Raw genomic sequence first — 288,358 nt, forward strand, 5'->3', positions numbered from 1 at the left:
TTCTTTCTCCGACTGACATTTCACTTAGCGTAAGACAGTGTAGTTCCATCCACATCATTGCAAATGGCAAGATTTCATTCTCTTTGATCACCAAGTAATATTCCATTGTATATATATACCACCTCTTTATTCATTCATCAGCTGACGGCATTTGGGCTCTTTTATAGTTTGGCTATTGTTGATAGTGCTGCTATAAACAATAGGGTACATGTGCCCCTTCGAATCAGTATTTTTGTATCCTTTATGTACACACTTAATAGTGCAATTGCTGGGTCAGAGGGTAGATCTGTTTTTCACTTTTTGAGGAATTTCCATACTGTTTTCCAGAGTGCCTGCACCAGTTTGCATTCCCACCAACCATGTAAGAATATTCTCCTTTCTCCACATCCTCACCAACACCTGTTGTTTCCTGTGTTATTAATTTTAGCCATTCTGACAGGTGTGAGGTGGTAATTCATTGTGGTTTTGATTTGTATTTCCCTGATGAGAAGTGATGTTGTGTTGCTGGAACATTTCATAGGTCATCATTTCCTGTCATTATCTGGATTTAGACTTTTTTTTTTTTTTTTTTTTTTTGGTTTCACACTTAACACATTAATGCCTCTTGTGAGCTACCGCCATTTATTGACATGGAATGAGAAGACACTCTGGAACTGTGGAAGGTTCCAAAGGCCTGTGACAGATACACCAAAGTTCAAATCCTGAAACTGCTGCTGACTGTCCACGTGATCTTTGGCATGTTCCTTAACCTCTCCAGGCCTCAGTTTTCACATCAGCAAAAGGAGTTTGGTAATTTCCATCCCCCAGGACTACTGTGAGAGTTAAAAAATATACATTTAAAGCCCCCCTTGCACAGTACCTGGCACACAGCAGGTACTTAGCATAATTCTTTACTATATAATAAAAAAAATTATTAGCACTATGATTTTTAGTACTAAATGATATTGAATATTTCTTTAAGAAAAGGAAAAGAGTTTGAGTTTTTAAAATGGAAAGTATTATGTGTCTAGATTTCATGAAATTTGATCTTTACTATCATAATAGTGATCATTTTGAATGAAATTGAGATACTGTTACCTAGGCAATACCCAAAAGCGAATTCCCCAAGACAGAGTGAAAAGAGATGCAAACGTTACTTCAATAATTACCAATTTGTTTCCAAATGCTAGTTTTCTTGTCACATCATATAAATTAACCACAGTGTGCCTGCCACCAGTATATCAAATCTTTCTATTTTCCAATATATCAACTAAAGTTAATTTGAAACAGTTATCTATGATTATCAAGACACCACCAGCTTCAGAAACTCTGATCTTTTCCATTTTAGCTCCTCCACTCACATGGTGTAGTCTCTCATTGGTAGTGGGGGAACCCGCCCTTCTTACCCTCATCCACAGGCAGTCATGCTCTGCTCAAGAGCAAGGCATGAAACTCCCATTGGAAAAGCAGGATTCTGCAATTCCACCCCACAAAGTACTAAAAACACACGGAGTTACAGAGTAGAATCTAACTGTTTTAACCAGTGAGAAAATTTTAAGTGACAATTTCTTATCAAACCAGATAAACTCTCATCAAGCCCATGTTCACATATTGCCAAAAGGCCCAGAAGAAAAATGACAAACACAATCATCTCAATATTTTACTATTTAGGAAATTAATCACTGTATGGCAAAAAAAAAAAATCACTCTGTTCCATGCTAACAGAGAATATCATATGGGTAATGAAAAAGCATGCTACCATTTGATTAAAACACAATGGTGAAATAAATACCAGCAGTTTCTCTTAGGATTTAGAGTTTGACATATGTGAAAGTTCCTGGCATAGTACCTACCCAACACAACTGCCTAACAGAGAATATTGAATACCAGCCCAAATTTATCTTGAACCTGCTATTCTGTGTCTGATGTGTCAATTTATTTGATTAATCTTATAGCTATCCAAATAGTTTCCTTAATATTCTGGTAAGAACCTCTCCATATTCTTGTGCTCTGAAAAGAAAAGAACTCTCAGAATAAGAATGCAATGAAGTTTTCACATTTTGGTATAAACCAGTAACAGATATGCAATTTCTTATGAATGTTCATGGAATCAGAAATGTACTGGATGCTTTGAACTCGATCTCAGCTCAGCAATGCATCTAAAATAAAAATCTAAGTATAAAAAGCACTAAAAAATAATGGTAGTTTTTACTGTGGGTCTGGAGTTAGTAGCAGGGGAGAACTGCATTGCATAATATTCAGCAAGACCTACTTCCTTAAAAATATTAACATTCCCCAAAGTTACATACAAAGGCAGCCCTCCTTTCTCTCTACCAGTGCCCCCACACTACTCCCCAATCTTACCCCTGTGCTAATTCTCTTCACGCATTTACCTCTCTCTCCCCTCTTTTATACTCTTCAGAAGAGAACAAAAAGGGAAAATTGCAAAACTGTCCTAAGCTTTCTTGTCTGAAATCCTTGGGGTTACATACATTCTGAACTCAGAACTTTCCAGATTCTAAGGTTCATATAATGCATATACTGCATATTATATTCAGGGAATGGAGAGTACCCTAAAATCAAACCCATTAATAATTTGGCAGTGGAATATGTGAATATTCATATTTGGTGAGATAAATATATATCATACGTAAGACTATTCAAGCTCAGGGCAGGTTTTGGACCAAATAGATTTGACAGAAAGAAAGAGAACTTTTTGTTTTCAGAAACAAATCTATACTTTTAAGTTAATATTTTTTTCTTTTATTCCTATCACATATAATTTTATTAACAGCCAACTAAAATGTTTAATAATGATTGAATTGTGTTGGCAAAGGATGGGTGATTCACTGAGCACCCACTAGGTGCTGAGGACTACTCTAGGCTCTGTATCCGCTGAACAAAGCAGATCAAAGTCCTGCTGTCATGGAGCTTGCTTATATTCTGGGGAAGGTGGGGGTAGGGACAGATAATAAACAAACAAGCAAATGAAAATACAATCTGAGATCCAGTGGTTAAAAATGCAATGAAAAAAGATAATAATAAACCAAAGAAAAGGCCTAACGAGTGACAGAGGGTGGAGGGATGGCCAAGGAAAGCCTTTCTGGGGAGGCAGAACTTGAATGGAGATGAAAGGCATAATTGAGCCAGCCTTGTGACTTTCTGCAAGAAGAGTATTGCAGGCTGAGGAGACAGCAAAGCGCAAAGTCAAGGGTAAGGCAGAGAGAGGGTAGGGTGCTGTTTGAGGATGCCAGTGTGGTAGAGTACCCCGATGGACTGAGACAAGGGAAGTGAAGTCAGAAGAAAAATGTAGGATGTAGGCATGGTTCTAAAAATTCAAAAAAGGCGGAATGGGACAGGTGACCAGAGCCACCATTGACCACAGATGACAGGAGGCAGATAGCCAGACAATGATGGTGAGTAAGAGTTATGAGTCAGGCAGGGAAGAGAATGAGGTCAGCAAGGGGCCGCCATGCTGCCAAAAGGCTGTGCCAAAACTCTAAACAAGCACAGTGGGGCAATGCAGGAAGGCAGGAGAGCAGGCAGCAGAGGGCAGAGCCCAGGTCTTGAGAAGAACAGTGGGACAGAGTGAACAGACACAACTCATGGAGCTGTCAATCAAGGTGAAGCCCTGGCTAAAGGACAAGGAAGAATCCATTGCTCAAAGGTGAGGTCTCAAGCAAAACAGGTCTGGCAGCCTGGGGGAAATTAATGCTGAATACTTACTGTCCTCCTAAACAGAGCTGGGATCAGTTCTCCCAGCTGGGGAAGGGCCCAGACAGGTGGGAAGTGGGATCATTACAAACAGGCCCTCCTACTTCTGAATTCATGGGTCAAGTTTCTTAAAAATTTACTCTTCCACACACCTAAACAGTCCTAAAACAGTCTTAGAGTGCTAAAACGATCAGAAAAATGCTCTGCATCCACTTATGAACAATGATATTCGGTAACAAGGGAAGGAAACAGCTGTGGTAGTAATATAGAAAGAAGGATCGATCTTTGGAAAGAGTATGCTGCTCCATAATAGACGAAAATGGGAAGAAAAACACTTGCCAGGTCAGAGGAATAATGATGTTCCATGACCATTGTTAGTAATGATAGTAAGAAAGTGACCATGGCAATGATCATTAACTTCCATTTATTGAATTATCACTATTTGCCAGGCACAGTACTAGGCACTTCACATATGCCTTCCAAACCTCACAGCCATGGAGGTATTAGACGGACAGATAGATGGTGTTATTCTTGTGTTTTTTGCTGGCTGCTGGCACTTTGAGTGTAGATACAATTAAGAAGTAAGACCCAAGGATCACACCAATGTTTACTAAAATGCCCGCTTTAATCTTGAAAAATGAAATTAGAAAACTTGACTTGGATTTGCTGTCAAATGAGTTTCTTAATTTATCTCCCCCAAAGGGAACCTTCCTCCACAAACATAAGATCTATTTCTGTCAACTTGGTCCAAAGTAGAAAAAGAAAAAATGGATACCTGCATTCTGCATGAAAGGAAGAGAAAGAGGTCAAAAAAACTATTCACTTAATAAATGATTCCTTGTCCCAATGGGAAAAGTGAGAAAGGGACAGGACAAAAGAGAAGGACAAATTACCTCCTTTGTATGGAAGAGTGAGGAATAATAAAAATTTTGGTCTTATTATCCATACTTTACAGACTAGCCAACTACAGTTCTAAAGTGTAGATAACTAACTAGTCCGGGCCATAAAGCTAGGAGGAAAAAAGAATTCAGCATTTGAATTCAGTTCAGTCTGACTCAGAAATCCTAACTTTTTGTACTATATCATTTAAGAAATTAACTTATAGGAAAAAAAAATCCTAAAATTTGTATGGAACCACAAAAGATCCTGAATAGGAAAAGTAATCCCAAGTAAGAAGAACAAATCTAGAGGCATCACATGTCCCAACTTCAAACTATATTACAAAGCTCTAGTGATCAAAACAGTATGGTACTGGCATTAAAAATAGACACAGATCAATGGAATCGAATCAAGGGTACAGAAATAAATTCAGACATATATGGTCAACTAATATTTGACAGGAGAGCCAAGAATAGTCAATAGAGAAAAGGGTTTCTTCCATAATGGTGCTGGGAAAATTGGATATTCACATGTAAAATAATGAAACTAGACCCCTATCTTATACCACTCACAAAGAATAACTAGATATGGACTAAAGACTTAAATGCAAGACTGAAACCATAAAACTCCTAAAAAAAAATAAGAAAAAGTCTTGACATTAATCTCAGCAATCATTTTTGGATATGACACCTACAGCACAACAAAATAAAAAATAAATACATTGGACTACATCAGAGTAAATAGCTTCTGCAAAGCAAAAGAAACAATCAACAAAATGAACAGGAAACCTACAGAATGGAAGAAAAAATTTGCAAACCCTACATCTTGGTAAGGGGTTAATATCTAAAATATATAAGGAACTCATATAACTGAATAGCAAAAACAAAACAAAAAATCCAATTTAAAAATGAGCAGCGGATATGAATAGACATTTTTCCAAAGAAGATACGCAGATGGCCAACAGGTACATGAAAAGGTGCTCAACATCAGTAACCATTAAGGAAATGCAACTCAAAACCACAATAAGATATAACCTCACACCTCTTAGAATGGCTATCACCATCACCAAAAAGATAAGAGATAATAAGTGTTAGCAAGGATGTGGAGAAAAGGGATCCCTTATACATTGTTGGTGGAATGTAAATTGGTACAGCCGCTGTGGCAAACAGCATGGAGAGTCCTGAAAAAATTAAAAATACAACTACCACATGATGCAGCAACTCCACTTCCGGGTACACATACAAAGGAAATGTAAGTATCCCAAAGAAATATCTGCACCCTCACATTCACTGTAGCTTTACTTACAGTAGCCAAGACATGGAAACAACCTAAGTGTCTATCAAGAGATGAATGGATAAAGAAAATGTCATGTATAGATGTAGTGAAATATCATTTGGCCATAAAAAAGAAGGAAATCCTGCCATTTTTCACAATGTGAATGGGCTTTGTGGGCTTTATTTCAAGTGAATTAATTCAAAGACAAATATTCTATGATCTCCCTTCTATAGGGAATCTAAAACAACGGGGTGCCTGGGTGGCTCAGTCAGTTAAGTGTCCAATTTGCGATTTCGGCTCAGGTCATTATCTCATGGCTCATGAGTTTGAACCAAACATAGGGCTCTGTGCTGATGGTACAAAGCCTGCTTAGGATTCTCTCTCTCTCTCTCCCTCTCTCTCTCTTCCCCTCCCCTGTTTGTTCTCTCTCTCTCTCTCTCTCTCTCTCTCTCTCTCTCTCTCAAAATAAATAAACTTTAAAAAATAAATAAAATACTAATTTTTTTAATTTAAAAAACTGAATTTATGGAAAAAGAGAACAGATTGGTGGTTGCCAGAGACAGGGGATGAAGGGTAGGGATTTAAATAGAGATGGTCAAAATGTACGACTTCCAGTCATAATAAAAATAAATTATGGGAATGTAATGTATGCATGGTGATACAGTTAAAAATACTGTATTATATGTTTGAAAGTTGCTAAAAGAATAAATCTTAAAAGTTCTCATCACAAGAAAAAAAATTTCTATAACTACATGAAGTGAAGGATGTTTAACTAAACTTGTGTACTCATTTCACAATTTACACATAGATCATGTTGTACACCTTAAACTGGTACAATGTTATATGGAAATTATATCTCAATAAAACTGGAAAAAATCAAAATTTAAAAGGACATTAACTTATATTTTTATTTCTTACAAAAGTAACATAGGATCACTGTACAGAATACATACAAATTGGGGCGCCTGGGTGGCTCAGCCAATTAAGCGGCTGACTTCGGTTCAGGGTATGATCTCACAGTTCGTGAGTTCGAGCCCCGCATCAGGCTCTGTGCTGACAGCTCAGGGCCTGCAGCCTGCTTCAGATTCTGTGTCTCCCTCTTCTCTCTTCCCCTCCCCCACTCACATTCTGTCTCTCACTCTCTCAAAAATAACATTAAAAGAAGTTTTTTTAAAAAAGAATACATACAAATTAAGAAAAAGAAAATTAAGAACATCCATAATCACCCATACCCTCTGTGAATACTTTGGTATAGAGCTTTCCAGCCTTTAAATTAGATGTCCTATCTGTGATCAGGCTTGAACTAGGTTATTACTAGGAAATTTCTGAGGGAGTTGGATGATAAGAATTGTCAGGGTGACAGGGCTCAGGACTCAAGAGAATAAAGCTAGTAAGTAGTTCCTACAGACTCCTGAGACACACGAGTCTTCAACATCTGTCTACCAGAAGTCAGCTCTCACCTCAGCAAAGCCAGAATCCAATGCCCTCTCGTGTTTGCTCCACCTGGATATCTGACTGAGGTCCCTCCCTTCCTCTGGCACCTGAAGTCGGAAAGCTGCCTCATCCATCATAGTCCTTTTTGTTTCCAAGGCCTCATACCTGTGCTCTTGCTCCTTGGCCATTCCTCCTCATCTCCCCAGATGACTGGTTGCTGGCAATTGCCTACTTTTGGACTACTTCCTGATTTGGACATCTGGAATTGGAGGCTCCCCTTGTCTTAAATGTTTACCTGGCTTCCAGCTCACTGCTTGCTTTAATTCTCATTCTTTTGTTGCTTCCATGGATAATTCTAATACCTGGCTTTCAGAACTAGGACATTCCCATTCCAGCCTGCTATTTCTCAAAACCAGGTTTTACCCAGACTCTACCCCTTCCTTGAAGGTACCTACCATCTATCCAGACTTTTATCCAGATCTGGATTTCACATTCCCAATGCCCATTCAACACCCATAATCAACAGCTGTTAATGTCCCCAGATAGATGCCACTCTTTCCCATTTTTTACCAACAGCCTGATTAGAAACAAAGGATTGAAGACCTTTCCAAACTCATATAGCTTATACAGTAACTTGTTCTTATTGGAAAGTGGCATCTGTTGCCTATCACCAAAAGGTGAAGTCAGACCACTGCTTCCCACTGCATCTTGGTATCTGAGATGCCAAGGAAAACACAATGCAGTCAGGCACCAGAGGGAACAACATTTTACTCACATAAAGAAGAGACAGAGTAAGCTCAGCTTCATTGGTCCTTCATGGCCATGGTTACTCCTGACAGCTGCAAGGCCATTGGCCTGCAAACACCCATCTTGTGCCATAGAATGAAGGACCCTGTCCCCTCCCCTCACGGAAAAGATATAGCCATATGACACACACACACTAAGCAGAACTAAGGAGTATATACTGAGTCTGAAACAGGAAAAGATGTGCCCACATAAGGCGACCATGTCAACACAGGCTGTGAGGACTCTTTATCTCTTGGTAAGTCAAGTTCCAGGCCCATAGCCCATTCCCCTGCAGATGAGGGCAATTCTAAAGACTACACACAAAAAACTGCCTTTCCCAACAGTCCCACTCTCAGAGCTACTCTACTTAGAAATAGTGTGATCTATAAACATGTTATCATTCCTCTTCAAATAGCAATATAAATGTATCTCATAAGTGCAATATTTTTATAAGATATGGATTTAAAGAATGCTTTCTTCTGAATTCATTTTCAGCACCAACTCTGTGTGATAATAGATTCTCTTAAAGTTACCTGAGGCCATATCTTCCCCTCTTCCTGAAAATAAACCACCAACTTGGCATGAGACCATAACTCAAGTGTTTTAGACTGTCATTTACAAGACAATAAACATTAAATGGAATAGATCTTAGTGGACAAATTAGAATGATCAGAATTAGAATGATTATATTAGAGTCAAATCAGCCAATTAAATTAGAATTACTGATTTGGAAAATTAGCTATAAAAAAAGGTTCGCATCAGTCCCTTCATTTCGAACTTGACTAAAATGTCCACAAGTTTTCTAGAAAGAATTTGAAGAACCAGTCCCTAAGCCCACACCATGACTACATTCATTATGATTGCCATGGCAATGAAGAACTCTTCTGTTGGGCATTTCTAGCTAAAAGCAAATAGGTAGCCAATGCACATAGACTGCCCTCCTTCTGAGACATGTTTTCATCCTGACAGCAAGGGAGATTAGACCACAGGATTTCAATCCAAGTGGAAGAGGGGATGAGTCTTGAATTCCCTCACTGTCTAAATGTTCAGATTCATGTGGCTTTGGGATGTGTACCAAAGATTTTAAGAAACTTGGAAAAGCTCATCAAACCACTAGAACGTACTTTATCTTAAATTCACTTTTGAAATCACTTCTGGTAACTTCACGAAACAGGAACATCTTAAAACCTGCTATATACAAGCGCATATAATTAGGTAAGTACCAGATTTGTTCAGACTGTAGCAGAATAAATGAATAACATGATTGCACTGAGTAAGCACCTTGCTTATTAAAGCCTTGGTCCCTGAAACATCCCCAGCAGTGTAACTATCTCCAGCATCTAAGTGTTAGCAAGGAGCTAAAAACACAAGTTTGTGAAACCAGTGAAGAATCAAAGATCTTTGAAATCTAGCAGGAGATTGATTTGTCCTAAGGCACCACTGAATCAAGCTGAAGAAGGACCTCAAGAAATACATTTATCACTACTGCAGTGTTCTTTTTAAGCCACACCCACCCTGACTGAAGAGACAGGCAAAGTGGATCTCTAGAAAATCATATGGTCTTCCAGGCCACGAAAGTGGCCCTTGTCCCATTATCTAACACCAAAACATCACATTCACCCACATAGTGGGGACTGATATAAAAAAGAGGCTCTTTGTGGCACACAAAAAAAGAGAGAGATTGGGGGCGGGGGGGAGGCAGAGACAGAGAGAGAGGGAGAGAGAGAGAGAGAGAGAGAGAGAGAGAGAGAGAGAGAGAGAGATTCGCTTTTCTTTTTCCTACTTCAAATGTGTGGGATTTTATAGCACAGTGCTAGACCAGCTCAATACCTGATTGAAATAACCCAAGAGGAGGATACAGAGGAAAGGCTGAATTCAGAATGCTCTGTGAGAGTACATCTGTTTTATATGAGACACACAATCTGTCTCATTCCAACCTGCATTTCTGGGTCACTTGAGACATTTAAACTGCACTTATAATTAACAGCTATTTTTAAACAGTGAAAAAATAGAGCACTGGTAAGGTACAAAAGCATTAAAATTGCCCCAGTTTCGCTTTTCAATAGGACACACCACTGCAATATGCTTCAAGATCAAAGAAAGCTCAGAAAAAGAGAGAGCGAGAAAGAGAGAAAGAGAGAGACAGCCCGATCAGTGGGGATAAATTGTTCCCATTATGATGGTGTAAGAATAGGGTTCTTTCAATTGAAACAATTTAATAACCACATTCATTACATTGGTGTCCACTTGGTTTTATCTGAGCAGTTTTTGCATAACTGGGGAGCAAGTTCAATTGAGCTTATTCTCTAGAAATTAAGATGTGCAGGGTTTGACATTCAGAAATTAAGCACTAATAGTCGACCAGGCAGTTGTCTTGAGATTCCCTCTGGATGTAGTGAGATCTGCCTACCACTAATTATGTCAAATGCAAATGCATTCTGTACAAGACCTGCCCCAAATTTTCATCAGCTCATTTTAAAGCAGTTAAGGTTATATTAGGGTGATGATGGGACAGCAGAGTCTCTTCCTTGGAATATGTTTAAAGAATCACTTTGCAGAGCATCGTTTGCATAGTGTAAGTATAGAATTGCCATCTGTAAACTTGTTTTTCCCTCAGCTATCAACAGAAGAAATCTTTCGGAGCACTTTTCTAATATTCTGTGAGATCAAGACAACCAAACAGAATCATGACAAACACTGGAAGTGCTGATTTGATGAACAAGGGGATCATTGATTTTGGAGGGGAAAAAATGACTAATTTTCCAGGGTTCACTTCAACCGTGGATAGCTACATACTAGAAAAAGTGTTGCATTTTGCCAACTAGTTTTCCTGAGCATGGTTACATTTGCCAGTTCTCAACTGCCCTATGGGGCATCGTGTGTCATTTGAAGTGCAGTTTATCCTAAAGAGCTATTTAAAAAGATATTAGGAATGGAACAGTAGAAATGCATAGAGGGGAAAGCCCAAGGTTTACATATCTTGTAGGAGGAATATACAATCCATTCCTGTCCGCTACCGTCACTAGGCGCTAAATCGTAGACAGGAACATTTAAAAGACATTTCCCAGTGTACATTCAATCCTTCTTTGTTTTCTTACTGCTGCCAAACACGGCAGAGAAGAGAACTGCTGAAACATTCATTGGGTGGCAACTTCATAACAGTGGCACTTCTTCTTTCCTTTTTTTCCAGAAGACAAAGCGTAAAAACTAAGAAGTCACCCTTACCTCCACAAAAGCTTTTAAATAATGGCTTTTCCAGGAGCAACTGCACTTCTCTCACCAGACCATTTCCCCAGATGGGATGTGCAATATAAAACCACCATAGATTGGCTTATTGAGGAAAGGAGATAGACTTGTACAAATCACTGGAAAGATAAATAAGCTATAGAGATCAATAAATAAAAGCCAGGAGGAAAAAAAAATCAAACTCCGGCATTCCAGACCAATTAAGATGTTATTTACTGCCCATGTGATTGTAACTTCGATGCTCTCCTTCCTTGTTTTCACACCATAGGCATTTGTTTTGCTGAGAGAAAGATATATAACTGATGTGTAAATAGAAAATGATATAGATAGATTTTATGTCCCATAAAACTGTTAATCTGTGCTCCACATTAAATATAAAGTACATTTTTTATTTAGACACTGCACTGGTATAATTAAAATAAAGTATGCTAGCTTTATTTTTTCAGTAAGTCATTTCCAACCATAGAGATCAAATAACAGTGCAACAGCAGCATGAAATGTGGTTATAATAGCCTGAGACCACATTTCCCGAAACTAAAACATGGGAGATAATAGTGTGAAGGTACAAATTAAATGCAAATAAAACAGATTCTCCATTGTTGCTAATCCCTGTATTGGGTTTCAATGGGGAAATTTCACTATAGTGTTTAACTTCTTTGTATGGTAATCATTGACATGCTATCGGTTACATTTTGAGATCATTGATGGAAACTATCAGTGAAAGATACTACCTACCCACCTTTCAGGAAGAGAATGGAAGTGGCCTGGACAAAATTAAATAAAAATATACTTCCCAGACTGCCTCCAGGACACTTACGGCAGTTGGCAAACATTTACTGACTTGTTTCCTAGTTGATGTACATTTTTGCGGCAACCTACTTTTTTCATTCGCCAGTAGACGGTCTTTTTGATTTCCGAGGTGTGTCAGCATGTCTTAGCAAGATTCCACTTTTGAGGGTGACTGCTCTAAAAACATCTCACTTTTTAACACGAGGGGACTTACAGAGTCTGCTTGTGTTACAGTTTCTGGTTTTCCTGCATTGTAATAAGCCTATATGGCACTGAGATCAAGAGTGGCTGGTATAGTGCAGATGATTTCAGAGTCAGAAACTATGATTTAAAATGAACTTAGATGGGGTGCCTGGGTGGCGCAGTCGGTTAAGCCTCCGACTTCAGCCAGGTCACGATCTCGCGGTCCGTGAGTTTGAGCCCCGCGTCAGGCTCTGGGCTGATGGCTCAGAGCCTGGAGCCTGTTTCCGATTCTGTGTCTCCCTCTCTCTCTGCCCCTCCCCCGTTCATGCTCTGTCTCTCTCTGTCCCAAAAAAATAAATAAATAAATGTTGAAAAAAAAATTTTTTTAAATAAATAAATAAAATGAACTTAGCAGAATCACGCTTTGTTTCTCTCAACCCAGTTTCACATGGACCTTGCCCCTAGAGTTTAAAATGGCCATTGAGCCCCTGGCTTCTTGGGATTTTCAACTGTGCTGACCTGAGTAGCTGTTTGATGAGATATGGCCTTATTCTAGTGCTTCTGGTGAATAATCTCTTTCCAGCCTTTTATAAAGTGGCACTTGTCTTGTAATTCTGTAATTGGCAGCTCTCAACTTTCAGGTAACTTTCCGGTATGTTACATTCTATACTGTTACACTCAGTAAGAACAAACAGCAGTAAGAGTGTAAGTGAAACAAATAAATTTCCTCCTCACGTCCAAAAACTACCAGAGACCGACAAAAAGTCTCTGCAGTCCCTTCCTCACTTTGAAGACTTACATTCTGAAAGAATAAAGAGCCACATTTACACGAGTTAACCCCAACTTCATCCTTTTTCCTTCTTCTCCAAAATAAGGGGCACACAAGATGCATTGGGGTGCAAAGAAACCATTAGGAGATCCATTTTACTTATTTATATACTAAAAAGAAATCCATCGTTTCTAATAGTATATATACTATTAATAGAAATAATAGTAGGATGGTTTAGAAGGAAATGTACATATTTTGGGTTACATAATCAAAAGTTTAAAACTATTTTCATGCAACATTTTAAAAGTTTGGGAACTGCAACTAACTCTCCAAATACTTGCATGAGAAAGAACTCTCAGGGATTCCCTGTGGTAGGCAGATTAACGCCATCAACTCCCTCTCCCCATCAAAGATGTTCAAGTCCCATTATCCAGAATCGGTAAATATAGATTACTTGACAAAAGAGATATTTAAGACGTGTTTTAAGATATGGACCCTGAGATGGGGCGATTATCCTGGATTCTCTGGGTGGGCCCAATCTAATCATGATTCCTCAAAGGTATAAAATTTTATACCTATATATATAAATATACCTATATATATATAATAAATATAAATATATAATATATATAATATATAAATATATATAATATATATATAAATATATATAATATATATAACATATATATAAATATATATAAATATACCTATATATATATAAATATACCTATATATATAAATATATATATACCTATATATATATATACCTATATATATATATATAAAATATTATACCTCAAAGGTATAATATTTTCCAGCTGCAGTCAGAGAAAGAGAAAAGTGATAGTGGAAAAGAGTCAGATGCCATGTGAGAAGGATTTGACTCACCACTATTTTGAAGAAACTGCTAGTTTTGAAAAAAAAAAACTGCTAGTTTTTGAGGAAGAGGCCACAAGTCAAGGAAAGCAGGTGGTGTCTAGAAGCTAGAAAAGGCAAGAGAAAGGACACGCCTCCAGAGCCTCCAGAAAGAATGTAGCTTTGTCAACAAGTGATTTTAGCCCCATGAGACCTTTGAACTACTGAAATGTGAGCTAATAAATTTGTATTATTTCAAGCCACTAAATTTGTGGTAATTTGCTATGGCGGCAACAGGAAACTTATATACTCCATCTGCCCTAACTAATTCTGACTGCTGGAGTATTAGGACAGATCAAAGTACTACACCAAATGGATTCAAGCTGCAATCATTTAAACATTTTTTGGTCAGCATCTCCTGAATTTGCATCACTAGGGGAACACATAACAGTGAAGTCTGACATGAGAAGTTGATGAAATATTATTTGCAAAAATGGAAATAGAAGAGGAAAAAGTTCTTTGGTCAAGAAGAGGTAAGTTTTCAGATATGATCTTCCTCCATTATCTGAACATTATCTGCAGTGCCATCAAATATCACAAAAGAGTAAAACAGCTGACCTTGGAAGAAGTTGCATTTTCCCCCAAATCTAAGGCACTTAGAGAATTTTAAAAGTCATTCTTCAATATTTGAACTTCAAAAGGTAAAATTTCCAGGAATGACAGTATCGTGCTGGAAACATTAATGTGCCAGCATGAAATAATATCATTCTGTAGGAGGTAATAAAGGTATGAATTATGTCAAATTGTATTTGGCTCATGGATGTTACTGTGCTTCTTATGGGCAGATACAGCTAACAGGCACAAGAACACCTGCCTGTCTCCCTCAGAAAATTAAAGTCATGTGCACAAACATCAGTCTACGAAATTAGGGGACCATTTGTGGCAAAATGAAAATGTGCCCTGTTACAGATACACTTCCCAAGGATATGGAGTATCTCTTGTTACAGCAGAACATAATTTTTCTCCTGGTCTTGCTCACTGTAGAAAGAACCATTAAGCCATTTACATTACAAGTGGTGGCTTCTACTCCCGATAGGTAATATAATATGCTAAATGAACTTGCTGCTATGCTATATAGTGCTCTATTATAGACTTTCGCCATTAATTGGTTTGGGGTCATTGGCCATCTCAGTTAATGTGAGGAATCCATTGTTCTTTAAGCAAAATGTTCAATAGCATCTCGCATTGAAATGGGCCAGATTCAAATGATATGCATCGTTATGCATGTGCCAAGGTACAAGTGTATGGGTTTTCCTGCATTTGTATTTAGGGTAAGAAAACAGAGTCCAATTTTTAAAGTTTAAATAAAGTGTTTACAGGTGTTATTTTGTCCCAAAGTTGTTCAAAGTCTGAGGAAATGTAGCCCGAGGAAAACACAAAAATCTGTAAGCCTCACGGTGATTTAACCCTTCTGGAGCTAAAGCACTAAGAAGGGAAAGCTGCCTTTCTCTTCTTTGCCCCCGTCTGCAGCTGCATGTAGATAACACTGCAAAGAGAACCATCACTTCTGCTACAACCTGGGTAATAATGTGCTCAGTTAATCTACACAACATAGAGTCATCCTCTCAAAAAGTAATTCACTTCTTTAAAAACTGGAAGGAAAATAAATATGGTGCAGTAAAATTGTTGAGTAGAGGAATCTATCTGGACATTTCACAAAACATTTCATTATGCTGACAATTCCCAGAAGTACTCTCAAGAGTGCTTTAAGCTGAGGATTACTGCACTGGAGCTGATGGACTTTTTTTGTAGCCCCTTTAAAAGGCAGTGAACCGTTTTTCTATTTTATTTAAATAATGCCCCTTAAAATGGATTTTTAGAGGTATAATAACTCCTTAAGAGTCAGTTATGCTAAACAGTTTCTCTTGATAGAAATGTTGTAAAACTCGTTAACTGCACAATTTCAGATGCCGGCTTGGTGAACACTAACTGACATGTGAATGACCAGAGTTTGTAAAATAAATTGCAATAGTTGTTGTATCACACAGCTAGCATTGCACAAGCTGGAGGCCACGAGGGGCTCCAACCTGACAGAAAATTACTTCAAGATGAATGAAAAGTGCTTGTTGCTCTTTATTAGTTTTTAGAGAACAATGAAAATGTTGAATTGTTTACAGAGGGCTGATTAAATGTGGTCAGTGGGGCCATGTCCCTACTGCTAACTGTTGGCCTCCTTCTCTCACTGACCCCCAACCTACCCACTCACACGCCACCTACTCCAAGCACCCAACCCCCACCCTTAGCTCCCTGCCACATGCATCTTCTTAAGAGGCTATTATGGCTGCACATCTGTGTGTGAAATGTGCTCATTCTGACATTCCACTGCTGCTCAGAGCTGCAGAGGCCTTTGTTGGGTAAAACACTATTGTCAACTCTAACAAGCAGGTCGTGCAATTTGCTGGACACTGCGGCAGAGAATAGCCCAGGATGAATTGCTTTGGCCTCAAACAATGCTCAGTTCCATACTGGAATACATATGTACTTCTTTCAATGTGCAGTACTACAAAAAGTCATGACATTTTGGGTTTTTTAAGGCTTTGATTTAAAAATATATACACATGATGCTAGGGTTAGACTACCACAAAATAGCCTATTTGTTATATTTACTTAGGATAACTACTGTCTTATGGCTAAAGGAAAAAGGCATGAAGTGCTTTAATTGGTCATTTGTGGTTTAAATCCCATTTATGTTTTACCAGAAAGCACAGTGAAAGGAAAGGCACTAGCTACCATTTTAGCTGACTCTTTGGTGTACTTAAAGGGGTGGTCAAAAACAGGGCATTTAGGAGGATGTTGTGGAGAATGATTCTCACTTTATATTTCCACAAAGTAAACAGCCTTTGATGGAAAGAAATATGAGAGCTCATTAATAAGCACATGCCAAACAGGAAGAAAAAACAGTCCTTTTACCAGACCAAGCTAAGTGAATCAGATCCAGAAGATGTTTGAGTAAACTAAAAAATTAAGGAAAAGCAAATCACTGCCACCCGGCTCAACAAACAGCCTTCCATGGCCCATCTCCTTCCTCACTCCTAACCTCACCCTTACACGCACACGCGTGCACACACACGTCAGGGAAATCAGCGGTAACGGAGCAGTTCAAGTGCTATTTGTGGCATTCTGACACAACACATGGTACACACCCCTAATGTGTAAGCAGGACTCTCTTTCCCTCTGTGCAGAATATGCATTCTGAGCCTATTATGTGTATAAACAATGGCATATGTAATTACCTTACTAGGGTGGCAATTATTCCTCAGAATCAACAACCAGAGTTAAAGCATGTTCCCCTAAAAGACATTTGGGGATCAATTCTGGGTCAATTACGTCAGGCTTTGATTTATCACATGGTGTCAGGCTGTGTTAAAAAAAGAAAGTTAAAAAAAAAAGGCATTATGAGATAAAGGCTAAAGGCTTGACTCAAATTGGTTTGTTTCCAACTTTGCTTTCTCCCAATTGCTCTGCCCTCCCCCATTCTCAAAACAACTGTGATTTGCTGGGTTTTATCTGTTAGACAGTTTGCTGTTTGGGAATACTAAATGAAATGATTCTGGACTACGTCCAGATTTGATCTGCCCCCACACCACCAGGCACTGGGAATTTCTCCTGGGATGCAGCAGAGGGGAGAGGTTAATAGTTCAGGCTTTAGAATCTAAGAGATCTGGATTTAGATCCCCATGACTTAAGCAAGATACATACATATCTCCGCAGTAGATAATACCTACTTCAGATGGTTGCTGTAAGGTTTAAATGAGATAATTAAGTGAGAGAATATGTGTAAAAACACTTAGCTCAGCGCCTGGCATGTCGTGAATACCCAGTGAATAGAGTGATTGCTCTTCTATTGGTGGACAAGCCAGAGGAGGAGAAGCGGAACAGCCCCTCCAAAGGCCCACCCCTATTGAGCTGGCCAAGGGCCAGAGGAAGCAGAGTGGATGTTAGTACAAATCACAGGGCTGAACTGATGAATCCAAGACACTCATTCAGAAGCCCAGGGGACTAGACCGTATATGAAGAATCCAGTTGATTTGGGACTCATTCTAACGAGACTGACTATAAACTACAAACCAGTGAAGGTGCTACTCTGTTAGCAAGACCCCTCTGTCTTTTTATAGAGTTTTAAGAACCACAGAAAAAAAGCTACTTTACACATTTTAATCACCAAATGTTACTCAACATATACTTACTATGCACCAGGTACTGTGCTAGGTTCTGGGAACACAGAGATGGTCCCTCCACAAATTTTTCCCAGAATAGGAAACAAATGCTACAGTTTCATACAATATAGTTTTGTAACTCAGGTTAACAAATATCCGCTATCACCATCAGGAGTTTGGGGGCAGGCATCCTATTAAGGATGACTCATACAACTAAAGTTATCAGTCAAATTAGAACTATTCCTTATTGAGGAGCAAATAAAAGTTTTTGGAAATTAAGTAAAGAAAGGAAGGTATGAGAATTCTTATCAAATTCTTTCGGAAGCAATATAATTTCCTATTCAAAGAACATTTTAAATCCACTTTCTATGGAGCAACATTGTTTATTCAGTAAGAGGGAAACAGCACTTACACGATTCATTTCTCAAAGGGCACATGGTGCTATTGGCAGTATGTATTGGCAGCTTAATTAAGAAGTCTGTTGATAATGATTTTAAGAAAAAAAAAGCTGGCACATTTTCAATTCAGATGGACACTACTGAAGACAAAGACATGTCTATTGTTGGTTCGTACATGCTAAAATGTGTTACATACACTACATAAAATGTCTGGTGTCTGCAGTCATATTAGTGCCTTAACATTGGAAAAATCATGACTTATTCCCAGATCAGAAATAAATTTTTGAAAAAACTGTACAGTAATTTTGGAACATAGAAGACAACACAATGAATACTAAAACAGCCAAGTTTTCCTACAGAGTCACTGCCTAGGTCTGTTTTGCTCCTTCCCTGCCCTATCTTGGGTCCATGAGCTTTCCCAAGTTTGATCCAAATCTTCCCTTCCCCACGCTAATAACTTACTCAGAATGTCAGGCCCCTAGGGCACAGAAGGTAGAGGCCTACAGAGACAACAGATGTAATTCATCTACCTACTCTGCAAGAAATGTACAAACACAATATACTTTTCCAACAGACAATCTACACCTAAAGGGGAAAAAAAAGAATTTAATTCAATTAACTCCAACTATAATGTGTTAATATCTCTAACATCTACTGAATATTTATAAAATCAATGAAATAAATCCTACCTATTGAAACTCCAAAAAAATGGAAGATGTCCTGAGTTGCCCACATTAGATTATTTTGTTTTGTTTTGTTTTGTTTTGTTTTGTGTTTTATTAAAGGGATTTAAAATACTTGCAGAATACACTTTTCCATTCATTTGTTTTCTATCTTAGGGACACACTTAATTAAGAGCAGAAGAAAAAAAGTGCCCTGAAACTAATTGTAAATCCATTGAAGGCAGGAAACACATCCTAATTGTCTCCCTCATTTTCCCTCCCCTATTTTGTGCAGTGATTCACACATAGTAAGTACTCAATTAAGCTGAAAAGACAATGCATGTTTCAATTCACATTAATTTGGAGGGGTTGCATTGATTTAAGGAACAGCTGAGACAAAAAAGGATAAGTTCAATCTTTCCTGATTTATGGCTAGTGAGGCACACTGTCTTGAAAACTTTGCCGAAGCTTGTGTAACACTGGCATCATTAACTGCTGGCCACTGTGGCATTCTTAATGTCTTGATTTGTTTGCATTTTTGCTGATGGTAACAAGATGATTCTCCAACGGCTGTCTTTCCAATAAGAAAATGTGAAAGGTGATGTGAAGCAGGTATTCAGTGAAGCAGGTATTCAGTCTACCCCTGTCCTACAGACAGTACATCTGTGAACAAAATGGAAACAAATGATTAATCCAAGCCTTTCTAAGAGCAACTTTTCAGAAGTACAGCAGTTGGTCTTTTGGTGATCACTACAATTATTTAGCTCAAACTTTCAAAAATACAACCAAGATCTTTGGTGGTGATAATGCTGTTGAAAGTTATCTTTCCTTACCTTAAATAATGACTTTGAAACCCATGCCACCCAGGTGCAGATCCGAGCCCTAATAAAATCAGAGACACCACATATCTATACATTTTGAAGACAAAATGTCCCTATCCAGGTAAGGAATCTGCATTTTCTTCCCTTGCCTCCATAAACAGGAATAAACCCCTCCTGAGGTGCTGAGCCCTATCCCTTAATGAATAGTAAATTTTTGTCCATGCCTGTGTCCCATCAGGTGGCACCAAAGTGGATGGCCAGGAAATCACAGCTGCAGACAGCCTCCTGCTGTGAAGCAATCAGGCTGGGGAGGAGCACTCTTTATTCAGCAAAGGCTCTGAACTAACCAGGTAAGTAAAAGAAGCATAAACACTTCAAAGGTCACCTCCGGCGGACAAGGCCCCTTGATAGCAACAGACAGATACAGGTAGGCCCCACCTTAGGCTTTTCAGTCATACTCAGGCACATGCACCTTACTAACACTATCTTAGAACAGGAAAGAAAACCATCTTTGCAAGAAACATTCACATGCTCAAGGGCTATTTCTCTCTAAAATGTCCCACTGCAGACCCACTGCAGTTGAGATGTAAAGCCAACAAACACACAAGTAAGCTTAGCCTTAACACATTTATTCACTAATTTACTTTATTTATTTGGGTTTTTTAAAAAGCAGGCACAAAGTAATGTGCTTAAAGCACCCTTCAGCTCATGAACAAAAATGTCATACTATATGAGCATTTAATATCAGCCTGGAATCATTTTAGGTTTTTCCTTCTCTACCCATTGTATCAAACTTGTCACTGAAACATCTTCTTAATTTGAAATGTCTTTTGCAGTGCCCTTTACTTCTGAATTTCTACTAAATCCTCCCTACCCCTTTGTCAAGACCTGATCTCCTCTGCCTGGCATATGACAGACTCCTAGCTATGCCTACATCTCCTCTGCTCTAGTCTCAATTCCTTCCAGGTGATGCTACCTCCACTGGGCCTCCACTGCAGCCATTCGCTCCAAGATCTGTCTGAGCTCGGTCCCCTGAAGTCTCTACTAAAGAGGCTCAGCCCAGCTGTGACCTTCAACCCATCCTCATCAGGCAGGCAAAAGAGAAGCAACCTCAGCCCACCAGATAGCAGGAACCGTATTCCTTCCTTGGCCACAAGTGCACTGAATTGCACTGAGTTTACACGGCTTCATCATTTCTCCGTTTCCCTGCTTCCTCTAGACATGTTGGCCCAATCTTTGGAGCTGCCTTTAACCTTGACTAGTTTCCCTCTTTCCTTCAATACCATGTGCCTTGCCCTGAACTTAAACCTACTTGACTAGGGCCATGACACTACACTTCCCCAGATTCTATTCCAGAACTCCAGCTGCTGGCTGGGATCCAGCTACGATTAGATTGCTCCCTGCCATGACACCACCATTCATGACTCAATCTCACCTGCTGTCTACATTCTAGTTAACCAAGTCTCCTGCTGAATTGGATCTCCTCAGTTTCTTTCGTGACCCAGCCCTAAGATCATCACTTCCTCTTGTTCACTGTGAACTAGACTGCGGGCTAACCCTAGTGCAGGCAGACTCCAGTCCCTGATACACCTAGCCTTGACTTCTCTTATTCCCTGGCAACCTATGTCACTGAGATACTGCATAGAAACCCTGTCTTCTCAGCCTACACAAATTCTACTTAAGAGGCTAGTTTTTATAATATCTACAATGTCTTTATATTTATTCATTCATTCAATTTCCTAACTTATCCTCCCTTCATTCCATAAAAACTTAAAAGAGGTTAACATTAACTTAATTAAAAAAAAAAAAAAACAACAACTTACATGACTACCTACAGGTTAACTCCTGCCTGAATTCTGAAGTACCCTACTTTCCTATTCTACTTCACTCTCTGGTCTCCAAAATGAAGTCTCTGCTTCAGGCACACAGATGCACTGACCTCTAAGCTCATTATGCATCACCCCCTCTTTTCTGCCTTCTTAATTAGTTCCTTTCATCCTTTGGCACCTCACTTGTGACATGATCTAAAAAGCTTTCCCCAAGAAACAAATCCACATTGACTTATCTCTTACCTGGGTTCTTCTGGAATAATCAATAACACACAGTTCAACTACTTAATCTTCACCAAATGTTTCATATCTATTAGCTCCCAGATGATTAATTCTTTGAAAAGTGGGATACGGGGGTGCCTGGGTGGCTCAATCAGTTGAGCAACCGACTTCGGCTCAGGTCATGATCTCACAGCTTGTGAGTTCGAGCCCCGCGTCGGGCTCAGTGCTGACAGCTCGGAGCCTGCTTTGGATTCTGCGTCTCCCTCTCTCTCTGCCCTAACCCACTCGCATTCTGTCTCTGTCTCTCTCAAAAATAAATAAACATTAAAAAAATTTTAATTAAAAAAAAAAAGAAAAGTGGGATAAAGGTATTTGTTATTGTGCCTGTATTTGTTATGGTGCCTTCAAAGTACTTGATGTTGATCTCTAGAAGGACAGCAAAGTTCCACTTCCACATGCTCTCTACCCTTACTCCACTCCCCAGCCTCACTCCCATGGAGGAAAAGAGGCAAGAGACTGAATCAAGTTACTGGATTCAAACAAGCCTCCTAGTAGGCATTGAAGCTTTTGGTCTATGCGGAAAAAAGGTTAAAAGTTCTGACTTCTGTAGGCTGTGGCGTCTTTGGGGTTCATCTCTTGTGATTCTCACTCTCTTTAGATTGCTTCTCTCCACTTCCACATGGCCAGTGAGGCAAAACAGGTATAGAACTGCCTTTCACTTGGGAGATGCTCCTCAATAACACTTCCTCTAGATAAGGCCTACGGCAGACTAATAAGACCAGCTCTAACTTAACTTCTATTTTTCTTTTTTTGTTTTTCTCTTCGTCACTAGTAAAGTAGGACCTAAAGAGCTGGACCCAGGAAAAAGGACCATGGAGGTCTATCTGTGAGCAAGACACAATATTTCCAAGCAGCTCCATATAGGCAACTGAGTTCATCAGAGACTGCATTAGGTTTGAGAGCTGGGCAGGGGGGCTCTTCTCTTGTGAAATTTTGAATTAGCAATTGCAGATGACCAGAGTCCACTGTAGAATCATGTAATATTTATGATATCTCACATATTATATTTAAATATATCATACATGCACTGTATACATTCATATATATACATACATACATACACACACATGCATACATAACTTTGATATACTACTTGGAAAGAAATGGATAATGGACGTAGGCATATCCCAGAGCCTTGAGCTCATCTGTCATTGTCTAAGCCTGTGGTCAAAATTTTATTTCAAAACAATGCTCATAATTGGCATATGACGCGGAGACTGCCAACTATCCTCTAATACCCATTCTTTCCTTTTTCCTTCATTACTAGAACCCCTAAATTTTGAGAAGTACATGGCTACAAAAATATATTTTCCTGGCCGATAGGTATAGCTAGTAGGATGTGAGTATGAGTTAGAAGTGCAACATCTAGGAAATGCCTTTAAAAAGAATGATTATGGGGTACCTGGGTGGCTCAGCTGGTTAAGCATCCGTTGGTTTCAGCTCAGGTCATGATCTCATGGTTCATGAGTCTGAGCCCCAGTTGGGGCTCTGTGGTGCTAGTGCAGAGCCTGTTTAGGGTCCTCTCACACCCCCACTCTCTCTGCCTCTCCCCACTCTGTGTGTCTCTCTCAAAATAAATAAATAAACCTAAAAAATTTTAAAGAATGATTATACATCTTCAGACATATGAATGAAGCCAACACCCAGGGATAGCTGAGTAGTAAGACAGAAGTTTATTTCTCCCTTCCTTGACAGTATAAGCATAAGCAGTCCAAAGCTGGTATGGCACCTCCACCGTGTCAGGGAGCTCTTTCTAGCTTGTTTGAGTCTCTTAACCAAAGCAAAAGTTAGTTTGCTATAGCAAATACAGCACTGTATTTCTAGCCCTGCCACTTATGACCTATCAAACCAGGGAGAAATTATTTAAATTCTGTGACCTTGTTTGTGTCTATACCTATTTCACAGGTTGTTACCAACATGAAATTGTATCTTTTTTTTTTTTTTTTTTGCTTCCCATTATAGCCCCAGCTTCTATCACAGTGTTGGCACACAGTAAGAATCCAATAAAAATTAATTATTATTGCTGTTCCTATTGATATGCCAAGTCTAGACACATAATGCCACACCTTAACAACAAACCATTAGGTACTTCCAATAAAGATATGAATAATGCAACTAATCAACATGGCATACATTAGAGTGATCGCTTTTTCTGACCCAAATCTTAATAAACCTGGTCTTACAGAAGGTTTTTTCTGACTTGTGAACTTAGCATTATGAAAGTTCATATATGTTAAACCACTAGTTGTCAACTTAATGAACTGACTTCACTTTCAAAAATTATCTGCCTAAATTGGGCATCTCTGGAAATTCAAAGGCACATAGTCCCAACATTATTGGTTCTAGTTTTTATTACAAGGTTCCACTGTGCATGTATACGATGTGGGGGTAAAAAAACTGTTTTTTTTTTTTCGAGACAGAGAGAGACAGAGGATGAGCAGGGGACAGGCAGAGAGAGGGAGACACAGAATCCGAAGCAGGCTCCAGGGTCTGAGCTGTCAGCACAGAGCCCGATGCAGGGCTCGAACTCACGGACTGTGAGATCATGACCTGAGCCGAAGTCAGACGCTTAACTGACTGAGCCACCCAGGTGCCCCAAAAACCTGATTTTTATAACACATTTATGGTTGTGAATTTGTATTTCAGTATTTCAGAATCTTAAGAAAAATCATTCTTCTGTTTTCCCAAAGGAAGATGGGCACTTCTTGCCTCTGCAAAAATAGCATGGATGAGAGAGATTTCAGTAAAACCCACTTTTTTCTATTGAAGAGCACTTAATAAACACACACCCCTGGCTGCTTTCACTTCACCATGAGTGCCACCCATTTGCCAGTCATTGAAGTAATTCAGTCTGATCTGTTGAGGTGATGGATTCCGACAAACTGTGTAAGCCTGTCATTAAGGGGAGGATAGATTACTGTCTCCATGCAGGACATTATAGTGCTTACATTTCTCATCCATACAGCCTATGAAACAAACAGGGAAAGCAAGATGAAAATAAAACTGAACATGGATTTCACTGCTTCTCTCTCCAGTGAATGGCAGGAGCTGGTGACCAGTCCACACTGTCTACCACACACACACACACACACACACACACACACACACACACACAATTTGATTTCCTTCTAATGTAAAGACCTCTCGTAAAGGACACAAATATTATGCACAAAATTGACTATTCAGTAACTTAAGTCTAACTTAAGGCCTTGTGCTCCCACTTTTAAAATATTATTCTTTCCTCTTTCACCCTACCTATTTATAGCCATTTTGCCTCTCTATAATTTTTTACTTATGTACTTAAAATCCACATTTAAAATGGAGATTATATCAAAAGTGAAATGAGTTAATTAGGTTAATTGAAGAAAACGAGTCTGAATTAATTAAAAAGTCTAAAGAATGGATGGTTGTCAAAAGATCACGATAATAGCAACAGGTGATGTTTTGAGAGGTTACTACATGAAAATCAGTAGGCTGAACGCTTTACATGCACTATCTCATTGAGTCCTCATAAAAGTCCTGGAGCAGGTATTCTCATCCCATTTTTACAAATTAGAAAATAAAACCTGAGAGATATTAAGTAACTTGCCTAAAGCCACGTAGCTAATGCGTTACAGAAATACTTTCAAACCTGAGTTTGTCTGACTCCAAAGCTCATGTTCTTTACCGCCACATCAAACTGCTGGGGGGTTCCTTCAATCAATAATAAAAGTAAAGCAGTATTTCAGATTAGTGTTCCAAAACCCTAACATGTGGAACACCGCTTCAGTGAAAAAATGAGAAGTGTTTAAAATTAGCTCACCAATTATTTTAGGTAGGTGGTAATTACCTGCAACTCATGAAGTATGTACTCACACCAGACGCTTTCTATATACATTCAATCTAACCCTCATAACAGCTCCATAAATTAGGTAAACTATCTCCATTTACAGGTGAGGGAAAAGATACTCAGAGAACCTAAGTAATTTGCCCAAGGTCACGCAGATAGAAAGTGGCTCCTTCTGCACTATGCCTTTTTGCCACACTACCTCATTCCATCCCGCGTTACTTCTCTAGACTTCCTGAAAAGCTTGCTTTATAAAACGATAACGCCATTCCCCTTTAATTGTATTATACTATTTATTAGCTCAGCAAAGATTTGGTTCAGAGACAATGCAAAAGTAAACTTTAACCCAGCCCTCTCTCATTATCATAAATTCCAAATTTAGTAACGTCCATGTTAATGGGTTTTACTGTATATAGAAAAGAGTTTAAGAGTCACTTAGCCCTGCTCTATCTCCATTAACAAATGTAAAAGGCCACACAAAGGCGGAGAAAGAACAGTGACCTTAAAACTAAAACAGTTAAGTGTCTGTAATTTGTATTTCAGCAAAAAATCATACCTCATATGCCAACATACAGTACACACATATGCCAACATGTAACAACACATTCAACTCTACAATTTTAAGTGCTCTATTCATCAATTAAAGAAAATTAATCCTAATCAGATGTTCATATTAAGGAATACAGCCATAGCAAATCGGTAATAATAATTAAAAGTCCATTTCAAATCTCTTTGGTTAGCAGGGAAATGATGTAACATAGCCAACCCGCCCTAGTCCTTTCTGTAGTGTTGTATAAATATGCACATTAAATGAAAATTCCTGGATGTTTAACATGGTCATCTTTGCTACCCACACTGCACGTGTTTCTAACAAAGACATGCAACCATGTACACCCTGAATGGGAAAAATGTACAAGTTGTGACAGTCAAGCATATGTCTGCTCTGACAGCCAAATCCTAATACACAGTATTTTCCCACTTAGAGTCATCACAGCATTGCAAAGATTCCAAACAAATCTACCTGCTTTGCAGGGGGCTACCTGAAGCAGGAAGGATGCCACAGCTCTCTCCAGTTGCATCCGGTTTTGTTTTGTTTGTTTTGTTTTCTTTAGGTCAGCTTGTAAATGAGCTATCAAATGCCTCTGTGCAACAGAAATAGCCTTGGGACAGAAGCAAAACAATCCGGGTGAAAGACAGCCCAACTATTCTTTCAGGCCTGATGCACTGCGAGGTAGGTAGTGGAACCAGATTTTTAAGATCACTTGTAGTCTGGCTGGACTCAAGAGATCCACGTATCCAAATATCAGACTGCCGTAGCTCTTAAAATCCTCTATCTGGCATTGCTTGGTTGCTTTGCAAAACAGGCCCACCAAAGGGCCTTAGGATTTAGTCTTCCACTTTCAACTCTCTTGGCCGGACCATTATTTCTTTGACAGTCTATTTCAATTTCAAGTCACTGGAAGGCATTACTGGAAAGAATATGGAGTCTCATTCTCTGTACTTTTCAAAGTCAGGGCGAGAAAAAACAACCTTCCTGGAAGTGTGGGATAAACTCTGAGCTCTCTCAGAATTCTTCCCAACCTGAGTGTCTGATCATTACTAATCAATTAAATCTTATGAGATACCCAGCAATACCAGCTCTAGAAATCTTTCCTACAGAAATACTAGCATGAATTCACAAAAATAAAAACAGTACCATGTTCACTGAAGCATTGTTTATAACCTCAAAAGTGTAAAAGGATCTAAATGGCCAGCAGTTGAAGAATGGTTTATTAAAGACCATTTAAACTGGAGAACACTGTGCAGCCACTAAAAATAATAATACAGGTCTCTATTTACTGATATAAAAATGTGTTAGTGAAAAGAGGAAGGTGCAGAACAAAATGTATAGATAGTGTGCTACTATTTTTGGAAAAAATACAAGTGTGTATGTATACAAATAAATGTATGTGTAAAGAGATTATATGAAATAGAAATACCCATTTTAGAGAGATACAATATATAGAGATAAATATATAGCTATGTATATTTCTTTTATGTGACATTCAGGTAAAATTTTTCTATTATAAACTTATACATACATTTGCATATGCATAGAAAAATCAGGAAGAATTACTCAGCTTGGGCTGCTATAACAAACTACCACAGACTGGGTGACTGAAACAACAGACATACATTTCCACAGCTGTGGAAGCTGGGAAGTCCAAGATCAAGGTGCCAACAGATTTAGCTCTTGGTAAGGGCCAGCTTCTTGGCTTACAGACGGCAACTTTCTTGCTATCTTCAAAAGTGCAGAGAGAGAAAGAGAGAGAAGCCAAGCCTCTGGAAAATGAGATTGGGAAGGAAAACTAACTTTCTACTTGTACATACTATTTCATTTATTTAGGTTTCTAAGCAATTCTCCCAAACTGAGACTTCCTTCTTCTCGTGGGTTGTGAACAAGAAAAAATATAAAAATAAAACAGATGAGAATATAACCATTGTTACAGACTGCAACCAGCATAGAGGAGATAAAAGCCAGACAAGCCTAGTTTTCTTAACTACAGAATTAGTCCATCTCCACAGTGCTGGTCTGGGGTGGGCTTCCTTCCTCTGGGAGAATGTAGGTTCCTGGTAGGCAGGCCCTTCTCAAGTAGAAGGAGAGTGGCAGGAAGCTAAGCTGGACTACTTATCCACCCCAAATTTACCAATTAGGTAAGTCATTGTGCCCTACAGGGACAGTAGTCCTTGAGAGAGTAGCGCCTATAGTGGCTAAACGTAGACTACAACAGGTGAAAGAGCGAATGGTGCAAAAGCAAAGGCAAGAAAGAAGTCAAGAATAAAGACAGAAAACAGAGCAGGGAATACAGGGAAGGAATTTTTTATTTTTAAGGAAGAGGCCAACAAAATGTCAAATGTGGAAAGCGGAAGAGTCTAAGCACAGTGACAGAATCATGGACACAAGTGAAGGTGAATGCCTCTTACTGAGACATGAATAAAAGGGAAAGAACAGGAAAAGCCACAGTGATTTTGAGGCAGAGATGAAGGAAGGGAAGTTGAATTCACAGCATGATACCAGTTCTGTACAAGGGTAGAAAGAATCTATGGCCAACGCCAGGCAACAAAAATTGAAATTGCAAACTGCCACAGGGCTGGTTGTGCTAAAGTCATAACAACACTTAGCAGAACCAAGATGTACTTGTAAATGTTTTATCATACTGTGAAACTTTTGAGAAATTGTGATGTATAATTTATAAGACATTGCTTAGATTAGTATTGATGTACATATACTCTTGATATCATTCAACATTGTGCATCATAATATTAGTTGATTCACATGCTCCTTTGTCCCTGGGAACCCTGAGGAATAAAGTTTCTCATAAATAACAATGGTTTAAGCTTGACTAGCCTTGTGCAATTTTTCATCACAATTCTGGCTACCATCACCACCTTATTTCCAAATCACAACACACTATAAAGTAAAATCAAACAGACCAAAGAAATTGGTGGAAAGATGCATAGTCTAAAAGTCTGGCTCCATACTTTTGACTGATAGAAACTAAAATTTCTGCACGGGACATGGTGCTATATTCCCACGGACCTATTTTTATGCCACAGTGTCAGTGGCCATATATGCCTTTCTGGCAAACTGAGTCTTCAGGTAAAGAGGCTTCTGGTAGACCGATTTCCATGAATTCATAAAAGAGGGAAAAGCTTCATATCTTTCAATAGTCCCCAAAGTTATACTCTTTACCAGGTTTTAAAGTTATATTCAGTCTCCATTCTGCTGTGAGATTTAGCTTTACAACCAGCTGCCCCTCTTAACAGTTTTTGACGTCATTCAGGTTTTGCAAACTGTGTGCTACAGCCCTTACTTGGGTTTGTCGACTGCTATTAAAGTTATACTGCATTAAGTGTGGAAGCTGGCACCAGAAAGGATCCATAAGGGTGATCATAGTGCAAATCAGCCGCCTCAAGTCCAGCTCCTCCACAGAGGGCTTCCACTTCTGCTTCCTCAGTGTCACTTCACAGTCCCTAAGATAAAGGGAACCATCTTTGCTGCCGACACTGAATGCAACTGAGATTGGTTCTCCTGACAGAGATTAGTGGGCAGCAATGAATCTTTCAGTTGGGTTAGAAATATGATTTTATTTAAGAAAATAACCATACATAATTGGGCTTCTGTCACTTTAAATTTTAATGGTGAAAGTAATATGGAGGCTTCTGGGACTTTAAATTATGGCTTTCAGAAGCTTCACACTGAATCTTTCAATTATTCTATATAAGTACTTTCTCAAAGCATGTGCCACCATGACATTGATATCACAATTCAAATCTAAATTCAAAACTGACTGCAGGGCTATGAGCTATGTGCTGGCGCGCCGGCTGCCTCATTTTATCTTTGAACATCTGACGAGGCGAATCAAGAGGCACTCTCCCAGAGCCCAGCCAGCTGTTTGCCAAATATTCAAATACCCTGGCACGCAGAAGATTTCCCCACATCAAAATTAGTGACGACCCCCTATTTTTCCCATTAGCTTCGGGCTTACCTACATCCTTTCACGCAGGCCCACTTGACTCACGCGCCTAAATGGTCACTCTTGCCAGCTCACGCACCTCTCAGGTTCCCCCACTTCAGCAACTGGATCCAGTGCGTGCTGCAGAATGGCAGCCAGTTCAGACAAAACCATGGAGGAGAGTTTTCAAGTCTGTGTTTCCTTGAAGTGGATCTGAAAGAGGAGCTGAGCTGATATTTGTGGTAGGAGGCAGATAGAAAGCACAGAGAGTGTGTGTATTTTTACTTAAAATGCATTCATTAGGCTGGAGAAAAAAAAAAAAAAACGAAACCGGGAAGACAGCAAGGGAAAAGTGAAAAGGCCTTCTTCCTTTACACAGATATCTTAACTTCCTTGTCATGTACCTATTTTAATCATTTTAATATTTTTATCTTCATATGAAAATAAGTGGAAGTGAACATTCACTTATTTGCAGATTTAGCTTTAGACTGCTTCAATTGTTTTTAAGAGTCCCCTACCCCACCAAATGCAATGCCAAATCTACAACTGTAAATAACTAAATCCAGCTGCACTAATGAATCTACAATGAAAGACAACCCTTATTTCACATTTTAAAGGTCCTGAAGCAATCTTCCTCAGCTGAATGACTTAGAACAGAGGGTATGGATAGCACATGGGAAATCAGAAGGAGAAAGGGACAAAGGTGCCACAAGACAAGAGCCTCTACCCAAATGGCTGGTCAAATTTCCTGAAGCTGGACACCAAACCCCAGGGTTCCAGCTGGGTAAGGGGATCCTGATTCCTTCCAGAAAAGTTGGGCCTTTATTTGTTCATTTCCTGTGATGTGTTTACACTTGGACAGAAGGGGCACAGCAGGGATGCTTTCAGGGCACATTTGTGGGGAAGCCAATCTCACAGGAGTCGTGACTGCCAGATGTCAAACCAGTGTGTGCTGCTGAGCAAGCTCTAAGCAAGATGCACAGGCACCAGATCATGGTCTGAGGAAACTGCCCTGATCTGGGGCCTTTCCTGAGATTCAGGGAAAGCCTGGCAGAAATTTATGTCATTCAAAAAATAATAACGATCATTTTAAAACCGGATATGACTCTGAGCACTACCTGAGAACCACACAGGCAGATGACATTCCAATTCTGCCCGTCACAGATCTTCACCCTGTCAACCCAAATCATCATAAGGCAAATTACTTACTTCTGGGAACCATGGGTGGCAAAGGTTAGGAGGCCCATGTGTGAAGTGACCATAACAAAAATGTTGACTCTCATTATCTCCTGAAAACAAGCTCAGATATTCCTTTGCACTAAGATCAGGACAATGGTGCCCAAGTGAGAACTCTTCGAAGACGATGACCATGGACAGAGAAACAAAATTTAAATCCACATTGATTTTAGAGCCCAAAACAGTATAATTACAAATCCCGTCTGACTTGATTATTTAAGGCTCATGGAATGTTTCAAACATAAAGCGGCTCTACATAAATCGTCCACCTAAACATTTACTATGCTCCTATTATATCCCAAGTACTATACTTTGATGAGCCAGATCTGATTAAAAAACAATCCACAAACTACTGGATTTCTCTGCTGAATTTAGTGTCATGGCTTAGCCCTTCATCTTAAAGTTTCTTGGCCTCTATAAAAGTCCTGTCCCTCTTGAAGAGGTATACTTCTCAGACCATTCTGTCCTCTTCCTCAGCAGTGTCCTCATTTCACTCTAAATCAACAAGGGGTGAAGGGTAATGTATCAAAATTACCTAAGGGTTGTTCTTCATTTTTTTCAAACTACACGATACCTTCTACCCCTATCTGAGAATCTTTACCTATATGAACCACTCACTACTTCTAGTGAATGGTTTCTAGTGAACTATTTCTGGGATAAATCATATGCCTTAAGAATTTGGGGATAAAAAAAAAGCCAAAGATTTCTATACTAAACTCTTTCTCTTTATCTCATTTACTTCTGTGACTTCAACTACCTATCACCTACATGCTGATGACTTCAAAAATAACATTTTAAGTTTAGACTCACATATATAAATGCCTCAGGGACCTCTGTTTTCAAATGATTTACTAACTCAAACTTGGTGCAACATCATATCTATTTTTTTTTCTCTTCCCTTTCTTAATAGTATCCATTCAGTGGATAGTTTACAGTCCCCATTGTCATCCCACATACATCAAATCTGTCACCAGGTCCTGTCACTTCCAGAACACATCTTAAGTCTGTCTACCATATGCCATATCCTACCTGGACCTCTGCAACAGCCTCCTCACTCCTCCCAACTGCAGCCCCTCCCTACTTCCATTTTTTCTCCATATGCTGCTGATTCATACTGATTAAAGCAGGAAATACTAGAATGCAGCACTCACAATATACAAGATGATTTTTGATAGCACACAGACAACATTTTAAATATTTATATTTTAAGTTTCAGAAATAACACATCAAACTGGGGTTTTAATATTAAGTTTGTTTTTAAAATAAATTTTGATATACAAATCAGACAATTTGGTGCACCTTGGTGGCTCAGTTGGTTAAGCATCTGATTCTTGATTTTGGCTCGGGTCATGATCTTACCGTATGTGAAGGAGGGACTACAGGGCTACGGGGACAGCAGTGGAGACTGCTTGGGATTCTCTGTCTCCCTTGCTCTCTGCCCCTCCCCTCTGCAAGAGTGTTCTCTCTCTCTCAAAATAAATAAACTTAAAAAAAATCAGAAAACTTAAATAAAAATCTAGTTCATGTAGTAGATAGACATTTTTTAAAGACATCAAAGTGGTACATTAATCAGTGAAGTTTGGGAAGTTTGGTCCTGTAAAATAGATCTAAACTTCTCAACATGATGTTGCAGATGTTACATTCCTCTTCATCATCAGTCACTGCCTCTTCCCACATTCTCCGCACTCTATTCAGACCCTCTGTGTATCAGCTTTGCTGCACAGCAAAACACTCCAAACCTAGTGGCTAACACAACATTTTATTTAGTTCTTAACTGGGCAAATAAGCTGGGTCATTCCGTCTGGGCTGACAACAGATTTTTCCTGGACTCTCCCATGTGGCTATGGGCAAATGGTGGATCAGCGAGCTAGTCCAAGATGATCTCACTCACATCTCCAGTGGTTAGCGGACTGTCAGCCAGAGACCCTGTTTCCTGCAGGTGGCCACTTTATCCTCCAGCAAGATAACCTGGGCTCAGTCACAGTATAGTCTTTGGAATTCCAAGCACAGAATCCCTAGTGCACAAGCACTTTTTAAGTCTCTGCTGGTTTCACGTTTGCTAACATCCATTGGCCAAGGCAAGTCACATGGTCAACCAAATTCAGTGATGAGGAAACAGATTCCACTTCTTAATGGCAGAATCTTCAATATCATCTTGCCAGGAGTCAGATGCAGGAAAAGGAAGAATTTTTGACCATCGTTCAACCTACCACTCTTGTCGTATCCTAAACACACCAGGCATATTCACACATGTGCACAGGCTGGTCCCATCACCTGAAATAAATTGTCACCTCTTTCTGTCCTTTTGGCAAATTTTTATTTCTTAACCTTCAAGGCTCTGATCAAATACAGCATTTAATGACATCTTTCCTCAAATTAATTATTCCCTCCTATGCTCCCATGATCCCTTGCATACGCCTCTATTATAGCATTCAATAAATTGTATTATAATGTTATAATGCCTCCCTAAATAGACGGTCTTTGTACCACCAGCATCTAGCACAGTGACTAGCAAAGAACAGGCATTCGTAAGTGTTCACTAAATTGAATTGAACTGAATAAATTCAAAACAAAGATTAAGATCTCCCTCAAATAAGCCTACATTTAAACAACTTAAGGTGCAACTATATAAAACTGGCCTTATAAGTTAGTAGGACTAATTAGATCCACCTCATCTAATTTGAAGGGCACCAGGGCAATGTTCCCAGCCAGAAGCAATTTTCCTTTGTGACCAGCACAAAACCTGAACTTGCAGCACAGATTATTCTAGGTTTTAAAATGTTTTGCTGTAGTACAAACAACACAGGCTTTGGAGTCTGAAACGGATTGAAAACCTGGCTACTTGTGTGATGCTATTCATTTCTTGCATTTCTCTGCAGCACGTTTTTTACATCCATAGTTATCTGTATTGCAATAAATTATGTGAAGCAACTAGCACAGTGCCTGTCATACACCTAACACTCATCAAACCCCAGGGTCTCCTGTAGGAAAAGCAGGTCACCTGGGAGGGGGTAACCTCCAGACTTCATGGACATCTGAGTAGAGTGGGAGAGGGGTAAGAAGAGTGTGAAAGTAAGTAAATAATTTCACAATGTTACTGAGAGTCAGAACTGCAGCTAGTAATTAGTTATGTCACGTTGCAGGGTACCCAATCAGAGAATAAAAGATCCCCCTCCCCAAGGAATGCAAAGCTATCTCTGATGATACTGGACTTAGGAATCTCTATTTTGCTGGGCATCAATATGGAATCAACATTTATACATTTACTTAGGTAATATTACTGAGTGAAAAGCTAAGGAAGAAAAGAGGTTGTTCAAAATGATGTTATCCTAATCTTTTAATGCATATTCCCTCACTCTTTTAGTTTTTACACTTAAAAGGAGTAGTTACAGTAAACAAGTTTTTTTCTCCCTATGGATACAATTTTTTAAGAGAGAAAAATATGAAAAGCAAATTACAAACACATGATTCTAAACTTCAAATTATATCACTTCTAAAGGAAATGGTACTAGTGAAACCAATATAAAGTGAGTTTTACAAACACTGAAGTCCTGTTTCAAAGTAAAGGCAAATTTAATACATTTTAATAAAATCTTTAAACTTCCAAAATCCAAGTAGAAACTTGACTCTTGTAAGATGTCTCTATAGTTAGCCCTCCTGAGGATGTTCTCACATCTCAATGGCAGCTCTGAAACACTTATATACTTATTGTTCACTAAATCAATCTATATTTGTTGATACTTAGCCCTGTAAAAGAATCTCCATCTTTCCTCTGCAGTCTTTCATATCAGCTATACCGTAAACTTCCTGGTACCCAGGATGGTACTTTCTGTATGTTCCTAATCCACTTCTCCCCACTCCCAGCACCCTGACTGTACTCAACAAATGTTCATTTATAACTGGCAAGAAAATGTATAAGTGTTTGCTTAGGGTAAATTCACTGGTACGTTCAAGTTCGGATCAAGACCTCTAGAGACCTTCAAGACTGAAAAAATATCGTGCCTTCATCCACATGTAAATCAAAATGAAAATAGTATCAAGCCACAAAGCACAAAACTTACATATATGTTCAAAGTTACATAAGTGTTCAAATTAAAATAGCTTCTTCAGGGAAAATTTTAGGTAAGCTCATCAAAAGCTGAACACCTCTCTCATTCTCCTCCCTCCCCACTGTGAGGTGAGTATATGTATGGGAGGGAAGAAGATATGGGGGGGGGGTGGAGATAAGCTGGAGGAAGCACGTGTCTCTAATTTCCTGGTGCTTAGTCTGCTATAAAATACTCCAATTCTTGGTCCAATTCACAAAACTATGAATCAAATGATTGCCTAAATTCTTATGTATATTTGCTGTTCCCTTATGGGTTTGTTTCAAGTTTTCATTTAAATTCTAGTTAACACATAGGGTAATAATTGGTTTTAGAAGTAGAACTTAGTGATTCATCACTTACATATTTCAATTCATCACTTACATATGTAACACCCAGCATTCACCACAAATGCCCTCCTTAATGCCCACCATCACCCATTTAGCCCATCCCACACCCACCTCCATCAACCCTCAGTTTGTTCTCTATAGTTGAGTGTCTTATGGTTTGCTTCCCTCTTTTTTTCCCCTTCCCCTATGTTCATCTGTTTTGTTTCTTAAATTCCATGTATAAGTGAAATCATATGGTATTTGTCTTTCTCTGACTGACTTATTTCAATTAGCATAATACACTCTAGCTCCATCCATGTCAATGCAAATGGCATAATTTCATTCTTTTTGATGGCTCAAATTCTATTGCAGGTATGAATAGAAACAACCTAACATTGCCTTGCCTGCTGTTACAACTGTATTGTGGTTGTGTTTAGAAAAGGAGATACAATAAATGATTATTAGCACAACTCTCAGAAGCACAAGTTTTTGCATTTTATTTCATTCAACATTTGATAAAAGCAATAAGCACCAAATTATATTTGGACAAACCTTCCATAAATAATGTTTTCAAAGTATCACAAAGTCTAGAATGCAGATGTTAATTACAGAGTCAAATCAAAACCACCGTAGTTGCAATTAAAACTAAAATATTTCACTTATGATTCTCATATTCATAGGAACAGATATTGGTTAATATTTCCAATAAATTTGAATACTTTATGCTTAGATATAATTATTTCAGCTGATCTGTTTCCACTTTTATATTTTAAAATCTTAGTGTATTCTGTATGAGTTGAACGTGGAATTTGCTTATTTTGAGGTACCCAGGTACACCTTGCCTTGTGATGAAAAATGCTTGGATACCTAGGAAAAAGGCCTAAATAAGAACGTGCTTGTAATTATAAAGGTCTTTTACTTCTGATTATACAGGCACTTTAAAACACAGTTTTTGGGGTGCCTGGGTGGCTCAGTGAGTTAAGCACCCAACTTTGGCTCAGGTCATGATCTTACGGTTCCTGAGTTCGAGCCCCGCATCAAGCTCTGTACTGACAGAGACAGCTCTGTGCTCTCTCTGCCCCTCCCCACTTCATGCACGTGCGCACGCTCTCTCTCTCAAAAATAAATAAACATTAAAAAAAAATTTTAAACATGAAGTTTTTAAGACCTATGCTGATAGTGAAGTACAAGAATGCACATTTACGAATGCAACTGAATAATTCAGTTCATTGTCATGTGATCAGATCTCATTGGTTCTAAGATGTATCCAATTAAAACAAGAAAAAGAAAAAAATGTCCCTTGGTGGCTTTGATCTAGAAGTAAAGGGTATATTACGTCCAGTAAATAGGAAGCCAAGGATTACTTGAAGAAATAATATTACAGCTTTGTAGAATGACTGATGGTCTTTGCAAAGGTCCAGACTGGTTTCATCTTTCTTGAGATTTTACCACTGATTTGTTCTTAGTCATGTGCAGTCACTAAGGCCAGCAGAGGTAACAAGTGTTTGATGTATGATACTTGAGCCACTTTTGTCAGACTGCATTTATTTTAAGCTATACTCATACTTGGTACTCTTCTACGTGTATGTTCTTGGGCTTTAGTTTTTTCTTGTTTCCAGCAATGCATCAAACAAATATTATAATAACACTACCTTCTAAAAACTCTACAAAAGTAACGTACCTGCTTTCTTGCAAAGGATGCCTTTACATTGCAGATAAAATAAATGACTGTAGGGCAAGCACCTAATGTAAGGACTTACTCTTTGTTTGTTGCCTTATTTGCACAGCTTACAACATATCCCTTACCTTTTAGCATATATTATCCGTTTCAATTCAATCCATTCTTTACAATCTGCAGCAAGCCACAGAAGTTCCCCAGTTAGTTGAAAGGAAATTTCAAGGGAGGAGGGGTGTGGAAAAACACATTTAATTTATGCTATTGAAAAGGGACTGTTCTAAATGGTTTCTGCGCACTTTTGCATCTTCTTACACACTACAAATCAGCTCAGATATCTTAATCAGTGGCTAGAAACATATCCTTATCAGTAACTTATTCATGAAAGATGGTATGTGTATGAGCTGCAAAATGTTTGGCAGAGGCCCAGGAATAAAAAAGAAAGAAAGAATATGGTAAAGAGTTGATGGAATAGCTTTGTATTTCAACCCTATTCATTTTGGAAATTTTCTATCATCTGTTTGTTCTATTTCAAAGGATAATAGACAAACCAAAAGAACGTCAGATTTCTATGGATTTGATTTCACCTATATATAGATACACTTCCTGTACAATGATCCAGAATGGAAGCATATCTGTACACAGTGGTGTATATGAGAACATATATACCTTGTCATGTCCCTTTCTAAATTTTCCTACTCATGGTATCACCTTATGCAAAGTTCAGCACTTTCCTGTTTTGACAGTCTAAGCGCTGTCTAAACATGATTTCACAAAATCAAGAGTAGTTCTTGACAATTGATTTCTACAGTCAATGGTCTTCACAAACTGGGCAACTCCCCTTGGAACTCAGGAGCCACAACAGCAGACTGTGTGCGTGAAGGAGCAAGACAATTCATTAGCCGACTCTGCAGCAGCTCAAAGTGGCGGGGGATGTCAGCCCCTGCTCTGGCGCTTCAATACTAATGAGAGTCATTGCATATTCATAACCCCAAATACAGTCAGCTTCTTGTAAAAACTTTTGTCACCCAGGCTTCATGGCAAGAGCAAAGCACTGCACAATCCGTGTCGTGGCACTTCCGCCAAGTGAGTGTAAGAGCAAGATTGATTGTTTTCCAACGTAGCCTGACACAGAACCAAAGGATGCTGCCCCAAGGGTCCTAAAATTCTACTCAGTTTGATTGCAAAGCCCCAGATAATCAAAGAAACAAAAAGGAGGCAGTGGTAGTGAATGTATATGTCTATATATACATATAGCCACATATACACCATATACAAAAAAAATTATAGAAGAATACTTGAAGCAAGGAATTTGGCTTATTGAGTGCTCCGAGTAATTATCTGGTAGGGATGTAAAACCACTCACATCAATGTTGAAAGAATAGTGTGCCCCAGTAAACTTGTTCTTGAGTTGCAGAAACACCATGACATGTCTTAATAGAAACAGATTTCTAAAACTGTCTGAAGTTTCCCGTCATTATCAATACCAAAGCTTAGTGAACTGAACCTGTCAGCTCTGCCAAGTGTAGAGCAACCTGGAATCCAATTCCTCAGGCAGCTTTTTATGTTGTTGTCAGTGCCTCCCTTGCTTTATCATCATCATCATTATGATCAGTTTCCCAGAAGTGAGCCATTCAGTGTGCTTGCCAGGAAATCCTAAGGGGCCAGCACACCACCATTTGACCCCAAGATACCTGTCTGTTTGGGGCAGCTACCAGCATCCCCTGGAGTCAGAAAAAGGAAATGTATGTTTCAGCACCCACTTTGAAAAAGCCTTGAGCACTTTTTTCACTCGTAATGATGTCTTCAACTGGAATGCCAGCACACTTCCACATTTTTCTGACAGGCATACAGTCTATAAACTACCCATAAAAATTAAATAAAACAGGACAGTGAAAGAAAAGTTTCTAAATTTGATCACACTTGAGTTGTTAAAAGTTATTTCCAGATGCATAACATGTATAAATATCTGCATAGCTAAAGACAAATCAGGAATATTGGGAAGGTGGGGGGGGGGGATAGATGATGAGGTGTTGTGGGGGAAGGGGCTCACCAAACTGTTTTACATCTCAGTCACAGACAAAGCTTCGAAAATAGAAGGATTTGTGTTTATGATTGATTGAGGTAACTGATTATCCACAGATATTTTAAGTGTTGAGACATTAAATTGTCAGCTCTATCAGTTTGATTGCAGTAAAACATGAAAACATTGACTTTTGTCTAGTTAGAGAAATTTATTTTTCCCAGAATGACAATCCTTTAAGTAGAAGCCAGGCAGCTTGCCAGCTTTCCATGTCATACACTGAAGTTTGCAAATGCAACCCATATTTTCAAGTGTTTTTCAAGGTTCAATGAATGGTGCATAGGTCTTTTGCAAATAGTCTTGTAATAAACATATTCCTGCAGTATGTTTCCTTCTTTAAGCCTGAGAAAAGTATTAACTCACTTTGAAGAAAAAACAACAACAACACTGTAGCTTTGTATTCATGTTACCAGTGCTCTCCAGCTATTCAAAGTATCTCTCAAAAAGAAAATAACCCTCTTTAGACCACCATGCTGTGAACAAGTTTGATTAATATGTTTTATAAGCTTGAAATAAATGCTCATCATAACTGTCAGTTAGCTGACAGCTTTCAAAAGTCTTTGTTCTCAGAATGAGTAATTTGTCTGATCTTTAACATACCATATTCCAGCTGAAAAGGAAGATATAACAATCAAGTAAATTCTACTAAAATTTGATTGCTGTTAAATCAGCCTTATATTCCAGATCCTTGCAGGTACTATATGTATGCACACTACTTTACAAAATAAAAATACTATACCTTATTTGTTATTACTTGTCAGAACACCTGTGCTTTTCACTGGGCAGAATTGTGGTTCCAGTGTTAAAAATCCAGTCCATTAAGAGAATCAAAAATGTCAGATACAGTCAATCCTTTTAATAAAATATGTGACTGGGAAATCATCACTAGGCCTCAGGATTTAAATGAAAACACCAATCAAAAGACAGACGTGACCATTACTCTACTGAAATACCAACATGTCTGTATTTGCTGCATATTTTCCAAGCATTTATAATGGCAAGTAAAATACAGAATGTTCTAAAGGCCAGCACACCACTGGCCCTTCCATGTCTGAATTCTGCAGACAGCAATAGATAATACCTGGAACACAGAGGGTCCCTGCACAGCTAAGCAAGGCTACACCAACTACATTAACACTTCTTCCTGACTCAGCCAACCACCTCGTGTTGTGGAGCACCAGATCTGGCTGCTCTTCTCATCCCATCTCAGAGAGTAACGACTATTGTAAGTGGTCATTCAATTATATTCTTCTCTTGCTTTATTCCCACCACCACTGATGTTTCACTCTTTTTCTGGGACAGAGCCTGTTTATATGCCGCCTAAATTGTTCCTTTTGTCAACAAGCTTTCCTCCTCAAGTTAGCTGCACCTATTCTCATACCAGGTCCACAGAGATTAAAATTATAGATTGTTTTCCATTTAACATCTTTTTTTTTTACTTACGTTTTTCCTAATTTCTAAAAAAGGGCCATTTTTGTAACGATTGTGTTTTTTACCCCTGCATCACCTTTGTTCATAAGAAGTCATTTTTCATTTCATTATTTTCCAAATTGCCCAAAAGCCACAGCTCCTGTACATACAATCATCTGTACATTGTAAGCATTACTGTTGTTCTTATTCATTTTGATGTACCCATTATTAAACTTTTAATGAGGTTCATTTTCATTCTTTATCTGCTCTCTATGCTATAACTACCCCTTATAATTTCTAATGGACTGTGGAAGTTTTGAAACAATGTTCTTTCATGTCTTGTATACAAACTTCCCCACTTGTGTTATTTCTCATTATTATTGGTTGCCAGCCACATTTATTCTGATGAAGACAATGTTCAGGCTGCAAGCAAACATTGCCTTATTGTGACTAGGCTTGGGATGGGTGATTGGTCTCACATCTATCTTTTCTTTTTGATTCATGGCACTCAATAAACAGGTCTCTTTTCTTTTTAAGTGCTGGATATTAAACACACTTAGTTCAGGTAAATTATGCTGATTGGGCTGAAAATTCAGATGAGCTTCATCCTGGCTTTTTGTCTGGTTTAAAACTCCTCTTCTTCATGACTTAGATTATTGTCTCTTCCAGGAAGCCTTCTCTACCCCCAAAGTAGGGTTAGATGTTTTTCCTGTGTGCTTACTCATGTTTCAGCATTTAATACACAGTATTAAAATCATCTGTATATTTATCTCTCAACTAGATGGCAATCTCCTTGAAGATGGTGTGTCAAACTCATCATTGTACCCTCAATGGTGGCATCATGGCTGGAACATACTAAGTACCACATAATTTGTTTGGCATACGTGAATAATCAGATCAAGCTTTTAAAAATCAGAAAGAGAACTATAGTCTTTTTTTAAAAAAGGAGAGTAATTTAGATTGTAGAACTTTTCTTATCTCCTATCACATACTCATACACACTGACATGCCATGTCACTGATGTTTTCTATCATTTCAACAGTCCTCCCACTCCTAGGTTTTCATTTTAAGGGTGATCAGAAGTTTTGTTTTTGTGCTTTTTATTTTTTTAATGTTTATTTATTTTTGAGAGAGAGAGAGAGAGAGACAGTGTGAGTGGGAGAGGCAGAGAGAGAGAGGGAGACACAGAATCAGAAGCAGGCTCCAGGTTCTGAGCTGTCAGCACAGAGCCCGACACACGGCTTGAACTCACCAACTGTGAGATCGTGACCTGAGCCAAAGTCAGATGCTTAACCGACTGAGCCACCCAGGCACTCCTCAAATTTTTATTTACATTCTAGTTAGTTAACATAATGTGCAATACTGGCTTCAGGTATAATTTAGTGATTCATCACTTACATACAGCACCCAGTGCTCATCACAAGTGTCCACCTTAATACTTATCACCCATCTAACCCATCTTCCACACACCTCCGTCCATCAACCCTCAGTTTGTTCCCTATCATTACGAGTCTCTGACCTGGACAATTTCTTCACCAACTTTTTAGGATCAAATAGCATCATCTTTGCCCACTATCCTCTCCAAAGAGTTGAAGTATTTCTTGCCTCTGGTTCTGAATTCTAAGAAGAGAAACTCAGAATGCTGCTAAAATTTCTTCCAAGACCTAACCCAGAACAGCCAGTGTAGCCCTCCAACAAAGTAAAAAGAAGAGGCCTTTAAGGCAACTGGCACACCACTGCAGATTTCAAGAATACCTCTGATCCCAGCAGTATGAATAGCTAAGGGAGAAACTGGTGACCTGGAAATTGGTCATCCCAATTTAAATTTTCAGAGTTTCCTTGGCCAATATCTGAACCATCATATAAAATGATTTCCAATAAGATCACTGTCACTGAGCTTCATAATTTACAACCTGGTTCTTTTAGAGTATAGAAAACAAAATTCTTAAACCAGAGAATATTTTCCTTTGTATAAAGAAAAGCATCACATATAGAGATAAATCTGGGCTCAAGTAATGACTATGCAACTTGCTACATGAATCTGGAGTAATAATTTAAAACCGTCTGAGCCTCAGCTTACCCTTTGTTGTGAGGATTAAATAAATAACAACACAATGTGCCTTTAATATTACCCACTATGCTGTTAGTGCTCAATAAATAGCAGTGATAATATTTATTTTTTTTAATTTTGAGAGAGAGAGAGAGAGAGAGAAAGAGCGCGCGCACACACACAAGTGGGGGAAAGGGGCAGAGGGAGAAAGAGAATCCCAAGCAGGTTCCACACTAAGCACACAGCCCAAAGCTGGGCTTGATCCCATGACCCTGGGATCATGACCTGAGCTGAAACCAAGAGTTGGACACTCAAACGACTGAGGTACCCAGGCATTCCAGTAGTCATAATTTTTTTAAGGTTCTTTATAACAGGGGTTAGCAAGCTAGAGCCTGCAGGCCAAATGTGCTCACCACCTATTTTTATAAATAAAGCTTTACTGGAACGCAGCCACAGTCCTGTTTACATATTGTCTATGACTACTTCTGTGCTATAACAACAGAGTTAAGTACCAGAGAGAAAAATGACAAAGTTACAACAGATATATTGCACAAAACCTAAAATATTTACTATCTGGGCCTTTACAGAAAACCTATAACACAGATTTCACTACAACTTCTAAAGTAAAACATTCTCTCTTTTTAGAACATGAATAAACCAGATAAGCTTCCTTGGCTTTCTGTTCATGGGGTCCAAAATCAGCCAACAAGATAGACCAAAACTGTTTTCATAGGGTGAAAAAAAGTTAATATCATTTGGATGATTTTCAATATACTTAAAACTGTTACTAAATGCAGTATATTAAGTTTCATAAGCAAAATGGCTAATCTCATGGCCCTTTCTCTTCATCTATCCTCCATAGTGACTAGACATAGCTAAAAATAATGATAGGGATGGCTAAGCAAAATAATATGCAAAATACAACTCTTCATAACAACCTGAGAGCTTAAGTGTGCTACTTGTATAGCTCTATTTTAGGCTTAACCAAGACAGGAAGGCAGATGCATTAGTCTAGGTTTTCAAAAAAAAAAACAGAACAAATAAATGAAAGAGAAAAGATTTAATATAATGAATTGACCTGAAAGGTCCCAAGATCTGTAGTCAGCAAGCGTCGACTCAGGAGAGCCAACAGTGTTCCAGTCCAAGTCCGAAGGCCTAAGAACCAGGAGAACCAATGGTATAAGTTCTAGTCTGAAAGCCAGCAGGTTTGAGACCCAAGAAGAGAGAGCCAATTTCTCATATTCAGTCTCAAAAGGAAAAGATCTATGTGCCAACTTAAGCAGTCAGGCAGAATGAGCCCCTTCTTACTCATCTTTTTCGTTCCATTCATATCTTCAACTGATTAGGTGAGGACCACCCAAACTAGGGAGCACAGTCTTTCTTATCCAAGTATAAATAACATACAGTATTATACTAGGCTCAGGTGTATATTATAGCGATTCAACAATTCTATACATTTCTCAGGGCTCTTCAAGATAAGTGTATTCTTAATCCCCTTCCTCCATTTCATCCATATTCCCACCCATTTCCCCTCTGACAACCATGTTTGTCCTCTATATTTAGGAGTCTGGGATGTTTTTGCTGTGTTTTTTTTTTTCTTTGTTTTCTTTTGTGTCTCTTTTTGCTTGTTTATTCCTTTGTTTTGTTTCTTACGTTCCACATGAGTGAAGTCATATGGTATTTGTCTTTCTCTGAATTACTTTACTTAGCATTATCTAGATCCATCCATGTTGCCGCAAATGACAAGATTTCACTTTTTTATAGCTAAAATTCCATTTTATATACACATATCACCTTCTTTATACATTCATCTATCAATGAATACTTGGGTTGCTTCTCCATATCAGTTATTGTGAACAATGCTGAAATACAAATACAGGTGTATATGTCTTTTCAAGTTAGTGTTTTTATATTCCTTGGGTAAATATCAGTAGTGGAATTACTGGATCATATGGTGATTCTATTTTTCATTTTTTGGAGGAATCTCTATACTGTTTTCCACAGTAGCTATACCAGTTTACATTCCTACCAACAGTGCACAAGGATTCCTTTTTCTCTGCATCCTCATCAACACTTGTTGTCTTTTGCGTTTCTGATTTTAGCCTTTCCGACACGTGTAAGATTTCTCATTCTGGTGTGACTTAAATTTCCCTGATGATTAGTGATGTTGAGCATCTTTTCACACATCTGTTGGCCACCTACATGTCTTCTTTGGAGAAATGTTCATATTTTCTGCCTATTTTTAATTGGATTATTTGGGTTTTTTTGGGTTTCTGAGTTGTATAAGCTCTTTAAATATTTTGGATACTAATCTTTTACTAGATATGTCATTTACAAATACCTTTTCCCATTCAGTAGTTGTCTTTTAGTTTTGTTGACTGTTTCCTCTGCTGTGCAGAAGCTTTTGACATAGTCTCAATAGTTTATTTTTACTTATGTTTCTCTTACCTCAGGAAACAGATCTAGAAAAATGTTGTTAAGACCAATGTCAGAGAAATTACTGCCTGTGCTCTCTTCTAAGATTTTATGGTTTCAGGGCTTATATTTAGGTTTTTAATCTCTTTAGAGTTTATTTTTGTGTATGGTGTAAGAAAGTGGCCCAGTTTCTTTTGCATGTAGCGGTCTAGTTTTCTCAACACCATTTGTTGAAGAGACTATCTTTTTTCCACTGCATATTCCTGCCTCCTTTATCATAGATTAATTGATCATACAATCATGAGTTTGTTTCTGGACTCAATTCTGTTCCACTGATCCACAAGTCTATTTTTGTGTCAGTACCATACTGTTTCAATTACTAAAACTTTGTAATATATCTTGAAATCTGGAATTGTGGTCCCTCCAGCTTTGTTCTTCTTTCTCAAGACTGCTTTAGCTATTTGGGGTCTTTTGTAGTTCTACACAAATTTTAGGATTATTTGATCTAGTTCTGTGAAAAAATGCTGTTGGCATTTTTATAAGGATTGAATTAACTCTATAGGTTGCTTTGGGTAATATGGACATTTAAAAAATATTGGTTCTTCCAACCCATGAGAATGGAATATCTTTCCATTTGTTTGTGTCACTTCAATTCCTTTCATCAATATTTTATAGTTTTCAGAGTACATATCTTTCATTTCCTTGGTTAAGTTTATTCCTAGATATTTTATTATTTTTGATGTAATTATAACTGAGATTCTTTTATTTTTTTTTAATATTTATTTTATTTTTGAGAGACAGAGCATGAGCAGGGGAGGGGCAAAGAGAGAGGAAGACACGGAATTTGAAGCAGGTTCCAGCTTCTGAGCTGTCAGCACAGAGCCCAACAAAGGGCCCAAACCCACGAACCACAAGGTCATGACCTGAGCTGAAGTTGGACCCTTAACCAATTGAGCCACCCAGGCGTCCCAAGTGGGATTATTTTCTTAATTTCTCTTTCTGCTAATTCATTATTAGTGTATAGAAATGCAAAAGATTTATATATGTTAATTTGTATTCTACTACTTGGCTCAATTCATTTATCTTTTAGTAGTTTTTTGGTGGAGTCTTTAGGGTTTTCTTATATATATCATGTCATCTGCAAATATTGGTACTTCTTACCAATCTATATGCTTTTGATTTCTTTTTCTTGTCTGATTGCTGTGGTTAGGACTTCCAGTACTTTGTTGAATAAAAGCAATGAGAGTACACATGCTTATCTTGTTCCTGACCCTAGAGGAAAAGCTCTTGGTTTTTCACCATTGAGTTGGACATTAACTATGGGTTTTACATATATAGCCTTTATTATGTTGATGTATTTTCCCTCTAAACCTACTTTAAGAATAATTATCATGAATTAATGTTGTACTTTGTCAAGTGCTTTTTCTGCATCTGTTGATACGATCATAGGATTTTTATTCTTTCTCTTATTAATGTAATTGATCACATTGTTTGATTTGTGAATATTGAATCATGCCTGTACCTCTGGAATAAATTCCCCTTGATTGTAGTGAATGATGTTTTAATGCATTGTTACATTTGGTTTGCTAATATTTTGCTGAGGAGTTTTGCATCTATGTTCATCAAAAATATTAGCCTGTAGTTTTGTTTTGGTTTTTGTAGTCTCTTTATCTGGTTTTGGTATCAGGGTAATGCTGGCCTTGTAGAAGAAATTTGGAAGCTTTCCTTCTTCTTTTACTTTTGGCAGTAGCTTGAGAAGAACAGGTATTAACTCTCCTTTAAATGTTTGAATGACGTGCTCGCTTCGGCAGCACATATACTAAATGTTTGAATGAATCCACCCATGTAGCCATCTGATAGTGGACTTTTGTTTGCTGGCAGTTTTTGGATTACTGATAAAATTTCACTGCTAGCAATCCGTGTGTTCAAATATTCTATTTCTTCCTGATTCAGTTTTGGAAGGTAATGTTTCTAGGAATTCATTCACTTCTAGATTGTCCAATTTGTCAGCAAATAATTTTTCACAATATTCTCTTATAATCCTTTGTATTTTTCTGTGGTGTCAGTTGTTACGTTTCTTCCTTTATTTCTGACTTCATTTAGTTGAGTCCTCTCTTCTTTTTTTGATGAGTCTGGCTAAAGGTTTATCAATTTTGTTGATCTTTTAAGAAAAACCAGACAGCTATCTTTTTTACCCAGTCTATCAATTCAAATGTTAATCTCAATCATAAAGAGCCCTCACATACACCCAGAACGTTCAACCAAATATCTGGGAATCTCGTGACCAGTCAAATTGACACATAAAATTAACCATTACAGAAGGCAAGCAGCTGAGAACTAATACTTCTATCAAGTAGAAAATATAGAATTTTCATATACATAATATATTCTGTAAAAACATTTTTGTTGCTGCTACATAAATGGATACACAATTAGGATTTTAAAAATTACTTATATGAAATATCTAAGGGAGCAATTTTACACACTGGAAAACTAGGATTCAATGTGAGAATTAGTTCCTGAAACTACATTATGTAAATAAGCATATTTATGACAGAAGGTAAAATTTATCCAGGACTTCTTGAAAATAATGGGTTATTGTAAAGCTAGACAACCCTCATTTCTTGTAAGCATCACAAAGTAGACCATACCAAACACTCTCATCAGACACAAAAAGAGTCTATCTTTAACCAAAATATTCTTTCTTTCAACTAACACTCCAAATACCTTGATAGCTGTAAAGACCTAGATACAGTTACAATGCAGATCACTTTAGCTTTCTCCTTCTTTGCTATAATAACTCAGTAGGAAAATGTGTTTTAACCTTGTAAAATACTAACACACAAAACCATTCATTAACCATATTTTCCTAAAGTTCACCTCCTAATGTGTTTATTAAACCTAAAATTTCTTCACCTTTACTTAAGAAATAATGATAAGGTATTATGATTAGTGAAACTAATCAATTACAGACAATTTATTGTAAATATCATCTCTTTATAAAATAATTTTATTGTAAATCTTACACATTATAAAAATCAAGAGTAAGTGCTTCTACAGAATTACAGTGTTTTCTGCTCTACTGCTTTGAAAACAGTAGAGTAAACACAAGCTAAGAAATTCTATTTCCAGAGGCCTGTTGGCATCACTGATTATTGTTTTGCATAAACAAGGAGATACCTATTAGAGCTGTGTACTAAAACCAAATATCAAATTGCTGGAGTGGGAGGCATCTAAAGGAAACAACTTTTTAAAGACCCTTTGCCTTACCTCTGTTCATCACCAAAAATAAATAAAAGACAAAATATCGTGTCTATATTTCTGGGTGATTAGTGGTCCAACCTGAAATATCAACAGATAGTTCTGATAGATCATTGAAAGTGTTGTGAGTAGAGTAGTAACCTCAAAAAAACTTGCTTTGCAGTCTGTCAAGATCTGCAAAGCACATTCTAAATACAAATGTTCATTTTATAACTCTTTTTTGGAATTTAAGTTAGGAATGGATGACTCTGCATGAGGATCATGCATATCCTAAAGTTTTTAATGTATGAATTTAGAAAAACCCAAAACACATTTGGCTAAAGTTTATTTAAAGCCATTTCTCAAAATATGTATGCTCTAGGTATACTTCAAAATCAATTTATTTCATGTGTTTCTAACTCATGTACCCTTTGCTCATCCAAAGTTTATTTTTTATAAGAGTTCTTCTCTACAATGCTTTATGAGGTTTGGTTTTATAACACTTTGAAACATTCTTATTTTGAAGGGAGAAAATTGCTCGGAAAACTTGTATTTCAAAATTACTAATTACTAATTTGAAAACTTATATTCAAAATTACTGATTACTAATTACTAATCAAAATAAACAAAGTCCACAGTTGGCAAAATAGTTCTAAACTCTCAACCAACTTTTTTTAAACATTTTTTTATAACTCTACAGGTCCAGATACAAATACAACATAACTAAATGAGATGTATCATCATCATGTAGGCAGCATTTCCAAAACTGTGCTCTCTGGAACACTAATGTCTCAAGAGATATAAAGAGGAGTTCATGGATAGAAAGTGATTAGGAATGGCAGTCAAATAACTGGAAATGTTTAAACAAAATCAAAAAGGTTTCTTTACTATAACATTTTCCAAAACATTTATGTATATAATGAATATTTAAGAGATAAATATAGGAAGCAATGTTTTCCAAACTTATTTAACAATGGAACTCTTTTTTAACAAACTTCTTTACATGTTTTAGGACATTAGTGTTTTGTAAAACAATTTGTAAATCTGATCTTTGTGTTCTCCGATACTAATGAAGTGACTGCATTTTTTATTTTCTACCTGTATCAGTCACAAGTCAATGCAATAACCTAGCAAATATTTTAAGTAAGAGGATAGTCAAGTAGTTTAAAAAATACTCCTAGATGTCCAAAAGACATATGAAAAGATGCTCATCACCACTAGGAAAATGTAAGTCAAAAACACAGTAAGTTATCACCTCCCAACTGTCAGAATGGCTAAACTCATCAACACAAGAAACAACATGTGTTGGGCGAGGCTGTGGAGAAAAAGGAACAACTGTGCACTGTTGGTAAGCCTGAAAACTGGGGCAGCCACTGTGGAAAACAGTATGGAAGTTCCTCAAAAAAATAAAAATAGAACTACCTTATGATCCAGCAATTGCTTTACTGTGTATTTACCCAAACAGTACAAGAACACTAATTTAAAGGGGTATATATGCATCCCTATGTTTATTGCAGCATTATACACAACAGCCAAATTAGGGAAGCAGCCCAAGCTTCCAGTGATAGATAAATAGATAAAGAAGATGTGGTATATATATGTGTATGCACACAGACACACACACACACACACACACAGACAGTGGAATATTATTCAGCCATAAAAAAGAATGTAATCTTGACATTTGCAATGACATGGATGGAGCTAGAGAGTATAACGCTAAGTGAAATAAGTAAGTCAGAGAACGGCAAATACCATATGATTTCACTCATGTGTGGACTTTAAGAAACAAAACAAGCACAGAGAAAAAATAGGAGAGGAAAGGGAGAGAGGGAGGAAGGAAGGGAGAGAGGGAGAGAGGGAGGGGGAGCAGGGAGGGAGAGAGAGAGAGGGAAGGAGGGAGGGAGAGATCAAGAAAAAGACTTAATTATGGAGCACTGATGTTACCAGAGGAAAAGTGGGTGGGAGAATGGGTTAAATAGATGACGCACTTGTCAAGATGAGCACAGGGAGATGTATGGAAGTAATGAATCACTATATTGTACTCCTGAAGCTAATATAACACTTTGTTAACTAACTGGACTTAAAAACTTAAAATATTTTTTAAAAAGATACAAGTACAAATAAGAAAAAAACATTCCTAGTTAAGGCAGAATCACCAATAACTCCTTTTTTAAAAAATAGAAACAGGGGTGTCTGGGTGGCTCAGTTAGTTAAGCATCTGACTCTTGGTTTTGGCTCAGGTTGTGATCTCACAATTTGTGAGTTCAATACCTGCATCAGGCTCTGTGATGACAGTGTGGAGTCTGCTTGAGATTCTCTGTCTGCTTCTCTCTCTACCCCTTCTCTCTCTCAAAAATAAATAAACATTAGAAAATAGGAACAAATTGAAAATCTGAACTGATTAACAACATGATGACAACCTGGCAACCATATTAAAAAAACTATCTAAATTTAATTTACAAAAGGTTTTAAGAAGGGTTTTTTTTTTGTTTTGTTTTTTGTTTTTAAGTAGGCTTCACACCCAGTGTGGAGACCAGCATGGGACTTGAACACACAAACCTGAGATCAAGACTTGAGTTGAGATCAAGAGTCAGACATTTAACTGACTGAGCCACCCAGGCACCCCTCGAAGGTTTTTGAAGAAAACTGACAGCTATAGAATTCTTGGTGAATTAAATGTATAATATATAGTCATTTCTTGATTATGACTACAACAAATTTTAATTCTAAATTGGCTTCTCCCTACCACTGAACACATTTCAGAATAATACTTTCCTTTTCCCTACAAGCACATGGTGTATACTCAGCCAATACAAAGTAATTTAAATATTAACTTAACCAACACATAATTTTGACATAATTAAGTACACTTGAGGGCAATGAGCTCTCTACTTTGCTTATGGCTGAAGTTTCTGAAGGAAAAGACTTTATTGACACTTATTTACACAATTGTAAGGTAATTTTACTGTGACTCAAAAGTCACATAATGCATTCCGAAGATCCCTGTAAATTAATTTTAAATTACCTAGTGTTTCATGTAATGCATACCATTTGTCTTCAATTTTAAAGATAAGTAAAAACTGTTTCTATTTTTAAAATATACTGGTTTAAAGCAATTAACTATACTATAGCATGGAAGGCATTATAACTGCTAAAATTCAAAGATTTTTTAAAAATTTTTTTAATGTTTATTTATTTTTGACAGAGAGAGACAGAGTGTGAGCAGAGGAGGGGCACAGAGAGAGGGAGACACAGAATCTAAAACAGGTTCCAGGCTCTGAGTTGTCAGCACAAACTCATGAACCCTGAGATCATGACCTGAGCCAAAGTTGGATGCTTAACCAACTGAGCCACCTAGGCACCCCTAAAATTCAATTATAGTTTTATCAAAAGTACAAAAATGATAATAACACAGTTACTCTTGAAGAATATTAACAAAACTCTTAAAACAATTTGACAACACTTTAACTCCCATCCATGAAAGATTAACTTCTATGAAAATTGCCCTAAAATTGTAAATATTAGAAAACTTGATAAAATACATAAAACAAAAGCTTTCTGACTCTGGGTAACAGACAGCATAGAACTGTAAACCCTGAAAGAAGGCAAACAAACTAGATGAACCCTCCAATTGCCCTTACTACCTGGAAGCATTCTCCAGGCTTAAGAGCAGAGACAGTAAATCCAAATAAGACTTAAAGCAGTTAGCTTAAGAGATAAATAGAGGCATCTGGGTAATCTTGACACATCTAGAATTTTGGGGGCAGGGGGTAACTAAACAGAAAGATAGCTCTGAAAATATGCAGAGGGTCTCCTCAAATCTTTGGCTGAATATTTATCTACATATGGATGAAGTAAAACTCCTCAAAGCTAAGGGAAAAAAAAAAACAGCACATCAAACAATTCTCATAGTCTCACTGAGCTAAGAATAGTTCATACAGGTCAGAGTAGAGAGATAATTTAAAACATAAAGTATCAGTAGTCTGCAATGAGACTAACTTAGTGAGTCTAAGTTAGAGAGACTAACAGCTAGAATAAGGCTTCTCTGGAAGCCCTAACAAAACTCAAAACCAAACCACAAAAGTGTAAAACTGATCCTAAGTAATTCAATTACATCCAGAAAAAAGTCCAATATTCTTTAAAGGAATATAACAAAACCCAGCACCCAGAAATATAAAATGCATTATGTCTGGCATCTGATCAATCAGATAGTAAAGAAGTAGGAAAACATGGCCCATAACCAGATAAAAAGCAATCCATCAAAACCTAGAGAAAAAAATCAACAGAGTGACAGAGATGGTAGAATCAGCAGATGAGATTAAAACAACTATCATATGCTCCGTATGTTAAAGAATGTAGTGGAAAACATGAACATGTTGAAGAAAAGAGATATAACATACTTTTTAAAAAGTTAAAAGTCTAGAACTGGTAGTTATAAAATCTGAAATGAAAATGGCACTAGGTGGGATAAATCACAAAACAGAGATCACCAAAAAACAAAAAACAAACAAAACAAAACAAAACACCCCAGTGAACTTGACGACAGCAAAACTATCCCAAATGAAGCACAAATAGAAAAAGACCCTAAAACATGAATGCAGCTTCAGATACCTGTAGGAAAATATCATGCTGACTAATATACATGTAATTGGAGTCTCAGAAGAAAATGAGAGAAGAGAAAAATATTTTTTTAAATAATCACCATAAATTTTCTAAATTCAGTGAAAAATATCGATCCACAGATACAGAGAGCTCAAGAAATCCTGAACAGAATAAACGTAAATAAAACCACACAGCAAACTAGAAATAAAAGAGTTTCCTCAAACTGATAATGGAAATCTAGGGGAAAAAGTCATACCAATGAGAAAAAGACTGAATTTTTTATTCCCAAGATTGGGAACAAAGCAAGAATGCATGTTTTAAACACTTCTAGTCAACATTGTGCTAGAGTTCCCAGGGAAAAATAATAATAGGAGGCAGATAAATTAGGAAGTAAAAGTAGGGGCGCCTGGGTGGCGCAGTCGGTTAAGCGTCCGACTTCAGCCAGGTCATGATCTCGCGGTCCGTGAGTTCGAGCCCCGCGTCAGGCTCTGGGCTGATGGCTCAGAGCCTGGAGCCTGTTTCCGATTCTGTGTCTCCCTCTCTCTCTGCCCTTCCCCCGTTCATGCTCTGTCTCTCTCTGTCCCCAAAAAAATAAATAAACGTTGAAAAAAAAAATTAAAAAAAAAAGAAAGTAAAAGTAATACTGCCTTTGCAATAAATGGCATGTGATAAATGGCATGTGTATTATTATTTATGTAAGGGACCTACAAAAAACAAATAATAACAGCAAAAACTACTAGAGCTAATAAGTGAATTTAATAAGGTCATGGAATTAAAAGTCAACATGCAAAAATCTACTGTATTTCTACATACCACAAACAATTGGAAACTGAAATTCACAAAGCAACACTGTTTAATAGCAACAAAAATTGGAAATAATTGGGAATAAATTTAACAAAATGTGTGAAAGATCTGTACACTGAAAACTACAAAACTGCTGATAAAAATTAAAAATCTACATACATTAAGAGATATACCACATTTATGGAGAAGATCCAATTTCCCCCAAACTAATCTATAGATTTGATACAATTCCCTAATGAAAATCCCAGTAGGAGAAGTCAACATGATGGGGGGGGGGGGGGGGGGGCAAAGTTCCCTCACTCCTCAAACACAGCAGTATGGAGGCCAAAACACTTGAAATTCCAGGAATTTGTACTACAGAGTGACAGAAACTTATCCAGGGGCCCACGAAGACAACTTGGAGGAACAGAGAGTTACTTCAATGAACAAATCAAAGCGCACTTGGTGGAAGGTCCAAACCACCACTAGGGAGATAAAGCAACCAGAGATACAACAGTGAGCATGTAACACACTCTAAAAACACCTTCTGAAGGGCCAGTATTAAAAAGTAGTACTTTTTAATATAGTACTACTCACAGGTGCAGGACACATAACACGCTATTAAAACATGTAAAAGACAGGAAACTAGCTAAAATGGCAAAACAAAAGAATTTTCTGCAAAAGAAATTCCAGGACGAAATGGCAGCCACAGAATTGCTCAAAACAGATATAAACAGCATATCTGAACAAGAATTTAGAATAATGGACACAAGACTAATAGCTGGGCTTGAAAAAAGCATAGAAGACAGCAGAGAATCTATTGCTGCAGAGATCAAGGACCTACGAAATAATCACGATGAATTAAGAAATGTTGTAAAAGAGGTGCAAAGTAAACTACAAGTAACAACAGCAAGGACGGAGCAAGCAGAGGGGAAGATAAGTGAAAGAGAAGATAAAATTATGGAAAATGATGAAGCTGAGAAAAAGAGAGATAGGAAAATACTAGACCACAAGAGGAGAATTAGAGACCTAAGTGATTTAATGAAACATAATAATATCCATATCACAGGAGTTCCAGAAGAAGAAGAGGCGGGGGGCAGAAGGTTTATTTGAACAAATTATATCTGAGAACTTCCCTAATCTGGGAAGGAAGCACACATTCAAGTCCAGGAGGCACAGAGAACTCCCTTTAGATTCAAAAAGAATAGGTCTTCACCACAACATATCATAGTGAAACTGGCAAGATACAAAGATGAAGAGAAAATTCTGAAAGCACTAGAGACAAACAGTCCTTAACCTACAGGGGTAGACACATAAGGGTAATAGCAGAACTGTCCACTGAAACTTGGGAGGACAGAAGAGAGTGACAAGAAATATTCACTGTGCTGAATAGGAAAAATATGCAGCCAAGAATCCTTTATAATAGGAGAGATAAAGGTTTTTGCAGACAAGCAAAAACTGAAGGAGTCCATGACCACTAAACCAGTCCTGCCAGATATCCTAAGGGGAATCCGTGAGCGGAAAGCAGCAAAGACTGCAAAGGACCAGAGACATCACCATAAGCACAAAATCTACAGATAACACGATACTAAATCCATACCTTTCAATAATCACTCTGACTGTAATGGACTAAATGCCCCAATCAAAACACACAGGGCATTAGGATGGGTAAAAAAAACATGATCCATCCATATGCTGTCTACAAGAGACTCATTTTAGACCTGACGACACTTACAGATTGAAAGTGAGGGGATGCAGAACCATCTATCATGCTACTGGAAGTCAAAAGAAAACTGGAATAGCCATACTTATATCAGACAAACTATATTTTAAACTAAAGACTGTTGGCACAAAAACAGACACATAGACCAATGGAATAGAATAGAAACCCCAGAACTAGACCCACAAACGTAAGGCCAACTAATCTTTGACAAAGCAGGAAAGAACATCTAATGGAAAAAAGACAGTCTCTTTAACAAATGGTGCTGGGAGAACTGGACAGCAACATGCAGAAGGTTGAAACTAGACCACTTTCTCACACCATTCACAAAAATAAACTCAAAATGGATAAAGGACCTGAATGTGAGACAGGAAACCATCAAAACCCTAGAGGAGAAAGCAGGAAAAGACCTCTCTGATCTCAGCCGTAGCAATCTCTTACTCGACACATCCCCAAAGGCAAGGGAATTAAAAGCAAAAATGAACTACTGGGACCTTATGAAGATAAAAAGCTTCTGCACAGCAAAGGAAACAACCAACAAAACTAAAAGGCAACCAATGGAATGGGAAAAGATATTTGCAAATGACATATCGGACAAAGGGCTAGTATCCAAAATCTATAAAGAGCTCACCAAACTCCACACCCAAAAAACAAATAACCCAGTGAAGAAATGGGCAGAAAGCATGAATAGACACTTCTCTAAAGAAGACCTCCGGATGGCCAACAGGCACATGAAAAGATGCTCAATGTCGCTCCTTATCAGGGAAATACAAATCAAAACTACACTCAGATACCACCTCACGCCAGTCAGAGTGGCCAGAATGAACAAATCAGTAGACTATAGATGATGGAGAGGATGTGGAGAAACGGGAACCCTCTTGCACTGTTGGTGGGAATGCAAATTGGTGCAGCCACTCTGGAAAACAGTGTGGAGGTTCCTCAGAAAATTAAAAATAGACCTACCCTATGACCCAGCAATAGCACTGCTCCAGGAATTTACCCAAGGGATACAGGAGTACTGATGCACAGGGGCACTTGTACCCCAATGTTTATAGCAGCACTCTCAACAATAGCCAAATTATGGAAAGAGTCTAAATGTCCATCAATTGATGAATGGATAAATAAATTGCGGTTTATATACACAATGGAGTACTACAAGGCAATGAGAAAGAATGAAATATGGCCCTTTGTAGCAACGTGGATGGAACTGGAGAGTGTGATGCTAAGTGAAATAAGCCATACAGAGAAAGACAGATACCATATGTTTTCACTCTTATGTGGATCCTGAGAAACTTAACAGAAACCCATGGGGGAGGGGAAGGGAAAAAAAAAAGAGGTTAGAGTGGGAGAGAGCCAAAGCATAAGAGACTGTTAAAAACTGAGAACAAACTGAGGGTTGATGGGGGGTGGGAGGGAGGGGGGGTGGGTGATGGGTATTGAGGAGGGCACCTTTTGGGATGAGCACTGGGTGTTGTATGGAAACCAATTTGACAATAAATTTCATATATTGAAAAAAAATAAAATCTAAAAAAAATAAATAAATAAATAAATAATAAAAAAAATAAAAAGTATGTTATATTTGCATTCATAAAAAAATAAAAATATATCCTCAAAAAAAAAATAAACTAAAGAGTGTAACAAGAGATGAAGGGCATTATATCATAATTAAGGGGTATGTCCATCAAGAAGAGCTAACAATTATAAATGTTTATGCCTCTAACTTGAAAGAATATATGTGTGTGTGCATACACACACACATATATATTTTTATGTATCTTAATTACAAACATAAGCAATATTATTGATAATAACACTGTAATTGTAGGTGACTTTAATATTCCACTTACAACAACGGACATATCATCTAGACAGAAAATCAATAAAGAAACAATGGCCTTGAATGATACACTGGACCAGATGGACTAGACAGATATATTCAGGACTTTTCATTCCAAAGCAGCAGAATACACATTTTTCTTGAGTTCACATGGAACATTCCCCCAAAAAGATCACATACTTTTTGGGTCACAAAAAAGTTCTCAATAAATATAAAGGGATTGAGATTATACCATGCATATTTCAGATCACAATGCTATGACACTTGAAATCACCACAAAAAAAAAAAATTGGAAAGCCTCCAAATACATGAATGTTAAAGAACATCCTACTAAAGAATGAATGGGTCAACCACGTAATTAAAGAAGAAATTTAAAAATATACGGAAGCAAATGAAAATGAAAACAGGAAAGTCCAAACCTTTAGGATGCAGCAAAGGCAGCCCTAAAAGGAAAATACATTGCAATCCAGGCCTATCTCAAGAAGTAAGAAAAATCCCAAATACAAAACCTAACCTCACACCTAAAGGAACTAGAAGCAGAGCAGCAAAGAAACCCCAATGCTAGCATAAGTAGAGAAATAAGAAACATTAGAGCAGAAAAAAACAATATAGAATCCAAAATAAAAAATAAACAGTATAACAGATCAATGAATCTAACAGCTGGTTTTTTGAAAGAATAAATGAAACTGATAAAACCTTAGCCAAATTTCTCAAAAAGAGAGAAAAATCACAAATTAAAGGGGACAGATCACAACAAACACCACAGAAATACAAATAATTATTAGAGAATACTATGAAAAATTGCATGCCAACAAACTGGACACTCTGGAAGAAATGGACAATTCCTAGACACCCAAATACTACCAAAACTCAAACAGGAAGAAAAAGAAAATTTGAACAGACCCATAACCAGCAAAGAAATTGAATCAGTTATCAAAAATCTCCCAACAAATAAGTGTCCTGGGCCAGATGGCTTCCAGGGAATTCTACCAGACACTTAAAGAAGAATTAATACCTACTCTTCCCAAATTGTTCCAAAAAATAGAAATGGAAGGAAAACTTCTGGACTTACTCTCCATTACTCAGCATTACCTTGATCCCAAACCAGACAGAGACCCCACTAAAAAGGGGAATTACAGGCCAATATCCCTGATAAACATGGATGCAAAAGTTCTCAACAAGATACTAGCAAATCGAATTCAACAGTATATTAAAAGAATTATTCACCATGATCAAATGGGATTCATTCCTGGGCTGAAGGTCTGGTTCAGTATTCCTAAATCACTCAATGTGATACATCACATTAATAGAAGAATGAGAACATATGATCTTGTCAATAGATGCAGAAAAAGCATTTGACAAAATATAGCATCCTTCTTAATAAAAACCCTCCAGAAAGTTGGGATAGGAGGAACATACTTTAACATCATAAAAGCCATATATGAAAGGCCCACAGCTAATATCATCCTCAATGGGAAAAAAACTGAGAGCTTTCCCCATGAGATTAGAAACACAACAGGGATGTCCACTCTCACCACTATTGTTTAACATACTGTTGGAATTCCTAGCATCAGCAATCAGACAACAAAATGAAATAAAAGGCATCCAAATTGGCAAAGAAGTAAAACTTTCACTTTTCACAGATGGCATGATACTTTACATGGAGACCACAAAAGACTCCACCAAAAAAGTGCTAGAACTCATACATGAATTCAGCAAAGTCGCAGGATAAAAAATCAATGTACAGAAATTAGTTGCATTTGTATACATCAATAATTAAGCAACAGAAAGAGAAATCAAGGAATTGGTCCCACTTACAACTGCCCCAAAGAGGTAAAAGATATGTATGCTGAAAACCATAGATAACTTATGAAAGAAACTGAAGAAGACACAAAGAAATGGAAAAACATTCCATGCTCATGGATTGGAAGAACAAATATTGTTAAAATGTCGGTATTACCCAAAGAAATCTACACATTCAATGCAATCCAAATCAAAATTGCACTGGCATTCTTCTCAGAGCTAGAACAAACAATCCCAAAATTTGTATGGAACTACAAAAGACCCCAAATAGCCAAGTAATGTTGAAAAAGAAAACCAGGGACGCCTGGCTGGCTCAGTTGGTTGAGCGTCCGACTTCAGCCCGGGTCACGATCTCGCTGTCTGTGAGTTCGAGCCCCGCGTCAGGCTCTGGGCTGATGGCTCAGAGCCTGGAGGCTGCTTCCGATTCTGTGTCTCCCTCTCTCTCTGCCCCTCCCCCGTTCATGCTCTGTCTCTCTCTGTCTCAAAATAAATAAACGTTAAAAAAAAAATTTAAAAAAAAAAAGAAAACCAAAGCTGTAGGCATCACAATCCCAGACATTAAAAAGCTGTAATCACACAATAGTATTGTAGTAGCACGAAAACAGACACATAGACCAATGGAATAGAGAATCCAGAATTGGATCCACAAATGTATGGCCAACTAATGTTTGACAAAGCAAGAAAGAATATTCAATTGAAAAAAGACAGTCTTTTTAGCAAATGGTGCTGGGAGAACTGGACAGCAACATGCAGAAGAAAAACTGGACCACTTTCTTAGACCCTAGGCAAAAAATAAACTCAAAATGGATGAAAGACCTAAATGTGAGACAGGAAACCATTAAAACCCTAGAAAACAGGCAACAACCTCTTTGACCTCAGCCACAGCAACTTCTTACTCAACACATCTCTGAAGGCAAGGGAAATAGAAGCAAAAATGAACTCATCAAGATAAAAATCTTCTGCACTGCAAAGGAAAAAATCAACAAAATTAAAAGGCAACTAACAGAGGGCACGTGGGTGGCTCAGTTGGCGAAGCATCCAAGTTTGGCTCAGATCATGATCTCCCAGTTCATGAGTTCCAGCTCCCACACCAAGCTCTGTGCTGACAGCTCAGAGCCTGGGGCCTGCTTCGGATTCTGTGTCTCCTTCTCTCTCTGCTCCTCCCCTGCTTTCTCTCTCTCTCTCTCTCTCTCTCTCTCTCTCTCTCTCTCTCTCTCCCCCTTTCTCTTTCTCAAAAATAAATAAACATTAAAAAAAATTTTAAGGCAACTCATGGAATGGGAGAAGATATCTGCAAGTGACATATCAGATAAAGGATTAGTATTCAAAATCTATAATGAACTTACCAAACTCAACACCTGAAAAACAAATAATCCAGTGAAGTAACGGGCAGGAGACTTGAATATACACTTTTCCAAAGAAGACATCCACATGGCTAACAGACACATGAAATGATGCTCAACATCACTCAGCATCAGGGAAATACAAATCAAAACCACACTGAGATACCACCTCACACCAGAGTGGCTACAATGAACAACTTAGGAAACTACAGATGTTGGCGAGGATGTGGAGAAACGGCAACCCTCTTGCACTGTTGGTGGAAATGCTAACTGGTACAGCCACTCTGGAAAACAGTATGGAGGTTCCTCAAAAATTAAAAATAGAATTACCCTATGACCCAGCAATAGGACTACTAGAATTTATCCAAAGGATACAGGAGTGCTGATGCATTGGGTACCCCAATGTTTATAGCAGTGCTGTCAACAAGAGCAAATTGTGGAAAGAGCCCAAATGTCCATCAACTAATGGATAAAGAAGATGTGGTGTATATATATACAACGGAATACTACTCGGCAATAAGAAAGAATGAAATCATGCCATTTGCAACAATATGGATGGAACTGGAGGGTATTATGCTAAGTGAAATAAGTCAGCCAGAGAAAGACAAATATCATGTGTTTTCATTCATGTGTGGAATCTGAGAAACTTAACAGAAGACAATGGGGGAAGGGGAAAAATATAGTTACAAACAGAGAGGGAGGCAAACCATAAGAGACTCTTAAATACAGAGAACAAACTGAGGGTTGATGGCGAGGGCAGAGGGTAAAATGGGTGATGGGCATTGAGGAAGGCACTTGTTGGGATGAACACTGGGTGTTGTATGTAAAAAATGAATCATGGGAATCTATTACTGAAGCCAAGAATACACTGTATACACCATATGTTAGCTAACTTGACAATAAATTACATTTTAAAAAAATCCTAGTAAACCTTTTTATAATAATTGGCATGCTTATTCTAAAATTCATACAACATTTATATTTCATATATATGGCTGACTCAGTAGCGCATGCCACTCTTGATCTTGGGGTTGGGCATTCAAGCCTCAGGTTGAGGACAGACATTACTAAATAATATTTTAATTAAATTTATATGAAAATTTATATAGTATAACTAAAGGAATTTTGACAAAGGAAAAACAAACCTACAAAGTTAGAGGTCTTACACTATTTTATTTCAACACTTACATTAAAGGTATGAGAGCCAAGATGGTCTAACTAATACCAACTAAAAGAAAGACATAAATGTCAATGATACAGAATATAAATCAGAATATATCTATGATAGGGGTGCCTGAGTGGCTCAGTCAGTTGAGCATCTGACTTCAGCTCAGGTCCTGATCTCGCAGTTCATGAGTTCAAGCCCCACATTGGGCTCTGTGGTGACAGTGTGAAGCCTGGAGCCTGCTTTGGATTCTGTGTCTCCCTCTCTCTCTGCCCCTCCCCTGCTCATGCTCTGTCTCTCCCTCAAAAATAAATAAACATTAAAAATTTTTTAATAAAAAAAGCATATATCTATGATAAACTAATTATCAATGCATCAAATTAATGCAATAAGTAAAGAGTGGTCTCTAACAAAAAGAGCCACATAGTCACATGTAAAAAAAAAATGCAACTCTACCCTTACCTCACACTATCTACAAAATTAACCCCAAATGGACTGTAGACATAAAAGTTAGAGCAAAAACTATAAAATTTCTTGAAGAAAACATACCTTGTGACCCTCAGTTAAGGGCCCCTCAGTCCTTTATGATAGGACATAAAAGACATGAACCGTAAAAAAAGAAAATCAGCAAATTGGCTTTTATCAGAAGTAAAACTTTTGCTTTTCAAAAGACCATTAAGAAAATGAAAGAAAATACTTAACAAAAGATTAATGTGATAAAGGATTTTAATCCATAATACTTAAGAGTTCTTATTACTCAAGAATCACAACTCAATATTTTTTTAAATAGAAGATTTAAACAGACACCTATCAAAAATATGTATACAAATAGAAAATAAGCATATGAAAAGATGCTCAACATCATTAATTACCAGGAAAATGCAAATAAATCCATGATGAGATGTATGTAACTAGATACAACATATCTACTGGAGTTACTAAAATTAAAACATTGATAACACCAAATGAGAACAAGACTATGGAGAAGGTGAACCTTCATACATCACTAGTGGGAATGTAAAATGATACAATCACTTTGGAAACCAGTTTGAATTATATCTCTACAAGTGGTGAACTTTATATAACTTATACCTGAATAAAGCTGAATTTTAAAAATCAACTTGAAAAAACATTTTTTTAAGTTTATTTATTTATTTCCAGAGAACAGGGGCAGGGGCAGAGAGAAAGGGAGAGAGAGAGAATTCCAAGCAGGCTCTGCGCTGTCAGGGCTCAATCTCATGAACTGCAAGATCCTGATAAAAGATGAAATCAATAGTCCCACCCTTAACCAACTGAGCCACTCAGGTGCCCCAAAACATTTTTAAATAAGTAAAGTAAGGGGAACCTGAGTGGCTCAGTCAGTTAAGCGTCTTTTTTTTTAATGTTAATTTATTTTTGAGAGAGAGAGAGTGAGAGAACCCAGACAGGAGAGGGGCAGAAAGAGGGAGACAGAGATCTGAAGCAGGCTCCACCATTGACAGCAGAGAGCCCGCTGTGGGGCTTGAACTCACGAACTGAGAGATCATGACCTGAGCTGAACTCTTATGGTTAACTGACTCAGTCACCCAGGCACCCCTAAGCACTGACTCTTGATTTTGGGTCAGGTCACCATCTCATGGCTCGTGAGTTTGAGCCCGGCATTGTCTATGCTGACAGTGTGGAGTGTACTTGGGGTTTTCTCTCTCCCTCTCTCTGTCCCTCCCCTGCTCACATGTGCGCACCCTCTCTCTCTCTCTCTCTCTCAAAATAAATATTTTTTTAAAATAAGTAAAATAAAATTCTTATAATATCCTTTATTTAGTAGTTTACCCTTTATGTTAGTAGTTTAACATTTTTTATATACTAGCCAATTTTTTCCCTTATTCTTAGATTCTTCTCCATTCAAGTAGTAGATAGGCTCACCTTGCCTAAGGGAAAGCAATGACAACAGAAAGCAGAAATAAGGAGTCTTTTTCCAAACATGTGAATTCCAAAATCCTGGGCCTTGAGAATAATGGGAAGGATTCAGAACATATGCTAACCAAGTCAGGCAGGTGAGTAACACAAAACAAACAAGGAAGTGGGACTGGAATGAGCAAACGCTGTAAAGAGCCACTATTCACCTCCAACCGATTTTTATCATATAGAAATGTGGGTCCAATGTTGCCAAATCATTCTCCCCCCCCCCACCCCGCCCCATCAAAAAAAAATCTGGAAATTCAGATTTTTATGTGAATTTTCCCCATTTTTAAAATATTACCCAAGTAAAATGAACTTCTGTGGGTCAAATTCAGCCCACGTATGTGCAACATCTAGGACAGAAAACAGATTTAGAACACCTTAAAAACAAAATGAGCAAAGACAAAAGATTTTCTCACCCTCTAGACTTGATGAAAATCCTTGAATGGGGAAAAGAAGAGTAAAATGAATAATAGATTTAGACATTGTTCTTACAAGAGAACAGAGGCAATCTGCGTCCCACTTCCGAGGTACAGACTCAGGGAGGCAGGAAGATCCCACAGAACTGGTTGGATAATTGTAAGGGGCAAATGAGATATTATCCTCAGAATTTCCCAGGCCCCACTCAGGCCCAGCAAAGCTGAGACAAGGAGCAGTCTCACAGAATTCTCCATATCTTATTAAAGTCTGGAGACGACAGAAAGATTACAGTGTTGTCATTAGCATGGAAATTGTAAGAAGTTATTTTACTAGCTAATACCTTGTGGGTGTGAATGAGGAATGAGCAGCAACCTATGATGGCCAAGTAACTTCAAAAACAAAATGAAGGACTAACATTTCTACAAATGCCACTATTGTGGAAAGATGAAGATGTGTAGTAGGACCCACCACCCCAATCCAAGAATTAGCAGAGGTAAGAGAAAAGGAAAAAGACACTCCTCATCAAGATTAAAACTTCAGTCACCTGGACAAAATGGAAGCTCAAAATGGAAACTGAGTTTCAAACAAAGAACAAAAAGTGTATCCCTTGAACATGTGACATTGTAGACTGAGATATACTTCCACAGTCGGCTGTAAGCAGGGAGGTTATGACGGGAAGGGGGGACACATTTTATGTTCTTTCTTTACATGAATTATACCAAATAAATATTAGATTTAGTAACATGCCCTATAGGTAGGCTACCAGAGTATAAGACTTCAAATCACTACTAAAGAGACTACAGAACCAAGCTCTTCGGATGGCTTCTGTAACAATTTCACTAGATACGCTGAATTATCAAACACATTTATTAAGTTTCTCAAACTCATTTGAAAGTAATAAACTATCTTAGGGCAAGCCCCAACAATTGATAACACTAAACACAATGAGTAAAATTACTCATTCTGCAACTATTTAAATAAATACAATAACAGTACCACCAGAATCCACTTTCTACATTGGGAAAAGTGTTAATCTGAGGTATTTACAAGGTGGAAGCAGAGAGGCGGTCACAGCATGTGTATATGGGTATGTGCATTTTAAAAATTGTATTTCTTTTTTTTTTTTAGATTCAATTTAGTCACCATATAGTGTAGTATTGGTTTCAAGTATAGAAGTTAGTGATTCATCACTTACATATAACACACATTGCTCATCCCAACAAGCCCATCCCCCCACCCACCTCCCTTCCATCAACCCTCAGTTTGTTGTCGATAGTTAAGAGTCTCATAGTTTGCCTCTCTGTTTTTATCTTATTTTAGTTTTCCTTCCCTTCCCCTACGTTCATCTGATTTTTTTCTTAAATTTCACATGAGTGAAATCATATATTTGTCTTTCCCTGATTGACTTATTTTGCTTAGCATAATACACTCTAGTTGCAAAAGGCAAGATTTCATTCTTTTTGATTGCTGAGTAATCTTCCATTACACATTTTCTTTATCCATTCATCAGTTGATGGACATTTGGGCTCTTTCCATAATTTTGCTATTATTCATAGTAAAAAACAAATATTTCTAATTTTTCCAAAATGACCACATACATAGTCCTTTAATTTCCAGAAAATTATAAAGTATGTGTTTTAAAGTAAAAGACTTTTAATTACCTCTTTAATATAGTCTTAGAAATTTAACAGCACATTGTCTGATTAAAACTATAATACCCAGATCTACATTGTTGCAATTAATCCCAGCAATTCAGGCAAGGACCTTACTTTAGTATGAATATTCAGATACTCAACCGAATAACTACAGCAATTGTGGCACAATAGGACCTCTGAGCTTTCGTATTCTGATCCGTAAAATGGGGACAAATTGCTGCACAGCCTAACATGTGCAAAAGCAACCAGCACAGTGTCTGATATTTAATAAGCCCGCAAAAATATTTGCTGGATTGGCTACCACTGACTTCACTTCTACTGGCCTCTAGAAGAATTTATCACTGAAACCTTCCCAGGAGAACAGTCACCTATCTCATTACGGTACTGTAGTCCTCTTCTGAAGGTAAAACAGACTCAGCGTAAGCTGTCCTGAACAACCATTTCCCATTTCTACTACAGTATTTATATTAACAAATGCAACTGGGTAAGTGCGTAAGAATTCTGATACCTTGCAGCTCTGCTCTCATCTGAGAAGATACCCCTAGCATGGAGTGAATCCACCTCATCACTCTTAAAATAAAATCCAAGAACTTTACTGTGGTCTATCAGGCTTTTCATGATCAGCCTCTGCCTGATTCTTAACCTCATTTCCTACCATTCTCCCCATCCATCCACTGCACTTCTTGCTGACCCTTGAAGACATCAAACATAAGCCTATGCACTTGTCTCACCAAGCACATACTGCCCTGAAACTCCTATGGCTTGTTCCCTCACATCATTCAGATTTCTGCTTAAATATCACCTCCACAGACAAAACTTCCTTAACTACCCTTTCTAAAGTAGCATACTCTGTGATTCTCTACCCCCTTAATTTGCATTTTTTTCTCCCCAAAGCAATTCAAATATATACTTATTCATGTGTTGTAACATAAGCTCAATGGGAATTGAGACTTCAACTCATTAAGTTCTTTATATCCAGAGCCTAGAACACTACCTGGCATACATAAAGTGACACTGCATTATTATTCACAGTGAATCTGTTCATTAACTAAGTGGAAATACTTGAATATTCAAGAAAGCTTCCTAGCAGTACCTGAGTGGCTCAATTGGTTAATCCTCCAACTTCAGCTCAGGTCATGACCTGACAGTTCATGGGTTCACGCCCCACATCAGGCTCTGTGCTGACAACTCAAAGCCTAGAGCCTGATTCGGATTCTGTGTCTCCCTCTGTCTCTGCCCCTCCTCTGCTTGTACTCTTTCTCTCCCTCAAAAATAAATTAACACAAAAAAATTTAAAAAGAAAGAAAGAAAGAAGGCTTCCTAATAAATGACAACGGAATGAGGAAAACAAAGCCCAGTGATAGTTATGGTGGCCATGTGAACTTAGGATACCTGTGGATGCAAAGGTAAAAAGTCAGGAGGAACTGGATTAGCACCAGAATTAGAGTGATTTTAATAGCTGGAGGGTGATCATCAGGGTAGATGCAAGAGGAAGAAAGCCCGGACACAGTTGGTTGAGGCCTAAGCCAAAAGGAGAAAAATCACTCTCTTTTGTTTTAAGCCCACCCATTCTCCCTCATCTTCCTTCCTCTAATATTTCCTCTCTCAGTGTCTACCCACTTTTGCCATCTCTTCACCATCTGTTTACCTCCTCCACGTTTGCTTCCTGTCATCAACTGTTTTTCATTTGTAGATTATACTCAAGAGGTTTTTTTTCCTGTGAACCAGTAGCCTCAGCAGAAGAAAAGCTTTCTAATGTAAAGAATATATTTGCTATTCCTTTAAATGCCAAGGAATACACCAATATCATTATTAGCAGTATCAAGTACTCATCATGAAGGCAACAGAATGAAACAAAGAATCATGAAGCCATTCCTTTTCACAAACTCCTACATCAAGAACTGAATGCTTTATGACGTCATCTGTTTAGTATTTTTCTCTTCCTTCTCCAGAGTATATCTTTAAAATACAATCAACATGCATTTTAATCTTTATTGAATTATAAGTGACATATAAAAATGGCACATATTTAATGTATACATTGTGATAAGTTTGGACTTATGCATACACCTCTGATACCATCACCACTATCAACATACTATAAACATATCTATTATCTCTAAAACTTCCCTAGTTTTCTCTTGTGTCTTTTTTTTGTTGTTGTTGTTATGTCCTAAGATCACTTAACAAGAGATCTATCCTCTTAACATATTTTAAAGTAGAAATGTCATATTGTTAACTATAGCCACCAGGTTATACAAAAACAATCAACATCTTTGATTTTTATCCTCACATTCCATTAAAAAACTCATGGAATATCCACCAAAATGTATTTGCTAAAATCTTAAGCCTGACATTACCTTTTTTTATTAAGTTGATCCTGATGCCTATTAAAGTTTAAAAAAGAAAAAGAAAACTGACAAATAGTACCATCAGGCTTATAAATGATTCTGTATTCCCACCCCTCACCAAAAGACACTGGTATTCAACTGGACTCTTTGAAGAATAATCTCTAACACATTAGCAGGAGCCAACATAAAAGCATCCATTATTTAAGCCAAATGTTTCCCAAAGTATCATATCCCGGAAAGTCAACTTACTCTTTTGGAAATCCTCCCAAAAGAGGCTACAGGTAGAAGATGATCTCTGTAATTCAAAATGAGTCTTGAAAAAGTAAACTTTAAATTAAAATTTCAGGAGAAATTCAGAGTGAAGTTCCTGTTTTTCCCATTAATCCTAGAGAGCAAAGAAAATCCAAATAAGGAGAAATGGACTTTTTTTTTAATATCAGGTATATTTACAAATGACAAGGCATTAAAATTTATAAACGACATAATGCCCTACTTACAGCTAATGAATATATTCGGCGACCAAAAAGATACCAAGTCGGAAACGATTTATTCCATTATTTTGGTAACTATGCTTAAATTAACTCCAATTACAACCATAAGTTCAAGACTTAAGAGAAAAGAAGTTAATTCTACAAATTAAAAATCAAAAGGCAAGACCATTATTCTCTACACCTTTCTCTGTTTCTTTTCAATTCCCCACACCCACACTCCCTGTCTCTGTCATTGTACATTCAGGTGTAGAATACTATCAAATCTGAGAGGGTTTGTATAAACTATGTGTAGCTACCAGTGTGACTTTATTATCTGCTTTCCTTAGTTTCAAGACCAAGGATGCTAATACCAGTGCAAGAGGGTGGATCATTTGTGTATATGTGTCTCCCCACCCCTTACCAAAGCTGTGCCTTCACTGACATATATTCAGTAAAAAAAAAAAAAAAAAAAAAATGACAAGTACGGAATATAAGAAATGTTTGTATTTGTCTGTATTAATACCACAACATATTTACCAAGCATGAAGGGAGAGGTCCAAATTTAGCTTATTTAGCAGCCTAATCTAGCTTAAAATACATGTCCTTAAAGCATACTTATTCTCAAATAACTCATAACTTATAAAAAAGTTAAGTATTTATAGCAAAAAAAGTCTAGAATAATAGTAGCAGCAAAATATTCTTTTTCTCATTTTCACTAAGTTGGAGTTAACTTAATGAAATGTGACAGTGCTATCAATGTAGTATAATAAACATGAAAAGCTGCCCATGTACAAAGAAAATGTAAAAATTCCTACTGACAACAGCAAAAACAAGAATAATGTCTCTTTTCCTTTCACATGCCCTTTTTGTTAGCTTGAGCTTGTGACTTTGTTATCTATATGTAATAGTAAGAATAATATTGCTTGCAGTGTGCCTAGATAGAGGCTTCAAATATAACTAAATAAAATTATATTTCTCTGTGTCCCATAAAAGATCCATCATACAGGACCCAGTTCTCAATCCCTTATGTTAGAAGCTGCAGTAAACACAGCTAAGCAAGAAAAAAAATATCTAAATAACTCTCAGAAGTAGCATACACAGACATTACATCTTTGTTGAAATCTCAAATCTTACATTATCTAAAGATTTAAATCACCTTTAAAAGAGAATTTATTAAAATTCTAAACTCATATTGTGTATCTTTTTTGTAAGTGGCAATATATTCCTAGTAACATGTTTGTATCTGATGTTACCCATATAAATAAAAGCATACAGTCATTTTAGGGATTAATAGAAAAAAGACATCTGCATGGAACATTTCCCTCATTAGATATAATCATGTTAGCATATTTTTCCTATTTCTGATTTTTCTACAAAATAAAATGAGCTGGTTTTTACCCTTAAGTTTCTCCCTATATATTGCCAATAATGCAAATACTTTAATTGCACATTAGAAGAATCTCATTTTCCTCTAAAAATTGCTATAGAAATTAGCCCCAAAGAGACCTCATAACACATATAAAAATCAAGATGTGACTAAGTCAAATTGGCATACCAGCTACCACTTACAACAAATGTTACTTTAAACATTACTTTTAAATTAAAAGCTATCTTTAGAAAGTCCCAGGAAAGATCACATGGGTCATTATAATGTTATTCGAACTCTTCCTAAATTAGTGCCAAACTGAATCAATTAGGAAAGAATCAATTAGCCAAAAACTATATATTAATCAACTGACTTAACAACTAGCCAAACTGTATATTCAAAAAGCAATTCATTCTTTTGTCAGGAGGTCATATTTGGGGCTAGTGGGAGTATTAATTGACACTTTTCTGGAAAGCAACTTGGGTTAATATATATCAAATGTTAATGTTAATTCTCTTTGATCAGTAATTCTATTCCTAAGAATTATCCTAAGGAAATACTAAGAAGTGCATATAAAGTTTATATATATAAAGATGTTCATTCTAACTTAGTGGAGCAGGAAAAAAATGCAAACTTCAAAAAGAACTTAGTTTAAAAAATGAATACTGTGTAGCCATTTAAATCACAATTATGAATAAAATGTAATGGCCTAATAAATTTTTCAGCATATACATATAAAACACACCAAAATATTTACAATGATTTCCTTTAGTTGGTACAATTACAGGTTATTTTTATACATCTTATTCACATATTTAGGAGCTAATATTGCTATTAAAGAATATTTGGGAGTGCCTGACTGGCTCATTTGGTAGAGATGCGACTCTTAACTTGGGGTCATGAGCTAAAGTCCCACACTGGGCAGACAGCTTACAAAAAAAATTGAATATTCTACATTGAACTATTATAAACGAATGGTTTTTGTTAGAAGCCATTTCACTTAGTGATAGTCATAAAATATATTTCACACAAACAGTGAAGAAAGGACTGTTGGTCACAAGTAGGTGATTGTCATCAGCTGGATTCTCCTGAAGCAACAAAGATAGTAGTAACTTCCCCTGTTAATATCTATTAACTATCAAATTAGTAGAGCATTCATGTTAACAATCTGTATTTCCATATAGGAGTAAATCTATTTAACAATAAATTTCTCAGTAGAGGCAATTAGTACAACAAAACTGAAAAGGGGTTGGGAACAAGTATTTACTGAGTATGTAAAAGACAAGATGCTAAACCCTTTACATATTCCATTTAATCCATACAACACTACCAAGTGGTGTTATTATACCCATTTTTCAGGGGAGGGAAATGAACCTCAGAAGTTAGCAATTTATCTAAGTTTATAAAGCTAGTAAATAGTGATACTGTAATTTGAACCCAGCTTTTCCATATGCCAGAACACCTAATGATACCAGTGAATGAAATTAAACTATTAACTGTAACGATGGAATTATTCATCTTGCACTAGATAATAGTATTGAAAATATTTCAACTATAGGGGTGCCTGAATGGCTCAGTCGGTTAAGTGTCTGACTCCAGATTTCAGCTCAGGTCATGATTCCAGGGTCGTGGGATTGAGCCCCGTGGTGACAGTGCAGAGCCTGCTTGGTATTCTCTCTCTCTCCCTCTCCCTCTATCCCTCCCCGACTCTCACTCACTCGCTTTCTCTCAAAATAAATATATAAAATTAAAAAACTATTTCAACTATAAAGTATTAAATAATTTTGAAAAGGCAACTAATAATTTACTGAACATTATTAGTTTTTAACAAGATTCTACATAGTCAAGGATAAGGCAAATAAACATTTTAACTAATGTTCAACAAGATAGTAGCTAACATTAACTGTTTCTGAATAAGAGGTGGTTAATACATACTTGGTTTTTTGATTTTTTTTTAATTTTTTAAAAGTTTGTTTACTTATTTTGAGAGAGAGATAGCATGAGCAAGGTAGGGGCAGAGAGAGAGGGAGAGAGTGTCCCAAGCAGGCTCTGTGCTTCCAGTGCAGGCTCGAACTCAAACCATGAGATCAAGATCTGAGCCAAAATCAAGAGTCGGACGCTTAACCGACTGAGCTACCCAGGCGTCCCTAATAAATACTTGTGGTACTGAACCAAACTAACCTGAGACTGGCTGCCTACATATATATACATACACACACACACACACACACACACACACACACACACACACACACACAATAACTCCCTGTCACTTTCCAAAAGATAACATGAACACACTCTCAAGATATAAAAAAATTAAATTTACTAAATTATGTAGTTAATATGTTAGACAACTGTTTATCAATAGATAGAAAAAAGTGTATGTCAGAGGTTGCAGAGGTGGGGCTAGTTACACACATATGGAGTATAGAAATCCCACATTCAGGGTGGTGCATTTAGTCCCTATTAAAATCAATATGATGTTGATTAAGGATCAAAAAGTAGATGAAATAATTAAGAAAATTTCCAATTAACTCTTAAAATCCAACAATTCAGATTTTTCATCTGAAAGTTACAACCCTTTACATAAAACATTCCAGTGATTTCAATAATTTTCCTATTTGGATAAGGCTATTTGAAATCACAGCTCCTAATAATTTAAATAATCTGTTAAAATGCAGCTAACCAAGTCAGAGTTAAATGGGTATGGTTTTGGGCACCTGAGCGGCTCAGTCATTAAGCATTTAACTTCAGTTCAGGTCATGATCTCACAGTTGGTGAGTTCAAGTCCCATATCAGGGAAGCACAAATTCCAGTTGGGGTGAGCTTGAACCCCTATAAGGTGAGCATTAGCCCCATTTCAGCTGAGCTCGAGCTCCACTTCAGGTGAGCACAAACCCTGTTTCAAGTAAAAACACGAGCCCCAAGTGAGCCTCACTTCTCTCTCTCTCTCTCTGCCCCTCATGGGGTTCTCTCTCTCTCTATCTCTATCTCTATCTCTCCCCCCACCCCACTCACGTGCATCCTCTCTCTCTCCCTCTCTCTAAAAATAAGTAAATAAAATAAATAAAAAGGCTATGGTTTGGATTCAAAAACATATGCTCTGAGTAATTTTTGCCTATTCTTATCAATATATATATATATAACCTATACTATCTATACCATTAAGATGATTAAACCAAGTTAAGGCTCATGTATCCTGTAAATTTCCAAGGGCCAAAATTTTTGTTGCTGACAAATACACCAATGGTCAACTTTGCAAAAGGTAAAACAGACAAGGCAATTTTTAATTAATTACTTTATTTATTTTTGAGAAAGAGAGAGACAAAGAGAGACAAAGAGAGGGCAGGGGAGAGGAGGGGCAGACAGACAGGGAGACACAATCTGAAGCAGGCTTCAGGTGCTGAGTTGTCAGCACAGAGCCTCAAGCGGGGCTCGAACTCATGAACCATTAGATCATGACATGAGCCAAAGTCAGCTGCTTAACCAACTAAGCCACCCAGGTGCCCCTGAAACAGACAAGGCAATTTAAACTGCTAGAGACAACCAAGGATAAAAGTGGGACTAAAAGCACATTAAGTATGCAAGTATGTTTTATACATACATAACAGTGCTACAGTATACCCAAAGATTAAACATGTGCACGTACATGCACACACACAGACACCCAAATGACCCCTCTGAAGTTACAAAGGAATTAATACTATCTAGTGGAATAACAGATTCTGCACGTGTTGATATTACTCAAAAGTTTGTTTGAATTTAAATCCTGGCATAGCACAGATAAGTGACTCAAAGATAATCAAGAAATTAATTAGCACCCCACCCAAGATCCTTTACACAGTTTAGAGTTTAAGACTAATTCGTAAAACTGTATTAGTATGCCTTATGCTTTCTTCATAAATTATTATAAATTATATAATTTAAGTGAATAAACAGAACAAAAAAATGGATCAAAGTTATAGCATTAATTAATATCACCTAAGATTATTAACCAAAATGGAATTATAATTAGGATGGAAATGATTAATAAAATCTGTTGAATTAAACTTATAAAATTAGTCTCATCTACTGTTTCAATACTTGTATTTTTCAGGCAATTTTTATGTAAAATTGTCAATCTTGTCACATATAAAATTTGTCCAAGATTTGTAAATATAGGTCAATTTTTAACCAGTTCAGAAACTAAAAAAAAATTTTTTTAAGTAATAATCACAGAGTAATTTCTGAAAATGTGTTAATAATTTGTCACAGTTACTTAGATGTTAAGGTTGCTCATCTTGCTCATTGCTATTTTCCCAGACCAAGCACAGGGTCTGCAACACTACAAGTAGTCAATTATATCAAACTGAGGTTCCATCTTTCAGCAGCCTGTACCAAATTATTTTTCATAACGTTTTCCCACCCTGAACATTTAGTGCATGTCTGCTTATGTATATTTTCTGGGAAGAGGATTAATATCTTTTATCCCAGACTCAAGTGACTATATGGCACCAAAAATAATTAAAAGCTACAGATTGAAACAAATATGGGCATGCTAACTGTAAGTTGTGGCTCTCAAACACACAGTAGAGAGCTGAGGTCCCTCTAAGAACAGTTCAGAAGAATGAGGTCAACTCTAGAAGGAAAAGGGTTTTTCTGGTTGTTTTTTCATCTTTGTGTATACTCTGTTTCGCCTGTTAATCAAAATTAGAAGATTACAACAATTATTCATTTAATTCGACTGTCACAAATGCAGCTACTGAGACATCTACACTACATCATACTTTAGTAAGGAACAGTACAGTTATCATTAAATGTACCTACCACAAATGAACAAATATGAGGATACATACTAGATAATTCTCTTTGGAATCCAGACTGGCTTATTAAATATTCTTTTTTATTGACTTCTGTAATCCTTGCTTACTCTAACTCAGTAAAATAGCGGCTAAATCTTACATGATAAAGTAAGCTAGACTTCCAATTAATTTTCTTTTACATGCCACTTTAAATCTTCTTTTAATACTGAGTATACCTATTTCATAGGTGAACACCATAGAGTCCTGCCCCAGCAAACTCACTCTACGTGCCCATCCTCATGCCAACTGTAACTAACATGCTGCAATTCCACAACATTACATCAAGAAAAAGCCAAGTTTCAGATTTTACAGTTTGATTACTAAGATTACATTAGCTCATACCAGTGGTTTAGTCACCGTATCAACTATTCGTATTAAATCTTTGGATGCAATGAAAGTTAACAATGCTATTTTTATGTTGTGCAAAAAAAAAAATCATTCAGTCTGTTTTCCCTTTTTGATTACAGTTCATTTAAGGAAAAAATGTTGCTGTATGGCTTGACAATGTTTTATGTGTCTTCGGCTGATAGAACACACAAAACGTTTGAATAGGCCCATTTATTTGAGCAGACGTATTAAATAATACTTTAAATGTGAACATGCATGTCATAAATTTTGTAGTCTCTTTAAAGTAGGATAAATCTGGTATTTAAAATAGTCTTTGTTCAAAGCCATTTTTTTTTCTAACAGTCATAAAGGGACTCTGATTTGTGCTGCATGAACAATGCCAGCATCATCATTTTAATGTTATCCATATGGGCTTCTAATAATAGATAAGAGTCTACATTTGTATTATATGTCTTAGAGACATTTAAAATCTAGATAAGGAAAGGCTGATTTCATTGGCCCCATAGTTAAAGGAAAGCAGACCCTAATTAAAAGAATTCTGTTCTGAATTAACTAGTTTGACATGTGCTAATTGACAGTTCCTGTGAAATGGTTCTAATTAAAGTCAATATGTCTTTTTCAATTAAAAGGAAATTAAGAATATACTAATATACATTAACAACTTAATCTGCCTTCAATATCCCATACATCAGCTGCTTTTTCCCCCCTAATGTTATTGAAGAACCATCTGACATGAATCATCTACTGTTTGCTTATGGTATCTCATTATTACTTCACACGAGCACAGCAGTAGTATATGTCCCCTTGAGGAAGAGAGTAACCTGCATATGCTTTAATTTTCAGAGCTCCCAACTTTTAATTCATTAAAAATAAACACACCTTTTTGAATTCAGAAAATGGACATTCTTAGTAAGTTTTGCTAACTGAAAACAAAGACAAGTGTTCTCAATTAGTTGGTCATTTTACTATAGGCCTTAGAGGTAATTGCAATTTGCTGGAAAGAAGGCTAGACTATGTTTTCACCATTTGGCTTGATGCAAAGCAAAGCATGATTTGAGCAACATACAGAAAACATCCTTCAAATTTGTTCTGTTTCCCAAGTGAAATTTTGGGGAAATCTCAGGTGGGAATACTTTGCATTGTATACACAACAGAAAAATAGAAAGCAAAATTGCTCAAATGCCAGCACTAACAGAAGGCCCATAATATTCACTGAAAATATAGCATTAGTGAAGCTGTTTACAGCAACATAATATTCAAACGTGCATTACCAAAGCTACGGTGTTAACAATTTTAATGCTACAGAAGGTAATATTAAACTCAAGCACCAATAATAATGTACACAACATTAAAATCACACAGAGACCTATGGAAAAAATTAAAACTATTTTCTTTGGTATATTATAATTTAGACATTTTAATTAAAATTAAAAGTATGTTAAAGAAGTTTCTATACTATCAAGACACTATATGCAGTCCTTTCATATGAGACAGCAGATATTCTGATGGGTGTTCCATCACAACCCCCTTTCTACAGTTTAAATTCAACCATAAAATGTGGCTACTTATAGCAATAGGAAATTATTTTACTTAATTTTACCAAAATTAATTTAATGAACATTTAATACAGAACAAAAAAAGTAAACATTTTCACTTTTCTACTTTTATTCATTTATATTTTGAAAACATTAAATTTCTATCACTTGTAGCATTCTGAGCATGTATGAGAGTGATGGAGAGACAGTTAGCCAGCCAGTCAATACAAGATCACTCATTGAAAGCATTTTCCCCAAATGTACTCTATTAGTCTTTTCCGAGTAGTTACCAAAAACTTTAATCGGGAACTGTAAAAGTCTAGTGATTTTCCAAAATGGGCAAATGCATATTAACCCATGTTCAAAAAAGCACCTCCCTATGATTATAAATATAATCAGACTCAATAGTCAAAATGCAATGGTCCTTATCACCCTGTGGAGCCCCTAGTCTGACTTCCAATCTCAGGTTCTTGTTCCTCGAGCTGGCATAGACAAACTGCTGCAGTAACAGCATGTACTCAGCTTTCTGAAATGGGAGGGAAGCCAATGCAGCAACTTTTCTGCCCAATTAAAGAGTAGTGTCTATAGCAGGCCTACACAACATAAGGCCTGCAGACTGCATACAGCCATGAAGCAATTGTTCATGACCCACCTACAGATTTGAGAAAGTAGAACAAGTAGAAAGACAGACAACATGGCACCCATGTCAGCAACAAGAGATATAGCTGTCCCACAGATTCATTCCATCTCTTAGTTTACATGTTATAATACCCCTTATCTAAACTCAGGATACAAATCAAAGTGCTTTGTCAACCCTGCCAACAAAGGCATTCACTGCACCCATGCTAACCTAGTATAAAAACCTCCCAACAGACACAAACTAAATGGAACTAAAACTAGGAAAATTCTATAGCATTCATCTAACAGTTTATCTTCCTTAAGCAGTCAGTAAATATTTATTGATGATCCTCATGGTTTATGTTTTCTTTTCATCTCTCTCTCGCTCTTGTCATTTACTTACCAATGGGTGACCAAAAAAATTATTTTCCAAACTGGAACACTTTTAAGAGTGGACATGGCAGGGAGCAGTGTCATGGAAGATGGCAGAGTAGGAAGCTCTAGAATCAGTCCCTCCACCAAAACAACTATCATTCTGGCAAACAAACAAACAAACCAAAAAAAAAAAAAAAACTGTTAGAATCAACTATTTCAAAACTCTGGAGTCTAGCTGAACACTGGTAGCATCCAAGGGAACACTTGATAAAGAAAAAGACTGGTAAGTTTTGGTGAATTTCAGCATTACATATGACAGCTATAATCCACAACCTTGCTGAAAGTAACCATGGGGACAATGGCCTAAATTCCTGATGCAGCTTTTTGGCATCAGGGTGGGCAGTAGAGACTTTCTCCTCCAAAAACCAAAGTTCTGTGTCTTGATCTATACAGCAGTTCACTGAGGGGCCAGGACAGAGACAGCCACTGGTTCAACCCATCAGGTTGCTTCATTACCATCAATGGAGGAAGTCACAGAGACATAATACCCTTAAAATTTTTTTTGTTCTCGGGGCACCTGGGTGGCTCAGTCGGTTGAGCCTCCTACTTCGGCTCAGGTGATGATCTCATGGTTCATGAGTTCGAGCCCCACATCAGGCTCTGTGCTGGTAGCTCAGAGCCTGGAGCCTGCTTCCGATTCTGTGTCTCCCTCTCTCTCTCTGACCCTCCCCTGTTAATGCTCTGTCTCTGTCTCAAAGATAAATAAACATTAAAAAAAAAATTAAAAAAAAAAATTTTTTTTGTTCTCTCATTGGATCCAGGTATTTAAGGAAATCTCTGTCAGGTCACTGGCTGACCAAAGATATAACAGAATATAGACTTCAGTGACCATACATGACAAGAAATACAGTCTTTGCAAAATCCACTGTGGAAAGGTCACTAAATAAATGAGCTACTGCAACCTTCATCAAGTAACAACAGCACTACTTGGTGTAGTGGGAAGAATTTGATTTCCTAAATTACATTACAATATTCAAAATGTCCAGATCTCAACAAGAAAATTATAAAACACACAAATAGGAAAATATTACTTTCATAGGAAAAAAGGAAATTGACAGAAACCATCCTTTAAAAGCCTAGACACTGAACTTAGTAGGCAAAAACTTTAATTTACTACCTTAGATATGTTTGATGAACTAAAGAAAACCATGGACGAAGAACCAAGGGAAATTAGGAAAACGACATACGAACAAATAATGAATATCAACAAAGAGAAATTATTAAACAGATAAAAGTAGAAATTATGGAGCTAGACAATACAAAAGATAAAAAATTCATGAAAGGGATTCAACAGCAAATATGAGCAAGCAAAAGCAATAACCATCACATCTGAAAACAGGGCAATTATAACTGCACATTCTGAGGAAAAGAATAAACACAAATAAAGCAAAATAAACAGGGGCCTAAGAGACCTATGGGACACCATCAAACATCTCAATGTGCGCATCATGGGAGCCCCAGGAGAAGAAAAAGAAGCAGAAAAAATTTTTTGAAGAAATACTGCTTCCCAATTTTGATGAAAGACATGAATATACACACCCAAGAATCTCAACAAACTCTATGGAGGACAAAGAAATCCACACCACATTATTAACAAACTGTTGAAAGACAAAAAAATCTTGAAAGCAGAAAGAAAGAAGCAATTCAAGGATGGCTAGGTGGCTCAGTCATTTAAGCATCCAATGTCAGCTCAGGTCATGACGGTTTCGTGGGTTTGAGCCCTGCAATGGGCTCCATGCACTCACTGCACAGATCCTGCTTGGGATTCTCTCTCTCTGCCCCTCCCCTACTTGTACTCTCTCTCTCAAAATAAATAAATAATTTAAAAATTTTTAAAAAGAGAGAGAGAAGCAACTCATAATACACAAAGCATTCTCAAAAAAGATTAACAGCCAGGACAGGGGATGAGCTAAATGGGTAAGAGGCATTAAGGAATCTACTCCTGAAATCATTGTTTCACTACATGCTAACCAATTTCGATTAAATTTTAAAAAAGAAAATTAAAAAAAGAAAAAAAGATTAACAGCCTATTTCTTATCAGAGACTCAGAAGGCCAAATGACAGGAGGACAACATATTTTTAGAAATTGAAAGGAAAAAAATGTCAATCAGGAATTCTGTACTCAGCAAAACAATGCTTCAAAAATGAAAAAGAAATTACAACATTACCAGAAAAGCAAAGCTAAGGGAATTCACTACTAAGTAGATCTTCTCTATAAGTAATGCTAAAGGAAGTCCTTCAGGTTGAAATGAAAGGATACTACAGAGTAACTCAAAGTCATACAAAGAAATAAAGATCACTGGTAAAGGTAACTACATAGGTAAATATAAAAGCTAGTATTATTGAATTTTTGGTATCTTTTTTTTATTTTCCATATCATTTAAAAGACATGCACAAAAAATAATTATAGGTCTATGTTAATAGGTACACAATGCATAAAGATGCAATGTGTGACACTAACAATATAAAGGAGAGGATAAAGCTAGAAAGGAGTAGACTTAATTTTTCAACTGAAGCTAAACTGGTATCAATTCAAATAAGTTTTTTTAAATGTTTATTTATTTATTTTGAGAGAGAGAGAGTGTGCACTTGAGTGGAGGAGGGGCAGAGAGAGAGAGGGAGAGAGAGAATCCCAAGCAGGCTCCACTCTGTCAGTGCAGAGCCCAACATGGGACTTGCACCCATGAGCTGTAAGATCATAACGTGAGCCAAAGTCGAGACTCAGATGCTTAACTAACTGAACCACCCAAGCAGCCTTAAACAAAATTTTTATCAATTTAGGATGTTAACTGTAATCCCCATTGTAACCTCTAGGAAAATAACTAAAAAATAAACATAAAAAGAAATGAATACACCTGAAACCAATGTAACATTGTTTGTCCACTATATTCAAATAAAACAAAAAAATTTAATGAAGACAGAATCAAAAGGTATACTAGAAAAAAATCAAACACAAAAGAAGGCAGCACATAAGGAAGTGAGGAACAACAACAACAAAAAACATGACACAGAGAAAACAAATAGAACAATGGCAGAAATAATCACTTTTATAATCACATAATTATAATCAATAATCATTATAAAAGCAAACAGGTTAAACTCACCAATTAAAAAACTGCTACTGGCAGAAGGAATTTAAAAAATGATACAACAATAAACTGCTTATAAGAGACTCATTTTACACCCAAACACGTAAGTTGAAAGTGAAAGGGTAGAAAAAGGTATTACATACCAACAGTAATCAAAAGGGAGCCCAGCTGGCAGTATTAACATGAGACAAAATGGATTTTACATCAAAAACTGTTGCAAGAGGGCACCTGGGTGGCTCAGTCAGTTAAGAGTCCGACTTTGGATCAGGTCATGATCTCACAGTTCGTGAGTTCAAGCCCTGCGTCAGGCTCTACACTGACAGCTCAGAGGGTGGAGCCTGCTTCGAATTCTGTCTCTCCCTCTCCCTTGGCCTCTTCCCCTCTCCCAATGTCTCTTTCTCTCTCTCAAAAATATGTAAACGTTAAAAAAAACTGTTGCAAGAGACAGAGAAAAACATTTTATAGTGATTAAAGGATCAATTCATCACAAAGATATAAGAATTATAGGCATAAATGGCAAGGGTGTGGAGAAAAAGGAACTCTCATTCACTGTTCTTGAGAATGCAATCTGATGCAGCTACTATGGAAAACAGTATGGAGGTTCCTGAAAAAATTAAAAGTAAAATTAACATATGATCTAGTAATTCCCACTACTGGGTATTTACCCAAAGGATACAAAAACACTAATACAAAAAGATATATGCACCCCTATGTTTATTGCAGCATTATTTACAATAGCCAAGATATGGAAGCAACCCAAGTGTCCAAAGATAAGTGAATGAATAAAGATGATGTGGTGTGTATGTGTATGTATGTATGTATGTATGTATGTATGTATACACATACATATTCAGCCATGTAAAAGAAGGAGAGCTTGCCATTTCCAACAACATGGATGGATCTAAGGGTATAATGCTAAGTGAAATAAGTCAGATAGATAAACACAAATATCATATAATTTCACTCACAGTGCAATTTAAATAACAAAACAAAGAAAAAAAGAGACAAAAAATATTCTTAAATAAGGAAAACAAACTGGTGGTTGCCAGAAGGTAGATGGGGGATTGGTAAAAGAGGTAAAGAGTATTAAGAGTATGTTTATCATGATAAACACTGAGTAATGTACAGAATTGTTGAATCATTATACTGTACATTTGAACTAATATAACCCTATGTTAATTATACTTCAATAAAAATAAATTTTTCAAAAAAATTATTAAACATATACACATCAAACAACAAAGCCTCAAAATATATGAGGCAAACAGTGACAGAACTGAAGAAATAGTCTACAGTAATAGTTGGAAACTTAAACAGCTCCTTTCAATAATGGATAGAATATGTACAAAGAAAATCAATAAGAAAATAAAAGACTTGAACAATACTATAAACCAACTAGACCAAGAGACATATATAGAATACTCCACCCAAGAATGGCAGAATATCTATTATTCTCAACTGCACTGGAACATTCTCTAGAATAAACCATATGTTAAGCCATAAAACAATTTTCAAATTAAAAAAAATATCTAAATCATTCTAAGTATCTTCCCTGAGCATAATAGTATGAAGCTAGAAATCAATACTGGAAGAAAAACTGGAAAACTCAAACACATGGAAATTAAACAACATACTCTTAAGCAAGCAACCAGTAGAACAAGTAAAGACTCACTAGGCACAAAAAAAAACACTTTGAAATAAATACAAATAAAACACAGCATACCAAAACATACAAGGGGCAGCATAAGAAGTGATCTGAGGGAGGGGCGCCTGGGTGGCGCAGTCGGTTCGGTTAAGCGTCCGACTTCAGCCAGGCCACGATCTCGCGGTCCGTGAGTTCGAGCCCCGCGTCGGGCTCTGGGCTGATGGCTCAGAGCCTGGAGCCTGTTTCCGATTCTGTGTCTCCCTCTCTCGCTGCCCCTCCCCCGTTCATGCTCTGTCTCTCTCTGTCCCAAAAATAAATAAACGTTGAAAAAAAAAATTAAAAAAAAAAAAAGAAGTGTTCTGAGGGAAATTCATGGCTGCAAACACTTACATTTAAAAAAGAAGATCTCAAGTCAACAAACCAACTTCACACCTTAAGGAACCAGAAAAAGAACAACCTAAACCCAAAGCCAGGAGAAGGAAAGAAATAATAAAGATTATAGCCAAGAGAAACAAAATAGACAAAAGCAATAAAGAAAATCAATAAAACCAAAGATTGGTTCTTTGAAAAAAAATCAACAAAAATGAGAACCCTTCAGCTAGACTGACTAAGAAAAAAAAATGAAAATGCAAATAACTGAAATAATAGATGAAAGCAGGGACATTACTACATTCACTTTTTCAATACTATTTTGACTACTTGGAGTCTCTTGAAGTTGCACATAAATTTGAGGAACAGTGGTTCAGTTTTACAAAACTAAAAGGGCTATAAGAAAATACCATGAACAACTTTATACCAACAAATTAGGCAATCTAGATGAAATGGATGAATTCCCAGGAAAACACAAATTACCAAGCCCAACTCAAGAAGTAAAAAGTCTTAACAGACCAGTAACAAATAGATTGAATCAGTTAATAAAAATATGCTAACAAAAGGAAAGTCAGGATCATAAGGCTTCATTAGTGAAATCTATCCATCACTAAAAGAAGAATTAACAACATTCCTTCTCAAACTCTTCCAAAAAGATAGAGAACTCTAACACATTTCATGAGGTCTGCATTAAACTGATACCAAAGCCAGATAAAAATAACATAAGAAAACTACAGACCAGTATCTCTTATGAATATACACAAAATTCCTCAACAAAATACCAGCAAACCAAGTCCAAGAGCACATTTAAAAAATTACACATCATCACCAAGCAGGATATAACTCAGGTATGCAATGGTGGTTCAACATATGAAAATCAATCAATGTAATGCACACCACACTAATAGAAATTTAAAAACAAAACTACATTATAATCTCTATATATGCCAAAAAAAAAGAAAAAACAAAACAAAAACAAAAGCATTTGACAAAATTCTATGCCCTCTCGTGATAAAAATGCCCAGAAACTAGGATACAAGGAAATTCCCTCAACATGATAAGGGGAACTTATGGAAAACCCATAGTTAATATCATAGTAGTGAAAGAATGAAAGCCTAACCTCAAGATCAAGAACAAGACTAAAATGCATGTTTTGATCACTGCTATTCGACTTTGTAGTGGAAGTTCTAGTCAGAGCAATTACCCAAGAAAAGGAAATAAGATGCATCCAAATTGATAATGCCTTTTAGAAGTAGAAAGAAGTAGAAGTATTTCTACTTGCAAATGGCATGATTCTACTTATACAAAATCCATAGAATCCGTACACACACACACACACACACACACACACACACACACACACACCTACTAGAGCTAATAAATGAATTCAGTAAAGTTGCAGAGTACAACATCAACACACAACAACTAGTTGTGTTTCTATATGTCAGCAATGAATAATGTGGAAATTAAGAAAATAATTCCATTTACAATAGCATTCAAAAGAATAAAATGCTGAGGAACAAATTTAACAAAGAAGGTGAAAGACTTACACACTGAAAACTATAAAACATTGCTGAAAGAAATTAAAACACCCTAAATAAATGGAAATACATTCCATGCTCATGAATTGGAAGACTTAATATGGTTAAGATGACACTACTCCTCAAAGTGAACTAAATTTCTCAAATTTATATGGAACTACAAGGGATTCTGAATAGCCAAAATAATATCCAAAAGTAAAATGCAGTTGAAAGACTCACACTTCCCAATTTCAAAATTTACTACAAAGCTACACTAACCAAGAGTGTGGCAGTGACATAAGCATAGGTATAGAGACCAACAGAATAGAACTGAATGAGAGTCTAGAAATAAACCCAATCATTCATAACCAGCTGATTTTTGACAAGACCGTTCAACAGGGTAAGAACAGTCTCCAACAAATGGTTCAGGGATAAATGGATAACAACATACAAATAATGAAGTTGGACCCATACCTCACTTCTTATATAAAAATTAACTCAAATAAATGACCTAAATATAAGAGCTAAAACTATACAATTATCGAAGAAAAAACAGGGGTAATCTTTATAACCTCAGATCTGGCAAAAGATTCTAAGATTTGACACCAAAAGCATGAGCAATAAAAGTGAAAGACAAATTGGACTTCATAAAAATTAAAATCTGTTGTACATTAAACAACATTATCAAGAATGCCAAGGAACAACCTAAATAATGGAGAAAAAGTTTACAAATCATAGATCTGATAAAGGATTAAAAATGAGAATATACAAAGAACCCTTACAATTCAACACACAGACAAACAAACCCAAATAAAAAATGGGCAAGAAACGTACAGTTTCTCCAAAGAAGAAAAAGCACATAAAATATTTTTAGTATCTCTAGTGACTGAAGAAATACATAATGAAAAACTCTTCATATCCACTAAGACAGCTTTAATCAAAGAATAAATTAATAAAAATAACAAGTGTTGGCAAGGATGTAGAGAAACAGGAACCCTTGTACATACCTGTTGGGAATACAAAATAGTACAGCTGCTATGGAAAACAATTTGGCTATTCTTCAAAAAGGCAAACACAGAATAACCATACAATTCAGAAATTCTGCTCCTAGGTATACACCTAAAAGAAATGAAAACACATATCCACACAGAAAGTTGTACGTGAATGTTTATAGTAGCATTATTTATAATAGCCAAAGGATAGAAACAGCCCACATGCCCTTAAGTGGATACACGGATAAACAAATTGAGGTATGTATGTATTGCGTGTGTGTGTGTGTGTGTGTGTGTGTGTGCGCGCGCATTCAGACATAAAAAGGAAAAGAGAACTGATGTATTCTACAACTTGGATGAATCTCAAAAACACTACACTAAGTGAAAGAAAGCAGACACAAAAGATCACATATTGTATGGTCTACTTAAATAACTGCTTGTAAGGTTTGCTATGATTTTCTTTGATTCTTTCAAACACTATGTATTTTTCAAGTAGTGATATTGTTATTTACATTGATTTAATCTACAGTCTCCACAGCGTTTCATATATGATGCCCATCTTTCTATTTTAATCTCTAATGCTTCATTTTTGTCTTTTCTCATTAATAAAAAGTACAATTATACATCTAAATCTACCATTAAACTACAATTATTTTAAAGTGATAAAATAAAGCCAAGTGCATAAGGAAAATGCACAGACTGAGGACCTCTCCAAAATTCTAAGATGTCATTCTTAAAAGCACACAGTTTCTGTAATGAAATGTAAATGTTTACAGACTTTTCACCAAGAAACAGGAGAACCTAGGCTTGGTCACGGCCATGTAAACTAACAAGTAATTTCAGAATCCTAATACTTAACTTTGTATTCTACTTGGGGGAAAAAATGTATTCCCAAAGTTTTTAATCTTTAATATATAAATGTTTGTACTATATAAAATCTTATAATAATGTATAATTGTACATATAAATATGGCTATTACTGGACATCTAATTTTTAAGAGAAAATAAGTTTATTTCAAAGCACTACTTAACTCTATTAGCTATGAATTATTTTGGAAATGCTCACCTAAAACAAATTTGCTGAGTTTGTTTTACAAGTTTAAAACCAAGTAAAGAACTACAATGAGATACCATCTCATACCTTTCAGAATGGCTAAAATCAACAACACAAAAAACAACAGGTGTTGGTGAGGATGTGGAGAAAGAGGAACCCTCTTGCACTGTTGGTGGGAATGCAAACGGGTGCAGCCACTCTGGAAAACAGTATGGAGATTCCTCAGAAAGTTAAAAATAGAATTGCCCTATGATCTGGCAATTTCACTACTAGGTATTTACCTAAAGAATGTAAAACCACTAATTCAAAGGAATACATGCACACCAATGTTTATAGCAGCATTATCTATAATAGCCAAATTATGGAAGTAGCCCCAAATGTCCATCAAATATGAATGAATAAAGAGGATATGCTGCACACACACATACACACTCAATGGAATATTATTCGGCCATAAAAAAAGAATGACATCTTGCCATTTGCAACGACATGGATGGAGCTAGAGTGTATTACGCTGAGTGAAATAAGTCAGAGAAAGACAAATGTCCTATGATTTCGCCCATATGTGGAATTTAAAAAACAAAACAAGAAGGAAAAAAAAAGAAAGAGAGAGAAAGACAAGCAAACCAAGAAACAGACTCTTAATTGTAGAGAACTGATGGTTGCGAGAAGGGAGGTGGGTAGGGGAATGGGTTAAATAGGCGATGGGAATTAAGACGTGAATTTACTGAGATGAACACAGGGTGATGTATAGAAGTGTTGAATCACTATATTGCACACCTGAAACTAATATTATACTGTATATTCACCAACTGGAATTTAAAAAAAACTTAAAAAAACAAATAAAGAATGTTTTGGGGTAGTGTAAATCAAATACAGTATACATTTCTCAAAATTCTTATAGAAGATAAATGGTTTTATTGCTAACATGACTATGATCTGAACATAAAGAAGAAATTCAGTACCCCCATCATGAAAAAAATGAATTACTTCTCCAAGACTAAGTATCTCTTTTTCAAATATCAGTAGGTTTCCCTAAAAGTCAATAAAATCAAAGTGAAACACACAAAAAGAAACTCTGAATTCCTTTATTCATTCATAGTAATATGAAATAAACACAAAACCCACATTTCATTTTGTGTTTATGCAAATATTAAGCAAAGCATTCTAGCTGTTTATATCTTGCTTTGATCAAGCAGGCTTATCTATGAAAAAAAGAAACTGCTATGTTGCTAACGCTAGCTAAACCCATCCTATAAATTCTAGAGTCTGGGGAAAATAAATTTCTTGCAAGAAATCTATCCAATCAATAATCAGAATTGGGAATATGGGATGTCTTGGTCCTTATTGGAAGAACTCCCATTTTTGCCAGAATTGTTATTCAAGCACTTCGGTTATTATTCCCTTCTTTCTCTACGATGTCTCTCTACCTTGAATATTCAGAAATAGTAAGACATCCTCTTAATTTATGCATTAAGGAAACTGTTTGCACTGTTAAACAAATAAACATGTTTCCTACATTTATTTGTTCATGAGTTGAAAACAGAAATATAAGGTGTTTTTAATGTCTTTCTGGGTTTGCCATATAAAATAATTGCTCCCAGGCACTCTTAATTTACATACCATGACTTTTGTGACATTTCTCTCTTTTTTGTATTAAGTGAATATTCATCTTAGGTCTCTCAAAGCACAACAACTTTTCTCCTGATTCCGATCCCTTTCTAGGATTCAAAATCCCTAGATGTGTGATAAAGAGACAGTCACTTTCTTGCCAGAAAAAAGAAGGATATATATGCAAGTACATAGGTCACTTTCTAAGTGTTTCCTTTAGTTAGCTTCCTCTTTACTGTGAACACACACAGCTTCATTAAACCGTGCCAATTTTCAGTAATACAGCTTACATACAGAAAAAAATTACATGAAAAGAAACCCAATGACTCTGAAATATTCTGTCCAAATGAATGTACTTCCAAAATGTAGCCCTTCTTAAAATTTTATAATATTCAGTACTTTTTTTAATATTTTAATGTTTTATTTATTTTTGAGAGAGAGAGAGAGTAGAGGAAGGGCAAAGAGAGAGGGAGACCCAGAATCTGAAGCAGGCTCCAGGCTCTGAACTGTCCTGTCAGCACAGAGGCCAATGCAGGGCTCAAACTCACAAGCCACGAGATCATGACCTGAGCCGAAGTTGGATGCTTAACAGACTGAGCCACCTAGGAGGCCCTCAGTAGAGTACTTTTTTAAAGCTCTAATTCTTCCACATGTGTCACTGATTCTCAGTAGTCATTACCACAGACTGTGACAGACACCAAGTATCTCCAAGACCAGGTTTCTAGTTGAGTTTCTATTAATGCAATATGTAGGACATATATAAAAGATGCCGAAATAGTAAATAACATGGATAACAACGGAGATATTATGCTGTTTGTTAAGGTTGCTGTGTGAAACGTTCCCATTCTCCTCCTCCTCCTCAGAGCTGTAATTAAAACTTTGGCTGCCTGAAACCAAATATAAGGTTGTGTTCTCCTCACCGAGATGTCAATCTTTCAACTAGTTGGTTTACAGATTCTGAGAGAATACATGCCCCTGTTTTAAACATGTGGATGAAATATATTCCCTTGGCAAATTCAATTAGATAAAAAATGGAGCTTTTTTTCTTAATTCCACATCACTGTGGAACAGTGACAACTACAGGACCTTGGACTGTTATCTTGTTGAACCCTTTCTACTTATTAAGTGATGTGTGTCTTATTGTATCCATGCACAAATTCATATTCAAATGTATACACTATACTCAAGTGCATTTAATGTAATACATATTTATAAATCTAAGTTGATAAAACTTTGACACAGATATCACAAATGTATGAAGAAAATGAAAGCAAATGCCATAGCCTGAAATATTAAAAAAAAAAGTTAAAATTCTCATTAGCTCTCTCACATTTATGTTTTCGCTAAACATGTCAGTAAATGTATACACTGCATGATTTCCTATAACATGAATCAAAGGTCAGTTGGAAAACATTTCACTTTTCAGTTTGCTGATCGATGCACAGATTTAAATAATGTGTGCCATTTTTGCACTGGATTTTTTAAGTGTTTTTTTTTTTAAAAACTAAAGAAGTGTTATGCTTCAAAGTTTCTATACAATCAGGTCTTATAACAAAAAAAGAACCATAATGACAATAACTTTTGGGGTACGCTGAAAGTTAACTTTCCTTGGAGCCGCTTAAAGCAGTCTAAAGAACATAGTCTTTTCCCATTGCTTTTCAATGTTTAAAACATTATACATAGTATGAGTTAAAAGCTAACAAAAATAAGTAATAATAAAATTACTATTATTTTTATCACTCAAGAAACTCAAAAACAGTTGAAACAATTTTCCCAATACTTTCCCAAAATTCTTACCTCTGGTCAAAGTTCCAAGTAAATATATCATGCCCAAAGAAGAATCTCTCTGAAAGCTACAAACCTCTTTAAGGGATCTAAGATTTAACTATGATTTGCACATTTCCAGTCTATTTACTGTGTATTAATATTGCCTCCATATTTTAACTTGCAAAAATGCACAGCAAAAGATCTAGGTGAAATGTATGAAATATCAAAGTGCATCTGTGGCATGCCAATACCAGATACAGTTTTAATGAAACACCTGCACTGCAAATAGAGGAGTATAAAAGAAAGAAAGGGAAGACCCAAGTTAGAGGGCAGCACAAGTGAAACAAAGACATAAAATCAAATAGCAATGAATGTCATTGGATAAAGGCTCTTCAATGACTTTAAAAATACCCTAAACTGGGGCGCCTGGGTGGCGCTGTCGGTTAAGCGTCCGACTTCAGCCAGGTCACAATCTCATGGTTCGTGAGTTCGAGCCCCGCGTCAGGCTCTGGGCTGATGGCTCAGAGCCTGGAGCCTGTTTCCCATTCTGTGTCTCCCTCTCTCTCTGCCCCTCCCCCATTCATGCTCTGTCTCTCTCTGTCCCAAAAATAAATAAACGTTGAAAAAAAAAATACCCTGAACCAAGAATCTGCACTTGTATCCACAAATCATACTTTGGCCATTTTTTTTCTGTTTTACTAAAAAGAATTTATATTCCTATAATGTGTAAAAGCCTTGTAATTTTATTTATTGCCCTTTTGAAAAAAGCACTAACATTAGTTGACCTGGATTCTCAACACAGATTTTTCTTTGATTTAGAGGTAGATGAAAAAAAAAAAAAGGAAAATAAGGCAGAGAAGAGAAAAAGGAAGAGAATATACTGGAAATACGTAAAATAACTATTACGGAAGATCAATAATCTTTCCAAGCAGAAGAAAGAGGGGACTGTTTTGTAGGAAATGCCATAATTTTAGTCATAAGATATTTCTTTAAAACTTGTCTCTTATTTGTGAATGTGGGCATGTATTCCTTCAGCCCATTAATTATAGAAAAAAGGATAACAGACACGAGTGAGAGAAAATAAATGCTGTGGATCTATTTCTAGGAACATGACAAAGTGAATTTTTCCTGCTCCAAACACAAAGAAATGGTAGATAAAATACAACCAAAAAAAAATAATATATAGCTTAGAAATACCCAGGCTCCAAAAGCAAAGAGAGAACCCTAGCCAGAGTTACAAGAGCCAAAGCTAACAGCATGACAACTTAGAGAAGTCCAGAGTAGAAACAGGTATAAGAGCCAGTAACTGAAGTTTTAAGGTCCATAACTAGGGACGTAATACATGGTTTGGAGCCCACACAATAGGGAAGTTAAACTGAAGTAACTGGGATACCTGAGTAAAAAGTTCAGATAATCACAGGGCTGTTTACCCTATTAAAAAAAAAGTGTTAAAAATAAAAACAAAATCTCTTCTCACAATCCCAGAAGAGAAGAAAGGAAGAGGGTTCTCTGCCAAAAGCTCTACATAGGAAAACAGTTTCCTACGAAAGAGCAAAACCTGAAGATAGGTTTGAGGTCTGAATTTACGTTACATGCATGGTATGGTAATCCCATGTAAGATAAAAAAACAGATCCTAGGGGTGCCTGGGTGGCTCAGACGGTTAGGCGTCTGACTTTGGCTCAGGTCATGATCTCTCGGTCAGTGAGTTTGAGCCCCGCGTCGGGCTCTGTGCTGACTGCTCAGAGCCTGGAGCCTATTTCAGATTCTGTGTCTCCCTCTCTCTCTGACCCTCCCCCGTTCATGCTCTGTCTCTCTCTGTTTCAAAAATAAATAAACGTTAAAAAAAATTTTTTTAAAAAAACAACAGATCCTAGTAAGGAATTTTTACATACTATTATGGTATGATCTCCAGGAAATAGTAAATGAAAAAAGCTGTGTGATGAACAGTGTAAATAGTAAGCATATGTTTATATAAGGAAATAGAAATACATAGACACACATATTTGATTCCATTTACTTTAAAAGGTAGATATCAATCAAAAGCTAACTAAATTATTCATCTGTAAGAAAGAAAAACAGAGGGTGGAAAGAAGGAGAGAAGCCAGACTTTTCTAAATTTATCTTATTTTACTATGAAACCGAAAATATCTGATATGATTATGAAACAAAGTTGAATCCAGAATTTAAAAAGTACTCCCCAAAATTTGAAAGTAAACTGAAACAAACTAATCCATGTATCAAGTCAATGGCTTAAACACACAGCAAACAATTCTATCAAGAGACAGGTTGATTACAGATTGTCAGTGGGATGTACAACAAGGACCAAAATAGTGGCAAGAAGATTTAAACTATTTTGTAGCCATATTATTAATAATGGCATTGGTGTTGACAAACTGATATCAATATATAAACAGCAATTATTTGTATTAAGGTCACTAGGAACCAACATTTTCAGCTTAAAAGAAAAACTCACAAACACAAATCCAAAAAAAGTTAAAAATCCTTGTAATCCCAAATTTGAATTAGAAATATCAGGATAAATTCATGAAGTATTTTTCTTTAAAAAAAAGTTTATTTCCTAACTGATCATATTTCCACTTTACAGGTCTAGAAATAATGACAAGTCCAGAGCATTGAGCACCCCCAACATCTAAACTGTGGTCTCCAAATGGAACTTATGCACTAAAAGGAAATACAGTTACTTAAAACAAATGATCGCAGATCTGGGGTAGGAAACAGACAAGATGAGCCTGAAATACCTGACTGTCCCAGAAAACAAGTAAGTTATCAAAAGGTGATGGTGGTGTGTCAAAAGGGCTCAGTAGCTAACTTGAGGAGATGGCAAAAGATGTGACAATTTTAGGAAAAAGATAATAATGTCAATAGGTTAAAATATTAAATGTGTTAAAAATCCATATGTTCATAGCAATAATAAAAAATGAATGTTCATAATTGCTTTTGGAGGATGCCAGAAAACCAACTTACTATTTTGAAAACTAGTAAGTAAAAGGTAAAAACCATGCATTTTTTTCCTGTCTTTTCTTATTAACTGTATCTCAGAAAAACTGAATAGTTGATGAGGGCAAGTTCTTCTTTATAGAATATTCCAGCTAATATATGAAAAAGAAAGTTAGATTTTACAACTCTGAATGGCAGGATGAATCTGGGCAATGATCATCAACAGGTGCTAAGAAAATCATTAGGTAAATAGCAGATAGGGAACTTTATAATCTACAGATCACGCTGACAATACCTGAAACTACTGATCAATCTTAACATCACACACACAAAAAGAGCAACCTCTTATGCCTCCTGATATGATGCAAAAGAAAGTATACAACACCATGTATGAAATATTCTTACCAAATAAAAATCAAGCCTGTGTAAGCCTGTAGATATGAATACTGGTTGACAGAGAATAGAGAGAGAGTAACACATTTAACAACACTTCAGATGCAATTAGCAAATCCTGAATGTGGTGTACAGGAAAGAGTTAATACAGCAGGATTGAAACTGCTATCCTTAGAAAAGTCTGTTTGCAAGACTGGCCTTTAGCTGGTGTCTGAGAATTTGTATTTCAGTAGAGTTCCCACCATTCCCAGAACTGATAAGAGTGCTCAATGTGCCTGTTTGTACAATGTGGTTTATGCTGGACATCTGTTCTCCTTCTACGAGTCCAGAATTTTGGTATATGCCAGGCAGAAGATGCCTACATAACCAGCCTCCAATAAAAACCCGGGCACTGAGTCTCTAGTAAGCTTCCCTTTTAAACATTTCACACATGTTGTCACAACTCATTCCTGAGGGAATTAAATACAACCTGTGTAACTGCACTAAGAAAATACTCTTAGACACTCGTGCCTGGTTTTCTTCAGACTTTGCCCCATTCACCTTTTCCCTTTACTGATACTGCTCTGTATCCTTTTGCTATAATAAATCATAGCCAGGAGTACAACTATATGCTGAATCCTTTGAGTCCCCCTAGTCCATCAATAAACCTGGGGTGGTCTTTGGAATCGCCAACACAATGGGAAACTTTACAAATTAATACATTGATCTGTTCAATAAATAAATTGCACAAAAAACAAGGTGGGAAAATCTATACAGAAATTTAATAACAAATGTTTAATTATAGTGTTTTGTTTCAGTTCCTATGACTAAATATGGCAAACACGGACTGAAAATTTATTCTATGATTCAGAAACATAAAACCTAAAAAGAAATTTAAATAAACATCCAAATAATTCTACAAGTCTGTGGAATTTCTACTCTTTAGGTCATTCAAATTTAAAACTGCAGTAAGACTTTTGGGCCAACCTATATAAATAAACTAAATTTGACTCAAGAAGAGTACCAAAAACCTGAATATATTTATAAACATCAAAGAATTAAATCAGCAGCCAAATATCTATACACAAGAAAGCACCGGGCCAAGGCTGTTGTTTTTAGGCAAGTGTTACCAAATCTTATAAAAAACAGATAACCTTTATTTTAAATAAAATATTCCAGAGAACAGAATAAGAGAGAAAGCTGTTCAGCCCATTATATAAAGCTAGTATGATCTTAATGCTCAAAATGACAAAACTGTATTTAAAAAACAATAGGATATTCAAATTTACTAACATAGATTAAAGAAATTCTACACAAAATATTAGCAAATTTAATGAATTTAATCATGCAGAGTGCATCTATATACATCATCTACATATCTACCTACCTACATACATGTATCTACACAGACTACATCATGATCAAGTTTTATCCCAAGAAGCCAATGATTAATCAATGTACTTTGCCACATCAATATGTAAAACAAGAAATATACAAGAAACTTTTAAAAGGATCTAAGAAAAAATTCAACATCTATTCATTACCTTTTATTAAGATCCTCTTAGCAAGTTAAGAATGCAAGGAAATTTCCTTAACCTGACATTTAATGGGAAAACTTTAAAAGCATTTACTTTAATGTCAGAAACAAGATGGGAATGTTTATTACTACATACTGCCTACATTCAACTTTTCTTAAGTACAGGAAATCCTAACCAATTTCAACAGTAGTTATTATTTTCAGGTAATATTATTACATACAATATCCCAGAAAATCTACAAAGTGTCAAAACTAATAATAGAGTTCAACAAGGTTACTGGATACCAGATCAAAATACAAATAACTAATAGTACTCCTATGTACAAGCAATAACCAAGTAGAAATGTAATAGAAGATCTCATTAGCAACAGAAATAAAATCATAATGTACCTAAGAGTATATCTAACAAAATCAGAATAAGACCTATTATAATTTATAAGGAAATTATTAAACTTTATTGTCAGGTATAAATGGAAACATAAATGAATGGGAAGATATACCATAATAGTAGATGGGAAGACTAAGTTTCATGAAAATGTCTATTCTCACTAAATTACTTTATTAATTCAATTCCAGTAGAAATCCCATGAGAGTTGTTAACAGTACTTGACAACAGGACCCCATAATTCACACGTGAGAGAAGACGCTGAAAACAGAACAATTTTCAAGAAGACAGACAAGGTGGCAAGACTTACCTTGAACAGCCATCATCTTATTATAAAGCTCTGATAATTTAGATGGCATGATACTGGCACAAAGATAAACAAATCAACAACACAGAATAGAGAACCCAGAAATAGATCCATCTACATATGGCAATTTGGTAAATGAAAAAGTTGGCAATACAAATCACTAGGAAAAGGAAAAAGTATTTAAAAAAATTAATCTGAAGAAAATTAGGTACATATATGGGCAAAAAATTAGATCACTGTGTCACAAAATAAGTCCCAGGTAATTTTAAAATGCTAGATCTAGAAAGCAAAATTATAACATTTCTAAGGAAAAAAGCAGGAAATTAACCATATGAACATCAAATAAGTAAAACTTGCTTCAACAAGATACAAAAAATTATAAGCATTAAAGTGAAAAGCTAAAACTTCTTACATAGTAAATTTTAAAACTCCTATATAATATACCAAACACCATAAACAAAGTAAAAAGACACAAATAGGACAAATTTATAAAGCATGCAACCAAAAAGGAATTATTATAAAGAACTTCTAAATCAAAAAGAAAAAAAACAATTTAAAAAAAAAGAAATGTAAATAGGTATTTCACAGAAAAGGAAATCCAAATGGTCAAGAAACATATAAAAGGTTGCTCAACTTCACTAAATGTTAGGGAAATGCAAATTAAAACAAAATAACATTTGATACTATAGTCCAATTACATTAAGTTTCAGCAACTATATGAAAAAAAAGAAATCTTACAGAGTGCTGGTTGAGTCATAAGTTGAAATAGCTACTTTAAGGAATGATTTGGCCTCAGTGTGTGAAGTTGATAATGATTACAACAAAGAAATGCATACCCTAAAAAAAAAAAAAGAAAAAAAAGAAAGCCTTCATACGTATGTGTAAGGAAACATGCATAAAACTGCTCACTGCAGCATTATTTTAACAATTAAAAACTGAAAATAGCCTAAATGTCCATAATTCAGTGTGTCATTGTAGATAAATCTCAAAAACATAATGCTGAGTTAAAACTAATCTCCAGAATATTAAAAGTATAATACCATTTGTATGAAGTTTAAAACATGCAAAAAATGGGGGCACCTGGGTGGCTTAGTTGGTTAAGCATCTGACTTCAGCTCAGGTCATGATCTCACGGTTTGTAAGTTCAAGCCCCACTTGGGGCTCTGTGCTGACAGTTCGGAGACTGGAGCCTACTTTGGATTCTCTGTCTCCCTCTCTCTCTGTCCCTTCCCCATTCATGCTCTGTCTCTCTCTTTTTCAAAAATAAAATTTTAAAAAACATTAAAATAAATAAACTTAAAAACATGCAAACAATGGTTTATATGAGAACTTCTCACAACGATAAAAATGTTCTGTATCTGCACACCCAATACAGTAGCCTAAGCTACATATGGCTATTAAACAGTTGGAATGTGGCTAACATTCCTGAGGAACTGAATGTATTTTATTTTAATTAATTTAAGTTTAAAGAGTCAGATATTAATGTTTCTACCCTATTTGGCAGAGCAGGGCTATATAATTTATGGGTACATACATACACAGAAATATAAAAACTTGGAGGAAGAATACACATCAACTTCAGGATAGCAGTTACTCCTGGGGAAGTGAAGTGGGTGGGATGTGAAGGGATTTGACAGTCTCTGTGACCTTTCATTTCTTCAAAACAACAAAAACATATAAAGCAAATATGCCAGAATACTAGTATTTGTTAAAACTGATGAATCTGGTTTTTAGTATGTTTGAAATATTTCCCATTTACTTTTTCTAATATTTCCTACTTTAAATGTTTCCCTTTCACTTCTTTGAAATATTTACCTATTTAAATTTTTAAATAACTTTTTGAAAGTAAACAGTGTTTAAATATTTATCATACTTGGAGATCTAAAGCCAGGTGATCAACTCTCCTATATATAGTCTCAATGAATACATATATAACATTGAGAAAAGCAAACAATGGAGCAAAAGCTATGACACAATACACTTGCATAGTTACTAACTTGATTTTTACAATTAATTTTCAAAGGTCCAACAAAGAAATTTCAAAAACGTGTTATTTTACTTAGATTCTAAATATACCAAATGGAATAACCATGTGTTTATCTTATAATTAGAAGTATTAAAAATATATTAAATAAAATAGTCAAGGTAGCACTGAACCAGGGATCCAGGCAGTTCATACTAACTTTCTAATACCAGTTTGTATTAACTTTCTGTATTCTATTCACCACGTTTGCTCATTTGTACAGGATGACCTAGAGAGTCTCTGCATTCACTGTCAATTTTTATACGATGGGAACTTTCAATCCAGTTTCATTTCTTCTTTTAAATATGTACTATAAGTTGTTTAGAATAATCATCCCTTCGTATCAAAGTGTGAAAAATCTGCATACCTGAAATCCAAATTCCCTTACTGCTGTCTAACTGTCCATACAACAGATAAAAAAATAGAAGAGTAAAATAAATGATCAGCTGGTCAGGGATCCACAGCTCTCAAACTCATTTTGCAAAGCTGGAAACTCTTCTAATAGGTTGATTTTCATGTGGATATCCCAAGATCCTGAACAGAATATGTGATTCTCCATATATACTGCATTCTTAGAGTGCATATTCTTAGAGTGCATATGCTAGCAGGGGCGGGGACAGAGAGAGAGAGGGGGAGAGAGAGAGAAGCCCAAGCGGACTCCGTGCTGACAGCAGGGAGCCCGATCCCACTAATGGTGGGATCATGACCTGAGCCGAACCCAAGAGTTGAATGCTTAACAGACTGAGCCACCCAGGCACCCCACAAAAATTTTTAACATATGCATAATTCTAATGCATATTTATGCCCCATTTTATAAAAATATTGAAGATCCTATGAAGAAAGAAAGGCAAATACAACTACTCACATGTGTAACATTAACCAGAGATAACAATTCATTCAGTGTTCTACCCATGTTATCATACATCCAAAGAATGTGGAAGAATTCGATCTCTGCTGTTCACACACACAGCTTTTACTTACATCACAAAGTGCATAACAAGAATGTTCAGAGCAAAGGAGATTAAGTTTAACTGCTTATGATCTGTTGTAAGATGTACATGACTATTATTGAATGGTGAGGCTTTGGGGTTATTTTGGAAGGTGGTACAAAAGGCAGGAAATGATGGTAATTAATTCTTACTTTTTAGTTTATTCTGTAGCATAATTATTGACACATTTCTGGTTTCTATCACCTATCATAAAATATATATACAACTTAACAATGCTCTGAAATTAACTTCTCAAACTTGATGGCAGGGAGGGGGAGGCAGTATTCTTACTAGACATAAGTATTTTTTAACATATGGAAAAATTCAAGCTTGCAGTACAAGGGCTGAAAATTAGGGAAGAGCATGCCCCCTACTCAAAGGGGGGGAAAAGCATTTTAAGCTTCCGTAACCTTAATTATAAAGTTGACCCTCCTAGAGACCACCATAAACCAGGAGTTAACAGATAAGATTACAATGTATTTGAGTACAAAATTAAATGTAGTTTGAAACACTCAAACTTCCTTTATATTCTCATCTATTCAGAGCCAATATAACACTGCTGGTTGTAAAATACAGGGCTACTTAAAGGAACACCTTTTTTTAAGCCCAAGGATTAAAAGAGAAGAGAGACAAAGTATTATCTGTTTGGTATTTCTAGTAACATCTAATGCTAAATATTCTATGCCAAATACTGAACATGCAAAAAAATGTTACTTTTTGATAAATCTAAATTGAAAATTACCAAAAAATAAATGAATAAATAAAAAATAAATTGAAAATTACCAAAAAAGAAGGGATGGGGTGGGTGGGAATGAACGTTAAGTGCACTATCCTCATGATTAAAATATACAACTCAAAGCCTTAGATTTAAGCTGTGATTAAAAAAATAAAGAGAAGGGTCAGGGTTCATGGGTGGCTCAGCATTGGACTCCTGGTTCCTGCTTGGGTCATGACCTCACAATTCGTGGGATAGAGCCCTACATCGGGCTCTGTGCTGACAGTGTGGAGCCTGCTTGGGATTCTGCCTCTCTCCCTGCCCCTCCCACATGAGCTCCCTCTCTCCTCTCAGAATAAATAAACTTTAAAAAATTTTTAAGAGAAGGAAAATATTTTATAAAACTAAAAATCTTTTGATTTCTTAAATTTCTTGTAATTTATGAATTCAAACAACAGTATGAATAGTTCATGTAACAAAGCAAAATTGAAAAATTTAGAGTGAAACTAATGGGTTCCCTTTATAAAGTTAAACTTCAAAAGAGTAAAATCATCAATGAAAAAATAATATAAATTCTTAATGCTTACATTAATATCTTAGGAAAAGAATTTTTAGCTATCTTCATAGTTTCCAAAGTTGTATTTTCCTACACTTTAAGGCAAAGGAACACTGTGTACAAGAAAGGGATATGTGTAAAGAGATAATTTAGCATATGGATTTATTCCACCAATTTCAAGCATATAAAATAAAATCATGGGTTTTTTCTCTTATGGTTCAGGTTTTAAATTTAACATAACTTTTATAAACGATTTTATAGAATTCCTTATTACCTCAAAATTATCTAACCAGTAGAAAATTACTTCCAACTATATAATTTTATCAAAACTCTTACCACTAGAAGTCTGTGATATATAAGATACATGAAATAATGTTGTTATTGATTAGATAGGGAAATTTCTCACTTCTTTTTATCATTCATATATATATTTTTATTACTTTTTCTATTTCTCTCAAATGTCTGTTCTCCTAAAACCACATACTTCTCCTTAGTATTTATAACTGTTTTAATTTAATTCTGAAATTATTTAATTCCATGTTCTCCACTAGATTGTAATTTACTCCTAATTTATTCCCAGCATCTACCATAGTGTCTGACTTAGAGCAAATGATCAATAAATATGTGTCAATAAGTGGACGATAGCAAAAACAAAACACCAACTGTTCCTTTCACTTTTAGGAAATCTCTCCTGTCTGCTATATATAAATTGGGCCTCAATAAATAGCTGACTCAATGGAGACATAACACCGGAAGAACTTCCTCAAATTGCAGCTGTGCATCTAAGAAATACACCATTTTTATCTCTTTTGTGAATCAATTGTGAACCTTTAATATTTAAATTTAAAATAATAGACTGAAAAGAGAATGCATCCTTAACAATATCTACATCCAGTGAAGATTTTGATGATCTGATGAAAGGGTATATAATATGAACAGAAACCAATAATCATACAGTCAACAAACTGACAGCCAAGTTTTCATAATTAGTGTAGTCAAATACGGGAGCCAGGACAATTAATTTGTAACCTGGCACAAATAATGGCACAAAAATGAATGAGTGAGTGAATTCCTCAAAAGAAGTTATCTATTCATATACCTTTGCAGTACTTTGATTTGCCCAGACACAATGTATATATACATTACATGCAAATATACTGCGCACAAATACACAGACACTCAAATTATTTTCATACATAGTATACAGGTAAACAACAAGATCAAAAAGTAAGATTACAAGATTCTAGAGCTGAAATCAATGTCAAATATAAGAATATACATGACCTAAAATAAAATCTATGTCCTATGTTAAACTCTCTAATCCTCTATTGACAATAGACAGAGTATTTGGCCTTTCTGAAGTATTCCCACCCTACTGAATAAAGATTATGATTGTCATCTCTCATATGAACATTAGTAAACAGAAATAACAAATACAGTTAATTTTTACTTTTTCCTTTATACTTGTTCTCATTCTGAAGAAGGTATTTTAAAGGTATATCTAACAGCCCTTTACGATTTACAAGGCATTTTCACATATATTTTCACTTAAGCTACATAGCAACTCTATGAGTTATGTGGGCAAGTATTATTAGCCCTGTTTTACAAATCAAGATGCTAAGGGCAAAAGAAGTTAAATGAATTGTCAAAGACACAAAACTAGTAAGTAGAAAAGCCAGGACTATAGCCCAGATGTTTTGACACCATCTTTTCAGGGCACCACAAACAGATACACAAAGTTACAGATACTTGAAATGCATAGCAGCATGGCCAAGTATTAAGCCAGCAGTATACCTCTGTGAAGTTTAGAGACTAGAACAGAATAATCTGAGCCCTTCAAATCATCAAAGAGATCTCACTATTTTATTTAGAATTGTTTCACTATACAATGCACTAGTTAACAAAAGGTTCACTAGAATAGCACATATATACCAAACTAGAAAAAAAAAAAAAGCAAACAAACAAAAAAACCTGATAACAGATTTACTCAATTACAGAGTTAATACAAACCAGTATGTAGTTTGTTTATAAAATATATATATAATAGGAATATTTCCCTGAATCTCTCACTGACAGAATGCAATCTTTCAATTAATTTACATGATTATTTTTTTCATGAAGTGTATTTAAACTGTCTTATTTTTCCTCTCCCTACCACTCTAGAATTTTTTTTAAAAACTTCTAAATGTCGAAAATAGAATAAGTAATTGCCTGATACCTCCTTGCAAACTCTTTAAAAGTTGTACAGCTGCTAATGTATGTTTGCGCTGGCATTGCAGAGTGCAGCCTGGGGAATACAAAATCTGATTTCAGAGAAACCAGAGCTTACTTCAAAGAAAAGAGCAACTCTCTCCAGCTGATAAGATATTTCCTGAAAGAAAACAACTACCAAGGAAGAAATACACTAGTGATATCTCCTGTTAGTCTTCTACAATCCTTCATTTAATAAAATAAAGTTTTTTTCCCATTTACTTGATTACATACTTCCATTTCACATTTTCTCCTGTAATGGTTTAATTTTTGTTAGCTTATTTGTTTATTGTAGGTTTCAGAGTGTAATCCCATTGTTTCAAAGTACATGGGGAAAAAAAGCTAGGTAACTCCAAGATACCCTCAAAAATCTCATCAGAAAGGGAAATAAATTTAAGAAATATGAAATATGAACTAGGTATTTTTCTTATAGATTTAGAATGTTGCTGGGCAACAATAATTAGATAACTTATTTCATATACTCATGCCATGAAACTTAAATGTCATATCTAATCAGGCTTATATTCTTCTTTCCAGAAGAGATTCAAAGGACTTTTGCAATATGTTACAGGCATAAAATGACCTCTAAAAATTGGGCTCATGATAACAAGAGTTCTGCAAAATTTCATTTATGATAAATATTAGTAATGGGGTACAGAACTAGTAATAAATAGACCTAGTGTCTCTAGACCTGAGATTGTGTGGAAACAGCAGAAAGAGCACTGAACTGTTCTTTTCCAATGTTACTAAACTGATGACTACGCAATTGATAATGTAATTATTACTGTAATTTTGGCTTTTCATTTGTATGGAAACTTACAGTTCCAAACATTTTCACTTAGATTATCTCATTCAGCCCTCCCAATAACCCTCAAAACCCATTTTACAAATGAGACAAAAGAGACTAAAAAGATAAGGATTTTCCAGAGATCACATAATTCCAGAAATGGAATATGAAACCAGCTCTTTTCATTCTAAGATAATACATTTGCCTTCATCTGTGCTTGAGTTTCTTCATCCTTAAAATGGGAACCATTATATCTATGACACAGTTTTTCATTCACTCCTCAGATATTTAGTGAGTACATGACAGGCAAGATTAAATGATACGCATGTTGAAAGTACTTTGGACACTCTATAAAAACAAAAACAAAACATCCACACAAAAATATAGGGTACTAGCAGTAAAGAAACTGGCCTGGGCCTAATGGGGATCAATGTCAAAGCTGACAATTTAACCCACAGTATTATGCTTCTTTGGGCCTCCTACAATATGCATCTGGGAAATCACCATAGTACAGGCTGATGCAGGAATCTATTAAAATAGATTTAAAGTAGATTAAAACTGTCTAGCAGACTATTATAATTTTTAAATTAAACAAACAAAATACACTAGTTAAGTGACCTCTTTCTCAGGGATTAGGATCTAAAGTGAGCACACAAAAATTTGCATATGGTCAAAATCCTTTTGTACAATGTACACTGAAGACCAACATACTTCCTCCCATAGACAGTTATCTTTTTTCCTTAGTTGAATACCAGATGATTTAGCTGGCCTGCATTTTATATTGTATTAAAATACATATATATGTACATATATATACCTGTATATGTATATGTATGTGTATGTGTGTATATATACATATGTATTCATGAATACAAGTGTACTCACGTACACACACATATTATATGTCTTTAAACCCTAGAAACACACTCAGCCTAGCACATATAAAGGAGTTGAAATCAACAGGAACAGAAAATTTACCTCTCACATTCACTCCTAGCACAGATTCATTGAATGGAATACTTTAATTTCTCTCTTTGGCCACATATGTGCATATGTATTTAGGTAAGGTATATGTACAATGTGAGTCCACAATGTAGGTCATTAAAATAGAAATTTGAATACATATACCCACACTAATATTCACATGTGTGGAAACAAAAATATACTCAAACTGCCCACATTTTATAATGCCAAGAGGACCCTTAATTTCTATTTGACACTGTATATTTTGGTAATAACTTACTTGTTAGCCTATTTATCATACCCATTAACAATATGAAAGCATACATAAATGTATATTAAAATTTTCAAAGGAAGACCCTCTAAAACAATGCTTTCTGATTAGACATGCAACTTAGAGCCCCATTCCTGTTGCTATTGCCCAATAATTCTTAAAGATTGACATAAAGGAAAATATCCAACTTGATTACAAGAAATGTGTGATCTTTTATAGAAAGGTATTCTACAACAACTGCTACTACCACTTTGTTCAATAGATCACTTAAAATACAATATACTATTTGAAAAATTAGAATAAATAACATTTAAGAAGTCTAGACTAAGAATTTCAAGATTATTCATCAGCGATGACTACATACAAATTGACATTTCTCCTAGATAAGGTTTTTAAAAACCCTATTTATAGAAAGAAAAATTGAGCATTACTGTATCTAAAGTCTCAATGTTAAAAATCATAGGGTTTTTAAGAGACAAATTCACATGCACCATTATTTACAGTAAAAGATAGATCCTATAAAACTCATGTGAATCACATAGAAAATAATGGGGTTTCCCTGTTCAAAACTGAACTACATATACATAAATTATTATAACATTTTGTACCTCCTTAAAAACCACAGGTTGTTTAAATTTTTAGTTTTTAGTTGTTCATTTCTGCATGGTTTAAAATTGGATATAGATTTGTTTTGGTTAGTCTCCACTTTGTTAATGAACACTTCCATATTTTCCTTTTTTCTAAAGAAATGCCAAATCCACTCAAAAAAGTTGTCAAATCCACAGCATCATTTTCTCATATTTACCATGTTCAATAATATCCAAAGGAAAGTTCCTAAACAAGTAGACTCATCACTGAAATTTCAGTCCAAACAAAAAAATAATTTTATTTATTTACATTCTCCTTTTTTATCCAACAAGAAGAAATGTATAGGTTTATTCTACTAAGAATGCCTTAATCTAAATTAGAAACTATTTAATCTAGGACCAGATTCTCATCCTATGAACTTCAAGAAAATTTTCTTTTTTTTTTTAATGTTTTTTTAATGTTTATTTATTTTTGAGAGAGAGACAGTGAGATGTGGAGGGGCAGAGAGAGAAGGAGTCACAGAATCCGAAGCAGGCTCCAGGCTCTGAGCTGTCAGCACAGAGCCCGACTCAGGGCTCAAACTCACAGACTGTGAGATCATGACCTGAGCTGAAGTCTGACGCTTAACCGACTGAGCCACCCAGGCGCCCCAAAATTTTTAAGAGTAACACAGCCCATTCTTAAGTGAATTTCCACCAAATGTTATGGAGACTTTGATGAACACAAATAAGTTCTCATATTCTTTAAAAAAAACAAAGGAAATTGTTTAAATGAGCAAAATGTAAATGACGGTCATAACCAAAACACCAGATTAATATAGTGTTCTTCTTCTGTGGTAAAATAAAGCTTCTACATATTCCTAGTCTAAAAGAAAAAAACAGTTGTGATTTTTGTAATTCTTTGGCCAAAATAAGAATGAAAATCTAAAACCAAGCATCTGGAAATGTGACAATACTTCATCAATGAACAGATGAAATATTAATATTATAAATGTTTTACAATTATATCCTCTAAATACCCAAGAGGAATACTTCAGTAGTATGAATTTTTGATGTTCTGTACTTTATTTTTGAATTTAAAGAGTGAAGATATAACTAATTCTATCTCTTTACAAAAATGAACAGCAAGAAGGACAATTATTTTTGGCTTTGTGCAATTCAAAATAGAATATGAGTAATAAATAAAATTATATGTATGTATTCATGTGTATGTGTATATATGTATATGAATGTGTATATATACTATGTATAGTCTTCAATGTATGCTGGTTAGCCTATATTAGTGATAATTAAAATTCTTTATCACATAATACAAATAACAGTTGATAAAAGTACTGTTATTACTGCTGGAGAAATAAGAAAGAAATAAAATTTCCTAAAGCAATCCTATATTATAGGTAGGAGGCTCACCAAACTTACTGGTAACTAAGTGATGCTGAAAGGGACCATATACCAACACATATACACTAGAAGAAAGATGAAGACATCAAGAAGTTTAAAAAGATTAACACTTGGGGCACCTGAGTGGCTCAGTCAGTTAAGCATCCGACTCCGCCGGCTCAGGTCATGATCTCATGGTTTGTGGGTTTGAGCCCCACGTCAGGCTCTGTGCTGACAGCTGAGAGCCTGGAGCCTGCTTAGGATTCTGTGTCTCCCTCTCTGCCCTTCCCCCAGTCATGCTCTCTCAAAAATAAACATTGAAAAAAAATTTTTTAAAAAAAAGATCAATACTTAGCACTGACTCTAACACTTAGCTTATAGAAAAAGTGAAGAATTTGGGAATTATCTTAATTGACACAAATATTGTACCAAAAAATACTTAAAATCTTCTTGTTATTCCCTTAATAGTTTATTTACTTCAAAGCACCTACAACTATCCACTTCCCTTTTCCTGGGGAACCAAGACCAAAGTGATCACAGGTGAATTATGTAATCAAATGATGACTCATTTTCAATAAGAAATTAATTCATGTTATAGAAATTTTGAGGATCCAGGAATCCTGGCTCTGAATTTAAAAATACTACATTACATTAAAACTCTAACTTTGCTTTTATTCATATAGATCTGTTAATTTAAAATATAAACAATAGGGGCGCCTGGGTGGCTCAGTCGGTTGAGTGTCCGACTTTGGCTCGGGTCATGATCTTGTGGTTCATGAGTTCAAGCCCCACATCGGGCCATGTGCTGACAACTCAGAGCCTGGAGCCTGCTTCGGAATCTGTGTCTCCCTCTCTCTCTGTCCCTTCCCCGCTTGCACTCTGTCTCTCTGTCAAAAATAAATAAACATTAAAAAAAATTTTAATATAAACAATAAATTGTGATGTTGTAGAAAGAGGGGAAAATTATTTGCTTTTGTTATTTTGTACCAATATTCACAAATTTCATATCTACCAAAAGCAGTAGGTAAACTTTGTAGTAAGCTTTGAAGTTTACGAAGTTCTTTTACATAAATTGACTTATTATGTCCTTACATTAGCCTTAATATCCAGTTCACAAATTAAAAACTGTGCCTCAAACATATTAAATGATTTACCCAAAAATAAGTCACAGAACTCAAAACTGACAAAATGGAATTCTGACAGATTCCAATCTCTATACCTTTTTTTAAGTGTTACGAACCATGCTCATTATGTTTTATGTTAGCTCTTATGCATTATACACCTTATATCTGAAAGTTCAGGCCCTTTTACCAACCTCTACTTCCCCCACTTCCATGCCTCTGGTAACCACTTTGCCATTCATTATATGAGTCTGAAGTTGGGTGTTTTGTTTTGTTTTTAATTCCACGTATAAGTGGTACTATGCAGTATTGGTCTTTCTTTGGCTTATTTCACATAGCATAATGCCATGAAGGTCCATGTTGTTGCAAATGGCAGGATTTCTTTATTTATCATGACTGAATAGTATTCCATTTGTGTGTATATGTCCACTGATGTACACACACATGCAAAAAAAAAAAAAAAAAAAAAAAGCTGTGCTATGGAGTATTACTTGGCAATCAAAAAGAATGAAATCTTGCCATTTGCAACTACGTGGATGGACCTAAAGTGTATTATGCTAGGGGAAATCAGTCAAAGAAAGACAAGTATCATATAACTTCACTCATATGAGGATTTTAAGACGCAGAACAAATGAACATAAGGGAAGGGAAGCAAAAATAATATAAAAACAGGGAGGGGAACAAAACTTAAGAGACTCTTAAATATGGAGAAAAAACAGAGGGTTACTGGAAGGGTTGGGGGGGATGGGCTAAATGGATAAGGGGCATTAAAGAATATACTCCTGAAATCATTGTTGCACTATATGCTAACTAATTTGGATGTAAATTTAACAAAAATAAAATTAATAAAATAAAATGGAATATTCTTTGTAACACACACATACACACACACAAAGCTGGGCTATAGAAGAAATGACCAAGATAGAGCTAAAAACAAGCTGGAATACCAGTGTGTATCATGTAGATGATGTCTTTACTTTAAATTCTGTACTGAAATTTGCTTCTGGTCCAAGAGGGCAAGATAGGAGGATCATGGACTCATCAACTCCTAGGACTCAGCTAACGTACAACTATATACAAGGCAATTCACTCCATACGAAATCCAAAAACTAGCTGAGTGACAAGTACACATTTAGCAAATAAGAAAATACCCACATGGGAACAGATCTTGGCACACTCTCAACTATTCTGAACAATAAAGAACAAATAAGGTGAAATGAACAACCATAAAGATTTGACAATCAAAAGTTTGGGCCAGGATGAATGGTAAGGTTCATTTCCTACACAAGACCACTCTGTCAAGACTAGGAGAAGGTTGTTTTATTAAATGTTGCAAACCAATACAGAAAGTCAAGGAAACTGAAGAAAAAGGAATATGTTCCAAACAAAGGAATAAGATAAAACTCCCCCAAAAAGGTTTCCCATAACAGAGATAAGTGAGCTATCCAAGAAAGATTTGAAAATAATAGTCATAAAGATCTTCACCAAGGTCCTGGGAACAATGCATGAACAAAATGGGAATTTCAGCAGAAAGAAAAATATAAAAAATTATTAAACACATTATCACAAAGCTGAAAAATACAATAACTAAACTGAAAATTCAATACTGGGGTCAACATCAAACTAGATGAAGTGGAAGAAAGAATCCATCAACTCAAGGGGCACCTGGGTGGCTCAGTCAGTTAAGCACCCTACTCTTGATCTCAGCTCAGGTCATAATCTGACTCTGAGACTGGGCCCCATGTGGGGCTCTGTGCTGAGTGCAAAGCCTGCTTGGGCTTCTCTTTCTCTCTTTCTCTCCCCCTCCCCCACAGACGTGTGCGAGCTAGCTCGCTCACTCACTCTCTCTCTCTCCTCTCAAAATAAATAAATAAACGTTAAAAAAAAAAAAAGAAAGAATCCATGAACTCAAAGATGGGGCATTCAAATTCATCCAAAGAAAAAAAGAGGAACAAAAGGAAAAAAGAATGAAAAAGATTAAGATAGCTTAAGGGACTTGACACCATCAAGCAGACCAAATACACAAACTAACTTTACACCTCAAGAAATTAGAAAAAGAACAAAAAACTAAGTCCAAAGTTAGTAGAAGGAAGGAAACAACAAAAAGCAGAGAGGAACTAAATGAAATAGAGACTAAAAGAGAAAAGATCAGTGAAACCAAGAGCTAATTTCTTGAAAAGATGTACAACATAAACTGCTGGCAAGATTTACCAAGAAAAAAGAGTGAGAGCTCAAACAAATAAAATTGGAATGAAAGAAGATACATTAAAACTCATACCACACAAATACAAAAGATCATATAAGACTACTATAAATAATTATATGCCAACAAACTGGAAAACCTAGAAGAAATGAATAAACTCCTAAAAACATGCAGCTGACCAAGAATGAATCTAAAAGGAACAGAAAATCTGAACAGACCGACTACTAGTTAGGAGAATGATTCAGTAATCAAAAACAATAACAAATAAAAGTCCAGAACCAGACACCATCACTGGTGAATTCTATTTTTAAAAAAATTCAAACAGGAATTAATACAGTTCTAGTCAAAAACTTCCAAAAACTAGAAGAGAGAACGTTTCCAAACTTATTTTATAAGGTCATTATTGCCCTGGTAAGAAAACCTATACAAAGACATTATAAGAAAAAAAGTTACAAGAAAATAAAATTATAGCCACCATCTTTGATGAATACACATGCAAAAATCCTCAACAAAATGCTAGTAAATCAATTTTTTTAATTTTGATTTTTTATTTTAGAAAGAGAGAGCATGACAGGGGAGAGGAGCAGAGGAAGAGAAAGAGAATCTTAAGCAGGCTCCACACTCAACACTCAGCACGGAGTCCAACATGAGTCTCAATACCACAATGCAAGCCAAAATTAAGAGTCAGATGCTCAAGTGACTGAGCCACCCAAGCACCCCAAATACCAGTAAATTAAATTTAACAGTACACTAAAAGTATCAGATACCATGATCAACTGTGATTTATTCCAGGGATGCAAGGATGATTCAACATGTGTAAAGCAATCAATGTGATACACATTGGCAAAATGAAGAATAAAAATCATATGATTATCTCAATATATGCAAAAAAAGCATCTGTAAAATTCAACATCCATTCATGATAAAAATTTTCACAAAGTACATATAGAGGGTACATACCTCAACACAACAAAAGCCATATATGACAAGCCACAAATAACACTATATTCAATGGTGAAAAAGAAGAAGCTTTTCCTCTAAGATCAGGAAAAAGATAAGGATGACTACTATACCACTTTTATTCACATTGTACTGGAAGTCCTAGCCAGAGCAATTAGGCAAGATCAAGGGAGTGGGGAAAGGCATTCATAGTGGGAAGGAAGAAGTAAAACTGTTTCTATTTGCAGATGACATGATATTACATGTCAGATATTACATGTTAGAAAGCCCTAAAGACTCCACCAAAAACCTGTTAGAATTAATCAACAAATTTCATAAAGTCATAGGACACAAAATTGATATACAAAACTCAGTTGAGTTTCTATAAACTAACTTTTTATATTAAAAGATAAATTAAGAAAACAGCCACCTTTACAACTACATCAAAAAGAATAAAATACCTAGGAATAAATTTAACCAAGGAGGTGAAAGAATTATACTCTGTAAACTCTAAGACACTAATGAAAGAAAGTGAAGAAAACACAAATAAATGGAAAGATATTCTGTGTTCATGGATTAGAAGAATTACTATTGTTAAAATATCCATATTACTGAAAGCAATCTACAGATTCAATGCAATCACTTTCAAAATCCCAAGGTCATCTTTCATAAATACAATGAAGAATCCTAAAATTTGTATAGAATCACAAAAGACCCTGAATAGCCATAACAATCCTGAGAAAGAATGGAACTCCCAGATGGCTAGGTCAGCTAAGCATCCAACTCTTGATTTCGACTCAGGTCTTGGTGTCATGGTTGTGAGATTGAGTTCCTTGTTGGACTTGTGCTGACCATGAGTCTGCTTAAGATTGTCTCTGTCTCAGCCTGGGTGTCTCAGTCGGTTGAGTGTCCGACTTTGGCTCAGGTCATGATCTCACAGCTTGTGAATTCAAGCCCCTCATCGGGCTCTGTGCTGACAGCTCAGAGCCTGGAGCGTGCTTCTGATTCTGCGTCTCCCTCTCTCTCTGCCCCTCCCCCACTCATGCTCTGTCTCTCTCTGTCTCAGAAATAAATACACATAAAAAAAAAATTTTTTAAGTAAATAAAAAAAGATTGTCTCTGTCTCATAAACTGAGGGTTGCTGGAGGGAAGATGGGTGGGGTTATGGGATAAATGGGTGATGGGCATTAAGGGGGGGCATGTGTTGGGATAAGCACTGGGTGTTATATCACTAAATTCTACTAACGGATACAAACTATATGTTAACTAACTTGAATTTAAATAAAATCTTGGAAGAAAAAAAAAATGGCAGAGAACTGAACAGGCATTTTTCCAGAGACAGACAAATGTCCAGCAGGTACCTGAAAGGTATTCAACATCTCTAGTCATCAGGAAAATAGAAATCAAAACCACAATGGGATATCACTTCACACCTGTTAGAGAGGCTGTCATCAAGAAGAAAAGAGATAACAAGCATTGGCAAGGATGTGGAATAAAGGAAACCCCTGTGCACTGTTGGTGGGAATGTAAATTGGTACAGCCACTATGAAGAACAGTATGGAGGTTCCTCAAAAAATTAAAAATAGAACTACCATATGATCTAGCAATCACACTTGTGGGTATACATCCACAGGAAATGAAAACAGGATTTTGAAGAGATATCTACACTCCCATGTTCTTTGCAACAGTATTCATAAGAGTCAAGGTATGAAAATGAACTAATGTCTAAATTTTTTAAAATATTTATTTATTTTGAGAGAAAGAGAGAGCTTGAGCAGGGAAGGGGCAGAGAGAGAGGGAGAAAGAATCCCAAGCAGGCTCCACGCTGCCAGCACAGAGCCCAACGTGGGGCTCAATCCCACAGACCATGAGATCATGACCTGAGCCAAGACCAAGATTCAGATGCTTAACCGACTAAGCCACCCTGACACCCCTAATATCTATACTTTTAATTCAGATCAGAGGACCTGCCTTATTTAGAGAAATTTAAATGGTCCTTTCATGCCCGGCTCTTAGTAGAGATGTTATACCAGGAATATCAATCTCTGGTTCTGCCAGGGATCAGCTGACTCCTCTCCTTTAGGCCCTAGTAAGGTCCTACTTGCTGGCCTCATCAGAAAGTCAGAGTTCTTGAGTCCTAGAAACAGTATTGGTCAGATGCAACTTTAGTTTGGAACTGGGGGAAACCTTAAAGATTTTCTAGCCTTCATTTTATTTATTAAAAAAAAAAGATTCAAAAAGGCTCAGTGACTTGTCCAGGGTTACTTTTCTTAAGTTTAATTTTTTTTAAAGAAGTAAACATTTTTCAAGTTTTCTTTGAAAACTTTTTATGGGAAAAAGAGGTAAAAATCTGCCCAAAGTTTTAAATACATTCTTTTAAAAGTTGCCATTTTCAAATTTGTCCAATACAGTCTGATTGAAAGACATTAAAATAAAGGAAGATGAACTTGCCCTTCTGTTTAATAAAAAAAAGAACAGAGAGGAGAAATCTATTCATCAACACATATAATACTTTATGTTTCAGCAGTGTTCCTAAAACCAAGAAATTTAAGGAAAATAAAATAATGGCAAATGCATTCCAAACTTCACAGAATTTTTTTTAGAGCTTTCTGGAGAAAGTAGATAAAGACAAGTCCACCTGTGAATTATGATATTCTCAGAAAATTGTTTAAAAGATAAATGGTTTTGTTCTATTTTTCTACAAGGAAAAAAGAAATCAGACTTTATGAAACACAGCGGAAAGTCCCATCCTTCCCATGCCTATCCTCATTAGTACAAGATAATGAAAGCCAGGGTATCACTGTTTATGATCCAAACTGCATGCTTTGGTTTCCACTAGGAGTTACTCTAAATTTCCTAATAAAATGTTTTTGTATTTCCATTTATTGGGGTGATTTCTTTGTAACTGCTACTATCGCACATGTTTATTGACAGTTAAAATGGTCTGTGGCTTATACTTTGTGTTTGAGATCACTGTTTTGCCGTCTTTTCATTGTCCCTTGCCCCACTTTTTTTATACATTAAGAATATCCAGTGCCAGGGTGCCTGGATGGCTCAGGTGGAAGAGCATGCTACTCTCGATCTCCAGGTCATGAGTTCAAGCCCCATGTTGGGTGTAGAAATTACTTAAAATAAATAAATTAAATTTTAAAAAAGAATATCCACTGACTACATCTTCATTAACTTTATCAACAGACCCAAAAATGAAAATATACTAGAACTGACCAAGTCAGAACTTGTAATCCTGAAGTAGTGTATAAGCATGAGAAAACAAACTAGTAATGAAGACAAGTATGATAGCCAAAAAAACTGAAGAAGGCTCTTGAAGCCAAGCTTTATTGCCAGAGAAAGTAAATGTAACATTCACTTTGGTTTTTGTATTCCTGGAATGCATTCCTCCTCTGAGGAAGAATAACAACAGTAATAAACCTAAATCAAGACAAAAAAAATTTTGAGGACAACTAATTATATCTTTTTTCTTCATAATACAGAGCAAATCTTAACACTCAGCGGTGTAATATATAACGGAAAAAGATCTCATTAATTAAAATATCTCACTACTATTTAAAGACTGCCTCTGGTGGCTTAGGTGAAACAGATATATAGTATCTTTTTAAAAAGCCTATAATAGCCCCAAAGTTTTCTGCAAGTATTTTCAATCTTCTTTGTTAGTTTGATAAACTTAACTCTTTTTCTAAAATATAATTTGTAATTAATTTTGCAAGTATTTGTCATAACACATTCAATGTGCGGACCTCTGTCCCTAAAAAGAAAATTCTAAATTTATTTTATATAAAAAGTGAATTTATTTGGTTGTCTCATTTATATACTTAGCTTCTATAAAATTCCTTGCATTTTCATAAACTTCAGACAGCAGGACACACACAGAAGAGTGAGAAAAAGAGAAGAGGATTTTGTAATAGAATCCTGCCTGAGCCAACAACTCTCAGTAGTCTTTTGGCAAAAGGCCTTGTGTGAACTATATCCCAGACCTCAGTCTAAGGCAGCCAAAGGTTTCCGAAAAGAATAGGTCCAAAATGGCTTATTACCTTTCACATTTGACCTTCTACCTAGTTGCCTCATACTTTGTGAACTTAAAATCTTGTGAGAGAATGCTTAGCCATCCTGTTTATAAACACAGCCTATTTATTCCACAGGAACAGTTTGGCAGGACATATCCAGGTCAACTGACCTTGAGTTGTCACAGAAATGCTAGGCCTCAGACTCCTCTTATAATTAAGCCAAACTGCAACATTGTGACCAGCTGAAATCAGTGCTGGACTGTGTAGCAATCATTAATTATTCAGTTCACTTTCATGTTGTATACTTCCAAGTATTAACATACAAAATGTGAAAGCAATCATACATAAACTAGAAGTAGTATAAATGAGGCCTAAATGGAAAAGAGAAAAAGCAGAAATTTTTAACTGGAATATTACAAGCTATTCTCAACTATTACACTGCAAAATTTGTAAACATACAACGAAAATCACACAATCTTTTAGTTATTTGTGTGTTTTCAAAACTCCAGTCTGTCTTAGTCAGGCTTTGCCTTATATTAAGCATTTACCTGAAGAAATTACTTGATTAAATTAATTATCTCCAGAGGCAATCCAAGATGGCAGCACAGAAGATCCTGAACTCACCTCCTCCACAGACCAAATTTACAGATACATTTGGAACGATTCCCTCTGAAAAAGATCCAAAAAGTAGCTGTACAGCTCCTTCACAACAAATGGTAAAAGGGCCACATTGAGATGGTTAAGAAAGGTAGAAAGAGTCTCACCAAAAACCCCACCACCAAGTTGGTAACCCACAATTGGGTCAGATCTCAAAAATCCCAAGCTTCTCCCCGAGAAGTAAGGGGTTCGTCATTCTTCATATAAGGCACCCCAATCCTTGAGACCTACAAAAAAGAGACAAACCTCCAAAATGTGTGGCTTGGAAAACCAATAGGGTTTACATCTAGGAGACCCAAAGAGCTGTAGGGAACTGAGATTCTGCTCTAAAAGGGCTTATGGAGGGGTGCCTGGGTGGCTCGGTTGGTTAAGCATCCAACTTCGGGTCAGGTCATGATCTCATGGTCCGTGAGTTCAAGCCCCGCGTCGGGCTCTGTGCTGACAGCTCAGAGCCTGGAGCCTGTTTCAGATTCTGTGTCTCCCTCTCTCTCTGCCCCTCCCCTGTTCATGCTCTGTCTCTCTGTCTCAAAAATAAATAAACGTTAAAAAAATAAATAAATAAATAAATAAATAAATAAATAAATAAATAAATAAATAAAATAAAAGGGCTTATGGACAGACTTACTCCCTGTAGAGACCAGTACAAAAGCAGCAGTTTGAAAAGTTCTAGATTCTATGTAAAGGAGATTCATTTGCTAATCTTAAAGTGTCTGCCAGAGGGGCAGACGCCTGCTGAGACTATCTCCAGGGACAAAGGTGCTACAAGTTACCATTTTTGTGTTCTTCTAACTTGCTAATGCCAGGGAGCAAATCCCAGCCCAGTGCTTTCTTGCTGCTCTGCAAAAGCCAGCGGGTGCATGCTGGCCCTGCATTCTCCTGATGCCTCACTAAAGCCGGCAGGCATAAGCAGTACACACAGGAGACACTCTGTGATCACCTGGCTCTGGTGGGTGATCTGGCTTCTGGGGGGAAAGGGGGTGGGTTACATTTCTAGGCTCCATGGGACTGAAAGAATCAGAGACCGTTCTTGGCAGGCTGCCACCCCAAGGGTACTGCACAGACAAAATATGAAACACACCCCAGTCCTCCTGTGAAAAGACCTATTTACTTTCCCTGGAGCTTCAGCCTGAGGGGCAGATTTCAGGTTTGCCACATATTCAGAGGCTACAGAGCCACTTAGGCAATCAATGTATGCAGGGGAATGCCATCTTCATACTCTCCCTCAGCCTCAATATAGTTCTGCAGTAATCTCCCAAAAAGGACTTACATATTCATCTGAAGCCCTGATATTTCCACCTGTCACCCAGGGGTCACCTCCAGATCACCTTATCTGGAAGCCAGCAAGGTTTAAGTTCCACAAGGATGTATATATCTGAATACTTAAAAGCTGCTGCCTGAGGGTCTCGTTTTCAATCAGCCAGAAAATAGGTGCTGACTGAGATCTCTCCCTTTGGAACATTGACAAGTCTTGGCACACCTTGACCTATCAAGTATAAATCAGGCTGCTTAGACAATCACAAAGGTTTGAAAGACAACCAGGTTTACCTTCCAGACTGAGAGAAGTACTATTCTGCGTAATACACAGAAACAAAACCAGAGTATTTCCCAGAGGAAACAAAGGAATATCTACCAAATGAAAGACCAAGATAAAACCTCATTAAAAAAAAGAAACAGAGGGGCGCCTGGGTGGCGCAGTCGGTTAAGCGTCCGACTTCAGCCAGGTCACGATCTCACGGTCCGGGAGTTCGAGCCCCGCATCGGGCTCTGGGCTGATGGCTCAGAGCCTGGAGCCTGTTTCTGATTCTGTGTCTCCCTCTCTCTCTGCCCCTCCCCCGTTCATGCTCTGTCTCTCTCTGTCCCAAAAAAAAAATAGATAAACGTTGAAAAAAAAAAAAAAGAAACAGAAAAGAAAGAAACCTCAATGAAACGGAGATAAATAAGTAATATACCTGATAAAGAATTCAAAGTAATAGTCACAAAGATGCTCAACTAACTGGGGAGAAGAATGAATGAACACAGAACTTCAATACAAAATATATGAAAATACCAAAAAGAAGTCATAGAGATGAAGAATATAACAACTGAACTCAAGAATACACTAGAAGTTTCAATAGCAGACTAAATCAGAGCAGAAGAAATGAACACTGAGCTCATAGACAAGGCAGTGGAACTCACCCACATAAAGCAACAGAAAGAAAAAAGAATTTTAAAAAGTGAATGTACTTTAAGAGACCAATAGGAAAACATCACAAGAAACAACATTCACATTACAGGAGTCCCAGGAGGGGAGAGAGAGACAAGGGCAGAAAACTTATCTGAGGAAATAATGGCTGAAAATTTCCCTAACCTGAAAAAGAAACCAATATTGAGATCTAGGGAGCCCAGAAAGTTCCAAATGAGAGGAACCCAAAAAAATCCACACCAAGACATATCATAATTAAATTGTCAACAGTTAAAGAGAAAGAGAGAATCGTGAAAGCAGCATGAGAAAACAACTTGTCACATATAAGGAAATCCTCATAAGACTATCAGCAAATTATTGAGAGAAACTATGAAGGCCAGAAAGGAATCGCATGATGTATTCAAAGTGCTAAAAGGAAAAAAAATGCAACCAAGAATACTTTAACCAGCAAGGTTTTCATTCAGAATACAAAAAGAGATGAGTATTCCAGACAAAAAATAAAGCTAAAATTTGTTTATCACAACTAAACCAATCTTACAAGAAATCCTTCTTAAAGCTGGAAAGAAAGGGAACTAGTATTAAGAAGATGAAAGTATAAACCTCACTAGTATAAATATATAATAAAGGTAGTAGATTAATCACTGATAAAGCTAGTATGAAGGTTAAAAGACAAAAGTAGTAAAAATAAGTGTGACTACAATTATCAGTTAAGGGATATACAAAACAAAAAGATATAAAATGTGACATCAAAAACATAAAATGTGGAAGGAGGTAAATGCAGACTTTAAAATGCATTTAAACTGAAGCTGCTATCAGTTTAAAATGGATTTATATAAATATATAGGCTGTTACGTGTGAGCCTCATAATAACCAAAAATCAAAACCTATCATATATACACAAAAGATGATAAGAAAGGAGTCTAAGCAAAACACTAAAGAAAGTCATCAAACCACAAGCTAAGACAGCAAGAGAATAAGAAAGGAATATAAAGGAACTAAAAACAACCAAAAAATAATTAATGAAATGGCAGTAAACACATACCTATCAATAATTATTTTAAATATAAATGGACTAAATTCTTAAATCAAAAGACACAGAGTGGCAGACTGGATTAAAAAACAAGACCAATCTATATGCTGCCTACAAATGTAAGGGCACACACAGACTGAAAGTGAAGGGATGGAAAAAGAAGTTCCACACAAACAGAAATGAAAAAAACAAGCTGGGGTAGCTATATCAGACAAAATAGACTTTAAAACAAAGACTATAAAAAAAAAGAAAAAGAAGATATTACACAATGACAAAAGTGTCAATCCAACAAGAGGATATAACATTTGTAAATACCGATGCACCTAAAATAAGAGCACCTAAATATATGAAGCAAAAGTGAACAGACCTAAAGGGACATATCGACAGCAATACAATGGTTGTAGGGGACTTTAATACTCCACTTACAACAATTGATTGCTCATCCAGAGAGAAAATTAATAAGGAAACAATACACTAGACCAAATGGACTTAATATATAGAGAATATTCCACCAAAAAACAGAATACACATTCTCTTCAAGTGCACATAAATTATTCTGTAGGATAGATCATATGCTAGGCCAAAAAATAACACTCAATACATTTAAGAAGACTGAAACCATAATATGCATCTTCTCTGAACAAAATAGTATGAAACTAGAAACTAATTACAAGAAGAAAACTGGAAAAAACAAAAACACGTGAACAGTAAACAACATGCTATTAAACAACCCATGGGTCAACAAAGAAATCAAAGAGGGGATTTAAAAATACCTTGAGACAGAGGTACCTGGGTGGCTCAGTCAGTTAAGCATCTGACTTATTATAATAACATCTGGCTCCATCCATGTTGTCATAAGTTTCAAGATTTTATTCTTTCAGGGGCGCCTGGGTGGCTCAGTCAGTTGACCATCTGACTTTGGCTCAGGTCATGATCTCATGGTTCCTGAGTTTAAGACCCGCATTGGGTTCTATACTGACAGCTCAGAGCCTGGAGCCTGCTTCAAATTCTGTGTCTCCCTCTTTCTCTGCCCCTCCCCTGCTCATACTCTGTCACTCTCTCAAAATAAATAAACATTAAAAATTTTTTTTTTAAATACCTTGAGACAAATAAAAAAGCCAATACAAGTCAACAAAAATCTTTGAAAAGCAGCAAAAGCAGTTCTAAGAGGGAAGTTCATAGCAATACAAACCTACCTCAAGAAACAAGAAAAATCTCAAATAAACAATCTTTTACCTAAAGAAACTAGAAAAAGAAGAAATGAAGACCAAAGTTAGAAGAAAGGAAATAACAAGCATCAGAGATGAAATAAATGAAATAGAAACCAAAAAGACAATAGAAAAGATCAGTGAAATTAAAAGATGTTTCTTTGAAATGACAAACAAAATGACTCACCTTTAGGAGACTAAGCCAGAAAAAAAAAACAAAAAACAGATGACTCAAAATCATAAATGAAAGAGAAGTTACAATGATATCACAGAAGTACAAAAGATCATAAAAGACTACTATGAATGGTTATATGCCAACAAACTGGACAACTGAGAATATATATATTTCTAAAAACACAATCTTCCAAGATTGAATAATTTATAATCAGAAAATGTGAACAGACCAATCACTACAAATGAGATTGAATCAATAATCAAAGCTTCCTAACAAACAAAAGTCCAGAACCAGGCAACTTCACCACTGAATTCTAGGAAACATTTAAAGAATATTTAATACCTAGCCTTTTCAAACTCTTCCAAAGAATTAAAGAGGAGAGAACATTTCCAAACTCATTTCACAAAGCCAGCAATACTCTGATAACAAAACCACCACAAAAAAACTGTAGGTTAATATCTCTGATGGACACAGATGCAATGAAATATTAACAAACCAAATTCAAAAACACATCAAAAGAATAAAACATTGTGATCAAGTGGGATTTATTCCAAGGATGCAAAGATAGTTCAACATCTGCAAATAAATCAGCATGATACACATTAACAAATTAAAGGATGAAAATCACCCTATCATCTCAATAGATGCAGAAAAAAACATTTGATAAAAGTTAACACCCATTTATGATTTTAAAAAACTCTCAACAAAGTGAGTATAGAGGGGCATCTGGGTGGCTCAGTCTTTTGAGCATTCAACTCTTGATTTCAGCTGAGGTCATGATCTCGTGGTTCCTGGGATCAAGCCCCATGCTGGGCTCTGCACTGACAGCATGTAGCCTGGTTAAGATTCTCTCTCTTCCTCTCTCTCTGCTCCTCCCCTACTTGCATGCACACTCTCTCAAAATAACTTTAAAAAAATAATTTAAAAAGAACTTAAATAAACTTTAAAAAAAAGTGAGTATAGAGTAAATGTACCTCAACATAATAAAGGCCATATACTTAAAGCACACATCATAAACTTTTCCTTCAAGATCAAGAACAAGAGAAGGATATATACTCTCCCCATTTTTATGCAAGATAGTATTTGCAACCCTAGCCACAGTAATAAGGCAAGAACAACAAATAAAAAGCATCCAAATTAAAAGGGAAGAAGTAAAACTTTCCCTATTCATAGACAACATGATTTTATATGAAAACCCTAAGTACTCTGCCAAAATCTGTTAGAACTAATCAGCAAGTTCAGTAAAGTTACAGGGTCAAAATCAACATACAAAAATCTGTTGCATACACTTAACAACAAACTATCAGAAAAAGAAATTAAGAAAACAATCACTTTAAAATTACAATAAAAAGAATAAAATACCTAGAAATAAATTTAACCAAGGAGGTTAAAGACCTATACACTGAAAACTTTAAGACACAGATGAGAGAAATTAAAGAAGACACAAATAAATGGAAAGATATTCAAGCTCATGCCCTGGAAGAGTTAATACTGTTAAAATGTTCATATTATCCCAAAACAATCTACAGATTCAATGCAACCCCTATCAAAATCCGAACAGTAAACAATCAATCAACAAACAATCCTAAAATTTGATGAAAACATGAAAGACCTTGAATCCCAATGGCAATCAATCAATCAATGAACAATGCTAGAATTTATATGAAACTACAAAAGACCTCAAATAATTAAAGCAATCTTGAGAAAGAACAAAGCTGCAGGCATTTGCAATCTGATTTCAAACTATATTACAAAGTTATGGTAACCAAAACAGTGTGGTAAAAGCATTAAAACAGACTTATAGATGAACAGAACAGAATAAAGAGCCCAGAAATAAACCCACACGTATATATGGTCAACTAATCTGCAACAAAGAAGCCAAGAATATACAAAGGGGAAAGAATAGACTCTTCAGTAAACAGTGCTGGGAAAACCAGATAGCCACATGCAAAAAAATGAAACTAGACTGCTACCTTACATCACTAACAAAAATGAAGATGAAATGGATTAAAGACTTAAATGTAAGGCCTGAAACCATAAAACTCCCAGCCTACCATTACTAAAAATCTTTGGCCAAAGGTTAGCCTTTATGGGGATTTGCTCACCAGGTTCTCATTACCTTAAATGATAGGAAAACTCAAGCTGTGATTTTTGGTTAAAATGGTCCTAGGTTCTTTGGCAAAAGTAAATGCAAATCCTCTCTAAAGAAAAGTAGCTTTATTCTAAGCCTCCAGGATTCTCCAAATAATATTTCAAGGGCAATGAGAAAGATAATACAAGGACACAAAACACAAGGAGACAAAAGCCTACACAAATAAAAAACAAATGCAAGAGACCCATTAATACTTTAAATATTAGAATTATCAGAGACAAATTATAAAACTATGCTTACTACATTAAAAAATGAATGGCATGCTTAAAAATATCTGCAGGTGTAAGAAACTACAAGAAGTGAAAAAGCAAATTAGGAAAAGAATCAAATGGAATTTCTAGAAATTAAAATGACTGTATTTATAAATTAAATATTTGCAAATCACCTCTCTGACAAAATATTAACACCCAGAAAATATAAATAATACAACTCAACAGCATAAAAACAAATAACTTGGTTTAAAAATGGGTAAAGGATCTGAATAGACATTTTTTCAAAGAAGACTTATAAATGGCCAACAGTTATATAAAAATACTCAACATCACTAATTGGAAAAGCAAATCAAAACCATAAGGAGATATCATCTCATACCTGTTAGGATGGCTATTATCAAAAAGATGAGAAAAGGGAATATACGTTGAAATATAAATTGATACAGGTATGGAAAAAGTATGGAGGTTTCTCAAGAATCAAAATTGGAACTACAAACTGTGGGATGTCTGGCTGGCTCAGTCAGTAAAGCATGTGACTCTGGATATTGGGGGTAGAGTTTACCCAAAAAAAAAAAAAAGAAAGGAAGGAAGGAAGGAAGGAAGGAAGGAAGGAAGGAAGGAAGGAAGGAAGGAAAGAAAGGGAGGAAGGAAGAAAGAAAACAGAACTACCTTATGATCCAGCAATCCTACATCTGTGTACATATTCAAAGAAAATAAGATCATCTCAAAGAGCTATCTGCATCCCCATGTTCACTATAGCATTATTCACAATAGCTAAGATATGGCAACAACCTAAGTGTCCATCATGGATTTTTAAAAAGGAATATTATTTAGCCAACAAAAAAAGGAAGGAGGAGCACTGGGGTGGCTCAGTTAGTTGAGCATCCAACTCTTGACTTCAGCTCATAGTCTCATGGTTCATGAGTTCGAGAGCCCTGAGGGGGGTTCTGTGCCAACAGCACAGAACCTGCTTGGGATTCTCTGTCTCCTCTCTCTCTGCCCCTCTTCTGTTCGTGTTCTCTCCCCCTCTCTCTCAAAAATGAGTACATAAACATTTAAAAGAAGAAAAAAAAGGAAGGAAACCCTGCCATTTGCAATAATGTGGATAAACTTGGAGGACATTGTGCTAAGTGAATTAAGTCAGACAGAGAAAGACAAATACCATATGATCTCATTTTTATGCAGAATCTAAAAAAGTGAAACTCATAGGCTAGAAAGTAGAACAGTGGTTGTCAGGGTTGGGGGGCGGGCGGAAATGGGAAAATGTTAATTATAGGGTATGAACTTTCGGTTATAAATTCTGAAGATCTAATTATACAGCATAATAGTTAATTATACTGCATTGTATACATGAGATTTGTTAAGAGAGTAGACCTTAGGTGTTCTCAACCACACACACACACACACACACACACACACACACACAAAGGTAACTATGTGGAGTGATAGATATGTTAATTAACTTTACTGTGGTAATCATTTCACAATGTATAGGTACATTAAATTATCATGTTGTACACTATATAAGAGTAAATTTTTTAAAACTATGCTTTTTCCTGGTTTTGGCACCAAAAAAACCCAAAAAGCAAAAACAAACAAAACTATGATTTGCCATTAAGAAGTTACTGTGATATACAATATACTTCAGAAAAGTTGTTTAGAAGCTAAAGCGTATACACAAACACGAAGCCTGACATTAGTGAAACAAATATTCATAACTGAAACAACGGCCAGGAATGATTAGTCATTATATTCTTGTACTATGAGCTAAATAATTGTGTCCCCTCAAAGTTCATGCGTTTAAGTCCTAATCCCAATTTAATGGTATTTAGAGGTAGAGCCTTTGGGAGGTAATTAGGTCTTGGGAGTGAAACTCATGAATGGGATTAGTGCCCTTACAAGACATGAGAGAGATGATCTCTCTCCCCACCACGTGAGGATACAGCAAGTAGGTAGCCATCTGCAAATCAGGAACAAGAGCCTCACCAGACACTGAATCTGTCAGCACCTTGATCTTGCACTTCCCAGACTTCAGAACTGTGAGGAATAAATGTTTGTCATTTAAGTCACCCAACCAGTTTACGGGATTTGTTATAGCAGTCTGAACTGACCTGAACATATTGAAAAAGCAGCAACTAATTACTTATAGGACCTAAGAAAGAAAAATGCAAGAATATGAAATTGTGCTATGCTTTCTTACAGAGATACAGGTAAAAGATCATGCATAAAGTAATGCAAATGAAGAAATGTTTGCCAAATCCTTTGGGAAAATGACAAATTTCTAAGCAACGAGGGTCAGTATGACCATTCATGCATCACATAATACTATTAATGCATTAGTAACATTTTTGTCTCTTTTAGTGGTGCATAAATAAATGGTACATCTTTCAATTGACGGTATTTTAGATTTATGAAAACAGTACTTGAAGAAATCAAAAATTTTCCAGAACTGATCAAAGACACCAATCCACATAATCAAGAAACCAAAAGTTCCCAGGCAATATAAATAAAAGTAAATCCATACTTAAAGACATCACAAAAAAACTATTTAAGTCTAAAAGAAAAGAACAGGACCTTAAAAACAACCACAGTGGGAGAAAAAAAAATGAAGGTTACCTTCAAAAGAAGGTCAGATGCCAGGTTTATGAAGCACAAAGTTAAATATTGTTACAATGGCAATTCTCCCCAGGTTGATTCATATATTCAACACAATTCCTACCAGAACTTTGGCAGCCTTCTGTAAAAAATTGGTAAAGACAATCCTAAGATTTATATCGAATTGCAAATTACATAAAATTGCAAAATTTACATAGAATTTATACAGAATACCAAAACAATTTTGACAAAGGAAAACAAAGCTGGGGCACCTGGGTGGCTCGGTCAGTTGAGCATACAACTCTTGATTTTGGCTCAGGTCGTGATCCCAGGGTCGTGGGATCAAGCCCCACATTGGGCTCCACCCTGAGTGGGGAGCCTGCTTGAGATTCTCTCTCTCTCCCTCTCTGTCTGCTCCTCTCCCCTACTCACACTCCCTCTCTAAAATTAAATTAAATTTTGGGGCGCCTGGGTGGCGCAGTCGGTTAAGCGTCCGACTTCAGCCAGGTCACGATCTCGCGGTCCGTGAGTGTGAGCCCCACGTCAGGCTCTGGGCTGATGGCTCAGAGCCTGGAGCCTGTTTCCAATTCTGTGTCTCCCTCTCTCTCTGCCCCTCCCCTGTTCATGCTCTGTCTCTCTCTGTCCCAAAAATAAATAAACGTTGAAAAAAAATTTAAAAAATTAATTAATTAATTAATTAATTAATTTAATTTAATTTAATTTAAAAAAAGAAAGACAAGCAAAGCTGGACAACTTATACTTCCCAATTTCAAAACTTAATATAAAGCTACTTCAGTTGTTATCAACATGATGTTGTACTGGCAAAGGACAGACATGTAGAGGCACCTGGGTGGTTCAGTCCGTTAAACGTCCAACTCTTCATTTCAGCTCATGTCATGATCTCATGGTCATGAGATCAAGCCCTGAATCAGGCTCTGCACTGACAGTGTAGAGACTGCTTGGGATTCTCTCTCTCTCCCTCTCTCTCTGCCCCTCCCACACTTGTGCACGTACACACACACACACACACTTTCTCTCTCAAAATAAATAAATAAACTTAAAAAAAAAGACATGTAGATCAGTAGAATAGAACTGAGTACAGAAATAAACACTTGTATTTATAGTCAACTGACTTTCAACAAAGGTATAAAAGAAAGTCACAGAGGGAAAGGATAGCCTCTTTAATGAATGGTACTAGGAAAACTGAATATTCATATAAAAATTAACAGAAAATAAATCAGAAATTTGATTGTTAGAGCTAAAACAAATTTTTAAAAGAAAACACATGTGATTATCTTTAAGACCCTGGGCTAGGCAAAAATTTCTTAGATATAACAAAAAAGATTTTTGATAAAATAGACCTCACCAAAATTCAAGTCTTTTGTACTTCAAAAGACGCCATTAAGAAAATTAAAAGACAAGCAACAGAGTGGGAGAAAATATTGCAAAATTTATATCTTATAAGGGACTTGTATACAAAATAGTCAAAGAATTCTTTGTATATAAGAAAAAAACCAATCTAAAAACTGAGTAAAATTTCCAAAAAAAAAGCATTTCACCAAAGAATATATATGAATGAATAATAAGCATATGAAAAGATATTCAATACCATTAGTGTAGGAAATGCAAATTAAAACTACAACAAGAAGCAATTTCACACCCACTAGGATGGTTATAATATTTTTTTTTAATAGATGATAATAGGGGCACCTGGCGGGCTCGGTCAGTAGAGACTCTTGATCTTGGGGTCATGAGTTCAAGCCCCATGTTAGGTGTAGAGGTTACTTTAAATAATAGATGATAATGTGGGGAAACAAGAATCCTTACACTTTGCAGGTGGGAATGCAAACACTTTAGGCAATAGTTTGACAGTCTCATATAAAAAGTTGGAAATAAATTTGCCAAGGGATGCCTGTGTGGCTCAGCTGGTTAAGCATTCAACTTCGGCTCAGGTCATGATCTTACAGTTTGCGAATTCGAACCCCGCGTCAGGCACTGTGCTGACAGCTCAGAGCCTGGAGCCGCCTTCGGATTCTGTGTCTCCCTCTCTCTGCCCCTCCCCTGCTCACACTCTGTCTCTCTCTCTCAAAAATAAATAAACTTAAAAAAGAAAGAAAGAAAGAAATTTGCCAAATGACTGGGTAATTCTACTCTTAGGTATTTACCCAAAAGAAATGAAAACATATACAAAGATTTACACATGAATTCTTTTAGCAGCATTATTCATATTCACAGTCAAAATCTGAAAAAAACTTAAATGTCCATCAACTGATGAAAAGAGAGACAAAATGTGGTATATCTATATAGTGGAATACTATTCATCAATAGAAAGAACAAATTACTAATACATGCTTCAACACACATGAAACTCAAAAATATGCTAAGTCAAAGAATGCCAACACAAGAGATCACATATTGTGTGACTTGATTTATACAAAATTTCAAGAAAAGGCAAATCTACAGAGACAGAAAACAGATTAGTGTCGTTTGGGGTCAGGGAGAGGGAATGGGGATTAACAGGTAACGGACATGAGGTTTCTTATTAGGGTGACAGAAATGTTCTAAAACTAATCGATGATGGCTGCACAAAATTGCTGAATTTATTTTTAAAAATCACTGAATTATATACTTGAAATAGGTGAATTTATAATATACAAAATATATCTTCAAAGCTATACACACACACACACACACATATATATCCATATATACATACATATATACATATGTGAAGGTCAGATCAATAATTGACATCACAAAAACAACAGCAAAAACCAGAAAACAGTGGAATGAGATCTTAAATATGATGACAAAAATTACTGCTAATCCTGAATTTTACACCCAGCAAAATATGGTTAAAGAATAAAATAAAAAGACTTTGTCAGAACAATAAAAACAGAGTTTGTCATCAACACTTTCTAGAAGAAATGCCCAAGAATAAACTACTAGTAGCAGAAACATATTCCATATAGAAGATCTAACATGGAAGAATTAACAGCAAATAAAGTGCTAAATATGTGAATATTTGTACATAAATATAACATATAAAAAATAGTAACAAGTCTCAAGGGTTAAAAAATATACAAAGCACAATAACAATGTGTCAGGTGGGGGGATAAATGGGGTTAAAGTGTTGTAAAGTTTTTGTATTATCCAAAAGGAGGTAAAAGGTACTGATTAACTTTAGACTATGAAAATTATGTTTATTATTCATTCTAGAGTAACAAATAAATGAACAGAAACAGAGTGTATAACTTCTAAATTACATGGAAAATGGAAAATTTTGAATTATCAATTGTATTCTTCAGGGATATCCAGAGAAACAGAACTAAAACCAATAGGTAGGATGGATATATACATATTGGTTCATGAAGAGAACTACAGTAAACAAGCTGGAGGCCCAGGACAGCTGATGGTGTAGTTCCAATCCAAGCCCAAAGGCCTGAGAACTAGGTGAACCAATAGTATAGTTCCTGTCTGAAAGCCAGCTGGCTTGAAACCCAAGAAAAGCTAAATGTTTCAGTTCTATACAAACCTTCAACAGATTAGATGAGGCTCATCCATACTGGAAGGGCAATCTTCTTTACTCATCTACCAAGTCAAATATTAATCTAATCCAGAAACACCCTCATGAACACACCCAGAATTTTTTACGAAAGAATATTTGACCAAGTCTCTGATTACCATTCTGGCCCAGTGAAGGAGACAAAATTAATCATCATGTCGATCCAAAGACAGCAAGAACAGAGAGAAAAACAGAAAAGACATGTCAAACAGAAGATGTAAAGACAGCAAAGTCTACCATGTCAGTAAATACAATAAATGTAAATAAATTTAAATTCTACTTAGAATCTGCTACATGTCTAAGAGAAAATATATTAATTCAATCCACTCCTTCACCAGCATCTACTCTGTGTTATCTATGTTTTAGGTACTTGGACACATCAATGAAAAGAACAAAACAATCAGATTACACAATAATAAATAAATGTCTTACATTCGTTTTTGTCTATCTAGAATATTTAAAAGACTGTGGTGATTTAGAACTTAAGATATTTGTATATAACAGGTTAACTTAAAAGTAAAGGAAGAGCTCAGTAATTAAACGAACAAACCATAGGGCATGATTACATGAGGTACCACAGACAAGGAAATTACTGAAAGTATTGTGAGCTTATGGGCAGCCAAAACAAAAAGGGCAAAAGTTACATACTTTTAATTATTTGGCAAAAGCTTCATACTCTATGGAAGACAGAAACCTTTATTAGCCCTAAATTACAATGAAAACTAACATGGATCCTTCTATATTAGGGGATACCTAAATATATAGGCTGTCCCAAAAGATCCAGTAGCCTTGCTAAGTTTCCTACAAAGACAAGCAGATTCAAACAGAATCTAAATTAAGTCTGAATCCTGTTCCATCACTTACTGTTTGTACAACCACGGGCAAGTTCCTTAACCTCTCTGAACATGGGTTTCCTCATCTCTAAAATAGATCTATGATTGATGGAGTTAGAGAGAAGTTTCATAAAGTATCATGAAGTTTCATAAAGTAATTTTAAAAGAATTTTTGTCATTACTATGGCACATAATCAATAAACATAACAGAAATATAAACTGATATAGACTAGAGTTTCTGCTTCTAGATTATAAGACATGGTGCTTTATTTTTTTGTTACCATATAATTATTTTTAATGTCCAGCATTTATAATATAAGGGCCAGAGTTTTCTTCGCAACTCAAGTTTATAAATTTTCGATTGTCTTGTGAGGCGTATAGGGATACTTCTTCTTGTCTAATCTGCTTTCTGGGAAGACTTCATTCAGGTCCTCAATGGTCATCTGATCAAATGGAATTGTGTTCTTCATCTTCTCCAGCTCTTTTTCATATTCCTCAATCCTGGCCTTTGAGAGAGACAAAAACTCAGCACAACTTTTCACATCTTCTTCTTCTTCAGCATCCACCTAAATGGTATATTTATCCTCTGGCACAGGAATCTTCAGGGCATTAAACTTCTTAAAATCATCTACCTACCCAGCCTTCACCACACTGGCCTTATAGTAAGCCCTGTTGAGAGCAGGTAGATTCTCAGGGAGAAGAGCCCACCTGGAGGTGAGGGTCTCATTCCAGGATGTCAGGGAGTTAGCATTGGCCTTCGTGTCAGGGTATGATCTCCCCAAAACCTACCCAGTATATGGCTTTTAAAGCCAGTTTTTTCCCAGCCATCTTGAGATCCTTCACTGAACCCCACTGGCCCACCAAGACACAATGCTTTAAAAACAGTTCCACAGAACCAGTGAACTAAAATATGAAAAATTTCCAAAAGTGTTCTTAGAAATCTCTAAAAAAAAAACAGTATCAAATATAAATTATTTAACTAAAGAGATAATTGACAATTTTAGATCTTGAGATATAAGGTTTATGTACTAAAAATTTGTATAAGGCAAATTAGTAAAGTTGGGCTTTTGTTAAATGGGTTTGTCTTTGAGTTAACAACCACTTTGTCTCTTTCCTAAGCATCAACAATAATCATTATACATGAAAGTAGAGTCCATTTGTGGTTTTGAATGCCATTCTTTTGCAATACTAGCACATAGAGAGCACTCAATTAATAATTCTTAATGAGCAAATGGCTATTGGCTATTATCTCTGGAATTAATAGTTTTCACTTCAAGGCAGTTGCCTAATATGTTCTGTGGTGACAGTTTGATAGCTTGACCCCAGGCATTTTTGTGACTTGTGACATAAATACTTTTTAAAAAGGCCAACTGTGATGATTAATTTTATTCGTCAACTTGGTTATAACTTATGTAGTGCCCAATTATTTAACAAAACACTAATCTATGTGTTGCTCTGAAAGTATTCTGTAGATGTCGCTACTATCTATAATCAGTTGACTTTAAAGAACGGGCATTATCCTCAATAATGTGGGTGGGCCTCATCTGATAAGTTGAAGACTTTAAGAAGAAAAATTGATGATCCTGGACAAGAAGGTATTTTGCCTCCAGACTGCAGCATTATCTCCTCAGTTTCCAGCCTGCCAGCCTGCCCTACAGATTTTAGACTTGCAGCCTGTACAAGACTGTGAGCCACTTTCTTAAAATAAATCATAAACATATACGTGTATATGTATATGTTATATGTATCTTATCAGTTCTATTTCTCTGGGGAACCCCCAGTGATACACCAATAAAAGTGAATGATGTTTTTTAGGCTGTAAAGTACTACATAGACATCAAAAGTAGAACACACCAAATGATACTATATATTGGCTTCAACCTTTTGTTTTAATTAAAACAAAATGTTTTTTCTTTGATATCAATCCTAGATTACAGATACCAACCAGCATCTATCACCTTTAATATCCATGTCCCTTGAGTCTTCTTGCATAATAATAGTGATTTCTCAGAATCAAAACCATACATCATTAAATCCAATTAAAAGGAGATTCTAAAACAACTCTTTTAAAGATTATCCAACACATCAACAACACAGACAACTGAAATCATACAGAATGCACTTATACTATATCAGTACTCATGTAATAAAAAAGATACCATAATTGTGTACCCCATACCTATTAATCTGTAGTTCTACCCTTTAGCATACACCTAAGGAAGATAAATAAAGATCTTATCAAATCTAGGCCCATGAAGGATTAACCAAAAATACTCAGTACTATTTATTTATTTATTTATTTATTTATTTATTTGTTTGTTTGTTTATTTATTTATAAAGATTTTATTTTTAAGTAATCTCTACACCCAATATGGGGCTCAAACTCACAACCTCAAGATCAAGAGGTTGCTCCACTGACTCAGCCTGCCAGGTAGGCCCCACCCAATGCTTTTTAACAAGTCAGTTTATATCACCAAAATAGAAAATGTCATTTTTTTTTTTTAATTTTTTTTTCAACATTTATTTATTTTTGGGACAGAGAGAGACAGAGCATGAACGGGGGAGGGGCAGAGAGAGAGGGAGACACAGAATCGGAAACTGGCTCCAGGCTCTGAGCCATCAGCCCAGAGCCCGACGCGGGGCTCGAACTCACGGACCGCGAGATCGTGACCTGGCTGAAGTCGGACGCTTAACCGACTGCGCCACCCAGGCGCCCCAGAAAATGTCACTTTTAACATAAAAACTAGAATAGGTACACCAACATAATGTTGATCTGGAGAAATGCAACATATTTAATCACATAATCTGAGACACTGGACCATGTTACCAAAGTGCACATTTTATTGTCTTGTACATTTTGTGGGATAAGGAAAGCAGAATAAATATCAAGGATTAAAGTATAAACTGGAACACAAGTCTTTGGCAGATTTTCTTTATACTGGACATCCTGACCCCCTTTATACACTTACCAAGAAAGACAAATACCAGAAATTCCTTCTTGAATATTTTCTTTCAGTTTCCCTATAATCTCCAGATACTCCCATTCTCTCTCCCAATGATTGTCCTAATGCTAAATTGTTCAAAGGAAGCAATTAATTGAAAAGCAATCATGTTGTACATCACAAAATGGAAACAATCTAGCAATCTCTTTTATTTAATCAACATAAACAAATGATCAAAATAATTCAGTCCATTTCTGGGGCCTGAAAACATATTTTTTGTCTCCTCCTTTCCACCCCACTCTTCTTCTATTCCCAAGTCCTATGGCCAGGTCACGGCAGCAAAAGCCCACTTTATCATATACTGCTTACCTCAATCTACATGAAGAAGTACAATGCGGCTGCTAGATTCCAAATGTACAGCTATGTCAAAGTAAAAACCATCAAACCAGGCTTGAAAATGGCAGTATTCTATTGCCTCAGTGGAGCTTATGGTCATTCTACAAAATCTACTGAAGTTATAAAACACTTAAAAGTTTTTTCTATAATTAATAAATTGATCCTCTGTCTCTCCATTTCTAATTCCTTAATTCCAATACCCAGATGGCTTATATTGTTAAAAACATCTATGGAGGATTAATCTTTTGGTCATAATTTTTAAATGGATGCAATAATTGATTATATATATAATTCACTGCCTAATCAGAAATAAAACTGTGATCTCATAAAAGATGTTTAATAGCAATTTTAACTACTAGGCACATAATTAATGGTTAGGGTATTAAAAATTAAACTTCAAGGTGGCTAAAGCATAAATTTAAAAACTTTAGACAATTTCAAAGAAAACAAAACATTAAAATAAAAAGTTCATAATTGTGTTTCTAAAAGTATGTGTAATAATACATCGCTATTCTACATTTTCATATAAATTAATAGTAGATATTATTCACCAAAAAAATTTTGTAAAATATTTTTAAAGACAGTGGAATAGCAATAAAACATTTTTTAAATAACTGAATAGCAATAAAACCATTTTTAGTTATAAAGAAATCTTACATATAAAAGAGAGCAAAGAAAGTAAGTTAAAGGCAATGGAACGCTGCAACACTAATTACTCTGTTTTTATATAAGGGAAAATATGGCAGCACAATTCGGTGATTGTTATATATGCAAAGCTTCCACTAACGTTGATGATGTCGTCCTCATAAGAAATATACAACTACCTTACCTTATGTAATTTTTTTTTATTAGTAAGGGGATCCATAACAACACCGTTACATAATTGGGGCCCTACATTCCCATGCCTGACGATTTTCAATGAACAAACCTCACTAAGGTAATGACTGAATTTAGTGCAAGATTCTCAAATTCTAAATATATCACATTAAGGAACACCCATTTTATTTTCAATTGCTTGAGTGGATGGGATTAAAGCAAATGCAGTTGTACTATAGGAATTTTCTGCCACTCAACTGCCAGTGAAGTAATGCATGAAGAATTCTTATTAAGTCAAAAGAGAAGAGAATGCATTTGAAAGCATAATTTACCCCCTTGATTAAGTTTTACGAATGGAAAGATTCAAGATTCAAGGCACTATGGACCCTTTTCCCAACTCAAAAAGAGACCCTTTTTATTAATAACCATTAAAATGCTCCACATTTTAAAGTATGCAACATCATGGCCTCATTACAAATTAGGTATTTAGGGAAAACCGCATTTCCTTCAAAGGAAAATGTTAACAACATACAATTCCTTCATCATGCATTTTTAAATACTAAGGAAAGTTATGCAACTGTTTTCACAACCAAGGCTCAGGCAACTGCCCAAGAGGCCTATAGAATTGATATCAATAGGAGTTTTATGCCTGATGGAAAACCAGTCTACAGATTTTTTTAATCTGAAAAATAATGTCATCACTGTGAATTCCACTTTGGAATACAAAAGCAAGGATTACACCGTGTTGTTAAAGTGTTAACAAATGCATTTCATTCTTTGAAAAGGCTATATAATTTTCCTAAAATAAAGAGTTGATTGTATCTCTTATTACTGTTACAAGAATTTGATATATCACAAGGTTTAAGAGTTACAGCATGTGCCAACTATCAACCAGAAAAAATGAACCTGATTCATAATTCACTTTGAAATGTCTAGTTAGTCAATCAAGTGATTTGTAATCATGAAGACTGCCAGAAATGGAGTGAATAATGAGCTACAGTAAAATCTCTGGATTTTTTTTAGTATTCTTTTTCATTATGTGACTTTTGTTGCCATTTTTGATCACTGTTTCTCAGCAGCACACATATTTACTTACAAATTTTTGACTATTAAATAGGTTAAAGGATACACAAATTGAATGACCAGAGTATTTAATGTCTTCCCACAAAATTAAAAGTCTTACTGTTTGGGGTGCCTGGGTGGCTCAGTCAGTTAGGTGTCCGACTCTTGGTTTCAGCTCAGGTCATGATCTCACGGCTCATGGGATTGAGCTTTGTTTCAGGCTCTTCACTGTCAGCATGGAGCCTGCTTCAGATTCTCTCTCTCCTACTCTCTCTGTTCCTCCCCCACACACTCTCTCTCACTAAATAAATAAACGTTTTTTAAAAAGTCTTACTGTTTATAGCTTGAGCAAAGAAAATTACATTCCATCCAACTCCCTTCACGCACACCTCATTTTATTTATTTAGTGAATATGCTGTTTCAGCATAGCAAATTTTAATTCAGTACATTTTCATAAGTTGTTTCTATATAGCCTAAAACAAATAAAATCACTTAACATAATATAGTTAATATCAGAAGCCATAAGCTTCCTTTCACTATCTTCATTGTATAACATTCCCTTAGTTAAAACTAATGTAAGCTGATGGCCAAAGAACATTTGACCTCTAACTAATATAATCTTATTAAATTATAAATAAACAAAATATAAATCAACCCAAAGTTCGGCATATAACTAAAAAGGTAATATGATAAATTAGTGTGTTTCTAAATGTAAAACTACTAACCTATGTTAGAATCTGTCATTCTGATAATACTGGCCATCATAACCATTTTAATCAGGATTACATGACATAAGAATTACAGTTTTAAAGCAAATAGAACTTTAGGGGTGCCTAGACAATGGCTCAGTCGGTTAAGTGTCCAACTCTTGATTCTGGCTCAGGTCATGATCTCACAGTTGGTGAGACGGAGCTCTGTACTGAGAGCACGAAGACCACTTGGGATTCTCTCTCTCTGTCTCTCTCTCTCTCTCTCTGTCTCTCTCTCTCTCTCTCTCTCTGCTGTTCCCCCACTTGTGCCCTCGCTCATGCTCTCTCTCTCAAAATAAATAAACATTTTAAAAAAAAACCTCTGAAGCAAATGAAACTTTATTTTTTTAATGTTTATTTATTTTTTGAGAGATACACACAGAATGTGAGCATGGGAGAGGTACAGAGAGGGAGACACAGAATCTGAAGCAGGCTCCAGGCTCTGAGCTGTCAGCACACAGCCCGACAAGGGGCTCAAACTCACAAATGGTGAGATCATGACCTGAGCTGAAGTCAGACACTTAATCGGCTGAGCCACCCAGGCATCCCATGAAACTTTAAATGTGGTAAGAAATAGGTTCATTCTTTCACTTATTTTTCATCATTTTCAAACAGAAGGATCCTTTTCCAACTTTAGACTGATCATTATACCAAAGCACATGGGGATCTCCTTAAGGGAATTAATAGAGTCCTTAAGTCAAGATGTATTACACTTATTATTAAAATATATTATTTCAGAAAAAATTCAACTATTGAAATTTTATGGGTAAATTTCCAATAAGTGGTTAGTTGTTCAAGATAACAAAATTGCAGACATACACTATACTGCCTCAAGGAAGCTAGTATGACTATGGTGAGACTTCAGGAACAATACTGTTTATAACACTGAATATCCCAGAAAAGTGTAGTAGCACTCCACCTTGGAATTCATTTTATCACCATTATCACACCAACTGTGAGGAAAATCTTTTCTTTCCTTGTAGGTTACCCATCTGTTTAATTCATTCACTTAACAAATGCTTATTAAGCATCTATATGTACCAGGAATTGTACTAAACCCTGGGGATATAAAAATGAATTAAACACATAGCCTTTGCGCTTGCCATTAAGATATGTAACAGTCTAGGGGCGCCTGAGTAGTTCAGTTGATTAAGCTTCTGACGCTTGATTTTGGCTGAGGTCATGATCTCATGGTTCTGGAGTTTGGAGCTCTGTGCTGACAGTGCAGAGCCTGCTTGGGATTCTCTCTCTCTATCTCCCTCTCTCTGCCCTTCCCCTGCTTATGCTCGCTCTCTCTCTCTCTCTCTCAAAACAGATAAATAAATCAATAAATAATCCTTAAAAAAGAAAGAAATCTATAGTCTAGAGAGATATAATAAGTGCAATAAAATATAAAGGTACATAAATATAAAATATAAGGTTCCCGATTTAACTGAGGTAGACATGTAAGGAGTATACATGACATGGGAGAGTAAGGAAGAGGGCTGCCGGAGGCAAGCTTGAGACAACATGGAATGGACCACTAACAGAAAACCTTGTATGTATGCTAAAGAGAACACAATCTGTACCTTAAAATCCTTCAATGGTTTCTCTTGTTTGTGGAGGGAAAAATCATGGGATCATAGGTTTCCAGAATGTCTATTCAATTTATGTAATATGGCTTTCCTCAACAATGGTCACACTAACATTTCATATTGCATTATACACCTGTTAGAGAACTAATATCACCATTTTAGCCTATCTGCTTTATATCAACATGTAAATAATCTCCCAGAACAAGGATCTCCAGCTCTAGCAAACTTGCAAATTAAACAACAATTTTACTACCTGAAGAGCGGGGCAGACACTAAAGTTATAGCAAGTTTTCCAAGAAAGCATTATGAAGAATCCATACACGTGATAACATGCACGCAGCATACACACAACATGAAGTATACATAATATACTGGCAGACTGTCCAACGTTATGTCTACATAAAGTCACAAAAGCAAATGTTTCAGCCAGATACATTTTGGTGTACCTCAGTCAGTCGTACAAAATCACTGTGAACTGGCCAGACTGTGCCTCAAAAGTGAAACAGCGCATTCTCAAGTTGCGTAAGTAAACCTTTCAAGCAGCTTAACACAGCACTTATAAATAGGAGCTCTGGGCAGAAGTTCTGAGGCCACATAGTTCAGGACTGAAATCCTTGGTCATTCACTGACCTTACGCAAATTATTGAACTCTGGCTCTAAGTTTTCTCATCTATAAACCTGAGATAATTATTCCTACCCCACATAACTGTTGTAAAAATATAATAAAATATAAAAAGCACTTAGAGTGGAACAAATTACATCAGTTTTAATAACAATTATATAATTATAATTATTAATTATTCACAAAGTAGTATCACATCACTACACCTACAATAGAAATTATTCTAGTAAAGACAAACTCAAGTTTATACACTAAATAAGTTTAACTTCCACTATAATGTTAAAGAAATTTCCAAAGTCTAGTCCAACTGAAAATGTTTGAGCTAGGCCTAATGAGAAAACAATAATACTGAGACAATCATCTTAAAATAATGCTTTCAAGAAATGAGACTTTTGAAAACGCAATGAGTTATACTTAATAACTACTTATAAAGCATGGGAAGGGAAAGCCCAATCTTCCTACAAAAATATTGAGTGCCTTTTTGAGGAAAAGAAAACTATGCAATCAAACCTTTTCTCCAAATATAGTGCCGTGTTATTCCTTTTTATATTTTGTGGCCTTTTATAAGCCATTTAGTATAGATGGTAAGGCTGGTTATAATCATGGAACATCATGTACCTGTAAAGATCCTCTCCCTACAGAGAGACCTGTTTTTTGAAGTCAGTGAGCATCAGTCCTACCAGTCTTTGATTTGGGATTTGTTTATATCCCAAAAGAAGAAAAATTAAAAGGGAACAGTGACAACAAAAAAGATAGAATAGTACTAAAGCAGAACTGTAAAAGAAAATTTACTTTGACAACCTGACATTGGTGATGATTCAAGTGAAAACAACTTGAGTAAAGAGGGCCAAAGCAACATCAGTAACTGTTATCAAGTTACTTACATACAATGTTACACACATGCAGACACACACACAAACATCATGGTTAGGAAGGGTTAGGTCAAATCACAAATGTAATTTGTAAAGTGAAGTAATGATTAATGAATATGCATTAAATAATAATGACCTGAATCACAGATTGCTATTAGATACACTACTACCCCTTGTAATAATATTAAACATATATGGTCATCCACTATATAGCTAGGAAAGAAAGCCTGTGGCAAGCATCAACAATGGCTACCAGTTGAAAGACCAAATAATGTATTTGAAAACAGACGAGACATTGATACTGCAGTTATCTGAAATTTCCTGAAATTAGTAATATATTTTATTTTTTATATAAATTTTTTAATGTTTATTTATTCTTAAGAGAGCAGAAAGAGACAGAGCATGAGTTGGGGGAGGGCCAGAGAGAGAGGAAGACACAAAATCCAAAGCAGCCTCCAGGCTCCAAGCTGTCAGCACAGAGCCCAATGCGGGGCTCAAACCCACAAACCACAAGATCATGACCTGAGCCGAAGTTGGATGCTTAACCAACTGAGCCACCTAGGCGCCCCTGAAATCAGTAATATATTTTAAAATAAATAAGTAACATATGTGATTCTGTTCTAGCCAATATTCATTCAAATAAAAGTCAAGAATTATAAGTTAGCTAGCATGTGTTATATGGAAATAAGAATGGAGGTGAGAAAGAGTACTCAAATTGGGGCACCTTGCTGGCTCACTTGGAAGAGCATGTGACTCTTGATCTTGAGGTCAAGTTCGAGCCCCACACTGGATATAGAGATTATCCTTAAAAATAAATAAACTTTAAAAAGTAAAAGAAAGAAAAGAAAGAGTACCCCTACTACTTTTAGGTATATTCATAAACACCAAACTGTCACTTCCACCCCTTTTTCATTGTCAGGTTGATTTCTGTGTGAATCTTCACTACACTCTAGTAATAAAGCATGATGGTTTAACATCCCATAAAACAAAGTTTAAACCAAACTATCACTTGATAATGCTGAAAACATCAAATAACACTAGTGTGATCTTTCCTGTGTGAAGATGACACTGACTCACCTTCAACAGAGATGAGCTTCAAGTTGTTTTTCCCCAAGGGAGATGAACTCGCTGATCTGGCCAATTCTCTTGCCAAAGCTCCCTGGTGAACAACAGCTTATATCTGCAAGATGAGTGTTACCAGTGGTCACAGAAAATAACAAAATAAAATTATTAACATAGAAATGAAACCTATGCCTTGGTCCCAAGCCACTATGTTTTAATGAACTAAAAACAAAGTCAGACAAATATATATATTTTATAATACTTACATACAAAATTGTACATGTATTTACTCTCAGTCATTTTATTTGATCTTTCCCTGACCTAAAAATACAGTCAAAGGCTGACCTCTATTCCTGAGTAAAAATGTTCTCAGCTGTCTTACCTAAAACAAAGATTGCTTCTGACATGTAAAATCAAAAGTGTATAATGAAAATGCTCAAAACATGAAAGCATGCCAACTTTACATCCCTCATCACCAGTAGCAATAACTGAGGAAATTACAGAATATTTTTGTTAATGTTAGCAACATTTTCAATAGCATTAAATTCAGTATGACTACAGCCAAAATTACTGTGACATTTCCTAAAATCCTGAAAAATACTTCCATTTTTTATGAAGAAAAAATACTTTCATTACTAGCTATAGTGTTTATTCATGTTAAAACAGAAGTTTGTAATTAAATATTCCTGATATGGAATTTTATTAGTTACCAGATGAATCTCCTTCATAAGAGTTAAGAAGTTGGTTCAACATTACCTGAAGACATAGTTTTTAAGTATAAGTAAAGTTGATGTTATGTGCTTCTTTATTATTGAAAGGAATAAAAATTAGATTAGCATCTGTTAATAATCAATAAGGAGCTACTTACAACTAGATACAATTCAAACAAAAACACAATGCTAAGCATCTACAATGAGCAAGGCACTCACTATTTGGGGTTTCTGTGAACAGGTATAAGAATAACAAAGCATAATACACAACCTCAAAGAAATCACAATATCAGTATTATTAAAACATTCCACTTCCAGTTCTACATAACTGTTTGCAATAACAAACAGCGAGAATATAAAGGGTGAAATAGAAAGCACAGCATCATACCAGAGAATGGTAGCTACCACAGGGATGAGGCTCCTGGGCTCCTCTTGCAAGTGGATATAAGGAGGTCTCGATAGAAACGTTGAGAACATCTGCTACAACCTGTGATGCAGGCCCAATGCCACCTGTAACCAAATAAACTTTGTTAATTTAAAGTCACTATACAACCGTTTCCACTCACAATTCTATTTCAGTGGGTCGGTCCCCTTAACCAGTCTTCACTGTATTTCTTACCGTGATTCCCCACCCACTCACCAAAACTGGAAGTTCTCCACTAGGCTGCAAACTCTTAAAGTTCTCCTTCATTATATTTTTTTTTTCATTTTTTTAACATTTATTCATTTTCGAGAGATGGAGAGAAACAGAGCGTCAGTGGGGGAGGGGCAGAAAGAGAGGGAGACACAGATCTGAAGCAGGCTCCAGGCTCTGAGCTATCAACACAGAGCCCGATGCAGGGCTCAAACTCATGAACTGTGAAATCATGACCTGAGCCGAGGTCGGACACCCAACTCAATGAGCCACCCAGGTGCCCCTAAAGTTCTCCTTCACTTTAGTTTCCCATTTCTACAATGCCCAGCAGAATACCTCACAAACTGTAAATGCCTAATAATTGCTTGATAACTTGAAATGAACTAGTCATCTTATTCCCTTATCGAAATACCACTTATTCTTGCTATAGTTCTATTCCTGGCAAGGCAGTATTAGATGAAAACACAAGATTGTTTACTTATTCAGCAAACATTTTGCTCAAACACCTACTAGGTACAATGCTAAGTGCTATATATACTAACATAACTAGCACATGACCCTTGCTCTTAAGTAATTCAGTCTAGTAAAAAAGATAAAGATGATAGACTCTGAAAACTATAAAAACACTGATTAAAGAAATTAAAGATGATGGGTGGCTCAGTTGGTTAAGCGCCTGACTCTTGATCTCAGTTCAGGTCATGATCTCATGGTTCGTAAGTTCAAGCCCTGAGTCGGGCTCTGCACTGACAGTGCAGAGCTTGCTTGGCATTCTCTCTCTCCCCTCTCTCTCTCTGCCCCCAACCCGCTTGCTCTCTCTCAAAATAAATAAACTTTAAAAAAAATTTTTTTTAAAAAGAAATTGGAGGTGACACAAGAAATGGAAAGACAATCCATGCTCACAGATTAGAAGAACAAATATTGTTAAAATGTCTATACTACCCAAAGCAATCTACACATTTAATGCAGCCACCAAAATACCAACAGCATTTTTCACAGAGCTAGAACAATCCTGAAATTTGTATGGAACCACAAAAGACCCAAATAGCCAAAGCAATCTTGAAAAAGAAAAAGCAAAGTTGGAACCATCACAATTCCAGACTTCAAGGTGTATTACAAAGCTGTAATCATCAAGACTGTATGGTACTGGCATAAAAACAGACACATAGATGAACAGAACAGAATAGAAAACCCAGAAATGGACCCACAACTATATTCTCAGCTAATCTTTGACAAAGCAGGAAAGAATATCCAAAGGAACAAAAGTCTCTTCAACAAATGGTGTTGAAAAAACTGGACAGTGACATGCAAAAGAATGAAACTGGACCACTTTCTTACACCCTACACAAAAATAAATTCAAAAGGGATGAAAGACCTAAATGTGAGACATGAAACTATAAAAAATCATAGAGAGGAACACAGGTGGCAACTTCTTTGACATTGGCCACAGCAACTTCTTATTAGATATGTCTCCTGAGGCAAAAGAAACAAAAGCAAACATTAACTAAAGGGACTTCATCAAGATAAAAAGCTTCTGCACAGCAAGGGAAACAATCAACAAAACTGAAAGACAACGTTCAGAATGGCAGAAGAGAATTGCAAATGACACATCTAATAGATCCAAAATCTATAAAGAACTTATTAGTAAACTCAACACCCAAAAAAACAAATAATTCAATGAAGAAATGGGCAGAAGACATGAATAGACATTTTCCAAAGAAGACATTCAGATGGTTAACGGACACATGAAAAGATGCTCAACATCACTCATCATCAGAGAAATGCAAATCAAAACTACAATGAGATATCACTTCACACCTGTAAAATGGCTAAAATTAATAACAAAGGAAACTACAGATGTTGGCAAGGATGCAGAGAAAGGGGAACCCTCTTACATGGTTGGTGGGAATGCAAACTGGTGTAGCCACTCTGGAAAACAGTGTGGAGGTTCCTCAAAAAAGTAAAAATAGAACTACACTATGATCCAGCAGTTGCACTACTAGGTATTTACCCAAAGGATACAAAAATACTGATTTGAAGGAATACACCCAACTCGATGTTTAAAGCAGCATCATCAACAATAGCCAAATTATGGAAACAGCCCAAATGTCCATCGACTGATGGATGGATAAAGAAGTTGTGGTGCATATATACAATAGAATATTACTCACCATCAAAAAAGATGACATCTTGCCATTTGCAATGATGTGGATGAAGCTAGAATGTATTATGCCAAATGAAATATGTCAGAGAAAGACAAATACTATATGATTTCACTCATATGTGGAATTTACGAAACCAAACAGATGAACATGGGTCGGGGAGGTGGTGGGAGAGGCAAATCATAAAACAGACTCCTAACCATAGAAAACAAACTGAGGGTTGCTGAAGGTGAAGTGGGTGATGGAATGGGTTAAAAGGGCGATGAATATTAAGTAAGGCACTTGTTGTGATGAGTGCTGGGTGTCGTATGTAAGTGATGAATCACTAAATCCTTTTCCTGAAACGAACACTGGAACTTAAAGCCTGTTACTCTGTAACTAGTATTTAAGGCTTGAAACTAAAAAAAGAAAAAAAGATGTCGTATACACACACACACACACACACACACACACACAATGGAATGTTACTTAGTCATGAAAAATAAATGAAATCTTGCCATTTACAACATGGATAGAATAGAGGATTATGCTAAGCAAAATAAGTCAGTCAGCAAAAGACAAATACCATATGATTTCAATCATATGTGGAATTTAATTAAAAAAACAAGCAAGCAAAGGAGAAAATGAGAGAGAAGCAAACCAAGAAACATACCCTTACCTACAGAAAATAAGTTGATGGTTACCAGAGGGGAGAAGGGAGGGGGGAATAGGTGAAATAGGTGATGGGGATTAAGGAGTGCACAAGTTTTGATGAACATCAGGTATTGTATGGAAGTGCTGAATCACTATACTGTACACCCGAAACTAATATTACACTCTGTTAACAATTAGAATTTAAATTAAACTTTCTTTAAAAAGAAAAAAATAAGAAAGATAAAGAAGGAAATTAGTCACTATGATACCCTGTCATCAGTTTATAGCCAGTTTTCTAGAAAGTGCTACAGATACTAAAAGAAAGGGAAAACTGGCTTAGAATAAAGGCTTTAGAGAAGAAATGTCATGTGAAATGAGTATTTAAAAAATAACAGCCATTGAACAGAGGGACAAAAAGAAAGAAGACATTCTTAGTGCAGGGGAGAGGTGAAAAATTATAGAGGTGCAAAAGGGTACACAATATTCTGAGAAATTCTAAAAGCTTTTTGGAAAGTATAAAATGAGAAGAAAAAGGCATGAAAAAGATCACAGAGATGCCTATTATGCTAAATAGCTGGACCTCGGTCTGACTAAAGGAGGTAAGCCAGAGGAGTGATGTAATCATTAAAAAGATCTTGGCAGTAGTGTGAAAGACAGGAGGAAGGACAACAGGACAAGGCAAAAGACTAAATCACATGAGACAAAACTATCTTGACCTAATGGTTTATGGAATTATGGTGACCCGATTCATCATCAGTGGTCATTAGGTCTGTTCCCCAACGGGTCTCAAATTCAGATACATATTTAGAAACAGGTGTTGATTTATTTTAGTAAACTATTTAGGTGGTATAATCTCAATCAAAAAGCATGGCAGGAATTTCATAAGAATTGTATCAAGATGCCAAAATGTTAATAACAACTAGCACTGGGTAGTAGGGATATAGGTCATATTTTTCTTGTTAATGATGTATTTCAAATTGTCCTCACAGCAAAATTAAAAATAAATCCTACAGGAATTTCTTGAAACTTAAAAATTAAAATTGGCCTTAACTCTAAAGGGCCAGAGCCAGGATTCCTTCACAATATAACTGGCCCAAAGCCTCCCCTTATCACCATGGCCCACTCTACATAAAATACACATTCCTACAACAGAACCTCAACCCATAACCTCTCTGTTTCTATAGCATCCTCTTGCTCTGAATATCTGTCTAAATCCCAACTTCATCATACCACCAGCTATACTGATTTTGTACTTGAATTTCCAAAAGCTCATTATCTGCTCCATACACTGTGACACTCCATCGTATCATTTATTGAAATCCTTCCTAAATACTTCTCCAGTCTGTTCTTCCTACAGTGTTTTAAGAATACTACGGTAAAATCAGTCCTATCCCAAAAGAATATTCAGACCTGACTCACTTATGGGCAGTCATGCATATAATTATACCAATAAATTGATAAACTGCAAACACTGATCACTATTAAAGAGTTTTCAAATCTATTATCTCAGAAAAAGTTGCCTACTGTTATGAGTTGAATGGTGTCCCCCCAAAAATATGTTGAAGTCCTAACCCTCAGTACCTGTGAATGTGACCTTATTTGGAAATAAGGTATTTGCAGATTATCAAGTTAAATGAGGTCATTAGGATAGGCTCTAATCCAATATGACTGGTGTCTTTATAAATAAGGAAACTTTGGACATAAAGACAGAAACATACACAGGGAGGTCACCACATGAAGATGACGACAGGGATCAGGATGACGCATCTATAAACTAAAGTATACCAAAGATTACCAACAAACCACCACAAGCTAGGAGAGAGGCATGTAATCGATTATCTTTCTCACAGCCATTGGAAGGAATTACCTTGACAACACCTTGATCTTGGACTTCTAGCCTCAAGAACCAGGCAACAATAAATTTCTGTTGCTTAAGCTACCCCTTTTGTGGTACAATGCTACACAGCCCAAGCAAAATAATATACCTAATAAGGGAAACTGATTTGTCCCCCTGGAAGTCACTAAAGACAAAAACATTCTGAAGATTGCAAATCAGTAATGATAAATTTTCTTGCTATTCATTTTTCAACCTCTAGCAAAGGTGGTATTTAATAGCTAAGTCAACCTAGTACCAAATGACTCTAAGGAAAGAGTTTCATCTATAAAGTACCATTTATAAAGCACATAATCAAACAGAGAGAATATTATCCTATAGCTATTGGGACATAAAAATAACATGAAATTATATAGATTTTCCTTTGTTTTATAAAAGAGTTGCTCTATGCACTTTTATGTGCCTGTGAGAATACAATTTGACCTATAATCCAAAGATAATACAATGAGTTACTTGATGAGAAGCAGGGAAATCAGCATAGATCAGGAACGGGCTCTAGAGGGACACATACTTCAAATCCTTGCTATGTTACTCATCAGCTATGTGACTTGAGCAAATTACTTAACCACGGTTGAGCCTCAAATTCTTCACCAGTAAAATGGGAATTTTACAGTTTATATAAACAGATTAAACAATATATGAAATATGCTTAGCATATAATGATAAGGTTTTACAATGTATATGAAAAGGAAAATTCATAATTAAGGATTTTTTATACTTCTCTTGGGTAGGACAACTATTAAGCAAGTTTACGTAAGAACAAAACTCTTCATCATACACACTGTATATAAAAATATAGTCTTTGGCTAGTTCCCTACTATAAAATGCAGAAGTTTCAGAATTTTAAACCTATTGGTCAAAACTCAAAACACATTTAAACTGATCAATATTGGAACTGAAATACAAACAGGATCTTGGTGACTTTTGGCTCTGTCACAGACATCAGTTGGTATGCTGCTTTCGAAGCTCTGTAATACCACTCCCTTATTCCTTCAGATCACTAAGCTCTAGCCAGTCCAAACAACAACCCGTAAGTTGTCAAACTAGACTGACATGAGCCTAAGCCTAATAGTATAGTACAATCCACTGGAACCTTCTACCAAATATTACTGGGTTTTTTGCCTTTTTAAAAATATCTTATAAAATACACATCTCAAAACTGTAGCTAAATAAAAAGGGACTTATTTTGGAATGTGTATATTTGTTGTGGGGTTTTTTTTAATGTTTATTTATTTCTGAATGAGAGAGAGACAAAGCGCAGGTGAGGGAGGGGCAGAGAGGGGGAGATGCAGAATCCAAAGCAGGCTCCAGGCACCAAACTGTCAGCACAGAGCGACACAGAGATAGAACCCACAAAGTGCAAGATCATGACCTGAGCTGAAGCCTGACAAAACCGATTGAGCCACTCAGGCGTCCCAGGAATGTGTATATTTGTTTTGAGAAATGTATAAATAATGCAAAACCTTATCAATCACTAAAATTCAAAAGGACCGTATTTTCTCACTCTACACAAAATATAAATTATACTTTGTTTATTGTAATACTTGTAAATTGAAACTTACACCTATATCCACATATAAACAGATAGAAAAACTACAAGATTAAATCCAAAAAGACTTTATTATAGGGGTAGGGGTATTTTTGTTAAACTTTTTTATCAAAAACAGCTATCTACCTAGGTCAGATCTATTGGCAAATATATCAACAACTCATTTTTTGTGTGACAGCCAAATAGTAACTGTTCTTAGCATCCTTTAATAAACTTGGGTGAACTATAAAAACATGTTCATTTGTAATGCTATAAAAACATGTGCAGGGGCATCTAGGTGGCTCAGTAGTTTGAGCGTCCGACTGTTGATTTCGGCTCAGGTCATGGACTGAGAGGCACATAGGGCCCCACACTAGGAATGGAGCCTGCTTGGGATTCTCTCCCTCTCCCTCTGCCCCTCTGCCCTGCTCACAGTCCCTTGCTCTCTCTCTCGCTCTCTCTCTCTCTAAAAAAGAAAACAGAAACATGTTCAATGCAAAAATTCAGTATTTCCATCGAAGCTAATGGGAAGTCAAAACCAAACACAGGTATTTTTCTAAATATCTATGAAAATATGTTTTGCCTTCATACTTAGTGTAGTTCCCAACTTTAATTTAAATATACTGTTAGTTGAGTTTTTTTTTTAAATTTACATTGAAGTTAGTTAGCATATAGTAACAACGATTTCAGAAGAAGATTCCTTAATGCCCCTTACCCATTTAGCCCATCCCTCCTCCCACAACCCCTCCAGTATGGAACCCTCTGTTCTCCATATTTAAGAATCTCTTATGTTTTGTCCCCCTCCCTGTTTTTATATTATTTTTGCTTCCCTTCCCTTGCGTTCATCTGTTCTGTGTCTTAAAGTCCTCATATAAGTGAAGTCATATGATATTTGTCTTTCTCTAATTTCACTTAGCATAATATCCTCTACTTCCATCCACGTAGTTACAAATGGCAAGATTTTCTTTTCTTTTTTTTTTTTTTTTTTTTTTTTTTGAGCTTTGAAAAAAATGAACCTGCTTCTTGCTAAAGCAGTAGCACCAAGGGTACTTTTCAGAAACATTGTTAGGCAATTATTTTTTATTTACAGAGAGATAATTAGACTGGTATACTTAATTTAAACAAAACAGGGTATCAGGAAAACTTCTTAGATCTTATATTCTTTAAAAAAACTGATTTAAAGTTAGCAAATGCCACATCCTATTTGTTCAAGATACTATATTAATATCATTTTGGCTGATCCCAAATTATAACTCTAACAATTTTTCAAAAGGCAAAGAACAGCAATGGAAACCTAAATGTATTTTCTTTTTCTCTTAAAGTCTTCATGTAATAATATTAATAAAATCACAAATATATTATATTAAGAAAATATAATCTGTTAAATTCTTGGCAAAAGACCATATCAATAATTATCCCCTGAAGAGCAATGACTTTGCTTTTATCTATCTCACATGCAGTAAGCATGACAAGAATTCAATAAATAGGTGTTAACTGTCTATATCTCAAGAACAATAAGCACAACAGCAGCATAATTCTCTTAAGAATCAAATAGTGAGAAAATCCTAAAGATCTGGGATTTCGAAACAGGCCATGAACAAAATTTTACAACATGCAAATCTAACGTTAGTAGAAGAAAACTCTACCCTTTACCCACAGAAAAATTCTGAGATCACATCTGAAAATTGTGTGTTGGCTGTGTCAATAGAAAATACACAGCCAATGCTAGTTTTGAAATAATCTCAACTTGGTCTAAAGTACAGTCATTAAGAACTGAGTACAAAAAGCGCAGATATTTAAGCACCTATAATCCTGATAGTATATATGACAAAAAATATACATAATATATAATCATATAAATATATACATGCGTACATAAAAATACATACACATTTTTTTCCAAATTCAGAGGTTTCTGTAAACAATACATCACCTTTCTTCAAAGAGCTATATAACTAAAATAGTAAAATAATATAAATGGACTATACATTGTTGTGTCTCACCATGGTTTCTCTAGTGTTAGCACTGCTGGTTTGGTGATTAAGATTCCATATTCTCACCACTACTGTCCAGATTCATATTATGGTCAAGGAGAAACAAGTTAGCAAGGGGCTAGTTTCCTCTACTCACATTTTTTCTGCTGAGTTTCACCTACCTGATAGAGCAACAATGGAGAAATTTAATGAGTGGAGAAAAGTCTTTATATTACCCATTACAGACGTTCACCAGAACTTTCAACTAGACAAATGCCTTGCAAATATTTACAGACAGACATACACACACAGACACACACAGACACACACACACACACACACACACACACACACACACACACACAGCTTTCTCTCCAGACAGAAATGTTACAGATATGAAAGAAATAATATTTAGTATGAGCAAATAAAGCAATATGCTTCATAAAAAGCAATATGCATTTATAAATGCTAAATAAAAGGAGTACTGAATGTTGATATCTGATTGCATTGGATCTCTCCTCCCCAAACTAATATGCTAGGGAAAATTTCCTACTAGCAGCTGCTGAACACATAAGATAATTGATCTAAAATAGAGAAAAATGTGTTACCTGCCTTGCTTGTTAAAACACAACTACCTTGAGAATATTTATAGCACTGACAAAGCTACGATTAGTAGCTTCATCTTCCCTAAAAAGAATGATTGCTACGATTACAAGTTTCCTAGTATGTATTTATAGAACCAAATAATTTATTAAACCAAGTTTTTGGTCTTAAAGCAACAGATTTGGGAACAGATAGTCTTATAATAGGATACATTAACTCCATCTCTAGTTATATTGAAATTTTTTCATAGGAAAGGCACGGCACTGTGAATATTATGACTCAAGCTTACTCATCTCAACTAAGAATGAATTAAATTCGATAGAGTAAAAACCTGAAAGAACGTACATGCATGGAATTCTAGGTTGCCATTTTTAGAATAGGGTTTTTCTCCAAAGAGATTTTAAAAATGTGTTTCAAAATTATTCTATTTGGGCTACTCTCACTTTAGTGCTCTGATAAGTTGGTTGCTAAATAGAAACAAGAAACAAACTCATTTTCAAATAGAAAGTCATTTGTGATTTGACCACAACATAAGCTACAAAAAAAAAAAAAAAGAAAGAAAGAAAGAAGCAATTTGTCAAAGTCCTGACTGCCAAAATATATTGAAAAATAGATATATGTACACGTAAAGAGACACTTATATTTGTGCCCATTCCTATTTTCCTGGTCCAGTTACCATGAAGAGATCAGAAAACTGACCACACAGTAAGACAACTATCGAAAGCTTCATTGTACCCAAACTACCATTTTTTCCAGGAAAGTCCAGAAAATAAAGAAGAAAACCGCAGCCTCTACAGGAGGCTACACATTCAGTCTTCTCCTTCTATAGGTAGCTTACAGGCTGATAATGGCTTCAATGTTTTCCCCTACAGGAAAAATACTCTTAGAGAAAAACCTTTTCTGCATACACAGTCACAAAATTATAAAAGCCTACAGACAGTCTTTAACCACAGGATACTACAGTGGTCAGTTAGCCAGTACCCAAAGCAGACAATGTGAACTGAAGAGAAGAGTGCTTGGCATGGAAGTCAGGAGAACTAAGTTTCATTCCTGGCTCTGGATTTACTATATGGTCTTCAGTAAGTTACTTAAATTTCTCTGGGCCTTTTCCTTTTGTTTTATTTTAATTCATATGGAAAATAAGAGGTAATCAAAAAACTTTAATTATGCCTAGGAGGACATCAAAGAACATGTGGATCTGTCCACAACTTCACAGATGAAACATGATCACTCACAGGTGATTAGACGAAAAAGGTTCCAACAGCTTTCACAGCTTCAACATCTTAAAATTAATTCATTTAAAAGGACAAGTCACTTACAACAAATCTTTAGACATGTCAAGAAAAATACTTAAGAGGCAAAAAAGATAATGATCAAATTTAGGATGATGATTATCTCTTCAAGAAGCCATCAGGGAGTAAGATCAGGAAGAGCTTCAATTGTACAGGTAACACTTTACTTCTCAAACAGTTTGGAGCACATGTCTGTTTTTCTTGATATGCCACATTTTGCCTGAAATACTTTCTAACCATTTTTTTTTAAGTAACCACCAAAACATCTTTAACCAAAAGCTGAATGAAATAAATGAAAACACTTCCCTGGAATATTAAAGGTCAATGGAAATAGTGTGTCAGTTTCAAACATTCTCCTCATGAGCTTAAAAGGCAAGTATCACTATGATCCCCTAATATGTGGGGGAAAAGAGTGCTGGGCTGTAAAAAAAAAAAAAAAAAAAAAAAAAGGAGGGGGCGTTGCCTGGGTGTCTCAGATGATTAAGGGGCCACCTGACTCTTGATTTTAGCTCAGGTCATGATCTCATAATTCGTGGTATCAAGCGCCACTTCAGGCTCTGGGCAGATAGCTAGGACGCTGCTACGGATTCTCTCTCCTCTCTTCTGCCCTCCCCCGCTCACATGTGTGTGCACTGTGTGCAGCGTGCACGCACTCTCTCTCAAAATAAATAAACATTTTAAAATATATTTCAAAAATATGTACATAAAACTATTTCCAATTTCCAGCTTAGTAAAATATTAAAAGAACACACACAGCACAAAACACAAAACGAACTGTATTATTAGCACCATGATTGAATCACTTAAGAATACTCAGATAGCTAATAACTTTTACTCTAAACATCTGCCTAAGAAAAATACATTCAAGAGTCACATCCGATAGCCTAGTGTTTAATCTTCAGGGTTGTTTTTACCGAGATTGCAATGATTCGCCTAAACTAATCAAAGGCCTGTCTAAACCTCTACATGGGACCTACCTGTAAAAACTAAATGCCTCTGCAATTTCTGAAATTTTCCAACAAGAAAGTACAGGTCATTCAGCAAAATATATTTACTGTATACTACCATAATAGCTATTTAATTGTTATCATTATGATGCAGATATATAATGGAAACAGATGTTCCTTTTTCCTTTCAGCAAAGCACAGGAAAAGCATAAACTTGCTGATATTGCATGGACTACTATCATAGCACAATAGAGGGGGAAAAAACATTAGCACATGACAATATTAGTTTTTACTACACAACTAATTGCATAAAAAGTATAACTTGAGATCATTAAATCAATGATCTACAGAAGGGAAACAAATAGATTTGTATAACCAGCCTATTTCACATCTGCAGTTGAGAAAATACTTCTGAGAGACTAAGTGTATGCAAAATGCTACCAGTGCTTTCAGAAGACAAGGAAAGAATGTTGTTCTATTTTCTTTGCTCATGTAACATAGATTACAATGCTGCCTCTACAGAGAAATTTTTTTCAATAGTACCAGTATAAACTGGAAGAACTTTTCTGGAAAACAATTTGGCCATCAATATCAAGAACCTTAAAAAAAGTCTATACCCTCATCCAAGTGAATTCTTTTGTAATAATATATTGTAAGGAAATAGCCAGAGGGATGAATAAGATTTATTTAAAAAGCCATTTATCATAACTTTATTTATAATTATGGAAAATTAAAAATCTAACTCTCCAATAGAACAATGAATAATTATACATGCTAAAACATTAAACAGTCAACATAAATGACTTTAATAATTTTAATTACACAGGAAATTTTCTACTATTTAATGCCAACTGAAAAAAGCAAGATACAAAGTGGTGTCTATCTATATATAAATAAAACATATAAATGCTTGGAGAAAGGCTTAGAGAAATATACAAAATGTCATTTTTAACTTTTGCAAGTTATTATGAGCAAATACTAACTAGCTTTTTAATCACAAAAAGTTATATTTTCTTTAAATAATTAATTCTATATCTATGCTCTAATACTCTGTGTCCTTGTCCAAAGTTTCTAAAAATTCTTTGCACCAAATAGCCCTATAAGTATTTATAAGTAAATTTACCTAAATTTATGTTGACAAGTTACTTGATCCTAAAATTTGACATATAAAGAAAAGTGTTTGTCAATCACATAGACAACACATTTTTTTCCTGAGTTAAATAGGATGCTTACAAATTAGAGAAAATTTTTATGGGACAAATATTATAAATGCTTACTTACAAACTACCAATATGATGTGTTTTAAGTCACCAAGTCAAAGACATTTTTCAAATAAAACTATTTCTAAGCCAGATAAAGTAGCCTATTAATTGTTCTCTCCAATATGCCAATAAAAAGTTTGCCATAGCTTTCATTAGGATTCCTGGTTTCATGATTCTATTTTTACAAAAAGGAGCTGATTTGTCTTAGGCTATTACTGTCTATTACTTCTAGAAGTCTTGAGGAAAGGTGGGAAGCAGCAAATTCTGGCAATCTGCCTAAAGAGAAATCAATGAAACAAATTAATCCTTCGCAGGCTGCAATGACACAGTAATCCATCATTCAGAGCTGCTTTTATATACCAAATCAGAGAGCAGAGGAAAGAGCCCTGGGGGACATCACAGACAACAACTTACACCAACACTGGGAAAATACTGAGGAATCAGTTTATTTAAAGAGGATAGATTTCAGTTGATTGCCTATTTCGTCAAATAAAGATTTTTTCTTTCACAGTGTAGTGAACCCAAGGCCCAATGACTTTATCTTCAGAATTCACTACCAAATACGCTGGCTGACATCAATAGGGGATGAATGTTTTTAAATAATTAGCATCATTAATCAGTATAAACAAATATCTGGCTAAAGTAATATTACTTTTTCCATTAAAACTCCAGGTGTTAAACACATTCCTTGTTTTCAGTACAGACTAATTCTAAATTCACCTACTAATCTCCAACTTAACTGACCAATTTCTGGTAAACCACATTGAAGTATTTCTTTCACACATAAAATGTAGCCATTTACAATATGGGTAATTTTCTAAGTACTGTGTCCAGTTTAAAGACTTGAAAATTTTAATTTCATCTCTTGCCATTTAAGATTCAACAGCAAATCAGATTATAAATAACTTCTTTCACAATAATAAATAGTTCTTTAGCTTTTAATATCATTGGCAATGCTGAAAGATAAAATTAAACATGGTTTCTTTTTTAAAAATAAACATATCAATGTATGGCAGTACGTTCACATTGAGTATATTTATTTACACATATACAAGAACATATGCATCTAAATTTATTCATGCTTATGTAGAAACTTATGCACCTGGGTACATCTTACTCTAGTAAGATGTACTGAGTGGGATTATATTTCCTAGATGAAAACTAATGACAAGAACAATACAGTCACAGCAATATTACTATTCCTAAATACAAATGCATCATTTTTGTGGCTAAACGTGAGAAGTGAAAGAAAAGAATTTCCAAGAAATAAACAAAAACAACAAAAACCTGTCACGATGGTCTCTGAAATGTTAAAACCCAGAGCATCTAATCATAGATGCAAAATAGAAAAAGGTTAAATAAATGCTAACTAGTCAATTTTTGAGTGGCATCTTCGATTCTGTGGTCCATGGCCATATGATTGCAATTCCTGGCCATGCTGATACATTTTTAATTCAATACATGGATCTAGTATTTATTGATTTAATAAGGTTAGGGTATTACATTGTGGCTGCTACTGATGAACTGTCAGCAGTTCTATCTAGTAAAATCTTACAGAGGAGTATCTATTTTAGGGGAGAGAGAGAGAACAGCTACGTAAATGTAACCCCTTCACTACCTGACAGTGGCAAGAGTAAGGTCCCTTCTTTCCTAGACTGCTTCGAGCTCCACACATCTTCTACGACTGAAGATGTTGGCTGCCAACTGACCGAGGTGACCGTGAAGAGGCTGCAGCAAAGCCTTCCAGGTACACCTTCAAAATGAGGGAAAGCAGTGATTTACATCCCCATCTCCACCCTCTGGCCTCTCCTCATAGGTTGTGAAGCACATACACACGCAAGGACATTACACATGCGCGGACACACCCAAAGACCTGAGCCCTTACCTTGTCACCTAACAGAGTTTAAAGGAGCCTTCAGTGACTTCTCTCTCTGGACCCTAACATCGTCCACTGCTTCGTTAGCATGCAGGCAGATATAAAAGAAGGGAGAAAATTCACTTTCTCGAAAACAGTTCTGCCAAAACGCAACCCAAGGAGAGAGGCTTTAAAGGCTCTGTGAAATAAGGAGGTACCACAGGATCCAGCATCAGAAAAGGGGAGAGAAATCCACCAAAGTTGCTGAAACACTTGGGGACTATTAAGAAAGCTTTTTGCACTGCTGTGCTACCCTGCTTGTGGGCTTATTTTCCCAACCTAGACACCTGGGAAGCATGTTGTGCTCCAGCTTTTCTCTGACTTTGAAGAAATGGATAATCTAAGGAGTGGTGCTGCTGCTGGGGTCAGTAAAACTATGCTAATTGGTGAACCTAATTGCTTCAAGCAGTCCTGCCTCTAAACAGGGAGAGCACAGTTGATGGAGTCAGTCTGTTCCTAATAAAATGAAGAAGCACTGAATTAAATTCCCAAGGAAGGCACTATAAAAGTTTCCACAGTGTAACCAAATGACTTCACCTATGCTATTACCCCTAAGATGACATCTTTGAAAGAAAGCAGAGCCCAGTCAGGCTCCATATTCATAAATTGGCTGAGCTTAGGCCAGTGAATCTGGATTGATTTAAAAAGGCTTTTTCATCCTTCCAATCAAATGAAGTCACTGTTAATTAGATACTTTCTGTTAACAATGTCACTCTTCTCCACGTTACCTGCTCACACTTGCAGCGCCTCTAGTGCAACATCTGGAGCACCAGTTTCCCTGCAATCAGTCCTCACAAGTTTGGCTGGAGGGTGGTGGTATTTCCGTTTCTCAATCCCTGTCTGGAGGAAGATACTATTCAGTGCACCGGTGGCGAGATACATACCAGCTCGCTAATTTGCAAGATTATACAACACTCTCTGAGAAAACTCTGCAGATACGGTCCCCCAAAACATTTTTTGATGAACTGCACGGCGGTTTCTCTGTGCTGTTCCCGCCTTGCAGAGGTTTTCAAAAACCCCAAAGGCCACAAAGTTAACTCCCACTGACTTTGCGGCTTCTCCAGGCCAAAACTAGAAAATCGGGTTTGAGGTTTCCTGGCCGCGCCCCAGGCCTTGCTGCCTACCCCTCTCGGCCCAAAACCTGAAGGGGACTAGGTGCTCAAGGCAGGGCCCAGCGTTAGTCAGCCCCGCAGCACCGCAAAGGCTCAGAGCGCTCTCGCCAGGGAGGGGAAGACTGCAAAGGCGGTCTCTTTCGACGGTGAGTCTCTGAACTTGACCAAGTTGCAGAGAAGTCGGCTCTCACCCGCTCCGGGCCCATTCCCAGGAAGCTTGTTGCGCCGACCCCGGGACACAAACCGCCAGCGCTGACCGACAGCGTGGGCCTGGGGTTCTCGCAGCGTGCGCCACTCGCCGGTCGAGCCCGTCTTCCTTAAACCTTAAGCCCGCACAGGCCCAGCTCGCGGGCTGGGGACCCCCAGCGCCCGCGAGAGCGCGACCCTTGCCCTCCGACGAGGCCCCGGCGCGCGGATCCCTCGGCCAGGGCCCCTCACCGCGCGCAGCGACACTCTTGCGTCGAGCGCCCGGAAGCCAACTCCGCGAGCGAGGCTTCGTGCCCGGATGTGGGCCTAGCTTCCGGGAACTGCTCCCGCCCTGGCGGTGCCCAGGACTGAGTTCCCGGGCTTCGAGGGAAGGTGTGGGGGCCGGCCTGGAGCCCCGACACCGGAGCCTGGTTCGCAGAGTGCAGAATCGTTCGCAAGGGAGCGCCCTTGTGGGGTGAGAAATGTAAGGAGACACACGGGAGTAAAGGCCCTCGACTGAGCCGGGGATGACGAGGAATCGCGCCAGGTGCCTCCCGGCCGCCCTCAGGGCCCACACCGCTCAGCCCAACGCTGATCCGAGGGCTTAGGCGGACAAGAGGCCGCCACAGGCAGCTCAGGACCCTGGCAGCCCAAAGGCGGCTCGTCGTTAGGAAAGACTCAGGGACCTGCCGCCAGGTCACGGACCTCATCTGGGCAGGGAGCTCCTGAGCGAGAGTCGCTGACCAGGGCGTGCACCTGCACCTGGGACCCTGCCCCTGACTCTGCGGCGCCCAAGAACCTTGAAGACCGCGGCCATGGAGTTCTCCCCTGCCAGGGAAGGCGGAGGGGCGAGGGGGGTGGGGGCGGTGGACGGCAAGGCAGCAGTGAGACTTGAATTCCTAGACATCAGTGAGGGCAGAAACAGACTAGATGAGGTTAGACAGTGACGGTGGAAGGACAGAACCATACCGAGACAGGCACACTCTGGGAGTTGGAACTCTTAATTACATTTCTTCAAATCTTTGACCCCAAAGCTTCGCCCGTGACAACGTATGCCTTCTCCGCAAGAGGGTTTGGGGAAATTAAGTTTCCTGGGACTCTTTGATCCCTGGTATGTGGGCTCACAGAGGAAAGCAGACAATAGCAGCCGCCGAAGCACCTGCGATCTCTCAATATAATAAAATCTGGACAGTAATTGGAGTTGTTTCTCCTTACGCTTCCAGAGGGAGCTCAAACCTGAAGCATCAAGGTTATCCCTCTCCAAAGAGTAAAACAGGATACTCGCAAAATCTGCTAGAGACACAACCGCTCGCACCTAAAGGGGGTTCCCCCTTGCAAACGGGAAAGGCGATCTGGATTTTTTGTTTTGGTTTTTTCATTTCAGCACTTGAGTGGCCCTACGTTGGGGGCTTGCTCAGTGCGGTACACTCCTTTGACGCTGACGACTACACTAGAACTGCGCAAAGAGAAATCAGGCGAGGGATAGGGAAGGTGCTGAGGAGAGAGTGTTGGGCAGAAGTCTGGGGAGATGGTGGGCCGGAGACACTCTGAGCCGGCGACGGGACCTAGCGCCGGTAAACCTCAGGACTCCCGGCCCTAGGGCTGTGGGCAAACCTGGCAAAAATACGGCCACGTGCTTTGGTTTTGCGTTTCAGGGCCACACACACACACACACACACACACACACACACACACACACACAGCGGCACGTGTCTTTCTCTCCTGGTGCTGAGGTCCCAGAGGTTGTTGAGACAGCGTAACCCCGCGAGTTCCCGCCGAGCTCGGCCACTTGACCACTTCGCTCATGCTGGATGAAGGGTAGCTCTAGCGAGGGCAGAAAGAAACGCTAGCTGTGTGGGGATCCAGCCCCGTGCAGGGGAAGGGCTAATGTAGAGGCAGAGTCCGGGATGGGGCGGCATCCACCCTGGCTCGGGGCTCCTCCCCGCCGCCATTCAGTGCGGTCACTTGTCATCCTGAGCTCTCCCGGGTCCTCGTCAGGCCCCCGCTCTCCGCGACCACGCGACAACCCCCGACAGCCCGAGTTGCGCGCCCTGGTGGCCCCCAGGTGCCCCAGCCCTGACAGCCAGGGCTCACCCCTCACTGAAGCCTCTAGATACAAACGGCACAAGCGCTGCTTTTCCTGCCTCCAGATCCGCGTCGTATCCTCCCACCTATCAATGACTCGCCGAGGTTTGGGGTGGTGGTTGTTCTTTTAAAAGTATATTAAAGGATCATTGGCGTCTCCCCGTCAAGTCATTACGCCTTTATCCCCATCAATTAACCACACCTCAGAGGGCTGCTATTAAGAGCTAAATTGAGCTGCAAAAGTAGGTATCCCGTTTCAGGCAGATGTTGTCATCTCCCGCAGAGCTAAGCAGCCGGCGGGGCCAGACCCGCAGCTTCAGCAGCTGCCCGGGCAGCGCTGGACCAGGTTAAGGACTAGGAAGTGCGGGACCAGAAAGGCGGTCCCCGTCCTCCGTTGCGCTGGTGTGCCAGGATTCTGGTAGAGCGGGGAGGGCCCTAGCTCCCGGACTTCAAGCGTCGTGCATGTCAGAGGCAAGAGTCTCCAGAGTTGTGCCAGGGAAAACGCCAAAAACGAGCCGTGCGTTTTTGCGCAGAGAAGTAGAGTGGAGAATGTTCGCAAAGCCGGAGCTCCCCTCCAGAAGAGGGGCGTGGAAGAGAAGAGGGCAAAGTAATGAGTTTGGTTGGCAGCCTTACCCCAGCAAACCTCACCTCCTCTTCCCGCCACCTTTAGCCTCCTTTTTCCCTGGTAGCAGGCCCCCAGAACCTCAGACCCCCTGGTGGAAGAAGGCGCAGTGTTGTACAGGGATGCTAGCTATACATGGAACTAGGGAATCTGGGACAGAAAGGTGGCATTTAGGACAAAGGGGTTCCCTAGGAACCGCCGCGGACTTCTATACGGGTGTGTCTTTTTACTCTTCCTCACCCCCAGTCACTCCCTAGGTCTTGGGGCAAGGCTGTCCCACGAAACTGAGAGGCCCCGGAGGCTAAGGGAAAGAGGGAATAGGGGACGTGGCCCTCGCTGCAGTTACAGGGCTTTCCTCCCGACAGTGACCACAATAAATTTAGCCAAGACTAAAGGAGATTAATTTCCCAGCATAATCCAATTAAAAGATTTCTAAAGTAATCTTTTGCGAAAATGAAAAAAAAAAAGTGCGCAGCGAAAGAGGGGACTGGTTTTGATGACAGTGATTTATAACCTCCGCACAGCTGCGCTGGTCCCTCGCTCTCATGCACGCGATTTGACCAAAGCATCCCGTCGGTGCCTCCAGTCGAAACCCTCGCCTTTCTGAAAGACAGCCATCCATCACGCCAACCTGGGCTAGGGTTGCTTACAAGCACCATAGACTTTTTTAAGTGCTATTAGATTTATGGTCTCTTTTTCGACGCCCATCCAGAGTAATTAGCACATATGTTCTAAATAGATGATAGTTTTGTGAGCAATAAAGCAATTACCCATCGTTGGAGCTGACAGTTCCTCCAACTAAACTCCAACCAGCAGCTAATTGGAAAAGTCATTTCGGCTCCATTGTCTGCAATTAGTCCTGCTAAACTACTACACCCCAACTAGCTGGTTTGAGGTTAATTTATTCAGTGTTGTATTTGCAGGAACGAGACACCAGCACGAAGGGACTTGCCTTTTGCCCCTCCAGACTGCGCCCTGCAACTAGAGGAGCAGGTGGGTGTGAGAGGCCAGTATTTTGGGGGTCGGTATGATTCTCAGGGGAGGTAGTGCCTGGCCTCCTCAGCTTCAAGGTCAGTGTCCAGCTCGCTGAACACAGCAAACAGAAAAAGCTATTGTTTCTCCTACTGGGCAGTAACTGAAGGAAACTGCTCAGTTTGTGCTACAAAACCTTGGTTAAAAATAAGCATAAAAGAGGGGGGAACATAAGCATAGTAGAGGTGACAGGGTTCTGAGTTCACCTTTCCTCTCGCATACCCAGTCCTGACCCTGCCACCAAAATGCCCCCTAAAGAATAAACGTGGACTCACCCACACAAAACCGCAAAACTCTGTGCCCTCATTGGGGAAAGACAGCGTTCAATTCTTGGAGTAGTGCAGGGGAAGAAAAGACTAGAAAAGTCAGGAAGCCCTGCTTCTGCCTTCAGCCTTTCTGAACTCAAAGTCACTTTATCCTTGAAACTGGGGGGTTCTCCTTGACTTTTTTCCTTTTTTTTTTCTTCCTATTTTCCTTCCTTCTTTTTTCCTCTTTCCTTTCTAAAGTTAAGCCCAATGAATCCAATATTTGTGCACAGTGAGTGGAAAAAAAGTGTTAAACGTCAGTTTGACACCCCACCGGAGCTTCCAAATATCCAGCGTCTGGGATTCTTCTACTTAATTTAATCTTTATTAGAAAGGGCGGCTCCTACCCTCCTATTCACCAGGAAACCCCGGGAAACAGATCTGTTGGGGTTCAGAATTGAGGACGGCAAGGAGAGGAGTTAAAGAAGGATTAATCCTCTCCCATCCAACCTCGAACTTTGGAACTTCGATCTCCAGTAGGCTGGGGGACGGGGGAGGGGTTCAAGGTCCCAGCCCTGACAGCCAAGGGTCTCTGCAATCTGGAGCAGGGGGGCAGGGAGGCTGGCAGGTTGAGATGGGAACTTGTAGCCCTGGTAACCAAGTATTCTTCTAAAGGAATTTACAGCAAAGTGTCCCAGGCTCTGGGAGCAATGCGAATCTTATTTAAAAGAACATTGCGGGGGAGGGGAAGCATTTCTTAGGAGGTAAAGCCCAGTGCTTTTCAGTCCTAGAAATCAAATGTCCTTTTCTGGATAGTCATTTATACTTCACCTGAGGGCTGTTTCTCCTTTTTAAAGTAAATGTGATGCTTAAGGAAGACAACTTAGGTGGTATTTTAGTTAGCATTTGAGACTTACTAGAATAATTCTAATTTCAAATTTCAAAGCAAATTGTAACCAATTTCTCACCTTCAAAGGTTTGGAGTTATGCATCTATAGCAAGAAAAACTTTTAAATTGCCTAATGCAGGCTCTTGTTTTCCACTTATTTATTGTGTTTTAACCAATTTAATTCCAAGAAAGACCGAAAAGAAAAAATATTGGGGAGAAATTGAAAGCAATGGTCTCATGTTACCCTATCACCTCTCTCTCACCTGTCACACAGTCTCCACCCTCTGAAAAGAAATCCTCCTGTCAGTGTGACTTCCAGTTGAAAATGGAAAAGAAATGAGATGTTTTCACTAAAAGGCTGTCCATCGTGTTCTCAATTATTTGTTTTTTTTTTTTTAACTAATATGACATCCCGCAGAGTGAGGACAAGAAAGAACTGAAGGAAAAGTGGCTCCAAGTATCACCTAGACTTGGTAGAGAATCTTCATGTGGGTGTGTGCATATTCATGTGTAGAGGCAAAATAAGCAACCCAATCCGACCCTGCCCCCAGAGTGTATAGGAAACATTTACATACATATCCATGTACTCCGAAAAATCTCTAAGCACATGTGTGCAGAAATGTAGTCCTACGCAAGCTCAGCTTGCACACACAAGCTCCACACACATGTATTCACTTCTGGACTAAAGGCATTTCATTGCTCCCATAGTTTCTTTCCATTAAGAGCGATTAGATAATGTCCATTCAAAGTTGCTGATCCAGAGAGAAAATAAGAGTAGATAAAAGGAGATTTCAAGTGACCTCCTCGTCCCTTTCACACCAACCTGAGCCCTAGAATAGCCAAGGATCAACTCACACAAAAGCCCTTTCCTTTTGCTTTTCAGCTTCAGAAGATTTCATGCAAAGGGTTAAACAATAAAACAGAACTATCCTCAAGTTTTGTTAGATCATGCTTTTGGAATACTTTATTAACTCCTCCCATAGTTGAGCTAGGTTTATTATTCACCTCTGAAACGAGTAAATAAAATATACATAGCATAACAGAAGGCATAATTATTTATTGCTCCATGTGGTTTATATCAGTGGTATAGCATGCTCATTCTTTTTCATTTAAACTTTACCTAATCCCCCTCTCTCCTTGGTGATGGAGGACACTGTGATAAACATATCTTTCCACTGACAGACAGTTTAGAAGGAAATGTCAGCTTTATTATTTAGATCAACCTTCTGATAGGTAAATACTATTGTAATATGACCATAGTTACCAATAGATCTGCTGGCTTTGTGAGTCAATACTTTTTCGCCAGTTTCTTTTATAGGCAGTTAAGAAAGTGACATTAAAGAATTAAACATATTCGAGCAGAATTTAATCAGTGAATGTCCAACTCAGAAATAGGTGTTCTGACAGGTAACTATTAAAAGAAATTATTATATGGTGCAGTTGATTTATTGTCAGGGTACTTTAACAAGCTTCAAACTCATTTCAAAATTCCAACTTTTCATCCACACCCAAATCATTTACCCCAGGAAAAAGAACCACGCGGTTATTCTTCACTCTAGTCTCCATTTAAAATTTAAAAATACATTCTGTAACACAGAAGTCTCTAGTTCTTTCTCTCTTTTTGCATAAATGCATTTAGATAGCTAAGGCTTGATTTCTACAAAAAGTAAATATTTGTCCCTGGCTTCTCTAGTGTACTAGGAATGATTGTCACTTTTCCTCCGATAAAAGGCTTGATTTGCATCCAAAGGTCAGCACTTGCTCTCCTGCCACCCTCCCATGGCTGCTCCTGGCCCTCTAACGGGAGGCCCAAGCAGAAAGCGGAAGTGCTTCCTTTATCTCTCTTTCCAAAACACATGCTTTAAATGGCTGGTTTGTGATAGAAAACTAAACCGTTTTCTAAGGTAAAGCACTTATCTCTGGACATTCTGACCCAAAGGTGACAAAGAAGAAATGCTCAGACTACCAGAGTGATAGTGAATATGCAAGGCTGCTCATCCGTGGTTCAACCACAAGGGCAGGCTAAGAGCAGCCAGTCCAACAGAAGTTCAGCTCCCAATTTGGCCTTCCCATCTTTGTTTTCATTTTGACAAAGGCAGAAGTTTTTACAACTGGGCAGCCACAGTACAGACTGAGTTCAGTCTTGTGAGGGGGTTTTCCTGACTTAGGCAGCGGCTTTTGCTTATTTGTTTGGGTTTTGGTTTTGGCTTTTTAATAATCACAAAACATTAGGCAGGCATTCCTGTGCCTCTCTCTATCCTTCAAAGTATCATTCTAAAGACCATTTTAAATATATCTTCTTCAACTGTGTTCCTCCCAACCTTAGTCTCATGCCAAGGGAGACTAATTGATTTGCACCTTTAAAACAAGCTCTTTGGGAAAGGTCTGCAGTAAGAGCAGTAGAACTGACCTTTCTCCCAACAATTGCAGGCATACTCATTTCTCCAGATGGGCTTGATAAAACAGGGTTATTTCTGTTCTGTGGTCTCTCTAAACTGAAAAATGCCATTTTAACAATTTAGGAGGTAGGAAAAACGTATGAGAGAAAATTTCCTACACATATCTGGTCATTTGCAGGGTCTCAACCACTTTTGAATTAGATATAGAAAATTTTTTGCAAGGCCACCTTGTTCAGTGTGATTTACCAAAAAGCCAAAATGAATGATCTAGTGAGTTTGGGGAGAGCAACATGCCAATATCAAAGAGGTCATGGGATTGATGAAGAATAATTCAGCCTTCAAGGAAAGAAAGATTTGGGATAGCAGGGTGTTAATCAACTAGAAAGTCTGCTTAGATCCAGACTCTGGGGCCTGGAATGCAAGCCAGCACAGTATATGCCACCACCAATCTCTGCTTCTCTCCTTCTCCCCAGCAGGTCATAACTGTTTACCAGCGATCTGGCTGGGAGAGATCAAGTGTTGGGTGGAAGATATTTTAAAAAGTGATTCAGGCTGAGCCATAATGCTAGCAACCCACAAGGGAAATTGCAAGTTTACAACCTGATTCCTCTTTCCCAAGCAGAGGGGTAACTTCTCACCATCTCTTGGGGGAACCACACTGGAGACTTTATGCGCATTGAATGGGCCTGTGGGGACCACATGGCCAGAGAAAGACTTGAAAAGGGAGACTGGGGATCCCAGACCCTGGTGAGCTTTTCCCCATCCCTAGACCAGCCTCACCAGGTGAGAGAGACCTTGGAGAGGACCGAGTATATATGGTCACTGGGCTGGCAGTCTCAAGTAGGGTACTGAGGCAAGGGCCACAGTGGGTCTAGGTCCAAGAGCTACCTCTATATGCTTAGACTTAAAGGCAACCAAGGTGGAGGACTTAGTTGAAAAAGGAGAGAGAGAGATCTGGAGAAGAGGCCTAAAATAAAGGTGGAAATACAACTGTGTTTTCTTCTCCTGCAGTTGAGTAGGCCTGGACACTTGCGGGGAATTTCAGTTTGTGGACCTACCTACTCCCACAAAATATGATTATTTTTATGTCCTCATGGGGCGCATAAGGCCCCAGGACCAGTGTGCCAAGTTGAACCAAGAACAAAGGAGAGCTTCGCAGAGAGAAAGCAGAGCTGCCCAGGACCTGAGCTGACCCCTCAGTCCCTCCATGGAAGCCATTTTGCTGGGGCTGAGGCTGTGAGCACAAGAGGAGGCACACCCACACAGTGTGCAAACGCGATACGGAACACAAGGTCCGTAAGAAGAATTGAGCCCTGAGTGTCTCTTGGGCTGTACAAGTCCCAGAGGGGGACAGCACCTTTCTTCCAAAAAGCTCGGGTTTCTTCCTGCCCCCTGGCAAGACAGAAATTTGGCACATAGGGCCGGCAGAAGAGCGATCTCTCCACTGCTCTGAAAAGCCGAGATTTTCCACAGCTACGGTCACCACCGCCAACAGCCCCCATCTTTTGGATTATGGCCGGTTACTACATCCCTTTTTCCCTTCCTCCTGGAGGAGGGGGTGGCTTCGCCTGAAGCTTCGAGGGCCCCAATTCTCCCCATTCCCAGGGTCATGCCGGATCCCAGGGGCCTCTTTCATGTTTGGAAGCTCAGGGTGGGGGCTAGCGGAAAGAGCCCACAGTGAGGGTGAACGGGCGCCACCGCTCTCAGGAAGTCTCAGCTCGTCTTAGCGCCACGCCTTGTCCCTAGCCTGCGTGGCGGGACCGAGGCTAACCCAGTCCGGCTGGCTGAACCTCTAGCCCATGCAGCCCCGGGGCGCGGCCCGCGGCGTCGACTCCCCCCGCCCCCTGCGCCCGCCCTGCGCGCCCTCTGACGCAAACGCGCGCCCCTGCCCAGCGCAGAGGAAAGCGCTCTTGTAGGTTTTAATTGAGGCTCTTCCTTTCACGCACACCCCCTCAGTCCCCACCCCTGGGAGGTGACCCCTCCCCGCCCCCAGCCCTCGTGCTGCCGCGCGAGGAGCCAGGCTGGGCTTCGGGGCTAGGGATCTGATGCTCGGTCGCCGCCGCCGCCGCGGGTTCTCCACTCGGGAGAGCGGCTTGGTGTCCCTTTTAATCCGCTGACACTATCGCCCACATCAAAGAGGCAGCCATCGATCGCGTTACGTTAGGGGATCCCATTACAAACGGCGCCCGCAGGTGGGCGGCGGGAGCAGAGCTCGTCAGGCTCTAGCCATAGCCAGGCAAGGCGCGGGCAACCGGCCCAGCCCAGCCGGACCCCGCAGCCGGTTCCACCGCAGCTCCGGCTCTGCACTGGCGGCACGGATGCTAAACGCCACCCCCCTCCTCAGCCACCGCGCTGGAGGCCCGGCAGCGGTTGCCCACTGGTGGGGGGTGGGGGGGGAGCGGGGGTGGGGGGTAGGATGATGGGGGTGGGGAGACCTGTTTTGAATTTGGACTGAAGCTCGGCTGGCAGGATCCTCAGCTGCAGAAGGGCGCGACGGCCGCGGTCCCTGTCCTCGCGCTTTGGCGGGACAGAGGCTGGGTGAGGGTGGCTCCTGAGCAGGCCCCACGGAAAGTTCTCCTCATCCCGCCCTGGCTGCCTGGACTCCGGCCCCGGCCTGCCGAGGCCAAGAGAGTCAACGCCTCCTCCCGGCCTGTCCGCGTTGCCAGCCCCGAGTTCAAAAGAAACAATTATCATTGCGTTACTTGCCTGGTGGAGAAGGACTTGGCGAAGTCTCGCTTCTGGTGCCCACGACTCACGGTCCAGGGTCCGAGGGTGGCTGGGCCCGCAGACCCGGCGTCCAGCGGGCCTCCGGTTCCCTGGAGCTCGCTTTCGCCGCCTCTTCCACTCGCTCTCTCTCCACGTTCTCTTTCCTTCTCCTTGTCTCCCTCTCTCTGCCTGCTTCCTCTACCCTCGACTGCCTTTCTCTGTACTAGATGGGGAGTAAAATTTAGAATTTGGATATAAAAAGCTTGTCCTTTCTTTTTTCTCTCTTTTTAATCTTCTCGTCTTTTCTTTCTTCCTTTTCCTTTTTTTTCTTTCTTTCCTTTTTTCTTTTTTTTGTCTTTTAATCGTGTTCGTTTCACCTTTTAATTGACCAGGAGACGTGAGAGCGTTTATTTGGGGGAGAAGGCCGAGGACAAGGAGCTCCTGCCTGCCCCATTCGCCTCCTCTCCGTCAGCTGCGTACAATGGGCCGCCGCTTGCAGAGTGCATTGACTGTCTCTCCATTATTCGAGCTGGAGGGGCTGTGGGGCAGGCACGGAAAAGGCTTTATTCTGCTCTTTAAAATCATCGCTAGTCACTAAGCGGTCGCTGACTCCCGACTTGGAGGCTGGAGTGACCGGGAAGCGCAAAACGCACCGCGAACACGCAGCGTTTCCCAAACCCCTCCCTGGTGAAATTTAAAGTGAGAACGAGTATTAAAAAACAAACCCTACCTCTGTCAATACAGCGTGGCCATTTGCTCCCACCTTTACCTGAGGGCGTGTTGAGGATCGGGATGCTGGAGCTGAGACAAACTTTTACGCTCTCCCGAGTCGAAGGGCGGGCAGGCGAGCGCGGCTCCCACCCCCAGCGGCTGCCGCGGCGGCTTTGTCACTCCGCACAGCTCCGCACCCGCCTGAGCCTGCCTAGGGAGCGATCTCAAAACGAGGGGGGTGCGAGTGTGCTATTGGAGAATATGTAACTAATAGAAGTATCATTTTCCCCAGTACGATCTTTCAAGGAAAAAAATCCATTGAAAGAATTTTCAAAGTGCTGTCTCCGTTTGGAGAAAAGGCGCAGGCTGCCTGCGGGGAGGGGAGGAGAGACCCGGCTGTGCGCCTCCCGGGCGCGGCTCCCGTCCGCTAGGTGGCAGCCAGAGCCAGCGATTCCTGCAGGCCCCGCGGCGGGACCCGCTCCTCCCTCCCGCCCCTCCTCCCACGACCAATCGCCTTCGGGAATCGGGGTCTCTCTCTCTCTCTCTCTCTCTCTCTCTCTCTCTCTCTCTCTCTCTCTCTCTCTCTCTCTCTCCCCTCGCTCTCGCTCTCTCGCTCTCTCTCTTCTCTCTCCCCATCCCTCCCTCCTCGGTCTCTCTCTCTCTCTCTCTCTCTCTCTCTCACTCTCTCCCCCTCCTTCCCCCTCTCCCCTCTGTCCTCTCTCGCGCGCTCTGTCTCTCTCTGTCTCTCTTTCCCTCGCCTTCCCTCCCTCTCGCTCTCCCTCCCGCTCTCCCGCTCTCCTCCCTCTCCCCTGCAGCTCCCCCCTCGTCCTCTCCCCACTCCCCTCTCCCCCACCTCTCCCCATCTCCCATTTTCCCTTGTCGGTCGCTCTCCCCTTTCCTCTTTTCCTAGGACTCTGACTTAACCGCACTAACCGCCCCCCCCCCATGAGGACTTACTACTGTTTTATTAATAATTATTTAAGCGTTGTTTGAAGTTTGGAACTGCCTGAGAATACCAAAGAGGAGAAAAGAAAGGAAAAACCAGACTGATTGTAAAGTTTATTTTTAAAATCATCATGGGATGAATAGGAACCGTTGATTCAGATTGATTTTGTGGCAATAGCTGCATATTCCAGGAGTGTGTTTTGTCATAATTAAACCTTTAAAACCATTATATACTTTGGGCCAAAAAATAGGAAGTCCTTACTTTGTTTCTTAAAACGATATAAAATGAGCAGAATCCACACTTAGATTATGCTTATATATGCGAACGAAGAAAACAATTCAAACCCAGTATATTTCATGAATCATTAAAATGGTGAGAGTTTAATTCCCATTAAAAATTTCCCTAACATATTCAACGACACTGTCTTCACGCTCATAAAACCTAATTTTAAAAACTTTTCAGAAGAAATCAAAATAATTTCCTTCTCTTTTACCCATTACAAGGCTTTCTCCCCCTCGCCATCCCTTCCCCCTCTAGTGTTCGTGTGCGTGTGTGTGTGTGTGTGTGTGTGTGTGTGTGTGTGTGACCATAGACGACCCATACTAATCAGGTCTCAGAGTAAATAGCAGCGCAGGGCGATCTCAATGTAAATTGCGCTTGTCAGAAGCACATCCCCCCCCCCCACTTTCCCTCCTCCTCCCCTCACCATCCCCGTCAGTAGGTAGCTAAGAGGGAGGGGGAAAAAAAAAAAAAGAAAGAAAGAAAAAGAGGAGGGGGGGAGGGGCTCTCCAACCAATGGCGTGCGGGAGGCTTGGCTAACCTTAGACTCCCATTTTCTCTCCCCCCCGATTCAGGGCTCTGACCAGTCAGTCGCCTTTGATTATCAGTTGCCAGCAGCCCTTCTCTTGGCTCCTTGACACGAGCTCCATATAAGGCAGCGATCTCCATAGAAACGTGTCAGTTTCAATAGTAGTGTCAAAGTTCACTATATACAGACATTCGCGCAGATCCCCCTTTCGGAAACATTGCTCTGCGAGTCCTCCCGTTTAAACGCATTCAATTTTGGGGTCTCTCTCTCTCTCTCTCCTCTCTCTCTCTCTCTCTCTCTCTCCTCTCTCTCTTCTCTCTCTCTTCTCCTCCTCCTCCGCCTCTCTCTCAATCTCTCTCAATCTCTTTCTCTCTTTTCTTCCCTCTCCTCTCTCCCTTTTCTTTTCTTACATATTCTATTAGTTGTTTCCCTTGTATTCTTCTTCTTTCTCTTTTTCTCCCTCCTCCTTGTCTTTTACTCCATTCCTGCAGAAGAGAGAGGGCTAAACTTTAAAAAAAAAAAAAAAAGGAGGAGGAGGCACCCCCTTCGTATTCTTCTTATCGTTATTTTATACATATATGATTTTTTTTTGGAGGGAGGGTGTTGGTTCCCGGCTGAAGAGCACTTATTTAAAATACTAAAAAAAGAACATTTTTGGGCGATCTCCAGGGTTTTTTTAACTAGCTCTGTGTGTTATAGCAGAAGAAGCAGAAGAAGGAGCAAGAAAGAGGAAAAGAAGAGGATTATTTATTCGACCTACTTTGGATGTCTCTCGCTTTTTTTTTAATTGAAATTCTTTTTCTTCTGATTTTTATTTTTTCGATTTTGCTGTGAATTCGTCGCCGGCGTGAATTATCTCGTATTTTTCTCCCTCTCCGTCACCTCCCGAAAGAAGAAGGCAGCGAGAACCCGGCGCCACCGGCACAACAAAAAGAGCAAAGTGTGTGATCCTCCTCGCCGGCTGCCTCCCTCTCTCCAGCGCTGCCTTCCTGAATGGCTGGCTGCGTCCAGCCCTGGACCTGGCCCCCCGACACCAACGCGCCCTGATCGCCGCCTGCAGCCTCGCCCCGCGCCCTGCTCGGCTCACCGCGCTCCCCTCAATCCCGAGCCCAGCGAGGGCTCCCGCCGGGACAGCCGCGGCGGCGCGGGCGGCCCCGACCCGGGCTCGCGCTCCGGCTGCGGCCCCGACTCCAGCTCGGACTCCGGCCCGGGCCCCGGCTCCTCCAGCGGCGCTCGCCGCTGCAGCTGAGGCGGCGACTCCAGCGGCGCCTGCAGCCGCGACCTCCTCCTCCTCCTCCTCCTCCGCCTCCTCCTCCTCCGCCGCCGCCGCCGCCGCCGCCGCCCTCGCCGGCTTCCTCTATGTCGCCTCAGCCGGCGCGCAGCGTGTAGCCCGAGCGGCCGGCGGGCGGGCGGGCGCCCGGCGCGGGTGAGCGAGTGTGTGTGAGAGTGTGTGTGTGCGCGGGGGTGCGGGCGAGGCGGAGGGCGAGTGTGTGCGCGCGCCGTGGCCCATGCCCGCCGCCCCCGGCGCTGCGCCCCGCGCCGCTCCCGGCTGCCGCCTGTGCCATTTCTGATTTTGCAACTTGGGGAAGAAGAAAAAAGCGAGAGAAGGGAGCTTGCTCCGTGGGGGGGGGTGGGGAGGGGGGGGAAAGGAGAGCGTGGCCCCCCCAGGATCGGAGCGCGGGGGGAGCGGGCGAGGGGAGCAGGGGTGTTGGGGGGGGGAGCCTGAGAGCCTGGGGGGGCTGCAAAAAGAGAGAAAGAAAACAGCAGGAACCACAACAAAACGCCAGCAGGGCGGGCGGGCGCGCAGCAGCAGCGGGGCGGCCGAGGCAGTAGCGGCGGCAGCGGCGGCGGCGGCGGAGGCAGCGGCCGGTGCCCGGCTCGGGCTCGGCTCCCGCGACCCCGGGGCGCCCGGCGGGCCCCCCGCCCCCTCCCCCTCCCCCCTTCCCCTTCCCCTTCCCCTCCCAGCGCGCCCGCGCGCCCCGCGGCCCTCGGCGAGCAGCTCGGCTCCCCCCAGCGCTCCCCGGGCCCAAAGATATGGCAATGGTAGTTAGCAGCTGGCGAGATCCGCAGGACGACGTGGCCGGGGGCAACCCCGGCGGCCCCAACCCCGCAGCGCAAGCGGCCCGCGGCGGCGGCGGCGGCGGTGGCGAGCAGCAGCAGCAGGCGGGCTCGGGCGCGCCGCACACGCCGCAGACCCCGGGCCAGCCCGGAGCGCCCGCCACCCCCGGCACGGCAGGGGACAAGGGCCAGGGCCCGCCCGGCTCGGGCCAGAGCCAGCAGCACATCGAGTGCGTGGTGTGCGGGGACAAGTCGAGCGGCAAGCACTACGGCCAATTCACCTGCGAGGGCTGCAAAAGTTTCTTCAAGAGGAGCGTCCGCAGGAACTTAACTTACACATGCCGTGCCAACAGGAACTGTCCCATCGACCAGCACCACCGCAACCAGTGCCAATACTGCCGCCTCAAGAAGTGCCTCAAAGTGGGCATGAGGCGGGAAGGTGAATATTTCTTCTCTGCTTCTTTCCCTGAGCTTCGCCCGCCTCCCCGGCCCTCTTTCTTTCTCTCGCGGGGGTGGCTGCTGTATGGGACTGGAGCTCCTGCGGTCCCTGCCCCGTCCCAGCTTCCCCTGTCCCCGCTGCCTTCCACCCCCGGCGTCACCCCCCCCCCCCCACCAAGCTCGCTGCCGCTGCCTCCCCCTCCCGGCCTGCGCTCCTCTCCCCGGCTCCTCCACCCCTCCCGCTGCCTGCTCAGGATTGTGTCCCTGGGATCGTGAGCTGTGGCTGAAAATCCCCTTCCTTCCTCTGTCTTGGATGTGCTCGGTGTGTGTCCCTTTCCCGCGTGTGCGTGAGGGTGCTTGGGGGCTGTGCTGGCATGAACTTGGGGAGGGGGTGCTTATTTCCCCCCAGAAAACTCTTTTCTGTGTTTTTCATTCCACTTTCCCCTCCACCTCTTCATACCCTTTATTTAAAATTGGGGAGGGCTGGGGACTGGAGTACCCAGAACCATAGATTCACTGCTGCATCATCCTTTTGGAAGCTTAGCTTGGAAAAAGAGGAGTGAGATTTATTGCACTTGTAGGTCTAATTAGGGGGGAAGGGGGGCTTCTGGCCTGTTCACTGGTTCCCTCTCCTCTTCACCGAGCTGGGGCCGCCTCCTCCAGAGCTGTGGCCTTGTTTTCACCCCTCTACTTTGAAAGGAAAGTTTGTGACTGAACCGTCCTTTCATAGTTGTGTCATTTTTTTTAAAGCATGATACTCGTTTTATTTCTTCATCAAACTCCACCCTCTGCTTAAATACTGCATACAAATTACAATTTACAACGGCATTTACCGATCCTTCTGATTTGGCTATAATGCATAGACTGCAGCTGGCATGAGCTTCCCCTTCATTTAATCCCTGTGTTGTATGGGTTTGGTTTCTTTTAACACAACTTTTGATGTTGTATTTAGATATGCTTCATGTTCATGTGGCAGGAGATGCAGCACTTTTCTTATAAATATACTTAGCCGTTTACAGTTAAAGTTTATCTCCTGACAATCATTAAAGATGTCTTATAGTCAAATTAGCGAACCAGTCAATTTTGCAGAATGCAGATTACTCCTTCTTGTAATTGACTTTAAAATTATATTTTATATGCCACAAGAAAAGAAATTGAATTCCTTCAGATCTCAAGGAGCAGGCAAATATGACGACTTCATTTCCAGCTCCAGGGAGATTTTGTAGGCATCTGAAAAAAAAAAAACTGAATTGTGCTCTCATTTAATTGAAAAATAACTGCCAAGTTCAAAACTATAATTAGAAAAAAGTATTCTAGCTGTTATGTTTCAAGAGCTTAAATTGCATTGGGGCTTGCATTAAAATTAGAATCAAAGCAAACTTAAGAAAATAGTGCACAACTTGAAATAAGACAGCTATGTGTACATGGACATATCTATATTAATTTGTTGGGGGGAGAGTTCAGTAGCCCTAACTTTTCCTAAAGTTGTCTTTGTTTACATGGCAATTTAAAGCGCTGGCACTGTTGAAGTAAAACATACACATTAAAAAAAAAAAAAAAAAAAAAACTTTGGTCAGCTTTAAGAACTCAAAGCATGCTTACGTTTTGCATTCAGATGGTTAATGAATCCAGTGTTTTTGCAGTTGCAAGCTCGTGCATTCACTGGGCAAAAGCTGGCTGCAGGTTGCAGTGGCACCTCACAGGACAGACATTAATTCTATTTCCCACTTTTTTCAATAATGTTTGGCTACTGTAAGTTCAACTTTTTTCTTGAAAATTTTCAATTTTCTGTTGCTTTTAAGAGTGAACTTTGTGTGGGGCGAAGGGGAGGAGGGGACAGGGGAGGGGTGCAGGATACTTGTTTTCTATTCAAAAGTTGTAAGTGGTTATGTAACTTGTATCTATTTTAAGGATAATTCTATAGCATTTGGGGAGAATATGGAAACATTTTGAGCAAAACACTGCTTGCTTGCAAATGAAGAGGCGGCTAGGCATTTGCCTAGAACCACAACCTTTCTCTGGTGTTCGCCTGTTCTTTTTTGTTTGTTTTTGCTTTACTTTGATTTGTTTCATTCTGGAGGGGTGAGTGGTATTTCATTAACCTGAGTGTTACACCTTGGTGGTGAAGGGGTTGGGTGCGCTTTCTTGACCATGCCGGGCTGGGGGCCCTGAGGTCAGGCCTAGTTCTGGCAGGGTTGGGGTGGCCAGGGGCGCAGGCGATGGCTGGGCAAATTGAGCCGCGGAGCTGGAGGCCCTCACCCCAGATTTCCTCCGGGTGTGGGCTGTGAGTGAGAGCGAGCGCGAGAGAAGATGCACCGGGCGCCTATGGCTGCAGAAAGAGCCTCCGCATTGTGTCGGGTGCGCTGCGGCACGCCGATGTTCGCAAGCCCCCTGGATGCACATTGCCTCTTTTCTCTCTTTCTTTTTGTCAGCGGTTCAGCGAGGAAGAATGCCTCCAACCCAACCCAATCCAGGCCAGTACGCACTCACCAACGGGGACCCCCTCAACGGCCACTGCTACCTGTCCGGCTACATCTCGCTGCTGCTGCGCGCGGAACCCTACCCCACGTCGCGCTACGGCAGCCAATGCATGCAGCCCAACAACATCATGGGCATCGAGAACATCTGCGAGCTGGCCGCGCGCCTGCTCTTCAGCGCCGTCGAGTGGGCCCGAAACATCCCCTTCTTCCCGGATCTGCAGATCACCGACCAAGTGTCCCTGCTGCGCCTCACCTGGAGCGAGCTGTTCGTGCTCAACGCGGCCCAGTGCTCCATGCCGCTGCACGTGGCGCCGCTGCTGGCCGCCGCCGGCCTGCACGCCTCGCCCATGTCCGCCGACCGCGTCGTGGCCTTCATGGACCACATCCGCATCTTCCAGGAGCAGGTGGAGAAGCTCAAGGCGCTGCACGTCGACTCAGCCGAGTACAGCTGCCTCAAAGCCATCGTGCTGTTCACGTCAGGTGAGGCTGTGGCCGCTGGGCGGGCAGGCCGCGCCGGGAGCGACAGTAGGCCGCGCTCCGCGGGGCCCGGCCTCCTACGCCGCGTCGCCGCGCGGGCCTGGCCGGCCCTCGCCCGACCTTGGGCCCGGCCGGGACTTGCGGCCCCCGCGCCCGGACGCGGCCCGCGGCGCCGCTGCCATCTTGGGAACGCGGCGGTGCGGGAGCCGAGGCGGCTGGGATGCGGGCGGCGGGCGGCCCGGCCTGGGGGCCTGGACCCCCACGAGGGGCTGCGGCGGCGGCGGCGGCGGCGGCGGCGGCGGCGGGTGCGCGTCTCGTGTGTGCGTGGGGGGTGTTGGATCTGTCTGGCTGCGCGAGTGTGCGGTGTGTATGTGTGTGCGATGAGCGTGTGCGTGTGTGTGCGCCAGCGCTTAGTGTTTCTGGGGGAGGAGAGGGAAGGAAGAGAACGTGGGAATGTGGCTTTCTCCTCTGTGTGGCAAGCTCCCTGGATGAGTTTCCCGACACAGAGAGACACACACAGAGGTGGAAAGAGAAGAATACGCGCAAATAAATCATAAATAATCCCGCTTTATTGCTGCCTGATTTTCCCTTATCGGAAACCATTCATGTTTGCAGTTGCTGAGGTTATTGAGGGTCGTAAAAAACGGTTTCAATCTAAACAAGAAAGATAAAAAACAAAAGGAACACTGTAGATCCCGCAAGTATGGGAGGATTCCCGCCCCAGAGATAAATGTCATAGCCATGCAAAACACATGAACATTGGAAATTTAACAGAGTGCCTTAAAAATATCAAATTAAATGTAGGTGGTGGTAACATGCATGTTAACAATTTCTCTTATGATAGATGGTTCAAATTAACTTCCAGGAAAGTGCATTAACGTTGCCTTTGAAGGCTCTAGTCTGAGCCTCTGAGAACACTGCCCGCTTTTTATTATTGTAACCTGCAAGAGGGAAACATATAAACACCCGGGACAGCAGGTAATGGGGGGAAATATAAACAAAGCCAGAAAGGAGGCTGGTGGGGAACAGAGCTGCTCAGATTGGGTCTCCGGCCTTGCCCACTGCGAGTAGGGTTAGCTGCAGCTTTACCCCCATTATTGGCACTATTGTTTTTAATTTCTCCATTCAGAGAACAAATAAACCATCCTAATAAATCTATCCTAGAGCCAGGACCTCCAAAGGCCAAATTAAAACCATTCCTGAGCAGAGATGGCAAAACCCCTTTCCCAAGGCCTTGTTGAACAGTAAGCAATGGTATAATCTATCAATATTTCCTGGCTTTCATGCGTGAAGAATCGTATTTACATTGTATTAAAATGACTCTTAAATTTGCACAATATTGTAATGTAGCAAATGTAGTATTAATATCGATCTGAACAGCAGATAATTTATTTAGACAAGAGCATCTCATTTGTATGCAGGGTGGCCAGAGCCATGGACTTGGACTGCCCCCCTTTTACTTTCAGTGCAAATGCAGGTCTGCTAGTGGGAGAGGGAGTTATTCTTTGCAAGAGGATAAAGTGCAAACCTTAAAACAAATGGAAGATTTATTGAATAGCCTCCTCAGTGTTTGAATGCATTTTATCTTAATAAGTCTTCTTGATGGAAACGTGTTTTTCAAAAGTGACAAAGAGCCTGGGAAGCAGCAACCGGGCTGCTTTAGCTCTGGCAGGCCTGGGGCCTGGCTGGCTCTCTACTACCCAGCTCTTTAGCCAAATTAATCAGGAAGCAAGCCAGTGTCGGGGAAGCTGGGGTTTTAAAAATCTCATCCAGTGAGGTGTCTTGAAGCAGAAATGTGACTTGGAGCTGGACAGAGGTCTTCTCAGGAAAGATCTTTCCTCCCTTTCCCTTGTCCCCTACTAAGGTTCTTTGAACTCCCTTGACTTTTCTGATCTCCTGCCCTTTCCCAGAGAGAGGCAAGGACCGTGCTGGCTGCAGGGAGGATTGTGGAATTATTCATGCTTTTCTTTCAACTTGCCATCCTAAAACATCCCCGTGAAAAGTGTTCCTTTTTAAAAAGTTTTCCCGAAGAAGTTACTTGAACAAAGTCTTCAAGGTGCAAAGGAGGCTGAGAAGCGAACAATAACATTATTTTGTTGGAAATTGCAAGCAGAATATCTGAAAATGGAAATGGAGCTGTCAGTAGTAATTCACCCCCCTCCTCCATACAACACATTTCCACTTTTGACTAAACTTGTTTTGATTGCTAGCCAGAAGGGAATTCATGGGAAGCCTTCTCAAAGTCATCCAACTTTTAAGCAAACTTTGAATGATGGAAAAGACAGTTTTAGACATATTGTCCAACGAGGTTTGCTCCGGCTAAGTATTTGAAGCTGGCACGGGGGTTCCCTGTGGTGGTTTTCACATTTGGCCTCCGGATGGTATGCTTAATCCTTAATATTCTGGACAGCATCCAAGGACTAGGTCATGACCTGAACTTACTTTTTTAAAAAATTCATTAATTCATACACCTAAATGTTCCCTCAAATAAATGGGACCTCCTCTGAAAGGAGCCATCTAGTTAACATAAATACAATAAATCCATTTTCACCACAATAATAACTTTGATTTCTAGTTATGGCAGCTGATTACATCTATATTTCCTGAACACTAAACTCTTCTGAATGCACAACATGAAATACATTCTCTGCACTACAAAGGCTAAGCCGGGAGGGCCTGAGCAGTTATGGTTATTTATTTACATAATTTCTTTCCCATATACTTTAGGAGAAATATTGACACTACCATATAAAAAGTGAGACATTGATTTTGTACGTTTCTACCCCCTTGTCTTATCTTGGGTATATCTCCTGGGGTCTCAGTATGTACTGCGTTACACCCCCTGCTCACCTAGCTTTGCTACCACAACCACCCAATCGATCTGAGAGCTCACACTATCTATCCATAGTTGGGGGGGATCCTGTTGCAGGAATATCCAGAGAGGGAATGAATATCTAGAGTGGGAATCCAGGCCTGAAGTAGGACTCCTGCTGGAGAGAGGCCACAGAGCTGGCCGGCTGGCACCTGGCAGCCAGGCCCAGCTACAGGCATTCTGCCTTCAGAGGAGGAAAGAAATCCACGCAGCCAGCACAGGGCCCAAGTAAGCCTTTCCTGGGCTTCTCTCTTTTGGAGTGACATAGCTGGGAGAAGAGTAGTGTCCTTGCACTCTGGGGGCCCTAATTGTAAATATCAGATAAATATTTTACAGACCTGAGGGAATGCCATATGGGTGATTAAAAGAAAAAAAAATCTGCTGGGGTATCAGTGGGTCTTTTTCATCCTGCATTGTCTAAGGCTGAAAGGGATCCTGTGGCATAATGGGCAGATAATGCATGTAAAGCAAGATATATGTAAATATGAGTCTGCATAGTGGCCTTTCAGCAGGGCCAGGTTAGCAATCAGGACCAAGGGCAGACCTCAGGGTCCCCTCTCTAAGCAGTGAAGCCCCAAAGTGCTTCTGCCCTCGCCCTTCTAGCCATAAAAATCTCACTGGCTTCCCCAGTCAGGCCAGTGTGGATGCACCCAAGTGGCTGGCTGGAGTAATTAGACATCTGAGAGGAACCCATTCTGGATCTGGGGTCAGAGGGGACCTGCCTTAGAAGTTCTTGAATTAGCACTGGTTTTATTTGTATTTTTGCTCAAGGCCATTGCCTTGTAGATGAAGGTGTTAGAATGCTTTGTACATCCCAATTCTTGAAATATAAAGACATAAAGCTGAGGAACTCAGCAGACACGGGTTTCACTTTGAATCATTTGGTGTGACTTCTTAGGGTCACATTTACCCATTCACAATTATATAACGTCCTTTTGGGGGCATTGCCATGCATGAGTTTCTTCCCAGATCTATATATTAGCAAACTCTGCCTTTGATCTCTAGTCAACCTCCTGACTGGCTAAGGGCTCCTCTGTGATCTTCCTGTTTTTAAAATATTTATTATTAATACAAGAAATAGCATGGGTGTTTGAACTCAGAGAGGAAGCTTTCACTTCATTCCTCTAATTCCCCCTTCTCTTCCATTTCTTCGCCTTTAGTTAGTTAGTTGATATAGTATAAACTGCTGTCTTGAAATATTTTTAGGAGAACGTGAGGAGCCTTGGTTGATATGAGATAAACACACAGGTTTTAAGATGCTGTCATTGTGTGCAAGTGCCTTTTTCCCCTTGGTCCTGCAACAGGAAGCCCATCTCCCCAAATCCCCCCTAAACTCCCCAGCTCCCAGTTTGGAAACAGCAACAGCAGCTGCCTCTAGCCCAGCTTTGTGTCTGATCGCTGAAGATGTCTCCTTCCTGCAGCCTGGAGTAACTGAGCCATATTCCTCCTGATTATTATACAGCTTACAGAGATGTGACCAATTTTCAATTACTTGATCTAAAGCACAGATAGAAGTATACACCCTCACCAAGGATTTGCTGCAGAGTTCTTGTTGCATAGATAGTGGATCTCAAATCCTATAGTGCTAAAGCATGGGCTTGATCTGATTCCATGCAATGCCAGCCCATGACTCCTTCCCCCTCCCATGCGTTTGTTCACTATACAATCTAGGTTCTCCTTGAAGATTTTGGTTGGGGTCATTTGGGTTTGAGAGGGAGGACTCCAAGAAGCCTGTAAGAACTACCTCCAGGCTACATATTTCTTCAGGGCTTCTGAACACCCTGAAATCAGGGGCAAAAGGGGCAAAAGTCCTCACTTTAATGAGCACAGCGGAAAGATGCACCCCTGCAGGCGGAGGACAGGTTGCTACGCACAGCAAACATGGCTCCAGCATCGTACATTATTTAATCCAAAGGTGAAAGAGGAAAAACAAAGAGACTAGAGGGGTTGCTGCCTCTGCATGTGTGTGCTTCTGTCTCCAGCTCCCCTAGGCTTGGTGGGGGTTTGATTTATTTTTATTTGTACTGGGGTCTGAGTGGGGGGAATGGTGAGGAAGGATTGGGGAGGTATGGAGAGGAAGATTTTTTTTTCTTTTCCCTTCTCTTTCTTTTTCCCTCTTTTACCAACTTAAAAAAAAATGAATGGCTTGTTTGTGCCTTTGCTGTTCACTAACCTGTGTATCCTCTCCCCTTGTGTCTCCTTCTTGTGGCTGCTCGGGCAGATGCCTGTGGCCTGTCGGATGCCGCCCATATCGAGAGCCTGCAAGAGAAGTCGCAGTGTGCACTGGAGGAGTATGTGAGGAGCCAGTACCCTAACCAGCCCAGCCGCTTCGGCAAACTCCTACTGCGACTGCCCTCCCTGCGTACCGTGTCCTCCTCGGTCATCGAGCAGCTCTTCTTCGTCCGTTTGGTAGGTAAAACCCCCATCGAAACTCTCATCCGGGATATGTTACTGTCTGGGAGCAGCTTCAACTGGCCTTACATGTCCATCCAGTGCTCCTAGACCTTGGGCGCTTCCCACCTGCCCCCACCCCCCTAGAGACTCAGAGGACCGGCGGGGGCCATGGACTCCAAAGCTTCGGGGACATCAGGTGGCTGTTGCAGGGTGCAGCCAGGCAGGGGGGAGGTGGGCTGGGCCAACAGGAGCAGCCCACCCTGCAGGAATGCAACCCGAGCTGCAAACCAGGAGAAAAAGAGACTCTCTTTAGGATCAGATCTGTGAACAAGTTGGAAAGGAAAGAAAAAGGACCTTGTGTCTGGTGAGAAAAGGAAAAAAACATTTGAAGAGAGGACCATGAGAATTTTAATAAAACAGAAGGAGACTAATGGACCTTCCAGGATTTATTGTGGACGGATGTGGATATATTCTGTACAGAAAAACAACACACATGGAAGTGGACTGAATTCTATGTAGAAACACACACACACACACGCACACACAAACACACATACACACCCCAAACATTGTTATTCATTTTGTAAAATACTAGTCTTTATTTTCATTTTTTTGTAAAATTTAAACATCGTATGCACATAAAAAAAGGAAACAAGAATTAGGGGAAAATAACATTTTCCAAATAATTATAAAAAAATTGTCCTGTGTCTATGTATCTATATCTGTTTTGTATTTTTTTCTGGTTCCAAACCAGATTTCCTGTGATTCTATACTAATAATTTTTGATATAACCCTTTGCTTCTTATAATGAGTGCGATATATGTTGTCGAGGCTGTTCTTCAAGAATTAAAATTGAAGTGAAAATTTAAACAAAAATAAAAGAATTTAGCAAAACCCATGTGTCTGGTTACTTGACAGATGTCATAAGTGCAAGAGAACCCTCCAATTAATTTTCACTGCAATTATTATTAGAATGGGGAGGTGAGGTGGAAACTTTTAAGGTCCATTACAAAGTTGTCTAGATTTATTTCCTAAACCCAAGACGCTGCCTTGGTTTTGTAAATGCAGGGGATCAGGCTCTGCATGGGCTGGGGTGGGCAGGGAGAGGGCAGGGCACCTTGGTTGCCCCCAGCAGCTCATGTCACCTCTCGGGTGGCTGGTGCTCCGCATGGAGCTAAGCAGGCAGCTGGGGTAGGCTCGGCTCGGCCCCAAGTGGAGGCCTAGTCTCCGTAGCCACCAGCTTCAGTGACTGCAGGTGGGAACGTGCCTGGCTGGAGAGGCTGTGAAGAGAGGCATGGAGAGCCGACTGTGGGGGTCTAGGAAGGAGAGGGCTGCTCAGAAGCCTCTCAGAAGACCATTGGCCTCTCCTCAGCTCTGGGAGACAGAGTTAGGGCCTCAGCGCTGCCAAACCTAGCTTTGCTCCCCCTTTGGTCCGGAGCACAGCAGGCTAGGGTTTACCCTTCACTCCAGACCCTGTGACAGGGGTTCCCTGGAGGGCTCTCAAGCTCAGTTGAGCGAACAGAAAGGCCCTCCTGTGGCACTTAGGGACGTGGACCTGGAACCTGGGAGTTGGTGAGCTAGGTAGGCTAGACTACACTATTTACAGAAGCAGCGTTTGGGCCCTAGTGGAGCATTCAGGGCAGAAACCTAACGCTGAGGCCTCACTTCGGGTGTGCAGGGGGCGAAGGTGGGGGGGGGGGAGTGCTGCTCTCTGTTACAGCTTTTGGAGCATGAATGTTTTATAGGATTCTAGTCGGTGTTGCGAGAACACATACTACCAAGGGAGCTTTTTCCTAACGTATTAATAAAGCCCGATCTTTTGAAATAACACCTCTCACCTCCTCTCCCGCCCCTCACCCCAAACAGGCCTTGGATGAGGCAAGTGCTTCACTTTCAGAAGTCATTGACAAAAGTTTTGCTTTCCTTTACTGCCTGGGAATCTCCAGGTTCCCCCACTCTTTAAAAAATGTATTAACAAGCTCTAAGCCGCCCGAAGTCTTCCTGTTCTAGGTGCAGTGCAGCCTGGGCAATGCCGGGCTCTGTGTGGAGAAACCCCTGCAGATCGCCCGCCGCCCGGCCTGAGACTTTGGGAGACTGGGCGGGTACCCCGTGTGGTGTGTGGGGCCGCCAGAGGCCGTCCCACCGTCCCATGGGTCCCCACCTGCCTTGGGCCTCAGCCTTTGCACTACACCCAGGGGTAGTGTCTTTGGGCCTAGGCTGACCTCCCTGCACAGTGAGCACCCAAGGCAGGAGGGGCGAGGGAAGAGCTCCTATTTAACCCCTGACCGCCTCCCAGAAAGTCTCCGAGAGCCCTCCCGGGCTGCAGGATCAGGGAATGTGGGAATTGGGGTGGGGTAGGCAGCAGCCGGGCGCGGAGGGGGAGGGGAATAGAGCTGCCTCCAAACGCTCACGGATCTTTGCTGCCTTTCTTGAAATGAGATGTAAATATATTCATTACAGTGTGATCCCTCTGATGAAAACAGATAAACATTTTTGTAGGTCGGAAACGTATTTTTCAATTAATTTCAATATGGAGGCCCAAGCACAAAGTGCCCAGTGTGGGGACTGGCCCGCAAGCCGAGGCCCGCGGTTTACGAGGCACTTGCTGTAAGGTCCAGAGGTGACAGCGGTAACCCGCCTCTTGCCTGACGCGGCTGGAAGCGCTGCCCATGGCCTGAGGGATCCGGCGACCCTCCTCAGCCTGGGTCCAAGACCCGGGCTGGCCAAGCACGGTGTAGGAAGCAGAGCAGGCCTTCCTACGTATGGCTTCACAGACCCCTTCGCAGACTCAGTCTAGGAACCAGGACACTTGGGGCCGAGCGGAAGAGAGAGGGAAAAGGTGGTCGGCTCCCATTCTTGGCGGGGCCGGTCTAGGGACCCGCAGGCAGAGGGTTTCTCCTGTGCTGTCTCCCTGGTACATACGGAAAGGCAGTTGTCTTCAGAGGTCTCTGTGTGTCCCAGCCAGAGAGACAGAGATTCCCCAGAGATTCAGTGGCCCTGTGGGCGACCCCGCGGTACAAGACCGGCTGCCTGCATTCCGTGGTTTTTCACTCTCAGAGCGCGCAGTCGGGACCCACAAATCTGATCCTGCTAAGGCACGTTTTGGAGCCGAGACTGCAGCGTTTAAGCCATGGGTTAAACCTTCCGACCACGAGAAAGCGTCCTCTCTGTTCCCAGGGCGTTTTAAAGGCTCCTTGGCGGGGCTGACCAGTGTCCGTGGCCCAAGAGCTGGGGGTCTCTAGTGGCCCCGGGGCCTCCTTGCTGTGCGAAGGGCAGCCCCAGTAGGGGTCGGGCCGCTTCCGTTCAATGTCCTGTGCCCCCTCAGATCCTGGAAGCCAGTGGGCAAAAGGAGACATGGAGCAGGTGGGAGTCTCCTCTGCCTGGGTGGCCGCCGGGAGGCCCCTGAGCGATGAGCCCGCTTTCGAAACGAGCGCCAGGGGGAGCAGTGGAACTTGGGTGTGAGGCCACAGGCAGGTGTAGGTCCGACGGTCACCTTGGGGCTCGCAGTCATGCCTCGGCCTACGGAGGCTTAGCAGCCCTAAGGAGTTGGAAGAATAGGATTGGGCTAACCGGGTGGGATACGACTGACTGGGTCCCCAGGACCAGAGGAAATACAGCTTAACAGTTGGAGAGCGGCCCACACAAGGTGACTTCCCTCTCAAAATTACCTGTGACACATGAAAGTCAAACACTCCCTCTTCTAACCCAAACACTTGCTGGGCGACTGAGAAATTTAGGGGCTTTGAAGTCGGTTTAAACTACTTTAGCCACAAGCTTTTCTGAAAGCATCAAAAAAAAAAAAAAAGCCATCTTAGGACGCGCTATCCTCTAGGACTCTCTAGGGTACCAGGCTGCGGCTCCTCCGCCGCCTGGGGACAAAGAATGGCGCAAGGGAGTTAAGATGCGACCTCTGCCCCCACAGGCACACCCCACCCTGCGACCAGGCCTGGGGGAAGCCCAGGGGTGGGAATGGGCCTCCCTTCTGGCCACCGGAACAACCTTGGGCTTCCGGGACTCTGCCCCTTACGTTGGTTCAGGCCCTCGGTCTCTGGCTGTCGGAAAGGGTCTCACAGGCCTCCCGGAGGCCCACCGACCAGCTTTGAGCTCAGGGGCACTAGGGATATGGAGCTCCCTCGATCCAAACCCACCTGAGCTCGGCTGCTTGGTGAGTGCAAAAAGTTTTCTTTAAAAAAAAAAAAATCCTCCTCTTCAGCGTATAGGCAGTCCTTGTATCTCCTACAGTGCCAGAATCACCTCCTGTAAGCTACTCGATTCTTCAGAACAAATCACCTGAATGTCTCTACAAATGGAAAACCATGGAGAGCGGGGAGGGTAGGCTGGGAGACACAAGTGGAAACTAATAAAACTCTTGTTAGAGGGCCTGCTCAGGATTCGTGGCGTCACTGGGCCTTTTACTTGGAAAGCCAAAGAGTTGTATTCCTAAATGAGTTAAAGACCCATTTACCTCTGTCGTGTTCTATTCATCAAGCCACAAGTTGAGAGTTCCTAACATGAAACTATTTGTTTGCTTACACAACCAGCTGGGCGCAATTTCACGTCTGAGATATCTATCTGAAAGCGCCTCTCATTTATTATCTCTCCTTGTCAGCGAATCCATTTTCCAGCTCCCCCTCCCCCCTTTGGAGTTTATTTATTTATTTATTTTTGGTGGGACTTCTTTGCCTGGGAGGGCCTGGTTCTGGAATGCTCCCCAGGGAGCAGCCGCTCCCTGCGGGGTTCCTGCCGCGCCCAGGGCGCGTGGACCAGGGCGCAGCCCAGGCGAGCTCGCCGCCACCGCTGACCCCCCGCGGGCGGGCAGAAGGGCCTGGGTGAGGGGCGGGCAGAGGGTAGGCCGGGCGGGACACTGCGAAGCTGCCTTTCTCCCAGGATGTCCTTCCTGCTAGCTCTCCCAGAGTGAGCCGCAACCACCTGTGCGAGGAGGGGGTGGGAGGAGGCCCCGGAGGGGAGTCCAGGAGCCTCTCTCCCAGATGGAGGCCCGAGATACGGATTTGAGAGATGCTTTTACAAAGCCTCACCTAATCCCATGGGGCCAATTTCTTCTCCCGGGCTGGGCCGAAGCGCAGAGTGAGTAACCAAGATGTAAATAGTTGTGTGATGGGTTGGGGGAGGGGGCAGAGCATTTATTGTGTGTGCGGAGGGAAGAAGGCTGCACGTGGTTTCAATTTTGAAGCACAAAGAAATAACATGCAATGCAGAAAATAGGTTTATGAATGTAATTGAGAGGAAAGAAAACAATTAACACGGTGCAAGGTTGCACACTCGATTCTCCACCCCTCGCCTTCTCTTCTACCCCAATTTTGAGAAATCCGGGTCTTGTGAATACAGTGGGTCTAGGCACTTGGATCCGGCTCACAAGGGAACCCCTGATGGAGATCACAGTGATGGGTGGATAATGGTGTCTATCCATCTCTTAGTCTGCTGAGGCCTCCTCCAACCAAGCTGAAAGCGAGGGATCAAATCCCCAAGTCCAGCGTATAAAATATCCCTAGTTGTAAAGGTAGAAAGGAGAAGGGGTGTCTGTAAGGGAGGGGAGAGGGAGAACGAGAAAGAAAGATAGCGAGGGATTTCTTTAAGACAGACCAGGCTGGTCTCTGCAAGCTATCCTATTGTGTTGATTTAGGAGGACATTTGCTGTATATAACGTTTAAGGCTGATAATATCATTGCGCAGCCAGATAAATAAAGCATTGGCCCAACAGTGGGGTCAGCGATCGATCTCTGGGCTCAGAGGAAAAAGGAGAGAGACAGGATCGAGCACGAGGCTCTGTCTGTGTGCTTGTCAGTCGGCATGCAGGAGCCCGAGTGTGTGTGTGAGCGTCAGGGTGTGCGAGAGAGAACCTAGTCTTCAGCTGGCCAAGAGGCTCATTAGCATTCCTAACCCATGGACCTGCGCTGACAACTAACAGAGATATCCCGCTCACCACCAGGCCTCCTCTCCTTTTGTCTTCAGATCTGGAGGAGAAAAAGATTTCTCGGTGGAAGCTGGAGCCTGAACTTCCATGTGGTTGATGGAGATTCAGGGTATAAAGAGACGTTTCGGGATCTTGCCTGATCGTTCACTCTGCTTTTTAAAACTTCCCTCCTAAAGAAGGAACTTTTTTTCGCTTTTCTCTCTTAAAGTGTAATATGTTTGTTGAAACTCCAGGCTTAAACGAGAGAGAAAATTCTCTGAAAATATTTTGCCATTTCTCCTTGTTGACATGCAGAGAGGTGGATGTTTATATGTTTGGCTCACATGCACATATAAAGCTGGTAAAGATTTCTAGAACATAGCAACCAGGGGTTGTTTGAGATTTTTGTTTCTCTTCTTTCTTCTGCTTGGCTTTGTTTTTGTTACGATAAAATTCTTCTGATTTTCTATAATAAACGTTCTGCTTATTACTTTATCAGTCCGTTGTTTGAATAAAGCACATCTTTCAAAATTAAATAGGGTCTGATTTTGTGTTAACTATCAGAAATGTGCAATTTTAGAGGCCTCCACTATTCTAAGAAACATTTTAAAATTACACTCATTCATGCGGTTTTAATCACCTTACACCTATTTTGGGAAAAGTGTCTTAGTTAACTACATGTCACAGGGATAAATACTTATGTACTGCTCTCCTAGATCCTGTGCCTTGAACTCCATCAAATGAGGCAGATAGTTTTACACCGGAGTGTACAAATTATCCCATGTTGACAGATGTTTGTCACTTAGTAACTTCTTTCCAAGTTTTCCCCCCTCCCCTAAGCCTTCTTTCTTGCTTGCTTTGTTGTTTTAAAATATGCATGTCTCTCACTGGAATGCCAGTCACGAGTGCAAACTTTGTGTCCAACCTCCCACATGAAATGATCCTTTTAGAGGGAACTCGATATGTCTCAATCTGCACTTCACTCAAAGCCTGTGGGTACGGACCACTCACTCACTGGTCCTGGCTCCAAAATAACTCAGCAGAAACGAGTTTCCAACTAAAAATCCCCTCGAATGTCTCCCAGGGAAGAAATATAGCTCCTATAATTAAAGGAGGCAACGGCCAGAGGGGGAATGCAGCCGGCAGCCAAAAAAAAAAAGTAAGAGTTTTATTTATTTGCTGATTGAACTTGGGTTGTCACGACCAGCAGGTTTATCCACACTGGAAGTGCCGGAGGTTTGTCCTGTGTGCGCACAAGAGGGAGAGGTGGGCAGAGAAGAAGGGGAAGGGGACGGAAGGGGAGGATGACATGGAATAGGGAGAATGAATGAGGCGAGGACAACTTTGGGAGACAGAAAATGATCTCTGTGGGACAATGTGAGGAAATTTCCTAGCACTGGGTTTGTGTAAAAACCTGTAGCTGAGGGATATGGGAGGGGGGACCTCAGAGGAGATGAGGGGGTAATTAGAGTAAACTCTTAAATGTGGGGTATCGGCAGGAAAAGGAGGACTCTGATTTCCCTAGAAAAGTAATGTGACAGCAGGAAAATTATTAGCTGTGCTGTGTGTGGCGGTTTCGGTGTGTGGGGGGTGGAATTATGAAGACAGGAACCGGAGAGTAGGGAAGAAGTTCCAGGACTCAAAGCAGAAGTACCAAGGAGCCAGAAGCCCTCCACCCTCCTTGGCAAAAGTTGCCTAGTAGGTGTGGATGTGAAGTCTCTAGAAGACATCATCTTTACTTTAATTAGTTTCATCCATTTGAACTGATTCTGGCATTAGAACCACTTATAGGATGATTCAGCTCCAGGGATGAAGAACACCTCCCAATCTCTTTGACCACCTCTCCAACCACCCCCCCCCCAAAAAAAAACCGCTTCAGAACAGAAGGAGTACTCAGGCTGGGCAGCTCATTTCTATTAAAAAGGCAAAACTTTAGCACTGATGAAAAACAGATGAATTTTTTCTCCCTCTCTCTGAAACAGTTACTCTTTTACTGATGTGAAGTGACGTCAGCAATGCCTGTCCTATCCCCTTGGAGAGAAGGGAGGGAGGAGGAGGGGATGGAAGGAGGGAGCTGGGAGAAAGAGCTAGAGAAAAAGAGAAAGAGCGAGCTGAGAGAAGAGGGGAAAGGGAGGGGGCGGGAGGGAAAAATTGAGAATGAATATTCTACACTTTTTGACCAAAATTCCACAAAGAGTGGGCAAAACAATGCTTCAGAAGCCCGCAATTGATAGGACACCTTTCTCTGCTCTCCCCCGATCTACATATTCTAACATATGGAAAGCTTACAGGCCCTGTGCACTTATAGAAGCCGATAATGCATTAGCTCTCAGCAATATTTACAGCACCACTTTTAATACACACCAGATGGTTCGCGACTGTGCCGCCTCAGCCAGCTCACTCCTCGATTTTACTCGGCGGCACTTTGTTGCAATTACGCTCCATGCTGAGACCAATTTTATTGGTGACCTATTTTTCATATTTGCAGCATTTTATGTTAAAAACCTCCTCCCTGGCCTTTTTGTAAAGGGCAGCGCTCGGGAAGGGAGAGCTTAGGAGGACGGTGGAGCTGTCTAGGTGGATATTAATATTTATCATGATGTTACATACCTCAGGTTTAAGCGAGTAAACCGGATAGACATAAATACTCTGGTCATTACGTTTGTTCACTCACCTCCTGTTTGTCAGACCCCCACGGACTGTCTACACGGCGCGCTTGCCTCAGAGTCAATACATCGGACCATAAATATTGTATTCCATTAATTATCACGCCACTGGCTTATCCTGGGCGCCGGCGTCCTCGAGCGACGCAGGGCAAATGAGGACGCTTCCTGAGCATATTTCTAGGCTGGGAACCCCGCTGAAATTTCCGCCGTGCCTGGGAATTCCTAGAGCCTGAGCGCCTGGCTCAACTCGGGCTGGGCCTGGGGCTGGCTCGCGGGGGAGGGGGGTGCGGCGGGCAAAGGCCCGACGCCGCCAGGAGCGCTCAGTACCTGTTATCTAGCGACGCAGAAGGCCACAGGGAGAATCCCATTTGGCACGCCAGGAAAGGCTTTCAACTTTATCTCCCGCCATGTAAATATCCCCGAGTGCCCGACTGAGGGACTTTGTTTTGCACCGAACAATATAAATATCCTATTTGCTACAACGCAGGTGTGCCCTTCCTACCCAAACTCTTTTCCCCCCTCATTTATAGTAACTCTTTATACCCCCTTCCCTGGTTAAAAAAAAAAAAAAAACCCACAGATGTTTACTTTATTGATATAACCTATACCATGGTTAGGCTGAGAATAATATGCTTCAACTAACAGTCATTTAGCAAATAATAGAGGCGTTCTGGATGCTTTCCAACGTTACACATGTACTTGGTCATAAAATGATACGTGAAAAAATTAACATCTGCTTTCCTAAAATAAAGTGTGCCAAGTAGCTTTTTATGAATGCTTCCCTCATTTTAAAAAGAAATATGGAGAGATAAACTGGCACGCAGATGTATAGCATATTTATAATGGTTTTAGGATTTAAAGGTAGCTATTCATTGCACAAACCATTTAAAAACTGACGGTTTAAAAGCTACTTAACCCCAGACATCTTCGAATCCTGAAGAGTCTTCTCAATTTTATTATTTAGAGAGGAATTTACTGTAATTTAATTGTGTACCAAAGCAGAACTATGTGCAAGTCGGGGCACTGCAGCCTGAGCGAGCTCAACAGAAATTCCAGCCCGCCTTTTATTTACCTAATTTCTCAGCAAGGTTCCCAGGCCCTTAAGAAAGCAGAGCTGGAAAGTTTAGTTGGGCTCTTTTTTGTTGTTGTTTAATTCCACTATTAGGAAATGAGGCCTACCTTTGAATTATTTCATTAGGATTTGGCCTTTTGGGGGAAGGGGTGGGAACCATAATCATTAGTGGCTTTTTATTATTTCTACAATAAATGGCTAGATTCTTTGTTGAATAAGCTGCTTGAATGTTTTGCAGATGTTCCACTTAGTCCAAATCTGACCCCCTATTTCCTCCCAAATAAGTCGCTTAAACTCTCCCACCAGTGCATTTACTCGAGAGCATACTCCCCCATCCTGGCAAGTTTATAAGTGGAGAGCATATTCTTATGAAATTTCCACCTAAGTGCACACACGCACACGCACACACACATTTACACACACACACACTCCCACCCACCGAGCCTCTGAGCGTGGCAGAGGATAAGAGAAGAGGAAAAAAAAAAAAAAAAAAGGAGAAACTGGTGAGGCGGAATGGAAAGGAGGAGGGAAGTCAGCCCAGTGGTTACTCCCCTGTGCGGAGGCGCGCCCTCCTCGGGCCTCTCACCCCCCTTTGTGCCTTTGGTTTGAAACATAGGGGGTGGCCCGGATCCGTTTCCCCCAAAGTGCGGGGGATCTTGTTCCGCCAAGTGCTGGCGGGGGCGGGCGCGGGGGGCGGGCGTCCGCCCTAGGTGTTTCAGGGCTGTCCGAAAGGGCGGCGGCGGAGCCGGGCCGTTGCCCCGCGGTCATCCCGGAGCATCCGTGCGGCGGCACCGCCCAGCCGCTGCGGCCGCGCGTGGGGACCGAGGGGCTAACAAAGGGCTCTGTGGGGCGCGGGGCGCGGGCACGTGACGGCTCGAGCGCCGCGACGCGGGGCCGCCGCGGGGAGGGGCGGTCAGCCCAGGGTGCCTGGTGGCTTCTTGACATAAAAAGCGGTGCCCGCCTCGGGCCGGCCGCGCCGGGCCGCGCTCTGCCGGGGACAGAAGTACTTGTCTGGCTCTGCGTTGGGGAAGCCGCACCTCTCCTCTCCAGCTCTTACTTGAAAAGCACTTGGAAGAAACTGTGTGTGCGGGGAGGGCCGCGGGGTGGGCCGGGGCCAGGCTGTGAGGCTGAGGGGGGCCGACTTGTGGGTGGATGGGGAGGAGGTGGAAGAAACAGCTCCTTTCTGAGTGACAGGACTCCTTTTCAAAGGGCAAACAGGGAAAGGGGGGGGGGGGAACCTCCTAATATGAATAGGAGAATTTTCAAGGTTTCGCAGTTACTCTCACTCCTCCCCTTTTTAAGCCGGAGATCTTTCTATGTTTCTTTTTCTTCCCTTTCCCATTCCTTTCTTTCTCTTCTTAGGTGGCAAGTGAGTGTGCAAACGTGTGTGGGTGTGTTTCAGGAGGAAGAATGCTCTATTAACTTTTAGACATCTTTTCGGACTGGTAAAAATGACTGAAACATTTTCCCATGTTTTTGTGGACTCACTGACCAGGCTGGGTAAGGCGGTCGATGAGGCACGCTCTCAGACGAGGTCTTCAGTTAAAGATGGTGTATTTGTGAGGCAGAGAAAGGGAGTATCTTACAAAGTTCTCCTTCACCCTAGTAGCAAAACCTGCCACATCTTTACTTTCTACTAGAAAAGAGAGAGTTTCCTTATTTGAACACTTCTGAGTTGATTATTAGATGCCTCTGTGAAAAATCAGGTTGGGAGAGGACAGCTCATCACACACGCACACACACACACACACACACACGGATTTTAAAGCCTGCCTGTATTTATAATTTAATCTTAGAAACACTTTTATTATCTCCATTCTCAACCCTAGCTTTTTTTTTTTTAATTGTTGAAGGACCATGCCTTATAGAGGAGAAAACTTTCTTTTCAAAAAAGATTTCAACCCACAGTACCAGTTGTTTGTTGTTGTTATCATGATTATGATGGTTATTATGTCATCCCTCCTTTTTGCACTTGATCTGATGAGAGAACTTTTTAAAAGAGTGTGAAATGAAGGACACAAAGACAGTATATCAATGAAAAGAAGAAAGTGGCCCTTTTAATGAGAACTAAAGAAAACCCAAATGTAGATGAAGTGTACCGTAAAAGCTGCTTCAAAGTCCATCTTAATTCCCTTGGGCTCAGCCATCACGAACTTGTGGTAATTGGGAGTTCTTCACGGAGGTAAGGCGGCCATGGGTGGGAAGTCATGCGGATGTACCCCCCTGCCCTGTAATTCCTAATACATTTTAACCAAGAACTTGGAGATTTTACAGAACTCAGATTTGACTACTTCACTTTCAAATGCTACCTGCCCATTAAAGGAATTTGTTTTCTTCCTGAGTAGCTGTACTCACTAAGGGAGCTTCAACCTTCTGCACCCCCCAACCCCCAGCAGGTTGGTATATGCTGGGCCATATTCTAGGTTTTGACTATTATTTTGTGATCAACTCTGTTTAATTTTCTATTTATTTTTGGACCTCAGCCTTTCTGGATCACAAAAGTCCCCACAAGCAACACAGCAATAAATCCAAGCAAAAATAAGACAGATTTCCTCATCGATGTGTAATAAAGTTAAAGGACATTGTTTTGTCAGACAAGCGCTAAGTAGAAAATAAATCTCAGAGTCTGGGGAAACAAAACGGAGCGCTGCTGGCATGTGTGTAAATTTACTTTTAAAAGCAATAAATCAATGTTAAATTAAACAGCTGGGTACCCTGTCTAAGAGAAGGTTCAGTGTTTAAGAAGACCTTGATGGAGAAATGTGCTATTTAACAAGACACCAAAAAAAAAAAGTTAAATTTTTATTGTGATCTGAGGCAAGACTGGCCTGGGAACTTCTCTGAACTTCATAGAGGAAGAGAAGGCAGTGTGAATTGTATCTATTTGCCATCCTGAGATCTTTACATATGTTTTCAGGCATCAGGAAGCAATGAGGGTTCGTGGAAATGCTTTAGATGTTTTGGAAATTGTCGATTAAGCTCTGAGATCCTGTCTTTATTGGCTTAGGTTTGTTGGAGGAGGGGTTATGGTTTTTGTGTGATTTTTTTTCTGTGAATACTATAACCTGTGGAGATATTTTAATGAGCACATTGAACATATTCTTATCAAATGGTTCTTTTATTCTCACTGTGGCTATTTTGCACAGTAAATAGCATAGGAGAAAATAAAGAGATCTGTTATTTCATATCTATTATGCCTGTTTTGATTGAGAAGCAAAACCTGGGAGTGGAGTAGTATTTAAAACTCAACTGGAATATTGTAATAGTCATTTTCTAAGGGTGTGTGTGTGTGTGTGTGTGTGTGCACGTGCTTGGTTGGTTGTTGTTATGGTTGTTGTTTTTTACAAAATACTTCACAGGAAAAACTGTATGTGTGGGGTTGGGCAGGGGCCAGAACAATAGAAATACAAAGCTCTGGCTTTGTATTCTAAGAACAATGTGAATCAATGAGTTATTACAAAGGCAATCATCAATAGCAAGAAATTAGGATAGTTTAAGGCGAGTATATATGTATATTGGGTTTCTGCCCCCACCCCTCCCAACCTTAAAGTGAAATTCTGGAAAGGCTGAACAGAGAAGTACTTTAGAAAGCAGACATATGATTGAGATGAGCCCTCTTGGTTTTTTAAATTCAGATCGACTGGTTTAAAAGAAAACTATGGGGTTGTTGCCTATACAGAAACTAGTAGATTATTCTTTACTTTTCTTCATATCACAATCTCAGAAGCTTTCTTTTGTTAGCCCAGTTGCACAGAATATTCATATAATTAGGTAACATCATTTAAACCTAAAAAATGGGATAGGTGCTGTGTTTCCCCTCAAGCTACAAACTAACAGGCGTTGTTTGGCAGCGTCCTAGCTACCTTTGACTTTTCTCCAGCCAAAGGAGCTATCAAAGACCCGGTTGCCTGGAGAAGACTGAAGTTATACTATTTATATTTCGAAGGCAGCATTCAGTTTCCCTGACCATCCGTGGCATGTTAAGTAAATCTGTGTCTTATGCCACTCAGAGATAGCTCGGATTGCCTGACAGGAGACGTCTGGGCAGCCCTGTAAACTCAGGATGACTTCTCAAATCCTGCTAGGTTTTCCCAGCGATGTGCTTTCCTCTGCGCTGAAGCCCTGGGAGTCAAGTCAGCCCAAGGTGAGCCTTTCAGGCACTGCTCTTTGTCCCCATCTGAACAGGAAGGTGCAGAATTAGCTAGACGCTGGGCTGGTTTTGGCGGGGGGGGGGGGGGGGGAGGTGGGAATGGAAAGGCCGCTTGTTCTAATTAAAGACAATGAGCAACCCTGTGAGGAGCTGTCCTTTAGCCTTAGCTTGAGGCGGAAAGGGTCTGTCTCACCTCAGTGGTCAAGTTTGTTTGAACTGGCTGGTGGGGTGAAGAGTAGAAAACTGCAGGTAGAGCCGGGCTCAGGTGACACGGGGCTGGTGGTTAAGTCACAGCGAGTACGTCTTGAAGTCCCTCTCTGCCTCCCAGTCCTCTGGTGTCTGTGCTCTGTGCTGGACTCAGGAGCACTTTGATTCTAACTTTGCTTGCTAGATGGCGCTCGGTGTCTCAGGACCTTCCATTTCAGAATTAAAGCGGCTTTTTAGCACCGTTGTTCTCAACTAGTTGTGGATATTTGATTAGCACAGTGCTAGCAATGTTATTATTGCCCTTGCTTTTGTCACCCTTGTTCACTTTTTGATTAAAGTAGCGCTCAGGTGGGAGTTACTCATCTTAATCTGGGTAATAATAAAATTCAGTGAAACTCTGCACCTGAATTTAGGGCACATTTACGGCTCAATTACTCTTTGTGATGCATTTCAAAAAGCACTTTAGTAACTTTTCCTCCAGTAATCGGATTGAGGTTTTCAGGAAGAAGATAAATCAGCAGGTCCGGATGGATATTTACAATCCTTGAGGTTTACCACCAGAGTGCACCTCCCACTTTACCATTGCTAACCCATTCCCATTTTAAGGTGAATTAAACTGATCTTAGGGAACTTATTACTTTCATTTATCATTTGTGGTATGCCATTAATTGATTTTACAGGTATCATAATTTGTTTACAACCCAAATACTGAAATTCATACCCACAGAAGATGTGTTTTAATATTGGTGGTAAAAGCCTACACAAAGCTTGTTTCATGGGAAGGGTGGTTTGTGGATTCTAATGTATATTTATTTCAAACACTCATGATTCTTCTCAGATATTCAAAACACTTCTTAAAACTCCTTTGTGTTGAAGCACAAAGAGACAGAAAATCAAAAGTTCTAAGTTTCTGATGGAAAAAAAAAATTAAGATGAGCCAGAAAGAATTGTATATTGTTTTCTCGAATGAAGATGTCACTTTCACAGCAACCACCGCTCTCCTACAATTGTGTGTCCCTTTTAGACAAGGATGCAGGTGAGGAAGGGTAATGGAAAAAAAAAAAAAAGCCCACACCTCTATATAGACATTTTGCAAACACTTTGACAAAAGAGGGTTAAACTTGTTACTTGCTTTTAGGATTTAGAGAACTAACTTATATGGAAATGTTCCACCTTTGGGAAAATCAATAACACTCAGAGCTGTGTGGTTTGGAAACCTTTTATCAAACCTTGGCTGCTTTGGTGAAGAACCCCGCAAAGTCTCTCTCTAGGTGTTAGGCTGAAACTAGCAGGCGCTGAAAACCTAAAGCGGAAAATTTACAACTTGATCAGCCCCAGCCACACACCAAAAACCTGCTACTGCTGCAAACATATGTTCCAGATTAAGTTAAGCAAATGGCTCTTGTTTCTCAGGGTTGAAAGTTGATCATGAAAATTCAAATTTGAGTGAGTTGTGCTTCCAGTGAATCACCGGATCTTCAAATGCTTATAAATCCCTCCCAACTGTTTACTCAAGAGATTTCATATACTCTCTTATCTTCTTGAGAGCTTAATTTAGAATCTCCTGCAAATTTAATCCAATCAGGTATTACTTTCCTGGAACACTTATAGTTTTAAAAGTTGGCTGAGTTGAAAACTAGGTGTATTCTTCCTTCTAATGTTAAACTGCCAGATAGCGAATGTGTAACTCAGTTGTTTTTAATGCTCGATTTCCTTGCATACATACTAACTTTAATAAGCAGAAATTAAACGGTCAGTTTATTTTAAAGTTCCTTGAAAGTTTCATTCGCCAGAGGAGTAGGTGATTTTTTTTTTTTTTTTAACAGCATGGGACAAAATGAAGGAGTGTTATCAAAGCCTTTAATTATGTCAGGAAAGACTGAAATAATGGTGTTTCTTTTAATGGGGGGTAGCTGTATTTTGGAACCTCCCTGTGGTCATCCAGCCATCTCCTAGCTAAATTATTTGAAGACCGGTCTGGCTACTAAGGTGTCTTGTAAGGAAATTTAGAATTAACTCCCGACTCTTCAAGGGGTCTAGTTCCTTGGGTGAGTTGGACAGGATGAAGACAGGCATCAGATGCCTCGGGCACCTTCCTAAATAATCCCGGGGGCCCAAAATCGTTCCCTCCTACCTCCCCGCATTCAAATGATTGTCCTGCAGATTTTAACCGATATTGTCATGTTGAAGTTTGGTACTTACTGTTTACATTTCTCCCTTCCCCACGGGGTCTTGGCAAGTGTTTAAGAGATTATTGATTTCCAAGAAACCAAATAAAGAAGGCTGTTCTTTTATAACATATGAAATACACACTTTTCTTTAACTAAATAGGCAGTGTATATTTGACATTGACAAATGGACAAGAAACAAGAAAACTTATTTTGAAAGATTTTGAAAGGGGTAAAATGGACAGGACAGCAGCAGTCCTACAGAAGAGGAGGATTGGAATTAAGGGGAAAGCTTGGATAAAAGTGGGGGGATGGCTGTCTGTGCTGTAAAACAGTTTCAAGTTTCCCCGAACACACACAGGTGGTAAGCAAACATCGTTGGGGAAGCTCCTTTTAGGGGGACCTAATCAGTAGCAGTTTTTATTTATTTATTTTTAAAATGGACTTCCTGCACTTCTTTTCTCCACATTTTTCTCTGGAAATGTGGTACTGAAACAATTACCCAGGTTTGGGAGTTTCTGATTAACCTAGAATAACCCTGAAAAGCCATTCTGAAGCTGTGTCAAGAATACATTATTTTTTAAAAAAAGTGATAAATACCTGATAAACAGAGATCTTAGTTTCCCATCCCCCAAGTCATAAGGGAAATACCCAGTGAAGGAAGGAGATTCCCAAAAAGCCAGATTGAGGGAACAAATGTAGGCACCCAGGAGTTCAGTATTATATATTTCACCCCAAATCTCCACAAGTCCCTTGTACTAACAAAGGAAAGCCCCATGTCCTTCCCTGCATCTTGTTCTCCGTTCTTGCTCCTGAAACTTAGGAAGCTGAGAATGAAATATTTCATTCATTCAAAGATGGAAGCTCAGTTTATGGGATGAGCTCCCCAAAAACATACAGGCAAAGGCATGCAAATATTATGGAGATATTTCATTTGCAGGTTCAGATCTAGAATTTGCGAGTCTCAGGGTCACTGTTATTCAACAGGTCCCCTTTGCTACCCTGCACACTTCAGCTGACAAACTTCACCAACCAAAATCCTCCCCAGTTTTCGTAGGAGGGTCATTTAAATAGCTCTCGGCATGGCCGAGTTTCTCTGAGACAAGTAGCGCAGACTTGTCTTAGTATTTAGGCAAAACGACTCTTGAGATTGCAAGAATAACCAAACTTTGAGGGGAAATTATCTTTGGGGAGAACTCAGCAGTGATTTTGCACACTAAAAAGTGGGGGGGAAAAGCAGCGCCCTTTGAGAAAACAGTCTGAATTGTTAACCTGTGAAGCGTTTAATAAAATATTTATATGTTTTAAGGGATATAAAAATAGAGTGTTCTGAAGCTAAATTGCTACTAAACTGAGGAGTTCAAGGAAGTTTTTCAATGTAATAGCATGCCAAAAGAGCATAATTGTCTCCTGAAATGTATTGGAATCGTGCTACTCTACAAAAGCAATTTTGAAAGCGGTTTATTGAGGTTAGTTTTATAGGGGGGGAAACCCACTTAAAATATAAGGGTCCTCTCCTCTTTTCTTTGTTGGCCTTTTCTGGTAAAGTATGGATTAACTTGGTTTGAAACCAACTTGGTTTGTACAATCAATATTTAATAGAAGTTTGCTTTTGGTTGTCTCACCTGCTCTAAATGTATTATTTTCATCCTCAAAGTCGGTTCAAGAGAGTAGGTGACTAAAATGGGGTTCCAGGGGAAGGGAAGAGATTTTACTCAAAGCCCAACAAGTGAGGCGAGTTTCAATAAAACAAGGTGCAATTTGAAATCTTCAAAAACTAGTTTTTTCTTAGGAGTGGTGACTTAAGTGTTGCTAGGGAGACCATGAAATGAAAAGACACCACACGGAAGTGCTCGTCAGTTCTTGTACTTTGCTTAACGCGACAGGAAAAAAAAGCCAGACAAGAAGACATGCAGAAATTTGGAACTTGGAGTTGAGGTCTGCAAGTAGGAGAAGAGGTAGTGATGGGTACTGAGGCAGGCGCGCCCCCTTTTTAGTGCTGTCAAGTAAGTTGCTGTCAGGCTCTTTAGCGCGCCGCGGGCCGGGCGCCCCGCGGCACAGCCACCTCCCCCGGGGCGGTAATTAACCAGTACCTGGGCGCACGCGACGATCCGACAGCATCAGCCACAGGCAGAGCCGTGCGGACAACGGCCGGTGGGTCTGGGTGTACATTTTCCCGATCTCTCGTGTCTGAGATCACCAGCCTAGGGAGAATGTGCTCATACTACAGAGCTCTTGAACTGGAGCCGCTTTGGATCTGGCCCGCTTAGGGGTGGTGGTGAAAAGTTAGGCAGAGAATAGTTGTGGGGGTAAGGCTTCTACCACCAAAATGACTGAGAGTGGCGCTGCTTTCATCGTAAAGTAGATGCAAATTCGGGGAGCAGGCAAAATGGTGTATCAACTCTGGGGCACTCTAACTGATTAACACCGGGCATGGAGCAAGCAAGATTCTCCACCCACAAACTGTATACTTTTCAAACTCATTGTCGCTTTGGGCTCAGATCCTAAGATTTCAAGAGCCAGTTTCCTATGGTGAGGGAGTGGTCGGAGAGAAGCATCAGGCGAGGGCCGGAACTTCGGGGTTCTGGCGGAGGGGAAAGGGAAGGGGGCGCGCTGGGCGCTGTCCATGGTGCTGGGAAGAAAGCGGCTTCACTTCGCTGTACCCAAACCAAGATCAGGTGTAAAAGGGGGACGATAAACCAACTCTTGCGGCAGGGGATTTTTTAATTCCGGCGAATGTGAAAAATACGCATGTGGCTGCAGTTTAAACAGTACTCTAGGAGTGCTCTGCTCTATCTCCCAGTCTTTAGTGTTTAGTCAGACAACAGCGTTAACTGGTCATTATAGGAAGGTTTTCTCCTTAAAATGTTCCATATTTCAAAGTAATGTAATCATCAGTTTTTGATGTACAATGTAAAGAGGAAGGCGGAAAGACAAAGGGTGATTTGAAACTTTAAACGTATCCAAAGACACCTAGCTATTTCCAGATTTGGTAGTATATAAAAGCAGAGCATGACTTAGCCTGTTAGATAACATGGATTTATCGAGAAAGTATTAAAACTGTATTGATCTAATTTCATTTAAATATCCTCTGAACTCTACGCTGGCCCAACGCTGCAGTTATATTTTTGCCAACAAGAATAACAAGAGCGATTTACCTATTGTAGTGTGTATGTGTGTACATTTGAAATGGCTAAGATTTCATTCTGAGTTCTAAAATGGTACTCTAACAACCGCATGCTCTTAAAACAAATTTGGTTTCTTAAAAGACAGGTGGCCAGAAAGAAAATAGGATGCAGATAGAAATTATTTCAAAATGGGGATGAAGAACTAAATGGAAACATGACTACCTAGTAGGTGACTCACACTTTTGTAAATACACAGTCACACACATTCACATATACACCTTTAAATATATATACTGTTACACACGTGTATAAAATACATGTCTTCAAACACAGAAATGTGTATATCTATCTATATATACATATTTGAAATTGGGTAACAAAATTTCAGATAAACTATTAACCATGTCTGGTCAACCCAGAAATGTGAAACACAGGAAAAGAATTTATCTTAATTGTGTTAACCATGAAAATCTTACTTTGCCTCAACTGCTTGAATCCATGTGATAATGAAGGAAAAGGACAAAAATTCAAACAGCTGACACAATGATCAGCAGCAACTGACAGCATCTCATTTGATATTTGATATCAAGCACTAGATCAATATTTGTGAGATCAATGCAATTTTAATGGTTTTCTTTCGAAACTGTATGAAAGCCAAATTGTGACTCTGTGCTAGCGTTATTTTTAGAGCTGGTTATTCCAGGGGATGATATTAAGTAATTTACTGACGCAAAGGAACAGGGGGAAAAAAAAGCAACTAACCCCCCCCCCAAAAAAAAACCCAAAAAGAAAAAAAACAAAACCAAAACCACCACAACAAACCATCAATATTTCTTCAGTTGGTAAATCCTGATTATCTAAGTACCTAGAGAAGGTGTGAACATTTATTGGAAAAAAGCCATTTATTTAATTATGGTTTAAAAAAAAAAAACAAAGAAGAAAGTAAGCCAGATGAACTAGAACAGAAATACTTTTTTCAAACACAATAAGATTAGGTGGTAGTTGAGCAAAAAGAAATGAAAATGATAAAAAGAAAACACCTAGGATTTTCACCTAAAGAGTTCATCCCTTCATCTGTGGAATTCAGTGTGAAATTAGAGATTTTTCTGTGTCCCAGGCAGAGTAGAAAACTGAGAGCCCTATCTGAAACTCATACACAGCAAGGTTCCTACAAAAGTCAAATAGAGGGGAAAAAAAGGTAATTAGGTATATAGTATAGTCTTTTATTTTCCTTTGAAGAGTTTATACCTTAAAAAATGAAATGCAAATTAATCTAACTCAGAGGCATGTAGGTCCTCAACCTATCTTTAAACAGTAATCTAGGAGGGTTCTATGCTTTATTTTTCAGACTTTCCTGCTTAGCAGTAACTCATTTGCCTACCAGCTCCTTTTGTTTGATAAAAATGCTAAACTTTATTTATTTGTTTTTACAGATTCAATTTTGAGGAATGTTCACCTAGAGGACTCCAAGATCTTCAGCCCCAACAGCAGTTTCTGGGGAGGTAGATGCTGGGGGTGGTGCAGAGGCAGCAGAAGTAGGTGAACATTTCAGTAAGGCAGGGAGAAGGTGAGATGTGGTGATTGTGGATAGTGTTCCTGATAAGATGTTTAAGTTTTCAGGCTAAAGGAGAAACAAAATGTCTTTCATTTGTAACTCTGATTAAAAACTTGGAAGAAGTTATTTTCTCAGTTGAAATGATAGGAACATTTTAGGAAATTTCTGATGCCTGACCTAAAGATCTCATCCTTGTCCAAAATAAATAATAAAATACTTCAAAACGATGCAATTCTGAATTTTTCCCCTCTTTTTTCCTTAATGTTTTTGATGGCAGTGAATTGCCTAATAATAAAACTGTTAATATATTATTACAAACAGATCACTTCCTATAAAAGGCAATGCCTTATATGCTTTTAAGTGAAATTCATACCTAAGTCCTTTTGCAGTAGAATTAGAGTACCTAGTATATTTCTAAAGTGCCTAGGTAAAGACATATTTTCCAGGATTTTAATAACTCCATAACAAAGTCATTCTCTCCATGTGTCTCTATGCTCTATTGTATTTCATGTCTGGCAGATTGCCTATAAAATAGACACCAACAGTTTAAATCAATTTTTCTTTAATGGAATAAAGCCAACCTTACACACAAATACACATTACATACAGACAGAATTTACAGATGCAAATGAAGTTGGGGCATTTAAAAATATTTATTACAATGCCTTAAAGCATTTGAACATGAAAATTTATTTAGAAGAAAATATGTTTACAAACAATCCCAACATATATTGAGTACCTACTATGTAACAGGCACTGCAAAGACAAACACATACTGTATGTATTGTTTATTTCTGGTGGGAAGGGTATATATACCCCATGGATGGGTATGGATGTTCACATGTGTGTATGTGCACACACACACATATATGCATACATACATATTTTTCTATTAGGTCTTTTATTTAAAAAAAAAAAAAAAACAAAAAACCCTGAGTTACCTCAAAGAAGGAAATCCACTTTACAGTCAATTGTAGTTAATTCAGACTTCATTTTGACCAATCATAATTTGACCAATAATTTTTTTCCTCATAGCATGGACAGTACTTAGACTTTAAAAGTTTAGTGTTCCAAAAATGCTGCTCTTCTTAAGCCACTTTGAAGTAATGCTAGTGAGTCTAAGATCCAGATCGACATGTTAATCTCTAGTTTTGCCTTCAAACAGAATTCAGTTACAAAGAACTTGGAAAGATTTTGAATCTATTCAGAAGAGGAAAACTCTTTAATTTTCTGAGGAGTAAAAACTCCCCAAGAAACTTCATATAGCTTCTTAGATTTTGCTTAGCATACGTGATAAAACATTGATTGTTGCAGTTTGGTGACCCATGAAATTTGGGGGTTAGTTTTCTCTTCAGACCAGAGCATATAATTATGCAAATAAAGAGCTGTCACTGATCTAGTGAAATACTCACAAACACATGCACTCTGAAATTGGACAGAAAAGTGAAAATGGTTGGTGATGTGATGGTGCCATGGTTTGTTTTCCTGCCAAGTTTCTATCCAAGTTCATTATTCAAATTGTAAACTTTAAAAAGAGACATATCATTCTTGGGGTGTTGGTTGTCTTTTCATTTCAGATTCTTTGTATTGGTACTGCAAGCTGGTTACAAAGTACAGTTCAACATTATTTTACCTATGACAGTCTCCCATATTACCCTATGTAATAGCCAAGGAAGAAAAGCTGAATGCTCTAGAAAGAAAGATGAAGGGCCTCTCTAGATTTTTCTAGAAACATGTTTCATGTATATTTCAAACAGAACTCAACCCAACAATACAAAGAATATAGTGAAACGTTTTCCACAAATCTCAAGGCAAAGGGCTGGGAAAAGTTGCCTGGAAGGCCTCATGGGTTAAGTCAAATTTCCATTTTCCAGTTTTTCCATTAAAGGGGAAAATACTGGGCACTGCACGATATCCACTTAATGGTCAAACTTTCAGGATGATTTTCTCCTATCTGGCAATTAAAGCCCACTATATAATATTTGGTCACTTTAACCTTTATGGTCCATTTACAATTACCACTCCCTAAAACCTTTGTGCTAAGCATTAACAAGAGTTCTTAAATATGACCATGCTCTCTGGCATCGAGGTCTCCCAATTCCAAAGTTACCACTGCACAGGCTGTTGCATAATTTTAGATGTCATGGAGAGTCCCACTGATGAAATCTGAGAAGGCTCATGTCAGACCACTGACTGCTAAAGACATCACTACATGAAAGATCAGTGGTGTGAAACTTTAAAAACATTGATCCAAATGAATCAATTAAATCAACATTCATCCCTCCTAAGTGTGAGGTTTAAAACTATCATTGTTGCTTTTTTTTTTTTTAACTCTACATAGATTTCAAGATAAACGTTGGAATGCTTTGATGGCTACTTCTATTCTCGAATCTCCGTTAATCGACTTTGTGCTATTTCCCTCTTTTCAACATCTTCCACTTGGTGTACATTCTTTACTTTTAGTACAGTGCATGACAGTTGCAATGCTTTAAATCTAAAACCGCCTAACAAAGCTGACGCTTTAGGTAGGGTAGCTTTAAACTCTGTGAAGTGTTGATTAAAAACCCTTTCCCAGACTCAAACTGATCTTTTTGGAGATTAATAGAATATTAGATAAAAGGAAGACGAACAATTCAAGAGACTCCCACTCAGTCACTCTATACAAGGAAGGAAGGAAGGAAAGTATTCAATTTTTGAAAGGGAGTACCTCCTGGAGTCTTTTATTTTATATTATTACAGCCCCTAATAAGTAATCATAAAATAACCACCATTATTAACGTTTTTTTTGCCACCCATATTTCAAAGATGAGAATGTCTCACATTTATTTAAAGACATTTTTTCCCTATAATGGCATGGGGAAAGTTTTTGAGAAATTTTTAGACTTTCTGTAATAGTAATCTTTCTTAAGTGAACCAGGATTATAGAAACCTGTCAGTTTACAGTTATAAAACTATGATTGTAACCGGAGACACATGTGTTTGGATTGGGACTCCAGGTAATCCAGAGAAATGTGTAGAAATTTTTTAACTTATTAGCCCTGATAATACACTTAACATATTTTGTCACTCACACTCTCTCAAAGGAGTTACAGGTTTTAAAGAAGGGAAGGATGTAAAATATGTGTAAACAGGATATTTTCAGATTAGACATAATACACCAAGGACTTATATAGGGACTTGGGAGCAATTTAATGTCACTAGACTGTTTTTGGAAAACATTTGTTTACAGTATATTAAAGTATATTTTATAAAATGATAGCTTAACAATGGCTTCAGATTTCCTTGTAGCTCAGGAGATATTTTAGATATTAAAAACAAACATCTTAAAAACTGTTAGCTTTGTGAAAGGTCCAAGCCAAATAGTGAGTGATCAAGTTAAGTTAGGATATTACCTTACAGCAACAGTAATAGTAATAAAAGCAGCGATGCAGTTTAAAATATTGATGAATGCTGTCCCACCATTCTTTTTATGTTTCTGCTTTTATTAACCTCTATACATGAATAGATGAACTTCTGAGCAAGAATACGCTGAGGCTTGTTGGGAAAATTGTTTTTATTTTAAAATGGTAAACAGAAATATATAATATATATGAAACTCCTGTGCTTTCTTTTTTTTTTTTTTTTTTTGTATAAACAATAATGCAATCCAGGTCAAAGCACAAGGCAGAAACTTGAGAAAAGAACAATTATTATTACAAATAGATTCCCCCACCCCCTTCAAATATCCATGAAAACTTTTACCGGCTACGTGGTCAGATACCTTTATAAAGTTCTAAAGCCAGTATCTGGCTTCGAAGTTTTAATAGGACTATTTTGAATCTCAGATTTATCAACAACTCCTTGCTTCCCATTCCATTTGCTCTAAGAACCGAGTATATAATTTTTAAAAAAGCCTACATCCTAACTTTCAACCTCTACTCTGCTAAAAACCTGTCTAAAGAAACCAAAATGGGAAGATCAGAGCAGAAATACTGTTAACACTTGTCGCCTCCAAGCAGGCGTGTTACTACCAACTGACTGTTGTTACTCCAGGAAAATTGAGGTGGATTATATTACTACATTTATACCAACAGACACATAATCAACAGGTTAAAAAAATCTTCCATTACAAGGAATCTTATCACTCATCAGTCGGAGGTCTCGGCTGGTGTGCCTAGCTCTCTCCGGGTTGCTACAGCACAGATCCAAAAGGAGAAATTACATTTGCACAACTTAAGTTTGCAAATAGATCTCCACAGACAGTTAAACAAGGCTAACAACCCAGTAGTTTTAAAGTATTAAAGGCAATTAAACAGTGATTCACTCTAGTTGCAAGTAAAAGTTTTCAGAAAGAGAAGTGAGAAAACTGAAGAGAAGGGACAGGAGTGATTGAGTTTATAAGCTGAGCATATTTGCTTTGCTCTAATTCAGGTGCATAAGCTTCATAAATTTAGCAATGTACAAGTGTTGATTTTTAAAAAAGCAGTAAGACTAGCTCTCCTGTGAATACTTTCATACAGTGAAAACACCACACAGTTTATAACACTTTGAATAATTATTCAATCCACGTCACTTCTCATATCCTCTCAAAGGAAGGTACCATTATTGTACACAGTTCACCATTACTTCTAAAACAGAAAAGATTGCAGACCAACACGCTGGATGGACACTGTTGAGGTGATACATTTTAAGCTATCCAGGAGTTGGATAAAATGACGTTTTGATGTTTTCTCCTACAATGTTTCTGCTAAAATAATATCAAAAGATATGCATATATGACCACTGAAAGAAGATCATTTTGATTTGCCATCATTAAAAGTATAAGAACGAATTAATGCATACCAAACACAGATATTTTCAGTTTTAAAACTTGCTGAAATCGGTTCGTAATATAAAAACATTTTATCCATGAGGTGGTTATTTTAAGTTCTTTTTTCTGAGAAGTCAGACAGTTCTAAGTCGTTTTGGGTACATTTTGTCATGTCCTTAAATAAGGCAGGCATATTGTTGCATACGCTTTAAAAAAGGATGAAAAATATTAAATTCAGACCCTCATCTGCCAGAAACAGAATCTTCCCCAAGTAACTAAATTCAAGTAATTAAAAATTGATGTTAAGATTTAATATTTGAATGTAAAAGTCAGCAAAATCTTAACTTATTTTACCTCCTATATTTCACAGTGTTGGCCAGATATTAGCTGGATTACAGTAACTGTTGAAACTGTAGGGCAAAACCCTGCAGAGGAAGTGGACTACTAAAAATTATGTCGTTGGATTGAGAGGAAAAAATCTTTCACACTAGGTCTTTCCCCTTCTGTTGGAGCAGAAAACTAAAAAAAAAAAAAAAAAAAAATAATCTTAGCCCCACTCAGCCTCTCTGAAGGAAAAGGCGAAAGAGGACAAGATTCATTCACCTGATGACGGTAAAATACTATCCCTAAAAGGATCGAACTCCATGAATCAGAATAGATCATTCTAGTTAGGATTGTCCACAACAGCAAACTTTGTCCACATTAAGATTTAAAAAGCAAAACAAGTGTGCGATCTAAATTACAATGCCACTCAATACACATTTAAAAAGTAAAGTCAATTCTAATGATAAAGTTAGGAATTCCACTGAAAATGGGACCTTTCACACTTAAAAGATTTGCTCATCATTTATGTTTCGGTTTAAACAACGTCTTCTGAAATTAGAGACTTGTGTAAAAATCTCCTACTCAACTGGCAAGGATCTTTCAGCGGTAAAGTGTAATCGGTACTTCACAGATTCTTATGCAAAGTTTTTCTTCTGGTCTCGAAATGAAAATAGATTGTTAGAGAACAATTTGCACTCCCAAGACTACATAGCACATCACTGCATTCACGTTTTGAATTTAAATTTGGCTTTTCTGAGGGGATGAGGTAGGGGAAACTTCCTTTAAAAAAAAAAAAAAAAAAGAGGCTCAAGAGGCCCTTAGGAGAGACCTACTTAAAATGGAAGTTTGAAATCTAGAATAAAAGTTTGCTTCTGCTCGGCGGAAAAAAAAAAAAAAAAAAAAAGGACATGATCGAGGGGGGCCGGGGGCCAGGGCAAGCCGCGGCTGCGCTGCAGCGGGCGGTAGGACCGCGCAGACGCCGCTCGCCCCGCAGTGCCGGGCGGGCTCCGTCAGGGCAATTAGAAGCGCGCCGGCCGCGCCGGGCAGGGCGCTGTCAGCCTTAATCTGCGCGCTGACGGGCAGCGCGTAGCCCAAGCTCAGCCCGCAGGAAGCGCGACCAGTGAACCCATATTGCTTTGACAGTTGCACTCATCTAGAAATAATGCAAAACGCTATTTAGATGTATATATCACGACCCTGTGCTCTAGGAAGAAAACAATCTAATGAGGGGCTGGGAGTCTGCTCGCCGACAACAAGCAGTTAGGAGACGTGTGGATGCATGCTCGAGTGTGGTGCCTTTGCTTCCCCTCCCCCGTCTCGCTCGTTCTCCTCTTACAGCTCTTCGTGCTTTATTCTGTGGGAGCGCCGCGTCAGAGCCGGCTTGAGGGAACTGGTCTTTGCCTCAGAGGCTTCGGTAAAGAATTTGAAAATAGACGGGAAGCTCTTCCAGGAAGTTAGCTCGTGACGGTCGGTGCCTGCAAAAAACACAGATTCGGTTACGAGGCGGCCTCGCTCGGTAACAAGGCACAGGCCGCCCGGCTGCCATTCCCGGAGCCCGAGCCCCGCCCTCGGAGCCCGCGTCCCCCGCGTCCGGCCCGAGCTCCTGCGCCCGCTCCCCAGCCGGAGCGCGTCTCCGGGCCCGGACGCGGCCTCTCCAGGCCACACCTGTACGCGAGGGCTCTCTTTGCCCCCAGGGCTCGGGACTGTCCGCGTCTGCTTCCTCCGCTGCTCTGCAGCTGGCGCCCGGGGCGGCCCTCGGAGACCTCCGCAGCCTCCGGCCCGAGGCCCCGTCCCGCCCCCGACGCGAGGACGCGGCTGGGCCACCCCCCGCGGGTTGCCCGAGGCGCGGCCGGGCGGCCCCGGGGCCTCAGCCCCTCCGGGCCAATCGAGGCGCTCGGAGGGAAGGGCCACTCCCTCTCCCGCCTCGAAACCACCCACTTCCCCAGGCTCCGCGCGCGCGCGTGCGGGCGCGGGCGCGCGCGGGGATTGGTTTCTCCTGCGCGCGGGACCCGGCTTCTTCGCCCACCCCGGAGCACCCACGTTTCTCTGCTACCCAAGAGAATAAAATAAATCGGAATTTTCTTGCCTCTCTTGGAAGCTGTGCCGTTAGACATAATTTGTCTCAGGGAGGTCACTGCGACCAAATTACATGGGATGCTTCATGAAGGTTCAGATTGAAAGGAGACTATCCCTAGAAGTGCCCTGGGAGGCTACATTTTTACAGACTTTAGGGGACAGTTTTAGAAAAGCTAAAAAAAAGCGTTTCAAAAGCAGTGACTACAAAAAGAGCATCTAGGCCTTCTATTTTGTCGGGAGGAATTCGACTTAGAAAACACAAGTTTAGTTTGTCACTTTACTGGGTTATTTTACTACAGCTTTTTTTGTGGCTTCAATTTGATACTAATGTGTTTTTCAAATCAAACCTACCTTCAGTTTAACACAGGCAAAAACTAACATGATGTAGACATAAGAACAAATGAGGATATAAATCTGTTTCGACTCCTTGTGATAACGTTTCATTTCACCAGCCTCTTCATAACAACCATTTGTTTAATTACAAAAATAAAAATAATAACAGCAAAGACTCCTAGCATAGAAATGAGTGAACAGCTTTGAAACAGTTGAAATCTCTTCCTAGATCACTCAATTATGCAGAGAGACACTGCCTGGAAGTCTTGGGATTCAGGGCCTCTGTCTGATACTTTAACATTGTTAATGATAATTCTTTAGTCTGTAATAGTAGGTCATTGCTATGGTTACTCTACAATGGTGCAACACTTTGCTTTCCCCTTCAGCTATTCGCTGAGACCTGGTAACCACATTTGTTGCCTAGCAACAGTTTTGTGACAGTATCACAATCTGGGAGTTACAACAATAAGGATGCTATGGCTGCAGTCGGCCAGAGAGCAGAAAGCTACAGTCTGTGCATGGGACTTAGATACGGGAACTGGCCCTACTAGAGAACCCCTGTCTTTAGAGGTGCCCTCACAAGGATGGTCTCTATCCCCTTATCCTCTGCAATTTGGCTTTATGAACTGGCACTGGGAACTTAGATCCACTATTTAAGTCATATCCTTGAAAAATATTCTCCAACACTACTGTATTCAGATAACAAAAATGAGGTCATTTCTTGTTTGCTTACGCATTTTTGGCAAAATTCAATGTTATTCAATGGGAGAGAGAAATGAGTATAGGTTATTTTGGCATAACCTAAAGTGCGTGACTTGAATTTGACAAGTCTTAATAGAATTCTTGGGGGGAAAATGTATGTGTATATATATGTATGTATGTGTGTATATGTATGTATATATGCCTGGCTGCATCAAAGATATATAAACTTTCAAGTTCCTTAAAAAATACATAACATCTGGATATTTATCATTGTAATTCTCACTGATTTATTCTTATGACAATCTTAAAGAATTCTTTTGAATTTGGAAGGCATTTATATTCTCTAAACCCAAGTAGTAAGTCATTCTAGATATGCTCAGACATACCTACTTGAAGTAATATTTTGTGGGTCTATCGAGAGAGGGCCTAGTTTCTGGATAGGTTTATGCAATACCTGTTCCTATTTCTACAGTGCTTGCGGATCTAGTTTCACTTCAGTAATAACTAATGGCACTTACAATGATAAAATACTTTAAAATCAATTGTATTCCTGTCTTTTGAAGATGCACACTACATGGCAACACCCATTTCCAAACACAATAAGAAAGAAAGAAAGAAAAAAAAAAGGTGTTAATTGTCTTCTTTTCCTTCTCATTTCCCATGCTTCCAGCCTCATTTGGCATTTCCTCCATAGTGATCACACTTACACTTAGTAGTGTTACCAAGGCTATGATCAATTTGTGAGCTTTCTCAGGGAATTCTTCTCATAATTCCTCCCACCCCATGAAAGCCAATTCAATCTATGAATCTAGAGGGACCTAAGGAGTCAATGGTCTGAAGCAATTTAACTCCTTTATTTTTTCTTTCCTGGTGACAATCTTTCTGAAGGATGAACAAATTTCCCTGGTGATAAAATGACTACAAAAGCTTTTTAGTTTTAGCTTATGATGACTATCTGCTTGACTAGTCCTGGGCTGAAAAGACCAAAAATCCCTGAGTTAACTGAGTACCTGCACTGGCTCTCAACATTCACCCTTGCAATTTAAGAGTATAAATTATGAGAGTATGTGCTCTGTCAGTGGAAGGGAAATTGCTAGGAGTGAAGGTAATAAGTGAAGTGGGGTAGAAACTGAATTACAGACAATAGATGGGGGAGGGAGAAGTCTCCCTAAAATAACGAGTAGTAACATGAATATTTTATATAAAAATGGCTTTCTTTTCAAAAATTATCAAAGGAGGTTTTTAATAATTTTTTTAAAATATCATTTGCAAGTTAGGTAATTGCATATCCATCTGGGGCTGCATATACACATTTCACGAACATGTTTGGAGACCATTTTCGAAAGGTCTGAGCCAAAGTTCAATGAAAATATTTATAAATTAATATGAATATCTACCTATAGAATGCTTAGAAACCAGAAACTTTTGAGAGCAGCTTTCCAGTATCTAAAAAATACACTACTTTAGGCAAACTACATGAGGACAGAAACACTGGGCCATTACATTATCTATTCATAAAAGGATATAAAAGTAGAAATTTTAGGCCAATCAAAAAAGGAGCCACTTATTGATAAGCCGCAGTGATGTGTGGGTAATATGGAAAATTATTCCATTTTGCAGTGACAACATTATGTATAACCATGGTCTCATCTCTATCACAACTTTACCCTAATCAAAACCTCATCTTTTTAGGGACTACGGACTACTTTCCATTTTTCAGACCCCCTTTACATAATCTAGAGGGGTTCCCACAATGTAGAGAATAAAGGGTTTCCATGTTAAATACCTGCCACGTTCTCAGGGAGTGATTTTTGTATCTTTTTGGATTGGCAGGCTTGTTCTTTCTGGATAATTCACCTTTGGGGCAAATTCAGTTTTCTAATCCATAGGATCAATTCAGTATCAAAATAAAACGTATTGGTTCCCAGTGCTTCATGACAAAAATGGGCCTTTGTTCAGTCCCAATAAGTGATTCTTAGTGGGCATGGCAATGGTCTCTGGGGCATTTTGGAGATGTGTAGGGGTATTTCTGGTGGTCAAGATGATTGGAAAGAACTATTGGCATTTAACAGAAGAAGGCCAGAGATGGTGGAAATCCTACAGTTTGCAGGGCAGTAGAGCACGATGAAGGATTGTTTTGTATCCCACATGGTTTTCAAATGTTCCGCCAGCTATTCATGTAGTTAAAAACCCTGTTTATAATTATATGGGCTCAGAATTTAGATGTGTTTAACAAATAATCTCAAAGTACTTTTGGCATCATTTTAACATATACAGAATTTTCCAGGAATCCAACTACCATGTAAATTGAAGGGATTTTATACTTTATGTTGTTCAGAATATTAATAACCAATAGTGGTTTATACAATTACCAAGAGTGGTTTACCATATGAGAAAAATCTCATCCCTGATGGCATCACTGCCCATGAAAGTTGAGCTGTCAATAAACACACCCGCATCAGCCTGCATTTGTAGCTGTTGAATCCATGGTGATTTTATGTACAGGACTAAGTATCTGACTACTATAGCATGCCTTCTTATGTATATTTTCTAGGGCACTTTAAATATTGATGTGGATATTATTTTTATTATGAGTTACTTTTCTTTTATTCCTTCTATATGTAAAGCATTATAATAATTTAGCAATCTTAGAAGTAGGTGGATCGTGTTATCTTTAGAATTCATATCAAGACAGTAAAAGCACTGCATAAGATTTGTTTTAATAGGAGGTATTTAAATGATCAAGTGTCAGCTTAAATAAAAATGAACAGTTAATTCTTTTTTTTATTATATTAGAGAATAATTTTCCCTATAATCTGAGCCCTACTCTAGCTATCTCTTTTATCCTATACAGAGTAGAAAATGCCTGTTATTTCTCTTAATGTTTCTTCCATAAATACTGTTTGTCAGTGATCTTATTCACTGGTAAAGAACCAAAAGGCAGGGGGCAGGGGATCGCCCATAAAATACTAGACTGATTATTTATCCTTTACTTATCACTTGTTTTAAAAAATAAACTGTAGCAAATTTCAAAGTGGTAATGATAGCACAAATGGTCAAAAGGATTAGAAACTTTAAGTATGAAGTACGAGACTGTAAATCATATGAGAAAGATCAAATTGCTAAAATGTGTCATTTGTTTTCCCCAAAGACTATGTATTTTAAAAAGGTATCTTGTAATGGAACTGAGAAAGAGGAAGGCTACATTTATATAATAGCATTTAGAAATTAAACAACAACAAAAAAATGGTTGGAAATAGCACTGAGAGTGGAATGCTCAAAGAATAGGGTAAGAGAGAAGAAAACATTGCTGTTTCTTCTGTCTTGTCTATTCCCTTTACTTCTTCCTGTGATGACTTCAATCCAAGTGTTTCTTACAAGTCTGCCTTGTCCACACTCCTCTTCACTTGATCTTGGTGCTTATATTTTTTGGGCAAAAACCATGCCAAAATATGCTAGTGAGTTAGCAGCCAAAATCCTGATGTTTACTTTGGCAGATGTAGACTAGTCTGAAGCTGTACCTCATTTTATGCAGTAGATGTCTTAAAAACTTATATGTAAATATAATTTCTGTAAATAGAATTTCTTTAAAGGAAGAAGTGGGTTATTTACCTCCTCAACAAATCTTTTAATAAAGTGAAGAAATGTCTGGGAAAGCAAATAATCACTCTTCAAGTGATATTACACACATACACACACACAGAGATGCATGCGTGTGCAGACACACATAACACACACATCAAATTTGTGAGCCAGAGATGAGGTTTACTAGTATAATGATGGACAGTCTAAGTTCTCACCAAAGAGATAATTTAGAAGAATTTCTTGGTCAGCTACTTGCTACTCTAATTATTGCTAGTCACCTTATTTTACATGGCCCTAGACCAAAAGGTCATGGAATAACTTCAACAATCTATGCATTATTTACATTTTCTGGTCTGGTTTAGAATAGGGAATATAACTGTTGACAGAGTGACTTCTGAATACAAAATATAATTTTTATGTCTTTGTTTTAGGGTGAGGGAAACTAGCACGTGCCCCTACCCTCCTACCTTCTCACTGATATTCTCCAATCACCCTTCCCACTACAAAAATATACTTTATTTTTAAAGCAAAAGGTAATGAATAAATTTTGTTTCCTATAACAAAGGGGGAAAAACCTAGAAAGATATGAAACATTAATATTAACAGGATAACATGTCTATGATACTTTCAAAATGACAAGGTTTGATTTTAAAAATTGATCTTTAACAAGAAAAAAGAAATATGGGCAATTAGGAAGTAATGAGGACCCTGTCAATATAGCTATGTTGATAATAACAGGTAAGGGAATTCTTGAGCAAATCTAATTTATAAAAATCAAGAGGTCTGTAATATGCATTATTGAGTCCCACTGGGATTAACTAATGAACTTATAAGCTTACCAGCAGTTATTTTTAGACAGTTATAAAGAATTAGAGAAATACTAGAGCACTGAAAAATAATGTGCCTTCTAAAAAGAAATAAAATATAACTACTAAAATTCATTTTAAAATGAATTCTAGAGCTTCTAAGGAGAACATCATTTAAAAAAAAAAAAATATTTGAGCAGAGAAGGGCTCCTAACAGAGACTCTCCAAGTTAGAAGGCACAAGTGTGAGACTCAGTCACTGTGGGGGGTGGTAAGTGGAGTGGGGTGGGCCATTCACTGGGACTGTGCACCGGAAATGCCAAGAGCAGCTTAGTAGACATGCTGCATTGCCTTGTTAAATTACTTGTGTAAGAAATAGGCAAATCTCTTTCCATTGCATGAAAAATGCAATGCTGGTTACGGCTGAAATTGTTGAGACACGAAGGCCGGTTGTCAAGCTTGACCAGAAATAAGAGACAGGCAGAAACAAAGATGTAAACTCAGGGGTAGAAATCTTTGGGTCATTTGAATCTTTTGGCATCCTGTCCTTTCCTCCAGCTTCTTTTCTACATCTCTCATCTACAGAAGGGGGATTGGGGGTGGGTATGCAGGGCATAAGGCATCTTAAGACCCAGGGAGACAACTCTGGGACGTAAACTTATTCTTAGGCAGAGTAGACAGCCTACAGTAGGTGTGGGTCTCTGACACTGAACCTGGAAGACCTCTCTAATCGACCTCCTAATCCATGAAAAATGGATGCATTTTTGTTGCTTCCATTGCCTATCAAATTCCAACAACTGGTTTAGAAGTGCTTTCTTCGGTTTTAATTCTTGTGTCACATACTACTCCTAATGTTGCCACAAGGCCTGGCCTCCAGGGATACTGTTTCCCTTTAAAATTTGAGCCAAGATGGGCAAATGCTCCCTTTTTCCAGTTTCCCTTTGTCATTTTCCGCAGTAACTTTACCAAAGGATAGCAAGAGGACAGAGCCCCGAATAAGGGAATTTAAAGAACTAAAAAATAGTTATTTCCGTAAATATAGGTTCCTAATCCTATTCCCAACACAATCGTCAGGAAGAGCTTTACTAGGCTCCATTCTAAAATAGTGTTGCCTGAGAAGACTGGTACAACTTGACAGGTATCTATCTTGTCAGGCTTCTCTTTCTCCTGGCTTCTCTGTTACTAGAGATAGGTATCCATAACTTAGGGATGCTAGTTTGACTTTGTGTATTAAGGGAAGGAGAGGAGTTGGGGAGAGAGGAGGAAGGGAGGGAGAGAGAGATGAACTGCAACATACTATCCTTATTTCAAAACCAAATCAAACACAAACATTTACTAGTTCAAATATCCAGATCTTTTGTGATCTTCCTCTCTCCATTGTGGACTCTACTCTAAATGATATGTTTTGTGGGCAGATAGTTTTTCTAGAGGTTCTATGATTAATTTATACATTCATACATGTATTTATTGTATGCCAGGCACTATTGCTTGGGGCTGAGGATGCATTGGTGAGCAAGATATATACAGGCTCCACTCCTGTTGCATACATGCTAGAGTGGATGACACGCAATAAACAAGGAAACCAGCGAACATGCTAATTTTGAACATGTTAACTTCAGACAGTTAGAAAACTTCAGACTGTGAAGAAAACAGCGCCGGGATGTGAAGACAATGAGGGAGGAAGATGTGGCAGGACAAAGAGAGATGGTCATCAATTTAGACTCGGTGAAGACTTCTGACTTGAGACCTGAATGGCAAGAAGGAGCCAGATGAATGTCTGGGGGCAGAATGCAGCAGGCAGAGTTGTGGAGGAACTCAAGGGCTCTCTGAGGAGAAAAGAACTTGTCACAATTGAGGAATGGAAACGCTGGAGCACTGTGGGTGAGGAGGAAGCAGCAGAAGATGACTTGGAGGTGGGCAGCCTCCAAGCTATATGAGGTATGGAAGGCCGTAGTGAAAGGTTTGGATTTTATTCCAAGTGCAGTGAAAGAGCTGTTGGCAGAGTTGTGAGCAGAGGAGAAATAAAATCTGACTTGTATTTAAAAAACAATACAGGATGGTATCTGGTGAATGGTGAGTGGATTATGGGAAGTTAGAATGAAGGATTTAACCCTTCCTGCTTGTATTTATGGACTCCACCCATGTCTAGAGCATTCTCTGGGGCTCACTATTCTACACACTTCAGAGTAGAAAATCTGTTTACTGCTAGTTCACATAAATACATTAATGATACAGTAAAAGTAATATGCAGTAAGAGTTGAGAGACTAATAAAATAATATTTCCAAGTAGTGAATAAAAAATGGAGTTGAACTAGGCAAAGCATTTTCCTAACAATTTACTTTTGTGAGTTACGCTCATACTTCTGATTTCTCAGTCCTTGGAAGCACTGCAGTGTGTGATGGCAAGGTACTGGGATGGGGAATATGCTGTCACAGCATTCCATTTCTGCAAGCAGTCCAGAGGAAACTGTTGGGCTTACTCTCCAGGCGGGTTTTTCCACTGAGTTTTTCATTTCTATGAATGGACACAACATTCTCTTAACTACTCCAGCTGAATGCCTCTCAGCCATCTTTGATTTTTCTCCTCCCTTGTTTGTGGCCTCCTGATCCAATCAGTTACCAAATCTTGAAAATTACACCTAGGCAAAAAGTTTTTGCCATCTCTTTCTCCCTTTCTCATCCCTCTGTTATCATTCTAGATTTAACGACCTGTCATTTAGAATCCAGCAACTTCCTCCTAACTCATTTCATTGCTTTCAGCCTCTCCTCCTTTACCTTGTACCCCTCTTACTACCAGATGAAAAATTCTAAAGTATCATTTGTGTCATATGCTTCTTTCTCTGTTCAAAAATACCTGTGAGAAATAAGCCCACCTACCCAGAGGCTTTAATCAATGTTCTTGCAAGAGCAGGTGTCTGATGGTAGTTACAGCAGGCAATTTATCTCCTAGTGTGCAAGTCCCTTCCCTGATTCCTTATTGGCTGAGTACGACAGAAGTTACAGCCTTAACTGGACATCATCCATGCCCATGTAAGGCAAAAAGTGGTCTGACTGGAACAAATGTACATTCTCCGAGGTGACACAGAGACTTTCAGTTTGTCCTCCCTTTCTTTGGTGCTTGCTCATTGCAAAGCTCGTGAAAATAAGCCCGAGAAATAGAGAGAGGAAGAAGAACCGGGAAATGAATTGTCTAAAGGTTTGGGACTCCATTGTGTGTATGTGGTGTTGTACAAATTTCCAATAGGTTGTAAACCTACTGTTAACTACACAGCTCAGCTTTCATTTGGTATTTGTTTTTTCTTTTTCTTTTTTTAAAGTTTATTCATTTATTTTGAGAGAGACAGAGACAGTGCCAGTGAAGGAGGGGCAGAGAGCGAGAGACAGAATCCCAAGACTGAGGGCTTGAGCCCACAAAATCATGAGATCGTGACCTGAGCTGAAACCAAGAGTTGGACACTTAATGACTGAGCCACCCAGGCGCCCCTGTTTGGCATTTCTGAAAATGAATCCTCTCTCCCTTACTTCTCACTTATCTGATAGCTCTCCATAATCTAAGAAATCAAGTAGAAATTCTTTAATATGCTTTAAAGCCCTCCATTCTCTGGCTTTAGTCTTCTTTTCTGAGTTTGTTTCTCAGTTCTTCTATTAGTATCCCCTATCATGTCTGTGATTTCGAAGTCTGGCCAGAGAAGAAATTAGCATTGTAAGGTTTTTGATGAGTCAATGGTCAAACTTTACTCATTTTAAATGCAGACTGATAAATACACCTTATGTTGAAGAATATGTTAGCTTTTGTAGTTAAGAAGTAAATTCCTCTAAAATTGGAATATAATGACAGTTGGAGACTCTATAACTAAAGCTGAAAGGAGTAAGTAGAATGTTTTTCTTGCTTTCTCCAAAAAACTGGTGAGGTGATGATCCACAGTCCATTAAGCAACTAGTTGATAAGCAATGACAAATACTCAAAGTATCTTCCAGATCTCTTTAGCTAAAATGTTGTACTTACCTAGTAAATACAATTTTCTAGCATCAAAAGAGGTTTAGAAGTCAGAACTAAGAACTCTCAGAAAAACTTTAACTGTGATTGTTCAAGAGCTTCTATTCCCAAGATGCAGTTGGTTTGGTCTAAATTTAGATGCAGATAGAAACATACCAAATATAAAATAGTAAAGACATGGAAAGGACCCTAGATAAAATTTTACCCCAACAGTTTCCTTTCACAAGTAAGAAATCTATAGAGAGATGTGAGAAGCCAAAGGTACAAAGACATTTTACCATAATATAGTGAATATGTATGATTCAGTAAAACACTGGAATAGAAAAAAAAATTCAGATGTATGTCTGATTGCTTTAACATCCAATTCAATATTTACTTCCCTTAATAAGCTTTCTTTGGTTTGCTTACCCCATACCAACTACTCCCTTTCTGTCATGTTTCAGCACTTTGTATGTAGTGTATATTGTATTATCATACACCCATTCTGCTTGACTAGTTATTTTATGTATGAAAAATACCTTGCTTTATCTCCAAATCTTTTGGTGGGGGTGCTAATGCTTCAAAACATTTTATTCCAGAAATCATAGTTGTTTGCTATATAAACATCATAGATGTTTGCTATATAAACAGCTGTCTGGGACAGAATTCACCAGAAAACTGATGCTTACTAAGTACTGTTAAATATAATAAAGCACAGAATCATAAACCTTTTCTGTGGGTTTTGCACTATCTTGATGATTATTCCCATTTTGAAATTAAGGAAAGGGAGGTATACAGAAGATCATGGCATAAAAACTTATGAATTTGGAAAGCAAAATGCTACTGGTATTCTGAATACATAAACCATTATATGAACTTTTGTAACCACACCATTATTTTGTATTGCTTTGTCAATTTTCAAAAGCAGACATGTTTTCTTTGCAGCCAGTGAAAGGAGGAAGGAGGCAGAGAGGAAGGAGGAGACAGTAAAGTAGCTAGTGTAGATTGCTCATGTCACTTAAATTATTTGGAATTGTACTAAAGCTTATAGGCCAATTTAGTAAGAACGGATATATCTACAATACTGAGTCTGCCAACCAACGAACATGATATATTTTGCCACTTATTTTTTTGAGAGAGACAAAGAGAGAAAGGGTGCAAGTGAGTGAGGGGCAGAGAGAGAGAGAGGGAGGGAGAAAGAGAAGTGGGGTTCACCTGAAGTGGGGCTCATGTTCACCTGACATGGGACTGCAACTCACAAACTGTGAGATCATGACCTGAGCCGAAGTCAGATGCTTAACAGCTGAGCCACCCAGGTGCCCTTTGCCACTTATTTAGATCATCTTTAATGCTTCTTAGTGAAGTTTTATCATTTTTTCCATAGAGAATTTGAACTTCATTTTTAGATTAATTAAGCTATAATTATTACACTTTTGGAGATAATTTTAGACTCATGTAGTTGTAAGAAATAACAGATTCATTCTGTGTCCCTTTTATGCTTTTCCTCAATAGTAGCATATTGTAAAACTGTATTATAATATGAAAGTACTACAGTTAAGACACAGCACATTTCCATCACCACAAATATAACTTATGTAGCCTTTTTATAGCCATGCTCACTTCTCTTCCAGCCCCTCCTTCACCCCGGCAACAACTAATCTGTTCTCCATTTCTATAGTTTTGTCATTTCAAGGATGTTATATAAATGGAATTATACAGTATTCAGCCTTTTGGAATTGTTTTTTTCATTCATTTTAGTTCTTTGGAGATTTATCCAGATTGTTGTATGTCTCAATAGCTTGTTCCTTTTTACTGCTGAGTAGTATTCCATGGTATTGATGTACTATAGTTTGTTTAACCATTCACCTGTGGAAGGACATCTGGGTTGTTTCCAGTTTTTTGGCTATTATGAATAAAGCTGCTATAAGTATTCACGTACAAAATTTTGCATGAGATAATCTTCATTTTTCTGGGATAAAATGCTCAAGAGTGCAATTGCTGAGCTATATATTAGTTACATGCTTAGTTTTTTAAGAAACTGCCACACTATTTTCTATTTCATTGCACCACTAGATGGTCAACCATGTCAACGTCACGGAGTTCCAGGAAAAACTTGGACACCAAGGCTTAGGTGGGCTTCCCTGGTTTGCAATACTCCATGTATATTCTCACACTATGTTGCTGAAAGAAGAAAACACTGTCTATTACTTGACTTGAAGAAGACAGCTAGAAACTCATCCTTGGAAATTTCTGACACTGTGCCTTATACGCCTCTTCCTTGACTGATTTTACTATGTACCCTTTTGCTGTACTAAACTGTCACTGTGAATATAATAGCTTTCAGTCAGTTCTGTGAGGACTTCTGGCTAATGATCAAACCTGAAGGCAGTCTTAGGGACACCCACTTGCAATTGGTATCAGAAGTGACAGTAGTCTTAGGGATTCCAGAAGTTTATATATCCAAAAAAATCTTGCTGGGATTTTGACAGGAATTATGTTAAACCTGTATATCAATTTGGAGAGAAATAACATCTTTATTATGCTGAGTGATTGAATATTCAAACACGATATACTCCTTAGCTTTATTTTTTACTACTGCAAGTTTGTTGACACTATTATAAATGGATCTTTAACTGCTTACTGTTAGTATACAGAAATACAATTGAATTTTGTATAATGATTTTGTATCCAGCAACTTTGCTAAATTATCCCTTTCATCCAAAAGATTTAACTACAGATACTGAATTTACTACATAAACAATCATCATATGTGAACATTTTCAGGACTTTTTTTTTCTAATTGTTATGGTTCTTATTTTCTCCAGTTATAAATTAAGGAAAACTCTTAACTATAATCAAAATAGCTTCAAATATGTTTATACTACTAATTATGGAGATGAATAAAATATCATATAAAGCAAATTATTATAAATAACATAAAACTGGCACGAAGTGACTACATTTTCAATTTTGATGGATTTCTTGATGTTATATTTAAAAAGGATCTGGCAGGGCGCCTGGGTTGCTCAGTTGGTTAAGTGTCTGACTTCGGCTCAGGTCACGATCTCATGGTCTGTAAGTTCGAGCCCTGCATCGGGCTCTGGGCTGATGGCTCAGAGCCTGGAGCCTGCTTCGGATTCTGTGTCTCCCTCTCTCTCTGCCCCTCCCCCGTTCATGCTCTGTCTCTGTCTCAAAAATAAATAAAAAAAGTTAAAAAAAATTAAAAAAAAAATAAAAAGGATCTGGCTCTGTTAGGTAATGTCATCTAGTTGCTGATGTTGGTCATGAAAGCTCCCTGTTACCTTACAACGGACACTGACGGCTTCTGGAGTGTCAGTGATGCTCCTAACACTGTAATTTCTTTTCATTCTAGTTAGTAATATAGAAATAGACTATTTTTGTTACCTTCAGCCTTTAAGTCTAGAGTCACCCTCATGCTGCCTGGTAATACACTTTAATTTCCTTACCACTTCTCTCCCCCAAAGCATTTCCTCTCTGAATATCTTAAACACACACACACACACACACACACACACACACACACACACACCAAAAACCCCACAAAAACCCAGGATGCAACTGCTTTTTACATGGCAAGAATCTTTAAAGGATTCTGAATTATTTACACAACAGCATTAATGCATAAAGAATAGCATCTTGGGTGTCTGGGTGGCTCAATTGGTTAAGCGTCCAACTCTTGATCTTGTCTCAAGTCATGAAGTCACGGTTTGTGAGTTTGAGCCCTGCATCCAGCTCTGCGCTGAGAGCACGGGCCTGTTTGGGATTCAGTCTTTTGCTCTCTCTGCCCCTTCCCCACTTGCTCTCTCTCTCTCTCTCTCTCTCTCTCAAACTAAATAAATAAACTTTGAAAAAATTAACATCTTTCATTAAGATAAAGATGCACTGATTTTTAACTAAATACATATATTCACAAATATGTCATGTAAACACAGTAAATTCCTACTATGGACTAGTTTAGAAAATGACATGAAAACATATTAGAGAGGACTGATTACTTCAAATACCACATAATATTTCAGATTATCAGGATAGGGAGAATTCATGAGCACTAAATTAAGTTCCACTAGGGACTAATTGACAATAAAGACTGAACAGAACCAGATATGGCTAAATTACTAGAAACAGTTATGAAAATTATTTACAGTTGTAATCCTTACTGCATTTATACTGAAACTTTAATTTCCTTACCAGTTCTCTCCCCCAAAGCATTTCCTATCTGAACATCTTAAACACACACACACCCCAAAAAACCCACACAAAAAATTCAAAACTCTAACTGGGTGTTCCATATAGATTTTTCTGCAACTGTCCAGAAGACTTTTAGGCTAAAATCTTTCATTATTGGTTAAGGAATTTTTTTTTCTGGGATTACTTCTGGGTTTGTAAAAATTTTCAGTTCAGGTTTGAGATGTTGTAATGGATGGAAAAGTATATTTTATATGTATTACAAAATTTGGCAAGTACATATTATTCCCACTTCTTTGTTTTGTATACTGGCTCTAGGTAACCTTATATGTTTAATTATAAAACCATAAAGTTCCTCCCCCCTCCCAAGGATTTTAAAATCGGTGAGAATTATTACTTGGATCTTGTTAAAGTAGCAATGGATAGGAATTATTTCCCAAAGAATCTCAAATATATCCTTTGGGTATCACTGATAGATGGATAGATTCTATTATTTTATTTCTATTCCATAGACAAAATTTAAAAAGTCACACTAATGGGAAAGCTCTGAATCCACTTACAAGGTTAATTAAGGTGGAGAACATGCACAGTAAAAAAGGAAGATGTTGATTATTGAAAATAAGATGTCTTTAGTCAATTTCAATGCTTTTGGGTCAAAAATTCATACCCATTAGTAGAAAAATTTCTTTGAAAACTTTCCTCAAAGAAATTGCAAATGAAGGAAAACCTACATTATCAAGACAAAAGTACTTTAGGAGTCCCAATAATAATAAAGAATGTTATAACCCATATACTAGAAAAAACATTATTTACACATTTACAAATTGTGAAAAGGGGGGCTCAAAGTTATACACCTTTACGGTGATTTAATAGTGAAAAAAATAATATCATATTAAGTAAGAAAACAGTAGTAAATTACTTTTGCTTGTTTAATAGTTATTTATTCATATCTGTTCTTGAAAAAAGCATCTGAGATGACTTGTATATATATTATAGTAGGATAAAAGAAAAAGGGGTAAAGAAAAAAAAGAGAAGAAATAGGACAATGGCAGGGATAAAGTAAGATTAATATATAAACTTGACTAATACAAGACCTGTACAATTGCCCAATTGCTGGATGATGGCCAAAATTTGAGCTTTCTATTAACAAATACAAAGATGATTATACAACTGATTATGATGCACTGTATCTGGGTGGTAAAAGCAAACTAGCCATGGAGAACAGCTGTTTTTCATACTTGTATCCTTAGTGTGGTCTTATGATACAACACCAAAGAGCAATTTGGGAGAGTTAGCTCTGAGGGCATCAAAATAATGTGTTTCAGGTGACCTGATAGTCTGTAAGTAGTGTGGCTTGTTTGAGAAAAATTAAGCACGTCTAAAGGAATGGAAGGACTGTATCTCCTTCACACAACTTTATTTATTTTTTTAGATAGCTGAATTATTTTTATTTTTTCCCATAACAGAAAATCTGAGGTTACAGTCTCTGGCAAGAACTTGAGTGACATTATTTTTGGTATTCTCGGGCCATCAACATGCTTTAATATCTACTCCAGAGTTTATGAAGCCCAACAAGGATATGTGCATGAATAGATGATTCCTCTACCTATAAAAAGGGGGTGTTAAGGAAGCTCTGGTGGGGAGGAAGAGCCAAGATTTGCTCAAAAAAAATAGTTTTGACTTCATTTCAATAGATGAATAAATAGTTATAGAGGTCCTATATTGGACAGCATGTCTGTAAAACTTTCAGCCTAGGTATTACTCTCGCCACTAATCATTACTAATAAGTAGCCCATAGAGATGTACTCTAGCTGGCTCAGTCAGTGGAACATGTGAGTCCTGATTTCAGGGTCATGAGTTCAAGCCCCATGTTGGCCCTAGCATTTACTTAAAAAAAAAAAAAAAAGCCCATAGAATGTGGAGAATTTTAAAAATTCAATTTTGAGCTAGTAGATTTAAAGTTGTGATATGGTTGTAATGTGTGCTCCTGGTAATTATTATCATCATGAAGAAATAAACATTAAAATTAACTGAGTATCTCCTGTGTTCCTGGCATGGCACGAAACACCTTATCACACTGATAATTCATGTAAACCTGAATAATTTTACAGACGAGGTAGTATTGTCCTCATTTCGCTGATGAAAAAACTGAAGTCTGGGGGCACCTAGGGGGCTCAGTCGGTTAAGCACCCAACTTTGGCTCAGGTCATGATCTCACAGCGTGTGGGTTTCAGTCCTGCATCAGGCTCTGTGCTGACAAGCTCAGAGCCTAGACCCTGCTTCAGATCCTGTGTCTCCCTCTCTCTTTGCCCCTCCCCTACTCACGCTCTGTCTCCCTCTCTCTCTCAAAAATAAATAAACATTAAAAAAAACCAAACTGAAGTCTGAAGAGGTTACGGAACTTTGTAAAGGTCAGAGTGCTAGGAAATACGAACATAAGCTCTGTGAAAGCAGGGACTTTGTTTTGCTCACCCTTTATTCCTGTTGCGTAGGGCAGTGCCTGACACATAAAGCCTCCTTTCTGATAAATATTTGTTGAAATAGCAGAGTCCAAATGCCAGACTATTAAACTCTACAATACAGGGCTACTAGGATATAAGCCCATATATGGTTTCAGTTTAAGGTAGTTGATTGCTTACTTCTTTCTTAAAGTAAAGAGACCTACTGTGTTGACTTCTTGTTTTGGTAAGTCAAGTTGGAAAATGATAGCTGTCCTTGGCATGCCAATGTAGACTTTTAGAAGACATTTTGGTGCATTCAAGATTCTTTTTCCCATTTTCATATTCTTTTCTAGAGCTGGTAAGCTTAACTAGATCAAAGAATGGTTTTAAACTTATAAAAAGTTTTTTTTAATGTTTATTTTTTAAAAATTTTTACATGATTTTTATTTTTTAAATTTTTAAATTTTTTTTAAATTTAATTTTTATTTTTTTAAAATATAATTTATTGTCAAATTGGTTTCCATACAACACCCAGTGCTCATCCCAACAAGTGCCCTCCTCCCTGCCCATCACCCACTTTCCCCTCTCCCCCATCCCCCATCCAGATGGCCAACAGACACATGAAAAGATGCCCAACGTCACTCATCATCAGGGAAATACAAATCAAAACTACAATGAGATATCATCTCACGCCGGTCAGAGTGGCTAAAATGAACAAATCAGGAGACTATAGATGCTGGAGAGGATGTGGAGAAACGGGAACCCTCTGCACTGCTGGTGGGAATGCAAACTAGTGCAGCTGCTCTGGAAAACAGTGTGGAGGTTCCTCAAAAAATTAAAAATAGATCTACCCTATGACCCAGCAATAGCACTGCTAGGAATCTACCCAAAGGATACAGGAGTGCTGATGCATACGGGCACATGAACCCCAATGTTTATAGCAGCACTTTCAACAATAGCCAAATTATGGAAAGAGCCTAAATGTCCATTAATTGACGAATGGATAAAGAAGATGTGGTTTATATATACAATGGAATACTACTTGGCAATGAGAAAGCAAGCAATCTGGCCATTTGCAGCAAAGTGGACGGAACTGGAGGGCATTATGCTAAGTGAAATAAATGTTTATTTATTTTTAAGAGAGAGACAGAGAGAGAGAGAGACAGAGTGCCAGCAGGGGAGGGGCAGAGAGAGAGAGGGAGACACAGAATCCAAAGCAGGTTGCAGGCTCTGAGCTGTCAGCACAGAGGCTCATACTCACAAACTGTGAGATCATGACCTGAGCTGAAGGTGGACGCTTAACTGACTGAGCCACCCAGGTGCCCCTCAAAGAATGGTTTTAAATACTAGATGATTCACTTAATTTTATAGCATAAATATTCTCTATATATTCACAATACAGACTGAATACAGGGGTCAGGAAAGTTCCCAATTAGCCTCTGTTGATCAAAGGGGAGTAAGATTGAAACATATGGATGCTCCAGCAAAAGAATAGCCCACACTGGAAAGCTCTTTTCTTACTGGTAGGTAACCAGCATACCACAGTCAAAAAAGAATACAAACATTTATTGCATTCTCCTATTTAATTTTCATCAACTTTCCTTTCCTTGTTTTATTTCCTCATTAATTTAATCTTTTAAAGTCAGATGAAAACCTGCTGTAAGACTGAGTTTTCCTGGTTAGGTTTTTAATTTTTTTTAATGTTTACTTATTTTTGAGAGAGATAGAGACAGAATGCGAGTGGGTTAGGGGCAGAGAGAGAGGGAGACACAGAATCGGAAGCAGGCTCCAGGCTCTGAGCTGTCAGCACAGAGCCTGATGCGGGGCTCGAACTTACGAGCCGGGCTCGAACTCAGGAGCCGTGAGATCATGACCTGAGCCGAAGTCAGACGCTCAACCGACTGAGCCACCCAGGCTCCCCACCTGGTTAGGTTTTTAAAGGTGGGCATTAAACACCAAAGTTAGCATAGTAGCCATGTCAACAAATAAAATGATGACATATGCCACAATGATAGGGTATGGAAGCAGTTAATTAAGTACAAAAAATCACTACTAATGTCATAGGTTAGCCTGATACTTTTAAGAAATCTGTGTATCCATTCTCTTTTTACATCCATGTCATTATCTTTTTTCTTTTTTTTTTTTTTTGTTAAAAAAGCACCTTGAACATGTCTTGACTGAGGCAAGGTGAGCATATGCTCTCAGCTACTATGGATAGCAATCTTTCAAAAACCATAAATGCAAACCTATTGGAAAAAAAGCCTCAAGGTCAATGCTTCTAATTTTAGGTAGCCAAATCAATAGGTCACTTCCCAAACATGAGGTTTCTGTATCAGTATTTTCAAAAAGAATAGTTTTTCCCCAACATAACGCAAAAAACTTGTTATAGGCTTACAAATTTTTCCGAATGTTGTAAAAGAAATCTTATAATAGAAAGCAACATTTTCTCTTTTATATAATTCATGTGTCTTCCTCACATGAAAGAACAGCCAAAAGGATGAAGGGCACTATGGCTTCAGTGAAATATGCTGAATTGTAAAAATCTTGATTGTCATCTTTAAAGGGGAAATAGTAAAAATGTAAAAATCTGGGATGATACGATCTGCAAGACACTGAAATGTAGTATCTATAATAATTGCTAGAGAATATTTTTTGAAAATTTCTTTAATGTTTATTTAATTTTGAGGGAGAGAGTGTGTGTGAACAGGGAGGGGCAGAGAGAGAGGGAGACAGAGCCCGACATGGGCTCGAACTTACGAACTGTGAGATCATGACCTGAGCTGAAGTCAGGCTCTTAACCAACTGAGCCACCCAGGTGCCCCAACCACCTTGTTTTATAATATATATGTGCATGTATGTATGTATGTGTGTGTGTGTATATATATATATATATATATATATATATATATATATATACACACACACACATATATAAGACATCTGTTGTATAAAAAAAAGAGAAACCAAAAACTAAGTGATGTCAGATTTAATATCCTATTAAAACTATTTTAAAATTATCTTTATGAAGAAAATAAGTGTGAAGTTTTTGGATTATCAGCCAGTTGTGATATCCAAAAAATATATGTATTTTTCAGAGAGCAAAGGCAATACATTCAAAGCTAAAAGTTTAACTAATCTTAGGCAGTCCAGAACGAATAAGGAATTTGGTACATTTTAGTGATTTGTTCCACCCATTTGCCGATTATAAATTCCAGCTAAAACCTTATGAGTCTGCGAAGAGTGTGTGAAATTTTGGGAGTGATATTTGCTTTAATTTTAAACTTGTATTTTGTAGTTGTAAGTCAACATACCATATTTACTTTATAATTGACAATACTTCATGCTTTATTTCAGATTTACATTGGACCTATATATAACAGTTTCAAGTTTTATGACCACAGAGAAAATATCCAACTTACTTGAAAAAGTGAATTATCTTACAAATTAAAATTATAATTAAAGAAAGCAGTTCTAGAAAAAAAAATCATGAAAATATGTTGGTATTCATAACTCTGGACTTAAAAAATTCTTTTCTCATAGTTCAGATAGCCTTGTGGACACTAATGTTAGTCCCTAATTACAAATTTAAAAAGAGTATTATGTACTTAAAACTTATCAAATTTTATAATAAGACAAATAAGATGTACCATTATGAAGTACTAATAACTCTTCACTTTAAAAAATTACCCCTAAAGTGACTGGAATAATCTTACAAGGCAAGTTAAAACTTTTAGATTAAAACTACTTTAGATCTTCACAAGAGGAAAAATGAGAATCTTCATACTTTTTAATCTACACAGCCATAGTTATTCTTGTATTATTCAATAACCTATCAAAAAAAAAAAAAAAGAAAGAAAAGAAGAAAAAAAGAAAAAGTCTTGTTTTTTAATGAAGTCTCTGGTTAAACCATTTAAATGGTGAAGTTTTAGGCCCCAGAGCAAGACTATACAAATTTAAAACAGCTAGAAATGTTGACAGATGCTTAATTATAGTCTTACATATGGTGGAAAACATATACAATTTGAGAGGATATTTTTATGAACAATTACCATTTAAAATAACTTTGGAAATAAAAATCATTTGTAACTATGTCATTCTTAATAAAAATCGTTCTGTTCAGTCAGTGTTTTTTCTATAATTTCTACTTAAGTTCATCACAATTTTTGCAAGTAAATTCAAGCATGAAGATTTTCTTTTGGTTAGCATTTCAAGTTCCAAATTTTCTTTTCATAAAAGAAAAATATCATAAAATTTAGTGTGATAAATTATGTATAGTGATGTGATTCTCATGTTTCAGATTGAGAAACGAAAAGCATTCAGTCGAATGTATCTTAAGAAAATAAACCCAGAAGTATTAAATTTAAAAATAAATTTTATTTTCAAAATAATTTCAAACTCACAAAAAGTTGCAAAAATAATACAGCTGACTCCTATATATCTCTAACCCAGATTCCCAGTTTTTAAAAATACTTGTCACATTTGTTTTGTTATTTACTCTTTCATTTTGTGTGCATACTTATATATGCATGTATACAAATACTATTTTTTTCTGAACTTTAAGCTATTTGCAAATATCATGCCCTTTAGTATGTATTTCCTACCAACAATGAAATTCTGTTATGTAACCACACTTACCAAATTCAGGTTTCACAATGACAGATACTTTTCCTCTGCCATGTGGATGCCAATTTTGCCAGGTGTCCATTAGGCATTTTTTTCTGTCAAGTACAGAGTCCAGTCCCAGATCACATAGTGAAGACTATGAAGATTCGATAAATATTTCCTTTAATTTTTATCCATTTTTATTTTTTATTACTTTTTATTTCCATCCATATTTATGGATGTTTAAAAAGATAGTTTCATTTGGCTTCAATCTGAAACTTCAGAATGACAACACTAATTCTATCTCAGTTCTATGACAGTTTTAGTCAATTATCTGCATAAAAACATAAGAATATGATTAAAATATTCCTGGTTAAGGTTATATGTCTACCAGTGAATAACAAATATCCATTTGACTCTATTTGATAAAGAAGCTTGCAATTCAGAAAGAAGAAAATTCCTGACTATTTCAATGCATGCCTTCCTGGCATTTTCTTGTTAGCTCTTGGAAGGTTACTGAATTAAAATTTAAAATAAGTCAAGTATTCTATTTGATAGAAATTCTAGTAAAATATTTATTTGAATGAGAGGAGACTGAAATTAGTGACTAAGTCAAGTTTCTCAAAAATTTGAGGCTTATATTCAACTATGACAATTTCACTCCACGTGCATTAGAAAATATAGAAATAACTGCATATATTGTTGCTGATGGCTTAGAAATAGTCTACACAGCTGAAATGAGGGACTTAAAATTTAAGATCTATTTCTGGTTACTCTATCAATATGCATGAAATTCTAGATAAGCCATTTAACTTTGATTTGTCCCAATTTGTCTATTCCTAAAAGCAGAAAAAGTATTGTTTACCATACAGATATACTACTAGGATTTTAGATAGTTAATCTAGTGACATCATAGTATGAAATGCATCAAAGATTACAAAGAGTCATGATAAATATTATAAAGACTAATGATAAGTAAACCATTTGCCTAGAAGAGCAAAGAAAGGATTTTACTACGTAACCTATGTTTGTGGTAGGAAAAAGTAGTAAAAAGTAGAAAACACAAATAAGAAGAAAAAATGTAAATCACTAGTAACTCTACCAATCAGAAATAACAACATAGAATATCTTATTTCAGACCTTTTTCTACACATAAACATATATGTTTGTTTACAAAATGCATTACTTTAATAATACAAAAACCATATTTCAATACAAATACATTAAAAACATAATATACTGGGGGTGCTTGTTCTAGTAATCAGTTGAACAACCAAAACCAAGTAGAAACTGAAGGAGATGAAAACATTCAAATAAGGGTTGTGCACTGGACAGCTCTTCATCTGAAAGAATTCTTTCTGCAAGGTACAGTGTGGTTAGAAACCAAGCAAAAGGCTGCACTTATTGGCTTGAAATGTCCAGAGATGGGGTTGGGGGAGGCTAAAGCAGCTGGAAACTAGGAAGGGAAATTCCTGAAAACAAACAAAAACAAACAGGAGCCAACCACAGAGGGAGATGTTCCAAATCTGTATACAAATTGCTTTCAGTTTTTAGTTGAATTCTGAACTATCTTTGCAGAGAAAAGATTCCAAGGAGCTGGTAGAAGGCTACAACTGGAAAGCTGAAGATGATGAGCAGAGATTTAAGTTGCTGCACACCAAGAAAGAGACAAAGTTTAGAATCTGAGTCCTGTCAAATTAGAGAGGCTGGATAAACACCTTGGTCTTTCCAATGAAACCCAGGAAAAGTAAAGATAATGTGCCAGGTCTAAGAGTTTACCCTAAAACTAAGGGAAAACTCACCATAACAAAGTTTAAAATCCCATCTGAACAAATTCAAGGTTATCTGCCAATAATTTAAATGCCCACTAAAAGAAACACAAACACTGAGATTCTCAGAAGAATATGACAGAATCCCAAACTCAACGACTCATCATCACAATGTGCACACATGATAAAAACTTACCAGATATGCAAAAAACAAAAACAAAAAACAAACAAAAAATGGAGAAAAATGTAATCCAGAGTGAAGGGGTGAACAAAAGAAGAAAGAGACTCAAAGATGACCCAGATATTGGAATATTGGAATTAGCAAGCCAAAACTTTAAAACAACTATTATAAATATGTTCAAGAACTTAAAAGAAATGGCTAAAATGAGTGAAAGATATTTTAACAGACAAATCAAAACCTTAAAAAAAGCCAAGGGGTGTCTTGGTGGCTCAGTCAGTTAAGCGTACAACTCTTGATTTCCACTCAGGTCTCGAGATTTGTGAGTTTGAGCCCCAAGTTGGGTTCTGGACTCCATGCTGATAGTGCAGAGCCGCGTGGGATTTTCTCTCTCTCTCTCTGTCCCTCCCCCACTTGCACACTTGCTCGCGTGCATGTGTTCTCTCTCTCTCTCTCAAAATAAAATAAATAAACTTAAAAAAAATACTAGAACTGTAAAGTACAATATCTGAAAGGAAAATCGGCTGGATGGCCTTTTTTTTTTTTTTTTTTTTTAAGTAGGCTCCACAGTGAACATGGATTTTAAACTCACGACCCTGAGGTCAAGAGTCACGTGCTGTACCAACTGAGCCAGCCAGGCGCCTACCCCCCTGCCGGCCCCCCTACTGGTTGGACTTAATACCCAACTGGAGAAAGCAGAAGAAAGTTTCAGTGAACTTGAAAACCTATCAACAGGAATTATCCAAGCCGAAGAACAGAGGAAAAAAGATTGGTAACAAAAAGGAAACAAAGCCTGAGTGACCTGTGAGACAACATAAAACCACTTAATTATGGTATAACTGGAGTCCCAGAGAAGAAGAAAAAATGAATAAGGAAGCAAAAACATTTCAATTAATAATATGCATGAATCAAAAAAAATCCATGAATCCTACATTAGGTGAAAAACATTAATTTAAGAATCTAAGAAGTCCGGCAAATGTTGAACAGGACAGATACAAAGAAAAGCACACAGACACATCATAGTAGGAGTACTATAACCCAAAGATAAAGAAAAAAATCTTGGGGTACCCAGGTGGCTCAGTTAGTTAAGGGGCTGACTTTGGCTCACGTCATGATCTCACAGTTTGTGAATTCAAGCCCCCATGTCAGGCTCTGTGCTGACAGCTCAGAGCCTGGAGCCTGCTTCAGATTCTGTGTCTCCCTCTCCCTCTCTGCCCCTCCCCTGCTCACACTCTGTTTCTCATTCTCATAAATAAATAAACATTAAAAAAAAAAAAAAGAAAAAAATCTTGAAAGCAGGAGGGGTAAAAAGGACAGGGAGAAAAATAATGATAGAGATGGCTGTTGACTTCTCACCAGAAATAATGGAGGTAAGAAGACAAGGAAATAACAACTTGAAAAAACTGAAAGGAAAAAAACCCCTCATCAACCTAGAACTCTATTTCCAAACAAGAAAAAAAAAAAGGCCTTTTAAAAACTAAGGTGAAATAATGTTAACTATACTGGAATTGATATAAAAAGGAAAAAAAGGTGAATTAAAGACAGTTTCAGGTAAACAATAAAAGGAAGAATTTGCTGTCAGCAGACTTGCACTAGAAGACATGCCAGAGTAAGTTCTTTAGGCTGGAGGGAAATAACATCAGATACAACTTCAATTTATAAGATATGTCCAGCATTGGAAACGGTAGCATAAGGGCAAAAATAAAGACAAGTTCTTCTATTAATTAAAAAAAAATAGTACTGAATCTTTAATGCAAAAATTATAATGCTGTATTATGCGGTTTTAGTGTGCATGGATTTAAAACATATGACAACTATAATATAAAGGACAGGAGAATAAATGGAATTACAATGCTGTAAGGCCCTTACATTTTATATGAAATTGTACAATATCACTTCATAGTCTTATGATAAAGATGTATAGATCAACCCTTAACCCCTAGAGCAACCATTAAAAAATAATATAAAAAGGCATATTAAAATGACCTCCAGAGCAATTAAAATACAAAAAAAGAACAAAAAAACTGGACAAACAGAAAGCAAATAGCACAAAGGGAGACACAAACAATGATATTAATAATTATATAAAATTTAAATGGGCTAGTTACTCCAACTGAAACTAAAATTAAAAAGACTACAACACAAATGTTGGTGAGGATGTGCAGGAACTCAACTAGAACTTTCATATATTATTCGTAGGAATGTAAAATGATATAATCACTTTGGTAAAAATATTTGGCAGATTTTAATTATTAGCATTAGCACTCCTACAATTAGCTACCGATCCAATCGACAACAAATGTCTACAAAAAGGCATGTAAGAAAATGTTCATAGAAGCTTTATTCACAATAGCCAAAAATCAGACACAGCCCAGATGTTCATCAATAGGAGAATGGATATGCAAATTGTGATATATTCATAAAATAGATACTACTTAGTAATTTAAAAAGAATGAACTACTGATACATATAACAACTTGGATGAATCTCGATAACATTCTGTTAGGTGAAAGAAGCCAAACACGAAAAAGTTTATGCTCTAAATGGCCTTCATGTGAAGTTTAAGAATAGGCAAAACAATCTATGGAGATAGATTATAACAGGTTGCAGTGGTAAGGTGGGGAGGGAAAGGAGAACAGGCTGGAAAGAAGAAAAAAAAATGGAGGTGATGGAAATGTTCTATATCTTTATCAGGGTAGTGGTTACAATTGGTATACACATCTTTCAAAACCCAACAGTTTGTATAATGAAGACCTGATCATTTTACTATATGCAACATTTATAATTAAAAAAGAAATAAAATAAAATTTAATATACTTCAAAATATAATTCACATATAAATGTAAAAATAAAGGCACCACACTTCATATACAAATATTTAATTTATATCATTGGATATAACTTTTTGCTTAGGACATATTTTCCATCTATGGGCAAAATCAATGGCGTACCTAGGGATTAAACCCTTCTGAAAATACTGGCTCACTGGTCTATACCAGTCCTTTGTCTTCTTCTATAGTCCTTAATGATTTAAAATTTAGCAAAAGAATATGTCTATGTTAATTAGATGGTGTTTGGTAACTCTATCTCAAAAAGATGAACTCATCTACTAAATTGAAGAAAAGTCTAAAATTACGGTTAAGAAGATTGCAAAATCACCTCATCTGTTTACAAGATGGTGACATTCTCATTATGTATTCTTGGTGACTCTCCAAGTAGAGAACTTATCAGATCAACAGGGTGTTATGTTCAGCATTTACAGGTAATAGACAGTTCTGGTTCTTAACAACTTGTCAATGACAAAGACAGTACTATAAGAGCACTTTATCACTACAGGATTTGCAAAGCTTCCAGAGAATGTTACAAATTATAGTCCCAAAAGGACAGTTCAGTAAAAATTCACCAACCCTTTTTATTACATAGACTACTAATATGAGTCATTACATCCCAAGGCAGCAGAACTAATGGGCATATAATAATAATTTAAGCTCTGACATTTTAACAAAATATATGACAATAAAGTAACAAAAACAGGCAATAGACCTAATGTTTTCCAAGGATAAAAGGAGAAAATGTAGTGTTTTTTGAGTTGATTCAAAAAGTATTTGAAGTTCAAATATAGTCTGCTACCAAGTGGCCTCACTCAAGAGATGTTTTAAATGGCTCTTAAGTAACTGGAGAATCCTAGTCTGACAGGACTTAGTAAATTAATGTTCTTCATTTTTCTCCTGGTTTTAGAAGAGGAAATGGGAAGAAGTAGTTTTGACTATCATTGGCTTCTCCTCCAAGTAGAAATGCTTATTACATTGGTTTAAAATCACTTGATTTAAACTAATGTTTAATAATCAGGATGATAATTTTCAGTACCATAAAATAAATCCAACCATTTATTACAGAACAATTTCTTACATGAAAAAACGACCCGAGTTTCTGTCTTCTTTCAGTACAATATTGGTTGCTGTCAGAGTTGGAAAAAAAATTATATTGAAGAATCTTTAGGAAATTTGTTGAACACATTTAGGAAAATAACAGATTAACTGTAATTTCAAATAGTTTCGTATATATTTTATGGAGAGGACTGTGCTCTATATCTGTTGGTGTAATGGCATAATGACTGGCATAATGATTGCTGCATTTATTAAACATTTAACTTTTCTTAAGTTTTTTCTCTGGACCTCTGGTTTTGTGGGATGCCAACAGCTGTTGATTCAAGGTTCTGTTCAAAGTTTAGGGAAGCTCCTTACTGCAGTCTTTCTCAAAGGCATCAGTGTGCTAATGTGCACTGTGACAGACAGAAGGGAGGATTTCCTTTTCTTTTTCATTTTTTTTTTAAAGATTTTAAGTAATCTCTACACTCAACGCGGGGCTCGAACTCACAACCCCAAGTTGTATGCTCCACCAAATGAGCCAGCCAGATGCCCCAGAAGGGAGGATTTCAGTGTGCACTATCTTCCACACATGTGTGAACAATGAGTTTTCTTGGGACAGTTTTGTGGACTTTTACTTCAAAAAACACACTTTGGAAAATTTAGGTCTAGAGGCAATATAGGTATGAAGTAGAGCTGTATAGCAGGTTGAAAAAACAGGAGAGAAAAGTGAGAGAGCAAATACTGGTTTAAGCCACATATTTCTAAGTACTCATTTTCTTAAATGTAAAATGCTATTTACTAGCTGTAACCTTGGGCAAGTTCTTTAATCTCTCTCTCTCTCTCTCTCTCTCTCTCTCTCTCTCTCTCTCACTCTCTCTCATCTGTAAGAATGGGACTAATAGCAAGAATACCTACTTTGCAATTTGTGATGAGAACTGAGTATGATGTATGCCAAGTACAAGTACAGTGGCTGCCACATAATCCTGCTTGAAAAATGACAGCAACTAGTATTATTTGAGTATTTTGGTACAACCAACATGAACTAGAGGCTTTCTTTTGATTACATAGGAAAAAAAAAAAAGACATTCATTCCCATTTTAGCCCATTCTCCTACTTTCACAATACTAATTACCAAGTGAAAGGTTCTGAGAAGACCTGCTCATAAGAAGCCTGCTTATTATCTTTACTGAGCCCAGCATTTACGTTTGACCAAAGGAACCTGCTGACCACTGGAGCATTTGGCACTACAGTTTCCACAGAAAAATCCAGTTTTTTTTGTATAGCACTTGGTAACTTCTGGTTTATCTTCACATATACTATCAGATTCTATCCTTATAATAAACGAGTGAGGTTAGCAGGGCAGAAGCTGTTATCTCTAAATTATGGACATGGAAACTGAGGCCTAGAGGAGTTAAATTGTGAACTGCCTAAAGTCACAGGATTGGCAAGTGGCAGTGGTTAGACTCAAACTCATGTTTTTGGCTTTCGTGTCAGTATGTTGAGGATATGAATGAATGAGTAACTCAGGGGCCTCTGATTTTGCATTTTAGGATAATTTAGTTCAGTTTAATAAACATTTATTGAGTTGCTCCTATATGCTAGGCAGCGTGCTAGGTGTGAATGAGACACTTCTATTTTTGTTCTTGAATAACTAGTGGTATTCAGAAAATCAGAAAACAGAAAAGAAAAAAAAGAAAACTAGTGATTCTAAATAGTTTTCTAGGGTTGTGACCTCCTTGATATGCTTTTTGGTATTTAGTTTCCCAGAAGTTCACCAGAGGAGAGTTGATGGTGACCATGGCAAGGACTTTGTGTTAAGAGTGAAAAGCTGAAGAAATCCTCCTGTGGTGAAGGGAGTCCTTCGGTGTTCATTCAGTCACCAATAGTACGCCATCCAGTAATGGCGAGGACTGTGGAAGGATTTGCTATGGTTTCTGTAACACTTAGTTTGAAATACCTTCCCTTCTTTGTGTGTGTATTTCCTACCTCAACAGATCACAGAAACGTACTTTCTACTTTAGAATGCTTAGCTGTTGGAACATCACCTGAAAAATATATCTTTCCTTTATTTGGTATCATTATATTTCTATGGTATTGTCTTTATTCCTTTTAGCACCCTCATATTTTCCCAAATTTATTACTTATCTTGACAACCTGTTCAATGGTTAATGCCTGTTTGTCCACAGAATTACTTGAAGATGCTCTTGGCATGAGAACCCTCAATTAAAAAAAAAAAAATCAGTCCCACCTTGATAACTGCAAAACTTTTATCATCACCACTTTGCTGTTTAGAAACTTTCCTTTTAAAAATCATTGATTAGTTTTCTGACTGAATTTGAGATCCATTTTTCTGTTCTTACTCCTGCAGCCCTCTGTTGCTAAAAGACACTGTTGGTTACTTTCTCACTGATGTGTTAGTCACAGCATCAGATTTATAATCCTATCAACTTTCTGACTACTTCTTTTTAACTACTTCCTCCTGAAAGTATTTATTTGTAGCTATCAGTATAGTAGAAAGTACATCGGCCTTGCAGACATAACCCCTGGGCACCTGGATGGATTACTCCCGAACTTTACAATTCTGTGCAAATCACCAGGCTGAGACTCAGTTTCTTCACATACAAAATGAAGTTAATAATAGTACCTATTTCACATCATTGTTCTTGAGAACTCCAGGAGATGATATATGTGAAAGTATTTTATTCATTCTCAAGAGTCATCCAAATGGAAATAATAATTGCCATTAATATTAAATGGAAATATTAACCTGAATAATTAACATTCAGATATATGAGGGTTTTAAAAACGTTTTAATTTTAATTCCAGTTAGTTAACATACAGTGTTATATTAGTTTCAGGTGTACAATATAGTAATTCAACACTTTCATATATCACCCTGTGCTCATCACAACAAGTGCATCACTTATTTAACCCATCCCCCCATCCACCTCTCCTCTGGTAACCATCAGTTTATTCTCTCTAATTAAGAGTCTGTTTCTTGCTTTATCTCTCTATTATTTTTTCCTTTGCTTGTTTGTTTTGTTTCTTAAATTCCACATATGAGTGAAATCATATAGTATTTGTCCTTCTCTGACTTATTTCACTTAGTATTATACTTTCTAGCTCCATCCATACTGTCGCAAAAGGCAAGATTTCATTCTTTTTTATGGCTGATTAATTTTCCATTATACATATATAAACATACATCGATACACATACATACATATACATATATATACACCTATACATACATGTTTGTATATCACATCTTCTTTATGCATTCATCAACTGATGGACACATGGGTTGTTTCCATATCTTGGCTACTGTAGATATTGTTGCTATAAACATAGGGGTTTATGCATCCCTTTGAATTAGTGTTCTTGTACTCTTTGGGTAAATACCTAGTAGCACAATTGCTGAATCATGAGGTAGTTCTATTTTTAATTAAAAAAATACTTTATTTATTTTGAGAGAGAGCGAGCATGTGCATGAGCATGGAAGGGGCAGAAAGAGAAAGTGAGAGAGAGAATCCCAAGCAGGCTCCACACTGTCAGTGCAGGGCACCGACACGGGGCTCGATCTCATGGACCGTGAGGCCATGACCTGAGATGAAATCAAGAGTTGGTGGCTTAATGACTCAGCCAACCATGTGCCCCTATTTTTAACTTTTTGAGGAACCTCCACACCAGATGTATGAGATTTTTATGTTCTTTACTCTCCAGATACATTCCAAGAGCTTGTTTTTTTAATATTATCATGTGCATATATTATAAATGATTATATATAATATACATTTATATATATAGATATATAGATAGATAGATAGATAGATAGATATAGATATATAAAATATATAAAGTGGAAAGTGACTTGAACCAATTTATAGGACAGCTTTATAGTTATGATCTACCAGTAATAGAAAACTTAATGCTTTCTCTCTTATCCATTTAAACATGGTGCCACTTCAAATATCTCTATTTAAGCCTAGAGTCGACATGTGATTTTTGTTTTCTTCCTGACCAGAACTTGATTCTCCTTACATACCTCAGGGAATACCACGGTATGTAAGTGGCGGTAATGAACAGGTGGGAAGTTTCACCTTTTACATTTAGTGACCAATGCACAAGGGAAGGGGCAGCAAATGTGGTTGGACTAGTCTATTTCCATCACTTCTCCTAGAGAAAATGACTCTGTGGGGATGTCACATTGCTCTGCGGTAAAAAGAAAGGCAAGCTGTTTTCAAACAGTTCAATGGTAGGCAGGAGCAGTAGGACCAAGCAGCCTCAAAAACAGAAAGCAATTAGCTAAAGGAGAGTCACAGGGCCCCCTCACTTTCTGCCCAGCCACTCTTCAACCCATTATCTTCTTAAATGTTTGTCATAACCCAACACAACACTTAGCAACTGAAATCATGTGTTTTTTTTATTTACTAGTTTTTTTGGCTTGCTTGTTAATTGTCTGTACATTCTGACCAAAATGAAAGCTCTCTCAGGTCAGGAACTCTGCTATATCTGCTGCTGTGTAACACCACAGTGACTAGAACAGTGCCTGGCACATATCCAGTGTGCAATAAACACGTGTTGATTGATGGACTGACTGGTAAAGTCTTTTGAAATAATTAGGAACTCAGTAAATGCTGAATTGAATTAAAAATGAAATAAGGACATTTTCTCACACTCAAAGAATATACTATGATGAAAACATTCAAAAATTATTTAAGTGTTTTTCGAAAAAATATAGGTGCTAGGGTCCAAATACTAAAAATGATAAGATAATGCAGGTTTTTCTTCTAATCTGCTGATAGGCCTACTATTCTCAGTAACTCAATCCTTTGAGTAAAATGATCATAAAAAATGATTGCTAAAAGCTTCTTGAAATACAAGAAACATAACTTTAACTGTGTATTTGGTTAAAAACTGAATTTTCTGCTGCTTCATGGCTTTTGTATTAATAGGACTCTCACTAAAGGAACTATTTCTATGCCATAGAAATAATTTTAAGGAGTCATGTACTATTCACATTTATCTTGGAAAAGTATGGTAAAAAGAAAACAGATGACACTGTTCATCATTTTAATCTTTAACATATTTTTACATTTAAATAGATTTTGAAGAAAAACACAAATGTAACAGCCTACACATTTTTCTTTTGTTTCCCCCCAAAAAAGAAAAACCAACACTATCTATAACACTATATGGCAGATTTTTTTTGAAATTTGAACACTATATGCCACTATATGGCAGCTTTAAGCCCTTGAATAATAACTTACATGGCACAACAAAAACAAAACAAACAAAAATTTATACCATCATTTAGTCCAAAAATTTTCTAAGTGCCTATATGCCAGACATTGATGGATAGTAGCATATAAAGAAAAACAAGACACAGGGCTCATCCTAGAGATTACAGTTCTAATACCCCTTTGGAGGTATCCAAGATATATCTGCCTTATTCCAAACCGTACTTTATGGTAAATTTCATTAAAATGAACTCCAAATGTTATGTGAAAAGTTGTATTTGGATGCATAAATTCTGCCTATAATGAAACTGACATTACAAACTTTCTAATTAGACTGAGAGACTATTTCTACCATACTGTAACTTCAGCAAAGTAAAATAATATAGAGAGACCCTCTGCTAAAAACAATAGTAACTACATTTGCTATACAATGCATACTGTTTTCTTTAAAAATGATGCTTATTTCTTAATAGATTTTTACTAAATAAATGGCTATTATCTACATTAGATAAGTATGAGGATCTGTATAACTTTTTCTCTGTAAAGACTGAATGGCCATCTTTGGTTACAGTAAAGTCATATTAAGTTGTGGTAAAAATTAATGCAGTCTCCTGTAGGAACCTCATCACTGAGTCATAATTTAATGTTATATTACAGGCATTAATTTTATTCTATTTTTTTTTCTCCATTCTCTCCTCACAGGCTTTTACTGGTCATCAGTAAAAAAGTTAACAATATCAGGAAGACAAATTAAGGAAACAATCCTATTTTCAATCCCATCAAAAAGAATAAAATACTTAATAATAAATGTAACCAAGGAGGTAAAAGAACTATACACTGATAATAAAACATTGATGAAAGAAATTGAAGACATACGTAAATGGAAAGGTATTTCATGATCATAAATTCAAAGCATTGACATTGTTAAAATGTCCATAATTTTGAAAACAATCTACATATTCAATGCAATCCCTATCAAAATTCCACAGAATTTTTCACAGAACTAGAACAAACAGTCCTAAAATTTGTATGGAACCATAAAAGATTCCAAAAAGCCAAAGCAATCTTGAGAAAGATAAACAAAGCAGGGGGCATCATACTTCCTGATTTCAAACTATATTACAAATTTGTAGTAGTCAAAAGTCATTATGTGGCACAAAAACAGACACATAGACCAATGGAATAGAATAGAAACCCCAGAACTAGACCCACAAACGTATGGCCAACTCATCTTTGACAAAGCAGGAAAGAACATCCAATGGAAAAAAGACAGCCTCTTTAACAAATGGTGCTGGGAGAACTGGACAGCAACATGCAGAAGGTTGAAACTAGACCACTTTCTCACACCATTCACAAAAATAAACTCCAAATGGATAAAGGACCTAAATGTGAGACAGGAAACCATCAAAACCTTAGAGGAGAAAGCAGGAAAAGACCTCTCTGACCTCAGCCGTAGCAATCTCTTACTCGACACATCCCCAAAGGCAAGGGAATTAAAAGCAAAAGTGAATTACTGGGACCTTATGAAGATAAAAAGCTTCTGCACAGCAAAGGAAACAACCAACAAAACTAAAAGGCAACCAACGGAATGGGAAAAGATATTCGCTAATGACATATCGGACAAAGGGCTAGTATCCAAAATCTATAAAGAGCTCACCAAACTCCACACCTGAAAAACAAATAACCCAGTGAAGAAATGGGCAGAAAACATGAATAGACACTTCTCTAAAGAAGACATCCGGATGGCCAACAGGCACATGAAAAGATGTTCAGCGTCGCTCCTTATCAGGGAAATACAAATCAAAACCACACTCAGGTATCACCTCACGCCAGTCAGAGTGGCCAAAATGAACAAATCAGGAGACTCTAGATGCTGGAGAGGATGTGGAGAAACGGGAACCCTCTTGCACTGTTGGTGGGAATGCAAATTGGTGCAGCCGCTCTGGAAAGCAGTGTGGAGGTTCCTCAGAAAATTAAAAATAGACCTACCCTATGACCCAGCAATAGCACTGCTAGGAATTTATCCAAGGGATACAGGAGTACTGATGCATAGGGCCACTTGTACCCCAATGTTCATAGCAGCACTCTCAACAATAGCCAAATTATGGAAAGAGCCTAAATGTCCATCAACTGATGAATGGATAAAGAAATTGTGGTTTATATACACAATGGAATATTACGTGGCAATGAGAAAAAATGAAATATGGTCTTTTGTAACAACGTGGATGGAACTGGAGAGTGTGATGCTAAGTGAAATAAGCCATACAGAGAAAGACAGATACCATATGGTTTCACTCTTATGTGGACCCTGAGAAACTTAACAGGAACCCATGGGGGAGGGGAAGGAAAAAAAAAAAAAAACAGGTTAGAGTGGGAGAGAGCCAAAGCATAAGAGACTCTTAAAAACTGAGAACAAACTGAGGGTTGATGGGGGGTGGGAGGGAGGTGAGGGTGGGTGATGGGTATTGAGGAGGGCACCTTTTGGGATGAGCACTGGGTGTTGTATGGAAACCAATTTGCCAATAAATTTCATATATATAAAAAAAAAAGTCATTATGGTATTGGCATAATGACAGATATATAGATCATTAGAACAGAACAGAGAACCCAGAAATAAATCCATGCATATATGGTCAAAACTTTTTGACCAAGGGGTCAAGAATATACAATGGGGAAAAGACAGTCTCTTCAATAAATGGTGTTGGGAAAATGGACAGCCACAAACAAAATAATGAAACTGGATCCCTATCTTATGCCGTACACAAAATGGATTAAAAACCTGAACATAAGACCCGAAACAGTAAACCTTCCAGAAGAAAACATAGGGGGTGAGCTCTTTGACATTGGTCTTGGCAATGATTTTTTACTTTACCAAAGCAAAGGTATCAGAAACAAAAATAAAGAAGTGCAACTATATCAAACTGAAAAGCATGTGCACAACAACAACCACCCAAAAAACAAAGGCCAAACAAATAAACCATTAGCAAAATGAAAAGGCAACATACAAAATGGGAGAAAATATTTGCAAATTACATATGTGATAATTAGGGGTTATGAAAAGGTCTGAATACACTAATCAACAGGGAAATGCAAATCAAAACCACAATGAGGCAATAGGTCACACCTGTTAGAATGACTATCATCAAAAAGACAAGAGATAAAAGTGTCGGCCAGGATGTAGAGAAAAGGGAACGCTTGTGTACTATTGGGAGGAATATAAATGTAAACTATGGAATACAGTATGGAAGGTCCCCAACAAATTAAAAGTAGAACTACCACGTAATCCAGTAATCCCAATTCTGGGTATACATCCAAGGAAAATGAGAACAGGATATTGAAGAGATATCTGGACTCCCATGATCACTGAAACATTGTTCACAATAGCCAAAATATGAAAATAACCTAGGTGTCCATCTATAGATTAATGGATAAAGATATATATATATATATATGTACAGGGGACCATCATTCATTCAGCCATGAGAAAGAAGGAAATCTAGCCATTAGCAACAACATGAGTGGACTTTGAGGGCATTATGCTAAGTGAAACAAGCCAGGCAGAGAAAGACAAATACTGGTATCACTTATAAGTGAAATCTATAAAAAGTCAAGCTCATAGAAACAGAGAGAAGAAAAGTGGTTGCCAGGGACTAGGGTTGGGGGAAATAGGGAGAGGTCGGTAGAAGGATACAAACTTTCAAAAAACAATTGGATGAATAAGGTCTGAGGATCTAATGTATAACATGGTGAGTATAGTTGGTAAGAATGTATTATGTAAATGAAATTTGCTGAGAGTAGAACTTAAATACTTTTACCAGAAAAAGATAAATATTCAAGGTGATGGATATGTTAATTAACTGGATGAAAGGAATCCTTTTTACTATGTGTATCAAATCATCATGATGTACAATTTATTACTTTTTAAAAAGTTTATTCATTTATTTTGAGAGAGAGAGAGAGCACATGTGTGTGCACACAAGTAGGGGAGGGGCAGAGAAAGAGGGAAAGAGAATCCTAAGGAGGCTCGTGCTATCAGCATTGAGCCTGACAAGGGGCTCGATCTCACGAACACGTGTTATCATGACCTGAGCCAAAATCAAGAGTCGGAGGCTTAACCAACTGAGCTACTCAAGCACCCCCATGATGTACACTTTAAATGTCTTAGAATTCTGTCAACTATAAATAAATAAAGCTCAATAAAGCTGAAAAAAATAAAACTAAAATATTAAAAAAATCAACAGTATAGTACTAACTCGATTTTCTATAAACATGTTCATGGAAGATTTGGCCCATTATGTTAGTCAGTGTTTCTTGGATAAGAATCCACGTAGTTTCATTTCATTTTAATTTCAACCAATATTTTTTTCTAGGAGCTGGGGATATGGTGATTAACAAGACAGATGTGGTCACTGATTTCAAGGAGTTTACAATCTAGTGGGGGAAGAAGACACTAAAATAATTTCATAAATAACCATTTGTTTACAAGTAAATATGTGATTACTTTGTTATTAATTGCAAGGAAATGATCTTTTCAGAAAAGTATATACACTTTTGCTTTTTTTAAAATTTAATTTTTTTATTTGTATTTTTTTAATTTTATTTTTTATTTTTTTAAAATTTACAGGCAAATTAGTTAGCATATAGTGGAACAATGATTTCAGGAATAGATTCCTTAGTGCTCCTTACCCATTTAGCCCATCCCCCCTCCCACAATCCCTCCCATAACCCTCGTTTGTTCTCCATATTTATGAGTCTCTTCTGTTTTGTCCCCCTTCCTGTTTTTATATTATTTTTGTTTCCCTTCCCTTATGTTCATCTGTTTTGTCTCTTAAAGCCCTCATATAATGAAGTCATATGATATTTGTCTTTCTCTGACTAATTTCACTTAGCATAATACCCTCCAGTTCCATCCACGTTGTTGCAAACGGCAAGATTTCATTCTTTTTGATCACCGAGTAATATACCATTGTATATATATACCACATCTTCTTTATCCATTCATCCATCGGTAGACATTTGGGCTCTTTCCATACTTTGGCTATTGTTGATAGTGCTGCTATAAACATTGGGGTGTATGTGTCCCTTCGAAACAGTACACTTGTATCCCTTAGATAAATGCCTAGTAGTGCAATTGCTGGGTCGTAGGGTAGCTCTATTTTTAGTTTTTTGAGGAACCTCCAGACTTTTTTCCAGAGTGGCTGCACCAGCTTGCATTCCCACCAACAACGCAAAAGAGATCCTCTTTCTCCACTATATGCTTTTGCTTTTCAAGGGAAGATACTGTCAGTTATTATTTCCTTTTCTGCCTTGACTGTAAGGAAGCTAGAGATAAATCTCATGCTAAATTAATATAATAACAAACCATAGGCTGATGGACAATTATCTTTACACCTAAGTAGTTTCTGATATTATAAAAATCTGTACTTTAATTATTATGTCTTGTGTATATCTTATTCCCTGCAGGCTGACCAAGGAAGTAAAGAGGGACAGGGTTGGGGAGTGGACTAAGCTATAAAGCATAGAGAAAAACAATTATGTTTTCTTGAAGTCTTATTTCACAGTTACGTTTGAACCAGAATTGTTCTATCTACCCAGTGTTGTATAAAACAGTATAAAATTATTTTAGAAGTTCCAACTCAGAATTGTCTCTAAACCTTGTAATGGTACAAAAAATGAGTGATATTAATCGCCTTTAGCCCCATGACAGAAACAAGGGACTCATTAAAATTTCAAGAAAGTACCATAGAATATATTATGTTAAGAAATCAGAATTTCATAATCTTTTGAAGCTCTGCAGTACTTTAATGGTACTTCTAATAGTGCCTAACACTTGGAAGGATTCCACGGTTTGGCTCCTATAAAGTGGTTTTTGACAGCAAATGTGCAGGAACCAGAATCTATACTGAAACTTGAATCTGAGCCACTTAGACATCATGATGTTGCCCAAATGTGAAGTGGTTTCCATTGGCAATACCATAATATCTTCTCACTGAAGCAAGAAACTGAGTTTGGGGATATTTAGCTACCAAAAGAAGCAGACATTATCTAAGCCTTGATCAGACAGAAAAAAATTGAAAATGACTTCCTGGCATTCATTCAGTGGAAAATGAAGACATGAAGAAGCCAAATAAAGTTAACAGCTCTAAAAAGAGGCTAGAAATTGTGGTGCTCTAGAGTCTTCGTCATCACTGCCATGCTCTTTGGTGCCAATACACATTCACTGGGCTCTCGCCATGTGCAAAGCACAATGATAGGGACTTTAGTTATAATAGTCTTGAAGGTCATGGACTTTTTATTTTTTAATTTAATTCTAGTGTAGTTAACATGTTATGGACTTTATATTACACCTCCTTATAATTCCTTGTGCCTGGCACAGGGTTTCTGAAGATAGCAAATATTCAGTAAAGATGTGTGGACCATATGAATTTGACTGCAAGGGGTCTGGACTGTAACTGGGAGATAGGATAGGAGTGGCTTCTTGCTAGCAGAGGTTGTTATCTTAACCCCTTTACACTGTTTCTACCTAGGACAGTGTCTAGCACATAATAGGGATCTAACAATAGCCAGCTAATCAATAATGTGCAAATAATTTTGTAAAAAACATTTATTGAGTGATCACTATGCTTTCGATGATTTACTACACTGAAGTCTCACAATGGGAAGTGCTGTTATCATCCCCATTTTAGAGGTGACCTAGCTAACATTTACAAGGGGTTGGGCAACTTGTTCAGTTACCCAGATACTGACTTGAGGAGGTAGGATCTGAAGCTGGGCAGTGTGACTGCATTATTGCAGCTCACATCTCTCATTGTCATACTGTACGTATACAAAAATAAACACTACTGTAAGGCAGCATGTGTATGGCCCTGGTGAATGGCAGAGATAACAAGTCCTCTAACTTTAGACTAAGAAGTGATTACTGAGGACTGGGCAGTAGGAACAACTTGATGAAGAAAGTAGAACTTCGGGTAGGTTTTGAAAGAAGATGAGGAACAGTTAAGTGCTGGTGGAGGAAGAGATAAGTGAACAAAGGGGTGGATGGAGATGCTCATAATATACTCAGAGATAAGAGGTAGACTTGTTTGGAGAGAATGAAAGAGTCCACGTAGGACAGTAGTAGAAAGCATTACTAATTAGAGATTTGGCAGGAACAAGAGAATGAAGGACTTAAGAATTTGGATTTCATTCTTCAGGCAGAAGTGGAGCCAACAAAGTTGTTGTTGTTTAAACAGAGAAAGAGGTGCGAAAAGTGACTTTTTAGGAAGATATGTAGGATATAAAGACAGTAACAGCTATGGAGACCAGGAGGCCAGTCAGGTGGAGGTGAAGAAGACCTGGACTAAGAGGGCTGGCAGTGGCGACGGAGAAGAAATTACAGATAAAAGAGAAAGAAAGAATCAAGCAAACGTGATTGCCTTGATGATGGAGAGAGGGAAGAATCAGTACCAATGTGACGAATACTGATACTGTCACTGTCAGAAACGGGGACATTTAAAAAGAAGAGCTGCTTTTTGGCAGATTACTAAATTTAAAACTCTTGATTCCTAGAGGTTTAAGGCATTTATTAATCAAATAACTTAAACATTTGGATACCGTTATAAGCTAGGAACTGGGCCAGGTACCGGTGACAGAATGGTGAGCAGGAAAGATATGGTCTCTTTTCACAGACCTTTGAGTTTATGACAGAAGAGAAGCATTGGGTAATTATAGTAACACTGATGAGTTTTACGATGGTGATGAAATACAGAGTATTATGGGACCATATGGTAGGAGCATACATAGAATGTGGTCTGAGACTTCCTTGAGGAGTGACATTTAAGCAATGGACCATGTTAATAGTTTGTGGTTAATAGTCCCCATATCAGGGAGTTAACCTGTGTTATATACCACAGGTTATATATACTAGAGGTGCCAATCATAGTATCTGCTCACCAACCACCCCTTGTAGTGAAACGACATTTATTACAGACCTGTTTTAAAGGACAGCAGCAGGGGCCATCTTTTTCACCACATAACCCTGCACCTTCCAACCACAGCTGACTGAACCTGGGATGGATACTGATCTAAGTGTGGCCAATTCATAGGATCATCATCTATGATATGAGGCAGAGAGATGAGAAGAAAAAAATAATTTTCTTAAGAATCTGAATGGAGGAAATGAAGATATTAGTGAGGGATGGGAACTGCAGTAAAGTCAGAAGTGGACAGGTCGAAAGGCTACCCATTTGCCAAAGTTCTGAGGGGACAGAAAGAGTAAGAAAGGAAGAAGCTGGTCCATATACAGTGAATAGAGGAATTACACAGAGAAACAGAGATGCCTCTAAGGGAATATACGTCTCATGAGAGACAAGTGGCAACAGTAGGTGCTTTGTATAGCAATATTAATTGTCAGTGACTTTCCAATGACAAGACAATGAGTATCCTCACAATAACTCATACTGGGTTCATTTCATTTTAGAACAACATTCAAAAGTCTAACTGGCTTAAATTACAATTTCGGTATAGAGTTTAGTTCTTATAGTCTCTGTACAAATCGTATTTTTTTATTTTTTATTTTTTAGGGAGAGAGAGAGTTGGGGAGAAAAGCAGAGGGGGAGAGAGAGAGAATCTCAAGCAGGCTCCATGCTCAGTGTGGAGCCTGATGAGGGGCTCGATCCCACAACCCTGGGCTCATGACCTGAGCTGAAATCAAGAGTTGATGCTCAACCAAATGAGCCACGTAGGTGCCCCTGTACAAATCTTCTTTAGGAGACAAACTATAAATTCGATCCAAGCTAGCTGAGTGGATTTCTATTGCTCATAGACAAGAGGGCTTAATTAAAACACATTATCCCCTCATGGATAAAAGTAAGCTGAAAAGGAGATACCGTGTTGAGTTCAGCTACCAGGGTAAATAAATTATTATATATAAAAACAAATCTGTTTGCTACCTTTAAATGTCTTTAATTGTCATAATTATAGCATGCCTATCTCAACACAGATGCATACGATATATTCTTAGGAAAATTGTCACAACTGTTCATACTTACACTCAAGTGATATATTTGTATGCTGTATACCATACACATATACACGAAATGTATTCATACACCTAGCTAAGTATCTGTAGTAAGACATCAATTATACAAATGTACAAACACAATTCTATGACTTCCTTGCAACTCTGTATGCATGCCAGGAACACTGAGATGATGGTCCGGATGTAATTATTGTCTCTTTCCTCACTGCCACATTGTATAGCACCGGGTGGACAGATGAGATTAAGCAAGTCTATGCTTGGTAACATCATCTTTTGAGTTTTACCCATACTCTCTCATTCTGTCAGCCAATCTCCTCTATTTTCCTCAACTGTACTTTCTCTATTTTCTCTCTTGTTAAAACAAAGCTATAAACAACTGTAGCCAAATAAGTGATAAAACAATTAGGTTACCTGTGCCAAGCAGTTTTTATGGGCTAAAAATACGAACTTTTCTATAAAGTTACCATTTGGGGCATGGGTAAGGTAGCTGAACTAGCATTCCCCTTACCCTGAAAGGAAAGGTAGAAGTTACCTCTTGGTTTCTCATTTTCCACTCGGCCTAAACTCAGTGGATAACTTGATTTTAAGAGGAGATGGGAAAGAAAATCAGGAGAAAATAAGAAGTGACGTTTAACTGGGCAAGGGAAAGGGATAAGTGGGTTTAACATATACCTATCTCTCCCCTGTTCCATGCAAAGGAGGCTGTGGAACGGACTGTGCACAGAAAAACCTGCCTAAGAGCATTTATAACAAAGGAGAGGGACGGTCCTCCTTCCGTATCTCAGCTGGGCTTCAGTGGTGGCAAGTGGAGCAGACAGAGAAAGGAGAAGGAAGGAGAGATCACCCTCCTACTGTTCAGGCCTTGGTGACAAGGAAATAAAAGTAATTTGCATATGGTTAATTATAAGTATACTAAAAACAGTGGGTTGTTTTCCTAATGGAATAGTGAAAGTTGCAATGAAAAATTATACCTTTTTCTCCAAGTGAAAGGAATTTGTTTTCAGATATAATTTCTTCAACAGTGAAGAGAACTTTTTGAAAAAAATGAAGGCAGTATTTTATAATACTAACTGCATTATTTAAAACTCATTTAATTTTACTATAATAGAGGAAAGCTTACCAGAGGGGCCATGAGTCAATAATGTTCTGATAAACGTCAATTTAGTAAGGTAGGTGTTATAAAATATATTCTCTTGGTTTCTAACATACTTTAAAAAAAAACATGGATCATAATGTGACAATGTATATACATAACATGAATTACACAAATAAAAAAACCTGCAGAAATAGATATATCAGCTCTACCCTTCTGACACATATTATAAGACCTTCACAATAAAAGTAGACTGAAAGCATCGTATCATTTTGAGATTTATTAATGCATTTCTTAGTGTTTTTTTACACACACATACACACACACACACACACACAGGGATTTACCTTATAAATTCATGTCAGCTACACACCCAGAGGGTTGATATAATGTGGTTAAAGAAAAAAAAGCTAAACCTTTGTTTACCTCCTTTAATAGTAAAAAGATAATAATGAAAGCATTGCAAGCAATTTTATTTTAAAGAAAACCAACTGAGTCACAGATAACAGATTTTGTAGTTTCTATAACTATCCAATTTCTGCATAGTGCCTAGAAGCGGCTATATATACCCCAACAGCATTTTACATCTACCTAGATTGATAGGACATGTTACCAAGACATTATCTACCCATGGTTCACAACAAACTTGGACAACATCCAGGTTTGAAGAAATGAAAACACGAGGTAGAAGTAAAAGGAGATAGACCAGAGCCAGAAACACGGATGGCAGAAACATAAAAACACCAGTTCCAACTTCAAGAAAACACAAATCAGTTTTTCTTATTAGAATGTGAGATGACAGAACAAACATGGGACAGGTACATGGTATCCTGTTATTACAGAAGTATCTTCCATGTTAGAGTTTATTTTACAACGAAAACTGCAAATAAATAATGATAAGACATCAGAGCGTGTCTGATAATCTGTGACAACAATTCTAACGCTGTCATTGTAGCCACTGGAGAAACCTGCACATACTGAGCCCTGACCCACCGAACCTTTTATCTGCCTGTGTACTCTCCACAGGCCAAGCAAATAAAGGCCAAATGATAATTTACACATGAATCAACTTTCTTTGCTGCATAGGCACCAGAGACGTTTCTTTTCTCTGTTACTGAGAGAAAGGCAGCGAGGTCTAAGCTTGTCTCACTAGAAATCATACAAGTGAAACAGTGATTTGCAGGAAAATGGCAGATCAGTAAAGGGAAGCTGTTCTAAATGTGTGATAAAAATGGCAGCCACAAAGGACTAGATGAATATTTAGTTTGAAAACAGGCCTGACAGTAACAATGAGTCTTTATCCTATTCAGAACAGGTAATGTCATACAAACTGAAATGGAGATACAATCCTGATAGAAGATTACATAAGATACCTGGGTGGGAATCTTTAAAGACTTCAACCTTCATTTGAATAAATGTACACTCATGGATCTTCTGCATCTGTATCTTATTCAGAGTACAGATAGTTATTTCACATGAATGACATGTAGACGGTATATTGCCCACTTCGATAATGAGAGATAAATCAATCAGGATGATTAAAAAAAGGCTTGTTCATGAACAATGGGTACACATTCTACACCTTGGAACGTGTAAAGGAAAAAAAAAAAGGTATTTTTCTTCAACCCAGACCCCCTGGTGCTTAGGTCAACTTTTTACAAATTCATTAAATTATCAAAATATTGCTATAGCCTTTCTTATAGGAATGTAGTAATGAACAATACTTGTCCTGGCTCATTTAACAGGGGAATGGAGATTTATTATTAAACTTGTGTTAATAGGCCATTGCAAAGACGATTATATAATCTTCTAACAAATGATAGGTACTAACAATTCATTTTTATTCCTTATTACCACTTCTGCAGCTTTCGGTTTGCCACATTCCTACCCAACAATGTAAATCCCTGATTTTCTGCAGACTTGGTTTACAATTCACTGTTCAGGAAACTTTAGCTTAAAGCTCCAGTTTTAGTGCAGTGCTTAGACATAGAAGGCCATTAGTAAATGTTGTGATATACATGGACTCTCAATGTGTGGTAGGTAGTAGACCAAAATCTTAAAAATCAATTTTATTTATGAGCTGTAAGTGTAAGAAATGTGGTCTAATTTGTGGTTCATAAAATGAAATTCTGAATTTTTATTCCTGTAGGGTGCAGAAATGGATCTGTAAACTCCATGCCACAATCCATACTCTGAGACAATGCCAAAAATAGTAAGTGTTACGGGATTAAGTCATATCAGTTCTTGGTGATGAGTTGCCTATGTCAAAAATCTTGGCAGTGAGCAGGTTTTTTTTTTTAAATATTACCTTAATTGTTTCTCTCTACTTTTATAGTATGAGTTTTTAAAAATCCTTTCAACTGCTTTCCTTACCTCTTTTGTCCTTGAGTTTGAAACCCTCTTTTGCCCCACCTCTCTTCTCAATTACCTATTCATTTCCCTACAGTCTGGCTGTTTAGTTGTTTTTGAAGTCAAAATTAGCATTTTCCTTACAGTGAAAACTCCTAATTGGTAAGAATCATATCTACAATTTTTACATAACTACAACCCCTTCTAGTGCCTCAGATAGTGTTAGCCATCAGAATATTCTAGAGAACTCAAAAAAATGGGTATAGAAAGAATGTTTTTCAACATAACAAAGGCCATATAGGACAAGCCCACAGCTAATAGCATACTCAATGGTGAAATGCTGAAACCTTTTCCTGTAAGATCAAGAACAAGACAAGGATGCCCATTCTTGCCACTTTAATCAATCAACATAGTACTGGAAGTGCCAGGGTAATTAGGCAAGAAAAAGACATAAAAGGCACCCAAATTGGAAAGTAAATCTGTTTCTATTTTCAGGTGACCTGATAGTATACACAGAAAATTCTAAAGACTCCACCAAAAAACAAACAAAACAATGAACTAAATACTAAATTCAGTACAGTTGCAGGATACAACATCAATATATAAAAATCAGTTGTGTTTCTACACACTAACAACATACTATCAGAAAGAGAAATTAAAAAATATATAACCTCATTTACAATAGCATCAAAAGGAATAAAATACTTAGGAATAAATTTAACCAGGATCTATACAGTAAAAACTGTGAGACACTGATGAAAGAAAAGACGACACAAATAAATGAAAAAAAAAATACTGTGTTCACGAATTAGAAAAATTTCTATTGTAAAAATGTCCATACTACTCAAAGCAATCTACAAATTTAATACAATCCCTATCAAAATTTCAATGGCATGGTGTGCCTGGGTGGCTTAGTTGGTTAAGTGTAGGACTCTTGATTTCAGCTCAGGTCATGATCTCACAATTCATGAGTTTGAGCCCTGCATCAGGCTCTGTGCTGACAGTGTAGAGCTTGCTTGGGATTCTGTCTCATTCTCTGTCTCCCTCTCTTTCTGCCCCCTTCCTTCCACCCCACCACCCCATCTCTCTTACAAAATAAACAAATAAACATTAAAAAAATTTCAATGGCATTTTTCACAGAAATAGAAGAAACAATCCTAAATTTTGTATGGAACCAAAAAGACTGAATAGCCCAAGCAAACTTGAAAAAGAAGAAAGCTGGAGGCATCCATTTTCTGATTTCAAAGTATATTATAAACCTATTGTATAAACCTATTGTATAGGTTTATTATAAACCTATTGTATAAACCTATAAACAGTATGGTACTGGCATTAAAAAAAGACACATAGATCAATGGAACAGAACAGAAAGTCCACACATAAGCTCATACAATATGTCAACTAATTTTTGACAAAGGAGCCATGAATATACAGTGGAGAAAGGATAGTCTCTTCAACAAATGGTGGTAGGAAGACTGGAAACCATTATCTTGAAAACTTATCTGTACTCCCATGTTCATTGCAACATTATTCACAATAGCCAAGGCATAGAAACAACGTAAGTGTCCACAAACAGATAAATTTACATCAAGAAAATGTGGTCACATATATATATATATATATATATATATATATATATATATATATATATATACAATATAATAATATTTGGCCCTGAAAAAGAAGAAAATCATGTTATTTGTGACAAAATGGATGAACCTGGAGGGTATTATGCTAAGTCAAATAAGCTAGTTAGAGAAAGATAAATACTGCATGGTGTCACTTATATTTGGAATCTTAAAAAAAAAAAGGAAAAAAGAAAAAAAAAAAGAAAGAAAGAAAAAAAGTGGTTGAGTTGCCAGGGGCTATGGGGTAGGAGACACAGGGAGAGGCTGATAAAATTATTACATAAAAAACAAAAACAAAAATCTCTTGAGAGATGCCTACTGTTGAGGACTCTTCAGGATATATTTTTCAAAGTAAAGCCACAATTTACCTAGTGATAGTTATTCCTATATTAAGCCAAGTCACAGGTAAATTCATAAAATAGTTCTGGCATACTTAAAGGTATATTTCATGACCACTAGACATGACAGCCTGAAATGTCACATTTAGTGACCTCAAAGACATAAAGTTTGGATGATAAAGGAGGAGCAAAGAAAGACTAAATCAGAATGGTCATGATTGTTTCCTCAATTTTATGAAGCCTTTGGGGAATAACCTCAATTACTAAATTTCTCTTTCTATTAATGTTTTTTCACAAGTAGGTTTATTTTTGCTTTTTTTTGTTATGAAAAAGTTACCCTAATTTAAAAAGTGATACAAAAATATTGTGTTGACTTGATGTTCTTTTATTTGTAAGGCATAAAGGACTATGATCTGTAAATGCAAAGCAAATACATCTCCCCACATATAAAGATGACAAGAGAACAAGAATAGGATGCTGGCTGGCAGAAACTTTTCAAAAGCAACATGGGGGAAGAAATCAGGAACTTTCCAAAGTACAAAACAAAGCCGGACAGAAAAGAAAGTGTAAATTTGAATCAACTTAATTCAGTGCATTTAAGGTGCTATTTAATAGTTTGTTGTTGTTGTTGTTGTTTTAGGTTTAGTAACAAGAGACAGCATGTGTACAAGCCTAGGAATATCCCCCAAATGCATCTCATTATGTATTTTGTTCTTCAGTATCATTACATTTGGTAAGACCAGCTTCTTATCAAAGTCTTCTCTCCTTGTCTTATCATTCATCTTGTTCTCTCCTTATTGATTGTCAGATGATGAAAGAGACAATGGTTAGCTTTACTAGGGTCAATATATAAAGCAGACATAGCATCTACTCAATCTACCAGGTCTGTCGATCTGCCATGGGGGAAACTGGATTGGTCTATAATTTGATGTTCGCAAAAGTGAGCTGATAATTGCAGAGAAATTTGTGATCCTCAAATATTTCAATAATGATTTTGGATAACATCAGTACTTTCTGAAGTATCTAAATTAACTTGATGGGACTGTAACTTTAAAAGTCATCCTAATTTGCATGTTTGAAGTAAAGCACCAAATTTGTCCTTTCCCATTCTGGTTTTCCTTATTATTGCTGTGCTACGAATGTAAACAATGAAACTAAAATCGACTCCCTCAAAGCAAATAACCTTGCTGCTTAGAATGTGAACACATGAACAAAATACCAAGCACACACAAAAGTTACCTATCAAAAGGTGATAAAACTCCTAAGTGAAGGATGATATGGTTTCTGGACAACTGTACCATAATATTAAAGTGGTGAAATGACAGTTGTGGAAATGGGAAGAACTAGTTAGAACCCGGGAACATCTCTTCTTCATATTGACTGCCAAATCGTATGAGAGGCTCTTTTTTTAAAGTCTGAATGGGGTGAGTAGAAAAAAAAAAAAAAAAAAACTTTTTGCAAAGGGTTACTTAGACACTGGGAAAAGAAGGTATGAAACAGGCTTTCTACATTTGTCAGGCAACATTAAGCTGTGAATTCTATCTATCTATCTATCTATCTATCTATCTATCTATCTATCTATCCATCCATTCATTAGAGAGAGAGAAAGAGAGTGTGCACAAGTGGGAGAGAGGGGCAATGGGAGAGAGAGAGAGGATCTTAAGCAGGCCTCATGCTCAGTGCAAAGCCTGATGTGGGGCTCGATCCCACAACCCTGGAATCATGACCTGAGCTGAGATCAAAAGTTGGATGCTCAACCGACTCAGCCACCCAGGTGCTCCTAAACTGTATGTTCTTAATAAAATGTCATTACAATCCCTTAATAGGGAAGTCAAGGGAAAGAGAACTTGGTTTTGGAGTTACATGTTTATGTTGGGGCTATTGAAAAAGTGCCCATCACAGTGGCCAACAGTGGATCTCCACCCATCACATGAAATCTGCATTGTTTAGAAGCAGCTAAGTTTGAGGGTATACAGCAACCTATGTTAGTCAGTGATGAGTTTTATAGATCCTTACATTCTAGTCAAATAGCTTCTAGTTCATATTATGAATCTCATGTGCTGGTGAAAGAAAAATTTTAAAGTCACAAGCATTTGCTGTTTTTCTTTCCTGTCATGAAACCTCTCTCTGACTTCTAGAATACTTCCTTAAATAAGTGTTTAAAGATAAAAACAGAGCATGGTTAAATGCCAAAATTTTACTTGCAATTTTCCTTCCCAAACTTATTCCTCTCCTAGAACTTCCTACTCTCAGTAAATGACACTGCCCAGATGTTCAAGCCAAAAATCTAGGAATCATCCTTCATCCTTTCTATCGCTTCACTTCCCATATCTAAAGGATTAAGACGTGCTGGAGACGTCTTCCTATCTCTACTACTACCATCATTCAAGCTACCATAATCTCCTGCCTAGGCTACCGCAATAGCTTCCTAAGTAATCAGCTGCTTACATTCTTCCTCCCCTACCAATCCATTTTCCCTCTATAAGTTAGATCCTATCGCTCTCCAACTCGAGAACCTTGGATGGCATTCTGCTATACTTTGAATAAGAAAGAAATTCAGACTCCAGGTCTACAAGTTCCTGAACAAATGGTCCTTGCTTTTATCCCCTCCTTGTTCTACATGCTTCAGGAACACTCGCCTTCTTTTCTGTTCCTTTCTGTTCCCGTGGTCTGTGTAGAGTAAATTTGTGGGTTTCAAGGCTGATAAATTTACATCACGATACATTTACACGAATTTCCTGAGGGTCAAGGAAATGTACTTAGCATAATTCAGGGCCACACACCATGTCTGTTAGTTGTACTTAGAAATGCCCTTAGTGTCATTAAGTATAGGGAAAAAAACAGATGATTTTGAACCCCACAAAATGAGTATCCACACAGGAATAACTTAAAGTACCATTTCATTCTTTATTTGTTGTAATTAGTTATGTATAATGAGTGATACAAAATTATAAACATAAGATGTCTTACATACATTTCTACATGTGTAAAAATTATGAGTTTAGCAAGGGACAGACTTCCTCAAGGACTATAGTCTTCTGTTTATATATAAGAATGAAATTATGATTATACACTTCACAATGCTGAGAAGTTCCACATTACTTTCATTTACAGTTGTACTATTTAAAATAACTATACTAGGGGCGCCTGGGTGGCTCAGTCAGTTAAGCGTCCGACTTCGGCTCAGGTCATGATCTCACGGTCTGTGAGTTCAGGCCCCAAGTCGGGCTCTGTGCTGACAGCTCAGAGCCTGGAGCCTGCTTCAGATTCTGTGTCTCCCTCTCTCTCTGACCCTCCCCCGTTCATGCTCTATCTCTCTCTCTCTCAGAAATAAATAAACATTAAATAAAATTTAAAAAAATAAAATAAAATAACTGTACTAAAAACTGTACTATTTTTTTTTTCTTCCTTGGCGTTTTGTAAAAGTCCTTTACAAGAGGAAAGTGATTTTCTTTTGGCTCCTCACAGGAACATCCGGAATGCCACTGCTTGAAGACTTTCATTGTGATACACAAAATGCTGACACTGATTATACATTTGAAAATGATGAATTGTTTTACTCGTTAGTATGGGAAGCATTATAAACCCTTAAAACAAGGCATTTTGCATAGATTTTATCTGACAGGACATTAGTAATTTCAAACCCTCCAGAATCTTGAAGAAGCCAAATGAGTCTAAGGAAATAAATATGGACTGTCATTATTACTGTTATGTCAATTGTTACTGGGTAATAATTGTCAATAATGATTTTACTATTAGTTTTGTATTCAACTAAAAAGCACAGAATATAAAGAATCATAATAGAGAAATAGAAACCCTAGCATTAGTGTTTTGTTAAGTAAAGAATAAAGATAAAAATTCAAATGCAAAAAAGTAATTTTGGATGATAAAGTAAACTAAAGGAGAATTACAATGTTAATTGAGAAACTGTTCTGAATGGCAAATAATAAGAGCTCCTCTCCTTAAAAGGACTCATCTCCATAAAAACCTTTATGTATAGGGGCTTCTGGGTGGCTCAGTCGGTTAAGCATACGACTCGTGATTTTGGCTCAGGTCATGATCTCATAGTGAGCATAGAACCTGCTTGGGATTCTCTCTCTCTCTCTCTCTCTCTCTCTCAATCTCTCTCTCTCTCTCTCCCTCCCTCTCTGTCCCTCCCCTGCTCATGCTCTCTTTCTCTTTCAAAATAAACAAACATTAAAAAAAAACCCCAAAACATTTGTGTAATGGAAACCATCCTTGAATATGATTAATAAAAAGTAGGATTTGTAACTAATCAGAAACTGAAAATACAATCAGACTTTATATAGTATTAAAAAGTAAAGCAAATTTTCGTTTACAGAAACAATTTTTGGAAACAGCAGGTGTTTCTTTCCATAAGTTTTGAGGTGACTTTGCAATTTTTCAAACAAGCCTATACAGAAGAAGAGACTAAAGCTGAGGAAAAACACCTTTTTAATATGTATGAACTCTTTTTAAATTTTCAGACTTACCGGTTGGTAGCTGAAATAAGTGATCATTTAAACTGTAATTTTAAATGAGAGGAAAGAGAAGAACTAGCTTGGAAAAGAATCAAGGTATGAGGTAGTATGAAGAAAAATAGAAATGTTAGAGATAGGGGTGCCTGGGTGGTTCAGTCGGTTAAGCAACTGACTTCGCCTCAGGTCATGATCTCACGGTTCGTGGGTTCAAGCCCCGCGTTGGCTCTGTGCTGAACAGCTTAGAGCCTGGAGCTCTTCAGATTCTGTGTTTCCCTCTCTCTCTGTCCCTCCCCTGCTTGTTCTCTGTCTCTCAGAAATAAATAAATGTTAAAAAAAATTATTAAAAAAATAAATGTTAGAGATATAATAAGCTCATTATTTCAATGGAAAGATCTGGTAAGTACATAGGCACAGTAGCAAACAATGGCTATAGAGACAGCAATTTTGAGAAAGAGCCAAGTGAGTCTTGCTCAGAATCAGTTTATTTTACTATTCCACAGATGGGTCTAAGTCATAATGAGAATTACCTCTAAATCTGAAATAAATATTTTATTATGTCATTATCAATTGTTGGTCTTCTAAATAACACAATCTATTTATATATGAAAAACCAAACCATTCCACGTCCCTTCCTGGATCGGGCTTGGGCATGACAACGTTGACTATTTTTAAAATGATGCGACTAGAGCAATATGAACCAACAAAGGGTTAACTGCATTTTTAGGCAGTGGTTTCAGAAAAAGGAGCGACAAAAACATTGTTGTATGCATCAGTGATATTCTAGTGCATGTAAAGCATTTCTTAAGATAATGAGGAAAAGAAGAAAAAGCAAGGATAATGGGTAAGGAATACTTTAAAAAACATAATGACCACAAAATTTAGTGCAGAATTAAACTGCACTTAAATTTGAAGAAAAGAGAATTTAAAAATCTCCTTATTTATGCCTAAACTAGGAATTGCAAGTATGATCCGGGCGGTAGCTGTTATTAATCTTTAAACAATTAAGAAAACTCTAGAAAATCACAATCTGATTTGACTCTTTTAATCACATTACCAGAAGCTTAATGTGTGACTATAGAAGTTATCCTCAGTCTTTTTCATTTCTACTCAGTCTATCTGTCATTTTAGCCACTGCAGAAACCAAACCAAATCAAATCAAAATTCATTTTGTTCACTAATATCAATACACATGAAACGTATTTGTCTCCAGATACTGAAATGTAATACTTTTCTAGTATTATCCGATAAAGAGAAGGTTTCCAAAATTAAAAGAGTATCTTTCATTTTCTTCTAGTTCCATTAAGTTGTTCTACTTTACCATCTGGGTATACACAGCCAGTAGGAATCACATTTCAAGTGTGAGGGAATTTTAAAGAAAATAATTTAAAATGGGATGTTTTTAAGTAGCACTAGTCTCTGACACTGATGGTTTTGTTTTGGGATACAGATTATAAAACCATTTCCCCAAGATATTTTGTGTTCAGCATAAAATATTTAAAATGTCTCATTTCCAAGAGATCTGGTGGGAGTTCATGACAGATGTGTTATTTCTATCTCTCTCTTTTTTAAACAGCATTATTTTGTCTAATTAGCACTGATGATTTACCCATGGCAGTATGAACTTATTGAGAGGAAAGAAAAGTAGACCAGCTTCTTTGGAGAAAAAAACAGACTGGGTAAGATGGAAGAAAGGCACTTCTTTTTTTTTTAAAGGTATTTTGCAGCAAATGCCCACTAACAGCCCACAGAGAGTTCATTTATTTATGCATCACCATATGATCAATCTGATTGCCTTTAGTCTCAAACAGAGAAAGCCTCAGTACAAAGCATTCTCCAGGTGTTAGTTTAGGTTTGTCATTATTTCCTATTTATAGACTCTGTCTAGTAAAAGAAGACAAATTACTGTAAGTGGGGGTAAATGTGATTAAATGAGTCCTCTGAAGATAAGAGGGTACATGGACAAGGGTCATTAACACAAGTGACCTCCCTTTGCCCAGACCATATTTTTATGTTGTAGATTGGAAAAAAAAGAAAAAAAAAAACAACACTACAGAGCAAGAATAATTTCTACTACATATAGCCAAGGAAAAATATATCCTTTTATCCTAATAAGCATTTTCATGCTTTTGCAGTATTTTAATAATACACTGATAATGCCAAAATAGTCACAGAATACACTAAGAACAATATTGGAGAAATTATTCATCCTAGGGAAACTAATCGGAAATACTGAAGAAACGTAGTTATAATCAGACAAGATTTAAGGGCTAGAATGTAAATTAGTGGATACCAAGATCTTCTGATCAAATGAAAAGTTTAAATTTGTAAAGTTTCAATTAAAACATCTACACTCTTTCTTCCACCTGATTGTAGCCCCATATGGCAAGGTCAGCCCTTTCAGTGAACAAACAGCTCAGTCGCCTCCAGTGTAGCTGTTATCTGCCTCAACAAGGGGAGACATTTGGCACAGCCTAAAGCTGGGGCATGAACCCTGGCTAAGCTTAAGACATTTATCTGACAGCATCAGCTGACACTCCACAAACACATTTGCTCTCCATGACCTCAGAGCATTCGTGATTAATCAAAAATGTATCTTGGATCTTGAGAACAAGCTACAACCAGGCACACACAAAAAAGAATATGCTCTCGATCTCGCTTATCGACTCAAGAGGTATATTGAATTTAGAAATAGCAAATAGAATAAAATGATCAATATGTTCTCACTTGTCCATGGAAGAGCAAACTTTATCCCTCAAGCAAAAGACATTGATCATGTAAATGTTTCAGAACTGCTTTCCAACTGAAGAATGTAAAATGTACATGGCTTATTGGGGGTGGGGAAGGAGGCCTACCAAAGAGGAGCTTTTGCTTTAACTTAAAAAAAAAAAAAATTGTAACTTAAAGACATAGAACGTATGTTTGTATGTAGTGTGTTGTACTTTTAAAAAACCTATGTATTCCGCTTAAAAACCTTTTTTTGGTAACATGTTGCCAAATGTTCTTAACAAAACATTATGAAACAGACTTTAAAACTTAATGAAGGAACATTATTTGTGCAGAGAAAACTCCCTGTCTCAATTTAAATGAGACACAGTTATAACATATCCCCTATGCACTATTTGCAATTTATAATTTATGTCTCTTGGTTCAAACTCACTATTTTCTGCAGTCATCTGCTAAGTAATATGATTAGCATGTGAATATTGTACTATTCTGCTTCCCAACACAGTATAAATTAGTCTATTTTTATTTTCCTTTATATTTTTCACTTTTAATAATAACACTAAACTCTAATTAAAGCAAAGGGAAACAGAAGTCATATGCCCCATCCTTGATAATATGAAAATGATTACTATTAAAAAAATCTCTACAACCGAACTTATTAAATCCCATTCTTGCCTGGTTACCCACTGGTTAGGTTACAGTTGTTCACGATCCTACGGCAGATCGTTCCACTGAAGAAAAACTACATGTCCCAGTCCCTGTTGGCACGGCAAACAAACTTTCATAGCATGTGCTCACTCTATAAAATGGTGGTACTAATTAGAAGATATAAACTCATGCTGAGACATGATATGAATCGGCTTTATGTATCTAGTAAGCTCACAGCAGTACTAGATTTATACTGTTGTTGCTTTAAACTAACACTAAACAGAAAATTCAACTTCTAAATTTGTACCATAAGAGAGCAAAAGTGATTGAGTTGAAAAAACAAAACCTCAGCCCCTCATTTTAGGTTTCACTTCTAAACTGTTTCCTGTGCACTTAGAGGTTGCCCAGCACTCCTCTCCCATATGTTTACCTAACTTAAATTCTTCAAACATGAATTGCGAGTACCAGATAGCACAGCTGTATGTTTTGACATCCATGGTGAAAATGAGCAGAAAATCTAACTGTTCCATATCAAGAAGTATTTTTACTAGTGCTAATGTGCCTTAAATACCTTGTTCCACAGATGAGTGGCCTGGCACCTGCTGCATGAGAAATAGCCAATTACTGTTCAGTGTCTCTAATTTTCTGATTCAATTAGCATGCTTCAGAGCTTTCCAGTTTAATTGCAAACTACTTCACAGTTAGCTCTCTGATTAATCATTGCCCATCTGCAAGCCATCGGAAAACTTAGTGGAACAAATTTGTGTACTTTGGAATGCTGGGAGCTTAGCAAATCAAACTTGTTTTGGTATATAAAGCTTTAATTTTGTTTGCCCTTTTCAGCTGCACTTGTGAGAAGCTCTGTACTGATTAAACAGGAAGTCCGGACAATAATATGCTACATTATGCATATAATTACTGTAAATACAACCGAGATTGTAGAAACATCATTTAAGGTTAGGCACTAACATGAATGGAGAAGGAGGTCAAGAAAACACATTTGGAATCAATTTCTTTCCATTATGACCAAATGTAAGTATCAAAAAAAAAAAAAAAAAAAAGCTGTGTGACACACAGTGATGTCATTACAGCACCTGTTCCCCTGAAGGCATTTCAGATTCTAGCTTTTCATGTATTCATAAAATCTTTCTTGTTATTTAATTAGTAGAGTCCTAAGTTTTATAAGCTTTGTTTACAAAACATATATTAGGGATTTTAAAGCAAACTGGCATCACATTGTTTATGCTTCATTTTCCAAGCTTTCTTGCTGGTCCACTGAACGTATGAATGATAGTGTCAGAAAACAAAACTGTTTTAATCGAGCTTTGAGTGGAGTTTAGATTATATCTTAACCTATAATCACGACTTCTTCATTTCTGAACAATGAAACATGAATTGCACATTTTGTTCACTCCTATGAGCAAATACCATGGAGAGGAATCCGCACTGCGTGAGGAAGGAGGCTCTAACAAATGAACTCCAATGTCCTTTCCAACTCTCAGTTTCTGTGCTTGCTTCACATTTTACAAAATTTAAAATTATTCCGATATAATTTTGAAAAGCATCCAAATGTGTCTACTACATCTGAGCTTTTATTTCCAAGATGAAATCGTAAGCTCAGGAGGGCAGGGACTAAGTATCTAGATCACCACTGCATCTCGGTGCATCGGGGAGAGACTGCACATCCTTGGTGCTTGATTAAAAATGGAAGGAGAATCAGGTCTGAATTTTCCATGTCATGTTACAGTGCCAGGTTGTACACTCTGTTCTCCTATAACCTCAACAGGATGCAGTCACGCTATCTCATAAAGATGTTGACAAATACCATCATTCTATAAATATTTGGATGAAAGAATAATACAGAGAGAAGAGTGCTTTGCTAATTACGATGTCCTATCATGATTTGTTGTTAACAACAAATAACAAAAAGATTTTTTCTGCCTTTTACGAAGATCTTTAACATGTTATGGAAATTTCTAAAAGCTGAAAGCTAAAACCCAACTGAAAGCTCTAAAAATAACATTAAAGTTGGAAGAATGGTTTTTGGAAATTGCACAGCACAAAAAAGTTCACTTAAAAAATTTTTACAAATAGAGATACTCAGCGTGGAGTGACTCTCTGATTCTGTTAACAGTAGACACATGTGCTACCAAGATGCCATGAGCTCTTTAATAGTTCCTATTCTATCTCCACTCTAGGCTTCTCTGAACTTCACAGGCAGCCAATGCAAGAAACGCTGAGAAGGCGTAATCTGATCATAGCAGTTCAGGCAAGTGAGCAGGCATGCTGCCACATTCTGCTGCCCACGAGCAAGCGGGGAAGCACGGCTGGAATCCCCACGAAGATCAAATTACAAAATAATCAAGCTTTGTGGCCAGGCGGCACGAGAGGCTATTGTGAGGTCATGACATAAATCAGGGACTAGCCTGGGCAAAACTGGGCAGTCAGAAATAACATTTTTTTGGTACATGCTTACAGCATGGTTCTCTGTGGAAAATAAACTGTTAATGATGTTCAGTTTTTTAATTCAGGAAAGGGCAAATGGCTCTCCTCACACAAGCTCCCACCAATTGAGCCTTATGTTTAGAGATAAGCAATTAAACACCACACATCAAAGAAAAACAAAGAGCTGTCCAAAATGGAATTTAGCCAAGAAGAGACCAAACTGGGCCTTGTTCCCTGTCCTGGGGTTTTCAGTCCTACCTCTACCTCTTACCTACTGTGTAGCCGAATGTCAATGTGTATCAGAGAATAACGATGAAACAACTGCGTGCATAATGGATGAAAATGATTGCAAAGCACATTGAAGATGCTTAAAGGGCCCAAATATTATTTGAGATGGTAGCACGTCTTGGGCCAAGAGAGACATTTCCAAAAATAATCCCATTATGCCAAAAGAGCAGAATATTCTTTGGGAAGCTGGCTGCTATAGGTGGCTCTAATATGGCCCCAAACCCCAGACAATGACATTTTACAGCGAAGTGTTAACTTTTGTATATGGTTCCCACAACTGAACCTGCTATAGAAATAACATTTTAGTTCCTGAGAAGGTTCAACATGATTGTCTGGGTTTGATGGTGTTTTCATATTTAAGAAAGACAACAAAATTGCAGAATGCAGTTAACCTTTGAAAAGAAGAAAAATATAAAAATGAGGATGGAGGTTTCAGGGGACAATAGCAGGACTTCTAGGGAACTACCGTTTGGCACACTTTGGGGCAACCATAATCACGGTGGGCAGAACTGCTTCAAAGACAACAAACAAACCAGCAAAAACCTAAGTGCACTGTAATCAAGGCTCTTTGGTAAACAATAGTAACAGGCATATCAACAAATCAATGGTAAACCATTTTGTAAATATTTCCAACAGACGCTTCAAAGAAACACTTTTAGGTGGTCTAATGTGAACTGAGGGCCATGTGTTGGTTTTTTACTTGTATCCCTGCTGCACAGATGAATTATCATCAGTAATATCTTTCTAGCCATAAAAGCAATATAGTATTTACATGCCACAAATTCAGAGTGTTCTTAACTTTTAAAAGGCAAAATATAAGTGACTGAAAGTTCACAAGAATATTTTAAAAATGAAAATAAAGGCAAAAAGTAGTTGCTTTTACATAGGGAATCTTATAAGATATATGAAATTTAACATCTACTGTACTTTAAGCCTATATCTTATTGATAATTTAAAATTATAATTAGTGTTCTTGGGACCGAAAGCTACACAGAAAACTAAATATGCACATATGTATGAGATGTGAGATGCTGCTGCAAGAGAGAAATACCCTATTTTTAAAGCAAAAAAAAAAAAAATCGTAGTGAAGTCTATCCTTTCATTTATATGTCTCATGTAAATTACACATAATTTTAAATCTTCAACACGTTGAAAATGGCCAGGTCTCATGACACTTCTCCTTTATTATCTTCCATTTCACTTGGCCATGGCAACGGGGACTTACTAGAGATTTTTAGGGCTTAAAAATTATATACTTTGAATTGAACCAAAAAATGACCACTAGAAAAAAATTAATTTTTATTTATATAATCTGGTAAAAAAATATAATTTTTCTACTCTAAAGGCATTTTCTTATGCAGTAACACCACAAAAATAGCATAAGTTTAAAATAGTGGATTTCCCATATGGTTAGTCCACAGCAAGATAAAGTTGTAAATGAGGGGACTATGTGAAGAAAACATAAAAAAGCCTTAAGGGCACATACAAAAAATGTGATATTGTATGATTTACATATACAATTTTATTCCCCCAAATTCAAAGAGAAAAGCTTAATATGTCATAATTTAAATTGTATTTCACATCAAGTATTCCTGATTACGTATTTAACTCTAAGATGCATAACTCAATTTAGAGCATAATGTGGGAGAGGAGTTAGTAAGAATCTAACCTTTTGCATTTCTTGACTTTTTTGGGCTTGTGGTAATGTTGTATTTATAGAGATTCTACACTTTCAAATTTAAGTCTTGAAATGTCAGAAAAAATCCCAAAGCTGAGATCTCACAGAAGGTGATTTTTAACAGTCCTTAAAAGTAGAGACTTTATGATCTTCTGACAACTGGAGCTTTCACATTTTAAGATTTAAAATTTTCAGTCCTAATATTACATAAGCACACACACTGGTACACTTTTAGAGATTCCATGATCTTTGGTAAAGTTTGAAAGAAGAGGAAAATAAGAAAACAGAAAGTTATGAATTCAGGAATATTACAGAAGTATAAATATAAAGAAGTAAATACTTAAAAGGTCTTCTGCATTTAAACATGGTCCCTCATAAGAATATATTTCCACTGTAGAAGAAATCACAACATCCAGTTAATTTTTGGCTATTTACAGTATTAAAAAATGGAGATCTCTCAATATTTTGGAGCTGGATCTTCGACGAGGAAATAGAGGCCCAGAGAGGTTAAGTGACTTGATCAAGATCATACTGCTAGTTAGCATTAGAGTTTTATTTGAGATCTACTAGGTCTCTCATTTCCAAGTTTCTTTCCTACTCCTTACAGCTAACATTTTATAATTCTTGAAATTCATTATTTTCAATGTATCCAGCTACCACTTGTGTGACCACAGGCAAATCACCTACTCTCTGGCTTTCTCATCACTTTCAACTGTCAACAGGTATTTTTCCACCACCTACTATGAGTCAGATGTAGAGATTACAAAGATGATAAGACACAGGTTAATCTTATTCTTTGACATCTTATGACTTATGCAGGGAGAGAGGAGTGGCACACAAATATCACTAAGGGAATACTTGATTTGACTAGAAAGGCATCAAAATCAAAGGTGAACTTTAGTTTCTGATTGCCAAGATTAAAGACAGGGTCTGGAATAACTGATGTCAAAGTTCCATTCTAAAAAAATAGCTAAATTTCATTTTTTCCCTCAACTCTTATTTCTTAGGTGGACTTCTTAAAAAGTAGGTATTTGATAAGACCAAAATTTCTAAATATTGAAAGTGATTTCAGTGGAAGACAGTGATATGTTTATGAATAGATAACAAGCCTCTAAAAATTTTTTTAAATATTTAATTTTGAGAGAGAGAGAGAAAGAGGGAGAGAGCGCGCACAAGGGAGGCGCAAAGAGAGAGGGAGACACAGAATCCGAAGCAGGCTCCAGAATCTGAGCTGTCAGCACAGAGCCCGACGCGGGGCTGGAACTCACAGACCATGAGATCATGACCTGTGCGGAAGTCGGATGCTTAACTAACTGAGCCATTCAGGCGCCCCTAGATAACAAGCCTTTTATGTGCAAAAAAGTTTGTGAAATTATGGCTTTCTTTTTTATAGGCCTTTAATGTATTAATGGCCATTGTAATTCTAAGAGGGAAATTTAATATGCAATGTTTCCTTTATTTCATTAAGAAAAAAATCCCTCCAACAGAGGCTTTTATTACTATCTCTATATCTCAAAATTAGTATTCCAAGAAGCAAAGTTTGGGTAACACTGCCCCTGGATTCTGGTGATGTCCTCTTAACTGGTTTTCTCCACCAACCCATCTTACATGTGCACTGGCTAGTTAATCCTCCTAAAATGCTGCTTTCGTCATATTTCCCTGTTCAAAAACTTGCAGTGACTCTTTGTGGCCTATAAATTTAAGTTCAAACTCTTCAGATCTTCTAGATGCCGCTTGTACATTCCGCTTCGACTTATTCTCTCACAATTTCTTTGAACAAACTCCAGGCAAAATATCACGGAATTTACCAAGCTCTTTCTGTCTTGGATCCCACCACTTTCCTTTGCCTAGAATGCCTTTTCCTCTTCACAAAATTACCAACAACTTCTCTGACAAAATCCAGTTCAGGCTCTGTTGTCTCCATCAGTGAAGAAAGTATGCCACCTCTGACCTTGTTATTGGAATTGCTTTATATAAAACTGTCATTGTCTTCTCTTTTTATTTATATTTATCATTTATGTGTATATTCTATGCCTGTTTTGGCTACATTGGGTAAGCTCATTGAGGCCAGGTATAGGCTTTGCATGCCAGATTTTAGCACATTCTCTTGTACCTAATAGCATTTAAAATGATGGTAATGGTGGGATTATTAAAAGTAGTAATAAGTAAGAGAAGGACCTGAAAATAAACCCGGGGCTTGAATGTTCATTTACAAACTACATATATAGTGTTTTACACAAATATTAACCACGTTTTCCAAATGTCAACTCATGACTGCTCAGGCAAGAGTTTTCAACTTTGTTGACATATCCTAAATGTATGATATAATTGAAATATTTATTAAATATTAAATTCCTGCCTAATATTACAACACTAGTCTTTCTTATTTATTTATTTTTTTGGTGGGGGGGAAGGGCAGAGAGAAAGAGAGAGGGAGGATCCCAAGCAGGCTCCACACTGTTAGCGCAGAGCTCTGGATCCCGGGAACTGTAAGATTATGACCTTTGCCGAAATCAAGACTTGGATGCTTAACCAACTGAGCCACCCAGGTGCCCCTAGTCTTACTTTCTTAGTTTTCTTAAGTTTCTTAACTTTCTTAAGTTAAATACTCTTAAATAGCTTTAGAAGGAAGAGTTCTATTTCCAAAAAATATTTCTACCCCAATGAAGTCATTTTAAATAAGAAGTGTGCTCCAGTAACAAGTATTTTAAAAGGTCATCAATTGTAACTAATAAATTAGAAACAACTACAAACTAATTACCAGTTTTTAGTTTTGGACTATATTGGAACTTTTTTTACAAACATTCTTCACAATTCATTTGGTCTTGCCCATTGAAAAAATGAATGTTGTACAGTAATATTTGGTATTGCAATTATAAATTATTCTGAAATTTGGATAAAATTTAACCTCAAGTGAACTTAGTGACTTCTCACCTCATGAAACATTTGTATTTTTAGATAAAAAATTTCCCCTTTTAGTAACTGAAAGGAACATCTCTTGAATCAGTTTTGATTAAACAGAGTTTTTTTTTCTTTTTTAAGTAAGATAAGCAGGCTTAAAATGAAGTATTAAAGTATGAAAATAACATTGCCCTTACTGAATGTATGAATGTACAGCATTAAAAAAAATTTTTTTTAATGTTTATGTATTTTTGAGACAGACAGAGACAGAGCATGAACGGGGGAGGGTCAGAGAGAGACGGAGACACAGAATCTGAAACAGGCTCTAGGCTCTGAGCTGTCAGCACAGAGCCTGACGCAGGGCTCGAACTCACAGACTGCGAGATCATGACCTGAGCTGAAGTTAGACGCTTAACTGACTGAGCCACCCAGGTGCCCCGAATGTACAGCATTTATTAACATACTGCATTATATTGAATAGCTTTGTAATTCTTATAAATGTAATTCATTATTTATGTCTATTGTGTTAGGATGTATCTACTTTCTTCCTTTTTAAACACTTATTAGAGGATTTAGAAGAGTCAAGCCATGACAGCAATGATCCCATTGTCTCTTCATCACCGTGCCTCGGGACTAGGATGGCACCTGGCACATAACAGATGACAAATATTTGTTAAGTAAATGAATTGCAAGAATATATGCTCCATGAGAAAAAGGAATAGATATTTGATGGTTTATTTGTTAGAAATCTGGCTCTTGTATTCAGATATGTAGTGTGTGAATTCTGGTTGCACAGAAACCTGAGATCTCCCTAAACTTCCTTCCTCACCTGCAAAATGGAATAGTAATAGAATCTGCCTCATACAGTTATTGTGAGGATTAATTCACACAAATATTTGCACATTGGGAACACTCAATACCTGTTAGCTGTTATTATCATCATCAACATCATCATTACCTTCTTCATTTGTCTCACTCTCCACTTATCTCCTGTCCCAAGCATGTAGTCTATGCTCAGTAAATATTTGTTAAGTGAAGAAATGAATCCGTGAAATGCAGCTGTATCTGTATATACAAATAGGCTTGACTACCCTTAGTATCCTTTTAGGCAAGAACGCGACAGCAATTAAACAAAAATGACTCTATGAGTTTGTATGACTGAATTACTCTTATTTGAACCAGGTGTTTGGAGATCTAGTCCCAAAGTCCTCATCATTCTCCCGTCTTTATAGAATAGGTGTTCTTTTATTTCCTTTTGGAACTTCTTTTAGTGCCTAGCACAGAGGTTTGTTTCATTTATATTAAAAGGAACCCCCAGATCCTATTTAGCAACAAAGTCACATAAGGTAAAATTTGAAAACAAATGAACACAGATTATAGAATGGGTAGATGCTAGAATTCTCATAATATTTAACTACATTACCTTAACAAATCCAGTTTGCAGCATTTATATTTCTTGCAATGTTGCTACATACTTAAGTGCCATAGTGAAAATCATTACTTCTACACTCTCTAACCTAAACCTAAAGTAAAAATTGTGTAAATAGCAACTAGAGTTATATTTCTGTGAACTACCTCATTGTGAGTGGACAACAAAGTAAGTCTCAGGTTCTGTGGCTTTGAAATATTTATTTTGTCGTTGACTTAAATCATTTTAGATCTTATATTCATAATATTTCTCACCAGAAATATACTAAATAGTACTGAAAAGTTTTCTAATTTATTTTGAGCTTCACTATGGAAAGGTGCTATAACAGATTACAGAGCAGCCTTGTTATATGTAAGGCTATTATTAGTATGTTTTAATTTATAAAAATGAATATAAACTTCAGCAGCAAAGAGTTTATTTATTTTTTATTAAGGCAAGATCAATAGTGAGTATTTTAAGTGGGTGAAGAAAAGAAGGAAAGCAGACCTACGCAACAGTTGCCCTTGAATTCTTCCCTTTGTGTGCATTCTTTGTGCAATTATTTTATTTCCACTCTATTTTCCAGATTGAAAATAAAATTTAAAACACTTATAAAATACCCAAAAGCCTTTATCCTCTTCATCACACTATCTCCCACAAATGTACTGAAACAAGAACTGCAGACAAACCAGGAGTACTTGTTAAACAGGCAGATTCTTGAGCCTCACCTGGAATTTACTTCTGCTCTCTCGGGGTGCGGCTCAGGAGTCAGAGCAAAGGTGCGAAGGTGAGAGCAAAGAATAAATACTAACCAACATTTGTTTTTCTATCTAAAAATCTAAAAACTTCCCTCTAGTTGCTTCTTTTCCTTCTTTGCCTCTTTTTACATTCCCTGGGCTCGAATATGGAGCTCTAGAGGGTTCGCAGATACATTCCCAACCCTCTTGGGATTCCGAAAACAAGCTCATGCTGAAGCTACTTAGTCTTTTTTACACTAGATCAGGGTTGCTGAAATTCCAGACCTTAAACCTGAAAGGAATACCAAACAAACACCAATTTTAAAACACATGTAAATCATCTCCCTCTAATATCATTATAATTGCTGTAACAAATTGAGTACTAATATATGTTAGGCACTGAGCTAAGTGCTTTACATACATTATCACTTGCTTCTCCATACCAAAAAACCTCCAAACATGAATACAGATAGTTATGATTCTGACTTTGATACTGACTTTCAATCAAATCTGAGTTTTTCTTTCTTTAGCAACTTCAGGACTCTCAAAGGTAAATGAAGACTGCCAAAGGTGTTGGTGAGACAAGACCCTGATGTTCAAAGGATGATTTTCTGCATGCTACTCTCACCCAACTTCACTCAAGAGGGGAGACTCCAACACTGACATGAAAAACCTATCCAATACTCTGACCTCTCCATTTCTTGGTCTTCAATGACCTCTTCTACTCCACTTCGACGAACCATTCTTAATATTTAACTCTGGTCATTACGGCATTCTTCGAAATAGTAATTTAGATATTCCCCTAGTTTGACCACAACCTCCTATCTTTTTAAACCATCTTACTCAAATAATCCCTTTTTCCAACTGCAAAAAATATCTTACAGGGCTTCTAGTCCATTGATTCTCCTTTTTTCCTTACTAGCCTTTTTCTATTTTGACTTGTCTCCTTAATGGCTTATAGTCCACAGTCCATTTCAATGTATTTTTTCTAAACTGCCCTGACTCATTGTCCATTTAATGCAGTTGCCTGGAAAACTCCAATGCTGGGTGAACCCAGATGACTGGCTTCTCTCTAACAGATTGTTACCCCTATAAACAAATCATCATCAGCCACAACTGGGCCCTTCACAACATTCAGCCACGTACTATGTAATCCTAGACAACTTTCCAGATGTTACGATTTAAAGGTTAAAAAAATCATAAAGGCACTAAAAGAAAATGAAAGAGAATTTGTGTATAATTGTGAAGTCGGACTTGAGGCACAACAATAAGACCAGACACTACAGAAAAACATGATTGACATTTTTGCCTCCAAAAGGATTAAAAACTTCTGTATGGATAAAAACAAAACACACACACACACACACACACACACACACACACACACACACACACCAAAACCCACTCCATAAGCAAAATGAACAGACAGAAGGCAAACTGGGTAAAAATAAATCACATATAACAAGGATTATTATCCATCATTTGTAAAGAACTACAAATCAATAGGGAAATGACAAAGACTCAATAGAAAAAATATCTGGTAATTTATAAGATAAATGTAAATGGCCAATTTTATATAAAAATATGTGCAACTTTCCTGCTTATCAAATAAACACAAATTTAATTGTTTTTTTTTTTTTTTGTAGATTAGCAATGATCAAAATAACGAATCACACTTTTCCTTTTTATTATCCTTTAGACTTTTAGGAGCATTTGACACTGTTGACCATCCCTCTGACCCAGAGCATTCTCTTCCCTTGGCTTTCATTTCTCTGATTTTTCCCTTAGTTCTCTGGTGCCTCCGTCTTTGCAGCTCCTCAGGGATCTTGCTGTGCTTTTCACTGAACGTGTTCTCCTGAGGTGACTTCGTCAGCCCTATCACTTGTAAATCTCTTCCTTTTGAGCTTTGGTCAATATATCTAATAGCTTATTGTTCATTTCTACTTGGAAGTCTTACAGACACCACAAACTCAGCGTGTCAAAGCTGAACTTATCATTCCCACAGCAGACATGCTCCTCTCCTGTCTTCATTTTCTCTGTTGATGATAGAACATCCATACAATTACCCAAACCAAAAACCTGGCCGTCAACCTTGATGCTTTCTATCCTATCACCCATCAACTCAGGTCCTGCTGACTCTTCTCACATGAAAATATTTCTTCCATTTCCACTGCCTCACTCAGGTCATCATAAACTAACTAGTCTTGCTTTAGTCTTGTCATCTCTAATATATTGTCCGCATCACACAGCTAGAATATTCACTGAAAATGCAAATTGATTCATATTGTATTCTCTTTTTTAGAACCCTTCTTTCCAAGCTCTTTTATGAGGTTGCGGAAGCTCTCCATAATCTGGCTCTTGCTTATCTTTTCAGCCTGATGACTTTTTATTTACTACTCTACTCTCCAGCAACACTGGACTTTCTTCAGTCTTCAAATGTACCATATATCTCTTGCCTTTGTATCTCTTTGCATCTCTGCCTAGAAACCGGAAAACTATTTTACGTGCCCCCCACCCTTTCCCCTTACATGTAATTCTACCCTCCCCAACCAGAAGTGGCTAACTCTTACATTTTTCAGGCCTTAGTCTTCTGAGAATAGAGATTGTATTTGTTCTTTTTGAGTTGTATCCTTAGCCCTTAGTACAGAATCTGGCACATGGGGGGTACAGAGTGGCTGAATGTAAGTGAATGAATACTGTTTCAAAAGCCACAGCACTGGGTACTTTGCAGTAGCACTGTGAAAGGAGTGATGATTAAAAGTCTTACTATCACAGACTAGTCTAGACCAAAATGGTTCCCCATATTGCTAAGACATAGCATTCTCCCCGATGTCTGGTCATGTAATTAAAAAAATAAAGCCATTTATTTGGAGTCAAGCCAGTCCTTAGACTCACTCTCTGTTCTTTCTCTTACTGTTAAACCCAGCAAAAATAGGTCAGAAGTGTAGATATCTGGTAGATACCCAAAATTCCTTATGTCTAAAAATTAAGGAAAAATCTTTCCCTAGGAAACTTTTCACCTCTCGGACTTGTTAATTGGTTAATGGCATCACCAATCCTCCACCTTAAAGAAGTAGAAAGCACTCATTTCTCTTTCTCAACCCTCCTATCTAAGCAGCAAGGAAGTGATGGTCTCTGTTGCCTAGCAATTTATCCCTTCCTCCTCCGTCTCCATAATAACCACTTTGATTTCATTCTCCACACATACCCCTGAATTTACTCCTAACTGGTTTCCTCTTGTTCAATCTCCTCTCCTCCAGTATATCCTCACACCATCACCATCAATCTATGCTGTCCCAAACTTACGAACTTCTGATGGCTCCCCATATCCTAAGAGGATAAAATCCAAGCTACTCCTTAGCATAAAGCCCTCTATTTTGAGGACCTCATTTGCTAGAACTCCTCATCTCATTGGCTCTTGTGCTCAGCCATAGTAAATCTTTGCCATTCCCTGAACCTGTCACACTGTTCTATATTCTGTACCTGGGTATATGATCTTATTTTTCTGCACAAAATGCAGAAAATGACTCTCTCAAGTCATTACTTCTGGAAACAGTTCAGATTTTACTTCCTGTGAAAACCATCTCTAAACAGTCAAGGTAAGCTGGTAACTCCCCATTGCGCATTCATAGCACTTCGTATGTTTTTCTAGTGTAACACTTCTCACATTGTTCTGTAATAATTTATTAACATGTTTTTGGGGAGACTGCTAACTGTTCATGAAAACCATTGCTTACACAATTGTAACCAAGCACATAAATTCTCAATACATTGCATTTACCACCTTTCCTTGCAGTTAGGTGTGGTCAATTGACTGAGTCTTTAACAAAATAAAGTAAAACAAAGACGAAAGCAAAGACCAATCACTGTCATTGGTGTCATTTCTGGCCAGTTCCTTAAGGAAATGGGTCCATTCTTATCCCCCTCTTTCTGTGATCCAGAATACTGATGAACCTGCAGCCAAGCTGTGACCATGCAGGTAACCTTACTCCCTAGGTGATGGCAGAGAAACAGAATGGAAGGGACCTGGTCCCTGAACATGGCTGTGTGGGGCAGAGCCATGTGCCCAGCTGGAGTGCCCACCTTGGACTGTTATGTGTGAGAGAAATAAACTTCTATATCCTCTGTGTACCTGCGGTCTTTTGGTTAGAGCATCTTTCTCTCTCCTTCACCTGTTCATCCCCATCTTAGGCCATGCTTCAAGGTATTAATACTCTTGAAAGCCTCTTCCACCTGAATGTGGGTTGGCTTCATGAGGTTTTTTTTGAACACGGAATATGGTGGAACTGATGCTGCTTGTCTTTTGAGGCTAAGGCATAAGTTTTGCAGTTACTGTCTGGGATTCTTGACGTATTTACTTGTTCTTCAGATGCTCCCTCTTAGAGCTCAGCACATGCTGGAGAAAGCCCAATATACGGAGAGGTCATGTGTAGTGCTCAGCCCAAGTTGAATTTCCAGCCTATAGCTAGCATCGACTGCCAGCCATGTGAATGAGCCACTTGAGGTGTCAGCTCAGTGACCTTTCAGATGAGACCAGCCCCACTTTGAATCTGATTGTAACCATATGAGAGACCCCAGGTGAGAACCTCCCAGCTAAGCTCAGTCAACCTATGGAACAATGAAAGATAATACATGGCTGTTTTAGGCCACTAAGTTTTTGGATGGTTTGTTATGCAGAGATAGATCATCAGAAACACTAAAACTGATACAAATCCAAGTCTGCATAATGTTGTGAGGATTTTATGAGCATTACTTGGAAGTGGTTTGGGCTACTAAAAAACAATGCCTCTCACAAGCCAAAGTAATAGTCTTAACTTTGTTCTCAATTTAATGCTTTCTTTTTTTCTTTTAAGTTTCAAAATCATAAAATAAAAAAGTTGAATGCTTGAGGGGGCTTTTCAAAAGCCTATTCTTCTTTCAAATGTGATTACTTCTGGGTAGAAGAAGACATAAAAGTACTACGTAAACAACAAATAGACTAAGTTATGCTTAACCTTCTAAGACAGGGTAAGTTGGAACTGAACATAGAGTCAGAAAGTAAGTACAAACATATCAGACTGATTATTGTATATTAATGCATAGATTGCAACTGGCAATACTTATTACTAAATGGACACAGTTGGAATGTATTCATTGTGGTATCTAATCAGAAGAAGGTGCCAAGACCTAGATTTATACCTACTCCACACATTCCCCATCAAAATTAGATTATTCCCATTTGACCTTCACTCAGTCTGGGTCACTTCCTTTGACCTGTAGAACCAATAATTTGCTTCCACAGGAAAGTATCCTAAAGGTTTAGTAATCTTAGAGGAGAACAAGATCATCTGAATTCTGAAATCACTTAAAAATATATAAAGTTTGAATTCAAGTAGCTTAATTTCAAGTCTCAATTTCCATTCATTCTTTATCAACCTCTCCAATGCCCTGTGTCTCAAAGCGGCTCTTGGTCTACCAACTGCAATATCTTGACTTGTAACCATCTCCATGCATGAAGTCTTTCCTGAGCTTCCATTAAAACCTCCCTGTCCTGTGTCCCATTCTTTCCATGATTCTATTACACAACTAATTGACCCATTTGAAGAAAAATCCTGAAGATGACTCTCGTGGCCAAGTCATATGGATTCTATGTCTGTATGTCTTTGGATCCTATCCCCTCTCTTTCCTTTCACTCTCATCACTGGCATTTAGGCCTAATATCCTTTTGCAGGACTATAATAATGGACTTTGAACTGTATTTTCCCTATCTTCAGCCTTTCCTTCTTAATATATTTTACTCTAGCTGCTAGATCCATCTTTCTGAACTATTGTGCTGATAGTTTATTTCCTCCCCCAAACCCCTTTAATCCCCAGGGCTTAAAGACACACACATATACATATATGCATACTCACAAAACCCCTCCTTAGCCTATCTTTTAATGTTCTCTGTCATCTCATTACTACCTATAACTTTATTTTTCTTATTCTTCATTCCCACCCATCATGCACCTATGAAACTCCCTTCTTGCCACTGACAATGCTTATGTAACATATTCTGTACTTCTACTCCCTTGCTCAAGTTGGCAATCCTAGTTGAAATATTCTTCCCTTCTAGAACTCTTTAAACCCTACCCCTCTCTCAAGGTTCAACTTAATGAATTTCCCGTCCTCCATTCTTGAATGTCCTGTTGGACCTTGTGACCAGATAGAATCACACCATCTTCCAAATTTCTCCATTACTTTTACAAATATCTCCCTTGTGATCCTTATTCCTTTCTCCTTCAGTTATTACATTTATGAATTTTTATCTCCCACCTACTGTCTTTTATTCTATTAACAGAATACGTTGCATATGTAATAGTGCTCAATAAATACTGTTGCATGGATGAGGGTGTTATTATTTCAATATGTTACTCATTCTAGATGATATTTACATCTTACCACTGGCCACAGAGAGACTAATATGGGGAAAGCAGTGGTGAGAGAAGGGAGAAGTTTTTTTTTCTTTTTTTCTTTTGATGGAAAAATCTGAATAAAAAATACTACAATGTCTGCCACACCCATGGCTCTCCTCTCTTCATTTTTTTTTAATGTTTATTCATTTTTGAGAGACAGAGAGAGACAGAGCCTGAGCACGGGAGGGGCAGAGAGAGAGACAGAGACACAGATTCCGAAGAAGGCTCCAGGCTCTGAGTTGTCAGCACAGAGCCTGATGCAGAGCCCAAACCCATGAACCATGAGATCACAACCAGAGTCAAAGTCGGACACCTAACCAATTGAGCCACCCAGGCGTCCCACATGTCACTCATTTAAAAAGACAAGTTTGGTTAGATATTCCTGTCAATGTTGAGGAAAAGGATCATCCATCTCTTTATTTTCACATTTAGTTTTTGTTCATTTATTTATATGTATTTATATTTATTTGTACATATTTATATGTATTTATATTTATTTATATGTATTCTCTTTCAAATCTTATGAGATAGCTTCATCTCATCTATCCTAATAGCTACTGGTTCTCTCATTTGTTTGCTCTTGCTTTTGGGTTTTAATATTTTCTGTGTATCTCTCCCCTTTATAAACACTTGGGAATTGCCTTGTTTTGGTATATAGTACCTGGCTTTCCTGCCCATGCAAGGAACCAATCACTTGTTGTTTTAAAATATTTCAAAACTTTCCTTCTTATTAATGTTTATTTATTTTTGAGAGAGAGACACACACAGCGTGAGCAGGGGAGGGGCAGAGAGAGAGGGAGACACAGAATCCGAAGCAGGCTCCAGGCTCTGAGCTGTCAGCACAGAGCCCGATGTGGGGCTCGAACTCACAAACTGTGAGTTCAGGTGGGGGGGGGGAGGTGCAGGGGAAGCCAATAACAAACCAACTGAGCCACCCAGGCACCCCAAAACTTTCCTTCTTATTAATGTAAGCTTACCTAAATCACTTATAGTATCAATAAGATTATTTAAGTAGGTAAATAATCCTAGAAACAGCAAGCTGAATGAAAATCTTACCTCATGCATGACACAGAGAGCCTTTATATATATATATATACTTTTAAATATGAAATTTATTGTCAAATTGGATTCCATACAACACCCAGTACTCATCCCAATAGGTGCCCTCCTCAATGCCCATCACCCACCCTCCCCTCCCTCCCACCCCCCATCAACCCTCAGTTTATTCTCAGTTTTTAAGAGTCTCTTATGGTTTGCCTCCATCCCTCTCTAGCTTTTTCTTCATACATTTTTAAAGGTTTATTTATTTATTTTGAGGGGGGAGAGGGGCAGAGAGAGCAGGAGAGAGAAAATCCCAAGTAGGCTCCATGCTGTCAGTGTAGAGCTTGATGCAGGCTCAAATTCACAAACTGCAAGATCATGACCTGAGTTGAAGTTGTACACTTCACCAAATGAGCCACCCAGGTGTCCCAGAGCCTTTATATCTTTTAATATGTGTTTCATACACAAGTCCTTTCTACTTCCTACATAATTTTCTTGTTCAATTTCTGTTCTTGTGATGTCTTCATAATGAATTCAATTAAACATCCAAGTGAAAGTTTAATCTTAATGAAAAAAAAATTAACAAAAATAATGCAAGGACTTAATTTATAATTCACATTATTTCATATTCCTTCGGCACACTACCTTTTCCCTGCTGATACTGGTGCAATGTACCATTTTATGCTGTAACATGTAAAAAATAAACTTTTTATGAAAATAAAACCCCTACTAAGCTGGTAGAATGAAACATATTTTAATATAGATATTTTAATTACTCTTAATTAAAATCTTGCAGAGATTCTCATTCATGTTCTATGGAATGTTCATATTCACATATTTAAAGAAGTAGTTGCCTTTAGGGCTTAATCACTTAGAACAATGCCTCTAGGGGTGCCTGGGTGGCCCAGCTGACAGCCTCTGACTCTGGACGTTGGCTCTGGTCATGGGTTTGAGGCTCATGTCAGGCTCTGCATTAACAGACTTTCTGCCCCTTTCCCTGCTGGCATGTGCACACCCTTTCTCTCTCAGTCTCTCTCAAAATAAGTAAATGAACTAAAAAAAAAAAAAAAAAAAAAAAGAATGCCTCTGACACTATAATCCCATATTACTTTAAAGACATAATCTCAGATGAATATTATTATTATTTAAAAAAAAATTTTTTTTAACGTGTATTTATTTTTGAGACAGAGAGAGACAGAGCATGAATGGGGGAGGGTCAGAGAGAGGGAGACACAGAATCCGAAACAGGCTCCCGGCTCCGAGCTGTCAGCACAGAGCCGGACGCGGGGCTCAAACTCACAGACCTCGAGATCATGACCCGAGCCAAAGTCGGCCGCCTAACCGACTGAGCCACCCAGGCGCCCCTCAGATGAATATTATTTTATGAAATAACCTGAAATACATTCCTCAGAATGGCCCTTGGAGGAATAGTTGGGTAAGGATGATTTTCAGAATTTGGAAGATGGGTTAAAGGGCTCAAGGAGGTGAAGTATGTACATTTAGCACACTCAAAAGCACATATGATTGAGCTCAAAATGGAACTAAAGGTTTCTTATTTCAAATTCTTTGGGTTTTTTTTTAAAGTTTATTCATTTTGTGTGTGTGTGTGAGAGACAGAGAGAGCGAGCGAGCGCATGTGCGCTCCAGTGGGGGAGGGGCAGAGAGAGAGGGAGAAAGAGAATTCTAAGCAGATTCTGCACTGTCTGCACAGAGCCCAACATGGGGCTTGAACTCCTGAACCGTGAGATCATGACCTAAGCCGAAGTTGGACGTTTAACCGACTGAGCCACCCAGGTGCCCCATTAATTATTTGTTCATTATCCTTCAATAGTAAATTTGCTTTCACTTATTTCTAAGTTGGTAGCAACAATGCACTGAAGTTGTTAATAAATTAAACAGGTATTTTAAAAGTGCCTGCCTACTTTGTGCCAGGCACCATTCCAGATGCTTTGAGATATATCTGAACAGAACCAACAAAACTTACATTCCAGTGGGGGGCGGTGGGGGGGGGAGGTGCAGGGGAAGCCAATAACAAATTATCAACATAACAAATCATTCAATACATAGAGGGTTGGACTGTCATAAATGGTACAGAAACACAGAACAGAGAAGCGACAGAGATGCGATTTTAAATGATATAGTCAGGACAGGAATTGAAGTAACATCATAAAGACCTGAAGGAGATGATGGGGTGAGCTCTGTGGATATATAAGGGTGGAACATTCTAGGCAGAGGCCAATACAAAGAAGTTGAAATCAATCATTCATTGCCTATCAGTCTCTGCTGAAACCAGGATGATAACATTGTTAAAGCAAAACTCTGTGGATGAATAATATTTGTCATACTTCTTTTATTATATGCTATTAAACATTAATCTCATAATTATTTACAGACTACAAACTATATGCTGGGCATTGAAGCAATAACGATGAAAAGACAGACATGGTTTTTGTCCTCATGAAGGGTACACTTTAATTTTTTTTTAATGTTTTATTTATTTTTGAGAGAAAGAGAGAGAGACAGTGCAAATGGAAGAGGGGCAGAGAGAGGAGACACAGAATCGGAAGCAGGCTCCGGGCTCTGAGCTGTCAGCACAGAGCTGGATGCGGTGCTCAAACCCATGAGCTGTGAGATCATGACCTGAGTAAAAGTCGGACGCTTAACCGACTAAGCCACCCAGGTGCCCTTCATGAAGCTTACACTTTAATGGAGGTTGGAGAGACAAGTTAATAGATACTATACAGGTAATATACATATGGTAGGGGTGGTACAGGGAGCCATGGGGACAGAAGATAGGAGTGTCTCTCTCAGACTACAGGAATGGGACTTTGAAGAGAAAGCTATCAGAGATTAAAGTCTTTCATTTCTGTCCCAACAGCACAGACATCAGAACACATATCTATATTGTATATAGAATCAAGTAATAAATGCTTCACATGTATTTAATCCTCACAACACTGTATGAGGATGCCCTATCATTATCATTTTATAAGTGAAGGAATGAAAATCCAGAGAGGTTAGGCAACTTGTCCAAGGTCACAGAGATAGAAAGTGGCAGAGAAAGGACTTGAACTCTGGCAGGATGGCTCCAGAGTCTGTGCTCTTAACTACTCTATCTTGCACACTCTCTGAGCAGCATGTCTGTAAAACAGTTCATGAATAAAGACCTTTGGGTATTTTCCAGCTATAGGTATGGCGTGGTATGGATTGTCTATAGTTTGATTACAGAATGAGTTTTTATCAGCATGATATAGAATGAAGAAATTCTGCTTTGTCTAAAGATTAAAACCAAAACATCTTGTTCATACTGTGGTATGAACTTCTGACACTGGTATTCACTAGCCCATTAGTATAAAAAGTTTGCGTTAGGAGCAGCTCTTGGGAATCCTTTTTCCTCCTGTCTTTTGACATTCTAAATAAAGAAAGGGAGGATAACCTCTTTTACTCTGAGTATTGTCTACTGGGTGCAACAGATTTTGTCAAATGATGAGGGTCCACAAATACACGTTAAATATCTGTCCTCTACAGACACAGCCCTGCTCTTAGATACTACCTTCACAGAGACAAATCAGACATTCTGGACCAAATCACAAATTACATGACTTATTCCAGGTTAGTAGAGAGCTGTCAGATAGTAACCATCCTGAGTAGAGGTTGCACTAGTGACCTAAATGAAAAATCCAGAAGGGCTCTGGGCAGACATCCATGTGGATGTGAGAGTGGGCTGTGGAACCTTGCAGAAATACTATTTGCTCTGCTTGATTTCTAACAGCTGATTTCCCACTTTCATCATGCCCAGCTCCCTGACTAGTTAGACAACTGGAGACTCTAACTGGGGACTGCACAAATTCTATCTGTTGAAGAAATAACATTCTCTGATAATGATAAGTGATACAAATTCCGACTGGAATTCTTAGAAAGGCATAAACAATAGAAAGAGCAACTGTATATGAAAATAAGGAAATGGCAGGCTAGGGAAATGGAATTGAATTATTTTAAAGACCATGGATATGATAATTTTCCAGTTATGGCATAGCAGAAAGCCATTCAATGATTTAGGGAAAACTGTATGAATATGTATACAGCTTATATGTAAATATCTTTTGATAACTTGATTATTTTCAGGTATGATATATATGACATTATATAATAGTGAAGCTTTATGTCTCTTAAATCATTCTGAAGGCTGGATCCATCATAACACAATATCCTAATAATAGCTAACTGAGAGAGACACAGATTAAGAAAGGTCACAGTCAGGTAGAAATTTCAAACAGAATAGGAAGAAAATAGATTTTATCACAGACTTTGGGTGTAATGCTACTTACAATGATAAAAGATAAACAGAAGTCAGAATAGGATGAAAGAAATTTGGCAAAAATAGTCATCAAAGATTAACGCTAAAGTGAAATGGACTGACCATCACATTATATAATTGTTACCATGTCATGCAGTGAAAGGAATCATGATCAATCTTCTATTTATAAAGAGAGCTAAACTTATTCTCAAAGAAAAATATTGACTAGGCTTACAGTGAAGATCAACAGTTGTGATAACTAATTTTCAGTTTTACCTTTTAATCCTATAATCTTCTCAAGGCAAATAAATGTTTCTATAAGATAGAAATAACACAATTAAAAATATTAAATAAAAATATGCAATAAAATATGTAAATGCTACTTTTAAGTACTATTATACCTGTCTGAACCTATATTGAAACATTAAAGAAATGTTCTTTTTAAAACACTAGATTGCCTCTGAGAGATTAAGAATTCATAAATTTATAATGGTAACCAAATGAAAAAAAATAGGGTAAACTTTCTAGATGAAAATATGACTTTCCTAACTAAAGGCTAAAAAACAAGGGAAATGTAATGTGCATTACATTCTTATTGTGCAGAATGTGTTTATATCTAATCTAATGCTTGCATACATTATTCCAATGCTGTGAGAACAGAGTAACAATTGTAATGTTGCTCTGAATCAAAATAACAGAATCTGTCAGTTGACATGTTGTAGTGTTGGCACTTTCATTATCGCTCATAGAATAATTGTATACTTCTTTTTACTGTTATTTTGTGGCAGTTTATCTCTTTAAAAATGCTACCCAAACTATCATCTGCAGGAATCTGAAAGTCATAAACAGTCACTAAGTTTCAGTAGACGTTTTCAATATACCCATACATATGTTTATGCATTATCTGTTTTGATAAAATGTGATTCTTACATGCCTAGTCTGTTATTTCACCACAATTTGCATTGTTATAATAAGTTATTGATTGATTTTCAGTTTAAGGGACTAAGGTAGTATTCAGTAATGACGGAGTGCTACAAGTTTATTGCAAGTGCCCAAGGTTCACTCACCCCAAGCAATTTAGTCAATAACCAATTTTTATACTTCTATCTCCTTCAAAATTCCAAACCAATAATCCCTGTGTGTGTGTTTTTTTTAATTATTTCAGTATCAGACTAACATTTCCCATGGAAATCAATATGGGTGCGATCTATTAGCCAAAAATCTGCAGTACTGCAATGCAAACATATTAAAAATATTGATCTTGCAAAGCTACTGATGTTTTGATTGACTTTAATGTTTGTAAGCAGCAATAACAGAATTTCAATGACTGAAACAAACTTTTGATTAAAATTATAGATTTTCTTGGGGGGGGATTTGCTATTTTACTGGTTCAAAGCTTACCACATGGCTTACTTGCCTGCCATAAATGAATGTGGTGGGATATACTTATCCAATTCCTTATTTGTAAATATTTTAGTCTATCATAGCTTACACATCTTTATGTACTTTGAACTTCCCTGACATTTCAATTCCACTTCTTATTATATCGTATACTGTGGTGGAATTTCAGACTGAGAATGGCAGGAATTGAGACCTCTAATCCTTCTTTTACCATTACGCAACCTTTGGGAAGGCATTTAACTCTCAGTTTAAATTCCCCAAATGTAAAATGGAATTAACCTTGCGAATCAATGAACATTCTTATTATTTTTTAGATCAATGGACAACAAAGACCATAATTTATACATATAAAAGATTATTTGACCCAAAGATGCATCCTTTGCAGAAAGCACAGGATTTTGCAGCCATTTAGTGATAACCTACAATGCTCTCATTTTATATACAAAGATACTGAGGCCCCAAAAAGTTCAGTGATAAGGCCATTCCTGACCACCCCATTTAAAGTATACCTGTGCACCCCCATCTGCACTCTCTCACCCTTTAACCTACTTTATTTTTATCCTGACACCACTACCTAAAACATTTTAAATGCATTACAACACACACACACACACACACACACACACACACACACATATATATAATCTGCTACCTATTATCTATTTTCTCTTCTAAAAGTTAAGCTTGATGCAATAGGAATATTGTTTACCCTTATCACTGCCAAATCTCTAGCATCTAGAATAGTAGGGCATATAGGAGGACTCAGTAAATATTTTCTGAATGAGGGAAGGAACGAGTCAGAACTGCTAGTGGAATGAGGTTGGGTTGGGTAGGAGTGGAGTAGGGGGAAGACTTCATTCTATTAACTTTCAATCCAGTGGCACTCTAAGGTTTCCTTCTTAATATGCTTCTTTTATTTCTTGGGATTCCCAGATGTAAGCATCAAAGGGTATCTGGATCCATATCTATTATACATGTTTTTGCCAAAGTTCAAGGATATTTTCAAGTTTATTTTAACCTTTTCATTATTTAATTATTAATCCTTCCCCTGAATTTTTTTCACCATTTGTTTACTCTACCTTCCACTATGTTAAAATTGGAATAAATCCCCTGCATTTTTATTTGCAACATTTCACTGGAATAAAGAAAAATATTAATAATTTAAGCAAAAACTAGAAATTAAAAATTACCCATTTATTAGCTGCTTGTTTCATTTTCATTCTAATCACTCCCATAGAGTTCTTCAGGGGAAGCACCAAGGACAAGCTTGCAAATGTGCAGGGACGTTAGCATCCTTACAAATTTGATTAGCTTCCACCCTCCAAATTATCCGAAATATACACAATAGATTTGTAAATACAAAATGCCGCTCAGGAACAAGTCCACTGGCCCTCTTCCCTGAGGCTGCTGCCACCACAAGTCTTCAGGAACCTCCTCTGCAGCTGCTGTTCTCTGGTGGGTGTAGGGGAAACAGTGCAGGTCACAACTATCAGATCTGGGCTAGAATTACAACTTTCTCAACTTATAAACTGTGTGAACTTTGGTTTCTTCATCTGTAAGAAATATCTAACACTCACTACAAAGATGTACCACGAGGGGTAAACGAGACGATACACAGAAAGTGAGTGGCACACAGCAGGTATGCAAACAAGGTTAGTTTTCTTCTTCCCTTCACACATCAGTTAAACAAAACCCAGGTAACAGTCCTTCCTACACCTTACTACTTTTTTTTTTTTCTTTAAGACTCTCACTTCTGTACATTGGCTCACAGGACTGGAATTTGTATATAAGGACCACAGTGCAGAAACTAAATCTGAAAAAGTGATATTTATGTGGGACCACAAGTTGGTTTTTGGATACCAATAAGGGGTAGATGGAAGGTAAAACCATTTCAAAGAACTGACCAAGGGGATCAAATAGTCAAAAGAAATACTTTGCTGGCTGGAGAAGATACTCTGTACAAGTACTAGAAGCCTCAGGGTAGAAGCTGATGTCACATTCTGAGCAGGGTAATAGCATTACACTCTTCCACTTGCCCTTACCTCTGGCTATGCCATCTCTGTAAGTAGTCAGTGCCCTACTATTCCCACCTGCCTCCATCCATTCCTAGAAATCACCTTCTGCAGCATAAGCATTTGCCCTTGATACATCCTTGAAAACAGCTCTCTATCAGCACTGCAGTGGATTATCTGTTGAAACCCCTGAGGTCTATCAGTAGCTTTAAGGTTATAATGCTGGTGAGCTTTGGATGAGATCTCCTAGGGCTATCCAAGGCCCAGAAGCAATAAACTGAGCTATTCCTCCACTTTTAGGAGCATCTGATTATACTGACGCCCACAAAATAGCTTTAAGGAAGGTGCAGGACCCCTGCTAAAGGACATGCATATAGTTGAAGATTAACAAAGTATTAAAGAGAAAGATGAGTTTTCTCAAAGGTCTGTTTTTATTGCTAAAAAACGACAAGTTCTGTAAGTATGAGATGATGGGAAAAGCCAGTATGCAAAAGGGATTATTTCTGCCCAAGTAAGCAGTGTGACTTGCAGTGTGACCTAACAGACCAAGCATTACCGATTCTCTGCCACTTAGCACTGCTATTACGTTGACTCTGCAGTCGAAATCCCGACAGAAAAATACTCCTGATTCAGTCACACACCATCCAATGTGTCATGGTGCCCCAGGAAGTGTGTCCGTTTGCTTTCAGGCACTGCTAGGGCTACTGGATCTTCACATTTTGGGGCTCACATACCACTTTGGAAATATGACCAAAGCTAGGATTCTCCTCTCCATAACTCTGATTCAGCACAGAACTTCAAAGGGTTATGGAATTCCCTGCAGCTCTTCCATGGATCCCCAAGTCAGAGGTATTTCAGGGTAATCCTTCTGAGTCGGAAAATACCAAGATGCTCTCTCTCCTCACAGCATTGCAGGTACATAGTATGAAGACATTTGCTTGTGGGTGAAGAGGGCAAGGAGAGGAGGCAGTCAAGTCTTAAATAGAAAGTGTTGTTTTTCTTCAAGTTAGAAAATATTCAGATGAAGGAAAAAGACCATTCAAATGCCAGGACTTGGATGAATGCAACATAAGCTGAATGCGTGCAAGCCAGAGATTTGGCTTAATACCAAGTATAAAATATTCCAGCTCCATGGGGAAGCTAACCCTAGGCCAAAACCTCAAAACATATATGTGAACCGTTTAGTTTTTTAAAAGGTCCAATATTTTAGTTTCTCAAGAAATTCTCAAACTTCTCAGAAATTTCAGTAATGCAACCATTTAAAATATAGAAGGCTAGCAGTTGCTGAGAAATATTCTGGCATGGATTCTAATGGAGATGTGTTGATTTTTTTTTTTTTCTGGGACACACTAGGAAATTTAAAACAGTTACTGAACACTAAGAAGACCGTAATTTAAAACTTTTTTTTTTTTAATTTAAAACGATTTTAAAGTATATCTGATTAAGGTCTGAAACTTCCAGATATAAGTTATGCTTCTAAACTGAAAGGTAAAGCATCTGTCCTCTTTAACTGAAGACAAACTTTAGGGAAAAAAATATTTCAAAAGCTCCAACTCTAGTTATACCCCTACTTCCATCCACACATTTTTCAATTACACAACTATTGGTCAGAGAGCACAGAATAAAAGCCCTCCAGTGAATACTCAAGTACGCTGGTAAAGGAATGCTTACTAATGTCAAAAGAGAGACCTCAACCCAAATTACTCTGTAATTGACATTATTGCTCAATTTTGGCGGGGGGGATTTTGGAAGTTCTCACTTTATAAGGTTCTCTTCCTCACAGACTGGCCTTAAAAGTCTACGTTAAAAAAATATGGCCGGAAAAACAGTTCGGCAATTCTTCAAAAAGTTAAAAACATACAATTACTACATGACCCAGCAGTTCTCCTAGGTATATAGTCAAGAGGATTGAAAACAGGTGTTCAAACAAAAACTTGTACATGAATATTCATTTCAGCATTATTCATAATGACTAAAAAGTAGAAACAAATCAAATGTCCATTAATCAACAAACGGATAGACAAAATGTGGTATACTTATACAACAGAGTATTAATGGGCAATAAGAAGGAATGAAGAAGTGATACATGCTACAACATGGGTGAACCTTGAAAACATTATGCTAAATGCACAAAGCCAGACATGAGAAGCTACTTACTGTATGGTTCTACTTATATGAAATGTCCAGGGGCGCCTGGGTGGCTCAGTCGGGTAAGCCCACGACTTCCGCTCAGGTCATGATCTCACAGTTCGTGAGTTCGAGCCCCACCGTATGGCTCTGTACTGACAGCTCGGATCCTGGAGCCTGCTTTGGATTCTGTGTCTGCCTCTCTCTCTCTGCCCCTTCCCTGCTCATGCTCTT

General features: G+C 38.1%; 2 protein-coding genes, 1 long non-coding RNA gene and 1 pseudogene across 20 annotated transcripts in view; 1 reads left to right on the top strand and 3 right to left on the bottom strand.

The window, feature by feature from the left end:
- Positions 1 to 18,108: 18,108 nt before the first annotated feature.
- Positions 18,109 to 167,355, bottom strand: LOC102899982. 10 transcript variants are annotated; one of them, XR_006583113.1, is made up of 10 exons: positions 166,870 to 167,355; positions 155,592 to 155,703; positions 140,412 to 140,533; positions 139,329 to 139,431; positions 115,158 to 115,278; positions 96,542 to 96,640; positions 78,165 to 78,296; positions 68,833 to 68,968; positions 30,474 to 30,653; positions 18,109 to 19,849 (listed from the first exon to the last, which is right to left on the bottom strand). It is a non-coding gene; the product is annotated as an uncharacterized LOC102899982 (long non-coding RNA). The 10 variants fall into 10 exon arrangements; XR_006583121.1 differs by lacking the exon at positions 96,542 to 96,640 and having other exon boundaries at positions 166,870 to 167,353; XR_002744389.2 differs by lacking the exon at positions 115,158 to 115,278 and having other exon boundaries at positions 166,870 to 167,351.
- On the bottom strand, positions 129,454 to 131,707 carry LOC109491379 (annotated as a pseudogene).
- Positions 167,356 to 170,535: 3,180 nt separating the features above from the next.
- Positions 170,536 to 180,217, top strand: NR2F1 (nuclear receptor subfamily 2 group F member 1). Of its 3 annotated transcripts, none has more exons than XM_019836924.3 (3): positions 170,536 to 171,101; positions 173,536 to 174,060; positions 179,151 to 180,217. In XM_019836924.3, exons 1-3 carry the CDS (start codon positions 170,639 to 170,641, stop codon positions 179,429 to 179,431), a joined length of 1,269 nt encoding a protein of 422 aa, XP_019692483.2. In that variant the 5' UTR covers positions 170,536 to 170,638; the 3' UTR covers positions 179,432 to 180,217. The 3 variants fall into 3 exon arrangements, with proteins under 3 accessions (XP_019692483.2, XP_023114173.1, XP_019692481.2); XM_023258405.2 differs by having other exon boundaries at positions 170,539 to 171,101; positions 173,533 to 174,060; XM_019836922.3 differs by lacking the exon at positions 170,536 to 171,101 and adding an exon at positions 172,720 to 172,852 and having other exon boundaries at positions 173,533 to 174,060.
- A 20,508-nt stretch (positions 180,218 to 200,725) lies between these two features.
- The window catches only part of FAM172A (family with sequence similarity 172 member A), a 427,753-nt gene continuing 340,120 nt past the window's right edge, over positions 200,726 to 288,358 (bottom strand). For all 7 annotated transcript variants that reach the window (XM_023258464.2, XM_023258436.2, XM_023258451.2 and 4 more), the window contains one exon: positions 200,726 to 206,768. In XM_023258464.2, the coding sequence (XP_023114232.1) occupies positions 206,626 to 206,768 (143 nt within the window). In that variant the 3' untranslated portion in view covers positions 200,726 to 206,625. The remainder of the gene's footprint in view (positions 206,769 to 288,358) is intronic.

Source organism: Felis catus, chromosome A1 (assembly GCF_018350175.1).
Source record: "Felis catus isolate Fca126 chromosome A1, F.catus_Fca126_mat1.0, whole genome shotgun sequence".
Classification (NCBI taxonomy): Eukaryota; Metazoa; Chordata; class Mammalia; order Carnivora; family Felidae; genus Felis; species Felis catus.

Coding starts and splice junctions, on each gene's coding strand:
- NR2F1 (XM_023258405.2), top strand. CDS start 170,639: ATGGCAATGGTAGTTAGCAGCTGGCGAGATCCGCAGGACGACGTGGCC. Junction 171,102..173,532: donor AGTGGGCATGAGGCGGGAAG/GTGAATATTTCT, acceptor TCTTTTTGTCAG/CGGTTCAGCGAGGAAGAATG. Junction 174,061..179,150: donor CATCGTGCTGTTCACGTCAG/GTGAGGCTGTGG, acceptor CTGCTCGGGCAG/ATGCCTGTGGCCTGTCGGAT.